Source organism: Pleurodeles waltl, chromosome 8 (assembly GCF_031143425.1).
Source record: "Pleurodeles waltl isolate 20211129_DDA chromosome 8, aPleWal1.hap1.20221129, whole genome shotgun sequence".
NCBI classification, from domain to species: domain Eukaryota; kingdom Metazoa; phylum Chordata; class Amphibia; order Caudata; family Salamandridae; genus Pleurodeles; species Pleurodeles waltl.
In genome coordinates this window covers 449,551,353-449,839,710 of record NC_090447.1, presented here as the reverse complement: position 1 = coordinate 449,839,710, position 288,358 = coordinate 449,551,353, and the positions used below count along the sequence as shown (strand labels likewise).

Here is a 288,358-nt window from a genome sequence, read left to right as displayed (position 1 = left end):
AGCTAGATCTTGGTGAGCAGATTGTGCTTTTTGTTATTTAGTGTAAATCCGTTCAGTAGTTTTGGAGTTATTAAATGTAAAAAAATATAGGGATCTAGGTATGCGGAGGCTCATGCTGAGATCTGATTGGCCGCCAGCACTTCATTCAGGAAGGGTTGGCAGCTATTCTGGGACTCGGCTTCAGCCAAGTCCCAAATAAACACCCAAAAATGACAATGGGCAGGATTCGAATACCCTAGCCCTCTAGCCTTGGTCCTGGGGTGACCCTGGGACCGTGCCAGGGCAAAAAAGTATTTCTTTTTAAATTTACAGCAAAATCCACAGATGGATCCGTGGATTTTGCTGAAAAAAAAAAAAAAAAAAGTCAGGTCTCCTGTGCTTGTTGATTTATTAGCCCTTGGGTTGGGCAGGTCTATTAGAAAAAGGAGGGGCACGCAGCCCCAAGCCAAGGACTGAAATTGGCATTATTTGAGGGGGCGTGCAGACCACCCTGGTCTTGGGGACCACCACCTCCCATGGGCTATACTATTAAAATAATAATACGGGAGTGTGGATCCCACAGAAATAAACATATTCCTCCTCATTACCCCCCCCCACCTCTGGGGAGGCATAGGATTTTGAAGCAATCACCGGTCTACCACCAATAGCAAATCTAAGAATGTCCCAAAATCCATGGGTGGATGCATGGGAACATCCAGACTCTACCCTTGTAACGCCTCCCTGGGCAGAGTAATACAAGGATGTGATTTGTGCTGTCTTGCGTTACTCCAGGTTTTTCAAGCCATGCAGAGTCATGCATGCCTTGATGTAATGTAATGTAGATTTATATAACGCAGCTAATCACCCATGAGGGTCCCAAGGTGCTGTCTATGGGCACAGGGAGATTAAGTGATTTGCCCAGAATCACAGGACGTAGTGCCGACGCAGAGGATCGAACCCCGATCTCTAGCTCCCGAGGCGATTGCTCTGACAACTGCACTACATCCTCTCCCAATGGATCTCACTTAGGTTTTGTGTTGCCCTTGCACCCCGTGAATGGTGAAAGGGCGATGCAAAAGCTTAATAAATATGGACCAAAATTTGTTAAAGTTTGACCTTGTGGGGTAGACCTCAGGGCTTGGCCACAGGCTAGGCCCTGTGTAAAAACCCTGCCATGCACAGCCAAAGGCCACACGTGGCACAGCATTTTTGTGAATATAGGGGGTTGGCCAGAAGGTCTGGCTGCAGTTCAGGCTCTGCAGCCAACCCCTGCCGTGCACAGCCAAAGGCCGGCCAGGGTTGGGTGGCGGCCAGGCCCTGCCCCCAACCCCCTGGCTGGGTGTTTATAGGGCAGTGGTTCCCAAACTTTTTTGGCCAGCAGCTCCCTTGACCAATTGACAATTGGCTGTGGCTCCCCATTATAAATACTTTTATTGACGAGAGGTCCATTCCAATTCCTGAAAATGATTGGGGTGAAGGTATGGGGAATTGTGCGTGCAATGCAGGGATATGTCTGCTCTCTCTTCTCACAATATTTTTGCACCCTCCGGCCATGCAGTGACTGCATCTGTGTGCTGTTTGTGCATGCTCAGCCTGGAGCTGGAAACATCCAGCCAAAACCAGCCAGGGCAATGTGGTGCCACGGCGCACAGTTTGGGAACCACTGCATAACGTAAGTAAGACTGCTCAGCATAAATGTTATTAATAGGAAGGACACTTTACAAGGCAATAATATCACGCTCTCAGCTCACTCAATCTGGCTTCCTTTCAGTGGACAGTCAAGTCTTTCCTTCTTTCCCTCGATTTATGCTTTCCAACTCTTCCTGACTCCCTCTATCTCCCTACATTTGCGGGGCCCAAGGCAGCATCAGGAGAGATAGCGGAAAAAAACAGAACTACTGCTGCTCAGTGGAATTACAAATCCATTAGTGAGGGGTAGCGAAACAAACTCTTTCCTTCATGGAACATTTCACATAATCCGGATTTGTGAGAAGAACTGCCAACTCAAATGCAGCATTCTGTCGCAAAAGTGTAATACGTTTACTTGAGAAGAATTATTATTTTTCTGTACTGCTGGAAACTACTGGGCACTGCAGCAAGTTAAGACACGTTTATGAATTCTTTATCAGATATTTAACCCCCTTTTCTAATCCTAGTAGGAGAAAAATTTAAATTACCTTATTTTTTTCAGCCCAACCTTAGTTTATGGAGAGGATACGATGTAATGGCCAGAAATGCCAATTTTGGAGCTGGGGAACCAGGTTTGAGTCTCACTGTTATCCCAACATCCTGTGATCCTGGGCAAATCACTTAAAAATCAAAGTGTCCTTGTGTAATATAACTGGTGCTCATGTAAAGAGCTTCAATATCATTAGGTCAAGTTCGCGCTATATAAAACTGCAACAATCATTTTGAAAAAAACTTCTCACTAGAGTCTGACAGAGTGATGTGAAGTACAAAACATTACAAAATGAAATGCTTCAAGCGAATATTTCACTTTTCCCAGAAAGACCCAACATGTTAAAGGCAGAGTGAGTCAAATGTGTTTTTCTGTCTGTCTTGTTCATGCAAAAGGCCAAGCTAGTCCTTGCGTCTCCACTGGACAGAAAGGGTGTTGGCATGAGTGCTGGGAGCGACGTCTCGGAGGTATTAGGACTCTCAATGTTCTTCAGGCACCTGATATAAGCAAAGGCTTTTAGGCTTGAAAGGAAAGCCTTACTGACAAAACCTTTCTCCGGTCAAGCTAGACTTTGGAGAGCAAAGGCATCTGGTATTCTTTCAGTCGTGAGGCTCACGCCCAGGAAGAAGCAGTTCTTCCTCAAGCAGAGGGGAGCATGGGCTAAGGCCGCGGGACAAGAAGAACTGAGTCTGAGGACTCTGCTGTTGCCTCTGTGTGTATTGCACGCATTTTGGGCCGTCAGGGTTTGCTTGTGAAATCATTCACATAGTGCAGCGTAAGAAATGGCGGAAGAAGGAAGGAACCGGAGGCGTCAGCTCAGATGATTTTTCGGCCTCAGGGGGAGCATAACAATGAAACTGGAACAATTGACGTTAAAGCAAAATATTAATTTACTTGAAAAACTTTTAAAAAAGGAAGTAAGTGTAGGAGGCTGGCCTGGCTTATAGTGGCTACATTATGGTACTTACACCTTGTGCCAGATCCAGTTATCCCTTATTAGTAGAATAGAGGTGTTTCTAGCAGCTTAGGCTGATAGACGTAGCTATAGCAGAGCAGCTTAGGCTGAACTAGGAGACATGCAAAGCTCCTACTATACTACTTATATCATATAGCTCTATATCACAAGAAAACACAATACTCAGAGTTACTAAAAATAAAGGTACTTTATTTTAGTGACAATATGCCAAAAGCATCTCAGAGGATATACTCCCTTAGGAGGTAAGTAATATACACAAATTATATGCACACAAACCAAAATTAGGTAAGTAACAGTTAGAAAAGTAGTGCAAACAATGTAGAATCACAATAGAATGCAATAGGTAGAAATAGGCATAGGAGCAACACAAACCATTTACTCCAAAAGTGGAATGCGAACCACAAATGGACCCCAGGCCTAGTGTAGGCTGCAGAGGGTCGCTGGGACAGTAAGAAAACACTAAGGGTGTCCAAGATACCCCACTCCAAGACCCTGAAAAGTAGGAGTAAAGTTACCCTACTACCCCAGAAAGACAGTAAAGTTGAGATAGGGGATTCTGCAAGAACAACAACCACCAGCAAAACACTGAAGACAGATTCCTGGACCTGAGGACCTGTAAAGGAAAGGGACTAAGTCCAAGAGTCACGCAAGTGTCCAGGGGGGGCAGAGGACCACTAAACCCCGGATGAAGGTGCAAAAGGGCTGCCTCTGGGTGGAAGAAGCTGGAGATTCTGCAACAACAGAAGGTGCCAGCAACTTCTCCTTTAGTCAGAGGATGTCCCACGATGTGCTGGAGGATTCAGAGTTGTTTCCGCACAGAAATATCGCAAACAAGCCTTGCTAGCTGCAAGAGTTGTGTTTGAGGATTTTGGGTGCTGCTGTGGACCAGGAAGCACCAGGATGTTGCCCCTTGGAGGAGGAGACAGAGGGGACACTCAGAAACTCAGAGAGTCCCCACAGAAGCAGGCAGCAGCCACAAAAGTACCAGAACAGGCACTTAGAAGATCTAAGGACAGCAGCCGACTCAGAGTCACAAGGGAGGGTTCCACGACGTCGGAGTCCAACTCAGCGAGTTGGGCAATGCAGGACGGAGTGCTGGGGACCCAGGCTAGGCTGTGCACAAAGGAATCCTTGGAAAAGTGCACAGAAGCTGGAGAAGCTGCAGATCACGCAGTACATAGGATTACTGTCTGGTGTGGGGAGGCAAGGACTTGCCTCCACCAAATTTGGTCAGAAGGGCCACTGGACTGTGGGAGACACTTGGACCCAGCTCCTGTGTTTCAGGGACCAGGCTTGTCAGGATGAGAGGGGACCCAGAGGTCCAGTGATGCAGAAGTTTGGTGCCTGCGTTGGCAGGGGAGAGATTCAGTCGACCCACAGGAGATTTCTTCTTGGCTTCCAGTGCAGGGTGAAGGCAGACAGCCCTCAGAGCATGCACCACCAGGAAACAGTCGAGAAAGGCGGCAGGATAAGGTGCTACAATGTTGCTGGTAGTCATCTTGCTACTTTGTTGCGGTTTTGCAGGTGTCCTGGAGCAGTCAGCAGTCGATCCTTGGCAGAAGTCAAAGAGGGAAGTGCAGAGGAACTCTGGTGAGCTCTTGCATTCGTTATCTGGTGAGATGCCCACAGGAGAGACCCTAAATAGCCCTCAGAGGAGGATTGGCTACTGAGAAAGGTAAGCACCTATCAGAAGGGGTCTCTAACATCACCTGCTGGCACTGGCCACTCAGAGCTGTCCATTGTGCCCCAACACCTCTGTTTCCAAGATGGCAGAGGTCTGGGACACATTGGAGGAGCTCTGGGCACCTCCCCTGGAAGGTGCTGGTCAGGGGAGTGGTCACTCCCCTTTCCTTTGTACAGTTTCACGCCAGAGCAGGGCTGGGGGATCCCTGAACCGGTGTAGACTGGCTTATGCAGAGATGGGCACCATCTGTGCCCATCAAAGCATTTCCAGAGGCTGGGGGAGGGTACTCCTCCCCAGCCCTTCACACCTATTTCCAAAGGGAGAGGGTGTAACACCCTCTTTCAGAGGAAATTATTTGTTCTGCCTCCTGGGACCAGGCTGCCCAGGCACCAGGGAGGCAGAAACCTGTCTGAGGGGATGGCAGCAGCAGCAGCTGCAATTGAGACCCCGGAAAGCAACTTTGGCAGTACCTGGGTTCTGTGCTAGAGACCCGGGGATGCATGGAATTGTCCCCCCAATACCAGAATGGTATTCGGGTGACAATTCCATGATCCTAGACATGTTACCTGGCCATGTTCGGAGTTACCATGGTGACGCTACATATAGGTATTGACCTATATGTAGTGTACACGTGTAATGTTGTCCCCGCACTCACAAAGTCCGGGGAATTTGCACTGAACAATGTCGGGGAAATTTGGCTAGTGCCAGGGTGCCCACACACTAAGTAACTTTGCACCTAACCTTCACCAAGTGAGGGTTAGACATATAGGTGACTTATAAATTACTTAAGTGCAATGTAAAACTGCTGTGAAATAACGTGGACGTTATTTCACTCAGGCTGCAGTGGCAGTCCTGTGTAAGAATTGTCTGAGCTTCCAATGGGTGGCAAAAGAAATGCTGCAACCCATAGGGATCTCCTGGAACCCCAATAAGGGAATTATAAGGGTGTTCCAGTGTGCCAATGAGAACTGGTAAAATTGGTCACTAGCCTGCAGTGACAATTTTAAAAGCAGAGAGAGCATAAACACAGGTTCTGGTTAGCAGAGCCTCAGTGATACAGTTAGGCACCACACAGGGAACACATATAGGCCACAAACCTATGAGCACTGGGGTCCTGGCTAGCAGGTTCCCAGTGACACATATCAAACATACTGACAACATAGGGTTTTCACTATGAGCATTGGGCCCTGGCTAGCAGGATCCCATTGAGACAGTAAAAACACCCTGACATTTACTCACAAACAGGCCAAAAGTGGGGGTAACAAGGCTAGAAAGAGGCTACCTTCCTACAGTAAGTCGCTGGTGGGAAGCAACCTCTCTGCAAAAGTATTTTGAGGTAGGTCGCATCCAGTGAGATCTTCATATTTTTACAATTTCAACCATGTCACAACCAAATCCATGTATGTTAGAAAAATGGGCTGAAAATTCGAAACACTGCTCAGAAAGAATGCTCAGGATCCTTATCAAATATGCATGGGAGGGACACAGTTCATTGGTTGAACAAAATTGGTAAATTACTCCAGGATATTCAGGCCACTTCTGGTCAGGAAGAAGTAACAAATAATCCAAAAGTGAGCGATGAGGGTGTCCATACATTTAAAAAAGATGTGATTTCACGTAAAGAATGTAAATCACAAGGAGATGAAAATGATTATGAATGTGGAAGGATATTTAACATTTGCAGGCAATTTTGATCCCATGCATAAACAACTGGCGAGAGAGGAAACTCTTCAAGGCATGGACAGAAAGAAGGGTTATTCAAGTACTAGTTTGAGCTCTGATTTGGATTCAGTTGATGGGTCTTTTAGGGAATTGGGTAATTTTTCTGAGGAATGTCGTCTGCTCAGAGAGACTCACAAACAATCATCTCGAGATGCACAATTGGTAAGAGGAAAAAGAAAAAAAAAGAAAAACAACGCCAAAGAAGGATCAAGCAAAGAAGATGCCATGGGAACACAGGGCGTGGTCAAAGGAGAATATAATGGATATGAAAGATTAAACGCTGGAATTGACGGTCATTAATTTGTCCAACCGGGTTTTAACTCCAGGTGAAAATGAAGTCTTAAAATTAGGACTGTCTTTTTAACCCTGCACTCCCGATAATTATGCCCAATTGCACATTGATCTCTTTAAGTTTATTGCATTTAATTTACAGCCTGAAAGGGGACCTGTGGGTTAAGAGACTTCTCAACAAAAAGAACAATTACATTTATCAATTAATGATATTGAAACTTTACATTTTTTGTATGAATTAAGCAATCATATGGACCCAAATACTAGGACAGAGACACAGACCTTTTTTGACCCCTTTAATCCAGGTTTGATCACCACTTTGCAAAAAGAGTATGGTTTAGCCTCTGATTTTCCTGCAGATACTTTGTTTAAATCAACTTCCAAGTTTTTACCACTGATCCCTAGAGACAAAAGTGACATATTTGGGGACCTGGTAGCAAAAGATCTGCTAGATATGTGTAATCAAGGAAAGAGGCAATATCATTTGAAAGCAGGGGAATGCGAAGCTGTTAAAAGCCTTCAAATGACGATAATATTGTAATTAAGCCTTCCAATAAGGGAGGGAATATTGTAATCATGACTAGGGCTGATTACAATAAGGGAGCCTTAAGTCAATTGAGTATTGAAGATTGTTATTCCAAGGTAAATATGGCGTATTTTTTGAAGGTTAAGACAAAGTTTTTTGACCTATTGAGAATGTGGTGGGAGGAACAATTGTTAACTAACTTGGGAAGAAATGCAGTTCCTTAAAAATGAATTTCCAGTTTTATCAACATTATATCTACTCCCAAAAATACATAAAAAACAAAAAAGCCCACAGGGCAGACCTATCATCTCTAAAAATAGTCTGTTTGAACATACTTCTATATATGTGGACCATTTTCTATCTCCATTGGTCAGAATTTAGCATCACGTTTAAAAGACACCAAAGACTTCTTGAAGAGAATCCACAGTATTGAGTGGGAGGAGACTTATATTATGGTTTGTGGGGGCGGTGCTTGTTGCCAATGAAGATAGCCGCGATTTGAGCGAACTCAAGCACTGCCAGGGTGCAAAGACCCCCAAAATCCAGCATTATCCTGTGTATGGCGGGGCCCAGGCAAGCCTGGATCCTCGTGACCCTGGAAGCACCGGCCCAGCCATGGACGAATTGGGCTGAGGGCTGCAGACGGTAAATCTGTGCCAACCAACCACACATAAAATGGCAGATGGAGCGAGGCAGCCCTGCAGCTGCACTGAAGAGGAGAGTCTGTCTGGACTGCAGCAAGGCGCCTGAAGCAAGAGGGCCCTCACTGCTGCCCCCTGCCTCTCCTTCCACCCCGGCGAGGTGGCAAGACAGCCCCAGAGCTCGCCGAAGTTTACCGGCAACGAAGAGGCGGCCGTGAGCGGAAGCCCAGGTACCTGGCGGAAGGGAGCACAGGCCGGGCAGCGGTGCGATGAGTGACACCCCCGTGGCCTGATCCCCATGGTCACCCCCCAAGAGAGTGAGAAGGGGGGGGACCAGTCAGAGTGCAGCCGGTACTAGCAGAGCAGGTATGCAGGACACTGGAATCCACCAGACAAAGGAAGCGAAACAGTGAAGGCCCCGGGGGCACGTGCACAGAAGCACAATCAGTGAGCCTGCGAGGGATCCGGGTGCCCATACAGCTGAGAGAAGGGTATAAATAGAAGAGAGCGCGAGCTGGTGCTGGTCAGGCGGCAGCACAGTTAGGGACACCCCTCATGGTCTCAATTCTGTGGGCACCCCCAGAGAGCGAGAAGGGGGGATATTTGTCAGGTTACAGCTGGAACATTCAGAGTGGGGGTGCAGGTTACCCGGAGCCACCGGACAAAGGAAGTTGGACAGTAAAGGTCACGGGGGCACAAACGAAGACGCATAAGCGATAAGTCTGTGAGCGACCAGAGTGTCAGCACAACCGAGAAAGGGGACCACATAGTAAAAGCGTGTGCTGGTGTAGGCCAGACGGTGATGCAGTGAGAGACACTCCTCACACCCTGAACCCTGCTGATACCCCCAGGGAGTGAGAAGGGGGAGATCCACCAGATTGAAGTCGGGTCATATGGAGCCGGGGGACAGGGCACCAGAAGCCACTGGACAAACGAAGTGACACAGTGAAGGCCCCATGGGCACGAATGAAGACGTGTATACGGTGAGCTTGCGAGGGACCCGGGCACCCATACAGCTGAGAGAGGGGAACACATAGTGGAAAGCGGAAGCTGGCGGAAGCGACACCTTGAGCGCTTAATCAGTGGGACATTTCAAGGCGTATAGTATGGAGGCGCACAGCCTTGACATGTGCCCACAAAAGTGACATAGAGAAGACGGAGATCATGGTCAAAGACCGCACTCTTAAGCAGCTACAAACAAACAGCCTGGCTAGGTACGCAGTATGAATTGATGTGACGGGGGACTCCTCTGGAGGGGGGCAGAACCCCCAGAGAGGACCTGAGTCTGGGGAAGGAGCCCTCGCTGAGCACAATCATGGCAGCCATACAGGACCTCTGGGGCTGCATTGCCCACCTTGAACAGAAGCTCAACACAGTCCAGATTGATGTCAATCTCGTCCGGGCGGATATGAGCAAGATCTCCGCAAAAGTAGCAGCCTCAGAAACTCACATAGATGGCCTACAGGTAACAACAAAATGACTAGAGGAGCAGGTCCGGTCACTCGCCAAAAGGAGTGAAATAATGGAAGCCAGGCTGGAAGATCAGGAGGGTCGATCCAGAAGGAACAATGTGAGGGTGGTGGGTGTTCTGGAGGACATCGAAGGCCTGAGTACCGATCTATTTGTGAAGGACCTAGTCCTAAACAAGCTCAAATCAAAACACCTGTCTAACTTCTTTTCACTGGAGAGGGCATACAGGGTACCTGGCCCCCCACAGAAACCAGGAGCACCGCCACGTACAATAGTCGTCAGGATCCTTAACTATAGAGACAGAGATGCCATATTACAGGTGGCTAGAACCTTCAGGGACCTGAGGCAAGACAACTCTGTCATTCGCTTCTTTCTGGATTTTACCCTCCAGGTAGAGCACCAATGGAAAAGTTTTGAGGAAGTTAAAAGAGCACTGAGGGCCAAGGAACTGAGTTTCATGATGCTATTCCCAGCTAAACTGAGAGTGGAAGCTGAGGGAAAGACTTGGTACTTTGGCACCCCTGAAGAGGCGTGGGACTGGCTGGAGGGCTGGCGGCCAAAAAACAGGCAGGGGGGTGGAAGGAGAGCTCGATCCGATGGTGCAACAGGAATGGGGAAACCCGGACCAGAAGGGAAGAATGGAAAGTGTCCAACATAAGAAGAGGATTGAGAACAACCAGATCGAGCGGACACTGGTGTGACCAAATTCCTTCATGCAGGAGGAGCCGAAAAAGAATGCTTGAGTTTGCCTATATATATTTCGACCAGGGACATGGCAATCAGCCAGCGTAAAGGGGGAAGACACTGGGCTTTTGCCCAAATAAGATCTGTTGAGCGACACCTTATAGGCAGTGTCACACTCCTGGCGAAGTATAGTTTTTTTGGGCGACAGGCGCTCTGCAGGTTGGGGAGGTGGGCAGTTCAGAGTTCACAGAGCAGAGTAGCAGGGAGGAGGGAATTGGGGAAGCGAGTGGTTTAATTTAAGGACTTAGGTACAGTTGTGTTCTTAGAGCCACATTGTGGGGGCACCTGTGGTTCACACAACGTGGTTCAAAAGGACGGATTTCCCTGGCGGGGAACAGGAGGATGCATCAAGAGGCAGGAGGTTCAGACCCTTTACAGAATCAACAATGCGAGATGGGTGGTCCGGTACACAACTTGACATATGGTCCTGAAACGTAAATGGACTGGTGAGTAGGTTAAAGCACACCTTAGTTTTACAGCACATAAAGTGCCATGCCCCAGACATGATCCTGCTTCAGGAAACACACCTTAGAGGCAACCACTATAAGGCCTGGACAGATTTGGCTACATGCTCAAAGCACATGCAGAGTACACTACAGATGCTAGGGGAGTGGGAATTCTGGTGAAAAAAACAATACCCCTTACCATCCACCAGTTGTGGCATGGCCATATGGACCGCTATATGGCTCTCTTGGGCACTTGGGAGAGCACCACGCTCAACCTGTGCTCCATATACCTTCCCCCTCAATTACAGGCAGTGACCCTTGCAGAGGTAGGGGATTTACTGCTACACCTACCCTCAGGGATCCTTATACTGGGGGGCGACCTCAATCAGACCATGAAAACGGAATTAGATAGATATGGGACTTCAAGAGGGGGAGGAGGCTCAGGGACACTTTACCAGTTTGCGGGCACTGGGTCTGATTGACCTCTGGAGGGAAGGTAACCCACACACGAGACAATAACCATACTCCTCAGCGGCCCACAGGAGTTTCTCCAGATTGGACTACATTTTCACTTTGTGCGCTCATGCTCACCAATTCCGTGACACAACTATTCATGCGAGGGGTGTCCCTGATCACTCCCCGGTCGGGGTCCAACTGATGGGACCACAGCGGGATTACATGTTGCTAGGAAGACTGGATGTTTGGGGACTGAGGGATCTGGGAGTCAGAGAGAGTCTGCGGGAGGGGGCATCCCTTTACTTCTCGGAGAATCAGGGTTCAGTGTCGTCAGCGGGGACACTATGGGAGGCCTTCAAGACAGTTCTGAGGGGACAGGCAGTCCTGTGTGTGGTGAAGAAGGAGATGTGATTAGCATACGCTACCATAGAGAAAGACATAGTCAGCCTGTAAGCGACAGTCCTGGCTTCCAATGATTCAGAAGATTGAGAGCAATTGAGACTGCGACAATCGGAACTGAGAGCTCTGGCAGAGAACCAAGCCAGGCAACATGCCATAGCGGTGCCGCGCAGGCTGTACGACCTGGGCGATAAGGCAGGCAAGCTACCAGCATGGCTTGAGCTGAGGGATAGAGAACGTGTCTGGGTACTGAGGGTAGAAAATTCAGAGCAGGTCACAAAAACGACTAAGGTAGCCATATGTGAGACCTTCGCAGATTACTATGAGAACTTGTATAACTCTAGGACAGATATGTCCACTGAAGATTGCAAGGATTTCCTCAGGGATATCCAACTACAGGAACTGAAGAAAGACAGAGATACACTGGAACCCATGATGACGGAGGAAAAAGTGACCCTGGCATTGCAAGACTTACAGACGAGAAAGGATGCGATCCCAAATGGGATCCCAGTCGAACTGTACAAGGAAACGGCCACTGTGATTGCCAGTCCATCACTGGAGATGTTAAAGGAAGCCAGGGACAAGGGCCACCTACCAGCAGACTAAAGGGCAGTGACAATTGTGGTGATCCACAAGGAGGGGAGGCCTCCGGAGGTGTGCAGTTCATCTTGGCCGCGATCCCTCCTAAACATGGAAGCTAAGGTACTAGCCAAAGTGTTACCCCATAGGTTGCAGGGAGTAATAGGAACCTTGGTGCATCCGGATCAATCCGGCATCATGCCAGACAGAAGCACGAGACTCAATCTTCGGCGCTTGTTCTGTGTGCCTCATCTGACTGTGGAGCCAGAGGTGGATCAGGCAACCCTGATGGCGCTGGATGCCAAAATGGCATTTGACTTCCTGGAGTGGAACTACATGTTTGTGGTCCTGGACAGACTGGGGTATGGGCCACAGTTTTTTTCGTGGACCAAGCGCTATATGCCACCCTCATGGCACGTGTGAAGGTCAATGGAGTGGTGTGACGACAATTCGAGTTGGGGAGGGGCACCAAACAGGATTGTCCACTGTCACCCCTGCTCTTTGCTCTAGTACTAGAGCCACTGCCAGCATGGATTCATCAGGATCCCTTGGTGAAGGAAATTTAAACTTCGGGAGGCTAGGAGGAATGTATATCCTTATCTGCAGATGATATTCTTCTTTCTGTCTTGCGACACTCACCGATGATAGGCAGGCTCATGTAAGTATTTAGAATATTTGGCGACCATTCTGGATACACGATAAATTCATCCAAATCGGTGGTGTATCCCCTGGCGTGGGGATCCCAGCCTCCCAGGGGATTGTGAGGCTCCAGTGGTGATGGAGGGTTTTCGCAATTTAGGAATATATGTAACCAGAGATCCTGGAGACTTCCTTCGGAAAAACCTGACTATCCAACTGGAGAAACTTATGGGGGATGTGACTCATTGGCACGACCTCCCTCTGACCTTGATGGGAAAGGCTGCTCTCTATAAGATGATGAGCCTGTAGTGCCTTCTCTATGTCCTGCAAAACACCCCGTACAGCATTCCAAGTGAGGTATTCAGCACAATTGCCTCAGAGGTGTGAAGATTGTTGTGGGGGCAGGGGACACTGAGGATTGCTCTAACCAAACTGCAGAGGGGACTATACGAGGGGGGATTGGCAGTACCAGACATTCAGAAATACTACTGGGCATCGCACCTTCTTGTGGTCAAGGACTGGATGTTTGGGGACCAACAGTACCCGGCATACAGGTTGGAAAGACACCTGGTGGGACGGGGGACCCAAAGCCCTGTTACATGACACTCAGTGCGAGCAGGCCCTGCCACACCACACGAGGGCAGTGACCCAGCCCTGGAAATAGGCAGCTGGAGTGGACGGGAAAGCTCACTGACTTTACCCCGCTACGGCATAGTGACGAGCTATCAGAGGTGCAAAGCTTATCGGGATTCCAGCGATGGGAGATGATTGGAATAGAACGCCTGGGCAACGTGTGGAGGGGACAGGCATTAGTTAGTTTTGAGACACTTATAGAGGAGTACGTATTGGCACCCAGTGAACACTTTCGGTACATGCAGCTCCGACACGTGTTAAGGAGACACATTAGGGAGGGGGATAGCCTGCCGTACGCTTCCCCGCTGGAAGATCAAGTCCTACTGGAGCCAATTCCTAGGCGGGGTACTTCTGCAATCTATAAAAGGCTAATTAACAACTCCCCTGACCCATTGCGCAACTTGAAGGAGAAATGAGAGACTGACCTGGGACCATCAGAGGAAGAGGAGTGTGGGGAGCTTATCGGCAGAGCCAAGAACATAGCCATCAGGGCCAGATTCAGGCTGGTAAAACTTAAACTCCTACACAGAGTATACTACCCGCGCACTCTGCTATTTAAGATTGGCAGGGCAGACAATCCGCGCTGTCTGAGGCATCGTGGAAAAGATGGCACATTTATGCATTTATTATGTGACTGTCCTCAAATAAGGGAATATTCGTCAGGAGTGGTCAGGAAGATGTCACACATCACTGCCCTTGAAATTCCGTTAGATCCTAAATGGTTAATCTTGGGAATATCAGGGGAATACACCAGGCCCAGATATACATAAAAACGGCTGAGGGTGGCAGCCTGAGTGGCTAGACATAATATTGAAAGAGCTTGGGGAAGCGCAGTTACCCCTCAAATATTAGATTGGCAACATGATCTGTACTGGTGCCAGCAGATTGAGAAGGTCGTATATAAGGGCAGAGGTTCTCCTAAAAAATGGGAAAAAGTATGGGGGGCTTGGGCTACTGTTCGGGGTTCAGGTATAGACCGAGGTCTGTGGGAGGGTAGGAAGGGTGGGCAATGAGAGGAGGAGGTCAATCCTTCGCCTAGACAGCAAGAGGGCTGGAAAAGGGCCACGAAAGACTGGATGATAAATTCTTTTATAACAATGTATGATGCTATGTAATTCATGTATGTACCCTATATGCGTTGCTTGATGCAACAGTGTGAACCCTGTTTATGGTTTGAAAAATAATAAAAAGAATTATTAAAAAAATATATTATGGTTTGTTTTGATGTTGAAAGCCTGTATACTAGCATTAGGCGTAAAGATGGATTGACAGCATGTAAATATTTTTTGTGAGCTCGAGGCATCAATTCGTTTAGCTCACACACACATGCTTTTAAACATGATTGAAATTTGTTTGACTGAAAATATCTTCCTATTTGATACAGTGCTTTACAAACAAACACGGGAACAGTGATGGGCACCTGCTTCGTCCCCAGTTAGGCCAATTTATTGGCGGGCTGGTGGGAGGAGCAGGTGCTCTGTGACTCTGAAATGGCATACTAGACCAACAAAATTATTATTTGGCTACACTTTATTGATGATTTTTTTTGCATTTAGAATGGGACGGAGGAAGATTTGGTTGAGTTTGCTGAGAAGATTAACATCAATACCTCAAATTTGAAATTCACCATGATTTATAGCAAAGAAATGGCTGATTTTTTGGATTTGAAAGTGAGTGTAGTTGAGATATCTTTACACACAACCTTTTTCAGAAAGGAGACTGCAGGGATTTCTATTCTACAGGTCTGTAGTAGTTATTCCTCTAATTTCAGATGGATTATTTTCTTATAGCGTATTCTTTCGGGCCAAACGGAATTGCAACTCTAAGGAAAGCTATAATTAAACTGGTCAACAGATGATTAGGAGATTTAGAGCTAGGGGATACCAAAAAAGACATCTTGGCACAGCTAAAAAGAGATTGGATCAAATGAGCAGAGATTGGACCCTTTTTGATGAGGGCCCCATGAAGACAGCAGTTTCAAATCAGAATTCTGTAAGATTCATCACCAGATTTTCAGAAGGGTCACATACATTAAAAATGATTTTGAGGAATAGGTGGGATATCTTGACACAAAATCCGATTCTTGAGGCTAAATTAGGCAATCATCCAGCCATTACTTTTCAGAAGAGTGCTTCCTTGGGAGATATGCTAGTTCATAGGTTTTTTCAGACCCAAGATGAATAATTGGTAAAGTCAGGTGAAAGGGTTCAAGATTTGTGGCAGTTGTAAAGCTTGTAGCTTTAGCACAAATGTACAACAGGTAACTCTGGCAGGTTCTCGTAAAGTTTGGAAAATCACCAATTAATTTCATCTAGTACTTATTATGTGGTGTATGCATTTGTGTGCCCTTATAACAAATGGTATGTTGGGTCCACAATCTTCCCAATGAAGAAACATATTTTAGAACATTGTTGCCAAACATTTTTATGAGTACTATCTGAACAACTGGAGACTCGCTAAATATTTTGGCCTATCTAGAGTACCCAAACATCCTAGGGGAGGGAACAGGTCTTTGATATTGAGGAGACTCGAATCTAGGCTGATTTTGAAAGCTGGTGGCATGACTCAGAAGGAAATGAATCTGGATGAAGAGTTGTCAGCCCACTTATGATGAGACAGTGACTGAATGGTTTAGAATTATAATCTGTGGTCTGTTAGGCCTTTCTTTCTTTTTGTTTCTTTTTCCTTTTGAGATTTTAAGGAACGTTTTGGTCTGGCAGTGATCTATTAGAGTTTAGGAATATTCAATTACAACATTTTATTCAGGTTTCCTTTTCTTTTTCTTTATCCCCCCTTTTTCTGTTTTTCTCTTTTCTTTTTGTCATAGATTAGAAAGGAGACTATGGAGATCCTGTGGAAACCATTTACGACCACAGTTTCATAGCACAGTACAAAACTATCATTGTGTATTGAACAACCGATATAAAATGTGATGTGGACTGTGATTAATGTATCCTACTATAGGTTCATTGAAGATAAGGTTAACACTATGGGGAATTCAATAAGGTTAACTAATCATGTTTGATTGATATGTTGAGGGTGATCTCTTTTTATCACTGTAATAACATGCCCAAAAAAGGTTTCCTTGATTTTAAGGTTGATCTCATTTTATGACTATAACGACATGCATTTAAAGGTTTTTCTTTTATTATTTGATTTGTTTGGTACAACACAGAATTATGTAGTGAACAATTTAACAAAGGTTGCAAAATGAAATGTGCTTACCCTTTATTGTATTAATTTAAGAAATTATTGGGGTGAAAGTAATTATTGAATGATATTTTTTAGAATCCCGGTGCAAGGGTCTTTTTTACTGTTTATTATTCTGCCTAGTCCCTTTAAATTGTGAAGTCTATTGTTGCTTTGACCATGTAATAAAGACCGGAGACAGTGAAAACGCTTTGGACCAGATTTATACTTTTTGACGCACAACTGTGCTAACGCAGTTTTGCGTAATTTTTTTTAGCGCTGGCTTGCGTCATTTTTTACTGCCACCCGTGCATCAAATTTATACTTACTACGCTGGTTAGCGCTAAGAATAGGTTAGAGTAATTTTTCCTGACACTAACCATTGCGCCTTGTCGTAAGGCAAATGACGTTAACGCAGGAAAAATGACTCTAATCCGGTTTGCAACATGGAAAAACATTGCAAAACGGATATGTGACAGTTTTCCACGCAATAGTGTCAAAAAGCTACGCAAATGGAGCAAACAGTGCTAAGGATCCTCAAAATAGATCCCAGAAGCCAGAAGAGACCCAAGGGAGACCCCAAGACAACCAGGAGCCAGCCAGGATGACACAGTCAAGACCCAGGGGAGAGACAAGAAGCAGAGGAAGTGTTGCTTCAGTGCAGAGGAACATGAAATGCTTGTGAGAGAGGTGACGGAGCACCAGCATCAACACTTCATCACCTCTAAATTGCCAATTGGGAGGAGAGAGGCAATTTGGCAACAGATTGTGGACCAGATTAACAATGTGGCAGAGGTCAGGAGAACTATCACTGAGTGCAAGAAATGCTGGCATGACCGCAAGCACAGGACAAAGGCAAAAATCTCACGGAACATGAAGGCAGCACTGCAGACCGGAGGTGGGAGTCCAGCACCGCAAGAGGACTTGGACGAGATGGAGGAGATGGTTGCAGCCGTCATCCCAGAGAAAATCGTCACTGGTATCGCAGGACAAGACAGCGCAGACTACCAGGAAACAACACATAAGCAGGGTAAGTTGCATGGGGGACCAAAATGTCAAGTGCAAGAAGGGGGAGGCACATACCTACTACACAATGCATGTCAGCTGTGAAAATCAGGCAGTGGAAAGGGCAAAGGGGCACAGCACAGGACTCCCTACACTGCCCATGCCAGGTGCATGGGCTGTGCAGGGGCATCCAGGGGCACAACACAACACCAACAACCTTTGCATGGGGGTACACCGTCATGCCAAGGCTGCTGGAAATGATGAAGCAGACCAGGAGGGTAGGGTAGAATGTAAAACTGGTCTGCTGTCACAGGACCGCTGGTATTGTCAGAATGTAAACTAGAGCACAATGCCTAGTCTCAGGCCAGTGGCTCATGCGGCATTTACCATTGACAACAGCTGCCACTACTACCTGTGCTGTGTGTGCTGGTCAATTAGGAAATGGCAGTTAGGCGCCCATGGGACAAACACACTCAAAATGAGGGTTCAGTATGACTGCGTGATCAATCCCCATCAATACCTATCCAAGTGCAACTCCTGTCAACTGATCATGTCCATAGACCTAATAACCATCAGGCTCTGTCACATACATAGGTGGTCATTCTGACCTCGGCGGTAAAAGGCGCCTACCGCCGGTCAGAAATCCTCCATAATCCCGCCGCGGTCACGGAAACCCGCCTCGGTCATTCTGACCCGCAGAAGGCAAACCTCCGAAAATCCGACCGCCACAACAGACCGCCAGACCAGCGGTCGGCGGAAAGGTGGAGGTGACCAAACCTCCACCGCCACGCCAACAGAAATACGCCCATCCCATTACGACCCACGAATCCACGCGGCGGTCATTCAAACGCGGTATTCCATTGGCGGGACACACCGCCGCGGTCAGAATACACACAAACGAACAAAACTCAGCCACATTGGACGATTTGAATCCCACACACCTGATACACATACACACACCACTCCCACACACACAATACAATATAAAACACACACCCACATCACCCACAAACCCCTACGCTAAAAAATTTGTCAAGAAGGCAAGAGCGAGACACCAGCATCGAAAAAATAACAGCCACAGCCACTCAACACCATCACCCACACACTATCCACACACAAAACAACACACACCACCACACTCAACTCACTTAAATACACATACTCCACCCCACACATCATACACACCACCCCATGGCACCCCAAAGACAACCCCGCTTCACAGACGAAGAACTCAGGGTCATGGTGGAGGAAATCGTTCGGGTAGAGCCCCAGCTGTTCGGCACACAGATACAATACACCAGCATTGCCCGGGGGACGGAGCTATGGCAGAGGATTGTCGACAGGGTGAACGCAGTGGGACAGCACCCCAGAAATCGGGAAGACATCAGGAAGCGATGGAACGACCTACGGGGGAAGGTGCGTTCCATGGTATCCAGGCACAACATCGCCGTGCAGAAGACTGGCGGAGGACCCCCACCTCAACCCCCACAATTCACATCATGGGAGGAGGAAGTCTTGAACATCCTGCATCCTGACGGCCTCGCAGGAGTCGGCGGAGGAATGGATACTGGTAAGTTGAAGCTTCAATACTGCTTCCCCCCCACCTGCATGCCAAATCAGACCCCAAACCTCACCCCAATCCTCGAACCCCACCCTCACCCCCACCCCCATCGTCACCCCCACCCTCACCCCCACCACCATCCTCACCCCCACCACCATCCTCACCCCCACCCCCAGCACACCTATTCCCCGCCAATGTCTCACCATCACAACCCACACATCCCAAAACCTAGGCCTGCATGCGTCCACTAAGCATGGACACCCATCACCAAAGCATGCCCAATGCATATACACATCCCCCCCACAAGCCACCCTCACCAAAGCCCCCACACACGAATGCCAGCCCTTGGGGACACGAGAACCCACAGATACACCCATATGCCACACATTGAAACTATAACCATACCTCTATACCCCTGCAGGACCCGACCGTCAACACACCGCGGCGGAGGGGCCAGAATTCTCCACACCCCCCACCCAAGAGGCCGTCAGCGATGACAGCAGCTCTGTCGACCTGGACACCGATGACCAGCCCGGACCATCGGGGACCTCTGGACAGTCGGTTCCCCTCACACAGGCCCAGGCCACTACAGACCCAAACCCCTCTGGGAACACCAGCACAGCTCCCACCCAGCGGGCCCATGCCTCTGTCTCCAGGGCGCGTCAATCTGCGGTGTGTCTACCACTACAGGGCACCCAGGATAACCCACCACCCCAACAACAACAGGGACCTGGGGGCAGTGGTAGTGGGCACACCGGCCAGGGGGCAGAGGCCCAGGGAAACAGGGGAACTCGGAGGGCAGCTGTGCGACAGGGGGGGGAGGAGAGGCCCAGGGAACCCACTCTCCACGAGGTCCTCACCACCATCATGGGAGCATACAACCGCTCCCAGGAGACGATGGCGACGGTACTGGCCCGGTTCCAGGAGATCCAGGTGCTGCAGGAGGAACACTATCGGGGGTACAGGGAGGACATCAGAGCCATCAACACCACCCTGGTTACCATGGTAGGGCTGCTGCAGGACCTCGTCAACAACAGGGCGGACACTGAACAACACCCAAGGGCCCCTGCCACTAGCCTGGACCAAGAACTGCCAACCACCTCCGCCGGCGCTAGTGGACAGGAGGCCCCCGCACAGCAGCAGCCCACCAGACCCCCACCTCCTGCAGGAGAAGAACCACCCCGCAAGAGGGCCCTGAGATCTCGCAAGAAGACAGAGTAGGATGTCAAGACCCCCGCCAGCAATGGATACCACCTGATGTCATCCCACTGTCCCACATAGTCACCCTGTCCATCCTTGAACTGCCCATGCTCCATCTCTCCACAGGCCTCTGGACAATGCACCTGTGTGACTGTTACTCTGGACTCTGCCATGGACATTCCTTCACCATAGCCCCCACCCACTTGAAACCACCCATCCCATTTTGAGCACTTAAATAAACACCTATTTTGCACCAAAATATCTGGAGTCTGGCTGTGATTTCAATAGATTGTAATTGACATGACAGTGCAAATATGTCCTTGTACATGGTGAAGTCAACAAACAGCTGCCACAAAGCTGTAGTCCATGGGGAAACGAAGCACAGGACTCGTAGTGGGGACCCCAGATCTGAAATAGGGAGGGAAAAGCCAAAACTCAGTCATCATATACTGGGGCAAATAGACAGGCAGCAGAGATGCTGGAGAGTAGTTAACTTTTACTAAATTATCTTTGAAATGTTACCTGTGTCCTATTGGAAGTACTGTTCAATGATTCTGTCCCTGTTGTCTGTTTCAGCCCCGTCGTCTTCCTCCTCGTCACTCTCCTCAGGTTCCACCGCTGCCACAACACCACTGTCTCGACCATCCTCCTGCAGGAAAGGCACCTGGCGGCGCAAAGCCAGGTTGTGAAGCATGCAGCAGGCCACGATGATGTGACACACCTTCTTAGGTGAGTACATTAGGGATCCACCTGTCATATGCAGGCACCTAAACCTGGCCTTTAGGAGGCCAAAGGTGCGTTCGATCACCCTCCTAGTACGCCCATGGGCCTCATTGTACCGTTCCTCTGCCCTGGTCCGGGGATTCCTTACTGGGGTCAATAGCCACGACAGGTTGGGGTACCCAGAGTCCCCCACTAGCCATACACGGTGTCTCTGTAGCTGTTCCATCACGTAAGGGATGCTGCTATTCCTGAGGATGTAGGCGTCATGCACTGACCCTGGGAATTTGGCATTTACATGCGAGATGTACTGGTCAGCCAAACACACCACCTGGATGTTCATTGAATGGTCATTTTTTCTGTTCCTGTACACCTGCTCCCTGTCTCTTGGGGGAACCAAAGCCACATGGGTCCCATCAATGGCACCAATTACGTTGGGAATATGTCCAAGGGCGTAGAAATCACCCTTCACTGTAGCCAATTCGCCCACCTCAGGGAAAATGATGTAGTTCCTCACGGATTTCATCAGGGCAGACAACACTCTGGATAACACCTTCGAAAACATGGGCTGAGACATCCCAGAAGCAATTCCCACGGTTGTCTGAAATGACCCACTTGCCAAGAAATGTAGTACTGACATGACCTGCACCAGAGGGGGAATCCCTGTGGGTTGGCGGATGGGGGACATCAGGTCGGGCTCCAGCTGGGCACACAGTTCATGGATAGTGGCACGGTTAAGACGGTAGGTCAGGATAATGTGGCGTTCTTCCATTGTCGACAGGTCCACCAGCGGTCGGTACACGGGAGGATTCATCCGTCTCCTCGCCCAACCCAGCGGACGGTGCCTAGGAAGGACAACATGGAGCACACAGTCAAGCAACCCACAGGTACGTACTCACAGCTAGCACAGTATACGATTCTCTATGCAGTGAATGGCGTGTCTGAGTGGCTATGCAAGGCCTAGGCCTGTGTGACGCAGTTGAAATTGAGCCATGTGGGCCCTGGAAATGGCGGCTGTCTGACCTGTGAATTGTGACAATGGGATGTGAGGTCAATGCGCTGGCGTGGCACACCGCGGCGGGCGGCGGGCGAAGACCGCGGCACAAAGCCGCATTGGTTAACATTGAAGCCTATGGGTTTCAGGAGCCAATGGCGAAGGGCGCCGGCGGTGGCGGGACGCACCGCCGCGGTACGCACCGCCGCGGACGTGACCGCCATTTTCTATCTACTTATCCACTTGCGACTTGAACTTTCACAGGAGAGGACCTATACTGCAAGTGTTGCTGTGACCTCGGTCTGGAAGGGACAATGGCTGCTGCGTCTGGGGAAAGGGCCCCTGCCTTCACTGGAGAGGAGTTGGAGAAACTTGTGGATGGGGTCCTCCCCCAGTATGCGTACTCTACGGTCCTCCAGACCAACAAGTGAGTTTAATTCAATATGGATTTGGGGCCACTGGCTGGCTTGGGGGCATGGCGGGGGGCCTGGCGGGGATGGGGGGCATGTTGGGCCTGGCGGGGGGCATGGCGGGGGGCCTGGCGGGGATGGGTGGCATGTTGGGCCTGGCGGGGGGCCTGGCGGGGATGGGGGGCATGTTGGGCCTGGCGGGGGGCCTGGCGGGGATGGGGGGCATGTTGGGCCTGGCGGGGGGCCTGGCGGGGGGCCTGGCGGGGATGGGGGGCATGTTGGGCCTGGCGGGGGGCATGGCGGGGGGCCTGGCGGGGATGGGGGGCATGTTGGGCCTGGCGGGGGGCCTGGCGGGGATGGGGGGCATGTTGGGCCTGGCGGGGGGCATGGCGGGGGGCCTGGCGGGGATGGGGGGCATGTTGGGCCTGGCGGGGGGCCTGGCGGGGGGCCTGGCGGGGATGGGGGGCATGTTGGGCCTGGCGGGGGGCATGGCGGGGGGCCTGGCGGGGATGGGGGGCATGTTGGGCCTGGCGGGGGGCCTGGCGGGGATGGGGGGCATGTTGGGCATGGCGGGGGCATGGCGGGGGCCTGGCGGGGATGGGGGGCGTTGGGCCACTGGAAAGGAAAATGCTGAGAAACTTGAACGTGGTATTTCTCCCTCCCTGTACGTGTCACATAGGTCCGCGCCCATGAGAAGATCGGGATTTGGCGTGCCATCGCCAAGGAAGTCCGGGCCCTGGGGGTCCACCATCGACGGGGCACCCACTGCCGCAAGAGGTGGGAGGACATCCGCCGCGGGACCAAGAAGACCGCCGAGTCTCTGCTGGGGATGGCCTCCCAACGTAGGCGGGGTGCCTGCCGTCAACTGAGCCCCCTGATGTTCCGGATCCTGGCGGTGGCCTACCCTGAATTGGATGGGCGCGTGAGGGCAGCACAGCAGACACAAGGGGGTGAGTACAAGCATTATCTACTCTGTTGTCGCGCAGTGGAGGTGTCTGGGTGGGGGAGGAGGGCTGGGGGTCCCCCTAGGCCAGGGCGATATCTGTAGGCTGGGCACCCCCGTAAGCCCCTGTGTCCCCAGCCACCACCCTCAGTAGTTTGTCAGTACAGCCATCCCTGGGCCGTGTCATCCATGGGTGCAGTTGTCAACTCTAGGCGTGTAGGGCATGTTCCACGGAATGCGTAGCGTACCCCAAGTGCGCAACTTAGTGCAGGGGGCATCTGTGTCTGTCATGTCCGCTAACTGTACCGGAGATCCATGTACTCAATATCCCTTTATTTCTCTCTCCCCCCCCCTTTTTGTTTGTCTTTCTGTGCTTGTGTGCATCAGCATCATCAGGCGGAGGAGAAGTGGCATCGGGGCAGGAGGGAGCTGCATCTCACATGGCCCAGGAGGGCCATGCCACAGAGTCAGACTGGACCAGTGAGACGGAGGGCGAGGGGAGCTCCACGACGGGGACGACTGGACCCTGCAGCGACACGGACACGTCCTCGGAAGGGGGCTCCCTTGCGGGGGTGGCACCATCCGTGCCCCCCGCCATTACAGGTACAGCCGCCACCCAGCGCACCATCTCCGCCCTCCCAGCAGCCCCTCAGTGTTCGCCCCGTGCCCGCTCTGCCAGGAAGCCGGGCATCTCCTTCGCCCCAGGCACCTCAGGCCCTGCCCCTGTTACCCCCGCTGCCCTCAGTGAGGAGGTCATTGACCTCCTCCGAACGCTCATTGTTGGGCAGACTACCCTTTTGAATGCCATCCAGGGGGTGGAGAGGGAGGTTCATCGCAGCAATGCGAACCTGGAGGGCATTCATTCGGGTCAGGCTGCCCATCAGCGATCGTTCCAGGCTCTGGCCTCAGCACTGACGGCAGCCATTGTCCCTGTCTCCTGCCTGCCTCTACTAACTCCCTCCTCCCAGTCTCCTGTTCCTCTGCCTGTCCCACCCACACCATCAGACCAGCCTGCACACACCTCAACACCCAAGAGAAGCTCATCCAAACATAAGCACCACAGATCACGCAGACATTCACACACGCAACATTCCGATGCAGACATGCCAACAGTCACTACCACCTCTGTGACCCCCACCTCCTCGTCTCCCTCCTCCCTCCCTGTGACGTCTACACTCACACCTCCATTCACCTCACCATCAGCCAGTGTTTCCATCACCAGCACACCCTCCCCTCCAGTCCGCACACGTGCAGTCACCACCCCCACTGCCATTTACACGTCCCCTGTGTCCTCTCCCACTGTGTCTGTCACCCCCTCTTCCACACCACACAAACGCAGCCACCCACCCACCCAACAGCCATCCACCTCACAACAGCCTATCCCTCCTGCACCTGCACCCAAAGACAGCAAACGTGACTCACCTACAACCACATCCTCTCCCTCCACTCCCATTCCCACTGTACCTACCACTCTCCATTGTCCCAAGAAGCTCTTCCTCGCCACTACTAACTTCTTTCCTGACCCTGAGCCCCCCCCTCCTTCTCGTCGGGGTAAGAAGAGCACCTCAGCCACCACCAGCCCTGCAGCCCCCTTGACAAGGGTGCAGGGGTATTGGAGCCCGCAAGCCCGCATGTCTGGATCTTCGCCCAGCAGCAAGGGGACAGCCAGGCCACCCCCTGGGAAGAGGAGCAGAAGGCGGAAGGGTCGCCGCAGGAGCCCGCCTTCTACATCCCCCCCGGACACCACCCAGAGACAGTCACCAGCCACAGCTCCAAAGGGAGGAAAGGGCCACAGGCCCACGACTAAGGAGGGCAAGGGCAGCAAGTCAGAGAGGTCAGGCAGCAGGCCTGCTGCCCAGGAGGAGCCCACAACCCCCATAGCCGCTGCCCCGGGAGGAACCGGCACAGCTGCCCCGGGAGAGCCCACCACCCCCATAGCCGCTGCCCAGGGAGGACCCAGCCCAGCTGGCCAGGAGGGCCCCACCACCCACAGCCCAGGTGGGCAGTGAAGGAGCACCATCCCCGCTGCCCAGGAGGGCACCACCAGGCAATTAGCAGTTGGCCATAGACCGTCCGCCGTCTCAAGAACCGCTGAACTGGGCCCCGCCGTCTCAAGAACCGCTGAACTGGGCCCTTCAGGGCAAGAACCGCTGAACTGGGCCCCGCCGTCTCAAGAACCGCTGAACTGGGCCCCGCCGTCTCAAGAACCGCTGAACTGGGCCCTTCAGGGCAAGAACCGCTGAACTGGGCCCCGCCGTCTCAAGAACCGCTGAACTGGGCCCTTCAGGGCAAGAACCGCTGAACTGGGCCCCGCCGTCTCAAGAACCGCTGAACTGGGCCCCGCCGTCTCAAGAACCGCTGAACTGGGCCCTTCAGGGCAAGAACCGCTGAACTGGGCCCCGCCGTCTCAAGAACCGCTGAACTGGGCCCTTCAGGGCAAGAACCGCTGAACTGGGCCCCGCCGTCTCAAGAACCGCTGAACTGGGCCCCGCCGTCTCAAGAACCGCTGAACTGGGCCCTTCAGGGCAAGAACCGCTGAACTGGGCCCCGCCGTCTCAAGAACCGCTGAACTGGGCCCTTCAGGGCAAGAACCGCTGAACTGGGCCCCGCCGTCTCAAGAACCGCTGAACTGGGCCCCGCCGTCTCAAGAACCGCTGAACTGGGCCCTTCAGGGCAAGAACCGCTGAACTGGGCCCCGCCGTCTCAAGAACCGCTGAACTGGGCCCTTCAGGGCAAGAACCGCTGAACTGGGCCCCGCCGTCTCAAGAACCGCTGAACTGGGCCCTTCAGGGCAAGAACCGCTGAACTGGGCCCCGCCGTCTCAAGAACCGCTGAACTGGGCCCTTCAAGGCAAGGAGCGCTGAACTGGGCCCCGCCGTCTCAAGAACCGCTGAACTGGGCCCTTCAGGGCAAGAACCGCTGGCCCTTTGGCAGACGTGGCAGGGCAGGATCTATCTCGGGCAGGGCTGCAGGATGTCCTCTGGCCAACTTGCCTCCTCCAGTGGCAGTGGGGTCTGTTATGGACTGTATGGACTGTGGCTTTGCTCTCCCCAGGATGGCCCAGTGGGCAGGCCACCCACTGTATGGACTGTATGGACTGTGGCTTTGCTCTCCCCAGGATGGCCCAGTGGGCAGGCCACCCACTGTATGGACTGTATGGACTGTGGCTTTGCTCTCCCCAGGATGGCCCAGTGGGCAGGCCACCCACTGTATGGACTGTATGGACTGTGGCTTTGCTCTCCCCAGGATGGCCCAGTGGGCAGGCCACCCACTGTATGGACTGTATGGACTGTGGCTTTGCTCTCCCCAGGATGGCCCAGTGGGCAGGCCACCCACTGTATGGACTGTTTGGACTGTGGCTTTGCTCTCCCCAGGATGGGCCAGTGGTCATGGAGTCCCCTCGTGGATCTGGCGTCGTGTACTCAAGTGGCTGAGGTGCCCCCCCTTCCCTTCCCCCTGAGGTGCCTGTCCTATTTTCTTTCTGATGCCCCTGCAGTGTTCTCTCCGTGGAGTTCTTGTCGTGGGACTGGGCCTTGCCCCTTTGCACAGGACCCCTGTGATCCACGGACAGTGGTTGGACTACATTTAGTAGCTGTATATATTTTGTACATAGTTTATTTATTTATTGGGATTACTGGTGTACATATTTCAATATATCTGCCCGTTTATGATCTCTTCTTTTGGTCTTTGCATTATTTCGGAGGGGGGTGGTTTGTGGGTTGTGACAGTGATCTGTGGGAATGCATTGATGTGTGTGTTGTAGTGGGTGTGGGTGGGTGGGTGTGTGCCGGTAATCTTTTCCCTCCCCTGTGTCGTAGGTGCCGTACTCACCGATGTCTTCCGCGCCGCCGGGCGTGCTCCTGGTATATGAGCAGGAATAGGAGTGCGGGGATGACCTGCAACTCTGGCTCCATACTGCCGGAATCTCGCGTGGAGTGCGTAGAGGTGAGCGTTTTCCCGTTCGTAGTCTGTTTCCGCCGTGTTCTTATCGGCGGTGCTCCCGCCCCGAAAAGGTGGCAGATTGGTGGGTCGTAATAGGGTGGGCGGTACTTTGTCTGCCGCCGGGCTGTTGGCGGGAACCGCCGCGCTGTTTGTTTGTACCGCTGTGGCGGTCGGAGTGTTAAGTTGGCGGGCTGTGTTGGCGGTTCCCGCCAGGGTCAGAATTGCATATTTTAGACCGCCGGCCTGTTGGCGGCTTGGCCGCCGCTTTATCACCGACCGCCAGGGTCAGAATGAGGGCCATAATGATGTACCCAGCAGTAATCTCATACCCATGCTGCCCATTCCTGGGTTTACCCCTGTGCCTGTGTCACAATAGCTGCAATGCCACCATGCAACATCTCAGGTGTCATAGTGCTAAGATAACTGCATTGAGGGAGAGGACATATGTGTGTAGGAAGGAAAACACACCTGCACTCTGGCAGGCTCATCTGTGCAATACAATGTAGAACACAAACATCAACATGAGAAACTACCAATTGTAACACCTGTATTGTCTCATGGAAATGCCATACATGGTGTGGTGCTAGGTCTCAGCACCGCGTAGGTGTATGTGAAAAATTATAGAATGGGGCAGGGCCATATTGTTATGTGTGTTGCTGTGGCATCAGCACACCAACAATCATTGCAAGGCCTCACCATGCAAATGGAAGCAGAGGGAAGGTTGATGAGGACAAGAAGGTGGCAAGCACCAATTTGGACAGAACCCACACTTAGAAGATGTAACGCAGACAATTGCCCAAACTACCCACACCACATGTGACATGCAGATGTGGCATAGGGCTGAGAGACTGCAAACATTAATGACAGGAACAATGCATGGGAACCAACATGACAATGTGCCACCAATAGGAAGTAAGTGACGTCACATTACAACTGGCACATCACAGACACACTAATGGTACAATATCTCATTGTAGAGGACGATGGCTCTCCTGGTGATCTGTCTGTCGTGGACTACCCTGATGACCTGGATGACCAGCTGACAACCATCAGCCAAACCCTCCAAGGTGTCCTGGGAAGCCTCCAGACACCACCCCCAGTCGCAAGGAGAAGCATACACGTAGCAGCCCACCCACCACCCCAATAGTGTGACCTGCCAGCTCAAACAGAGCTGAGGACTCTAATGACACAGGGACCACCTTTGAGAGGACTTTACTGGGAGCACAGCGGGAGCTGGCTAAGGAGGTGCGGGTGGGGATGCAAACTATGGCAGCCAGCCTTGAGGGGATGGGCATGTGCATAATGACGTCCGCAGAACAGTCAGCAACCATACAAGTCACACAATCCCTACTGCAAGGAGTCCAACAGTGTGTGAGGGACCTAACCACTGCTCTAAGAGAGTTGCCACAACACCTGCCCTCCCAATCTTGCGGCTGCATGCATGACAACAATCTGGACTCTATGCACTGAGAACTGTCCTCCCTCAGGGCAGACATGGCAGCCTATCACAGAGATGTAGCTGCCATACTTAATAATTAGCAGCTCCTCCTTGCTGCAGTTATGCCATATGTAGTTACACAGATGGCAGCTGCCGGGAATTTGGTGTCCACTTCTCCAACCACTGAAGTGTGTGTTGCCCCCTCAAACCCACCAGCACCACCATCAAGGGCAGAGGAGACGCCACACACATCAGAGGATGAAGATGTGGAACAGATCATCTTCACCCGTAGGAGTACCCGGTAGCACCAGCCCATGCCACATCGGCACTGATTTTCCTTTAACCTGTGCTTGACAACATGTCAGTGTTGCTACAGTTGGTGACATGCACTCTTCGCCGACACACTGTTAACCTTTCCACTATGGTCTGCAATTGTCTCTCACTACTCCACTGGCAATTCCTGTCCCTCTACACTGAACGACACTTCAACTCAGCATGTCCAATGACATGCCCCTCAACCTTGCACTTGTGTTGTGTCACAATATAATGCTTTACACTAATGGGGTGTAGGATGCTGGCCTGGCTTGTAGTGAGTACCAAGAGGTACTTACACTCTGCACCAGGTCCAGTTAACCCTTATTATTGTAGAATAGGTGTCTAGCAGCTTAGGCTGATAGAAAAAGGAAGCTTAGCAGAGCAGCTTAGGCTGAACTAGGAGACATGCAAGGCTCCCACTATACCACTGATGTCATATGCACAATATCATAAGAAAACACAATACACAGATATACTAAAAATAAAGGTACTTTATTTTTATGACAAAATGCCAAAAGTATCTCAGTGAGTACCCTCAGTATGAGGATAGCAAATATACACAAGATATATGTACACAATACCAAACTTATGCAGTAATAGCAGTAGAAAGCAATGCAAGCAATGTATAGTCACAATAGATTGCAATGAGAGCACATTGGTATAGGGGCAACACAAACCATATACTCCAAAAGTGGAATGCGAACCACGAATGGACCCCAAACCTATGTGAGTTTGTAGAGGGTCACTGGGACTGTAAGAAAACAGTGAGGGTTAGAAAAATAGCCCACCCCAAGACCCTGAAAAGTGCACCTAAGTTCCCCAGATAGCACAGAAGTCGTGATAGGGGAGTTCTGCAAGAAAGAACAACACCAGCAATGCAACCAAAGTGGATTTCCAGACGAGAGTACCTGTGGAACAAGGGGACCAAGTCCAAGAGTCGCGACAAAGTCGAGATTGGGCAGATGCCCAGGAAATGCCAGCTGAGGGTGCAAAGAAGCTGCCACCGGATGGTAGAAGCTGTGGATTCTGCAAGAACTAAGAAGACTAGGAACTTCCCCTTTGGAGGATGGATGTCCCACATCGTGAAGAAGCTTGCAGAGATGTTCCCACGCAGAAAGACCACAAACAAGCCTTGCTAGCTGCAAGGGTTTGCGGTTAGGGTTTTTGGATGCTGCTGTGGCCCAGGAGGGACCAGGATGTCACCAATTGCGTGAGAAGGCAGAGGGGGTGCCCAGCAAGACAAGGAGCCCTCACAGAAACAGGCAGCACCCTCAGAAGTGCTGGAACAGGCACTATGAAAAGGAGTGAACCGGAGCTCACCCGAAGTCACAAAAGAAGATCCCACGATGCCGGAGGACAACTCAGGAGGTTGTGCACTGCAGGTTAGAGTGTCGGGGACCCAGGCTTGGCTGTGCACGAAGGAAATCCTGGAAGAGTGCACAGGAGCTGGAGCAGCTGCAAATCACGCGGCACCCAGCAATGCAGTCTAGCGTGGTGAGGCAAGGACTTACCTCCACCAAACTTGGACTGAAGAGTCACTGGACTGTGGGAGTCACTTGGACAGAGTTGCTGAGTTCCAGGGACCACGCTCGTCGTGCTGAGAGGGGACCCAGAGGACCGGTGATGCAGTCTTTTGTTGCCTGTGGTTGCAGGGGGAGGATTCCGTCGTCCCACAGGAGTTTTCTTCGGAGCTTCTAGTGCAGAGAGGAGGCAGACTACCCCCACAGCATGCACCACCAGGAAAACAGTTGAAAAGGCGGCCGGATCAGCGATACAAGGTTGCAGTAGTCGTCTTTGCTACTTTGCTGCGGTTTTGCAGGCGTCCAAAGCAGTCAGCGGTCGATTCCTTGGCAGAAGCTGAAGAGAGAGATGCAGAGGAACTCTGATGAGCTCTTGTATTCGTTATCTAAAGAATTCCCCAAAGCAGAGACCCTAAATAGCCAGAAAAGGAGGCTTGTCTACCTAGGAATGAGGATAGGCTAGCAACACAGGTAAGAGCCTATCAGAAGGAGTCTCTGACGTCACCTGCTGGCACTGGCCACTCAGAGCAGTCCAGTGTGCCAGCAGCACCTCTGTTTCCAAGATGGCAGAGGTCTGGAGCACACTGGAGGAGCTCTGGGCACCTCCCAGGGGATGTGCAGGTCAGGGGAGTGGTCACTCCCCTTTTCTTTGTCCAGTTTCGCGCCAGAGCAGGGCTGGGGGATCCCTGAACCGGTGTAGACTGGCTTATGCAGAGATGGGCACCATCTGTGCCCATTAAAGCATTTCCAGAGGCTGGGGGAGGCTACTCCTCCCCAGCCCTGACACCTTTTTCCAAAGGGAGAGGGTGTAACACCTACATGGGGTCACAGACCTTGACTATGTAAATATTGCACTACAGCAGTCTACTTTTCTGGAGATTTGTGATGCATGTAACATGTCTATGGTCACAGAGTGTCAATACCAGAGTGCAGAAACAATCTGGGCAGGTATCTACGCACAAGAGCCCTGATTTATACTTATTTTGTGCTGCATTAGCGTAATTGTTTACGCAAAAGCGGCACAAACTTATAGAATAACATTGTATGTTGTGACTTTGCACTGTTTTTGCATAAAAAAAATTACGCAAATGAAGTGCTAAATAAGTCTAAATCAGGCCCAAGATATCTACAAGATGAAAGTCAATGCTGACCACATCCCCTACAAGCAAGTCATTGTGTATGTGACATTTGCTTTAAAACATACATGCCTCACCCACTACATACAGCAGGAACGGTTGTGTAAGAGTGTTTGGCCAATAACATCAGCTGGGAGTACAAGTCAAAATTTGTATACTTTACCTCATCTGAAATTGGCACTACTCAGTTTAGCAGTGTTGACATGAACTGCTGGCTGCAGGCAGACGTCCCACAGTGCCCAACATCACAACACAGGATCAAAACTATTACAGCTTTAAAAGCACACCTACCTGTCCAATACGTGGGAACCACAGTCACGTTGAGTGGTGGGTACAATGGATGGCAGATGCATTGAGATTTAGACTTGTTGTAGCTGCCAATGTAACAGCTCAGTTGGAAGTGGAAATTAACATGTCAAGAGAGGGAGTGGATGCAGTACGGAATACACAGGCCAACAAGCAATTGGCACTGTACACTCATGCAAAGACCCTGAGCCCCAAGCATATGACACATGCAGTAAGGGAGTACCTAAATCTTTAATAACTATGTATGAAACAGAACTTAAAACTATGTAACACATCTATACTAACCTAATCTATCCTAACTATACATTACCCACAACTGGCCATAACTACCCTATGCTAAGCTTACTTACCACTTTTAACAACACACTCTAAACATTTGCCCCCAACCCCTCTTATATGACGAGACACACGTAGGACAACATATACTAACCTAAACATATACTACCTAATACTAAACAAATATATATATATATATATATATATATATATATTTTTAAATGTTATTTAATACACAAAATACCCAACATTAACCCCCCCACCCACCCAAAAACTAACATGTAATAATATGAAACCCCCCCACCCTACTTATCCTATCTAAACTATTACCCTACTCTAACCTATCACTAACCCCCTTAAACCCACTACACAAGAGGATGAGGAATGAGGAGGGAGGGGACTGAATTAGGGGTGAGGGGAGGCAAGAGTTCACAGGTTTTCCCTCCTCAGTGTCTTTTTAATTGCCTTGAGCCTCCGGGTATTTTTGTCCACATCCTTCTGTATTGTGTCAAGCTTTTTCAACACTTTCCTCATGTCCCTCTGGAGCTCAGCAATTGCGGCTATGTCCATTGTAGCAGGTGTGGTGGTCTGTGTTGCAGACATTGAAGGTGCAGCAGGTGTGGTGGTCTGTGTTGCAGACGTTGAAGGTGCAGCCGGTGTGGTGGTTGGTGGTGCAGAGGTTGACGGTGCAGCAGGTGGGGCTGAAGTGATGGTGGCTGCTGTGGTACTGGGTGCAGTTGTGGTGATGGCTACAACCTTCGTGGCCAATGCCGGTCCCCCTTGGCTGAAAGCCCGCCATTCTCTCTCTGGCTCTCTCTCTCTGATAGCGACTTGCTATCCTTCGGTACCCAGACTTGACATCCGAGATGTGTCTGTATCTCACTGCCCGCTTCTGGAAAGCCCCGATCTCTACTAGATCCAGGTTGGCAGCTGTAAAAATGAGATAGGCAACCATCAGGGTCATCATTGTGTGATGCATGTACAGATGATAATCTAACACTCTGCCTTAATTTTCACATGCAGTCCAAATCACAGTCCAGATGATATAATGTCCCTGATGAATGTAATGGCAGCACTGCCTACCCATCATGTCCTTTACACCACAGCAAAGCACAACAGGATTTGGGCCAAATAAAGTGATCTGTGCATAGATGTAGTGCAATGTGTCACAATGCAAAGGCAGCAACTACTTAACATGGGCCAGGCCAACTAATCTTTATCATCTAAGTCAACTTCAAGGCACCCAAGACCAGTTATTTGTAGATGTAATTGGCAGGATGCTATGCAGTTTCAAATCATAAGGGGTCAGTGTTGTTTGGGACACATGCATGCTTGAATGAGATTACTGTCATCTACACTGTGACCATCACATCTTCCTACCTATATGTTGTTCGCCTACCCCTGTGCATCAGGGGAGATGGGCATGCAATACATCATCACAACTGTCCAGGACAACCACAAAGGCATGTGCACTTGTTCATGGATTTAGTGAGTGGAACACATGTGAGGAGGGCTGCCACCTATGAATAAGGTACCATAGGTCATTCACATCTACATTCATGTGTCCAGTTGTGGACAACCATCAACACCTGATCTGCCAACACAACACCCAAAACACCCGCTTTTGATGCCAGCACACGTCTGGCCTTCACCTGCATGCAGGCCTATTGCATACCACATAGTTGTTACATAAATGGAGTACAACTTATGGGGCTTGATGCTGGGGGACAGTTAACCATACAGTCCTACATGTACATTACAATATAGGGATGTGCAATTTTGTGTTGAAAACTGATGCATCACTGTCTTGTGAGAATGAGGGTATGACACAGTGACGAAATACTGACATTGGAGAACTTCCAAGTCACATGTGGGCCTACATGTGGCTACTAATCACCTTATTTACATGCTGCTGCCTATTGCGCAGCACAAGACTCCTAAGATATGACTCTCTGCCTGTGAATGTCTAAGCCTTGCATGGAACACTATGTCAACATCCAGTCAAGTAATATATCAGATCATGTACCAGCTCATCATATCTTGCAATCGGTGCAACACACAAGAGTCACGCACACAACAGCTGCAATCACTACACAGGGCAGACATTATCACACTTACTGGATATGTCTGGGTCCTGAAATAGAGCCACTTCCCTGATGGCATATGGGGCAGGTCCACCTGTAAGACATGGAAAGGAAATATATGCTCAATGGGAAATCACTGTATAAACGTGTGGACAACATATCACAGTGTGTAACATTTTATATGAGTGAGCTGGTGATCCTGCATGTAGACACTCCAACAGACATACTACTGCAAACTCACATTGACACTGACACTCCAGTGAGTGATAGACACACATCTGCACACATGCACTGGGCCTAACAATCATGTGGCGCTAAAGCTGACTACAAACATTTGTGGCTAATCCATTTCAGATGGCACTCCATGTCATGATTTGAATTTGGGTGACAATTTCAATGGCACTTCCCTGGTGCACTGCAATACTGGTGACTCAAGTATTGTGGCTTGTGCATCAAGGGACACTGAGTTACTGTGTGATGGACATGTGGCTCAATTTTCAGTCTGCAATTATCATGCATTCAGTGGTCCATAACAGATGTGGCACAGTTGTATGTAGGTATGAAATGCCCCATTAGCAGTGTGCCTAAGCGGTGTATGCCCCCTTTGCCAACATAATGGCAGGGATCATATGTGTGTAATGATGACAATGTTGCGCTAAACATGGATTGCCCACTTTGCTGTCCTGATACAGTGAAATGTGGTATGCTGACAGTGTCTTACCTGATCATCATTGACAGAATGCATGGGCACAGGTGTTGTCATTGCACTTGAAATGTGTGACTAAGGGCCACATGTACGAAGATCAGGTTTTGTGAGTCACATATTGCGAGACTTAGCACCTCGCAATTTGCGAGTAGGATGATTTGAGGTACAATACTGTCAATGACACTGTTTGCAAATCACAAATGGGGTAGCAAATGACCTACCTCATGAATTTTAATAAGGTATGTCTAATTTTGCAAACCCCTTGGGAATGTTAGCACTCACAGGGATGCTGGCCTGCTGGGCTCAGCAGACCACCATGTCTGTGACTGCTTCCAAATAGAGATTTTGCAATGTGATTGCAGAATGGAACAATTGGGTAAGTGCATTGGAATAAAAAATGTTCTTGACGTAAACACATAAAATCTCAAAACTAGGCCGTTTGCTACAATTTAAAATAGCTTGGTACATGTGGCCCTAAGTCCTAAGTGATAGTCACACATTACTCAACAAACCTCAGGACTGCATTGTTAACATGTATAGACATGTGGACTACATCTCGGTACTGGGACACTAACAGTTTGTTCTGCTTGCATTCAACATGGCCACAAACATTGCATGTAGCACGTCAAGACATCTGCTACTGTCCCTCAGGAGCATTCTACTGTACACATTTGTCAACATGATACTCATCAGCAGGGCCACCGATCACCACACCCAGGTGGTCCAGCAGATCCTGCTCTCAGGCCACCAGGTCAGCCCAGCGATGCTTCAGCTGGTGCTCATTCCTGCTCGTGTGGAATACTCGTTTGAGGTGGTAGAGCACCTTGCCCCAACGCAACCGTCTTGCCTCTGTGTGATAACCATGTATCACACACCCACCCATCTCCAGCATCAATGGCAGAAAGTGGCACACCAGCCACACAAAGCCCCCAAGCTCCTCGTCCCCCATGCGGGTCAGCCTCGCCCTTCCCGACATGTCCTTGCACAACAAAGCAAAACAGAAAAAGTGTAAAAAGAAAGAAAAATACATGTAAAAAAAGGAAACTTAGAGCCCAAACCTAAGAACCCCAACTAACCCAACTAATCTAACCCCCAAACAGACACCCGACAGTACAAATGCAATCCAAAAGACAATAAACTACACAAAAGCACTTACACAGGTACAATAAACAGACAGCATACACAAAAGACACAAGAGAGACACCACAAGGCACAAGAAACCAATCCAGACACCAGCAACAGTGAGACACAGCCACACAGTCAAGAAAAAGCACAGACTGTAAAGTGAAAGTGAAAGTACACCCTTCTGTACCATGTCTGTAAACAGGATTTCCTATTACATTACTTCCTGTCCCCTTTGCGGCCTGTTTTCCGTCATGTGTGTATTTTTTTGTTTCATACAATGTTTGTGTGAATATTTTCAACGCATAAACTACATGTGCGGCAAAATACCACGCATTACCTGTAAACTTCAATTTCAATGGATATCCGCATGCGTGTAGTGTGCAGGTGGAATTAACGTTAAGGCCCCAGGTATGGTTAGTTAGCGTTTGCATGATTGTTTGATGCATTCGCGTAATTGTTTTTACTCAAACTGTGATTGCGTGATTTTCAATTATGTAACATGCATGCACCCTGTATCAAGATGAAGATAGGATGGTATGGCCTGCAGTGTATGGTATGGTGGTTGGCAACATGTGGTAGAGCATGCAACTGTGTGTTTTGTGTGTGAATGATCTGTAACAACAATACGTGTGTTTCTGAAGGAACGGCATGCAATACATTGGACGTAATGCTCATGTATGAATGTGTTACAAATGGGTAACTACATCTGATGGCAATCAGTGATCTACAACAGTGACGATATGTGTTTGTAATATGTGTTGACTCATTTTATGTGTGTAGTTGTTTGACTTTGGGGACATTACATTTCACAAGACAAACAAAACTCAGGGATGATTGAGGATGGCTGATGAGTGCAATGTCGGATATGTTACCCCTCATATGTCATTAATTGTTGGTTACAACATCATGGTGACTTGTGTATGGACTACCCATATGTCGACCATGTGTACATGTTTGGTACATACAGTGTTTGAGACACTGTGCCTCAATTGTGTAGTGTCCTACATGTTTTAGTGTGCTTTCACTGGAGGGGACATGATACTTCCACACACACAATAGGTTCTGATGTGGTGGAAACATGGTTGCACTACATGGCCTGGAAATCCCATCCAATTAGACATATGTAATTGCAGATGAAATGCAACAGTGAGGTTGTTTGATTTGGCTTGGTGACAATGCACAACACATCTCCATACGTTGGCAACACAGAGGTGTTCAGTATTGACAATACACAATTGTACCATGTGTGACTTGGTTCTAGGCAAACCTTTGTTGTTCCCTCTGCCAGTGCTTCATGTGCAATCATGCAGCTACACTACCAACCTTGCTCTAGGGAACCTGGCTAACTGCCTTGTGGAGGTGGATGTATCTGTGCAGGAAGGGCCATCTCCCTGTACATATGTTATTTTGATGGACAATTGGCTCTTTCAGTGTGTGCAGCAGTGTGCAGTTTGCATTAGTAGCACAGTAATAAGTGTTCATAGCACAGTCCACTTCCTTATTGCTACCTGGCAACGGCACCCCAGGAGTGATGTATGATGTTGGGACTGCCTCAGTATTTCCGTGTCACCTACATGTGAGTCAGCATTATCATGCTATGTGTCTCATGGTGTTAGACCTGCAGCAACACACATTGCACACCCCTTCCACGCTGCATACTGCTTGGGAGGGTCTCGGACTGACTATGTGGCCTAATTTATTTGTAAATGGTTTATGTTCCAAATTGTACTTCCAGTGCAGGCCATGTCATTGTCACTGTGTGCTTTCACATTGGTCCCTTGTAGCTCTAGAGTAGCAGCTTGTTTGTGGCAGCCGTCATTTGTCCACAGATGTGTATCCCATTGTATCAGGGTGTACAACATAAATACCTGTGTCACACCTCAGTGTCATCCTGCCCACGTGTCAATGTGTATATTGCTAGGTTTATGGAATTACCAACAAGAAGGCCATCGCCATATTGACCATCCTGGAAGTGCTGATTGATCGTGCTGTGGCGGAATATGAAGGAATCATGTACACTCCCAGGATACTTGGCTAAGATGTTGGTTAACAATCCCTGGTGGTCAACTATGGGCTGCACATTGATGGAGTGCATGTGCTTTCTGTTCTGGAATAGATGCTCTGTTGCTGCAGGTGGTACGATCCGGACATGGGTGCAGTCAATTGCGCCAAGCACATGTGGGATGCCATGAATTTTTATAAAACCCTCTGTTTGATCTCCTGCTGCTTCCACTGGGTATTGGGGAAGCTGATGTGGCGGGGTGTGAGGAAGATGATGGCATTTAAGTCCTTGGGCAGGAAGGCGGAGAATGAGGGCTGTGATACCCCAGCGACCAGGGCACCCGTTGTTTGGAAGGAGCCACTTGCCAACATATGCAGGACAGCTAGCAGCTTGGTCACCGGTGGTATATTGTGTGGTGTCTGCAGGCTGCCTGTTAATTGTGGCTCAATTTGGTGCAAGAGCTGCTGTTTGGCTTCCCAGTTGAGTCTATACCTCCGGATGATGTCCTATTCCCTTTCCTGCCTCCTGCATTGCCTTTGGGGGCCACATTGGGGTGGCGGTGGTTGCTGCTGTTGGTCCTGTGCTCTGCGTCATCTAGCAAGTTGCATCAGTAGCACCTCAATGTTGTACTGTTGGGCTGTGATGTTGCTTGTGTGTGTTTTCCTTAAGGTGTGGTACTGAAAATTCTGGACCCGTGTTATAAACATTGTCGTATCACTACGATTTTGGTATCAGCAGACCGAGAATGGTTAGAATAGTATGCACAAGCATTGTATTCATATTCAGGTGACGAAATCACCCGAATATCAGAGTTTCCGTCCTGAAACTCTGAGGTTCTATTTAAACGACAGCCATTTTGTGATTGCCCTCACATAGGCCAATGACTAATGCTGAAAACGAGTCTGAAGGACACGTACATCTTTGCTGACTCCTCTGTGACCTGAGCAAGCTGACTCCACTGCCTGAAGCCAAACCTGTTCGGCCAGTTTCTTTCCCAGTGGCTGAATGAGATTAGTATCAAGGCACAACACATCATAAAACCTTTTCATCACAAACAAACCATGCCTAATCTTACACACACCTGTTCCTGTTTCTTTCTTTATGACTTGCTTTACAAGGAGGAGGTGCCTGTTTATATTGGGGGTCCGTCGATATCTGATGAAAGTACTGAGCCTTGCCGGGTAATTGATTGAGGGTTGGACAAACTGAAATATGGCTTGTCATCATAACCCTGCTATTTCTTTGTAGTGAAAATATGTGAATGGTCAACTGTAAAATAAGGAATGTTTGCCTAAAGCATAATATTTTGTATAAAAGAGAAGGTTAGCTTTGCAAGGGGAGCAGTCTCCTGAGAATATACACCGTGTTGTACTTCTAGGATACCTGTTACTGGCTGCAGCCAATAAACAAGATCTTTGACTTCACCAAGAAGACTCTGTGTTTCTGTAGTCTGAAACAGGAAGGACTCGAAGTCTTAGGGTGTGTTCCCTGGCACCACTGGGTTTTAAAAACCCAGTACTTCAAAGGGGGGGGTGTGTTAGCCTCATTCTAATGCCTGCCCTGACCCAGGCGTTAAATTTTGACGCAAATCGGGTTTAGCGTCATTTTTCGGGTCCGCTTCCCACCCGTGCGTCATTTTTGCCCTGTTGGATAAGTATGGCGCTAAGGTGCTTGAGTCATTTTTTGGACGGGAACTCCTACCTTGCATCTCATTTACGCAAGGCGGTTTCACGCATCCCTAAAATGACACTGACTCCATATTCATATATATAAAATTACATAATCCAGGTGATGCTGATCGCTTCCACCTAGCGAGGTAGGTGCACTTCTGTGGGAAGCTGGAAACCCAATATTATGAATCCAAAACACCGTACAAATCCTACAGACACCAAAAAGCGCACTCCAGGACCGGGGTTACGTGAAGAAAATGTATTCAGCCACGTGTTTCAATCTACACAAACTTATCACAGCCATACACAAATCCGTGCCCCATCTCCTTTAAAAACAAGTTTAAAACGTCATCAGTAAATGGAATGAAAACAAAATCAAACAATCATTATAGATAACCTGTAAAAAGACAGACCTGCTTCACATATCTCACATGTCTAAAAATGCATGAGAAAATGCCAACAAAGACCAGTATTGTCAATTAATAGTCTGAGATAGACCTATTTATATTAATGTATTATCCAGTTATTCCCAGTTATTCTATAATGGCCAAGTGGCCTAATGCTTCACAAAATGAATTATTGTAAAGTGTTTTTTTTAAAATGTTAACAACAAATCTGTCATCATAACGTATCCAATAATTATACATGATCTGAGCAAAATATCTGTTATATTGCAAGCTAAACACCTCCCCTCCCTCAGTGTGATAACACAATTTCTTCGTTTTATTCATCATTGTCTTTGTCCCATGGACCATTAATCATCCACCCTGATAGAAAAAATAAACATACAAAAGGGTGCACAATTAAAATCCAAAGAACCAGAAATATATAATTTGACTCATACAAGAACATTTTCCTTTACTCTCTGTACTTATTACTCTAGCAACAAATGTTTTCTATCCAATATGACCAAAACACTCCTCATCTGTATTCAGTCCTTCTGGTGTACGACTGTTCAACCGAATTATATAATCTGATTCCATGATCCTGAGTCTCTTCTCCCTGTCTCCTCCTCGCTTGTTGAGTACAACCCTGTCAATACCACATAAAGATAAATCATCAGCATTCTGCTTGTGCGCCAGGGACCAATGTCTTGCCACAGGATAATTTTGATCAACATTCCTGATGGCAGGCCAATAGTCCCTGCGAATAAGAGTCTGTGTGAACCCACTTCTACTTACCTTGACTTTCACGTATTACCTTATGTCCTCAATCTATCCTTTTATTGTAGAAACAGTACCAACATTATTACCAAGATTAATGGGATACCATGACTGGAAATGCATCTTTTAGTCACCATAAATGTGATTTCTCTTTACACTTGCATTGTCCATGAACAGGGAATTGCTGCATGCAAACATTTCTTCAGAGACAAACCTATATGTTTCTATGATCACTCCATGATGTTATTGGAGATGTTAAGCTTTTGTTTAAAAACCAACATATTTTTGTTTACAGATACATGGTACCGACAGCTGATCAGGTCTGTGATGGGCAGTTGCTTTGCTCTAAGGTTTGCCTGCATTTTCATGGGTTGGTGAGAGGAACAGGTAGTGTAGACGGATCAAAATGAGGATTGGCCTAAGTGGCAGATTTAAGAGCCCCTCGGGCCTCCTAGTGTCATTTTTTTACACTAGTGTGGCCCAACGAGGCCAAAATCTCTGCGCCAAATTTACAAAGTGCACACATGGTGGCATTAGGGGGGCGCTAAGGAACGCAAGAAAAGTGGCGCTCCACTGGGTGCAGCGCCACTTTTCTCAAATCAGGCCCTAAATTTGGCCAAAAGCTAGCTTTCAGTATGCAGATTGTGCTTTTGCTTATTTGATGTAAATCTATCCAGTAGTTTTTGAGGAATCTAAAGGGAAAACAAATTTGTATATCTCTGGCTGCTGCGACTTCGCCATTATTTAGCGAATAGTGAAAATTCACAAATCTTATCAAATAAGCATGCGAAAAGAAGCACTGTAATTGGCTGACCGCAACCTGACTAGAAAGTTGTGGGTGCCATTTTATTTCACAGGACATGGTCCCTGGGGTGAAAATCATAATTGAAAGTAGAATAAGGGGTCAGGGTGAAGGTACCCCGAATCCAGGGGTGTGATATAGGTGTGTTTTAGGGGCAAATTATGGGTTTAAAATAATTTTGCATCACCATATGTGATATTTGTGAAAATTTGTGAATTTCCATGAATTTCGCGAATTATTCACAAAACATACGCGGATGGGAAAATTTTTGAAAGAAAAAAACACAGACTCATTCATACACTAATTAATTCACTCATACATGTACTCAGACACTAATGCTCCCACTCAGACCCACTCATAGACTCACACACCCACTTTCAGATGCACCAGCGCTGCTCACGGCCAAAGGCCGTGCGTGGAGTGGGGTTGGGTCATTATAAGGGCTTAACTGCAAGGCCTGGCTGCAGGCCTTGCCAGAGGCCGTGCACGGCAGGTGTTGGAATAACGTATGTTTTTAAAAAAAACATAGAAATTGACTGAAAAAAACAAAGGTTACAGGGACGGTATATTTAGGTTCTGAATTTACTTGTACAAAACCATAAAAATTCTGCAGTTATAGTTAGAGTTCTTTCAAGTAACTATAACTTGCGCCCTAAGTTAACTATAACTCGTGCCTTTGCCCTGCACAGCTAATTACTTCACATATTATATCACTGATGAGATCTTGTATGGCATCTTTGATATTATCACCGCAAGATTTGCAACAAAATTATTGATAAGAAAACTGTGCACTGCAAGGGTGCAAGTTATAGTTATATATATTTTCATTGAAAAAAACAAAGGTTACAGAGGTGCTATAATTAGGAAATGGAATTATAAAAACATACAAATTCACTGAAAAAAAGCAAAGGTTACAGGGACGTTATATTTAAGTTCTGAATCTACTTTTGACACAGAGATTCTGGATAATCTGGAGGTTAAACTTTTTAAGAAGAAAGCCCGGCCGGCGATGTTTGACTCTTTCCGCCTATGGCGTAAGGAAGCCAAACAGAAGGAAATTAAATTAGCAAAGAGAAATAAGAGGGAAGAGGGTATCTCGATAATGCAAGCTGCCATGCAGTTTAAAGATGATGAAGAAGAACAGATGAATGAGCAGTTGCACAGGCAACGTAAAATGGTGACCGATAAATGTTATCAAGTTTTTCCGCTTCTTCAGCAAGATGCAGCAAAAGAACTTGAGAAAGATCCTTTAATGTCACACTTGTTGAGTTCGCCACCCCCTTATGCGCAGAATGCTACAGCACCTCCGCAACCTTTAGCTGTGCAACCTCCGGTTATTGTGCCTCAGGTTCTTCCACAGCCGCCAGCTCCTCGTCAGTTGGCTCCTACTACTATGGCGCAGCCCCTTCAAGGGCCGCCGACTTCGCTACCTGCTCCATCTGTACCTCCTACAAATTTTGTGTACTACATCGACTGCCTCTTCTGGTGTTCTTCCTGATACTGCCTCTGAGTCTGCCTCTGCGTCTGCCTTGCCTTCCTCTGTTTTTCCTCCTGTTCTTTCAACAACTTCCCCTTCTGTCCGACAGAGAATGACAGATACTGTTGCCAGCCTTATATTTCCTCTCTTTGGGTCGTCTGGTGTGACCCCAGATTCGGAGCGTAAGCAGTCGCGTAGTCAACTGCCTAATTCTCGAGAGAGAGAAATGTTTGACCGCATGGCGCGTAAATGGGTTGTTTACCCTTCAAGATACGATGTAGAGTCTGTTATGGATGTCTTCTGTCAATGGGAAGCACCGAAACAAAGATACGTTTTTGAGAAAATGTGTGCTTTCCTTTGTGAGGAATTGGAGGATAATGATTTGGAAACAAATCCGCCTGATTTGTGCCGTGTACGGTTTGAGTTTGCAAAGGGCACGATTGTGGGTTCCGATGTTGAGAAAGCAGTTGCGACGTTGTTGTCCTTTAGGAATAAGGATCCTTCTCAGTCATTGTTCGAACATGACTCCTCTGTTAAAAAAAAGGTGCGACAGTACCCAATGAGAGAAGTCCCTCCGGTATGGAAGGACGCCGTTGAGGCTGATGTTGCTAATCAAATTGATGCTGTCCCAGCTCATTTTCAGCGTGTTTGGGTACATGTTCCGTGGAAGCGAGCTGAAGTTTTAGCCCTTAAGCAAACTTTGCCTGATCCCCGTAAAAACCCTGCAGGGTATTATAAGGAATTATCACAGACTGCAGACTCATGCATTATGAATTTAGCCGACATAGACATGTTATTTGGGAATGTTGTTCCACAGCCTTTGTGGGGATTGATTCGCCATACAGGTCATGCACAAGAGTTAGGTGACTCATGGGCTAATATTAGTGCTGCAAATGATAGACAAGTTGGTGGTGCCAAGCCTGAGCCTTTGGTAGCAGAACTGCCTGCTAGGATCATTACTTACATGAAGAGTTTAATGCCTGCGATGCGTGTGAATTGGGATAAATTGTCTGCGTGTAAGCAGAAGAAAGATGAAACAGTGTCTGATTTATTCACCAGGTTTGAGGAAACGTTTATCGACCACAGTGGTCAAGATATGAGTACAGAAGGTGGTCAACGGTTGTTCGTCGACAAGTTTGTGCACAATTTGCTTGCCGAGCTGTGTAAGAAATTGAAGGATTCAGAGAGTTCTTGGGCCGTTTCCTCTTCAGCACAAATATTGGCTACTGCACAGTACTACGAAAATAGGGATAAAGATGAGAAGGATAGAGCAGACAAGGAAACTAAGGAATTAAAGACGAAGGTTCTTTTACAACCGGCGTATCCGCCACGTGGCGGTCAGAGTAACTATCAGCAACCTCAACAGTTCCAGAGAAACTTGCAAAGGTTCGAGTTTTCTCAACCACGTGTTCCTGTAGGTCCCAATCAGTGTTCATATTGTAAAGAAGAGGGTCATTTCAAGTATAGTTGTCCTATTTTGTTACAGCGTACGAATGATGCTTCTGGCGCAAGAGGTCGAGGTGTTCAACAAGCTCCTAGAGGTAGAGGACGTGGAAATTTCCCCAAGAACACGCGTTCCTTTCCGTCTCAAAACTCAATGAATAGCTTTGACCAGCAACATAACGCGTCTGGTAGGACGGCTCAGTACTATGCTGACGACTACTATACAGAAGATGAGAACCTGGAAGGTAATAATTGCTAGGACAGCCATAGACGGAGAGAGGGAGTTTTTTTAGTTCCAGTAGATCAGAATGGACCTTATGTTAAGGTGATTACATCAGGTGTGTCGGAGCCTTTTCTGTTGGATACTGGTGCTACAAAGAGTTCTATTATGCACTCAAAACTCCCTGGCGCACCTTTGTCTGGCGAGATGAATGTTTCAGTAGGTTTTTCTGGCGCCCCGGTTAGGAACCCGATTTCTAGTCCTATGTCCCTTTCTGTTGGACCTTGTGAATTGGAAGCACCCCTTATTCTGACGACAGGTTGTGGTGAAAACTTGTTAGGATTGGATTTGTTGAAAAGATTGTATGTGACATTATATTGTTCTCCTTCGGGAGTACAACTTACACTGGGTAGGAAAATGGTCTCTCCAATGTATTTGTCGAAGGATAAACTTCTGACCGAATTGTCGTTTCTTCCTGATATCATTTGGGCTACTGGTCCTAATGATGTGGGTCTTTTGGAAATACCGCCTTATGTTGTGACATTGAAAGCCAATGTTAAATTACCACGCATTCAACAATACAAGATCTCTAGTGAAGGTGAAAAGGCGTTGCTAGCGATCATTTATGATTTAATTGAAAAAGATGTAATTGAAGAGACAAGAGGCAATGTTTGTAATAGTCCTGTTCTGCCCGTTTTGAAACGTACTGACCCCTCTAAGCCACCTGTTTACAGGTTCGTGATTGATCTTAGAGAGGTAAATAAAATAGTTGTGCCACAGTTTCCAGTTGTTCCTGATATCACTGCCATATTAACTATGATTCCAGCTTCCGCCACCTGGTTCTCGGTGATTGACTTAAAGAATGCTTTCTTCAGCATCCCGATTGCCGAGGAGAGCAGGGATATTTTTGGCTTCAGTTTAGGAGGCCGAAGTTTCCGCTTCAAACGCGCTCCTCAAGGCTACTGTGAAAGTCCATCAATATATAGTCAGGCTTTAAAAACACAGCTTGATGCAATTGTTTTACCTAACGGCGCTACCCTTATTCAGTACATTGATGATTTGCTAGTCGCTACAGATACTGAAGAGATTTGTAAAGAAGCCACCTTGTTGTTGTTGCGTCATTTGTCTGATTTACATCACAAAGTGTCCCTTTCAAAACTGCAATATTGTCAAGAAGTGACCTACTTAGGTCATCTCTTATCGAAGGAGGGAAGGAAACTGACCTCAGAAAGAATTCAGGCAATTGCAAAATTGAGTGTGCCAAGGACACAGAGAGAAGTACAAAGTACATGCTTTCTTGGCCATTACATCATACTGCAGACAATGGATACCACATTTTTCTTTGCTGACCAAACCTTTGGTAGCATTGACCTATAAAGATACACCGAATCCCGTTCTGTGGTCTGAAGATTGTCAGAAAAGTTTTTCCGAATTGCGTAATGCATTGTGTTCGGCTCCTGTGTTGGGTACCCCCGACTACAGTAAGCCCTTTACACTGTATGTCCATGAGAAAGAGGGTTGTGCATTGTCAGTGCTGACACAGTCTTTTGGAGACAAGCAGCGCCCATGCGCATATTTTTCGTTGACTTTGGATCCGGTAGCTAAAGCATTGCCAAGTTGCTTGAGAGCCACAGCGTCAGCAGCTGTTTCTATTCGACAGTCTGCTGGGTTAGTGATGAATAATATGTTGATTGTGATGGTTCCACATGCAGTGGACACGTTGTTAAACAGGACTAAGACACAGCATTTAACTAGTGCTCGATTGTCAGGTTACGAGTTGACACTGTTAGCGAGTCATGTGCACATAAAGAGGTGCAATACATTGAACCCAGCCACGTTATTGCCGAATTCAGTAGAAACAGATGATGTTGAACAACATGATTGTTTTCTTAGGACAGAAGAAGAAACGAAAGGGAGAGTAGATCTTAAAGATACTCCTCTTGTAAAGTGTGATGGTACCTTATGGGTGGATGGTTCATGCTTCAAGCTTCCGAATGGTGATAGGACTGCAGCATATGCTGTCACAACTTTGCATACGATTGTTGAAGCTGCACGTATACCACATAATTCAGCTCAAGCAGCAGAGCTGATTGCACTTACGAGAGCGTGTGCGTTATCGAAAGGAATGAAAGTGACCATATATACCGACAGCCAGTATGCGTTTGGTGTGGCCCATAGTTTTGGATGATTGTGGAAAGAACGTGGGTTCCTGACTTCGCAAGGAACTAAAATTCAGCATGGTCAGTTGGTGAATGAGCTTCTTGAGTCACTGACCTTGCCATTACAAGTTGCGATTGTGAAATGCAGTGCACACAAGAAGGTTACTGATGATGTCGGTCGTGGCAATGCATTTGCTGACGAAATCGCAAAAGAAACAGCAAAAGATGTGATGAATCGAATGTATGTTGCAGGCCCCGCAAGATGGGTTGGTGACGTTGAAATGTGTGAAGATACGAGAGAGGGTGTGAAGTCTCTTCAAGCTGAAGCTTCAGAGAAAGAGTTGAATGTGTGGAAAGAAAGTACGGGTAAATTGGATGAAAATGGTTGTTGGGTTGACTTGTCAGAACATCAGCGATGGTTGTTACCCGATGCGTATGTGCTTGCAGTTGTGACAATGGCTCATGGAATGGCCCATATCAGTGTGAAAGGGATTTGTAAGTTGTTGGCTCCAGTATGGCAAAATGCTGGAATTCCTAAATGTGCAGAGAATGTGGTCAAGAATTGCATGGTGTGTCTGAAATACAATCCTGGTAGGGGAACCCCAACTCCAGCTGGTCATTTTGCGCCTCCAACGTATCCGTTCGAAGTTTTGCAGCTAGATTTCATCCACATGGAAAGGTGCAACAATCTGAAATACGTACTCGTTGTTGTTTGTGCCTTTTCCAGATGGGTAGAAGCATATCCCTTAAAAGACAACACTGCCTTATCCACAGCTAAAGCCCTTGCCAAAGAATTCTTCCCTAGGTTTGGAATGCCGAGAATGGTCTGGAGTGATAATGGGAGTGAATTTGTGGATCGAGTGATGAAAAAAGTATGTGAGGGGCTAGGTATCCAGCAAAAATTCCACGCTGCAAATCACCCCCAATCAGCTGGACTAGTAGAGTGCTATAATGGCACGCTAAAACTGAAGTTGGCAAAGATACAAGCGAGCTCTGGTCTTAAATGGCCTGACACTCTGCCTTTAGCACTCCTATCAACAAGAATGACTGTGCATTCGTGAGTGGGACTTAGTCCCTATGAAATTGTGTTCGGCCGCCCGGCCAACATATGGGGAGTGCCAAGACCAACAAAATTCAGTGAGATCGAACACCCTGTACTGCTTGATTATTTGTATGAATTGACGGCTAAATTGCGTGTTCTACACCAACAGGTTCACGATACTCTGCCTCAGGTCTCTGAAGCTCCAGGACATCTTATCGATCCTGGATCATCGGTGCTGGTCAAGAACTTCCAGCGGACAAAGAATGACCAGCCCCGTTGGACCGGCCCCCACCTCGTCCTTCTCTCAACAAGATCAGCTGTTCGAGTGGAAGGGAAAAAGAACTGGATCCATGGCGTACACTGCAAGAGGGTCCCTTTTCCTCTACCGTACAACCGGTGGGTCCAGGAGGGGATCGCTGACTCTGAGACTGAGACTGTGCCTCGTTTTTTGCCATTTAGCGATGCACGTGTAAAAGGAACAATTTCTGAACGAGAAAGTGACAATAATTTGCAAGAAGCTGTGCCACCGTCAATTCGATTGAACACTACAGAGCCTGAACTCTTGTTCCAGAACCAGACAGTACCTGGAAAAAACCTTTATAATTTGAGACCAAGAACTAAGGACAAATAATTTTTTCCCGTTCCTTTGCTATTTTTTTGAAAGTGCGTCTCTCTCATCTGAGAAACTTTCTTATTTTTGTTTTTTTTTTCTTTTCGAACCGCCATCCGGGTTCAGCTGTAGGGTCGTGGTTGCCCAAGTCTTTGGAGTGCAGCTGAAGACGTTAGGTCGACAGTTCTGGTCAGTCTAAGGGAGTTGCCCTGGACTGACAGAAGCATTCCCTAGCATAGAACACCCTACCACCGCGAGCAGCAATTAGAGAGGATGGAGTTTTTCAAGAATGAGAGACCTGCCAAACAGATGGATTTTAAAGCCAGAATGTCTATAATAATGACAAAAAAACGATTTTTGATATTATGTATTTTCATGTTGCTCAGTGTAATGACGTTTTTAATAGGATATGTTTTATTCTCTTTTCAAGTGACATTTGCACCCATTACACAGCCCATACCTCCTTCTACTGTTTCCTCGCATTCTTTTCATCCCCTGCCTGAACACGAGTCTGCCAGAAGATTAGAATTTGTCAACAATTCATTCATTCAGCTTCTACACCAACACCAATTAGTCGTAAACCCAACTAACTGTTGGGTGTGTGGTCTTATGCCTCATACTACTGATAAAGGTATCCCTTATCTGGTCCTGCCTTTCAGCCATAATGGTTCTGTGTGGGCATATAGAACGGTGTTCATATACGCGTATGAAGCCAACCCCCCTACGTTCTGTGAAAGATAATCCTAAGAATAGTGCTCTAGCTAAGGGTATAGTAGATATGATTAGGGAAGATATTTCCTATGAGACTATCCCGAGAGATGAGACACTAGCATATATTGGAGGGAACATAACAGGATATGGAGTTACTCTGAGTGGGAACCAGCGAGCAAAGAGATCCTCCCCAATTTGGATTGTACCCCATCAGGGTCACTTATGTCTGCAAGGTAATGGCAAGAATCCCAGAGCTCAGTTAGGGAAAAGTATCTGCACTGAAACATATGTTTTTGTGTCTCAGACTTCTCCTTCGTTATTAGCAGCTAAGGGTACCTATTTCATCTGCCATAATAGAGCCTATACATGGTTGCCCCCTGACTTCTCAGGCACATGTTTTGTTTCGTTCCTGTTACCTCCCACCTACACGGCCGTGGCAGATTACCATAAAACAAGGATAGTTAGAGGTGTCATAAGTAAAGAAGACACTACAGGACAAGAATTTGGAGATTTCGTAAAGGGTTTTCTGCAGTTTTGGGGTCCTATGGTTAACAGCAGGAACATAAGGCAATTGACAAGGGTGGTTGAATCCACGGTAGTTGAAACCGCCGGTGCCCTTAGTAATTTGACTGCTGAGCTCCAGTCGGATCGCCTTATGACTCTTCAGAACAGGGTCGCATTAGACGTCATACTTGCAGACCGAGGTGGGGTATGTAAAGTGATCCAATCAAGTTGTTGTGTTTTCATCCCAGATAACGCTCCGACAGTCTACCAGGCCATTTCCAAACTGCATAAGATCTCCAAATCTATTCACGTGGATAAAGGAGATTGGTCATTGATGGGGTGGTTCTGGGAGCTGATATCCGCCTGGGGATGGAAGACTCTGGTAGTCATTGGGATGATCTTAGCCATTCTTTTCCTGTCCTGTTTGTGTGTATAGTGTGCTCCTGCAATTTGTGGCCTCTGTGCTACATCGTGTGTAAGGAAACCTGTATCACAAGACGAGCTAAGTAATAGGATGATGCTACAGCAACATCTCAACGACTTTATGAATATAGACCTGGACTCAGATTAGCATGAGTATGGGTTATTGCCTATGTAAGGGCAAAAGGAGGGTCTGTGGTACTGAAAATTCTGGACCCGTGTTACAAACATCGTCGTATCACAACGATTTTGGTATCAGCAGACCGAGAATGGTTAGAATAGTATGCACAAGCATTGTATTCATATTCAGGTGACGAAATCACCCGAATATCAGAGTTTCCGTCCTGAAACTCTGAGGTTCCATTTAAACGACAGCCATTTTGTGATTGCCCTCACATAGGCCAATGACTAATGCTGAAAACGAGTCTGAAGGACACGTACATCTTTGCTGACTCCTCTGTGACCTGAGCAAGCTGACTCCACTGCCTGAAGCCAAACCTGTTCGGCCAGTTTCTTTCCCAGTGGCCGAATGAGATTAGTATCAAGGCACAACACATCATAAAACCTTTTCATCACACACAAACCATGCCTAATCTTACACACACCTGTCCCTGTTTCTTTCTTTATGACTTGCTTTACAAGGAGGAGGTGCCTGTTTATATTGGGGGTCCGTCGATATCTGATGAAAGTACTGAGCCTTGCCGGGTAATTGATTGAGGGCTGGACAAACTGAAATATGGCTTGTCATCACAACCCTGCTATTTCTTTGTAGTGAAAATATGTGAATGGTCAACTGTAAAATAAGGAATGTTTGCCTAAAGCATAATATTTTGTATAAAAGAGAAGGTTAGCTTTGCAAGGGGAGCAGTCTCCTGAGAATATACACCGTGTTGTACTTCTAGGATACCTGTTACTGGCTGCAGCCAATAAACAAGATCTTTGACTTCACCAAGAAGACTCTGTGTTTCTGTAGTCTGAAACAGGAAGGACTCGAAGTCTTAGGGTGTGTTCATTGGCACCACTGGGTTTTAAAAACCCAGTACTTCAAAGGGGGGGGTGTGTTAGCCTCATTTTAATGCCTGCCCTGACCCAGGCGTTAAATTTTGACGCAAATCGGGTTTAGCGTCATTTTTCGGGTCTGCTTCCCACCCGTGCGTCATTTTTGCCCTGTTGGATAAGTATGGCGCTAAGGTGCTTGAGTCATTTTTTGGACGGGAACTCCTACCTTGCATCTCATTTACGCAAGGCGGTTTCACGCATCCCTAAAATGACACTGACTCCATATTCATATATATAAAATTACATAATCCAGGTGATGCTGATCGCTTCCACCTAGCGAGGTAGGTGCACTTCTGTGGGAAGCTGGAAACCCAATATTATGAATCCAAAACACCGTACAAATCCTACAGACACCAAAAAGCACACTCCAGGACCGGGGTTACGTGAAGAAAATGTATTCAGCCACGTGTTTCAATCTACACAAACTTTATCACAGCCATACACAAATCCGTGCCCCATCTCCTTTAAAAACAAGTTTAAAACGTCATCAGGAAATGGAATGAAAACAAAATCAAACAATCATTATAGATAACCTGTAAAAAGACAGACCTGCTTCACATATCTCACATGTCTAAAAATGCATGAGAAAATGCCAACAAAGACCAGTATTGTCAATTAATAGTCTGAGATAGACCTATTTATATTAATTTATTATCCAGTTATTCCCAGTTATTCTATAATGGCCAAGTGGCCTAATGCTTCACAAAATGAATTATTGGAAATTGTTTTTTTTTAAATGTTAACAACAAATCTCTCATCATAACGTATCCAATAATTATACATGATCTGAGCAAAATATCTGTTATATTGCAAGCTAAACACCTCCCCCTCCCTCACTGTGAGTACACAATTTCTTCTTTTTATTCATCATTGTCTTTGTCCCATGGACCATTAATCATCCACCCTGATAGAAAAAATAAACATACAAAAGGGTGCACAATTAAAATCCAAAGAACCAGAAATATATAATTTGACTCATACAAGAACATTTTCCTTTACTCTCTGTACTTATTACTCTAGCAACAAATGTTTTCTATCCAATATGACCAAAACGCTCCTCATCTGTATTCAGTCCTTCTGGTGTACGACTGTTCAACCGAATTATATAATCTGATTCCATGATCCTGAGTCTCTTCTCCCTGCCTCCTCCTTGCTTGTTGAGTACAACCCTGTCAATACCACATAAAGATAATTCATCAGCATTCTGCTTGTGCGCCAGGGACCAATGTCTTGCCACAGGATAATTTTGATCAACATTCCTGATGGCAGGCCAATAGTCCCTGCGAATAAGAGCCTGTGTGAACCCACTTCTACTTACCTTGACTTTCACGTATTACCTTATGTCCTCAATCTATCCTTTTATTGTAGAAACAGTACCAACATTATTACCAAGATTAATGGGATACCATGACTGGAAATGCATCTTTTAGTCACCATAAATGTGATTTCTCTTTACACTTGCATTGACCATGAACAGGGAATTGCTGCATGCAAACATTTCTTCAGAGACAAACCCATATGTTTCTATGATCACTCCATGATGTTATTGGAGATGTTAAGCTTTTGATTAAAAAACAACATATTTTTGTTTACAGATACATGGTACCGACAGCTGATCAGGACTGTGATGGGCAGTTGCTTTGCTCCAAGGTTTGCCTGCATTTTCATGGGTTGGTGAGAGGAACAGGTAGTGTAGACGGATCAAAATGAGGTTTGGCCTAAGTGGCAGATTTAAGAGCCCCTCGGGCCTCCTAGTGTCATTTTTTTACACTAGTGTGGCCCAACGAGGCCAAAATCTCTGCGCCAAATTTACAAAGTGCACACATGGTGGCATTAGGGGGGCGCTAAGGAACGCAAGAAAAGTGGCGCTCCACTGGGTGCAGCGCCACTTTTCTCAAATCAGGCCCTAAATTTGGCCAAAAGCTAGCTTTCAGTATGCAGATTGTGCTTTTGCTTATTTGATGTAAATCTATCCAGTAGTTTTTGAGGAATCTAAAGGGAAAACAAATTTGTATATCTCTGGCTGCTGCGACTTCGCCATTATTTAGCGAATAGTGAAAATTCACAAATCTTATCAAATAAGCATGCGAAAAGAAGCACTGTAATTGGCTGACCGCAACCTGACTAGAAAGTTGTGGGTGCCATTTTATTTCACAGGACATGGTCCCTGGGGTGAAAATCATAATTGAAAGTAGAATAAGGGGTCAGGGTGAAGGTACCCCGAATCCAGGGGTGTGAAATAGGTGTGTTTTAGGGGCAAATTATGGGTTTAAAATAATTTTGCATCACCATATGTGATATTTGTGAAAATTTGTGAATTTCCATGAATTTCGCGAATTATTCACAAAACATACGCGGATGGGAAAATTTTTGAAAGAAAAAACCACAGACTCATTCATACACTAATTAATTCACTTATACATGTACTCAGACACTAATGCTCCCACTCAGACCCACTCATAGACTCACACACCCACTTTCAGATGCACCAGCGCTGCTCACGGCCAAAGGCCGTGCGTGGAGTGGGGTTGGGTCATTATAAGGGCTTAACTGCAAGGCCTGGCTGCAGGCCTTGCCAGAGGCCGTGCACGGCGGGTGTTGGAATAACGTATGTTTTTAAAAAAAACATAGAAATTGACTGAAAAAAACAAAGGTTACAGGGACGGTATATTTAGGTTCTGAATTTACTTGTACAAAACCATAAAAATTCTGCAGTTATAGTTAGAGTTCTTTCAAGTAACTATAACTTGCGCCCTAAGTTAACTATAACTCGTGCCTTTGCCCTGCACAGCTAATTACTTCACATATTATATCACTGATGAGATCTTGTATGGCAGCTTTGATATTATCACCGCAAGATTTGCAACAAAATTATTGATAAGAAAACTGTGCACTGCAAGGGTGCAAGTTATAGTTATATTTATATATGTATATATATATATTTTCATTGAAAAAAACAAAGGTTACAGAGGTGCTATAATTAGGAAATGGAATTATAAAAACATACAAATTCACTGAAAAAAAGCAAAGGTTACAGGGACGTTATATTTAAGTTCAGAATCTACTCGTACAAAACATTTCAATTGGCATTTCAAATGACATCACTGATGATATCATGCACATAAACACTCACACGCCCACTCATTCACACATAAACTCTTGTATGTCCACATTTTCTCACACACTTATTCACAGAAACATACAATCACTCACAAAACCCATTATTAGATCACCCATCTACCTATACATCCAGTCAATCAGCTGTACAACTCACACACTCACAACTCACCCAGTCACTGACATAACCACTCATTTATCAACAGTCACGTACACACCCAATCACTGAAGTATACAATCATTCACACCCAGTCACTCACATGTACAAGCACTGATACACCCAATCAGTCACCCATGTAGCCATTCACACACTCGCTCACTGACCAACACAAGTACTCACACATCCACTCACTCTCCCATATAAAAACTGACATACTCAATCACTTTATGATACAGCCACTCATACCCCCACTAGCTCTTCTATACAGTCACTGACTCAGCCACTCAGTTATACTTACAGACATTTATATACTCACTGACTCACCCATTCAATACCTGACTCACCACCTCACTCACCAATACAGTGACACCCATTCACTTGCCCAGACAACCACTCTCACACCCACTCACTCACTCACTGACCGGTACAGCCACCCACAGCCCACTCACTCAACGAAATGCTGCAACTCACACAGTCACTTGCTCACCCATACAGCTACTTACACATCCACTCACTCTCCCATATAACAAATGATTCAACCACTCATTTACTGAAAGACCCACTCGCACACCCACTCACACATCAATACAACCACTTACACTCACTGGATGATGTCATCAGTGATGTTATTTGATGTCACTGACCAGGTCATGAGTGATGTAATATGTGAGGTCATAAGCAGTGCATTACAGGAGTGCAAGTTATAGTTAGGTCAGGTAACTATAACTGCTGAATTTTTTAGATTTTGTATGAGTAAATTTGAAACATAACTATAACCTCCCTCTAACCTTTGTTTTTTTCAGTGAATTTGTAAGGTTTTGTTTTAATTCCGTTTCCTAACTATAATGTCCCTGTAATCTTAGTTTTTTTTCAATGAATATAAAAATATACATATTTCTCCAAGGTACCTAGATGTGGTAGTAGGTAGTAGGTACTGAAAATGTATAGACCCACACACTTTGTAAAAACATTGGCAATCCACCTCCAATATACAAGAGGAAGCACAGCGTATTGTACATCAAGGGGGGACCAAGCCACCACACATTTTATCACCAGGAGTACAGTTCCACCCCTTCAATGAGACCATCATCTCTCCACCCTAGTTGAATACTCAGGGACAGATTTACAAGAAAGTGGTGCATCGGTCCTGATGCACCACTTTTCTTGTGTCCCCTTACCGCCACCTAATGACACCATGGTTGCGTTGTATTTATAATACGTGCACCATGGTGGTCATTAGCACAATAGTGTCAACATTTTTGATGCTATTGTGGTGTTTTGCTGCACTAGTGTCAAAAATGTTGACGCTGGTGCAGCAAAGCACAGGGAGGCCCATAGGTTAATATGGGTGCGTCATTTTGATGCCTGCACTGAGCGGGCGTTAAAGTGACAGAAAAATTGGAGCTATGAAATGTTGTAATTTTCCCTGTGCCATTTTTTCAGGCCCCCTTGTGTCGTAACACCCCCCTTGCATACATTTTGCCTGGCGAAGGCATAATGTGGCGCAAGGCTTTAGAAAGCGGCGCTATGCACTCATTGCGGCATGTTGTAAATAGGGCATGGGAGAAAGGCCTCCTTAATCCTGCCTTCGTTTTTTTTTTTATGACGCTAGGGTGGTGCAAGGTAGCACAAGGGGCTTGTAAATATTCCCCTCAGTACAAGCCACATTTTTTAAATTGTTGAAAGGCCCTTGGCCATACAGAACACTCAAACACCCACCTCCCCTCCCCTCCCTGAACCGTGCAGTAACTACCTCCCTCCTACTTCATTCCATGCTCTGTGCCAGGTCTTGTGAACCAAGGCAACCAACTGCCTGATTGGGGGCACCATGTAGGGCAGCACTCAACAGTTTGCCACACATTGTGGGTGCTGGCTGGGTCCGCCGGGTCCAACTTTCATCATCTGGTTGCCTCCTACAACCAGCAATCACCCGAGGCTAGAGCATAGGGCAGCCAACCTGATTCATCTTCACTTATCCTCTCCTGCCCTCAGCACATCTATCAACACCTCCACTGCTCATGGAAAATCCATAGGCCTACTAATGTGGTGCATCTCCCTTAGTGCGCCCCTCCTCCCAGCCCACTTACTGAAGTAGGTTAGCCCTTGAGCGGTCCACCCTAGGGCTAGCTGCATCTTTCTACTGCATCGTTACACTTTTCTTGGCCTCCACCAAGGCCAAATCGATGAACCTGGTGTTATGCTATATTTAACCAGTCAGGGTAATATCCCCAGGAATAATAGTCTAGGGGAGAGGCCCTGTGAGTGCTCTGTGATCTCATCCAGTAAGTGCTGCAGCTCAGACCAATAGGAGGTCAGGTTGACACAGCTCCATTGCATGTAGAGTAAATCACAGTCTCCCACATGGCACCAAGGACATTCATGCACTGTAAGCAGGAAGTAGGTGATATGTTTTTAGGGGTTAAGATATGCCTGATGGAGAATGTAATAGTGAATGTGCTTGAAACAGGCATTGCACAACATCCAAGGAGCAGCCTCCCACATTTTGAGCCAGTGGCCACCCGTCAAGGGAGACCCCAATTTAGTCTCCCGCACATCTCATAGGTGAGTGAGAGGTAAAACCTTGTCTGCTTGTAGTGCCACATAAACCCCCGTCACCAGCCACCAGCTGGCAGTAGCATTACACAGAAATTGACAGCTACAATGACTTGGGGGTTCAGAATCTTGCTGTCCCCAAAATCTTCACACAGCTGTAGTCAGAGTCCCATGCAGTAGAATCTGTCCCGCTGGCCAGTAATAATCCTCCCAGAGGTTCTCAAAGGAGTACAGTGCTCCTGTAGGAAAGTACTATCTTGCCTGGCATGTTACCCCCATATTTCACTGTATATATGTTGTTTTAGTGTATGTGTCACTGGGACCCTGCCAGCCAGGTCCCCAGTGCTCATAAGTGTGCCCTGTATGTGTTCCCTGTGTGATGACTAACTGTCTCACTGAGGCTCTGCTAACCAGAACCTCAGTGGTTATGCTCTCTCTGCTTTCCACATTGTCACTAACAGGCTAGTGACCAATTTCACCAATTCACATTGGCATACTGGAACACCCTTATAATTCCCTAGTATATGGTACTGAGGTACCCAGGGTATTGGGGTTCCAGGAGATCCCTATGGGCTGCAGCATTTCTTTTGCCACCCATAGGGAGCTCTGACAATTCTTACACAGGCCTGCCACTGCAGCCTGAGTGAAATAACGTCCACGTTATTTCACAGCCATTTACCACTGCACTTAAGTAACTTATAAGTCACCTATATGTCTAACCTTTACCTGGTAAAGGTTGGGTGCTAAGTTACTTAGTGTGTGGGCACCCTGGCACTAGCCAAGGTGCCCCCACATCGTTCAGGGCAAATTCCCCGGACTTTGTGTGTGCGGGGACACCATTACACGCGTGCACTATACATAGGTCACTACCTATGTATAGCGTCACAATGGTAACTCCGAACAGGGCCATGTAACATGTCTAAGATCATGGAATTGTCACCCCAATGCCATTCTGGCATTGGGGAGACAATTCCATGATCCCCCGAGTCTCTAGCACAGACCCGGGTACTGCCAAACTACCTTTCCTGGGGTTTCACTGCAGCTGCTGCTGCTGCCAACCCCTCAGACAGGTTTCTGCCCTCCTGGGGTCCAGCCAGGCTTGGCCCAGGAAGGCAGAACAAAGGACTTCCTCAGAGAGAGGGTGTTACACCCTCTCCCTTTGGAAAAAGGTGTCAGGGCTGGGGAGGAGTAGCCTCCCCCAGCCTCTGGAAATGCTTTGATGGGCACAGATGGTGCCCATCTCTGCATAAGCCAGTCTACACCGGTTCAGGGATCCCCCAGCCCTGCTTTGGCGCGAAACTGACTCCCCTGACCTGCACCTCCCAGGGGAGGTGCCCAGAGCTCCTCCAGTGTGCTCCAGACCTCTGCCATCTTGGAAACAGAGGTGCTGCTGGCCCACTGGACTGCTCTGAGTGGCCAGTGCCAGCAGGTGACGTCAGAGACCACTTCTGATAGGCTCTTACCTGTGTTGCTAGCCTATCCTCCTTCCTAAGTAGCCAAACCTCCTTTTCTGGCTATTTAGGGTCTCTGCTTTGGGGAATTCTTTAGATAACGAATGCAAGAGCTCATCAGAGTTCCTCTGCATCTCTGTCTTCACCTTCTGCCAAGGAATCGACCGCTGACTGCTCAGGACGCCTGCAAAACCGCAACAAAGTAGCAAAGACGACTACTGCAACCTTGTATCGCTGATCCTGCCGCCTTCTCAACTGTTTTCCTGGTGGTGCATGCTGTGGGGGTAGTCTGCCTCCTCTCTGCACTAGAAGCTCTGAAGAAATCTCCCGTGGGTCGACGGAATCTTCCCCCTGCAACCGCAGGCAACAAAGACTGCATCACTGGTCCTCTGGGTCCCCTCTCAGCACAACGAGCGTGGTCCCTGGAACTCAGCAACTCTGTCCACGTGACTCCCACAGTCCAGTGACTCTTCAGTCCAAGTTTGGTGGAGGTAAGTCCTTGCCTCCCCACGCTAGACTACATTGCTGGGTACCACGTGATTTGCAGCTGCTCCTGCTCCTGTGCACTCCTCCAGGATTTCCTTTGTGCACAGCCAAGCCTGGGTCCCCGACACTCCAACCTGCAGTGCACAACCTCCTGAGTTGTCCTCCGGCGTTGTGGGATCTTCTTTTGTGACTTTGGGTGAGCTCCAGTTCACTCCTCTTTGTAGTGCCTGTTCCGGCACTTCTGCGGGTGCTGCCTGCTTCTGTGAGGGCTCTTTGTCTTGCTGGGTGCCTCCTCTGTCTCCTCACGCAACTGGTGACATCCTGGTCCCTCCTGGGCCACAGCAGCATCCAAAAACCTTAACCGTGACCCTTGCAGCTAGCAAGGCTTGTTTGCAGTCTTTCTGTGTGGGAACACCTCTGCAAGCTTCTTCATGACGTGGGACATCCATCCTCCAAAGGGGAAGTTCCTAGTCCTCTTCGTTCTTGCAGAATCCACAGCTTCTACCATCCAGTGGCAGCTTCTTTGCTACCTCAGCTGGCATTTCCTGGGCATCTGCCCAATCTCGACTTTGTCGCGACTCTTGGACTTGGTCCCCTTGTTCCACAGGTACTCTCGTTCAGAAATCCACCTTTGTTGCATTGCTGGTGTTGGTCTTCCTTGCAGAATTCCCCTATCACGACTTCTGTGCTCTCTGGGGAATATAGGTGCACTTTACACCTACTTTTCAGGGTCTTGGGGTGGGCTATTTTTCTAACCCTCACTGTTTTCTTACAGTCCCAGCGACACTCTACAAGCTCACATAGGTTTGGAGTCCATTCGTGGTTCGCATTCCACTTTTGGAGTATATGGTTTGTGTTGCCCCTATACCTATGTGCTCTCATTGCAATCTATTGTGACTGTACACTGCTTGCATTACTTTCTATTGCTATTACTGCATATTTTTGGTATTGTGTACATATATCTTGTGTATATTTGCTATCCTGATGCTGAGGGTACTCACTGAGATACTTTTGGCATATTGTCATAAAAATAAAGTACCTTTATTTTTAGTATATCTGTGTATTGTGTTTTTTTTATGATATTGTGCATATGACACCAGTGGTATAGTGGGAGCTTTGCATGTCTCCTAGTTCAGCCTAAGCTGCTCAGCTATAGCTACCTTCTAACAGTCCAAGCTGCTAGAAACACCTCTTCTACACTAATAAGGGATAACTGGACCTGGTGCAGAGTGTAAGTACCCCTTGGTACACACTACAAACCAGGCCAGCCTCCTACAGCTCCATCTCCATAAAGGGCACCCACCGTAAATACACCTGCAGACTACGCTCAATCGGCCTGACTCACGTAAGCAGTGCCTGAAGTGATAGCTCTGGGAAAAAGGGAGCGCACGGCTAGTGAAGCACCCATAGCCAACAGTGCCGCAATACCGTTAGGTCCTGCTGGCCTTCAGTAGGTGTCCTTTGCAACAGAGTCCAGAGTAGGGCCCGGTCAGGTGTGTCCGGAAGGCATGACACCTCCGCTCGCTCCAGCCCCCAAAGCCACCCAATACACCATTGCAACTGGGCCAGGAGGTAATAAGATTCGAAGTCAGGGGCATTCATGTCTGCAGACATACACTGCAATTTGACAAATGCCACTCGTCGGAGTCCCTTGCTCCAAATGAGGTAAATCAGGATCGTGTGCAATTTCCAAAGGACACCATTGGGTACAAGCACTGGAAGTACAGTAAAGAAATGAAGCAGGAGGGGCAATGCCGATCATTTTAGCTATCGCTATGCTGCCAACCACTGGGATAAGAAGCAACTGCCAGAATCCTGCAGTAGCCACTAGCACAAAATGCCACCAACACTGCCCCTTTCCCCTCCAATAGTTCAGAGACAGTTCGATACAGGCAGATCCCAGGGAATGCACTGCTCCCTGTGCCCAGTGCATGTTGCACTCATTCTGGGTTCACACAGGTCCACTCGGGCAAGGAATAAGTTGGCCTTGGGCCAGTTGACGAGCAGGCTGGAGGCTTCTCCCAACTCCGTTAGTAGGTGCACTGCTCTCTCAGGGTCCGTACGCAAGTCCCAGAGAAAGAGAACCATATCATCTGCATACAGGGAAATATAATGAATAACCCTATGAGGCAGAATACCAGCGTAGAGCATGCCAGTACAGATCCTGCATTCCAACAGCTCCACTGCAATAGCGAAAAGCAGTTAGGGCGGCAGGCAACCCTGCTGAGTACCCCCTCACTACCTTATATTCCTCCATGATATCCCTCCCAGTGTGGACCCACGCCATAAGAGACGCATAAAGCACGCTAATCCACTCAACGAAACGATGCCCCAACCCCAGCCAGAGCATGACGGCTCGGAGATAGTCCCAGTCCATGCTATCGAAAGCCTTTTCTATTTCAATAAACATATAGGCCCTCATTACAACATTGGCAGTAAATGCTGCTTACCGCTGTGCAGAAGACTGCCAACACACTGCCGCGCAGTGGAATGCCGCCACTGCTATTATGACCCACAGCTCGGAATCCGCCAAAATCCAGACACCCACACAAGTCCGCCACATCAAATGTCAGTGATAAACTGGCGAAAACAAAACCTCCACCGTCACGCCAACAGGAATAAGCTCACACTATCATGACCCACGAATCCACACGGCAGTCTTTCAACCACGGTATTCCATTGGCGGTACACACCGCTGCGCTCAAAATACACACACATCTCCAAAACACCACCACATTGGACAAATCGAAATACACACACCTGATACACATACACACACCACTCCTACACACCCAATACAATATAAAACACACACCCACATCACCCACAAACCCTTACTGCCCGAAAAATGAAAGAAGGCCAGAGAGAGACACCACAATCTACAAACTAGCACCCACAGGCACACAACACCATCCCTCACACAATATCCACACACCTCACACAACACACACAAACACATCCCTTCACACATCACAACACACACCACCTCACACATCACCCATACCACCCCATGGCACCGCAAAGACACCCCAGGTTCTCGGAGGAGGAGCTCAGGGTCATGGTGGAGGAAATCATCCGGGTAGAGCCACAGCTATTCGGATCACAGGTGCAGCACACCACCATAGCTAGGAAGATGGAGCTATGGCGCAGATTCATCGACAGTGTCAACGCAGTGGGACAGCATCCAAGAACTAGGGATGACATCAGAAAGAGGTGGAACAACCTACGGGGGAAGGTGGGTTCCATGGTCTTAAGACACCACATAGCGGTTCAGAGGACCGGCGGCAGACCCCCACCTCCTCCCCCACAACTAACAACATGGGAGGAGCAGGTCTTGGCTATACTGCATCCTGAGGGCCTCGCAGGAGTAGATGGACGAATAGACTCTGGTAAGTCATATCTTAACTATTACATCCCCCACCCTACCTGCATGCTATCACATACCCCCACCCTCGCCCTCACCCCCATCACTCCAACTCCTCACATATGTCCCACTATCACAAACCACACATCCCAACACCAAGCCCTGCATGCTACAACAGAGCATGGACACCCATCACCAAAGCATGTCCACTACAGATACCCACACAGACCCCTAAACAATTAGCACACAAGCTCCAACACAGGAATGGAAGCACTGGGGTACAGGGTCACCCACCCATTGCACACCATGGCACACCCAGATGCAATAATCATGCCTTTACACCCCTGCAGGACCCGTACCCAACGTCACCGGACAAGAGGTTCCAGACATGTCCACTCCACCCACAGAAGAGGCCCACAGTGATGACAGCAGCTCTGTCCAACTGGATCTAGAGGGCCAGCCCGGCCCATCTGGGACCTCGGGACAGTCGGGTTCCCTCACACTGGCACAAGCCACAACAGAGCCCCCCCCCCCTCTGGCAACACCTGCACAGCACCCACCCAGCGGGCCCATACCTCTGTTCCCAGGACACGTCAAGCAGCAGTGTGTCCACTACTACAGGGAACCCAGGCTAACCCACCACCCCAACAACACCAGGGACCTGGGGGCAGTGGCGGTGGGCACACGGTTCAGGGGACAGAAGCCCAGGAACACAGGGGAACTGGGAGGGCTGCTGTGCGACAGGGGGAGGACAGCCCAGCGAACCCACTCTCCACGAGGCCCTCTCCAACATCATGGGAGCCTACCACCATTATCAAGAGACAATGGCAATGGTACTGGCCAAGTTTCAGGAGACCCAGTGGCTGCAGGAGGAACAGTATTTGGGGTTCAGGGAGGAACTCAAATCCATCAATACCACCCTGGGCACCATTGTAGGGGTGCTGAAGGACCTCGTGAACACCAGGAGGGACACTGTGGCACAACAAGGGGCCCCTGACACTAGCCTGGATGATGAACTGCCCACCACCTCCGCCGGCGCTAGTGGACAGGAGGCACCACCACAGGACCACCACACCAGCACCCCACACCCTGCAGAAGGAGAACCACCCCGCAAGAGGTCCCTGAGATCCAGGACAAAGACAGAGAACAATGCCAAGACCCCCGCCAAGAAATGAGACCACCCTGAATGTCATCCAACATTTACCTCAATATTTGCATCAAAGTGGTGATCAGTTTTGAAAATGAAGAGCTATGGGCCAGATGTATCAAGATTCCAGTTAGCGATTCTCAAATTGCGATTTTTAAGAAATCGCTATTTAAGAAATGCAAAAAGCGATGTATCAAAATTGAAAATCGCTAATAGCGGTTTCTTAAAATTCGCAAACGCAATTTGCGAGAGGCAAATACCGAATCGCTAAAAAAATTGTGATTCTGTAATTGAAAATCACAAATAGCGAAAACAGCAAACCGGAACAGCCTGATGAGTCAGCCCATGCGGTTTCCAGGAGCCACACCCACAGGGAGAGAGACACAGCCCAGCACCAGGGAGCCAGCATTGTGAGCAAGCCAGGACCAAACAGCAACATGGCCAATGCTGGAAATGGGAAGGAGAAGGGAGACCGGAAGAGGAAGCTCATATTCAGTGAGCCAGAATTGGAGGTGCTCCTTGAGGAGGTTGTTAGGAACCATGATAGACTATTTGGCAAAACCTCACTGTAGGAGGCTGGACTGGCTTGTAGTGAGTACCTAGGGGTACTTGCACCTTGCACCAGGCCCAGTTATCCCTTATTAGTGTATGGGGTGTCTAGCAGCTTAGGCTGATAGATAATGGTAGCTTAGCAGAGCAGCTTAGGCTGAACTAGGAGACGTGTGAAGCTACTACAGTACCACTTAGTGTCATATGCACAATATCATAAGAAAACACAATACACGGTTATACTAAAAATAAAGGTACTTTATTTTTATGACAATATGCCAAAGTATCTTAGAGTGTACCCTCAGTGAGAGGATAGGAAATATACACAAGATATATATACACAATAGCAAAAATATGCAGTACAGTCTTAGAAAACAGTGCAAACAATGTATAGTTACAATAGGATGCAATGGGGAAACATAGGGATAGGGGCAACACAAACCATATACTCCAAAAGTGGAATGCGAACCACGAATGGACCCCAAACCTATGTGACCTTGTAGAGGGTCGCTGGGACTATTAGAAAATAGTGAGAGTTAGAAAAATAACCCTCCCCAAGACCCTGAAAAGTGAGTGCAAAGTGCACTAAAGTTCCCCTAAGGACAAAGAAGTCGTGTTAGAGGAATAATGCAGGAAAGACACAAACCAACAATGCAACAACTGTGGATTTCCAATCTAGGGTACCTGTGGAACAAGGGGACCAAGTCCAAAAGTCACAAGCAAGTCGGAGATGGGCAGATGCCCAGGAAATGCCAGCTGCGGGTGCAAAGAAGCTTCTACTGGACAGAAGAAGCTGAGGTTTCTGCAAGAACAAAAAGGGCTAGAGACTTTCCCTTTGGTGGATGGATCTCCCTTGCCGTGGAGAGTCGTGCAGAAGTGTTTTCCCACCGAAAGAACGCCAACAAGCCTTGCTAGCTGCAAATTGTGTGGTTAGCATTTTTGGACACTGCTGTGGCCCTGGAGGGACCAGGAAGTCGCAAATTGGACCAGCAGAGAGAGGAGACATCGAGCAAGACAAAGAGTCCTCTCAGCAGCAAGTAGCACCCGGAGAAGTGCCAGAAATAGGCACTATGAGGATGCGTGAAACGGTGCTCACCCGAAGTTGCACAAAGAAGTCCCACGTCGCCGGAGAACAACTTAGGAGGTCGTGCAATGCAGGTTAGAGTGCCGTGGACCAAGGCTGGACTGTGCACAAAGGATTTCCGCCGGAAGTGCACGGAGGCCGGAGTAGCTGCAAAAGTTGCGGTTCCCAGCAATGCAGTCTAGCGAGGTGAGGCAAGGACTTACCTCCACCAAACTTGGACTGAAGAGTCACTGGACTGTGGGGGCCACTTGGACAGAGTTGCTGGATTCGAGGGACCTCGCTCGTCGTGCTGAGAGGAGACCCAAGGGACCGGTAATGCAGCTTTTTGGTGCCTGCGGTTGCAGGGGGAAGATTCCGTCGACCCACGGGAGATTTCTTCGGAGCTTCTGGTGCAGAGAGGAGGCAGACTACCCCCACAGCATGCACAAACAGGAAAACAGTCGAGAAGGCGGCAGGATCAGCGTTACAGAGTTGCAGTAGTCGTCTTAGCTACTATGTTGCAGTTTTGCAGGCTTCCAGCGCGGTCAGCAGTCGATTCCTTGGCAGAAGGTGAAGAGAGAGATGCAGAGGAACTCGGCTGAGCTCTTGCATTCGTTATCTAAAGTTTCCCCAGAGACAGAGACCCTAAATAGCCAGAAAAGAGGGTTTGGCTACTTAGGAGGGAGGATAGGCTAGCAACACCTGAAGGAGCCTATCACAAGGAGTCTCTGACGTCACCTGGTGGCACTGGCCACTCAGAGCAGTCCAGTGTGCCAGCAGCACCTCTGTTTCCAAGATGGCAGAGGTCTGGAGCACACTGGAGGAGCTCTGGACACCTCCCAGGGGAGTTGCAGGTCAGGGGAGTGGTCACTCCCCTTTCCTTTGTCCAGTTTCGCGCCAGAGCAGGGCTAAGGGGTCCCCTGAACCGGTGTAGACTGGCTTATGCAGAATTGGGCACATCTGTGCCCAAGAAAGCATTTCCAGAGGCTGGGGGAGGCTACTCCTCCCCTGCCTTCACACCATTTTCCAAAGGGAGAGGGTGTCACACCCTCTCTCAGAGGAAGTTCTTTGTTCTGCCATCCTGGGCAAGGCCTGGCTGGACCCCAGGAGGGCAGATGCCTGTCTGAGGGGTTGGCAGCAGCTGCAGTGAAACCCCAGGAAGGGCAGTTTGGCAGTACCAGGGTCTCTGCTACAGACCACTGGGATCATGGGATTGTGCCAACTATGCCAGGATGGCATAGAGGGGGCAATTCCATGATCATAGACATGTTACATGGCCATATTCAGAGTTACCATTGTGAAGCTACATATAGGTAGTGACCTATATGTAGTGCACGCGTGTAATGGTGTCCCCGCACTCACAAAGTTCAGGGAATTGGCTCTGAACAATGTGGGGGCACCTTGGCTAGTGCCAGGGTGCCCTCACACTAAGTAACTTTGCACCTAACCTTTACCAGGTAAAGGTTAGACATATAGGTGACTTATAAGTTACTTAAGTGCAGTGTAAAATGGCTGTGAAATAACGTGGACGTTATTTCACTCAGGCTGCAGTGGCAGGCCTGTGTAAGAATTGTCAGAGCTCCCTATGGGTGGCAAAAGAAATGCTGCAGCCGATAGGGATCTCCTGGAACCCCAATACCCTGGGTACCTCAGTACCATATACTAGGGAATTATAAGGGTGTTCCAGTAAGCCAATGTAAATTGGTAAAAATGGTCACTAGCCTGTTAGTGACAATTTGGAAAGAAATGAGAGAGCATAACCACTGAGGTTCTGATTAGCAGAGACTCAGTGGGACAGTTAGTCACTACACAGGTAACACATTCAGGCACACTTATGAGCACTGGGGCCCTGGGTTACCAGGGTCCCAGTGACACATACAACTAAAACAACATATATACAGTGAAAAATGGGGGTAACATGCCAGGCAAGATGGTACTTTCCTACACAACCCCCCCCCCAAACGAAGGACAATAAGACTAGCCATGACCTGATGAGTCTTCATTGTCTAAGTGGAAATATCTGGAGAGTCCATCTGCATTGGAGTGGCTACTCCCAGGTCTATGTTCCACTGTATAGTCCATTCCCTGTAGGGATATGGACCACCTCAACAATTTAGGATTTTCACCTTTCATTTGTTTTAGCCAAAGTAGAGGTTTGTGGTCTGTCTGAACAATGAAGTGAGTGCCAAACAGGTATGGCCTCAACTTCTTCAGAGCCCAGACCACAGCAAAGGCCTCCCTCTCAATGGCAGACCAACGCTTTTCTCTAGGGGTCAACCTCCTACTAATAAAAGCAACAGGTTGATCCTGGCCCTCAGAATTAAGTTGTGATAGGACTGCCCCTACTCCTAATTCAGATGCATCAGTTTGGACATAGAATTTTTTAGAGTAACAAGGGCTTTTCAGGACAGGTGCAGAGCACATGGCCTGCTTCAGCTCCTCAAAAGCTTTCTGACAGTTTGCTGTCCATAATACCTTTTTAGGCATCTTTTTGGAAGTGAGGTCATTAAGAGGGGCTGCAATGGAGCCATAGTTCTTAATGAACCTCCTGTAATACCCAGTGAGGCCTAGGAAGGCTCTCACCTGAGTCTGTGTAGTAGGGGGAACCCAATCAATATTTGTTTGGATTTTCCCCTGTAGTGGTGCAATCTGTTCCCCACCAACAAGGTGTCCCAGATAAACCACCTTACCCTGCCCTATCTGGCACTTTGAAGCCTTGATAGTGAGGCCTGCCTTTTGCAGGGCCTCCAAAACTTTCCATAGGTGGACCAGGTGATCATCCCAGCTGGATCTAAAGACAGCTATATCGTCCAAATATGCTGCACTGAAAGCTTCCAGCCCTTGCAGGACTGTGTTCACCAACCTTTGAAAAGTGGCAGGTGCATTTTTCAAACCAAAAGGCATTACAGTAAACTGGTAATGTCCTCCAATGGTAGAAAATGCAGTCTTAGGTTTAGCATCTTCTGACAATTTGATCTGCCAATACCCTGCAGTCAAATCAAAAGTGCTTAGATACTTGGCAGATGCCAGTGTATCTATGAGCTCATCTGCCCTGGGTATAGGGTGAGCATCAGTTTTGGTTACCAAGTTGAGACCTCTATAGTCTACACAAAACCGCATTTCCTTCTTTCCATCTTTGGAATGGGGTTTTGGTACAAGTACCACAGGAGAAGCCCATGGACTTTCAGAGTGCTCAACCACTCCTAGTTCTAACATTTTCTGGACCTCTTGCTTTATGCAGTCCCTGACATGGTCAGGCTGCCTATAGATCTTACTTTTGACAGGTAAACTGTCTCCAGTATCTATAGTGTGCTCACACCAAGAAGTGGTACCTGGCACAGTAGAGAAGAGTTCAGAGAATTGATCTAGGAGATTTATGCAATGGTCTTTCTGCTCAGCAGTAAGACAATCAGCCAAAACTACACCTTCCACAAGAGCATCTTGTTCTGTGGAAGAGAAGAGATCAGGTAGAGGATCACTGTCTTCTTCCTGTCCCTCATCAGTTGCCATGAGCAGGGTGAGATCGGCCCTGTCATAGTAGGGCTTCAGGCGGTTGACATGGAGCACCCTAAGGGGACTCCTGGCAGTGCCTAAGTCAACTAAATAGGTGACTTCTCCCTTCTTTTCAACAATTGTGTAGGGTCCACTCCATTTATCTTGGAGTGCTCTTGGGGCCACAGGCTCTAAGACCCACACTTTCTGCCCTGGTTGGTACTGAACCAAAACAGCCTTCTGATCATGCCATTGCTTCTGGAGCTCTTGGCTGGCCTGAAGGTTTTTACTGGCCTTTTTCATGTACTCAGCCATTCTTGATCTGAGGCCAAGTACATAATCCACAATATCCTGCTTAGGAGCTTTTAAAGGTTGTTCCCAACCCTCCTTTAGAAGTGTGAGTGGACCCCTAACAGGGTGTCCAAAAAGAAGTTCAAAGGGGCTGAAGCCCACTTCTTTCTGGGGTACCTCCCTGTAGGCAAAAAGGAGGCATGGTAGAAGGATATCCCATCTCCTGCGGAGTTTTTCAGGGAGACCCATAATCATGCCTTTGAGAGTTTTATTAAATCTCTCCACCAGTCCATTTGTTTGTGGATGATAGGGTGTTGTGAACTTGTACGTTACACCACACTCCTTCCACATGGCCTTTAAGTATGCAGACATGAAATTGCTTCCCCTGTCTGATACTACTTCCTTTGGGAAGCCCACCCTAGAAAATATTCCCAGGAGGGCTTTTGCCACTGCAGGTGCTGTAGTGGTCCTTAAAGGAATTGCTTCAGGGTATCTTGTGGCATGGTCCACTACCACCAAGATAAACCTATTGCCTGAAGCAGTAGGAGGGTCAAGGGGGCCAACTATGTCAACCCCTACCCTTTCAAAGGGAACCCCAACCACAGGCAGTGGGATAAGGGGTGCCTTTCGGGTGCCACCTGTCTTGCCACTGGCTTGACAGGTTTCACAGGACTTACAAAATTCCTTTGTGTCCTCAGACATTCAAGGCCAATGAAACAGGGGAACAAGCCTGTCCCAAGTTTTCATTTGTCCTAGATGCCCAGCTAGGGGAATGTCATGTGCCAGGGTTAGGAGGAACTTTCTGTACTCCTGAGGAATCACTAATCTCCTGGCAGCTCCAGGTTTAGGATCCCTATGCTCAGTGTACAAGAGGTTGTCCTCCCAGTAAACTCTGTGAGAGTCACTGACATCCCCATTAGCCTGTTTGACAGCTTGCTGTCTGAGACACTCTAATGTGGGACAGGTTTGCTGTGCCACACTCAGCTCCTCCCGGGCAGGCCCCCCTTCACCCAAAAGCTCAGCAGTGTCTGCTTGAAGCTCCTCTGGTGTAGGTTCTGCACAGGGAGGGAATTCTTCTTCCTCAGAAGTAGAATCCACTGTAGAGGGAGGGATAGTAGGAAGTGGTTTGCTTCTACTAGCCCTAGCTTTAGGGAGCACTTGGTCCATTGTTCCAGGATCCAAGCTTCCCTGTCCTTTTTGCTTTTTGGCCTGAGCCCTTGTCAAAGCAAAAATATGCCCTGGGATGCCCAGCATTGCTGCATGGGCCTCCAACTCCACATCTGACCAAGCTGATGTCTCCAAATCATTCCCTAATAGACAGTCTACAGGTAAATCTGAAGCTACCACAACTTTCTTTGGACCAGTAACTCCCCCCCCCAGTTGAGATTAACAACAGCCATGGGGTAGCTAAGTGTGTTGTTGTGAGCATCGGTTACTTGGTACTGGTGACCAAGTAGGTGTTGTTCAGGGTGGACCAGTTTCTCTATGAGCATAGTCACACTGGCTCCAGTGTCCCTGTAGGCCTGAACCTCAACACTATTTATTAGGGGTAGCTGCTTGTACTTATCCATATTAAGGGGACAAGCAACTAAGGTGGCTAAATCAATAGCCCCCTCAGAGACTAACACAGCCTCTGTGGCCTCCCTAACAAGGCCAACCCCAACTAAGTTACCAATAGTGAGCCCAGCTACTCCCTTGGATTGGCTATTAGTAGGTTTGCTCCCACTACCACTGCTATTAGTAGGGACACTAGGGGTAGCAGTAGGGGTTGTAGTGGTAGGAGCATTGGTGCTTTTCTTTGGACAACTGGGATCTGTTGTCCAATGGCCTTTTATTTTACATAAATAGCACCATGGTTTCTTTTCCTTGTTCTGATTAAAAGAGGATTTGGGCCCACCACCCCCACCAGAGTGTTTTTGTGGGCCTGATGAAGACTCATTTTTAGATTTGTCCCCACCCTTGTCAGAAGACTTACCATCCTTCTTTTTGTTGCCATCTTTGTCACCCCCTGTATGAACTTTTCTGTTCACCCTTGTTCTGACCCATTTGTCTGCCTTCTTTCCCAATTCTTGGGGAGAGGTCAGATCAGAGTCCACCAAGTACTGGTGCAACAAATCAGACACACAATTATTAAGAATATGCTCTCTCAGGATCAAGTTATACAGGCTGTCATAATCAGTAACTTTACTGCCATGTAACCACCCCTCCAAGGCCTTCACTGAATGGTCAATGAAATCAACCCAGTCTTGTGAAGACTCCTTTTTGGTCTCTCTGAACTTTATCCTGTATTGTTCAGTGGTTAAGCCATAACCATCCAGGAGTGCATTCTTAAGAACTTGGAAATTATTAGCATCATTTTCTTTCACAGTAAGGAGCCTATCCCTACCTTTTCCACTAAGTGATAGCCATAGGATAGCAGCCCACTGCCTTTGAGGGACATCCTGTACAACACAGGCCCTCTCAAGTGCAGCAAACCACTTGTTAATGTCATCCCCCTCCTTATAAGGGGGAACTATCTTGTGCAGATTCCTGGAATCATGCTCTTTTGCAGGATGACTATGGGGAATACTGCTGCTGCCACCATGGGTTTCTAAACCCAACTTCTGTCTCTCATTCTCTACTTCTAAGGTCTGTCTATCCAAATCCAGCTGTTGCTTTTTAAGCTTCAGTCTGGTTTGTTCCACCCTCAACTTATTGAGTTCCCTCTCTAACATTCTGTCATCAGGGTTGGTGGGAGGGACATTCCTAGATACAGAGGTATGATGGGAATGAACAGAAGGAGACCTGTCCCTTACAGAAGCCACCCTAACAGCTTGGCTAACAGAAACATTACTACCAGTATGGTGAGAATAAATGCTTTTGCTATGATGTGAGACAACACTATTTGTATGGTGTGGCTCATCATCATTACCAACTATGCTAGACTGTCTAGTAATGGGCAGGCTAGGAAGTTTCTTTCCTGAATCTTTTCCTGGGGGAGTCCCTGAATCAGATTGGGAACTATTAGGTACTTTTTCAACAGATGGGGCACCTATAGCCTTATCTTGTTCTCTAAGCATGTTAAGTAACAGTTCCAAGGAACGATTCTTCCCTACACTCAAACCTCTCTCTATGCAGAGACTCCTTGCTCCTTTCCAGCTAAGGTGATCACATGCAAGTTTGGACAGATCAACATTTTGGCCTGTGCCAGACATTTTTAGAGAGAGTTAAAGTGATAGAAAAAGAGAAAAAAGTTTTCAGAACTTTTTAGAAAGACAGAAAAAAACTTTTTAAACTTTTAAGAACTTTTTGAAAGTTTAGAAGTACTTTTCAGCACTTAGAAAAGAGTGAAAAGAGGAAATGCAAAACTTTTTGGCTATGTGTATATACACTGACCTTGTTTTGTATATTTTTCTCTAATGAAAAGTACAATGACAAGAGTGGTAAGTAGTCTCAAAGCACTTATCCCACCGCTGCACAACCAATGTAGGAGGCTGGACTGGCTTGTAGTGAGTACCTAGGGGTACTTGCACCTTGCACCAGGCCCAGTTATCCCTTATTAGTGTATAGGGTGTCTAGCAGCTTAGGCTGATAGATAATGGTAGCTTAGCAGAGCATCTTAGGCTGAACTAGGAGACGTGTGAAGCTACTACAGTACCACTTAGTGTCATATGCACATTATCATAAGAAAACACAATACACAGTTATACTAAAAATAAAGGTACTTTATTTTTATGACAATATGCCAAAGTATTTTAGAGTGTACCCTCAGTGAGAGGATAGGAAATATACACAAGATATATATACACAATAGCAAAAATATGCAGTATAGTCTTAGAAAACAGTGCAAACAATGTATAGTTACAATAGGATGCAATGGGGAAACATAGGGATAGGGGCAACACAAACCATATACTCCAAAAGTGGAATGCGAACCACGAATGGACCCCAAACCTATGTGACCTTGTAGAGGGTCGCTGGGACTATTAGAAAATAGTGAGAGTTAGAAAAATAACCCTCCCCAAGACCCTGAAAAGTGAGTGCAAAGTGCACTAAAGTTCCCCTAAGGACAAAGAAGTCGTGTTAGAGGAATAATGCAGGAAAGACACAAACCAACAATGCAACAACTGTGGATTTCCAATCTAGCGTACCTGTGGAACAAGGGGACCAAGTCCAAAAGTCACAAGCAAGTCGGAGATGGGCAGATGCCCAGGAAATGCCAGCTGCGGGTGCAAAGAAACTTCTACTGGACAGAAGAAGCTGAGGTTTCTGCAGGAACAAAAAGGGCTAGAGACTTCCCCTTTGGTGGACGGATCCCTCTCGCCGTGGAGAGTCGTGCAGAAGTGTTTTCCCGCCGAAACAACGCCAACAAGCCTTGCTAGCTGCAAATCGTGCGGTTAGCGTTTTTGGACGCTGCTGTGGCCCTGGAGGGACCAGGAGGTCGCAAATTGGACCAGGAGAGAGAGGGGACGTCGTGCAAGACAAGGAGCCCTCTCAGCAGCAGGTAGCACCCGGAAAAGTGCCACAAACAGGCACTACAAAGATGCGTGAAACGGTGCTCACCTGAAGTCGCACAAAGAAGTCCCACGTCGCCGGAGAACAACTTAGGAGGTCGTGCAATGCAGGTTAGAGTGCCGTGGACGCAGGCTGGACTGTGCACAAAGGATTTCCGCCGGAAGTGCACGGAGGCCGGAGTAGCTGCAAAAGTCGCGGTTCCCAGCAATGCAGTCTAGCGAGATGAGGCAAGGACTTACCTCCACCAAACTTGGACTGAAGAGTCACTGGACTGTGGGGGCCACTTGGACAGAGTTGCTGGATTCGAGGGACCTCGCTCGTCGTGCTGAGAGGAGACCCAAGGGACCGGTAATGCAGCTTTTTGGTGCCTGCGGTTGCAGGGGGAAGATTCCGTCGACCCACGGGAGATTTCTTCGGAGCTTCTGGTGCAGAGAGGAGGCAGACTACCCCCACAGCATGCACAAACAGGAAAACAGTCGAGAAGGCGGCAGGATCAGCGTTACAGAGTTGCAGTAGTCGTCTTAGCTACTATGTTGCAGTTTTGCAGGCTTCCAGCGCGGTCAGCAGTCGATTCCTTGGCAGAAGGTGAAGAGAGAGATGCAGAGGAACTCGGCTGAGCTCTTGCATTCGTTATCTAAAGTTTCCCCAGAGACAGAGACCCTAAATAGCCAGAAAAGAGGGTTTGGCTACTTAGGAGGGAGGATAGGCTAGCAACACCTGAAGGAGCGTATCACAAGGAGTCTCTGACGTCACCTGTGGCACTGGCCACTCAGAGCAGTCCAGTGTGCCAGCAGCACCTCTGTTTCCAAGATGGCAGAGGTCTGGAGCACACTGGAGGAGCTCTGGACACCTCCCAGGGGAGGTGTAGGTCAGGGGAGTGGTCACTCCCCTTTCCTTTGTCCAGTTTCGCGTCAGAGCAGGGCTAAGGGGTCCCCTGAACCGGTGTAGACTGGCTTATGCAGAATTGGGCACATCTGTGCCCAAGAAAGCATTTCCAGAGGCTGGGGGAGGCTACTCCTCCCCTGCCTTCACACCATTTTCCAAAGGGAGAGGGTGTCACACCCTCTCTCAGAGGAAGTTCTTTGTTCTGCCATCCTGGGCCATGCCTGGCTGGACCCCAGGAGGGCAGATGCCTGTCTGAGGGGTTGGCAGCAGCAGCAGCTGCAGTGAAACCCCAGGAAGGGCAGTTTGGCAGTACCAGGGTCTGTGCTACAGACCACTGGGATCATGGGATTGTGCCAACTATGCCAGGATGGCATAGAGGGGGCAATTCCATGATCATAGACATGTTACATGGCCATATTCGGAGTTACCATTGTGAAGCTACATATAGGTAGTGACCTATATGTAGTGCACGCGTGTAATGGTGTCCCCGCACTCACAAAGTTCAGGGAATTGGCTCTGAACAATGTGGGGGCACCTTGGCTAGTGCCAGGGTGCCCTCACACTAAGTAACTTTGCACCTAACCTTTACCAGGTAAAGGTTAGACATATAGGTGACTTATAAGTTACTTAAGTGCAGTGTAAAATGGCTGTGAAATAACGTGGACGTTATTTCACTCAGGCTGCAGTGGCAGGCCTGTGTAAGAATTGTCAGAGCTCCCTATGGGTGGCAAAAGAAATGCTGCAGCCCATAGGGATCTCCTGGAACCCCAATACCCTGGGTACCTCAGTACCATATACTAGGGAATTATAAGGGTGTTCCAGTAAGCCAATGTAAATTGGTAAAAATGGTCACTAGCCTGTTAGTGACAATTTGGAAAGAAATGAGAGAGCATAACCACTGAGGTTCTGATTAGCAGAGCCTCAGTGAGACAGTTAGTCACTACACAGGTAACACATTCAGGCACACTTATGAGCACTGGGTGTAGGAGCCTGGACTGGCTTGTAGTGAGTACCAAGGGGTACTTGCACCTTGCACCAGGCCCAGTTATCCCTTATTAGTGTATAGGGCGTCTAGCAGCTGAGGCTGATAGATAATGGTAGCTTAGCAGAGCAGCTTAGGCTGAACTAGGAGACGTGTGAAGCTACTACAGTACCACCTAGTGTCATATGCACAATATCATAAGAAAACACAATACACAGTTATACTAAAAATAAAGGTACTTTATTTTTATGACAATATGCCAAAGTATCTTAGAGTGTACCCTCAGTGAGAGGATAGGAAATATACACAAGATATATATACACAATAGCAAAAATCTGCAGTATAGTCTTAGAAAACAGTGCAAACAATGTATAGTTACAATAGGATGCAATGGGGAAACATAGGGATAGGGGCAACAAAAACAATATACTCCAAAAGTGGAATGCGAACCACGAATGGACCCCAAACCTATGTGACCTTGTAGAGGGTCGCTGGGACTATTAGAAAATAGTGAGAGTTAGAAAAATAACCCTCCCCAAGACCCTGAAAAGTGAGTGCAAAGTGCACTAAAGTTCCCCTAGGGACAAATAAGTCGTGTTAGAGGAATAATGCAGGAAAGACACAAACCAGCAATGCAACAACTGTGGATTTCCAATCTAGGGTACCTGTGGAACAAGGGGACCAAGTCCAAAAGTCATAAGCAAGTCGGAGATGGGCAGATGCCCAGGAAATGCCAGCTGCGGGTGCAAAGAAGCTTCTACTGGACAGAAGAAGCTGAGGTTTCTGCAGGAACAAAAAGGGCTAGAGACTTCCCCTTTGGTGGAAGGATCCCTCTTGCCGTGGAGAGTCGTGCAGAAGTGTTTTCCCGCCGAAAGAATGCCAACAAGCCTTGCTAGCTGCAAATCGTGCGTTTGGCGTTTTTGGACGCTGCTGGGGCCCAGGAGGGACCAGAAGGTCGCAAATTGGACCTGAAGAGAGAGGGGACGTCGATCAAGACAAAGAGCCCTCACTGAAGCAGGTAGCACCCGGAGAAGTGCCAGAAACAGGTACTATGAGGATGCGTGAAACGGTGCTCGCCGAAGTTGCATAAAGGAGTCCCACGTCGCAGGAGACCAACTTAGAAAGTCGTGCAATGCAGGTTAGAGTGCCGTGGACCTAGGCTTGGCTGTGCACAAAGGATTTCCGCCGGAAGTGCACAGGGGCCGGAGTAGCTGCAAAGTCGCGGTTCCCAGCAATGCAGCCCAGCGAGGTGAGGCAAGGACTTACCTCCACCAAACTTGGGCTGAAGAGTCACTGGACTGTGGGGGTCACTTGGACAGAGTCGCTGGATTCGAGGGACCTCGCTCGTTGTGCTGAGAGGAGACCCAAGGGACCGGTAATGCAGCTTTTTGGTGCCTGCGGTTGCAGGGGGAAGATTCCGTCGACCCACGGGAGATTTCTTCTGAGCTTCTGGTGCAGAGAGGAGGCAGACTACCCCCACAGCATGCACAAGCAGGAAAACAGTCGAGAAGGCGGCAGGATCAGCGTTACAGAGTTGCAGTAGTCGTCTTTGCTACTATGTTGCAGGTTTGCAGGCTTCCAGCGCGGTCAGCGGTCGATTCCTTATCAGAAGGTGAAGAGAGAGATGCAGAGGAACTCGGCTGAGCTCATGCATTCGTTATCTGAAGTTTCCCCAGAGACAGAGACCCTAAATAGCCAGAAAAGAGGGTTTGGCTACCTAGAAGAGAGGATAGGCTACTAACACCTGAAGGAGCCTATCAGCAGGAGTCTCTGACGTCACCTGGTGGCACTGGACACTCAGAGCAGTCCAGTGTGCCAGCAGCACCTCTGTTTCCAAGATGGCAGAGGTCTGGAGCACACTGGAGGAGCTCTGGACACCTCCCAGGGGAGGTGCAGGTCAGGGGAGTGGTCACTCCCCTTTCCTTTGTCCAGTTTCGCGCCAGAGCAGGGGCTAAGGGGTCCCTGAACCGGTGTAGACTGGCTTATGCATAATTGGGCACATCTGTGCCCAACAAAGCATTTCCAGAGGCTGGGGGAGGCTACTCCTCCCCTGCCTTCACACCATTTTCCAAAGGGAGAGGGTGTCACACCCTCTCTCAGAGGAAGTTCTTTGTTCTGCCATCCTGGGCCAGGCCTGGCTGGACCCCAGGAGGGCAGCTGCCTGTCTGAGGGGTTGGCAGCAGCTGCAGTGAAACCCCAGGAAGGGCAGTTTGGCAGTACCAGGGTCTGTGCTACAGACCACTGGGATCATGGGATTGTGCCAACTATGCCAGGATGGCATAGAGGGGGCAATTCCATGATCATAGACATGTTACATGGCCATATTCGGAGTTACCATTGTGAAGCTACATATAGGTAGTGACCTATATGTAGTGCACGCGTGTAATGGTGTCCCCGCACTCACAAAGTTCAGGGAATTGGCTCTGAACAATGTGGGGGCACCTTGGCTAGTGCCAGGGTGCCCTCACACTAAGTAACTTTGCACCTAACCTTTACCAGGTAAAGGTTAGACATATAGGTGACTTATAAGTTACTTAAGTGCAGTGTATAATGGCTGTGAAATAACGTGGACGTTATTTCACTCAGGCTGCAGTGGCAGGCCTGTGTAAGATTTGTCAGAGCTCCCTATGGGTGGCAAAAGAAATGCTGCAGCCCATAGGGATCTCCTGGAACCCCAATACCCTGGGTACCTCAGTACCATATACTAGGGAATTATAAGGGTGTTCCAGTAAGCCAATGTAAATTGGTAAAAATGGTCACTAGCCTGTTAGTGACAATTTGGAAAGAAATGAGAGAGCATAACCACTGAGGTTCTGATTAGCAGAGCCTCAGTGAGACAGTTAGTCACTACACAGGTAACACATTCAGGCACACTTATGAGCACTGGGGCCCTGGGTTACCAGGGTCCCAGTGACACATACAACTAAAACAACATATACAGTGAAAAATGGGGGTAACATGCCAGGCAAGATGGTACTTTCCTACACAACCCCCCCCCCAAACGAAGGACAATAAGACTAGCCATGACCTGATGAGTCTTCATTGTCTAAGTGGAAATATCTGGAGAGTCCATCTGCATTGGAGTGGCTACTCCCAGGTCTATGTTCCACTGTATAGTCCATTCCCTGTAGGGATATGGACCACCTCAACAATTTAGGATTTTCACCTTTCATTTGTTTTAGCCAAAGTAGAGGTTTGTGGTCTGTCTGAACAATGAAGTGAGTGCCAAACAGGTATGGCCTCAACTTCTTCAGAGCCCAGACCACAGCAAAGGCCTCCCTCTCAATGGCAGACCAACGCTTTTCTCTAGGGGTCAACCTCCTACTAATAAAAGCAACAGGTTGATCTTGGCCCTCAGAATTAAGTTGTGATAGGACTGCCCCTACTCCTAATTCAGATGCATCAGTTTGGACATAGAATTGTTTAGAGTAACAAGGGCTTTTCAGGACAGGTGCAGAGCACATGGCCTGCTTCAGCTCCTCAAAAGCTTTCTGACAGTTTGCTGTCCATAATACCTTTTTAGGCATTTTCTTGGATGTGAGGTCATTAAGAGGGGCTGCAATGGAGCCATAGTTCTTAATGAACCTCCTGTAGTACCCAGTGAGGCCTAGGAAGGCTCTCACCTGAGTCTGAGTGGTAGGGGGAACCCAATCAATAATTGTTTGGATTTTCCCCTGAAGTGGTGCAATCTGTTCCCCACCAACAAGGTGTCCCAGATAAACCACCTTACCCTGCCCTATCTGGCACTTTGAAGCCTTGATAGTGAGGCCTGCCTTTTGCAGGGCCTCCAAAACTTTCCATAGGTGGACCAGGTGATCATCCCAGCTGGAGCTAAAGACAGCTATATCGTCCAAATATGCTGCACTGAAAGCTTCCAGCCCTTGCAGGACTGTGTTCACCAGCCTCTGAAAAGTGGCAGGTGCATTTTTCAAACCAAAAGGCATTACAGTAAACTGGTAATGTCCTCCAATGGTAGAAAATGCAGTCTTAGATGTAGCATCTTCTGATAATTTGATCTGCCAATACCCTGCAGTCAAATCAAAAGTGCTTAGATACTTGGCAGATGCCAGTGTATCTATAAGCTCATCTGCCCTGGGCATAGGGTGAGCATCAGTTTTGGTTACCAAGTTGAGACCTCTATAGTCTACACAAAACCGCATTTCTTTCTTTCCATCTTTAGAATTGGGTTTTGGTACCAGTACCACAGGAGAAGCCCATGGACTGTCAGAGTGCTCAACCACTCCTAGTTCCAACATTTTCTGAACTTCTTGCTTTATGCAGTCCCTGACATGGTCATGCTGCCTATAGATCTTACTTTTGACAGGTAAACTGTCTCCAGTATCTATAGTGTGCTCACACCAAGAAGTGGTGCCTGGCACAGCAGAGAAGAGTTCTGAAAATTGTCCTAGGAGATTTATGCAATGGTCTTTCTGCTCAGCAGTAAGACAATCTGCCAAAACTACACCTTCCACAAGAGCATCTTGTTCTGTGGAAGAGAAGAGATCAGGTAGAGGATCACTGTCTTCTTCCTGTCCCTCATCAGTTGCCATGAGCAGGGTGAGATCAGCCCTGTCATAGTAGGGTTTCAGGCGGTTGACATGGAGCACCCTAAGGGGACTCCTGGCAGTGCCTAAGTCAACTAAATAGGTGACTTCTCCCTTCTTTTCAACAATTGTGTGGGGACCACTCCATTTATCTTGGAGTGCTCTTGGGGCCACAGGCTCCAAGACCCACACTTTCTGCCCTGGTTGGTACTGAACCAAAACAGCCTTCTGATAATGCCATTGCTTCTGGAGCTCTTGGCTGGCCTGAAGGTTTTTACTGGCCTTTTTCATGTACTCAGCCATCCTTGATCTGAGGCCAAGTACATAATCCACAATATCCTGCTTAGGAGCTTTTAAAGGTTGTTCCCAACCCTCCTTTACAAGTGTGAGTGGACCCCTAACAGGGTGTCCAAAAAGAAGTTCAAAGGGGCTGAAGCCCACTACTTTCTGGGGTACCTCCTTGTAGGCAAAAAGGAGGCATGGTAGAAGGATATCCCATCTCCTGCGGAGTTTTTCAGGGAGTCCCATAATCATGCCTTTGAGAGTTTTATTAAATCTCTCCACCAGTCCATTTGTTTGTGGATGATAGGGTGTTGTGAACTTGTACGTTACACCACACTCCTTCCACATGGCCTTTAAGTATGCAGACATGAAATTGCTTCCTCTGTCTGATACTACTTCCTTTGGGAAGCCCACCCTGGAAAATATTCCCAGGAGGGCCTTTGCCACTGCAGGAGCTGTAGTGGTCCCTAAAGGAATTGCTTCAGGATATCTTGTGGCATGGTCCACTACCACCAAGATAAACCTATTGCCTGAAGCAGTAGGAGGGTCAAGGGGGCCAACTATGTCAACCCCTACCCTTTCAAAGGGAACCCCAACCACAGGCAGTGGGATAAGGGGTGCCTTTGGGGTGCCACCTGTCTTGCCACTGGCTTGACAGGTTTCACAGGACTTACAAAATTCCTTTGTGTCCTCAGACATCCTAGGCCAATGAAACAGGGGAACAAGCCTGTCCCAAGTTTTCATTTGCCCTAAGTGCCCAGCTAAGGGAATGTCATGTGCCAGTGTTAGGAGGAACTTTCTGTACTCCTGAGGAATCACTAATCTCCTGGCAGCTCCAGGTTTAGGATCCCTATGCTCAGTGTACAAGAGGTTGTCCTCCCAGTAAACTCTGTGAGAGTCACTGACATCCCCATTAGCCTGTTTGACAGCTTGCTGTCTGAGACCCTCTAATGTGGGACAGGTTTGCTGTGCCACACTCAGCTCCTCTCTGGCAGGCCCCCTTCACCCAAAAGCTCAGCAGTGTCTGCTTCCAGCTCCTCTGGTGTAGGTTCTGCACAGGGAGGGAATTCTTCTTCCTCAGAATTAGAATCCACTGTAGAGGGAGGGATAGTAGGAAGTGGTTTGCTTCTACTAGCCCTAGCTTTAGGGAGCACTTGGTCCATTGTTCCAGGATCCAAGCTTCCCTGTCCTTTTTGCTTTTTGGCCTGAGCCCTTGTCAAAGTAAAAATATGCCCTGGGATGCCCAGCATTGCTGCATGGGCCTCCAACTCCACATCTGACCAAGCTGATGTCTCCAAATCATTCCCTAATAGACAGTCTACAGGTAAATCTGAAGCTACCACAACTTTCTTTGGACCAATTACCCCCCCCCAGTTGAGATTTACAACAGCCATGGGGTGGCTTTGTGTTATGTTGTGAGCATCGGTTACTTGGTACTGGTGTCCAAGTATGTGTTGTTCAGGGTGCACCAGTTTCTCAATCACCATTGTGACACTGGCACCTGTGTCCCTGTAGGCCTGGACCTCAACACCATTTATTAGGGTTAGTTGCTTGTACTTCTCCAAGTTATGGGGGCAAGCAACCAAAGTGGCTAAATCAATAGCCCCTTCAGAGACTAAAGTAGCCTCTGTGGTCTCCCTAATCAGACCAACCCCAACTAAATTACCAAAAGTGAGCCCAGCTACTCCCTTGGATTGGCTATTAGTAGGTTTGCTCCCACCACCACTGCTATTAGTAGGGACACTAGGTGTAGCAGTAGGGGTTGTAGTGGTAGGAGCTGTGGTGCCTTTCTTTGGACAACTGGGATCTGTTGTCCAATGGCCTTTTATTTTACATAAATAGCACCATGGTTTCTTTTCCTTGTTCTGATTAAAGGAGGATTTGGACCCACCACCCCCACCAGAGTGTTTTTGTGGGCCTGATGAAGACTCATTTTAAGATTTGTCCCCACCCTTGTCAGAAGACTTACCATCCTTCTTTTTGTTGCCATCTTTGTCACCCCCTGTTTGAACTTTTCTGTTCACTCTTGTTCTGACCCATTTGTCTGCCTTCTTTCCCAATTCTTGGGGAGAGGCCAGATCAGAGTCCACCAAGTACTGGTGCAACAAATCAGACACACAATTATTAAGAATATGCTCTCTCAGGATCAAGTTATACAGGCTGTCATAATCAGTAACTTTACTGCCATGTAACCACCCCTCCAAGGCCTTCACTGCTTGGTCAATGAAATCAACCCAGTCTTGTGAAGACTCCTTTTTGGTCTCTCTGAACTTTATCCTGTACTGTTCAGTGGTTAAGCCATAACCATCCAGGAGTGCATTCTTAAGAACTTGGAAATTATTAGCATCATTTTCTTTTACAGTAAGGAGCCTATCCCTACCTTTTCCACTAAATGATAGCCATAGGATAGCAGCCCACTGCCTTTGAGGGACATCCTGTACAACACAGGCCCTCTCAAGTGCAGCAAACCACTTGTTAATGTCATCCCCCTCCTTATAAGGGGGAACTATCTTGTGCAGATTCCTGGAATCATGCTCTTTTGCAGGATGACTATGGGGAATACTGCTGCTGCCACCATGGGTATCTAAACCCAACTTCTGTCTTTCCTTCTCTAATTCAAAAGACTGTCTATCCAAATCCAGCTGTTGCTTTTTAAGCTTCAGTCTGGTTTGTTCCACCCTCAACTTATTGACTTCCCTCTCTAACATTCTGTCATCAGGGTTGGTGGGCGGGACATTTCTAGAAACAGAGCTATGATGGGAATGAACAGAAGGAGACCTGTCCCTTACAGAAGGCACCCTAACAGCTTGGTTTACAGAAACATTACTACCAGTATGGTGAGAAAAAATGCTTTTGCTATGATGTGAGACAACACTATTTATTTGGTGTGGCTCATCATCATTACCATCTATGCTAGATTGTCTAGTAATGTCAGGCTAGGAAGTTTCTTTCCTGAATCTTTTCCTGGGGGAGTCCCTGAATCAGATTGGGAACTATTAGGTACCTTTTCAACAGATGGGGCACCTATGGCCTTATCCTGTTCTCTAAGCATGTTAAGTAACAGTTCCAAGGAAGGATTCTTCCCTACACTCAAACCTCTCTCTATACAGAGACTCCTTGCTCTTTTCCAGCTAAGGTTGTCATATGCAAGTTTGGACAGATCAACACTTTGGCCTGTGCCAGACATTTTTTTTAGAGAGAGTTAAAGTGATAGAAAAAGAGAAAAAAGTTTTCAGAACTTTTTGGAAAGACAGAAAAAAACTTTTTAAACTTTTAAGAACTTTTTGAAAGTTTAGAAGTACTTTTCAGCACTTAGAAAAGAGTGAAAAGAGGAAATGCAAAACTTTTTGGCTATGTGTATATACACTGACCTTGTTTTGTATATTTTTCTCTCATGAAAAGTACAATGACAAGAGCGGTAAGTAGTCTCAAGCACTTATCCCACCACTGCACAACCAATGTAGGAGGCTGGACTGGCTTGTAGTGAGTACCAAGGGGTACTTGCACCTTGCACCAGGCCCAGTTATCCCTTATTAGTGTATAGGGTGTCTAGCAGCTTAGGCTGATAGATAATGGTAGCTTAGCAGAGCAGCTTAGGCTGAACTAGGAGACGTGTGAAGCTACTACAGTACCACCTAGTGTCATATGCACAATATCATAAGAAAACACAATACACAGTTATACTAAAAATAAAGGTACTTTATTTTTATGACAATATGCCAAAGTATCTTAGAGTGTACCCTCAGTGAGAGGATAGGAAATATACACAAGATATATATACACAATAGCAAAAATATGCAGTATAGTCTTAGAAAACAGTGCAAACAATGTATAGTTACAATAGGATGCAATGGGGAAACATAGGGATAGGGGCAACACAAACCATATACTCCAAAAGTGGAATGCGAACCACGAATGGACCCCAAACCTATGTGACCTTGTAGAGGGTCGCTGGGACTATTAGAAAATAGTGAGAGTTAGAAAAATAACCCTCCCCAAGACCCTGAAAAGTGAGTGCAAAGTGCACTAAAGTTCCCCTAGGGACAAAGAAGTCGTGTTAGAGGAATAATGCAGGAAAGACACAAACCAGCAATACAACAACTGTGGATTTCCAATCTAGAGTACCTGTGGAACAAGGGGACCAAGTCCAAAAGTCACAAGCAAGTCGGAGATGGGCAGATGCCCAGGAAATGCCAGCTGCGGGTGCAAAGAAGCTTCTACTGGACAGAAGAAGCTGAGGTTTCTGCAGGAACGAAAAGGTCTAGAGACTTTCACTTTGGTGGACGGATCCCTCTCGCCGTGGAGAGTCGTGCAGAAGTGTTTTCCCGCCGAAAGAACGCCAACAAGCCTTGCTAGCTGCAAATCGTGCGTTTGGCGTTTTTGGACGCTGCTGGGGCCCAGAAGGGACCAGGAGGTTGCAAATTGGACCTGAAGAGAGAGGAGACGTCGAGCAAGACAAAGAGCCTTCACTAAAGCAGGTAGCACCCGGAAAAGTGCCAGAAACAGGTACTACGAGGATGCGTGAAACGGTGCTCGCCGAAGTTGCACAAAGGAGTCCCACGTCGCCGGAGACCAACTTAGAAAGTCGTGCAATGCAGGTTAGAGTGCCGTGGACCCAGGTTTGGCTGTGCACAAAGGATTTCCACCGGAAGTGCACAGGGGCCGGAGTAGCTGCAAAGTCGCGGTTCCCAGCAATGCAGCCCAGCGAGGTGAGGCAAGGACTTACCTCCACCAAACTTGGGCTGAAGAGTCACTGGACTGTGGGGGTCACTTGGACAGAGTCGCTGGATTCAAGGGACCTCGCTCGTCGTGCTGAGAGGAGACCCAAGGGACCGGTAATGCAGCTTTTTGGTGCCTGCGGGTGCAGGGGGAAGATTCCGTCGACCCACGGGAGATTTCTTCGGAGCTTCTGGTGCAGAGAGGAGGCAGACTAACCCCACAGCATGCACAAGCAGGAAAACAGTCGAGAAGGCGGCAGGATCAGCGTTACAGAGTTGCAGTAGTCGTCTTTGCTACTATGTTGCAGGTTTGCAGGCTTCCAGCGCGGTCAGCGGTCGATTCCTTATCAGAAGGTGAAGAGAGAGATGCAGAGGAACTCGGCTGAGCTCATGCATTCGTTATCTGAAGTTTCCCCAGAGACAGAGACCCTAAATAGCCAGAAAAGAGGGTTTGGCTACCTAGGAGAGAGGATAGGCTACTAACACCTGAAGGAGCCTATCAGCAGGAGTCTCTGACGTCACCTAGTGGCACTGGCCACTCAGAGCAGTCCAGTGTGCCAGCAGCACCTCTGTTTCCAAGATGGCAGAGGTCTGGAGCACACTGGAGGAGCTCTGGACACCTCCCAGGGGAGGTGCAGGTCAGGGGAGTGGTCACTCCCCTTTCCTTTGTCCAGTTTCGCGCCAGAGCAGGGGCTAAGGGGTCCCTGAACCGGTGTAGACTGGCTTATGCAGAATTGGGCACATCTGTGCCCAACAAAGCATTTCCAGAGGCTCGGGGAGGCTACTCCTCCCCTGCCTTCACACCATTTTCCAAAGGGAGAGGGTGTCACACCCTCTCTCAGAGGAAGTTCTTTGTTCTGCCATCCTGGGCCAGGCCTGGCTGGACCCCAGGAGGGCAGCTGCCTGTCTGAGGGGTTGGCAGCAGCAGCAGCTGCAGTGAAACCCCAGGAAGGGCAGTTTGGCAGTACCAGGGTCTGTGCTACAGACCACTGGGATCATGGGATTGTGCCAACTATGCCAGGATGGCATAGAGGGGGCAATTCCATGATCATAGACATGTTACATGGCCATATTCGGAGTTACCATTGTGAAGCTACATATAGGTAGTGACCTATATGTAGTGCACGCGTGTAATGGTGTCCCCGCACTCACAAAGTTCAGGGAATTGGCTCTGAACAATGTGGGGGCACCTTGGCTAGTGCCAGGGTGCCCTCACACTAAGTAACTTTGCACCTAACCTTTACCAGGTAAAGGTTAGACATATAGGTGACTTATAAGTTACTTAAGTGCAGTGTAAAATGGCTGTGAAATAACGTGGACGTTATTTCACTCAGGCTGCAGTGGCAGGCCTGTGTAAGATTTGTCAGAGCTCCCTATGGGTGGCAAAAGAAATGCTGCAGCCCATAGGGATCTCCTGGAACCCCAATACCCTGGGTACCTCAGTACCATATACTAGGGAATTATAAGGGTGTTCCAGTAAGCCAATGTAAATTGGTAAAAATGGTCACTAGCCTGTTAGTGACAATTTGGAAAGAAATGAGAGAGCATAACCACTGAGGTTCTGATTAGCAGAGCCTCAGTGAGACAGTTAGTCACTACACAGGTAACACATTCAGGCACACTTATGAGCACTGGGGCCCTGGGTTACCAGGGTCCCAGTGACACATACAACTAAAACAACATATATACAGTGAAAAATGGGGGTAACATGCCAGGCAAGATGGTACTTTCCTACACTGGGGCCCTGGGTTACCAGGGTCCCAGTGACACATACAACTAAAACAACATATATACAGTGAAAAATGGGGGTAACATGCCAGGCAAGATGGTACTTTCCTACACTCACTCCAAGTACCTGAGAGTGAGAAGCGGAAACTGTGGTCTGATATCCAGACAAAAATATGCGCAGTGGGTGTTGCGCAGCGCTCTGTGGAGGAGATATACAAGCGATGTTATGACTTGTGGTCCCGTGCCAAAAAGAGGGTGGTCAGCAGGCTAAAGGAGGCAAGGAGCACCGGAGGCGGACCATCCACCCAGACACCGTCCACCCCTATGGAAGACCTGGTGGAGTCCACATTGCTTCCAGAAGCTGTCAGTGGCGTTACTGATATTGACACCTCAGGGACACACAGCACCAGCAAAGGTAAGGCCGTGCCCCTTAGGAAATAGATATTAGCTTGATGCACAGTGAAAAGTAGTCCATGTCACATCTTACATACAACACAACTATGCCTTATGGGAGTGGTAGTACACAACCCTAAGGTGAATACACAGCATAAATAGCAAGATAGTGGTCAGCCACATAGAGAAACACCACAAACGACTTATGGTGACACGATGTAATTGTACATTGAAAGCAACACTGCGGAAATCTGTGAAAAATGCTAGAACTGACATTCTGCACATTGTCCTTGCAGATGGCCCTGTCCCTGCTGCTGCGGGATCTGAAAAAGTGGGGGAAGCAGAAACACAGCCACAGTAAGACTCAAATACCAGTGAGTCCTACAGTATTGTTCCTACTAGACACAGGGCAAGGGTGCTACCACTGCCAGAGTATAACCAGGACTAGGATGAGTTGCCAGAACACAAACCCACACCACCACCAGAGGCTAGTCCCACAGGAAGACAGCAGTCCCAGCACCAGCAACAGTCAACTCCCCTCAGGAGGCACCACGATGCAGGCAGACAGTGCACAGATGAAGGAGTGGACCCATCAATCTTTGGCGGCCTTGAAGCTTCCATGCCGAAGGTGCAGCGGCTGCAATGCAAACAATTGAAGTCACTGCATAGACAGTTTGTGTCTCACAATTACAATATGGGGTTACTACACAAGCAGTTGGAGACTCTGATTGAGGGACAGCAAACAGCAGCTGAAAACACCAAGGAGCTGACACACGCCATTGGGGAACTCTGCACTGAGATACGGCAGGAGCACATCAGCCAGTGCAGGCACCATCACCAATATTTGGAAGTTTTGATAGCTTCTGTAGTTCTGTCAATTGGCTCGCAAGTTCAACAGCCTTTCATATCTTGGCGTGCCGTGGCCACAGAGGTGGAGATGGCACATTGCAGTCAGGACGTTGCACAGGGATTGGTGCAAATAACCAATGTACTGGATGCAATGCAAACAGCACGAAGTGCCACAACCAGCGAACTGGGTGTTGGGGATATTGAGGAGTCCTCTAGCCTCAGCAGTCTGACAGTCCCTGTGATTGATCTGAGGCATCGCAGTGCCAGACACAGTACTGCATATGAACCTGCTACAAGAGGTGCCAGCGAGGGCACTGAGCACTCAAGTGGAGTGCGTGGACGTAAGAAGTGATGTTGAGGGCTACAGGGGACTACCTAAACATGTAGCAATACAGTTATACTATGATGCTAATAGTGTGACACTGTTAATCGTTCATGTCTGCCTATTGTAAATAGCTATGTCCTATTGACCCATTTGTTACCTGAAGTCAAGGTAATAAAGATACCAACTACAGAAATACATTTAATTGAAGTGGAGTTGCCATTACTTACATCAAAAATGGTTCTGCGTGATGTCAGCACGTCTTTGTCTGCCCTCGGCTGCACTGGTCCTGTCTGCTGGTTGAAGGGGTGGTAAGGGATCATCATCCTCATCTAAGTCCGGCTCTGTGAGTTCCACTGGTATGCCCCTGGTGGTTGCTATGTTGTGCAAGATAGCACATTTGGCCACAATTTTGCATGTCATATCTGGGCTGTACTGTAGTGCACCTCCACTCTTATGGATGCACCTGAAGCGGCTCTTCAGCAGCCCAAAAGTGCGCTCCACCACCTTGCGGGTTGCCCTCTGTGCAGCATTGTACCTCCTCTCTGCTGGAGTTGCAGGACTAAGGTAGGGCGTAAGCATATAGGTGTGCACAGTGTAGGCACTGTCTCCTGAATGCACAGAGAGTAAAATTAGTACTTGTGATATCTGATATCACTGTTACATCAATGCATAATTCTAAACTATCCAATTGCCTAGTAGATATCCTTCACCAAACTCCCCAGCTAGTAGTCTTGTGTGTATCCCACTGTGGCAAAAGATGTAGGAGTCATGTGTGCTCCCTGGGTATCTGGCAGCGAGATCAGTAATTATGTAGGAGGCATTGCATATCACCTGTATGTTCACTGAATGATTTTTTTCGGTTGCGATACACATACTCGCTGGCCGATGGTGGACAGATTGCTACATGTGTCCCATCGATGGCACCTAGGACATGTGGGAACTGTGCTATCTGGTAGAAATTAATTTTAGTTTGTTGTAATACCTGTGGGGTGTTGGGGAATCTTATGTACAGTTGTATTCTGCTCAGCATGGCATTGAGAAATGTGTTGAAAAATCTAGAGAGGGCACTCTGTGATACCGCTCCAGCTGCTGCTATGACCCCTTGATAGCTCCCTGAGGCTAGTAGGTGCAGGGAGCATGTTACCTGCACATGGATGGGTATGCTATTGGTCCTGTTTGTTGTGCGCTGCAGCATGGGTTGTAGCTCAGCTATCAGGTCAAGTATCATGGCTGAGCTTAACCTGTACTTCTCATAAATGTCCTCCTCAGTCTGGTCAAAAAGGGTTATGCACACTCTAAAAATGCGCTCCTGTCTCCTCCTCCCTCTCCTCAAACCTGCCAAGATGCTCATTCTCCTCACCATGACGTAGAGTGCAGCCATTGTGGAAGAGCAGCGGAGGCATTCTGGGCCTCTTCATATAGGTTGCACCTGGTTACCACCTGGTTTCAATTCGTGGTAAATTGCATGTGCAAACGGGCATTCTGCGAATAATCGCAAATTGTGATTTTTTTATGCATCGCATTGCAAATTCGTTTTTGCGTGTCACAATCTGTTTATCGCAAATAGCATCCCAATTTAGCAGATCGCTATCTGCGATTCGCTAATCAGTGTTGCAAATTGCGTTTCGCAATTAGCAATTCAGTAATTCATATTGCTATTTGCGAAACACTTTGCAACACACACATTCATGTCTCATTCGCAAAAAAAAACGCTATTTTTGCGATTCCTTATTTTCACACTGCGAATGCCTTTCATACATTGCAAAAGGCATTTTTGCATTTGCAAACGGCAGATTTTTGTGATTTGCACCGTTTGCAAATGCAAAAAGCTTTGATACATCTGGCCCACTGTTATTTCACTATGGTGCAGAATATCTGCTTATGTTTTCTAGTCATTAAATCGACCTGAGATTGCCATGCGAGGGTTGAAGATAGAGTAACACCCAGATAGGTAAAAGCATCTTTCTAATGGTGTGCGTCCCCAACTCTAATCTACACTTAGCTGGCTTGTGGCTCTTGAAAACCATAAACTTATTCTTTGTGGAATTGATCTCCAATCCTCAGGCTGTGCAAAATTCTTGGACTCTAACAAGAGCTCGCTGGAGCTCACTAGGTTTGTTATAGATCAGTAAGGTGTCATCCACAAACAGTCGAATAGGTGTTCTAACGCCAGCCAATATGGGAGCATCACTAGGTATGCCTGACAGGAAGGAGACAGCATCATTTAGAAACAACAAGAATTGGATTGGAGCTAAAACACAGCCTTTACATACCCCCTTTAAGTATGGGTAAAGAATCTGTCAATTTTCTGCGGCTACCCCATCAGACCCTGGCGTAGTTGCCCTCATGTAATTGAATCAAATCTCTCAACAGATTCAATGGCATACCCGTAGCTCAGAACCTGCTATACTTTATTTCAGGGCACGAGTATGTGCTCAGTAAATGTGGAGGAAAATGCTCTAATTGAATGAGGGCAATGACCTGGAACAAAGAACAAGGATTAGCAAGCATTGGAAGAATCAGATCAGTAACAATCAGAGGAATTTATCAGCAGTACTATGCATGGCTTTGGGTAAAGTGGAGACTAGCATCTGATTCGGTAGCTCTGTCAGCGACCGAGCGTGCATCATCATCAGTGCTCGTGGGGCCCCCAGAACCACCTTCAGAGAGTACAAGTGTTGCCGCTGCCACCACAGCTCCTGTCCGGACCTCGGCCTGCTGCTGAGTGGGTGCGCTCTAGTGTGCCTATACAGGAGGTAGGCTCTGCACCCATCAAACCCCATAATTGTGGGGGGCACCTTCTGCCCCTAGAGTCATATGTCTCCAACCTTTACATTGCCTCCTCTCGTACTAAAGAAGATGGTCTTCCCATCCATGTAGATCCACAGTTTGGACAGGAATAATAATGCATATTTTATGCCCAGCTCTCACATTCGTTGTTTTGCTGCCAGGAAGGAGGTTTTTTGCCGCTGCATTGCTGCCATGAAATTATGGAATATGGATATATGCATGTTGTCCATCATGAAAGGACCATTGGTACATGCTTGTATAAGAATATTGTCACAGTCCTTATAGTGCAGAAGGGTGGCTGTCACAGGACAGGGTCACCCTCCGGACGGGAGGTCTTGCAGGCACCCTATGTGCCCTTTCCACAGCATAATGTTTAGAAAGGTGCAACAACCTCTTGCAACCAGTCCTCCAAGTAGGTGATCATGGAGGAGCCCTCTAGGTCTCTGAGTGCCATCCACTCTTATGTTGTTCCACCTAGCTCTGCTTTCCAGATCCTCAATACAGGCTTATAATCGTGCAATCCTTCCCTTTAAAGACTTTAGCTCCATGCTATGTGCCCTGGTCTCAGGGCTTAGCATTCCAAGTTCAACTTCCACCAATTTTAAGTGATCTGCTACCTTTCAATGGTTGTCACGCAAGAGGCCTAAATCCACAACTAAGGAATCAATTTTGATCTCAACAGAATCACGTGTGGAGCCTATGGCAGTCAGTACAGCAAATAACTTGTCCTCTGCTTTGGGGAGGGGAACCCAATCGAATGGGCCGTACCACTCACTATGTCATCCCTATTGTACTGGGATTACCCCATGGTAACCAATGAAAGAGGTCTGGGTAAGGCAGGCACCAGTTTTTGAAGTACACCAAGCACTTGCAGAAACACAGGAATCCTCTCTTGTCTCCACAAGGTGGGGGCGAGGCCCAGCCCTCCTCTGTCCTGTATTGAGTAGAGTGTGGTGAGATATGTCCTCAGAAAACCCCGACAGTGGGACCCCCCCCAAACAACGCTGGGAGGACATCTAACCCTCCAAGTCCTCCAAGGGTTTGGGAGGATGCACAGATTTTGCACAAGTCAGATAGGTGCAATTGTCGAGGTACTAGCAGCAAGACAGAGGTTGGCGCCAAGTTCAGGGTAATTTCTCACAGTGACTATTCTTCTTTGTCCTTCTTCTGTTCCCAGGTAGACAAATCAGTCGATCTGGTGTTGAGGGGTCCCCTAAATACTCAATTTAGAGGTGCTAAGAGGAGTGTAGGGTAGTAGCCAATGGGCTACTTAAATCTGGGGTAACTACCCCCCCATTTGACCACTTCCTGTGGGGAGTGGGTATAACCCCGGCCCAGAATTCTCTAGTTTTAGCCAAACCAAGATGGTAAAACCCTTTCTTGACTTTCCACTTCAGGTGGCCCACCTTAGAGATGTGCCTAGCCTGTAAGTATGACACTCCTTCTAACTACCTAATTTCCCACATGCTCCGGTGCCAAATGGACCTCAGGGCAAGGGGTGGCATTTCCCAGGTCTGTGGGGAAGCCAGAGTCACACATCAAAAGCGGCAGGGGCTTTAAAGCCTCTGGCTCTGATATGGTAAATCACTAGCTATCCTGCTGGAGGAGCAGTGCTCATCTTCCTTTAGAGCAGGCATTGTCTCTGGCCTCTGAGAGAATGGGCTCTCACCTGCAGGGGGTCAGAAACTTGTCTGTGATGGCAGGCTGGTCCATGCCAATCAGTCAGCACACTGAGGGACTTGTAGGTTTTCAGGGGGCACCTCTACGGTGCTCTCTGGCTGCAGGTCATAATAAATTGAATACTGGCATCAAAACAGATTTAGTAAGACTAGGTGTTGGATACCAAACACAAGTATTTTCAGTGAAGTCATCATGTAGTTGGGTAACTCTTAATGACCATGCCCAGTACATGTCCTCAACATGACTGCGTGAACACTTGCAATCTATTGCAATAGAGGCATCACAGAGGTACACCTGGTAATGCATATGAGCCCTCACATACAACATAATGCACCCTCCCTTAGGGGTTTAAAGCCTGCTGTAGGGGTGACTTACATATAGTACATGCAGGGGGTATGGGCATTGCACACAGGGTGTGTGCAATGTTGTGTTTTCAAAATGGTTTGCACCATTTCATGCATTCTGCGGTTGCAGTCTGCATGTGTTTGAGTGTGAGTCCCTTAGGGTTCTGCAGTTCTTAGAGACCTTCTTTAGTACCCATGCCCTGAGAATCAGGGGTACCATTTACCAGGGACTTACAAGGGTGCTCAAGTCCTTGCCGATTGGGTTACAACTTCATTTGTCTCGTTTGGGAAAGAGCACTGGCAATGGGGCCTGATTAGCGGGGACCCAGTGCACTACCAATCAACATCAATATCAGTGAGCAAAAAGGGGTTGGGGTCCCTGGGGCTGAGATCAGCACAGGGAGGGGAGCCATGTGCCCCCCTTAACAACATCGCTGGGCCCTAGGACGATGGGGTCCCTGGGGCTGAAATTGGCCTGGGGAGGGGGGGCACGCAGCCCTCTTCCCCCTTTTCATATTTATCCCGCCCCCAAGAAATGAGGTCCCTGGGGTAAAAATGAGCCCAGGGAGGAGGGGAATGTTCCCATTCTTCATTCTGAAAAACATCTGGGCTCTGGGAGATGGGGTCCCTGGGTCCAAGATCGGCCCAGGGAAGGGGGGGCATGTGTGTAGGAAAGTACCATCTTGCCTGGCATGTTACCCCCATTTTTCACTGTATATATGTTGTTTTAGTTGTATGTGTCACTGGGACCCTGTTTACCAGGGCCCCAGTGCTCATAAGTGTGCCTGAATGTGTTACCTGTGTAGTGACTAACTGTCTCACTGAGGCTCTGCTAATCAGAACCTCAGCGGTTATGCTCTCTCATTTCTTTCAAATTGTCACTAACAGGCTAATGACCAATTTTACCAATTTACATTGGCTTACTGGAACACCCTTATAATTCCCTAGTATATGGTACCAAGGTACCCAGGGTATTGGGGTTCCAGGAGATCCCTATGGGCTGCAGCATTTCTTTTGCCACCCATAGGGAGCTCTGACAATTTTTACACAGGTCTGCCACTGCAGCCTGAGTGAAATAACGTCCACGTTATTTCACAGCCATTTTACACTGCACTTAAGTAACTTATAAGTCACCTATATGTCTAACCTTTACCTGGTAAAGGTTAGGTGCAAAGTTACTTAGTGTGAGGGCACCCTGGCACTAGCCAAGGTGCCCCCACATTGTTCAGGGCCAATTCCCCGGACTTTGTGAGTGCGGGGACACCATTACACGCGTGCACTACATATAGGTCACTACCTATATGTAGCTTCACAATGGTAACTCCGAATATGGCCATGTAACATGTCTATGATCATGGAATTGCCCCCTCTATACCATCCTGGCATAGTTGGCACAAACTCATGATCCCAGTGGTCTGTAGCAAAGACCCTGGTACTGCCAAACTGCCCTTCCTGGGGTTTCACTGCAGCTGCTGCTGCTGCCAACCCCTCAGACAGGCATCTGCCCTCCTGGGGTCCAGCCAGGCCTGGCCCAGGATGGCAGAACAAAGGACTTCCTCTAAGAGAGGGTGTTACACCCTCTCCCTTTGGAAAATGGTGTGAAGGCAGGGGAGGAGTAGCCTCCCCCAGCCTCTGGAAATGCTTTCTTGGGCACAGATGTGCCCAATTCTGCATAAGCCAGTCTACACCGGTTCAGGGGACCCCTTAGCCCTGCTCTGGCGCGAAACTGGACAAAGGAAAGGGGAGTGACCACTCCCCTGACTTGCACCTCCCCTGGGAGGTGTCCAGAGCTCCTCCAGTGTGCTCCAGACCTCTGCCATCTTGGAAACAGAGGTGCTGCTGGCACACTGGACTGCTCTGAGTGGCCAGTGCCACCAGGTGACGTCAGAGACTCCTTCTGATAGGCTCCTTCAGGTGTTGCTAGCCTATCCTCTCTCCTAGGTAGCCAAACCCTCTTTTCTGGCTATTTAGGGTCTCTGTCTCTGGGGAAACTTTAGATAACGAATGCAAGAGCTCATCCGAGTTCCTCTGCATCTCTCTCTTCACCTTCTGCCAAGGAATCGACTGCTGACCGCGCTGGAAGCCTGCAAAACTGCAACATAGTAGCTAAGACGACTACTGCAACTCTGTAACGCTGATCCTGCCGCCTTCTCGACTGTTTTCCTGGTGGTGCATGCTGTGGGGGTAGTCTACCTCCTCTCTGCACTAGAAGCTCCGAAGAAATCTCCCGTGGGTCGACGGAATCTTCCCCCTGCAACCGCAGGCACCAAAAAGCTGCATTACCGGTCCCTTGGGTCTCCTCTCAGCACGACGAGCGAGGTCCCTCGAATCCAGCAACTCTGTCCAAGTGACCCCCACAGTCCAGTGACTCTTCAGTCCAAGTTTGGTGGAGGTAAGTCCTTGCCTCACCTCGCTAGACTGCATTGCTGGGAACCGCGACTTTTGCAGCTACTCCGGCCCCTGTGCACTTCCGGCGGAAATCCTCTGTGCACAGCCAAGCCTGGGTCCACAGCACTCTAACCTGCATTGCACGACTTTCTAAGTTGGTCTCCGGCGACGTGGGACTCCTTTGTGTAACTTCGGGTGAGCACCATTTCATGCATCCTTGTAGTGCCTGTTTCTGGCACTTTTTTGGGTGCTACCTGCTGCTAAGAGGGCTCCTTGTCTTGCTTGACGTCCCCTCTACCTTCTGGTCCAATTTGCGACCTCCTGGTCCCTCCTGGGCCACAGCAGCATCCAAAAACGGTAACCGCACGATTTGCAGCTAGCAAGGCTTGTTGGCATTCATTCGGCGGGAAAACACTTCTGCACAACTCTCCACGGCAAGAGGGATCCGTCCACCAAAGGGGAAGTCTCTAGCCCTTTTCGTTCCTGCAGAAACCTCTGCTTCTTCTGTCCAGTAGAAGCTTCTTTGCACCCACAGCTGGCATTTCCTGGGCATATGCCCATCTCTGACTTGCTTGTGACTTTTGGACTTGGTCCCCTTGTTCCACAGGTACCCTAGATTGGAAATACATCGTTGTTGCATTGTTGGTTTGTGTCTTTCCTGCATTATTCCTCTAACACGACTTCTTTGTCCTTAGGGGAACTTTAGTGCACTTTGCACTCACTTTTCAGGGTCTTGGGGAGGGTTATTTTTCTAACTCTCACTATTTTCTAATAGTCCCAGCGACCCTCTACAAGGTCACATAGGTTTGGGGTCCATTCGTGGTTCGCATTCCACTTTTGGAGTATATGGTTTGTGTTGCCCCTATCCCTATGTTTCCCCATTGCATCCTATTGTAACTATACATTGTTTGCACTGTTTTCTAAGACTATACTGCATATTTTTGCTATTGTGTATATATATCTTGTGTATATTTCCTATCCTCTCACTGAGGGTACACTCTAAGATACTTTGGCATATTGTCATAAAAATAAAGTACCTTTATTTTTAGTATAACTGTGTATTGTGTTTTCTTATGATATTGTGCATATGACACTAAGTGGTACTGTAGTAGCTTCACACGTCTCCTAGTTCAGCCTAAGCTGCTCTGCTAAGCTACCATTATCTATCAGCCTAAGCTGCTAGACACCCTATACACTAATAATGGATAACTGGGCCTGGTGCAAGGTGCAAGTATCCCTTGGTACTCACTACAAGCCAGTCCAGCCTCCTACAATGTGCCCCTCTCCCCCTTAACAGCACTGGCGGGCCCTGTGGGGGTGGGGATTCCCGAGTCTTAAATCAGCCTGGAAGGGGGTTTGCATAGCCTCCTTCCCCCTTTCCATTTTTGGCCGGGCCCCGGGGGACTGGGCCTCTGGTATCCAAAATGGGCGCAGGGAGAGGAGCTGTGTCCCTTCCCCCTTCTGAAAAACTGTCATCCCCCACGGGATAGGGTCCCCGGGACACAAATCATTGCAGGGAGGGAGGACTGTGTGCCCCCCTCTCCCTTAACAAATCCGACAGGCTCTGATGGATGGATCTCAAGGGCTGAATTCGGCCTGGGGAGGGAGGCCACATGCCCCTCTCCTGATAATATAATATTTGTACTCCAAGGATTCGGCCCACCCAGGGGGCTTTCAAAAAAATAAGCATGGGAGACCGTGCTTGTTGTATTTTTTATTTTTTTTATTTTGCCATGGATTCGCTGATTATCTGCAAATTTGCAGCAAAATCTTTTAAAAAGTGTGTTTGGCCCTAGGTGGGGCCACCAGGCCTAGGGGTCAGGGTGTTTCTACTCTGCCCCCTTGTTTATTTTTTTGCATTTTTTTGGGGACTCAGAACTGAGTCCGGAGTCCTAAGATGGCTGCCACCACTTCCTTGTTCAAGTGGTGGCAGCCAATCAGATCTCACTTTGAGATCAGTCAGCTCTGCGGACCCCCCGTATCTCTAGATATAGAAAAAAACATGTATTTAATTAATCCAAAACTACTGAACAGATTTGCACCAAACTACAAAAAACACTCTTTATGACGAAGATCTAGCTTTCTGACAAATTTGGTGTAATTCCGTTCAGCGGTTCGGGCTGTAGTAGTGTCTGAAATCCCATTGGGAAATTGCTTGGAAAAAACACGTTTTGGGACCCTCTTTTTCTCAGCCCCACTTGACAGTTCACCCCAAAGCTGTCCAGACATCATCTAAAGTGACTGGTGAATTAGTTTTGAAAATTTTGTGAAGGTTCGTCAAACGGCACCAAAGTTATTAGCAAAATAATAAGCAGTTTTCCTATGGAAACTAGGTCCTAATTATAAGTACAGGTGCCTGCCAGTAGGCATTATATATATATATATATATATATATATATATATATATATATAAATATATAACATTTAAACATTTTAAAATTGCTTACCTGCAAAGTGAAAGACTTGTGATGGACAAGTAACAAACCTTTCCATCTATAGACAGACTGCCAATATGTTATATGTATGGGATAAATTCCCCCACCATGCATTTTAACAATATTGCAAGTTCATACAAAACAGAGATGAATTAGGCTGAATGACACATTCCTTTATAAGATCATGGAAATCTGAGAAACAAATGAACAAGAAAATGGTCTGATTCTGGATGATATAGTAGCAAGGGTCTGTCTTTAGTAGAGCGGTGAAGGTGTATGAAAGGGTTATGGAGATTTCACTTGAGAAATAAGAGGGCATACTTTTTAGTTAAAATCTGAAAGTGTGATCTATTACTATGGATGTGGGTAGAGTGTCTTTAAGGGAAATGCTGCCCCGGAGGAGCAGTTATAGAATGTTAGAGAGGAAGATGTGAAATTAAGGGGGAGAGTTAATACCTGAGGGAGAAAAAACACTTCAAGGAAGAGTGTTATCTTCTGGATGGGGTTTCTGACTCGCTGCTATGAGTTTGAAGTCAGAAAAGGATGCAGTATGTTCAGAGGCCTTTCTCTGCTGTTGTGTGGAATGATGAGGAGAGGAGGTTGTGGAGGCGTATGAGGGGTAGAAGGTGGCAGGGAGGGAAGCAAAGGGGAGTTACATATGCAAGGATGAGTTTGGAGCTCAGAAGAGGCTGGGAAGAGATGGACTGAGGCATTCAAGAGTTATGGAGTGTCTTAAATTTGTAGTCGCATTGTGCAAGGTGATCAGTATAGGGAAAGGTGCTGAAGACATTGTGACGCGAAGGGTTAATTAGCTTGAACAGTGTAGATGAGCGTGATGCCTGCTGAAACTAGAACAACGTGGAAAAGTCCACGATGTTGTTTTCAAGTTTGTTTTCCAACATTCCATAGATCAACATTATTCGCAGCTGAGTGTGTAAGAAACAGGATGTGTATGAGAGAAAAACAGAGGCCATCTCAACCTTGAGAACGAGAGTACAGGAAAAAAATTGAATGAAAACAATGGCTAGGGAGCGGCAGAGCAGCCAAGGGACACGTGCTGATGACATAGCTAGAAAATGCGAGAAAAGAGATAGAATCCAAGCTTCAGGTTATTTAAGCACTGAAGTGCAGGTGAAGGGATTGAATCTCGCAGATGGGGTTGTGAAAGCTGCCATCGCCAGGCACACACAGCGCTGCCTCCCTGTTTTGCTGTTCAGAGACCGTGACGCTCCAGGGGGAGAGAGGTCCAAGCGGGCAGTAGAGGGCTTACCAGCATTTCGTGGACTAAGTTAAATTCCACCCAGGGATGAAAGGCCTTTGTTTCTCTGCTCTATTATTATGATTGATTATTATGCTTGCACTGTGTTTATATTCTGAAGTATTCAGCTCGTTTATATTTTGCTTCCTGAACATCGTAGTGTGAGCTTACTGCAGTAATTGAAATACGCATTTCGTATACAGTTAATCAAAGTTTATATCTGTCAATTAACTCTCTGCTCATATATAAATAGATGTTCTTTGTCGTGTGCCCATATATAAATAGATGCTCTTGTCCTGTGCTCATAGATAAATAGATGTTCTTTATTGCTATTTCCATTCTACTTCGTAGATGTGCCAAATGCATACATTTACCTGAAATTATAGTAAAGCTAAATTGTGTTCATAATTGGCGTGTGGTCCTTCATTGAGCGTCCTTATTGACTTATAACGAACATATCAGGTGTCAATCAGTCACCTGGATAAGACACAAGGGCATCATCAGTTGAATAAATCGTTATCATGCCATTTTTTAAGCTTGCGATTAAGAGCTTACCATGAAGAGTGCAGAGGGGAGAATCACTAGTTTCTATCCATAAAGTATTCTTCTAGATTCCTTCACTTTCAGTTATTTGGTGGGGATTTCTTCCTAGAGGGATAGGTGGAAGGTGAAGAACAGGAGGTCGGTTTTCACCACTCACAACTCCAGATGTACTGGTCTGAAAACAGTGTTCCCAGGATTCTCTCACAGCATTGTTCTTGAAGTTCTTTGCCGGTTTTTGTGAGAGTTCAGTGGACACACTATTTTATAGAAGTTAGGACCATCTTTGGAAATGTTTTGAGGAGAGGGAATTGTTGGATTGATCCGTGATAATAAGACACAGTAGGGAGAGACAGGGTGCTATTTTAGAGGTTTACAGCTGTCTTACAGGAGGGTTACAAAATTAAGATGTGCTGTGAGTATCCTTAGTTGAATCTTAGAAGAGAGGAGCTGAGCTAGAACGTTATTACAGGGCCACAAATTATTATGACTTATTTTTCTAAAAAAAATGTTGTGCTTTCAGTCTAGAACGAGTTATATTGCTGTCATGGATCTTATATCGACTTTTATTATAGCTTAATGACTTGAAGCTTTCAAAGTCAGAAAATGATTGTTGTTTCAGGCATATACCTACTGTGAGTCTTTTTTTTCTCTTTTCACATGGAGCTTCTGAAAGTACCAATAAGTGAAAACTAATACATGTATCACTTTTCTCTTACATTTATCCTAGTCTGTTTTAGTTGCTACTTAAGTACTCCAGAGAGTATTTTTCCATGTATATCCTCCACTTTTTATCTATCTAACAGCTACTTTGATGCGCAGTCTAGCTTTTTTACAATTCACTATTGCAGAGAGCATGATTGCCTCCACCACGTTTTGGTTTACAGACCTTCCTCCCTGGGCCGATAGGACGAATAACAGTGTAACAATCGGCCACCAAGCAGGGGAAGGGGAAAAGGCAACTAAAAGGTGGCTGTGCTGAAATTAAGCCCTTTAATGCAAGGAGCTGCTGATCGGCTGAGTACCACAAGCAGTATGAGACACTGCAGCAGGGCTCCACGGTCCTACTCAGTCGGGCTCCAAAGCCAGTCATCGTTAGAGAAGGTATAGTCAACTGGTGCATGTGGAGCAGAGCATGGAACTTCTGAGTGACTCAGCAGCAGAGAGGACAATGCACATGGGTCCTCTAGGAAACCTGGGGCATGTGAATCTCTACGCATCAGTGATGCCTCCTGTTTTGGTGTGCCCATTCTCGGAATGCGCGATCGAAGGTCAGGGCAGTAGACCCAGACTCTCAGAGCTCTAGGTGGTGGAAGTATGCAGAAAGGCTCACCTCCAGACGTTAACTCAGGCTGGTACTTCTAAGTGCTGCTTCTAACTAGTTGAGAAACCTTTGTGGTTTGGCACGCTGAGAGTGTCAATGTTATTTGTGACAGTAATTGCATTGCTCTTAAGGTGACCATTTCAGTTGCAACATGGTGTATTTGTTTCTTAGACTCATATCAATCCGAGCTTCCAATCTTATCTACGTGAGTTTCAAAAGGTTTTGGCAGATTGGGAAAGCCACGAGTGCAGAACAAAGGGACTGATTATCTAGGTCTTAGCAAGATCCATATTTGATGTTCGCATTTCTTATCACTACCCTTAAAAGAACCCTCACAGAAATAGCTCTGTGTATATAAGAATAACATGGTGCCACTCTACGTAAATCAGCACACTATATAAAGGTCTACTTTTAAGCAGCCACCTGCAGAGTGGAGGAAAGACGTTTAGAGTAACATCATACAGGTATGCTGGTCCTATATTGGGCTCCCAGGGAGTAGTTCTGCAAAAGGTGAAAGGGGCCAGGGTAGAGTGAGTGAGTAACCGACAAAGTAGAAGTTAGACTGTACCTATCGTGGGATAGTGAGAAGCGGAGGCCTCCAAACGTATGGAACGTATTAGTTAGTCACTGGGGCAGTCTGCCTGGTAATGGATTCTGTTCGACAGATATATATCATTTTACACCCTCCTGCTCAATCAACTGAGCTTGAGCGAATGCTTTGCGAATACAATGTATCTGTGTTGTAGCGAGGATGCCACGGTGGCTAATACAAGCAAGGGAAAGGCCCCCATTTCCTGGTTCGGTAGCAGAAAACTGCTATAAATGGGGCGCAGTGTACCCTCATGCCCCTGGGCCTCGGTGCCACAGCACCTATGCACTGTTGATAGCTACGCACCTGGAATTTACATCGCCTCTAATGTCAGCAAATCACCTTTGACATACTCTACGTAAAATCACAAAGCTCACAGGTTTTCTGTTTACATGTGTGGGTGGCTCACTGCAGGGAATGTGGAGGGGGCATAACCTAGGGTTCCACATCTCCTGTGGTGCCGGGGGCCACGGGCTCCTGGGGAGGGCAGTCACTTGTCCTCTTTGTCCTGCACCAGCTGCAATTATTTAAAATGCCTGTCAACGCACGCGCTCCTATTTATTTATGAAAGTCTGATTCTGTTTGGGGGTGGAGGTGCGGTGCATCCAAGTAGGTCGCCAGGGGCCCGTTCAGTTTTAGTTACACCCTTGGCTTGTTGTCCTGTTGATCTCATTATAAATTCGGCTCCACAAGTTTCAGAATGCAAATATAAACTGCACTGGATGAACTACTAGCACACGGACTTGGTTATTTTGTACTTTTTTGTGTTTCTTCAGTACAAGTCGACATTTTTAGTCCTGAAATTATTCACTTTTGTTTATTATTATTATTATTATTATTATTACTACTGTTATTATTACTGTTAATATTATATTTATTATCTTTTTTAGGCAGCGGAAAAACAACTGGCACTATGTGGGTTGTATTCGTCGGCCTGTGTTTAGCTGGTTCCCTTGGTAAGTGCAACTTCAGGAAAAGTTGAGTGAAGAGTTGACTTCTCCAGAATTCACTTTTTCAGTCAACTGGATTATTAAATAATATTAACGGTTTAACAGAGTGCATAAACATAAAAAGCAAAAATTTAAATGTACATTTTGTAAAGTTGAACGAATTTGAAACTGAAAGATAAAAATTAAGTTGGTATTCTTATCTTCATTTGGGGGAGCAGTACAAATAAATGCAGCATACTGGTTCAAGTATGGATGGCTGGTTGCTTCAACTGAAGGAGCCCCAGCATGCCCAGCCAAAAAGGGAGCATGCACTAGGAGCAAAAAAGACAAAGTTATAGGCTATAGTAGCATTTCACTTCATCTTTTATAAAAAAAAACTACATTTTGGATCGTTCCAATTTCCTGATAAGATGAAATTAATATTTTGATTTTCGCATATTTTTGGTTTATGATTTAAATATAATGCTTCATAATTTGTGTATTTGTTTGAGGCAAACTAGTTTCTGTATTTTTCTGTATTATTTCGATGGTTAAGTCAAAGAAAATGGCTTGACTTCTCGTAGTGATTGAGGTGGGGTCCACGGACTTTCAAAGTTGAAGAACCACTGTTCTTATTCGTGTATGTAGGAGCAGCAGAGTAATAATAATGTTATGGTGAGCTTATCAAACATTGGGATTTATTTACAACAAACTGGCGCCAGTTTTCTTGTGCCTCTGCGCTCCCCCTTATCACACCATGGTAGTGCTGTATTTAAAATACAGTGCACCATGATGCCCATTAGCCACAGCTGTGTCAGAATTTCTGATGCAGTTGTGGCGATTTGCTGGACTAGTGTATAAAATGTTGACGCTAGTCCAGTAAAGCTCAAGAAGGCCTATTTAAAACAGCCTAGGATCACTTTAACGCCTGCCCTTGAGCAGGTGTTAAAAAATGACGCTAGAATGACCAATCAAATCTTGTAGATTGCACTGTGTCATTCCTGCGGGCCTACTAGTGGGGGAACGCCTCCCTTGCATACATTATACCTGGTGCAGGTACAATGTGGCCCAAGGGTTTACAAATTGGCACAATGGTAGCATTGCACCAGTTTGTAAATAAGGCCTGCACCGCTATAGCGTAAAAAACAATGACGCTACGGCTGCACAAGGGGCTTGTAAATGAGCCTCATAGTCTAACCTACAATCATTATGTATTCATAATGACATGCAATGACATGCAATCACCAAGGATGCTAACTTATAAAAAGAAGCTTCTTGGAGCTGAAACAGCAAGCCGTTTGGAATTTAATCTGTCATTGCTGTTAAAATGAAGGCCCATATTTATATTTTTTTAGTGCTGCATTTGCGTCATTTTTTGACACAAAAGCAGAGTAAACTTGCAAAATACAATTGTATTTTGTAAGTTTGCGCCGTTTTTGCGTCAAAAAGCGGCGCAAATGAGGCTCTAAAAAAGTATAAATATGGGCCTAAGTACGCAGCCTCTGTTCCCAACCAGCAGAAGAAAACGGACTCTTAATAATCATCCCTTCAAAAGGACCGTGTTTGCGAAAAGCGTTGCAAAACTTAGTAATGCAATGCTTTCCACGGGCACGCTCCTTTTGAAAAGATGGTTAGGAGTCTGTTCTTCTGCCGGTGGTGAAGGGAGGCTGCATACTTTATTTTAACAGCAGTGACACATTAAATTCCAAATGCCATGTGTTCTTGTCGCAGAGCCAAAGCTTCTTTTTATAAGTTATATTGCTTAGTGATTGCATATTATTTGTGATGTTGGCATTTTTTCGGAATATGAAAAGCTTTTAACAGCACATGTTTTTTAGTGTTATGCGTATATAATGTTTCCTCCTTTAAATAATATATTGCATTTTCCACCTGTTCTGGTAAATTATGTGTTGGTTTGCCTAATATGTAATACAGTCAAAAATGAAGCCAGCGGTAGCGCAGTACAAATGTGGAGGCTGAGAGAGGCTGCATACTTTATTACTAACCAATTAAATTCCAGCTGCTGGGTCTGTCGCAGTTCTAAGAAGCTTGTCTTTAGAAGCAACTGTGTTTGCCAACTACATGGTAAATGAAGCTTGCACATTACTAAACAGTTGCACGATTTGTATAATTTCGGTTCTGTTATAGCTATACAGGTAAATTATAAGATTAAATTAAATTATTATAACACAACCTATTCTAAGTACACATTACAATACTTTGCTTCAATGCCATGTAAAACTAAGGAACAATATTAAACTGATTCAGTCCCAGGAAAGAAAAATATATTAACGCAAAATACCTCTATGAAAAATAAACAAAGGCAAAAACATATAATTTAGTTGAAATTTATTGGTTTTGCCAATGCTTGTTTAAAGAGTCGCTGTACACTTCTGCTGCGTCATCTATCCTCCACAAGCCACTGCTCGCATTTCCAAATCAAAGCAGCGAGAGCCAGGCAGCTTAGAAGTGATGTCAGCTGGAGACCCACATATTTGGACTTTGATGATACTGGATTAATGGTTGCAATGTTTTGCATATTGTGGGCTCTCCCAATATCTTGATGGTGCCATTGTCTGCCCTAAAATTTTCTCTGAAATCATATCCCCGATTATTGATTTAATGGTGATAATTCTTTGCATAATGCCCCATCCATAGCATAATTGTCCCCGGTAGCAAAATGCAGCCCATGGTATAATGATAGTAATTCCTAGCATTCAGTGGACACCCATGTTAAAATGGTGCTCACGTCTCGCATAATGATTGGGCTGGCATGGCAATAATTATTAGAATATCATGGGTATCCACACCTTGGTGTTGGCCACCTATGATGCAATGCTGGCTCTGAGATTCATGGCATGATTTTACTAGGTTACTACTCAGTACTAGCCCCGCCAGTATATTGCAAAATCCTTGGCAAATTGAGGACATTTATTTGCATGAAATACCAGTTACAGAAAGCAGTACAACTGTGGATGGTGTTATGAAATAATCAATGATTGACTCTTTTAACAGCAAGTTACACACACACTAAAGCTATGTAAGCATTTCCAGTAAGTTCCATTCATCCACCCATCCACTCTCATCAATTTACCAATTCATGTTCTCCTTTATCAGTCCATTCACTCACTGTCTATTTATCCATGCACTCATTCATGTAGCCAACTGTCCTTGCACTCACCCCTTATTTCAACTATTTATCCATGTTCTTACCCATCCAGGCTCTCAACCAGTAAGCCATCTTTGCATGGACTTGCTATTCCATCCATTCTTCCAGCCACTGATCCACTCTCACAGCAATCTCACTAACTAGACAGGGCAGTTGTCCTTTACAGGCTGCCATATCTGTATTTCCAGCCAATCACTGGGAGCTGGAAATTGCAACTTGCCAAATGAATTTTCATAAGGCTGGTCACTTTGTGGCACTCTGTAAAGTAAACATTTGCAAAGTGGCCTGTTAACAGATAGGTTGCTTCTCAAATGCCACCCCATTCAGAAATTGCATTCCCCATTTGCAAATCATGGTTTGGCAAGAGAGATCATATTTCAAACTCTTTGGGACAGGTTTCCTAACTTTTAGGTTGCAAAAACTGGTTGCAAATTGCAACTCTGCTTTTTGCAACCAGGAACGTATTTTGCAAAGTGACCTATGTATTCATAGGTCAGTTAGTAAAATAAGGAATCATAGTAAGTCGCAGTCCACTCTGAGTAATGAATATTCAGTAGATAGGTTGCATAATTGTGACTCACTATAATTGGTCACCAGTGGCGGCCGGCAGCTTTGGGAGGGAGTGTGGCGGGCGGGGCACACACACACAGACTCATTCTTTCGCACACAGACACACACGCACGCACGCTCATCCATTAACAACACTCATTCCATTCAAACATGCACGCACTCACCAAACATTAATTTTACAAGATCACAAACATTCATTCTTTCACACACAAGCACACACGCACTCACATCCATTAATAACATTCATAACACTCAAACATGCACGCGCGCACCAAACATTCAATGTAAAACATAACACACATACATACACACACACACACACGCACACACACACTTACCTTTAGCCTCCAGGTCCCAGGAGGGTTGGGACTGCTGCCTTCCCTCAGTGGCTGACCTGAGGTCAGCCAATGAGGGAAGGCAGCAGTCCCAGCCTCGTCACAGAGTGGAATGGGGTCAGTGAGACTGCTGACCCCACCCCACTCTGTGACGAGGTGTCACTGATTGACACTCGCCCTGGGCACTTCAGGGCTTAAACCTGAAGCGCCCAGGGAGAGTGTCAATGGTTGACGCTTTCCTCGTCACCCAGGGGAGGGCCTCGAGGCACCTTTGCTGGGCCGAGGAGGTCATGCCCATAGGAGCTGTGATCTCCTCAGCCCAGCAAAGTTCAGCTCAGGCAGTCAGGAGTCTGTGCAAATCGTGCATGGCTCACTCCTGACTGCCTGACCTGAACATGAAGAGTATCTGTCAGGCTGGCCTTTGTTCAGCCTGACAGACACTCTTCATGGGGTGGGGGGGCGTGGCCCCTCTGCCCTAAAGGACGGGCCGCCACTGTTGGTCACATTTGCAGGGCTGGTGGCCTGCAAGATTTAGCAGGCTGCCATTCCTGTGACTGCTTTTCAAAAAAGAAAACCTTTTATTGAAAGCAGTCTGATTTTCTTAAAGGAAACGAGGCTGATTTAAAAATTATTCTATTTTGACCACTGCATGCTCCCCTTGAAACTCGTACCCCCAGTTTAAAAAGGGGAATGTGTCAAATTGGGACCTCATCCTTTTTGTGATAAATTGATCATCCCATCTTGGGAGTTGGTACCTTATCAATGTTTTTGTGACTGGAAATCCACTTACAAACCATTGAAACATAAGGGACGGAATTACTATTTATGACAGATGCCCACAACACTCCCCTTCCAATTAGTGATTCACAATCCATTTCTAAACCCATTTTAGGATATGTTAAAATTTAGACGACTCCAAAAATAGCCTTAGGACACATAGGAAGAGTTTTTTATGGTCGCCAATCCACAACTGTAGGGAATGGTAGAGTTTGCGACCACTAAAAGTTATGTAGATCTGGCCCTTTGTCTTTTATCTTTTACATTGTGATGAGATGTGTATGTTTAGTGCACACACTATTTAACAGCCATTTTCACTGCACTTAAGTAACTTATAAGTCACCTATATGTCTAACCTTCATTAACTTAAGGCTAGGTGCAAAGTTACTAAGTGTGAGGGCACCCTTGCACTAGCAAAGGTGCCCCCACGCGGTCCAGGGCCAATTCCCCGGACTTCGTGAGTGCAGGAATACCATTACACATGTGCATTACATATAGGTCAATACCTATAGGTAGCTTCACAATGGTAGCTCTGAATATGGCCATGTAAGGTGTAGGAGGCTGGCCTGGCTTGTAGTGGGTACCAAGGGGTACTTACACTCTGTACCAGGTCCAGTTATCCCTTATTAGTGTAGAAGAGGTGTTTCTAGCAGCTTAGGCTGGTAGAAGGTAGCTGTAGCTGAGCAGCTTAGGCTGAACTAGGAGACATGCAAAGCTCCTACTATACCACTGGTGTCATATGCACAACATCATAAGAAAACACAATACACAGATATACTAAAAATAAAGGAGCTTTATTTTGTATAACAATATGCCAAAGTATCTCAGTGAGTACCCTCAGTATGAGGATAACAAATATACACAAGATATATGTACACAATACCAAAAATATGCAGTAATAGCAAAAGAAAGTAATCCAAGCAGTGTTTAGTTACAATAGATTGCAATAGGAGCACATAGGTATAGGGGCAACACAAACCATATACTCCAAAAGTGGAATGCGAATAACGTATGGACCCCAAACCTATGTGAGCTTGTAGAGGGTCGCTGGGACTGTAAGAAAACAGTGAGGGTTAGAAAAATAGCCCACCCCAAGACCCTGAAAAGTAGGTGTAAAGTGCACCTATATTCCCCAGAGAGCACAGAAGTCGTGATAAGGGAATTCTGCAAGGAAGAACAACACCAGCAATCCAACCAACGTGGATTTCCGGACGAGAGTAACTGTGGAACAAGGGGACCAAGTCCAAGAGTCGCGACAAAGTCGGGATTGGGCAGATGCCCAAGAAATGCCAGCTGAGGGTGCAAAGAAGCTGCCACTGGATGGTAGAAGCTGTGGATTCTGCAAGAACGAAGAGGACTAGGAACTTCCCCTTTGGAGGATGGATGTCCCACGTCGTGAAGAAGCTTGCAGATGTGTTCCCACGCAGAAAGACCGCAAACAAGTCTTGCTAGCTGCAAGGGTTGCGGTTAGGGTTTTTGGATGCTGCTGTGGCCCAGGAGGGACCAGGATGTCACCAACTGCGTGAGGAGACAGAGGGGGCGCACAGCAAGATAGGGAGCCCTCACAGAAGCAAGCAGCACCCGCAGAAGTGCCAGAACAGGCACTACGAAGAGAAGTGAACTGGAGCTCACCCGAAGGCACAAAAGAAGATCCCACTACGCCGGAGGACAACTCAGGAGGTTGTGCACTGCAGGTTAGAGTGTCGGGGACCCAGGCTTGGCTGTGCACAAAGGAAATCCTGGAAGAGTGCACAGGAGCCGGAGCAGCTGCAAATCATGCGGTACCCAGCAATGCAGTCTAGCGTGGGGAGGCAAGGACTTACCTCCACCAAACTTGGACTGAAGAGTCACTGGACTGTGGGAGTCACTTGGACAGAGTTGCTGAGTTCCAGGGACCACGCTCGTCGTGCTGAGAGGGGACCCAGAGGACCAGTAATGCAGTCTTTTGTTGCCTGCGGTTGCAGGGGGAAGATTCTGTCGACCCACGGGAGACTTCTTCAGAGCTTCTAGTGCAGAAAGGAGGCAGACTACCCCCACAGCATGCACCACCAGGAAAACAGTCGAGAAGGCGGCAGGATCAGCGATACAAGGTTGCAGTAGTCGTCTTTGCTACTTTGTTGCGGCTTTGCAGGCGTCCTGAGCAGTCAGCGGTCGATTCCTTGGCAGAAGGTGAAGAGAGAGATGCAGAGGAACTCTGATGAGCTCTTGCATTCGTTATCTACAGAATTCCCCAAAGCAGAGACCCTAAATAGCCAGAAAAGGAGGTTTGGCTACCTAGGAAGGAGGATAGGCTAGCAACACAGGTAAGAGCCTATCAGGAGGAGTCTCTGACGTCACCTGCTGGCCCTGGCTACTCAGAGCAGTCCAATGTGGCAGCAGCACCTCTTTTTCCAAAATGGCAGAGGTCTGGAGCACACTGGAGGAGCTCTGGGCACCTCCCCTAGGAGGTGCAGGTCAGAGGAGTGGTCACTCCCCTTTCCTTTGTCCAGTTTCGTGCCAGTTTATCTGTGCCCATCAAAGCATTTCCAGAGGCTGGGGAAGGCTACTCCTCCCCAGCTCTGACACCTTTTGCCAAAGGGAGAGGGTGTAACACCCTCTCTCTGAGGAAGTCCTTTGTTCTGCCTTCCTGGGCCAAGCCTGGCTGGACCCCAGCAGGGCAGAAACCTGTCTGATGGGTTGGCAGCAGCTGCATCGAAACCCCGGGAAAGGTAGTTTAGCAGTACCCAGGTTTGTGCTAGAGACTCGGGGGATCATGGAAGTGTCTCCCCAACGCCAGAATGGCATTGGGGTGACAATTCCATGATCTTAGACATGTTACATGACCATGTTCGGAATTACCATTGTGACGCTACACATAGGTAGTGACCTATGTATAGTGCACACGTGTAATGGTGTCCCCGCACTCACAAAGTCCGGGAAATTTGCCCTGAACGATGTGGGGGCACCTTGGCTAGTGCCAGGTTGCCCACACACTAAGTAACTTAGCACCCAACCTTTAACAGGTAAAGGCTAGACATATAGGTGACTTATAAGTTACTTAAGTGCAGTGGTAAATGGCTGTGAAATAACGTGGACGTTATTTCACTCAGGCTGCACTGGCAGGCCTGTGTAAGAATTGTCAGAGCTCCCTATGGGTGGCAAAAGAAATGCTGCAGCCCATAGGGATCTCCTGTAACCCCAAAACCCTGGGTACCTTAGTACCATATACTAGGGAATTATAAGGGTGTTCCAGTATGCCAATGTGAATTGGTGAAATTGGTCACTAGCCTGTTAGCGACAATTTGGAAAGCAGAGAGAGCATAACCACTGAGGTTCTGGTTAGCAGAGCCTCAGTGAGACAGTTAGTCATCACACAGGGAACACATACAGGGCACACTTATGAGCACTGGGGCCCTGGCTGGCAGGGTCCCAGTGACACATACACTAAAACAACATATATACAGTGAAATATGGGGGTAACATGCCAGGCAAGATGGTACTTTCCTACCCCCCCCCCCCCAAAACGAAGGACAATAAGACTAGCCATGACCTGATGAGTCTTCATTGTCTAAGTGGAAATATCTGGAGAGTCCATCTGCATTGTAGTGGGTACTCCCAGGTCTATGTTCCACTGTATAGTCCATTCCCTGTAGAGATATGGACCACCTCAACAATTTAGGGTTTTCACCTTTCATGTGTTTTAGCCAAAGTAGAGGTTTGTGGTCTGTCTGAACAATGAAGTGAGTGCCAAACAGGTATGGCCTCAACTTCTTCAGTGCCCAGACCACAGCAAAGGCCTCCCTCTCTATGGCAGACCAACGCTTTTCTCTAGGGGTCAACCTCCTGCTGATAAAAGCAACAGGTTGATCCTGGCCCTTAGAATTGAGTTGTGATAAGACTGCCCCTACCCCTAATTCAGATGCATCAGTTTGAACAATGAATTTCTTGGAGTAACATGGGCTTTTTAGGACAGGTGCAGTGCACGTGGCCTGTTTCAGCTCCTCAAAAGCTTTCTGACTGCTGGCTGTCCATAATACCTTTTTAGGCATTTTCTTAGATGTGAGGCCATTAAGAGAGGCTGCTATGGAGCCATAGTTGTTTATGAACCTCCTGTAATACCCAGTGAGGCCTAAGAAGGCTCTCACCTGGGTCTGAGTTGTAGGGGGAACCCAATCCATGATAGTTTGGATTTTCCCCTGAAGTGGTACAATCTGTCCTCCACCTACAAGGTGTCCCAGATAAACCACTTTCCCCTGCCCCATCTGGCACTTTGAAGCCTTGATAGTGAGGCCTGCCTTTTGCAGGGCCTCTAAAACTTTCCATAGGTGGACCAGGTGATCATCCCAGCTGGAGCTAAAGACAGCTATATCATCTAGATATGCTGCACTAAAAGACTCCAACCCTTGCAGGACTGTATTCACCAACCTCTGAAAAGTGGCAGGTACATTTTTCAAACCAAAGGGCATTACTGTGAATTGGTAGTGCCCTCCAATAGTCGAAAATGCAGTTTTTCCTTCAGCATCCTCTGATAACTTGATCTGCCAATACCCTGCAGTCAAATCAAAGGTGCTTAGATACTTGGCAGATGCCAGTGTATCTATTAGCTCATCTGCCCTGGGTATAGGGTGAGCATCAGTTTTAGTTACCTGGTTGAGACCTCTGTAATCCACACAAAACCTCATATCTCTTTTCCCATCTTTAGAGTGAGGTTTTGGTACAAGCACCACAGGAGAGGCCCATGGACTTTCAGAGTGCTCAACCACTCCCAGTTCAAGCATTTCCTGAACCTCTTGTTTTATGTAGTCCCTGACATGGTCAGGCTGCCTATAGATCTTACTTTTGACAGGCATGCTGTCTCCAGTATCTATAGTGTGCTCACACCAAGAAGTGGTGCCTGGCACAGTAGAAAAGAGTTCAGAAAGCTGACCCAGGAGATTTATGCAGTGGTCTTTCTGCTCAGCAATAAGACAATCTGCTAAAACTACACCTTCCACTAGAGCATCTTGTTCTGTGGAAGAGAAGAGATCAGGGAAAGGGTCACACTCTTCTTCCTGTCCTTCATCTGTTGCCATGAGCAGGGTGAGATCAGCCCTGTCATAGTAGGGTTTTAGGCGATTGACATGGAGCACCCTAAGGGGCCTCCTGGCAGTGCCCAAGTCAACCAAATAGGTGACTTCTTGTAGGAGGCTGGACTGGCTTGTAGTGAGTACCAAGGGGTACTTGCACCTTGCACCAGGCCCAGTTATCCCTTATTAGTGTATAGGGTGTCTAGCAGCTTAGGCTGATAGATAATGGTAGCTTAGCAGAGCAGCTTAGGCTGAACTAGGAGACGTGTGAAGCTACTACAGTACCACTTAGTGTCATATGCACAATATCATAAGAAAACACAATACACAGTTATACTAAAAATAAAGGTACTTTATTTTTATGACAATATGCCAAAGTATCTTAGAGTGTACCCTCAGTGAGAGGATAGGAAATATACACAAGTTATATATACACAATAGTAAAAATATGCAGTATAGTCTTAGAAAACAGTGCAAACAATGTATAGTTACAATAGGATGCAATGGGGAAACATAGGGATAGGGGCAACACAAACCATATACTCCAAAAGTGGAATGCGAACCACGAATGGACCCCAAACCTATATGACCTTGTAGAGGGTCGCTGGGACTATTAGAAAATAGTGAGAGTTAGAAAAATAACCCTCCCCAAGACCCTGAAAAGTGAGTGCAAAGTGCACCAAAGTTCCCCTAAGGACAAAAGAGTCGTGTTAGAGGAATAATGCAGGAAAGACACAAACCAGCAATGCAACAACTGTGGATTTCCAATCTAGGGTACCTGTGGAACAAGGGGACCAAGTCCAAAAGTCACAAGCAAGTCGGAGATGGGCAGATGCCCAGGAAATGCCAGCTGCGGGTGCGAAGAAGCTTCGACTGGACAGAAGAAGCTGAGGTTTCTGCAGGAACGAAAAGGGCTAGAGACTTCCCCTTTAGTGGACGGATCCCTCTCGCCTTGCAGAGTTGTGCAGAAGTGTTTTCCTGCCGGAAGGACGCCAACAAGCCTTGCTACACGCAAATCGTGCGTTTGGCGTTTTTGGACGCTGCTGGGGCCCAGGAGGGACCAGGAGGTCGCAAATTGGACCTGCAGAGAGAGGGGACGTCGAGCAAGACAAAGAGCCCTCACTGAAGCAGGTAGCACCCGGAGAAGTGCCAGAAACAGGCACTACGAGGATGCGTGAAACGGTGCTCGCCGAAGTTGCACAAAGGAGTCCCACGTCGCCGGAGACCAACTTAGAAAGTCGTGCAATGCAGGTTAGAGTGCCGTGGACCCAGGCTTGGATGTGCATGAAGGATTTCCGCCGGAAGTGCACAGGGGCCGGAGTAGCTGCAAAGTCGCGGTTCCCAGCAATGCAGCCCAGCGAGGTGAGGCAAGGACTTACCTCCACCAAACTTGGGCTGAAGAGTCACTGGACTGTGGGGGTCACTTGGACAGCATCGCTGGATTCGAGGGACCTCGCTCGTCGTGCTGAGAGGAGACCCAAGGGACCGGTAATGCAGCTTTTTGGTGCCTGCGGTTGCAGGGGGAAGATTCCGTCGACCCACGGGAGATTTCTTCGGAGCTTCTGGTGCAGAGAGGAGGCAGGCTACCCCCACAGCATGCACAAGCAGGAAAACAGTCGAGAAGGCGGCAGGATCAGCGTTACAGAGTTGCAGTAGTCGTCTTTGCTACTATGTTGCAGGTTTGCAGGCTTCCAGCGCGGTCAGCGGTCGATTCCTTATCAGAAGGTGAAGAGAGAGATGCAGAGGAACTCGGCTGAGCTCATGCATTCGTTATCTAAAGTTTCCCCAGAGACAGAGACCCTAAATAGCCAGAAAAGAGGGTTTGGCTACCTAGGAGAGAGGAAAGGCTACTAACACCTGAAGGAGCCTATCAGCAGGAGTCTCTGACGTCACCTGGTGGCACTGGCCACTCAGAGCAGTCCAGTGTGCCTGCAGCACCTCTGTTTCCAAGATGGCAGAGGTCTGGAGCACACTGGAGGAGCTCTGGACACCTCCCAGGGGAGGTGCAGGTCAGGGGAATGGTCACTCCCCTTTCCTTTGTCCAGTTTCGCGCCAGAGCAGGGGCTAAGGGGTCCCTGAACCGGTGTAGACTGGCTTATGCAGAATTGGGCACATCTGTGCCCAACAAAGCATTTCCAGAGGCTGGGGGAGGCTACTCCTCCCCTGCCTTCACACCATTTTCCAAAGGGAGAGGGTGTCACACCCTCTCTCAGAGGAAGTTCTTTGTTCTGCCATCCTGGGCCAGGCCTGGCTGGACCCCAGGAGGGCAGCTGCCTGTCTGAGGGGTTGGCAGCAGCAGCAGCTGCAGTGAAACCCCAGGAAGGGCAGTCTGGCAGTACCAGGGTCTGTGCTACAGACCACTGGGATCATGGAATTGTACCAACAATGCCAGGATGGCATTGAGGGGGCAATTCCATGATCATAGACATGTTACATGGCCATATTCGGAGTTACCATGGTGAAGCTACATATAGGTAGTGACCTATATGTAGTGCACGCGTGTAATGGTGTCCCCGCACTCACAAAGTTCAGTGAATTGGCTCTGAACAATGTGGGGGCACCTTGGCTAGTGCCAGGGTGCCCTCACACTAAGTAACTTTGCACCTAACCTTTACCAGGTAAAGGTTAGACATATAGGTGACTTATAAGTTACTTAAGTGCAGTGTAAATTGGCTGTGAAATAACGTGGACGTTATTTCACTCAGGCTGCAGTGGCAGGCCTGTGTAAGAATTGTCAGAGCTCCCTATGGGTGGCAAAAGAAATGCTGCAGCCCATAGGGATCTCCTGGAACCCCAATACCCTGGGTACCTCAGTACCATATACTAGGGAATTATAAAGGTGTTCCAGTAAGCCAATGTAAATTGGTAAAAATGGTCACTAGCCTGTCAGTGACAATTTGGAAAGAAATGAGAGAGCATAACCACTGAGGTTCTGATTAGCAGAGCCTCAGTGAGACAGTTAGTCACTACACAGGTAACACATTCAGGCACACTTATGAGCACTGGGGCCCTGGGTTACCAGGGTCCCAGTGACACATACAACTAAAACAACATATATACAGTGAAAAATGGGGGTAACATGCCAGGCAAGATGGTACTTTCCTACACAACCCCCCCCCAAACGAAGGACAATAAGACTAGCCATTACCTGATGAGTCTTCATTGTCTAAGTGGAAATATCTGGAGAGTCCATCTGCATTGGAGTGGCTACTCCCAGGTCTATGTTCCACTGTATAGTCCATTCCCTGTAGGGATATGGACCACCTCAACAATTTAGGATTTTCACCTTTCATTTGTTTTAGCCAAAGTAGAGGTTTGTGGTCTGTCTGAACAATGAAGTGAGTGCCAAACAGGTATGGCCTCAACTTCTTCAGAGCCCAGACCACAGCAAAGGCCTCCCTCTCAATGGCAGACCAACGCTTTTCTCTAGGGGTCAACCTTCTACTAATAAAAGCAACAGGTTGATCCTGGCCCTCAGAATTAAGTTGTGATAGGACTGCCCCTACTCCTAATTCAGATGCATCAGTTTGGACATAGAATTTTTTAGAGTAACAAGGGCTTTTCAGGACAGGTGCCGAGCACATGGCCTGCTTCAGCTCCTCAAAAGCTTTCTGACAGCTTGCTGTCCATAATACCTTTTTAGGCATTTTCTTGGATGTGAGGTCATTAAGAGGGGCTGCAATGGAGCCATAGTTCTTAATGAACCTCCTGTAATACCCAGTGAGGCCTAGGAAGGCTCTCACCTGAGTCTGAGTGGTAGGGGGAACCCAATCAATAATAGTTTGGATTTTCACCTGAAGTGGTGCAATCTGTTCCCCACCAACAAGGTGTCCCAGATAAACCACCTTACCCTGCCCTATCTGGCACTTTGAAGCCTTGATAGTGAGGCCTGCCTTTTGCAGAGCCTCTAAAACTTTCCATAGGTGGACCAGGTGATCATCCCAGCTGGAGCTAAAGACAGCTATATCGTCCAAATATGCTGCACTGAAAGCTTCCAGCCCTTGCAGGACTGTGTTCACCAACCTCTGAAAAGTGGCAGGTGCATTTTTCAAACCAAAAGGCATTACAGTAAACTGGTAATGTCCTCCAATGGTAGAAAATGCAGTCTTAGGTTTAGCATCTTCTGACAATTTGATCTGCCAATACCCTGCAGTCAAATCAAAAGTGCTTAGATACTTGGCAGATGCCAGTGTATCTATGAGCTCATCTGCCCTGGGTATAGGGTGAGCATCAGTTTTGGTTACCAAGTTGAGACCTCTATAGTCTACACAAAACCTCATTTCCTTCTTTCCATCTTTAGAATTTGGTTTTGGTACCAGTACCACAGGAGAAGCCCATGGACTGTCAGAGTGCTCAACCACTCCTAGTTCCAACATTTTCTGAACTTCTTGCTTTATGCAGTCCCTGACATGGTCAGGCTGCCTATAGATCTTACTTTTGACAGGTAAACTGTCTCCAGTATCTATAGTGTGCTCACACCAAGAAGTGGTGCCTGGCACAATAGAGAAGAGTTCTGAAAATTGTCCTAGGAGATTTATGCAATTATCTTTCTGCTCAGCAGTAAGACAATCAGCCAAAACTACACCTTCCACAAGAGCATCTTGTTCTGTGGAAGAGAAGAGATCAGGTAGAGGATCACTATCTTCTTCCTGTCCCTCATCAGTTGCCATGAGCAGGGTGAGATCAGCCCTGTCATAGTAGGGTTTCAGGCGGTTGACATGGAGCACCCTAAGGGGACTCCTGGCAGTGCCTAAGTCAACCAAGTAGGTGACTTCACCCTTCTTTTCAACAATTGTGTGGGGTCCACTCCATTTATCTTGGAGTGCTCTTGGGGCCACAGGCTCCAAGACCCACACTTTCTGCCCTGGTTGGTACTGAACCAAAACAGCCTTCTGATCATGCCATTGCTTCTGGAGCTCTTGGCTGGCCTGAAGGTTTTTACTGGCCTTTTTCGTGTACTCAGCCATCCTTGATCTGAGGCCAAGTACATAATCCACAATATCCTGCTTAGGAGCTTTTAAAGGTTGTTCCCAACCCTCCTTTACAAGTGTGAGTGGACCCCTAACAGGGTGTCCAAAAAGAAGTTCAAAGGGGCTGAAGCCCACTCCTTTCTGGGGTACCTCCCTGTAGGCAAAAAGGAGGCATGGTAGAAGGATATCCCATCTCCTGCGGAGTTTTTCAGGGAGTCCCATAATCATGCCTTTGAGAGTTTTATTAAATCTCTCCACCAGTCCATTTGTTTGTGGATGATAGGGTGTTGTGAACTTGTAAGTTACACCACACTCCTTCCACATGGCCTTTAAGTATGCAGACATGAAATTGCTTCCTCTGTCTGATACTACTTCCTTTGGGAAGCCCACCCTTGAAAATATTCCCAGGAGGGCCTTTGCCACTGCAGGAGCTGTAGTGGTCCTTAAAGGAATAGCTTCAGGATATCTTGTGGCATGGTCCACTACCACCAAGATAAACCTATTGCCTGAAGCAGTAGGAGGGTCAAGGGGGCCAACTATGTCAACCCCTACCCTTTCAAAGGGAACCCCAACCACAGGCAGTGGGATAAGGGGTGCCTTTGGAGTGCCACCTGTCTTGCCACTGGCTTGACAGGTTTCACAGGACTTACAAAATTCCTTTGTGTCCTCAGACATCCTAGGCCAATGAAACAATGGAACCAATCTGTCCCAAGTTTTCATTTGACCCAGGTGCCCAGCTAGGGGAATGTCATGGGCCAGTGTTAGGAGGAACTTTCTGTACTCCTGAGGAATCACTAATCTCCTGGCAGCTCCAGGTTTAGGATCCCTATGCTCAGTGTACAAGAGGTTGTCCTCCCAGTAAACTCTGTGAGAGTCACTGACATCCCCATTAGCCTGTTTGACAGCTTGCTGTCTGAGACCCTCTAATGTGGGACAGGTTTGCTGTGCCACACTCAGCTCCTCTCTGGCAGGCCCCCTTTCACCCAAAAGCTCAGCAGTGTCTGCTTCCAGCTCCTCTGGTGTAGGTTCTGCACAGGGAGGGAATTCTTCTTCCTCAGAAGTAGAATCCACTGTAGAGGGAGGGATAGTAGGAAGTGGTTTGCTTCTACTAGCCCTAGCTTTAGGGAGCACTTGGTCCATTGTTCCAGGATCCAAGCTTCCCTGTCCTTTTTGCTTTTTGGCCTGAGCCCTTGTCAAAGCAAAAATATGCCCTGGGATGCCCAGCATTGCTGCATGGGCCTCCAACTCCACATCTGACCAAGCTGATGTCTCCAAATCATTCCCTAATAGACAGTCTACAGGTAAATCTGAAGCTACCACAACTTTCTTTGGACCAGTTACCCCCCCCCCAGTTGAGATTTACAACAGCCATGGGGTGGCTTTGTGTTATGTTGTGAGCATCGGTTACTTGGTACTGGTGTCCAAGTATGTGTTGTTCAGGGTGCACCAGTTTCTCAATCACCATTGTGACACTGGCACCTGTGTCCCTGTAGGCCTGGACCTCAACACCATTTATTAGGGTTAGTTGCTTGTACTTCTCCAAGTTATGGGGGCAAGCAACCAAAGTGGCTAAATCAATAGCCCCTTCAGAGACTAAAGTAGCCTCTGTGGTCTCCCTAATTAGACCAACCCCAACTAAATTACCAAAAGTGAGCCCAGCTACTCCCTTGGATTGGCTATTAGTAGGTTTGCTCCCACCACCACTGCTATTAGTAGGGACACTAGGTGTAGCAGTAGGGGTTGTAGTGGTAGGAGCTGTGGTGCCTTTCTTTGGACAACTGGGATCTGTTGTCCAATGGCCTTTTATTTTACATAAATAGCACCATGGTTTCTTTTCCTTGTTCTGATTAAAGGAGGATTTGGACCCACCACCCCCACCAGAGTGTTTTTGTGGGCCTGATGAAGACTCATTTTTAGATTTGTCCCCACCCTTGTCAGAAGACTTACCATCCTTCTTTTTGTTGCCATCTTTGTCACCCCCTGTATGAACTTTTCTGTTCACTCTTGTTCTGACCCATTTGTCTGCCTTCTTTCCCAATTCTTGGGGAGAGGTCAGATCAGAGTCCACCAAGTACTGGTGCAACAAATCAGACACACAATTATTAAGAATATGCTCTCTCAGGATTAAGTTATACAGGCTGTCATAATCAGTAACTTTACTGCCATGTAACCACCCCTCCAAGGCCTTCACTGCCTGGTCAATGAAATCAACCCAGTCTTGTGAAGACTCCTTTTTGGTCTCTCTGAACTTTATCCTGTACTGTTCAGTGGTTAAGCCATAACCATCCAGGAGTGCATTCTTAAGAACTTGGAAATTATTAGCATCATTTTCTTTTACAGTAAGGAGCCTATCCCTACCTTTTCCACTAAATGATAGCCATAGGATAGCAGCCCACTGCTTTTGAGGGACATCCTGTACAGCACAGGCCCTCTCAAGTGCAGCAAACCACTTGTTAATGTCATCCCCCTCCTTATAAGGGGGAACTATCTTGTGCAGATTCCTGGAATCATGCTCTTTTGCAGGATGACTATGGGGAATACTGCTGCTGCCACCATGGGTATCTAAACCCAACTTCTGTCTTTCCTTCTCTAATTCTAAAGACTGTCTATCCAAATCCAGCTGTTGCTTCTTGAGCTTCAGTCTGGTTTGTTCCACTCTCAATCTATTGAGCTCCCTTTCTAACAATCTGTCATCAGGGTGGGTGGGAGGGACATTTCTAGATACAGAGGTATGATGGGAATGAACAGAAGGAGACCTGTCCCTTACAGAGGGCACCCTAACAGCTTGGCTACCAGTATAATGTGAGAGCACACCATCAGTATGGTGTGATTCAACCTCTGTACCAACTATGCTAGACTGTCTAGTAATGGGCAGGCTGAGAAGTTTCTTTCCTGAACCTTTTCCTGGGGGAGTCCCTGGATCAGATTGAGAACCATTAGCTACTTTTTCACCAGATTGGGCACTTATGGCCTTATCCTGTACTCTAAGCATATTAATTAACAGTTCTAAGGAAGGATTCTTCCCTACACTCAAACCTCTCTCTATGCAGAGACTCCTTGCTCCTTTCCAGCTAAGGTGATCATATGCAAGTTTGGACAGTTCAACATTTGTTCCTGTGCCAGACATTTTTTAGAGAGAGTTAAAGTGATAGAAAAAGAGAAAAAAGTTTTCAGAACTTTTTGGAAAGACAGAAAAAACTTTTTAAACTTTTAAGAACTTTTTGAAAGTTTTAGAAGTACTTTTCAGCACTTAGAAAAGAGTGCAAAGAGGAAATGCAAAACTTTTTGGCTATGTGTATATACACTGACCTTGTTTTGTATATTTTTCTCTTATGAAAAGTACAATGACAAGAGTGGTAAGTAGTCTCAAGCACTTATCCCACCACTGCACAACCAATGTAGGAGGCTGGACTGGCTTGTAGTGAGTACCAAGGGGTACTTGCACCTTGCACCAGGCCCAGTTATCCCTTATTAGTGTATAGGGTGTCTAGCAGCTTAGGCTGATAGATAATGGTAGCTTAGCAGAGCAGCTTAGGCTGAACTAGGAGACGTGTGAAGCTACTACAGTACCACTTAGTGTCATATGCACAATATCATAAGAAAACACAATACACAGTTATACTAAAAATAAAGGTACTTTATTTTTATGACAATATGCCAAAGTATCTTAGAGTGTACCCTCAGTGAGAGGATAGGAAATATACACAAGTTATATATACACAATAGTAAAAATATGCAGTATAGTCTTAGAAAACAGTGCAAACAATGTATAGTTACAATAGGATGCAATGGGGAAACATAGGGATAGGGGCAACACAAACCATATACTCCAAAAGTGGAATGCGAACCACGAATGGACCCCAAACCTATGTGACCTTGTAGAGGGTCGCTGGGACTATTAGAAAATAGTGAGAGTTAGAAAAATAACCCTCCCCAAGACCCTGAAAAGTGAGTGCAAAGTGCACCAAAGTTCCCCTAAGGACAAAAGAGTCGTGTTAGAGGAATAATGCAGGAAAGACACAAACCAGCAATGCAACAACTGTGGATTTCCAATCTAGGGTACCCTTTGGTGGACGGATTCCTCTCGCCTTGGAGAGTCGTGCAGAAGTGTTTTCCCGCCGGAAGGACGCCAACAAGCCTTGCTACACGCAAATCGTGCGTTTGGCGTTTTTGGACGCTGCTGGGGCCCAGGAGGGACCAGGAGGTCGCAAATTGGACCTGCAGAGAGAGGGGACATCGAGCAAGACAAAGAGCCCTCACTGAAGCAGGTAGCACCCGGAGAAGTGCCAGAAACAGGCACTACGAGGATGCGTGAAGTGGTGCTCGCCGAAGTTGCACAAAGGAGTCCCACGTCGCCGGAGACCAACTTAGAAAGTCGTGCAATGCAGGTTAGAGTGCCGTGGACCCAGGCTTGGCTGTGCACGAAGGATTTCCGCCGGAAGTGCACAGGGGCCGGAGTAGCTGCAAAGTCGCGGTTCCCAGCAATGCAGCCCAGCGAGGTGAGGCAAGGACTTACCTCCACCAAACTTGGGCTGAAGAGTCACTGGACTGTGGGGGTCACTTGGACAGCGTCGCTGGATTCGAGGGACCTCGCTCGTCGTGCTGAGAGGAGACCCAAGGGACCGGTAATGCAGCTTTTTGGTGCCTGCGGTTGCAGGGGGAAGATTCCGTCGACCCACGGGAGATTTCTTCAGAGCTTCTGGTGCAGAGAGGAGGCAGGCTACCCCCACAGCATGCACAAGCAGGAAAACAGTCGAGAAGGCGGCAGGATCAGCGTTACAGAGTTGCAGTAGTCGTCTTTGCTACTATGTTGCAGGTTTGCAGGCTTCCAGCGCGGTCAGCGGTCGATTCCTTATCAGAAGGTGAAGAGAGAGATGCAGAGGAACTCGGCTGAGCTCATGCATTCGTTATCTAAAGTTTCCCCAGAGACAGAGACCCTAAATAGCCAGAAAAGAGGGTTTGGCTACCTAGGAGAGAGGAAAGGCTACTAACACCTGAAGGAGCCTATCAGCAGGAGTCTCTGACGTCACCTGGTGGCACTGGCCACTCAGAGCAGTCCAGTGTGCCTGCAGCACCTCTGTTTCCAAGATGGCAGAGGTCTGGAGCACACTGGAGGAGCTCTGGACACCTCCCAGGGGAGGTGCAGGTCAGGGGAGTGGTCACTCCCCTTTCCTTTGTCCAGTTTCGCACCAGAGCAGGGGCTAAGGGGTCCCTGAACCGGTGTAGACTGGCTTATGCAGAATTGGGCACATCTGTGCCCAACAAAGCATTTCCAGAGGCTGGGGGAGGCTACTCCTCCCCTGCCTTCACACCATTTTCCAAAGGGAGAGGGTGTCACACCCTCTCTCAGAGGAAGTTCTTTGTTCTGCCATCCTGGGCCAGGCCTGGCTGGACCCCAGGAGGGCAGCTGCCTGTCTGAGGGGTTGGCAGCAGCAGCAGCTGCAGTGAAACCCCAGGAAGGGCAGTCTGGCAGTACCAGGGTCTGTGCTACAGACCACTGGGATCATGGAATTGTACCAACAATGCCAGGATGGCATAGAGGGGGCAATACCATGATCATAGACATGTTACATGGCCATATTCGGAGTTACCATGGTGAAGCTACATATAGGTAGTGACCTATATGTAGTGCACGCGTGTAATGGTGTCCCCGCACTCACAAAGTTCAGTGAATTGGCTCTGAACAATGTGGGGGCACCTTGGCTAGTGCCATGGTGCCCTCACACTAAGTAACTTTGCACCTAACCTTTACCAGGTAAAGGTTAGACATATAGGTGACTTATAAGTTACTTAAGTGCAGTGTAAAATGGCTGTGAAATAACGTGGACGTTATTTCACTCAGGCTGCAGTGGCAGGCCTGTGTAAGAATTGTCAGAGCTCCCTATGGGTGGCAAAAGAAATGCTGCAGCCCATAGGGATCTCCTGGAACCCCAATACCCTGGGTACCTCAGTACCATATACTAGGGAATTATAAAGGTGTTCCAGTAAGCCAATGTAAATTGGTAAAAATGGTCACTAGCCTGTCAGTGACAATTTGGAAAGAAATGAGAGAGCATAACCACTGAGGTTCTGATTAGCAGAGCCTCAGTGAGACAGTAATCACTACACAGGTAACACATTCAGGCACACTTATGAGCACTGGGGCCCTGGGTTACCAGGGTCCCAGTGACACATACAACTAAAACAACATATATACAGGGAAAAATGGGGGTAACATGCCAGGCAAGATGGTACTTTCCTACACTTCTCCCTTCTTTTCAACAATAATGTGGGGTCCACTCCATTTGTCTTGGAGTGCTCTTGGGGCCTCAGGCTCCAAGACCCACACTTTCTGCCCTGGTTGGTACTGAATCAGAACAGCCTTCTGGTCATGCCATTGCTTTTGGAGCTCTTGGCTAGCCTGAAGGTTTTTGCTGGCCTTTTTCATATACTCAGCCATTCTGGATCTTAGGCCAAGTACATAGTCCACTATGTCTTGCTTAGGAGCTTTTAAAGGTTGTTCCCAACCCTCCTTTACAAGTGTTAGGGGACCTCTTACAGGGTGCCCAAATAGGAGTTCAAAGGGGCTGAAGCCCACTCCTTTCTGTGGTACCTCCCTGTAAGCAAAAAGAGGCAAGGTAACAGGACATCCCATCTCCTCCTGAGTTTTTCAGGGAGTCCCATTATCATTCCTTTGAGAGTTTTGTTAAACCTCTCAACCAGTCCATTTGTTTGTGGATGATAAAGTGTGGTGAATTTATATGTTACACCACATTCCTTCCACATGGCCTTCAAGTATGCAGACATAAAGTTGCCACCCCTGTTTGATACCACCTCTTTTGGGAAACCCACCCTGGAAAAGAATTACAGGAGGGCTTTTGCCACTGCAGGAGCTGTAGTGGTCCTTAGAGGAATTGCTTCAGGATACTTTGTAGCATGGTCCACTACCACCAAGATAAACCTATTGCCTGAAGCAATAGGAGGGTCAAGGGGGCCAACTATGTCAACCTCTACCCTTTCAAAGGGAACCCAAACCACAGGCAGTGGAATAAGGGGAGCCTTTGGGGTGCCACCAGTCTTGCCACTGGCTTGACAGGTGACACAGGACTTACAAAAATCTTTTGTGTCCTCTGACATCCTAGGCCAATGAAACAGGGGGACAAGACTTTCCCATGTTTTAATTTGCCCTAGATGTCCAGCCAAGGGAATGTCGTGGGCTAGAGTTAGAAGGAACTCTCTGTATTGCAGGGGAATGACCAATCTCATGGCTGCTCCAGGTTTTGGGTCCCTTGCCTCTGTATACAAGAGGTTGTCCTCCCAGTAAACTCTGTGTGAGTCACTGACATCCCCATTTTGCTGTTTGACAGCTTGCTGTCTTAGACCCTCTAATGTGGGACAGGTTTTCTGTGCCACACTCAGCTCACTCCCTGGCAGGCCCCCATCCACCCAAAAGCTCAGCAGTGTCTGCTTCCAGCTCTTCTGATGAAGGTTCTGCACAGGGGGGAAATTATTTTTCCTTAGAAGTTGACTCATCTGTAGAGGGAGGGATAGTAGGTAGGGATTTATCTTTACTAACCCTAGCTTTAGGGAGCACTTGGTCCATTGTTCCAGGATCCAAGTCGCCCTGTCCTTTTTGCTTTTTGGCCTGAGCCCTGGTTAAAGCAAAAATATGCCCAGGAATGCCCAGCATTGCTGCATGAGCCTCCAACTCCACTTCTGCCCAAGCTGATGTCTCTAAATTGTTCAATAGTAGACAGTCTACAGGTAAATCTGAGGCAACCACAACTTTCTTTGGACCAGTAACCCCCCCCCCCCCCCAGTTGAGATTTACAACAGCCATGGGATGGCTAAGAGTGTTGTTATGAGCATCAGTCACTTGGTACTGGTGACCAAGTAGGTGTTGTTCAGGGTGTACCAGTTTCTCTATTATCATGGTGACACTGGCACCTGTGTCCCTGTAGGCCTGAACCTCAACACCATTTATTAGGGGAAGTTGCTTGTACTTATCCATATTAAGGGGACAAGCAACCAAGGTGGCCAAATCAATGGCACCTTCAGAGACTAACACAGCCTCTGTGGTCTCCCTAACAAGACCAACCCCAACTAAATTACCAAAAGTGAGCCCAGCTACTCCCTTGGTTTGGCTATTAGTCGGTTTGCTCCCACCACCACTGCTATTACTAGGGGCACTAGATGTAGCAGTAGGGGTTGTGGTAGTGGGATGCTTGGTGCTTTTCTTTGGACAACTGGCATCAGTTGTCCAATGGCCTTTTACTTTACATAAATAGCACCATGGTTTCTTTACTTGATTAGAAGAGGATTTGGACACACCACCCCCACCAGAGTGTTTTTGTGGGCCTGATGAAGACTCATTTTTAGATTTGTCCCCACCCTTGTCTGAAGACTTACCATCCGTCTTCTTGCCATCCTTGTCACCCCCTGTATGAACTTTTCTGTTCACTCTTGCTCTGACCCATTTGTCTGCCTTCTTTCCCAATTCTTGGGGAGTGGTCAGATCTGAGTCCACTAGATATTGGTGTAACAAATCAGACACACAGTTATTCAGAATATGCTCTCTCAGGATCAGATTATACAGGCTTTCATAGTCAGAAACTTTACTGCCATGTAACCACCCCTCCAAGGCCTTCACTGAGTAGTCAACAAAGTCTACCCAGTCTTGTGAGGACTTTTTTCTGGTTTCTCTGAACTTAATCCTGTATTGTTCAGTGGTTAAGCCAAATCCATCCAAGAATGCATTATTCAAAACAGTAAACTTATTGGCATCACTTTCCTTCACAGTAAGTAGCCAATCCCTACCCTTTCCACTGACAGATAGCCATTGGATAGCAGCCCACTGCCTTTGAGGGACCCCCTGTACAACACAGGTCCTCTCAAGTGCAGCAAACCACTTGTTAATGTCACCCCCCTCCTTGTAAGGGGGAACTAACTTATGCAGATTCCTAGAATCATGCTCTTTCACAGGATTACTATCTGTAATACTGCTGCTGCCACCATGGGGTCCTAACCCCAACCTCTGCCTTTCTTTTTCTAAGTCTAAAGATTCCCTGCCAGCTGTTGCTGTTTAAGCTTCAGCCTGGACTCTTCCACTCTCAATCTATTGAGCTCCCTTTCTAACATTCTGTCATCGGGGTGGGTGGGTTGGGCATGCTTTGACACAGGAGAATGGTGTGAATGAACAGAGGGAGAATTGTCCCTAACAGTTGGCACTCTAACAACTTGACCTGCAGGAATGACATCCCTACTGTGATGAGAGCTCACATTAGTACCAGTTATGCTAGGTGGTCTGCTAAGGGGCAAGTTGGAAAGGATCCCATCTAACATTCTTACTGGGGCTACCCCAGAATCAGAGTGTGAACCATCTGCTAACTTCTCAACTGATGTGCCAGCTAAGGCCTTATCATTTTCAATGAGCATGTTAATCAACAATTCTCTAGAGGGATTCTTCCCTACCCCTAAACCTCTATCAATGCAGAGACTCCTTACACCTTTCCAGCTAAGGTTATCATAAGCAGTGCTGGCCAGATCAAGAGCAGGACCTGTACCAGACATGATAGAAAAAGGTTTAGGGACAGATAAAAGAAAGAAAATGTTTCAGGACTTTTTAAGGAAACAGAAAAAAAAAACGTTTTCAACTTTTTAGAAACTTTTTAGAGGTACTTTTCAGCACTTAGCAAATAGAGTAAGAGAAGAAAAGCAAAACTTTTTGGTTAGGTGTACATACACTGAACTTGTTTTGTGGTATTTTTCTCTTATGAAAAGTACAAAATGACAAAGTGGTAAGTAGTTGCAAGTACTTATCCCACTGCTGCACAACCAACGTAGGAGGCTGGCCTGGCTTGTAGTGGGTACCAAGGGGTACTTACACTCTGTACCAGGTCCAGTTATCCCTTATTAGTGTAGAAGAGGTGTTTCTAGCAGCTTAGGCTGGTAGAATGTAGCTGTAGCTGAGCAGCTTAGGCTGAACTAGGAGACATGCAAAGCTCCTACTATAACACTGGTGTCATATGCACAATATCATAAGAAAACACAATACACAGATATACTAAAAATAAAGGTGCTTTATTTTTATGACAATTTGCCAAAGTATCTCAGTGAGTACCCTCAGTATGAGGATAGCAAATATACACAAGATATATGTACACAATACCAAAAGTATGCAGTAATAGCCAAAGGAAGTAATGCAAGCAGTGTATAGTTACAATAGATTGCAATAGGAGCACATAGGTATAGGGGCAACACAAACCATACACTCCAAAAGTGGAATGCGAATAACGTATGGACCCCAAACCTATGTGAGCTTGTAGAGGGTCGCTGGGACTGTAAGAAAACAGTGAGGGTTAGAAAAATAGCCCACCCCAAGACCCTGAAAAGTAGGTGTAAAGTGCACCTATGTTCCCCAGAGTGCACAGAAGTCGTGATAGGGGAATTCTGCAAGGAAGAACAACACCAGCAATGCAACCAAAGTGGATTTCCGGTCGAGTGTACCTGTGGAACAAGGGGACCAAGTCCAAGAGTCGCGACAAAGTCGGGATAGGGCAGATGCCCAGCAAATGCCAGCTGAGGGTGCAAAGAAGCTGCCACCGGATGGTAGAAGCTGTGGGTTCTGCAAGAACGAAGAGGACTAGGAACTTCCCCTTTGGAGGATGGATGTCCCACGTCGTGAAGAAGCTTGCAGATGTGTTCCCATGCAGAAAGACCGCAAACAAGCCTTGCTAGCTGCAAGGGTTGCAGTTAGGGTTTTTGGATGCTGCTGTGGCCCAGGAGGGACCAGGATGTCGCCAATTGCGTGAGGAGACAGAGGGGGCACCCAGCAAGATAGGGAGCCCTCACTGAAGCAGGCAGCACCTGCAGAAGTGCTGGAACAGGCACTACAAAGAGGAGTGAACCGGAGCTCACCCGAAGGCACACAAGAAGATCCCACGACGCCCAAGGACAACTCAGAAGGTTGTGCACTGCAGGTTAGAGTGTCGGGGACCCAGGCTTGGCTGTGCACAAAGGAAATCCTGGAAGAGTGCAAAGGAGCCGGAGCAGCTGCAAATCACGCGGTACCCAGCAATGCAGTCTAGCGTGGGGAGGCAAGGACTTACCTCCACCAAACCTGGACTGAAGAGTCACTGGACTGTGGGAGTCAATTGGACAGAGTTGCTGAGTTCCAGGGACCATGCTCGTCATGCTGAGAGGGGACCCAGAGGACCGGTGATGCAGTCTTTTGTTGCCTGCGGTTGCAGGGGGAAGATTCCGTCGACCCACTGGAGATTTCTTCGTAGCTTCTAGTGCAGAGAGGAGGAAGACTACCCCAACAGCATGCACCACCAGGAAAACAGTCGAGAAGGTGGCAGGATCAGCGATACAAGGTTGCAGTAGTCATCTTTGCTACTTTGTTGCGGCTTTGCAGGCGTCCTGAGCAGTCAGCGGTCGATTCCTTGGCAGAAGGTGAAGAGAGAGATGCAGAGGAACTCTGATGAGCTCTTGCATTCGTTATCTACAGAATTCCCCAAAGCAGAGACCCTAAATACCCAGAAAAGGAGGTTTGGCTAGCTAGGAAGGAGGATAGGCTAGCAACACAGGTAAGAGCCTATCAGGAGGAGTCTCTGACATCACCTGCTGGCCCTGGCCACTCAGAGCAGTTCAGTGTGGCAGCAGCACCTCTGTTTCCAAGATGGCAGAGGTCTGGAGCACACTGGAGGAGCTCTGGGCACCTCCCCTGGGAGGTGCAGGTCAATGGAGTGGTCACTCCCCTTTCCTTTGTCCAGTTTCGTGCCAGAGCAGGGCTGGGGGATCCCTGAACCGGTGTAGACTGGCTTATGCAGAGATGGGCACCATCTGTGCCCATCAAAGCATTTCCAGAGGCAGGGGGAGGCTACTCCTCCCCAGCCCTGACACCTTTTTCCAAAGGGAGAGGGTGTAACACCCTCTCTCTGAGGAAGTTCTTTGTTCTGCCTTCCTGGGCCAAGCCTGGCTGGACCCCAGGAGGGCGGAAACCTATCTGAGGGGTTGGCAGCAGCAGCAGCTGCACTGAAACCTCAGGAAAGGTAGTTTGGCAGTATCCGGGTCTGTGCTAGAGACTCGGGGGATCATGGAATTGTCTCCACAGGGGTGACAATTCCATGATCTTAGACTTGTTACATGGCCATGTTCGGAGTTACCATTGTGACGCTATACATAGGTAGTGACCTATGTATAGTGCACGCATGTAATGGTGTCCCCGCACTCACAAAGTCCGGGGAATTTGCCCTGAACAATGTGGGGGAACCTTGGCTAGTGCCAGGGTGCCCACACACTAAGTAACTTAGCACCCAACCTTTACCAGGTAAAGGTTAGACATATAGCTGACTTATAAGTTACTTAAGTGCAGTGGTAAATGGCTGTGAAATAACGTGGACGTTATTTCACTCAGGCTGCAGTGGCAGGCCTGTGTAAGAATTGTCAGAGCTCCATATGGGTGGCAAAAGAAATGCTGCATCCCATAGGGATCTCCTGGAACCCCAATACCCCAGTACCTTAGTACCATATACTAGGGAATTATAAGGGTCTTCCAGTATGCCAATGTGAATTGGTGAAATTGGTCACTAGCCTGTTAGTGACAATTTGGAAAGCAGAGAGAGCATAACCACTGAGGTTCTGGTTAGCAGAGCCTCAATGAGACAGTTAGTCATCACACAGGGAACACATACAGGGCACACTTATGAGCACTGGGGCCCTGGCTGGCAGGGTCCCAGTGACACATACACTAAAACAACATATATACAGTGAAATATGGGGGTAAGATGCCAGGCAAAATGGTACTTTCCTACATAAGGTGTCTAAGATCATGGCATTGCCCCCCCCCCATTCCAAATCTGGTATGGGGGGCCAATCCCATGCACCCTGGGGGCTCCACCATGGGCCCCCAGTACTGCCAAACCAACTCTCTGAGGCTTGCACTTCAGCTAAAGCGGCTGCCACATCAAAGACAGGGTTTTGCCCTCCTGGGGTCTGAGGAGCTCAGTCCCAGGAAGGCAAAACAAAGCATTTCCTTTGGGAGGAGGGTGTTACACCCTCTCCCTTTGGAAATAGGTGTTACAGGCTTGGGAGGGGTAGCCTCCCAGAGCCACTGGAAATGCTTTGAAGGGCATAGATGGTGCCCTCCTTGCATAAACCAGTCTACACCGGTTCATAGACCCCCAGGCCCTGCTCTGACATGAAATTGGACAAAGGAAAGGGGAGTGACCACTCCCCTGTTCATCACCACCCCAGGGGTGGAGCCCAGAGCTCCTCCATTGTGTCCCTGGCATTAGCCATCTTGTTTTCCAAGGTGTGGGGACACTCTGGAGATCTCTGAGTGGCCAGTGCCAGCAGGTGACGTCAGAGACCCCTACTGATAGGTGCATACCTGATTAGGTAGCCAATCCCCCTCTCAGGGCTATTTAGGGTCTCTCCTGTAGGTTCCTCTTCAGATTTGGCTTGCAAGTTTCCTCCAGGAATCCTCTGCAACTCCTGCTTCATCCTCCCACCGTCGTATCAACCGCAGACTGCTCCAGGAGCCGCTGTAACTGCAACAAAGTATCCAAGAAGGCTACTGTGACTCTGCAACCTCAGCTTCAGCCAGCAACAGTTTCCAAGGTGTGCGTGCGCTGAGGACTCCCTGTCTTCACCCTACACCAGAAGGACCGAAGAAATCTCCTGTGGAGTGACGGAGTCACCTCACTGCTCCAACAGGCACCTTCTAAGACGATGACTGGTTCTCTGGTACTACTCTCCTGACAACGAGCGTGCTCCTTGGAACACAGGTGGTGGACCCCTTCGACACAGACTGTCCTAAGGTCCAGCTGTCCAAATTTGCCAGAGGTAAGAGCTTGCCTTCCCCATTGCGACAGCACCCCTGTGCACTGCGTCATCTCTAGCTTCTGAGACCTCTGTGCATTATGTGCAAGAATCATTCATGCACAGCGTGGCCCAGGTCCCCAGCACTTCATCCTGTGACGCTCAACTCGCTGAGTTGATCTCCGGCAGCGTGGGACCTTCTTTTGTAGTGCTGCAGCAAACGCAATTTGCATCTTCTTTGTCCCCGTGTCCTGGGACTGCTGTGGGTGCTGCCTGGTCATCTGTGGGTTCCCTCCAGTGTTGGGAGCCCCCTCTGCCTCCTCAGTCCAAGTTGAGGCCCCCAGGTCCCTCCTGGGTCCTGGCAGTGCCATTTTGACACAAAACCGCAACCTCGCTTAAACCAAGACTTATTGGATGAATCTAGTGCAGCAACTCACCTGCATCCAACATCTCGACGTGGGACATACTTTGCATCATGCAGGAAGCCAAAGCCATCTTCTTTGGTGCTCTTCTGCAGACTTCTTCGAACCAGAGAATCCTCTTTTGCACCATTTTCTAGGTTTGCAGGGGCTCCTGTCCTTCCTGGAATCTTCTGCGACTTCTGGACTTGGTCTCCTCTCTTCACAGGTCTTCAGGTCCAGGAATCCACCATTTGTTGCTGCAGTCTTGCTTGGTTCGTGCAATAACTCTAAACACGACTTGTAGTGTGTCCTAAGGAAAGGTGCAGTACTTTACTTTTACTTCCCTGGGCTCTGGGGTGGGGTATTTTACTCACCTTTGGTGTTTTTTTACAATCCCAGTGATCCTCTACACACTACACTTGCCTAGGGGGAATTTGTGATTCGCATTCCACTTTCTTAGTATATGGTTTGTGTTGCCCCTAGGCCTATTTCTTCCTATTGCATTCCAAAGATATTTTCTATTGTTTGCACTATTCTTTGACTGTTTACTTACCTGATTTTGGTCTCTAGTGTATGTATTGTGTATAATACTTACCTCCAGAAGGAATATTACCTCTAAGATATTTTTGGCCTTGTGTCACTAAAATAAAGTGCCTTTATTTTGGGTAACACTCAGTATTGTCTTTTATTGTGTATAAGTACTGTGTACCTATAGTGGTATTGCAGGAGCTTTGCATGTCTTCTAGTTCAGCCTAAGCTGCTCTGCTACAGCTACCTCTAGTCAGCCTAAGCTACTAGAAGACTGACTACATTTCACTAACAAGGGATGACTCGACCTGGTATAAGGTGTAAGTATCTAGGGTACCCACTATAAACCAAGCCAGCCTCCTACAACTCTACACATGGATAACACCCCACCCATGTACACTTGAATGTTGAGAGGTAGACAGTCAAGCAATCAGATATTGAATAGCACTTGGAATTGCATCAAAAACTCATTGTATAGCGAGCGGTATAGCTCTTTATCGACTTGTAATAAAGGTGAGATGTTTAATATAATAATGCAAACAAAAGAAGGGGGTCCTTCTTTGCTAAGAAACAGGCCCAAACTATATTACTTACAGTTAATGGACAACAAGGTTTGCCAGGCGGACTGTTGAAGTAGTATCCAAGTGCTTCTGTCAATCAAAAAGCTAATATCCTTGGAACAGTAAGGGCTAGAGATACGATTCAGGTTCTAGAATATGGGTGACTGACCAAAGCTGATGGAAACAAGTCCAAGGTTAAGAAGAAAAACAATGTACTAGGGTTGGAACAGATAAGGGCACTCCTACGATCAGAGATGGTACTAATTTGCTTAGAAGTTATGGAGGTTGACCACACAGGTGTTTCTTGGGTCAGTTGTGGCAAAATGGGCACAAGGTCTTCATGATTCGTAGCAACTCTCTCCCTCAAGATGGCCTCCATGCAGGCTTCATTCAATTGGATCAACATTTATATCTTCCTGGCCTACCGTAGGAAACAGTTCCTGGCTGGATCATGTTGAAGGCAAAGTTGGCTTTGGACTTCTGGGCAGAATCTCCTTCAGACGTCCAGACAGAGGAAACTACTGGCTAGATTCGAAAAGTAATTATTTTGATTTGGGAATATTGTTGAGAGGTCAAGGCCTATCAAAGCCCAAACCTCTTAAAAATTTAAATACTCCTCTACTCAGGGTAGGTGCATCTCCCAGACATCCAATTAATTCTCAGGCCTTACTGAAAGGTGGATGGAAGGTGATTTTAACAATTTAAGGGAATCTTGATTGCAGAAGGCTGTCCACATTCAAGGGCTGATGGTTGCTATAAGATGCCAAGCAGAAAACAAGAACCAGGAGAAGGAATTTCACTGCAATGGAAGGACAGAATGGCTGGAAAGAAAGCAGACATGCTATTCATTCAACCTTCTAGGTTGCTGCAGTGTTTAAAAGGAATGTCCAAAACATTGTTCATGCAGGTCATCATAGTCACAAGAGAAGGATGAAGACAGTCCACCATGGAATATATACAATAGGTATGTGTTTCATAGGGCATAGATAGATTTTAGGTCTGGCCTACAGACAGGTTTAGCTGTGTATCCCAAAGCTAATGTAGCTACAAAGAGAAAAGGGGAAAACGCAGTGCCTCTTGAGCCATTGCCTGCTGTCAGTTACTGTTCAGCAGTTAGTGGTTGACAGAGCCAACGTTCATAAGGAGTGTTGCACAATTTATGGCCATTTCATTGGTAGAGCCATGAAATCAGTCTGTCTAATGAGTGCTTACATTTCAATGCAAGCACAGTGAAGAATCCGTGCATTGAGATGGAGGATACATTGATACTCTTTCTGCAAATGGCCTCTGATATTACAAGGCTTTTGGTGTCACCTACTCCCAGATTTTCTCTCGCCTCTGCTCCCACCACCAGTGTCATGGAGGTTTAAACTGGGATCCTGAGTTTGCAGCCAGTCAGTTTGGTCTCCACCGGTAAAGGCACACCACACCTCCAACGAGGAGCAGCATCAAATCTGTCTGCTGGTTCACCATTATTGAGCCTCAGCCAGCCACTCCAGGCCTCACTTGTTGTGTGCAGAGAAAGCTCGAGTTGCACCTTGTGTCATTTTTGTTGAGTCTGCTTAGCACATCACACTGGATCCCGGATTGGGACAGAAAAAAGGTATAGGCACCAAAATAAAAGTGGCCCCATTAGTGAATCAAATAGTAAAAAAGTGGTCCATGTTTGAGAATTTGGGCAGTGTGAACTTAAAACGTGCTGTATACGAGCATTGCAAGGTATGGCTGACTGCATTGACTTGAGCTTGCTGCATGTAATGTTTTTACTATCAGGGAAATCAATAGTCAAAACTGGACCAGGAGACAACAGAACAGGCCCAAAAGCACTCCAAACACCTGTCCACACAATGAACTGTCAAAACAGCTCTTCATCCACTGCTTGACTGCCCTATAGGCCAGTCCGACCCTAACACCACCTCCAGTTCAGGGTGCTGATGTCTCCGGTTCACCATGCCCCAACTAAGCCCAGGCATCTCAAACTCGTCATTGAATGCTTTCAGCTGGGATTCGAGCCATGCTTCAATTTGTTTCTCATGTCCAGTCTGTGAGGCTTTGTTGCCAAGGCTGGTATTCGGCTTAACGAAATGCAGTAATCCAGCACTTGCCCTTTGACTTCTAAAGGTGAAGGTTCATCGTTTCCCCATGCCTTGGAAAATCACATTTTGCCACTGTGGGCCTCGGGTGGAGCAAGCCCATTCTGTATCTGTTTGTGTCTTCACTTGTTGAGTTCGAGAACGAGTTTAGGGTCAATGTAAATGTGTTTATTAGTCATTTCTGAAAGTGTGCATATTATTTCCCGGCTGTACCCCTGAATATTGAGCAACACAGACGGTGTGCAGAAAGTCTCCTTTTGCACCATGGCATGTGAGACAGTCTGACTTATCAAATTGCCGTAGCTGTAATTGTTGAGGCCGTATATATATACCTGACGTAAATACTTAAGCTGGATCAGCCTGAATTGTGCTGCAATGGCTGGCTTTAGATGTCACTTTGGATCTTGCCATTTGTCTTTGGGTATTTCCCCAACATCTGCCTCCCATTCCACTTTTAACTTTTCGAAGGTGTCTGTTATATTTATTATTGGTGATTTATATATTTTTATATACTTTTTTCCTACCCAATTCCTCCATCAGTAGTTTTGCTTTTAAGGTGCTGTGATCTGACATGTCTGTGATATGCTTTACGTACGGAGACAGGGCGTGCCACAGTTCTAAAGAATGGATGCTTATCCAGGTAATCTGTTTCCTGTAAATAACTGAAGGAGTCCATATGGTTTTCTCACATAACATCTCCTAGTCCGGATATACCAATGCTATCCCAATCACGAATTCCCTACAGCCTGCTCACCTATGGCGTGGGGACACCTATTCTTAGATGGGTTTCTCTGTGACTTTTTTGTGTCATCGTACATTTTGCTCTGTTTCTTGCCACAACTATATCACAGCTCTAGTTGAGGGAAGAGGCCCAGGGCGACCTTACCCCCATACAAATACTACAGCGCACTTAAGTTCTCATAGTCTGTCTTTCGACTACAAATACCGATTCTGTATGCGGGTCGATAAACTATTTGTTTACCACTCTTACGTGGGACACATTGTAGTACTTTTGGATGTCTGAAACAGCCCTTTCGGCAAGAATGCAATTTCAAAGAATACCAAACCTCATATGCAGGTGTGTAACCAGTATTTTATTCCTTTTATCAAAGGCCCACCTCATGTAAAAACATCATCCCTATAATCATAACTTCTGATTACAAAGTCCAAAACAAACATTATTTCTAGATTCACAATTTAAAAGTTTCATTTCAAATGTACAGTTTCCCAGTCCTTATTTATGGGAAACTCATGTGTTTGAGCAGGTCAAAAGTTATAATTCTTGATGGTACCATATGAGTGCCGGAACTTGACATTAAAAATAGATGGTTGCAGCCAGCAAACACATTTTGCGGGGTCCACCGCTTCTTCAGGTCTGAAATACATTGTTTACCGATCTCAATAATAGTATACTTGGCCTTCAACAATATGAAATCATCACTGATTTTGACCATGGTCCAGAGTTGTTCATCACTATACAGCCTGTAAAAACAAGCACAATCTTTTGATGAGATCGGTGGTCACCATAGTTTCTCTTATCCAGGCTCAGTATCATATGTGCATACACAAACCAATGAAACCCTGGATCTCATTATAAAGTCCTGTCTGGATATGGCCATACTGGGATTTTTGTAGCACCAATCAGGAGGTGTTGAACATACGCTCCCCATGCCGTCGCCACCTTCCACCTCACATATACACCCAGGTACTTATGCCTTCCACCGAGACCTGCAAGCCTCCAGCCAAAGCCATGTTCTCTGTCTCTACTCAAGTGTTGCATCCCATATCAATACTTGGGCTAGGCCAGTGCAGTGGTGTTCAATGCTTCTAAGAATATGTCACTGTTGTGTGACAATATGGGCAGCTTCAAACTCTTGGAGGTTGGCCTAAAACCAGGAGTTCTCCTGCTGCTGACTCCTGGTGTGGCCAGTTATGTAGATAAAGAGTTGGCCCCGCATGTATAATTTGAACACCTCCCAGAGCATTATATGAGAGCCGATAGAGCCTCCGATGAGTACCCAGTAGTCTTTCATCTACCTGTTAATGTAATCCTTAAGGTTTTTTTTTCTGTCATCTACCAAGTGCCAGTTTTGTCATGTTTGATTGAAAAAATAAGGAGTCTGCCACAGAAATCAGAAATGTGAAAACTACCCTTACACTCACAGAATAAAACTGCATGCCATTGTAGCCGGTTACTTTAGTCCTCAAATTAAGGAAGGATATTGGGTTGCTTCTGCAGAGTACTACATCTATGCATTCCAGCTTCAGTCCCTCTAAATAGAGCTGTACAACACAAAGCTAAGACCTTTAACTTAAAATTTACATTAGCTTGTTTTCTGCCTGGGCAATCTTTCTCTCCTTTTATAGTTCTCACGTGTCTCACCTATACTGCTGGTAGTTGTTTGCATTCAGGTGCACCCTCACGGCAGAAGCCAGGAACATTGCTGATTTATAACATCCATTGTGCAATTTGCAACTTTCCCCATGTTTGGGCTAGCAGCCAATTCTAAAATCTCTATGGTGATGGTGTGGGCACTCTTATTAAAGAGGGTCATGAAATCCTAAATAGTTGTCATGGCAGTTTGAAACAATATTGTATTGTTTAAACGTTGCAGGGAGTGGAGCCAGGACGCATTTTATCTTACTGTTGTGTTTACACACATTTGTATAATTTCTTCCATGAATGCCTTAAGTATTTTACCAGTAGGGTTGCCAACTCACTCAGGAAATAAACAGCCATTTGTTTAAGCTTGAATATTCAGGAAGGGCAAGGAGCAGGTAGCTGAGTAAGGCTTTGTATAAAATCATAAGTACTTTATAACATTGCAATTATCCCAATGTTTGCCTTAAGAATCGTTTAGTAATAAAGAAACAGCAAGCTCTCAAATAATTTTAACAGGCGTTTGCTGTATTAGATTTGTATTTCAAAAGTAAAAAAACGTATTTCACTGGCTGTCAAGGTTCTCTAACACACACTGTTAGAAATGGGGTCCCTGGTTGGCAGTCAGTTTGCACTCTGCTCAAGCAGGGACCCTCACTCTAGTCAGGGTAAGGGACAGACACACTTAGGATAACCCCTCCTCACCACTTTGGTAGCTTGGCACAAGCAGTCAGGCTTATTTTAGAGGCAATGTGTAAAGTATTGGTACAAACACACACAGTAACACAGTGAAAACACCACAAAACCACTCAATGCCAGCTTAGAAAAATAGCCAATATTTACCGGAGTTAAACAAAAGCAAAATATCAAAAATCCAACATACACAAGCAAAGAAACAAATTTTCAAAGAATAAACTTAAATATAGTGCTTAGAAGCACAATAGCTCCAACTTGGGCTATCACAACATGGTTGATGGAGTCGTTCCCAACAATCTGACGCCACTCTCGAGGAGGGCGGCTTCGGTCACGGAGTCACACGGACCCTCAGGTAAAGTACCTTTGGAAATGAAGAAACAAGCCGGTGCAAGGAGTCATGAAGGTGAGGTGTCGCTGGGTGCCCTGTCGGTTACATAACTGCAGAGCAGGGGTGGTGATGCACCTTCGGTTCCTGAAGATCCGGCGGGGTTAATGAATTTGGTGGGTCAAGATGTATTGGATGACCTCTCGAGGCTGCGGTCACACCAAGGGGCTACAGGTGCGCAACGGAGTTGGGTGTCACAGACATCGGTGACACGGCATTTTGGGGCTCATGGAGTCATGGGGGTCAGAAGGGCTGCAGCAGCATCAGGCCTGTGGTATAAGTTGCGGTCGTCACACTACAGCAGGGATCACAGCTTTGGTTGCAGGCGGCATCGCGGAGTCCGGCAGCGGCATCAGTCCTGGAAGAGGCACTACCTGGCGAGTCAGGTTCTACAGAAGGGGAACCAGAGGCTGGTAGGTGAAGTCTTTGATGCCCCTGAGACTTCCTAACAGGAGGCCGGCTCAATCCAACCCCTTGGAGAAATTTCACAAGGAGGACGCACAGCAAAATCCAGTCTTTGTCCTCTTTAAGGCAGAAGCAGCAACTGCAGGCCAACCCAGCAAAGCACACACAGAAAAGGGGCAGTACTCCTCCTCCAGCACTTCAGCTCTTCTCCTTGGCAGAGGTTCCTCTTGATACAGAAGTGTTCTAAAAGTCTGGGGGTTTGTGTCCACTACTTATACTAATTTCTGCCTTAAATTAGGAAACTTCAAAGAAAAGTCTCTGTTGTTCACAAGATCCTGCCTTGCCCAGGCCTGGTCCCAGACACACATCAGGGGGGTTTGAGACTGCATTGTGTGAGGACAGGCACAGCCCTTTCAGGTTCAAGTGTCAGCTCCTCCCTCCCCACTCTAGCTCAGTAGGACACATCAAGATATGCAGGACACACTTCAGCTCCCCTTGTGTCACTGTCTAGAGGGAATTCACAAACAGCCCAACTGTCAGCCTGACCCAGACTTGGGTTTCACAGGCAGGCAGAGGCACAGAACGGTTAAGCAAGAAAATGCAAACCTTCGAAAAGTGGCATTTTCAAACTGACAATCTAAAAAACAATTTGACCCAAGGCTGTATTTTTAAATTATGAGTTCAGAGACTCCAAACTCCAGATCTCCATATTCTCCCAATGGGAAACTGAACTTAAAAGATATTTAAAGGCAATACCCATGTTAACCTATAGAAGAGATAGGCCTTGCAATAGTGAAAACCGACTTTGCCAGTATTTTACCATCAGGACATGTAAAACACACCAGTACGTTTTCTACCTCTTAAATATACTGCACCCTGCCCATGGGACTACCTTAGGGGTGGCTAGTACTAGTAAAAGGGAAGGTTTGTGCCTGGCAAGTGGGTACACTTGCCAAGTTGAATTGGCAGTGCAAAACTGCCCACACATACACTGCAGTAGCAGATCTGAGACATGTTTACAGGGCTACTCGTGTGGGTGGAACAACCAGTGCTGCAGGCCCACTAGTAGCACTTGATTTATAGACCCTGGGCAACTCTAATGCACTTTACTAGGGACTTACTAGTAAATCAGATATGCCAGTCATGGATAAACCAAACACCAATACAATTTAGACAGAAAGCATATGCAATGTAGCACTGGTTAGTAGTGGTAAAGTACCCAGAGTCTTAAAGCCAACAGAAACCGGTGAGAAAATAGGAGGAAGGAGACAAAAAGTTTGGGGGTGACTCTGCAAAAAGGACTAGGTTCAACACATACAATAGGCACAACACTATAGCAGCAGTGTGGACAGCAAAGGAAATGGGAAATTGAGAAAATGGAGGCAGAAGGGATTGTGCAACAACAGTAATTTTATTGTGGGAGTAGCTTATCTATCCCCAAGCTAATGGCCAATGTAATGGTTCTCATCAAATTAAGTGTGCAAGAATAGATGGCTATGCCTGCACTGCAGAAATTGCAACAGGTGACCTGTAGTTTGCACACAGATCTCTGCAGCAAGCACTTAAACCACTGACCTATGTTACTGGATTATCTCTACAAAGTCTGAACTAGATAATAGCACAGTGGACTGTCACTGAAGTAGGTGTTGCATGCTATTGTGCAGGGGCGGTTCATGTGCTTGAATTTCAGGGCTCGACCCTCCTAATTTTGTGAGGCATGTGAATGTTAATTTCTAAAAGTATTTTGTAAGGCATGTGGATGTTAATTTGTGAAAGTAAAAGCAATTACCATCTACACGCCTAATAAAACAACTGTTCCTCAGTGCCGCCTTTGTATCGCCCTCGCACACTCAAGGGTCAGGGAGCCAGGCCATGTTTGTGGACATGTGCCAGGCAAAGTTTTCTTTTAGCTATGTAGGGCTGACCTAGTGACAGCCCAGGTCTGCTGTAATTGGGGGTGTTCTGGACCACCCAATAATGATGCGCAGCAGCATCATATATTAGAAGAAGCATGGGCATGCAGGGCATCAGCCCTGTAAACTCCCTGGCTGCTTGTCAGTCATTGATGAGGCTCCATCACCACCTCACCCTTTCCCAAGTCGTCACAGAGTAGGGTGGGGAGACAAGCAAGCATCACTGAACCCACCTCAACCTCTGACTACCTGGGAAGGGGTGGGGTAACAGTAGACTGCTTGTGATTCCATTGTGTGGGATCCATAAATCTTTTTTTATATTGTGAGAGTGAGGACTGGGGCAGGGCAATACTACACTGGGACACGCATGGTAAGCCCCCACCTTTATTTACCCCTCGTGCCCCGTAACATACATTCATCTTTGTCCACGTTTGGGTCACTGAACTTTTCAGAAAGTCCTATTCTGCATGACGAATCCGTTCTGAGTCATACTGACTGACCGGACAACAGGGGACGATGATGTTTCTCATACATCCCCAATCCTGTGGTCCTCAGCCCTCCCTGCTCCTGCCTCCCCTAACACATCAAACAATGTACAGATAGTTGGAATTTCCCCAAGTGCAGATCTGTATGCCTGGGACAGCTAGGTGGCCGCTCCGCACTTAGGGCCATATTTATACTTTTTCAGCGCCACATTTGCGTCGTTTTTTGACGCAAAATCGGAACTTACAAAATACAACTGTATTTTGTACGTTTTTGCTGCTTTTGAATAAAAATCACCTTTACAGCAACACAGAGTGAGACGTTGACTTAAGGGAAGTCAACCCCTACACGAATCAATCAAGAGCCCAATATTTGACGTGTAACACAGTACAACACATAAGTGCTTGGTGAGGTCAGGTCGCCCTTTTCAGATGTATAAAGTGATTTACGAACCAGGGCAAGCTGTGAATATGAAAGCAGCTCTCTTATGGTGTGTTACATACAATAAGTGTATTTCCGTATAAAATGTATTACGGTTGTTCCCCATGTGTGCAGCAGTGGAGGCTTTGTGGCTGAGTGACTATTTTATTTCTGAATCCTGTCTGGAGGGATGGAGGCTGATAGCACGTTAGCAGCAGGTAGGGCCCTTCTTGAAGGATGCCTCTGAATGGATGGCAGTTTTGTTTCTTGTGTGATCCAATTTCTTTAAATTGTAGAAAGGCTGATAGAGGATCCGGTTTGCATGTAATGGGTGCCGAAAGTTACACCACGTTTGATACCTCAAAGTTTGCGAGTTTGAAAAAGCCCAGTGATTTACCCTGAAAATGCTTTGATTCAGTACCATCTTCGGCAGGGCAGGAGCAGGTGCAGAACGTTTCTCAGTTCAGGTTTATTAAACACTCACTTTAAATAAAAACTTCTCAATGGAGAGATGCATTCTGATACATTAAAGTGAAATTCCTCTTTTAGAATATGATAGGGCGCCTTCAATATTCAAAAAAGTGTATTTCATTAACACGCAGAATGTTTGACCTTAGTACATCATATTGTATCTCTCCATTGAGAAATAATTATTAAACATGAGCTTTTTAAAACCTGAACTGAGAAACATTCCTGCTTAAATTCTAATAATGCTAATAATGAACTAAGAGGAAAATCAGTGGTCATGTGACCCGAATGCGGCGGGCTAGACGGCTATTATAGATAAACTATTTTACACAAATTTGAAAAAAATCTTGGAGTGAGAACCACTCTCCCAAGAAACGTCTAGCTCGTTCACACGGCAAAATTCGTTCGTCGATCTTACGCCCCACCACTTTTGAATTTCACCAGCCGCCACTGCTTTTGTGGCACCATTCCCTTTCTCTTTAAACCTGCTTCTGGCTTTTTAGATCTGGCGCAGATCTTCTTCGCCCCCGCTCTCTCTCGCCCCCTTTCTCCATCTCCAAGAGCTAAGTTAATTAATTACAACAGAACTCATAACGGCCATTCACAGACATGCTCACAATAGTCATCCAAGCAAAAAGCAATTGCTCACACCATTCTCGCACCATCAGTATCATCCAATACTACTTACTTCCACCACTAACTTACATCTCCCCATATTTATCTCCCACCATAAAAAGGCAGGTGGCTATTGGGTGTGCTGGTGTAACGGATTCAATGACAGAGTGAAGTTTGTGACAACATGAAGTTAAAGAGTATGATGTGACAAAAAGGTGAGGTGTGTTGGTCTGGGCCAATACTGTTAAATAAAGTGGCGATCAACTAGTGACTTCTGTAGGTTGCAGCATTGCTGAGGAGCGAGGCTGTGTGAAAATCTGAGGTGTGAAGTACCCAGGTAGTGCATTAAATGTAGTCTTTCTGGAGTGTTGTGTGGCAGTCATACTATTAGTCTCTGATAGGTTTATGTAGTGATTCTGAATTAGTGGCCATTGATGGCCAATGGTGATGATGGCCTTTGATCATCAGATTTTTTGTTGTGATAGAAGGTGATAAGAATTGAAGTACAGAGAATGAATGGCAAATGTGTGATGTGAAATTAATTTGTAATAAGGCACACTGAGGGTATACTATAGGAGTGATATCCAACTGATTTACTGAGTAGTGTAGAGTTCATGTGTGTGATGTGGGCCTGATGTGCAACAAGAGAATAAAAACAGAGTCCTACACAAAATGTGTTTATAAAGGGCAGTAAGGGGTTGTTGCACTATGATACGCTTCAGTGAGATGTGCCTTATTTATTCTCTATCTGTTACAGGCCGAGCCCCAGGGGTGCTTGCCTAGAATAAAGCTCATTCTCTTTGCAGTAAAAGGCTGGGAATACAGGATATGTTCACAAAGTGACTTCCTAAAAATTAAGGGTCTGAAAGAACCTCTTCATACTTGGGTATGTGGGTCTTTACAATATCCCGGAACACCGTCCTGCACAATAACACTCCTCCTCAGAGGCATTTTCCTCTTTCTAAGTGTGCTGCAGAATGCAATATACTTAGAAAGAGGAAACAACAAGGAGGAATAAAGATATTTGGTGGAGAGGCGTACAATTCTAACACATTTACAGGTCTACCAATGTTAATAACTCTGGAAGTACGCCAGAAACCATGGGTGGATGCATGGAAACACCCACCTCCACCAATGGCATGGCTCGCTGCTGCAGGGTAATGCAAAGCAGTGATTTGTACGGCTTGTGTTATTCTACATTTATCAAGCCACTCAGGGCCATGCAAGGTGGCCTTGCGTGGCTTGCTAAATCTCATATAGGTTGTGCAAGGGTGATGCAAAACCTTGATAAATATGGCGCTAGGGGCCTCGGAGTAAAACATTTGTTGCACTGAAAATGTTTTCACGTTTAAATGTTTGATAAATATGCCTGCTAATTTTTTTTAAAAACAAATATGCTTGCCAAGGTTTGGCCTATTGCTTTGCCATTGCTTTTTTTACTTATCTTCTAAACTGTGTCTCAGGCACTTGCACTAATGTATTTTTATAAGTATAATCCCTACCTACGATTACTGCTTTTGGCCTTGAGGCATCCTGGTATAACACATTGCTAATATGGCATGCAAGGAAGTCTGCATTTGCCTTCAGCTCGTGGCATGGTCACGTACAGTGGTGCACACACAGCACAGAGCACCCTAAGCAGAGGAGGTTTGTACTGTTGCACACACAGTAACATCAATGCTCAAGGAAACCTGAAGGAAAGCACCACTTAAAGGAGTTCAAACAGCCAAACAGCCAAACAACCATACATTAAGGACTTATAAGGGGGCACCAGTATGCCAATTATGAGTGGAATACTGTGTTAGCAGTATCCAACAACCAAATGTAAAGGGGAGAGAGCATACGCACTGGGGTCCTGGTTAGCAGGATCCCAGTGACACAGTCAAACACACTGACAAACAGGCCAAAAATGGGGGTAACCATGCTAGAAGGAGGCTACTTTCTCACACCCTGTCTCTCTGGTTTGTAAAACAATGCCCTTCATAGGTGGAGGTGCTAACACCCACTCCCCCAGGAATGTGCACTGCCCTGCAGGTGAGCTTCAAAGGGCTTACCGCCCTTGAATCTCGACCCCCAGGCCTGCTACTAGGAGCAGATTGCCCCCCCCTTTGCAAACCCGCACTTTTGGCAGTAGCAAAGGCGGGAAAACACACAAAGGGTAGGGGGAGTGGCCCCACCTGGCATGCACCACAAGATTGCCAATAGGGCTATCAGGCTGAGGCAGGCAGGCTGGTCTGACAGGTCAGTGTAAGGGCTGGCTTTTTTTGGGCTGTTTGTGGACCAATTGTTGGTCTCCTGGGCTGAGCTGTACTGTTGATTTCCCTGATGTTAAAATAAAAGTTGTCTGCATCACCTTAAATCTATGCACATTTACATACCTTGCAATACACTTATACACAGTGTCTTTACCAGTTCAAAACTAATTTACAAACATGACAACTTTGTTTTAGCTAATTCATTTCATTAAGCTTTATTTTGGACACCAGGGCCATAAAAGTACAGACATCACAAAAAGAGAAAACATACAAATCTGTAAAAAGATACAAAAAGACAATACATATAACCAGTAACATTGCGTTTAAGCATTCAATGATAAAAACTTTAAATAAAAATGCCCCAGAATCCAAATCAACTGCCCAAGCATTTTAGATCTTATGGTATGAGGAGATGCTGTTCCTCCTAATTAGCTATGTCACATTAAGAAATTTCACGACAGAGATGGCTAACATTGGTCGCAAATCTGTCCTAAGAATTTGTTTGCTTTACGTATGTCCCTCCTTGAGGCAGTTTAGTTTCCACCTTCGACATCACTTTTGCTGATAAGTTTGACTGTGAGCGAACTTCTTTCTCCTTTTGTGTGCTGCTTCTCACTGATGCCGTGGTACTTTAAATCGGCTCGATTATGTGAAACTGTATTACTTTTCATTTTCAATTTATGTGCCAAGAAAAGTCGGGTTAGGAGTTTACAACGCTAATAGCTCTAATTTGAGCAAATGCGAGACCCATTGCATTGTAAATGCTTGTTACATGTTGGTACTGCTATCACACCCCTCCAGGTGTCAGGGATTGAAGACCCTGCAGCAATTGCATTGGCTATGGCAAGAATGTATCAAGGCCATAGCTCAGTGGTTCCCAAACTTTTCGATCCAGCTCCTTTGACCTATTAGCTGTGTTGGCCACGACTACCCGTTATGTTACTTTTTTGGCGGGTGGGGGAATGTAATCCCGGCCGCAGGAGTACTTCCATTTTTAGCCTGGAAAATAATTGGGATTAAACTGATGAAGGTATTATATTCATAGATGTAACAAAATAAAAAATATAACAGTTGTTTAATAAAACACTTTAGTTGGTTAAGTGAGAAACAATACAAGGGAAACTCTTGAAAACTGGGATCTGCGTATGGAATCATGGGACTCCAAATTGCTAAAGAAATTCCACTTGTGGATTCATCTTTAGGTTAGCACTTGCTTCATAAATCAGGAGATTCTTCTTTACCATCTACCACTCAATTAGGCCCTAGACTGCTGGACTGCGAGGGAACTATGCTAGTGTGTGTGATACACTATTCATCCTTCTCTGGAGACACCCTCTCTCCTTCCTTAAGTCTTCACTTTGCCATTTACTTTTCTATCTGTTCTTTGGCTCCCTGGTCTAGAATTTTACTTCTCATTCTACTCTCTTTCACTTTACTAATCCATTGCTCTCTGCCTCTTCTCCATTCACTCTTTCTCCACCCTTTCATTTTGCCCTGCCTTCATCAATCTGCTTCTCTAGCTTTCCTTTCCCTTATTCTGTGCTCTTTCCTCTCTTCTTTTCCATATGTTGTCTTCCTCTTCCCATCTCATCATGACAGTGTGTGTGGCAGTATGATGATGAAGTATTAGTTTACTTGCAGTGCACTTCACTGTTGTCTGTTGGCCCAAGCCAATCCAGGTTGGAAATGTTAAAATCCCAAATGAAAAGCCATTAATGAGCCAGAGCTGCATTGATATTTACAATGCATCTTCCTTCCTATGAGCGAAGACACATTTTTTTCATTTCTGCTTCTTTATTGTTTGAATCAGAAGCGTTACACAAACTCCTTCAGTGAATGAAATTGCCATCCTGTCATGCCTGAATCGAACTCACTATCGGTTTCACAAGAGTTCAATTTACTTTACTCTGGAAAGAGAAGTCCAATTGTTTTTTTTAGAATCAACTGGACACAGTTCACTATCTCACAGTCCACAATAAAGTAAAACCCTTCTGTTGAGGTTAATATTGAGATCACTGGAGTGTACAGTGACTTTAAAAACTTCATAAAGGTAGATTCTGTGACACAAATGGGCATAGTATGGTACTAGGAGATCAACTGTGGGAATGCTTACAAATTAAAGAGTTTATATTGTCGCATGGATGTCATGAAATTTCAGGACCTACCATTATAAACTTAATATTGCATTTATGTACTAAAGATGCTGGATAAAAACATTTTAACTTGATCTACGTGCTCTACTAATACCAATCCAACCACATCAGTAAACAGTAGCTTCTGTGCAAAATTCCCCAAAGGAGACTGTTTGCTTAAAAAACATTGCGTCATTACAGCAGACAATCATGAATCAGACCCTCACACATTCGCCAACTACCATGTTCTTCAAAGGTCTCTGGTCACAAAAGGCAGAGCCTTTCTTACGTTTCGTAGTTTTTTTAAAGCTCCCAATACAGAAGATCTTCCCACACCGATTCTTCCTCCCATGAAAATGCTTAGCATGCTTCAGCACTTCCTGCACCTACCAGCCTGGTCTGGGCCTCTTCTCCGTATCCAACCTGCACAAACTAAGGAACACCATGCTTGGGTCAGCAGTGACTACCTGTCAACAATTTCTTTAACCACCTGATGGTGCTAAGGGGCAAAATTAAAAAAGAAGAGCTGCTACAACTGTGTTTTTTTATTGTGTAGTTTTATTTTGTCCGATCTGGACCAAGCGCAATCTATAGCTCAGTAGTTCCCAAACTGTGTGCGGCGCCCCTAGCTAGTTTTGACAGCGCACCAGGGAACCACAGCACACAGATTGGGATCCACTGCCATAGTTCCTTATCCAGCAAGAAAAGATCCGCTGGTACACCAACAGAACCAGAGTCTCTACCACGCTTAGTCGCCTCAAGTGATAACACAATATCAGTTAATGCAAACATTTGACAATCAAGAGGCCCCAGCGGGCCAGAGACTGGCTACTATTGATTAGAATTAAAATGAGCCTTTAGCCAGAGCTGCGTCATTTATTACTCCCCACCTCTGGTCATCCTGACTTTGCTTTACTTTTAAAATAGCAGGCTTATACACCTTCCTAAGGATAGTGATTGTGGACATGTTCTTGGATTTATTCACTTTAATCAATGAAGAATTTAAGGTTTGACAGTCCTTATTAAACCAAGAATGTTTCCCACTCAGTCAATACTTTCTGCCTTAACAGGGACAGAAACAAAACCTGCCACTCTCTCAAAGAGATCAACATATGTTTTGATCAATTGCTCATAATTGCAATTATCAGTATAATCCTCCTAAACATGCATAAGCACAAACTGACAGTTGTCATTCATGGAGCCTAATATATCTGGACATGCGGCACCTTCTGCCACTTCGGATGGCGTTTATCATTAGTCAAAAATACATCCTTAACGGACATAGCAGCACATGAATCAATAAAGATCTTACTACACAATGGTTGCAATAGCACCGACAATGGATTATGATCACTCTCTATGCGTTCGACTACCTGCATATCCATGGCAGCCGGCCAAAGTCTTAAGTCAATAAGACAGTAGTCTATTCTACTAGTATGGTAAACCCTATTATACGCATGACAGCCCCTAAATCAGATTTTGTCCTCCCATTGAGGGCCTGCAGCCCAAACACCATAGTTAAGGCTTTTAATTGGATAGCCATTTGTGGCAACCTACCAATTGGCGGAACATCCAAAGAAGGAACCGACCACACAGAGTCCTCATGATGAGTGGAATCGAGATCGTCAAGATCTAAAGGCTCAAAAGTGATGTTGAAATCTCCCGCCACAAGATGAAAATGTCGAGGACACTGCCTAGAGAAACTCTCCAGAAAGGAGAGATTAAAATATGTCATACCTCCTCTAACCCTTTGTGCATAAATAATCACTACAATTAGTCCCAAATCAGGCCCAAAGTCCAACTGAATGGCCAAAATGTCGAAAGAGTCAATAGCTAACTTTTGAATACGACAGTTCAACGTTGTCTACACCCATATAACTAAGCCGCTTGAAGGCCTACCCCTCTGACTAGGAAGCACTGTGATACAAATTTCAGGAAACCTGTTCTATAAACTGCAGGCAAAGCCCACGTCTCTTGGAAAAGACAGATATTGTGTCCATCCAGAAATTGCATGCAGGGAGGTAAAACAATCTTAAACTTGAACCCTGTTACATTCCACTAGCCAAGAGATGACACAGCATGCACAAAGCCCTTCGTTGTCATAGATAAAGACCTACTACAAACAACTTCTGGCTTTACCTTGCCCTTTGCCAGGACACAGTTGGAGTGGCCACATCACAAAGAAAAAGAACATCTGTAAGGGTGTAATTGGAACTCGGTACCACAAGATGTTCTGGTGAACATCCATTATGTAACCAAACACTATCCTGTCTATTTACTGACAGCAGGGGAACAGCAAAAGTAGATAGATGAAAAACAGAAGAACCTGGTGCACCCTTATGTAGGAGGCTGGACTGGCTTGTAGTGAGTACCAAGGGGTACTTGCACCTTGCACCAGGACCAGTTATCCCTTATTAGTGTATAGGGTGTCTAGCAGCATAGGCTGATAGATAATGGTAGCTTAGCAGAGCAGCTTAGGCTGAACTAGGAGACGAGTGAAGCTCCTACAGTACCACAAGTGTCACTTGCACAATATCATAAGAAAACACAATACACAGTTATACTAAAAATAAAGGTACTTTATTTTTATGACAATATGCCAAAGTATCTCAGAGTGTACCCTCAGTGAGAGGATAGGAAATATACACAAGATATATGTACACAATACCACAAATATGCAGTATAGTCTTAGAAAACAGTGCAAACAATGTATAGTTACAATAGGATGCAATGGGGACACATAGGGATAGGGGCAACACAAACCATATACTCCAAAAGTGGAATGCGAACCACAAATGGACCCCAAACCTATGTGACCTTGTAGAGGGTCGCTGGGACTATTAGAAAATAGTGAGGGTTAGAAAAATAGCCCACCCCAAGACCCTGAAAAGTGAGTGCAAAGTGCACTAAAGTTCCCCCAAGGACATAGAAGTCGTGATAGAGGAATACTGCAGGAAAGACACAAACCAGCAATGCAACAACGATGGATTTCCAGTCGAGGGTACCTGTGGAACAAGGGGACCAAGTCCAAAAGTCACAAGCAAGTCGGAGATGGGCAGATGCCCAGGAAATGCCAGCTGTGGGTGCAAAGAAGCTTCTACTGGACAGAAGAAGCTGAGGTTTCTGCAGGAACGAAAAAGGCTAGAGACTTCCCCTTTGGTGGATGGATCCCTCTTGCCGTGGAAAGTCGTGCAAAAGTGTTTTCCCGCCAAAAGACCGCCAACAAGTCTTGCTAGCTGCAAATCATGCGGTAAGCGTTTTTGGGTGCTGCTATGGACCAGGATGTCGCAAATTGCGTCAGGAGAGAGAGGGGACGTCGAGCAAGACAAGGAGCCCTCTCAGCAGCAGGTAGCACCCTGAGAAGTGCCAGAAACATGCACTACGAGGATGTGTGAAACAGTGCTCACCCGAAGTTGCACAAAGGAGTCCCACGTCGCCGGAGACCAACTTAGAAAGTCGTGCAATGCTGGTTAGAGTGCCGTGGACCCAGGCTTGGCTGTGCACAAAGGATTTCCGCCGGAAGTGCACAGGGGCCGGAGTAGCTGCAAAAGTCACGGTTCCCAGCAATGTAGTCTGGCGTGGGGAGGCAAGGACTTACCTCCACCAAACTTGGACTGAAGAGTTACTGGACTGTGGGGGTCGCTTGGACACAGTTGCTGGATTCGAGGGACCTCACTCGTCGTGCTGAGAGGAGACCCAAGGGACCGGTAATGCAGCTTTTTGGTGCCTGCGGTTGCAGGGGGAAGATTCAGTCGACCCACGGGAGATTTCTTCGGAGCTTCTAGTGCAGAGAGGAGGCAGACTACCCCCACAGCATGCACCACCAGGAAAACAGTCGAGAAGGCGGCAGGATCAGCGTTACAGAGTTGCAGTAGTCATCTTTGCTACTATGTTGCAGTTTTGCAGGCTTCCAGCGCGGTCAGCAGTCGATTCCTTGGCAGAAGGTGAAGAGAGAGATGCAGAGGAATTCTGATGAGCTCTTGCATTCGTTATCTACAGTTTCCCCAGAGACAGAGACCCTAAATAGCCAGAAAAGAGGGTTTGGCTACCTAGGAGAGAGGATAGGCTAGCAACACCTGAAGGAGCCTATCAGAAGGAGTCTCTGACATTACCTGGTGGCACTGGCCACTCAGAGCAGTCCAGTGTGCCAGCAGCACCTCTGTTTCCAAGATGGCAGAGGTCTGGAGCACATTGGAGGAGCTCTGGACACCTCCCAGGGGAGGTGCAGGTCAGAGGAGTGGTCACTCCCCTTTCCTTTGTCCAGTTTCGCGCCAGAGCAGGGCTAAGGGGTCCCTGAACCGGTGTAGACTGGCTTATGCAGAAATGGGCACCAAAAGTGCCCATGAAAGCATTTCCAGAGGCTGCGGGAGGCTACTCCTCCCCTGCCTTCACACCATTTTCCAAAGGGAGAGGGTGTAACACCCTCTCTCAGAGGAAGTCCTTTGTTCTGCCATCCTGGGACAAGCCTGGCTTGACCCCAGGAGGGCAGAAACCTGTCTGAGGGGTTGGCAGCAGCAGCAGCTGCAGTGAAACCCCAGGAAAGGCAGTTTGGCAGTACCAGGGTCTGTGCTACAGACCACTGGGATCATGGGATTGTGCCCACTATGCCAGGATGGCATAGAGGGGGCAATTCCATGATCATAGACATGTTACATGGCCATATTCGGAGTTACCATTGTGAAGCTACATATAGGTAGTGACCTATATGTAGTGCACGCGTGTAATGGTGTCCCCGCACTCACAAAGTCCGGGGAATTGGCCCTGAACAATGTGAGGGCACCTTGGCTAGTGCCAGGGTGCCCTCACTCTAAGTAACTCTGCACCTAACCTTTACCAGGTAAAGGTTAGACATATTGGTGACTTATAAGTTACTTAAGTGCAGTGTAAAATGGCTGTGAAATAATGTGGACGTTATTTCACTCAGGCTGCAGTGGCAGGCCTGTGTAAGAATTGTCAGAGCTCCCTATGGGTGGCAAAAGAAATGCTGCAGCCCATAGGGATCTCCTCGAACCCCAATACCCTGGGTACCTCAGTACCATATACTAGGGAATTATAAGGGTGTTCCAGTAAGCCAATGTAAATTGGTAAAATTGGTCACTAGCCTGTTAGAGAAATGAGAGAGCATAACCACTGAGGTTCTGGTTAGCAGAGCCTCAGTGAGACAGTTAGGCACCACACAGGGAACACATACATATAGGCCACAAACTTATGAGCACTGGGGTCCTGACTAGCAGGGTCCCAGTGACACATAACAAACATACTGAAAACATAGGGTTTTCACTATGAGCACTGGACCCTGGCTAGCAGGATCCCAGTGAGACAGTGAAAACACCCTGACATACACTCACAAACAGGCTAAAAGTGGGGGTAACAAGGCTAGAAAGAGGCTACTTTCTCACACCTTATCTGTCCCCCCAAGACCATCATTGTCACTTAACCGTGAAACAGGAGTACCAGTTCTATATTTAGACCAGTACTCAATCTATAAGATGGTTCTGGACACTTAAACAGAATTCACATGTTTCTGGGGGGGCATGATCCAATATTGAGGGCCATTAGCTTATCCACCATGTCCTTCTCCCTTAAATTCAGTTATATCATGTTATTTTGCCCATTATTACTCGGAAATTTTACGTATTTAGCCACATTCTATTACCAGACCTGGAAGGCCCACTACGAACTAATACTAGTTGGACTCCTGCTGACCTTCTGGAATTAAAATCCAAACCATTCGGCCCATGTCTATTTAACTCCATTTTTTGCACAACATTCAATTGAGCAGGAGGAAGAGGGAGATCAAAAACAACTGGATATCTATTAGGAGCAAAGGATGCCTTATTTGGAGATAGCTGCAATGATTTAAATAGTGTCTGGGCATAGCTATTAGAACATTTGACTGCCACCTGTGCCGACCTTTCTATCTTTTTCTCCTTCTCACCCATCAACTATTTAACTTAGAGGTCAGAGAGGTTATCATACATTTTAAATCTCTCACCTCAGTCTCCAGCTCTAATATGAGGGAGACATACTGGGAGTGATCAAGATGCGAATCCACGTTTGTTATAATTGGCTCAGGGGACAAAGCCTGTGTAGTAAAATGACCCTGGTCCTCCAACGTGTCAAATAAGGGAGCATAACGATTACTACAAACTAAACTGCTATCCCCTTGTCCGTGCGTTATGTTAACAGACACAAACGGCTCTTGAACAGGAGCAGAATCCACTCTAACATCCCCCACTGCTTCCAGCTCCCGTTTATGCCGTTTGTTGTCGTTGGATGCTGGACTCTTGAGTCCTCTGGGGTCTCAATGGGCACACCAACAAAGTCCCCCCAAAGGTGTTACTGCAGGCAGTCCCTGCTAATTCACTAATGGAGGTCACTTTTATTTTGGTGCCCGGCTTATTTTCTGTCTCAGGCTAACACCGACGGCATACTGGCGGCATTACAACTCTGAATTTGTAAGAGCAACAGTGCCCGTGCCCAAAGCTGTGCTCGGGACCCCGCAGCCAGTGCTATTAAATGTTGGTGCTCTGAATACCAAGGTCAGGCCTCTTTAGTCAACTACCAGACACCCTATACCTCTTTATCTCACTGGCAGGTTACTGCTTTCTCCCTTTTTTCTCCTTTTCCATCTTTCGCTTCCTCCTTCTTTCCCGTGTGTGTGTTTTTTTCCTTTTTTGCTCCTGGATAAAATCTAATGTGGAAAAATAAGTGTTAGTCCCCATAAAATTCGTGCTATTGGGCTCCACTGGCTCAAACTAAGCCCTGGTAGCATACGGGTGCAATCTGCATTATACCACTATAGTCACACGATCTTCTTACTGAGTTATTGCATGTTCTCTTTTCTCACACATTGAACTCATCACTACAGGGCACAAATGTGTATTATATGACTTGGTATACAAATGTGGCAGTCACTCTTTTCAAACAATGTCTAAAAGGGACTAGCTCAAAGGCAACAGTGGCTTTAAGAGTCAAACCCAAACCCACTCTTTTTTATGCCATTTAGATGCACTAGAACTAAAAAAAAGTCTGCTGCTTCCTCATTCCTTAAGCATTGTTTTAAAAACTTGCACTTTTTTGCAAAGGCCGGCGCAACATCTACATTACAAATCGCAGCAAGGTAAACAGCTTCATTACTTTAATTGTCATGGGTATGTTTCTCCCTCAAGTGGCCAATGGTGGTTTGTTTGTGCGCGTTCAGTTTTGACGCAAAATGTGTATATTTTGGAGTTGCATAGATCGTGATCACTGCAAATACCAAGATTTCAGGGGAACAAAAGTGACAGAAAACAAGGATCCATAAACTTAGGAACCTCCCTTTAAATAGATGTAGTGTTTGTGCAGAAGGGATCATTCAAAATAACAAAAAGAAATATCAAGAAGGAAGTGTGGTTAGATGTGGAAGCCAAATGCCAAGAGGAAGTTTAAAAAATGTGTTCAAGGATTCTTGCTGGTTAGACTCAAACTTCCTAAAAAAATCTCCATGCAAATGATAACATGATCACAATGGGATGTGGGTGAATGAAAGCTGGTGTGTGATTTGCAGAAGCTTCAAAGGTCCACAGATTAATTGTTAAATAACAAATTTAAATAAATACCCCACTATAAGAAATTGGATTATTATTTGGGATGGGTGACTGCCCACCTCAAGAATTCTTGACAGCTCTAGTCAGAGTGAAACCTCAAAGTCATTAAATTATCTTGAGCTCAACTCCTACTAGCTGTGGCACAGATCGGGCAGGCTTATTTTAGGGCAAAATGTAAATTATTTATGCAGAACCAAAACAGTAATAACCTCAAAATGCAAAATAATGAACATCATAAATTGAATTACAAAAGTAGGGTAAAACGAATTAAAAAAAACAAAATTCAACAAAAATGATAGAAACCCAATAAGGAGGACTGAAGATGTGAATTCTTAAAGTTTTAAGTAGAAATAGCTCCAAAACAAGCTAGGTGCCAATGATGGTCTATGGTCATAGTAGACGGGGCACAGATGCAATTCCAGTCTGACCACAGTGAAGTGCCAGTTAGACACACCAACCAGGTTTGTCTCAGTCAAAGTTTTTACCAAAGTGTAAATTATTTATGCACAACCAAAACAGTAATAACATCAAAATGCTAAATAATGAATATCCCAAAGTGAATTAGAAAAATAGGGTAAAACTGATTAAACACAATTATGCCAAAATGACAAAAACCCAATAAGGAGAACTACAGATATGAATTCTTAAAAATTTACGTAGGCATTGTGCTAAAACGAGCTAGGTGCCAATGATAATCTATGGAGATAGTAGGCAGAGTGTAGATGCAATTCCAGGCTGACCGCAGTGGAGTGACAGATAGACAATCAGGTTTGTCTCAGTCACAGTGTTTACCTTCTTAGTTAGTCTTCTGAGTACCAATCAGCCAAAGGAGTACTGTTTTAAAGCCCCTAGGACCTCAGGCAAGGCACTTAGACACTCACAGGGTGTAGGATAGAGGCCAATTGTGGGGTTCAGTCCAGGTCCAGTTGCCACTGGTCAGCTGGGATCTTCTAATTCAAGGCTTTTTGTGGGTTGTTGTCGCCATGTAGCCAGAAAGGAGGTCAGGCAACCGACCATTAGAGTCCACTTCTTTGTCCTGGGAACAATGTGAAGCAAGTCCAGTCCTTCAGAGCTTCTCCCCAGTCACCAACAGCAGGTCTAGTCCACTCTGATCTGCTGCAGGCGCAGAAAGTGTTCTAAAGAGGGCACCTGGGAATTCCACATTTATGCCAGGCATGAGCTAGCGGGTAGGAATGGCTCCTGGGCCCTATGTAACCATAGGGGAGAACTTCCCAGAGCTAACTCTACCCACTTTCTCAGTAGTTCCTGTTTGCTTTACTGTAAACATGCCCAAAATACAATGTTTCAGGGCATATTCAAGATGGTGAAAGTCTTCAGTCACACTAAATATGGGCTCTTAAGTCTGTGGGCAAGTGAGGGGGGTGTCATAGTGAAATTACTAGTGTTCTTCTATGCCTAACAATAAAATCCAGTTTGAAGCAAACACTGTACCCACAAGACCCAAAGAGAAAGAAGTTTGGTAGGTCAAAAGCAGGGTCATTCGGCAAGCAGAAAGGGAACCACAAGAATTTATCTTGCCATTTTGTTTACCCCTCTTAAGTGTGTCCCAAATGTTACATGTTGCTCACCAAAAAATGTCAACCAAGATTTGACATTGTGATGCCACAGGTTGCCCACAGCCCCTATTCAATGGAGTTATCTTTGCCCACTCAGATCAGCCAACTGTTTGCTCTCGGGAGACATTTCATACCTTGTTCACAACTATTCTAAGCTGAGCAAAGGTTGTAAGTTCTGAAGAATTAATACAATTTAGCCTCCAAGGTAACTCTCTAAAAGTTGCCTTTTCTTAATATTTATTAGAAATCCGACCTCACCATTGAATTGGAGCTCATACCTTTCCCTAGTTAGCAGTATTACTATTTTAATCCACGCTCTGATTTTCCTACATGGGAAAGCAAGGACTGCCACATTGAAAATAGCTTTTTGGGCCTTGTCGCTGCAGAGACATGGCAATATTAATTTTCTAGATGTCACACTTTTATATGCCATCCACCCTACCTTGTGGGCTACAATGCTTACTAATATCTAAAAGGGAGAATCTTACCTGTTAAAATTTTTTATTTTAACAGGTTGCATTGCAGGGTTTACACTCCAGCAGTCAAGCTACAGTTGTGGGCCTGTAGCCATGTTTACTTTTGTCACATTAGTTAATGGCACAATAGATGCTGCAGTCCACAAATGGCATTTAATTTCCAGGCCCTGTGTGCACTTTATGGACCATAAAATAGGGACTCATGGGCAATTTAAATGTGTCAAGTAGGAATAAGCCTGGTCAACTAATTTTAAAGGGGGACACAGGCACTTTACTGCTGGTTAGCAGTGGTAAAGTACACAGAGTTTTAAGGCCAGCAAAGACATAGAGTCCAGCAAAAGGCAAAAAATCTGGGGTGACCATTCAGAAAATGTGGATTTCCTGCACCCACTATACACAGTCACCAAATATCCAAATGGAAGGCAATGCACTTTGGCAAATCAACACTAAACGTATTGGTACAAATACCGAATTCCAAAACCCTTGAAACCTTTTCGAGGCTATTGAAAACAGCATGTTCAGCACAGAATGAAATGACCAAAGTTTAATCAAGAACTCTTTTCTAGGTGTGTGGGAACTTGTGAAATTGGCAGTCTGACAACTTCATAATATTTATTTTAAACTTTGCAAGCTTTGCATAGTAATAAATCCACAAAGTTTAAAAAGGGGACAGTTTTAACAGCCCAACAAAGCAGTGGGAAACAACTCTGCTTGCACTAAGTGCTACTCAGGACAGGGGATTGGCTGACACCACTCAGCGACAATCCGTTGCTCCATGCCCCCTGTTTCAAATCCTGATTCCCCATCTCCTCCAAAATAGCCCATCTGCCATCTCATACCCAGCTCCCACAGCTCTCTTCTGAAGTGGTTCACCATCTTACACCCAAGCTGTCCCTTCCAACAGGACATACGTCCCTGATCTGTCCTGGGTCATCCTGCTGTGACCTGTGTCCTGCAATGGGCTTATGCCTATCCCCTCCCATAAACTGTCAAAGACATGGGGCCCCAGATTCCCCACTACTGACTCCTTCTCCTCTTTGCACTTCTGAAGTGGCAGTCTCCAAATTTCCCTGGTCCCAGAAGTTCCACCCATGTGACAGCTGGCACAAGGAAACACGTGGGCTAAGCAAGTTTAACTTTATCTTAGACAAAATCGGCCAAAGCCTGCTTTCAAAAAGGTAAAGATTCCAATTTCGCCAAACTTCAGAGGTGAAGGGAATCCCTTTACTTAAACCTACTGATGACAAAATACCTATTTTAGGACCCATCTTCGAATTCCCACACACAAAAGTGACAAGAAAAGATAACTTCATGATGATTTCAATGCTAAATCCTTTAAGGCTTTAGTTTCAAACAGCAACTGCCGAGGACGGGAGAAACTCGTATTTCATTGGTGCAAAATGTATAAAAACAATAGAATATATTCTGCTCTTCCCTAGGAATGATCTTTGATCCACTAAGCACCAAAAACGTGAAGGGCTCTAAGGCGTCAGCCCATAATCTTTGTATCTTTTCATAGAGTGGGATGGGGGCAGGTCAAAAAACACATGTAGCAAAAAGGTTGCAAAGCTCTAGCGTCCCATGTATATTGGGCAAACGTACATCATGTATCTCAATTACAAATGAATTAACGTACATGATCTGCAGTAATTACATGATGTCATTTCTGTGCAGTTAAAGAAGATATAATTACCACTAACAACTTCCATGTCTCTTTACCAACCAGTAAATCCCGTCTTTAAATACGATTACTTTGTCCAAACGTATATCCCACTGTCATGAGCACGTCCATCTCCCAAATGTCATCCGCGCAGTCGCATTAGGCGTCTGGTGACATGAGCATTGGCAATGGTCTCACGTTTACTGGCTTTCCTTCGTTAAACCCATTGTATATCCGCACAGGCGAAACATGTGCCACCTATAATTTGCCATTTTAATATACCCGTTGCCGCTCTTTCACCATTTGCGGCAATGAAGAACTAGTGATGCTTAACCATGAGTCCTCAAAATCATTACGAGTGATCTAGGACCCGCACTAGAGATTGTATTGCTCATTTAAAAGGGATGTAAATAAATATCACTTCCCGATGAGTCCTACAGCGCTCCCTTCAAGAACTGTTTAGCTATTCTGTCGCGGGCGTCTAGAGACCCCCGAAGTATTAATCTCCACACTCAAAGCATCCAATTATGCAAATACTTCAGATGTTTTAGTGTGCTTTTCATGCACTTATATGCACAGTGCCTCTACAAATATACAGCAGTGGAGGACAAAATCATGTAAGGAGGGGTTAAATTATATGTTCAGAAAAAATGAATTATGAAGCACAATCTATGGCACTGTTAACTCACCTTTTTGTCATTTGAACACACCTTGACACAAGAAAATCTTGCGCGCCAACAAATAACGAACTTGCCTTTGCACACTTCATGAAAAAAGGTGCGCGTCTTGAATTCTCCATATCCCAGTAAAGCTTCAGTTTGACCTCTCAGTTTCGGTTTTATCATGTGACTATGGACCTTTGGAAGCATCTCTTAAGACTAAGAAGCAGCCTTTCAGAACAGCATTTTACACTACATGTGTTTAATGTCAAGGGGTGTCTCACTAGGATGGACTGTAAGATTCAAGATATCAGGCCTTAAAAAGAGAAACAAAATGTTGAAGATGTTTCTGTATTCGGAGTGCCTTATAGCTCCACTATTACTTGCATGACCACCTACACCCCTCACCACCAACGAAACCCTTCACCACCTCACCATACCCAGTTTTTCACCCCAAATCCCTTTACCACCTTCATTCAATATCACTGTGTAGACCTCACGCACTGAATACACTTTGCAGCACTTCCATCATACATGACCATCTAAAACCTATGCCACCAATCACAATCTACACCACCCTCACACATTAGACTTCCTTTAACTTTCCTTGCAGCCTTCCTTACCATCTGCACCCTAGTGCATGTTGCTCAACACTTTGCTTGATATATACTTTACATTTGGCATGATTTCCATACTGTCTGTCAGTTTGATTCTCTCAAACACATGTTGCTTCCTCCACTTCACTACCGGATCAAGAGCAGGCAGTAGTGTTAGCCTACAGAATCAGCCCCGGAACATGTTGTCCAGCCCCTTCTTTTTTCTGAGATTACCACCTACACACTACACTGACAGCACTACCTAAATACATATACACACATCTACAATGTTTATTTTTATCACACATTCTGTCATTTAGACCTTTGCATGCAAAACTTTGAGAACACTCATAAACAGTACTAGTGTAAAATAAGGGTAGATACACTGGCAAACCAAGGGCTTCAGTAATGTAATTTAAGGAATGTGTGAAAGTAGGAAATATGCTATTTTAAAAGTAGTGGGCTATCTCATACACAACAGCAATTGGCCGCGGACCACGTCAAATATCTATTATAAGGGTCATCCTTTTGTGTTGCTAAAGTTGCCCTAAGTGGGAAGGGTATGCCCAGACGTGGGTCCCGTGCTCACTGCACCACTGGATTCAAGCTAGCCTAGCTGATGAAGGGTGATACCCTGAAACTGGTCCTAGGATGCTTGTTCTCAGTCCAGGGAGGACCGGGCTTGGCAGTTCAGGCTGAACTGTTCCCATAAGGAACTGTAGTGCTTCCCTCTTATCTAGTTTCTAAGCACTAACATAACACAACAGAAATGCACTTCTGAGGTCAAAGAAGACTTTTATTGTTGTTAATTCTTCCCCAACCACAATATTTATGAATGACGAATTAGTAGCTTTCAAGTCCGCGTTAATCAAACAAAATATATCAGTTTGCAATATACACAGCAGGTTATATTTATAAGATATTGAATGCAAAGCAAAACAAATACTTCACCGTGTGGGAACTATCTACAGCTTCATCTTTCTAAGGTCTGCAAGCTGATGACCCCTGTCAGCCGCGAGAAAGAGAGATTCATCTACCCACACGGGATTGCTGGCAGCCTGCGCCAAGCTCCAGCACGAGGTCCGGCAGATTCGAATCTGACTCTCTGCAGCCTGTTACATTCGTTACAAAGGTGTGCCCCCTCCTCTCAGACCTGGGAAACTGAGCAAGCCTTTTGGAGACTGGCCAGGTCTCCAAGACTACTCCTGTTCCCAAGCTCAAGCGAAGAAAACAACACCCATGTACTCTCTCTTATCATGTCTAGTCTACTGTGAGAAAAACATCTTGGTTCTCTTGTGCAAAAACACAGCTTGGAAAAATACAGCTTGGATTCTCAACTGCAATGTCTAACTCCACGTTAAAGGCAATAGGCAGCTAACCTAGATATCAAATGCAATGTCATGTCAAAGCCAATAGGCATCTAAGCTGAATACAAAATGCAATATCTTATATCATGTCAAAGCCCATAGGCAGCTGAGCTGAATACAAAATGCAATGTATAATATCATGTCAAAGCCAATAGGCAGCTGAGCTGAATATAAAATGCAATGTATAATATCATGTCAAAGCCAATAGGCAGCGGAGCTGAATACAAAATGTAATGTATAATATCATGTCAAAGCCAATAGGCAGCCAAGCTGAATACAAAATGCAATATACAATATCATGTCAAAGCCAATAGGCAGTTAAGCTGAATATAAATATCATGTCAAAGCCAATAGGCAGCCAAGCTGAATACAAAATGCAATATACAATATCATGTCAAAGCCAATAGGCAGCATATCTAATAGCATGTCAAAGTCAATAGGCAGCTAAATTGAATACATCATGTCAAAGCCAATAGGAATGCAATGTCAAAGGAATGCAATGTCAAAGCCAATAGGCGGCTAGACTGGATACAGCATGTCAAAGCCAATAGGCAGAATACAGAATGTAATGACTAATGCAATGTCAAAGCCCATAGGCGGCTAAACTGAATACAGAAAGCAATGGCTAATGCCATGTCAAAGCCAATAGGCAGAATACAGAATGTAATGACTAATGCAATGTCAAAGCCCATAGGCGGCTAAACTGAACAAAACATACCATGTGCTACTGGTGAACATTGAGCAACTAATATGCGCAGTGGTGAAACACAAAGTCATTGGTCAAAACAAACTCCATCAAATGGCAGTACAGGAACAGGGTCAAGACTGATTTGCATATGGCTGGGTCCAAACTGGGGTGGCGTGGTGAGCAAAAAAATGATGGATTAAACCCAGATCTTTGTAACTGAGGGCGAATGTTTGCATTGTTCAGCATCCCGTCCATCATCTGTTCTTTTTGCATTTGCCGCCCCAAGTGGGAAGGTTATATCCAGATGTGGGTCCCGTGCTCACTGCACCACTAGATTCAAGCTAGCCTAGCTGATGAAGGGTGATACTCTAAAACTGGTCCTAGGATGCTTGTTTGTAGTCCAGGGAGGACTTGGCTTGGCAGTTCAGGCCCAACTGTTCCGATGAGGAACAGGGTCAAGACTGATTTGCATATGGTTAGGCCCAAACTGGGGTGGCGTGGTGAGCAAAAAAACAATGGATTAAATGCAGATCTTTGTGACTGGGGGTGAATGTTCGCATTGTTCAGCATTCCGTCCATCATCTGTTCTTTTTGTACTTTGTAGAAGAGACATTTCTAAATTAATAATGTAAAATCCAACTTCACCAGTAAGAAGGATTTCTCACTACCATTCTTACCATACCAAACATGACAATGCCAATCATCTCAGATCAGAAATTATCACTTAAAGGTCGATAAGGGAATTCCCAATTTAGGCCTAGGAGAGGAACAGGCTTCACAGCAGTGAAAAACAACGTTGGGTGTTTTTCACTACCAGGGCATGTAAATGTCCTGCCTTTTACTTACGTAGCACCCTGCCCTGTGAGCTACTTAGGGCCTACCTTAGGTATGACATATGTAAGAAAAGGAAAGTTTAAGACTTGACAAATTGTTTTGAAGGTTAAGTCAAAGTGGCAGTGAAACTGCACATATAGGCCTTGCAACAGCAGGCCTGAGACTTGTTTAAGGGGCTGCTTATGCGAGTGGCACGTTTAATTTACAGGCCCTGGGCACATGTAGTGCACTTTAATAGGGACTTGCAAGTAAATTAGTTATGCCAATGGTGTATGAGCCAGTATTGCCATGTTTAGGGGAGAGAGCACAAGCACTTTAGCACTGATCAGCATATGGTAAAGTGAGCAGAGTCCTAACACCAGCAAAAATGAGATCAGAAAAATGTAGGGAGGCAGGCAAAAAGTTGGTGGAACACCACCCTAAGGCTGTCAGGTCTAACATGTATGTACTTTCTGTGCTCTCACTATGTGTATGGAAGCCTGCATTTGTGGAGCTCCGCTGTACCTGGTCAGTGCCTGAGTGTAGCTTGTATTGCTTCTGCCAGTATTGTTTTTACTGTCTGTGCTTGCTCTGTGTGTATGGAAGCTTACAGTTGCGCTTGTGCTGCTCCAATGTACCTGGTCAGTGCCTGAGTGAAGCTTGCATTGCTTCTTCCATTACTTTATGTACTTTCTGTCCTCGCTCTGTGTGTATGGAAGCTTGTTCTTGTGCTGCTGCGCTGTACCAGATCTGTGTCTAAGGGAAGCTTGCATTACTGCGGCAATCCCCAAGCTGTTCTGCCTGTGCTGCTGCCATTACTGTATGTACTTTAATTATTCTCTCTGTGAATATGTGTAGGAGGCTGGACTGGCTTGTAGTGAGTACCAAGGGGTACTTGCACCTTGCACCAGGCCCAGTTATCCCTTATTAGTGTATAGGGTGTCTAGCAGCTTAGGCTGATAGATAATGGTAGCTTAGCAAAGCAGCTCAGGCTGAACTAGGAGACGTGTGAAGCTACTACAGTACCACTTAGTGTCATATGCACAATATCATAAGAAAACACAATACACAGTTATACTAAAAATAAAGGTACTTTATTTTTATGACAATATGCCAAAGTATCTTAGAGTGTACCCTCAGTGAGAGGATAGGAAATATACACAAGATATATATACACAATAGCAAAAATATGCAGTATAGTCTTAGAAAACAGTGCAAACAATGTATAGTTACAATAGGATGCAATGGGGAAACATAGGGATAGGGGCAACACAAACCATATACTCCAGAAGTGGAATGCGAACCACGAATGGACCCCAAACCTATGTGACCTTGTAGAGGGTCGCTGGGACTATTAGAAAATAGTGAGAGTTAGCAAAATAACCCACCCCAAGACCCTGAAAAGTGAGTGCAAAGTGCACCAAAGTTCCCCTAAGGACAAAATAGTCGTGTTAGAGGGAGAATGCAAGGAAAACACAAATCAGCAATGCAACAACGATGGATTCCTGTCTGAAGGTACCTGTGGAACAAGGGGACCAAGTCCAAAAGTCACAAGCAGCTCGGAGATGGGCAGATGCCCAAGAAATGCCAGCGGTTGGTGCAAAGAAGCTCTTACTAGGCTGAAGAACTGTGAATACTGCAGGAACGACAAGGGCTAGAGACTTCCCCTTTGGAGGATGGATCCCCCACGCCTTGGAGAGTCGTGCAGAAGTGTTTTCCCGCCGGATGGACGCCAACAAGCCTTGCTACACGCAAATCGTGCGTTTGGCGTTTTTGGACGCTGCTGGGGCCCAGGAGGGACCAGGAGGTCGCAAATTGGACCTGCAGAGAGAGGGGACGTCGAGCAAGACAAGGAGCCCTCACTGAAGCAGGTAGCACCCGGAGAAGTGCCAGAAACAGGCACTACGAGGATGTGTGAAACGGTGCTCGCCGAAGTTGCACAAAGGAGTCCCACGTCGCCGGAGACCAACTTAGAAAGTCGTGCAATGCAGGTTAGAGTGCCGTGGACCCAGGCTTGGCTGTGCACGAAGGATTTCCGCCGGAAGTGCACAGGGGCCGGAGAAGCTTGCAAAGTCGCGGTTCCCAGCAATGCAGCCCAGCGAGGTGAGGCAAGGACTTACCTCCACCAAACTTGGGCTGAAGAGTCACTGGACTGTGGGGGTCACTTGGACGGTGTCGCTGGATTCGAGGGACCTCGCTCGTCGTGCTGAGAGGAGACCCAAGGGACCGGAGATGCAGCTTTTTGGTGCCTGCGGTTGCAGGGGGAAGATTCCGTCGACCCACGGGAGATTTCTTCGGAGCTTCTGGTGCAGAGAGGAGGCAGGCTACCCCCACAGCATGCACAAGCAGGAAAACAGTCGAGAAGGCGGCAGGATCAGCGTTACAGAGTTGCAGTAGTCGTCTTTGCTACTATGTTGCAGGTTTGCAGGCTTCCAGCGCGGTCAGCGGTCGATTCCTTATCAGAAGGTGAAGAGGGAGATGCAGAGGAACTCGGCTGAGCTCATGCATTCGTTATCTAAAGTTTCCCCAGAGACAGAGACCCTAAATAGCCAGAAAAGAGGGTTTGGCTACCTAGGAGAGAGGAAAGGCTACTAACACCTGAAGGAGCCTATCACAAGGAGTCTCTGACGTCACCTGGTGGCACTGGCCACTCAGAGCAGTCCAGTGTGCCAGCAGCACCTCTGTTTCCAAGATGGCAGAGGTCTGGAGCACACTGGAGGAGCTCTGGACACCTCCCAGGGGAGGTGCAGGTCAGGGGAGTGGTCACTCCCCTTTCCTTTGTCCAGTTTCGCGCCAGAGCAGGGGCTAAGGGGTCCCTGAACCGGTGTAGACTGGCTTATGCAGAATTGGGCACCTCTGTGCCCAACAAAGCATTTCCAGAGGCTGGGGGAGGCTACTCCTCCCCTGCCTTCACACCATTTTCCAAAGGGAGAGGGTGTCACACCCTCTCTCAGAGGAAGTTCTTTGTTCTGCCATCCTGGGCCAGGCCTGGCTGGACCCCAGGAGGGCAGATGCCTGTCTGAGGGGTTGGCAGCAGCAGCAGCTGCAGAGAAACCCCAGGAAGGGCAGTCTGGCAGTACCAGGGTCTGTGCTACAGACCACTGGGATTATGGAATTGTACCAACAATGCCAGGATGGCATAGAGGGGGCAATTCCATGATCATAGACATGTTACATGGCCATATTCGGAGTTACCATGGTGAAGCTACATATAGGTAGTGACCTATATGTAGTGCACGCGTGTAATGGTGTCCCCGTACTCACAAAGTTCAGTGAATTGGCTCTGAACAATGTGGGGGCACCTTGGCTAGTGCCAGGGTGCCCTCACACTAAGTAACTTTGCACCTAACCTTTACCAGGTAAAGGTTAGACATATAGGTGACTTATAAGTTACTTAAGTGCAGTGTAAAATGGCTGTGAAATAACGTGGACGTTATTTCACTCAGGCTGCAGTGGCAGGCCTGTGTAAGAATTGTCAGGGCTCCCTATGGGTGGCAAAAGAAATGCTGCAGCCCATAGGGATCTCCTGGAACCCCAATACCCTGGGTACCTCAGTACCATATACTAGGGGATTATAAGGGTGTTCCAGTAAGCCAATGTAAATTGGTAAAAATGGTCACTAGCCTGTCAGTGACAATTTGGAAAGAAATGAGAGAGCATAACCACTGAGGTTCTGATTAGCAGAGCCTCAGTGAGACAGTTAGTCACTACACAGGTAACACATACAGGCACACTTATGAGCACTGGGGCCCTGGGTTACCAGGGTCCCAGTGACACATACAACTAAAACAACATATATACAGTGAAAAATGGGGGTAACATGCCAGGCAAGATGGTACTTTCCTACACAACCCCCCCCCAAACGAAGGACAATAAGACTAGCCATTACCTGATGAGTCTTCATTGTCTAAGTGGAAATATCTGGAGAGTCCATCTGCATTGGAGTGGCTACTCCCAGGTCTATGTTCCACTGTATAGTCCATTCCCTGTAGGGATATGGACCACCTCAACAATTTTGGATTTTCACCTTTCATTTGTTTTAGCCAAAGTAGAGGTTTGTGGTCTGTCTGAACAATGAAGTGAGTGCCAAACAGGTATGGCCTCAACTTCTTCAGAGCCCAGACCACAGCAAAGGCCTCCCTCTCAATGGCAGACCAACGCTTTTCTCTAGGGGTCAACCTTCTACTAATAAAAGCAACAGGTTGATCCTGGCCCTCAGAATTAAGTTGTGATAGGACTGCCCCTACTCCTAATTCAGATGCATCAGTTTGGACATAGAATTTTTTAGAGTAACAAGGGCTTTTCAGGACAGGTGCAGAGCACATGGCCTGCTTCAGCTCCTCAAAAGCTTTCTGACAGTTTGCTGTCCATAATACCTTTTTAGGCATTTTCTTGGATGTGAGGTCATTAAGAGGGGCTGCAATGGAGCCATAGTTCTTAATGAACCTCCTGTAATACCCAGTGAGGCCTAGGAAGGCTCTCACTTGAGTCTGAGTGGTAGGGGGAATCCAATCAATAATAGTTTGGATTTTCCCCTGAAGTGGTGCAATCTGTTCCCCACCAACAAGGTGTCCCAGATAAACCACCTTACCCTGCCCTATCTGGCACTTTGAAGCCTTGATAGTGAGGCCTGCCTTTTGCAGGGCCTCCAAAACTTTCCAAAGGTGGACCAGGTGATCATCCCAGCTGGAGCTAAAGACAGCTATATCATCCAAATATGCTGCACTGAAAGCTTCCAGCCCTTGCAGGACTGTGTTCACCAACCTCTGAAAAGTGGCAGGTGCATTTTTCAAACCAAAAGGCATTACAGTAAACTGGTAATGTCCTCCAATGGTAGAAAATGCAGTCTTAGGTTTAGCATCTTCTGACATTTTGATCTGCCAATACCCTGCAGTCAAATCAAAAGTGCTTAGATACTTGGCAGATGCCAGTGTATCTATTAGCTCATCTGCCCTGGGTATAGGGTGAGCATCTGTTTTGGTTACCAAGTTGAGACCTCTATAGTCTACACAAAACCTCATTTCCTTCTTTCCATCTTTAGAATTGGGTTTTGGTACCAGTACCACAGGAGAAGCCCATGGACTGTCAGAGTGCTCAACCACTCCTAGTTCCAACATCTTCTGAACTTCTTGCTTTATGCAGTCCCTGACATGGTCAGGCTGCCTATAGATCTTACTTTTGACAGGTAAACTGTCTCCAGTATCTATAGTGTGCTCACACCAAGAAGTGGTGCCTGGCACAATGGAGAAGAGTTCTGAAAATTGTCCTAGGAGATTTATGCAATTATCTTTCTGCTCAGCAGTAAGACAATCAGCCAAAACTACCCCTTCCACAAGAGCATCTTGTTCTGTGGAAGAGAAGAGATCAGGTAGAGGATCACTGTCTTCTTCCTGTCCCTCATCTGTTGCCATGAGCAGGGTGAGATCAGCCCTGTCATAGTAGGGTTTCAGGCGGTTGACATGGAGCACCCTAAGGGGACTCCTGGCAGTGCCTAAGTCAACCAAGTAGGTGACTTCACCCTTCTTTTCAACAATTGTGTGTGGACCACTCCATTTATCTTGGAGTGCTCTTGGGGCCACAGGCTCCAAGACCCACACTTTCTGCCCTGGTTGGTACTGAACCAAAACAGCCTTCTGATCATGCCATTGCTTCTGGAGCTCTTGGCTGGCCTGAAGGTTTTTACTGGCCTTTTTCGTGTACTCAGCCATCCTTGATCTGAGGCCAAGTACATAGTCCACAATATCCTGCTTAGGAGCTTTTAAAGGTTGTTCCCAACCCTCCTTTACAAGTGTGAGTGGACCCCTAACAGGGTGTCCAAAAAGAAGTTCAAAGGGGCTGAAGCCCACTCCTTTCTGGGGTACCTCCCTGTAGGCAAAAAGGAGGCATGGTAGAAGGATATCCCATCTCCTGCGGAGTTTTTCAGGGAGTCCCATAATCATGCCTTTGAGAGTTTTATTAAATCTCTCCACCAGTCCATTTGTTTGTGGATGATAGGGTGTTGTGAACTTGTAAGTTACACCACACTCCTTCCACATGGCCTTTAAGTATGCAGACATGAAATTGCTTCCTCTGTCTGATACTACTTCCTTTGGGAAGCCCACCCTGGAAAATATTCCCAGGAGGGCCTTTGCCACTGCAGGAGCTGTAGTGGTCCTTAAAGGAATTGCTTCAGGATACCTTGTGGCATGGTCCACTACCACTAAGATAAACCTATTGCCTGAAGCAGTAGGAGGGTCAAGGGGGCCAACTATGTCAACCCCTACCCTTTCAAAGGGAACCCCAACCACAGGCAGTGGGATAAGGGGTGCCTTTGGAGTGCCACCTGTCTTGCCACTGGCTTGACAGGTTTCACAGGACTTACAAAATTCTTTTGTGTCCTCAGACATCCTAGGCCAATGAAACAGTGGTACCAATCTGTCCCAAGTTTTCATTTGACCCAGGTGCCCAGCTAAGGGAATGTCATGTGCCAGTGTTAGGAGGAACTTTCTGTACTCCTGAGGAATCACTAATCTCCTGGCAGCTCCAGGTTTAGGATCCCTATGCTCAGTGTACAAGAGGTTGTCCTCCCAGTAAACTCTGTGTGAGTCACTGACATCCCCATTAGCCTGTTTGACAGCTTGCTGTCTGAGACCCTCTAATGTGGGACAGGTTTGCTGTGCCACACTCAGCTCCTCTCTGGCAGGCCCCCCTTCACCCAAAAGCTCAGCAGTGTCTGCTTCCAGCTCCTCTGGTGTAGGTTCTGCACAGGGAGGGAATTCTTCTTCCTCAGAATTAGAATCCACTGTAGAGGGAGGGATAGTAGGAAGTGGTTTGCTTCTACTAGCCCTAGCTTTAGGGAGCACTTGGTCCATTGTTCCAGGATCCAAGCTTCCCTGTCCTTTTTGCTTTTTGGCCTGAGCCCTTGTCAAAGCAAAAATATGCCCTGGGATGCCCAGCATTGCTGCATGGGCCTCCAACTCCACATCTGACCAAGCTGATGTCTCCAAATCGTTCCCTAATAGACAGTCTACAGGTAAATCTGAAGCTACCACAACTTTCTTTGGACCAGATACCCCCCCCCAGTTGAGATTTACAACAGCCATGGGGTGGCTTTGTGTTATGTTGTGAGCATCGGTTACTTGGTACTGGTGTCCAAGTATGTGTTGTTCAGGGTGCACCAGTTTCTCAATCACCATTGTGACACTGGCACCTGTGTCCCTGTAGGCCTGGACCTCAACACCATTTATTAGGGTTAGTTGCTTGTACTTCTCCAAGTTATGGGGGCAAGCAACCAAAGTGGCTAAGTCAATAGCCCCTTCAGAGACTAAAGTAGCCTCTGTGGTCTCCCTAATCAGACCAACCCCAACTAAATTACCAAAAGTGAGCCCAGCTACTCCCTTGGATTGGCTATTAGTAGGTTTGCTCCCACCACCACTGCTATTAGTAGGGACACTAGGTGTAGCAGTAGGGGTTGTAGTGGTAGGAGCTGTGGTGCCTTTCTTTGGACAACTGGGATCTGTTGTCCAATGGCCTTTTATCTTACATAAATAGCACCATGGTTTCTTTTCCTTGTTCTGATTAGAGGAGGGTTTGGGCCCACCACCCCCACCAGAGTGTTTTTGTGGGCCTGATGAAGACTCATTTTTAGATTTGTCCCCACCCTTGTCAGAAGACTTACCATCCTTCTTTTTGTTGCCATCTTTGTCACCCCCTGTATGAACTTTTCTGTTCACTCTTGTTCTGACCCATTTGTCTGCCTTCTTTCCCAATTCTTGGGGAGAGGTCAGATCAGAGTCCACCAAGTGCTGGTGCAACAAATCAGACACACAATTATTAAGAATATGCTCTCTCAGGATTAAGTTATACAGGCTGTCATAATCAGTAACTTTACTGCCATGTAACCACCCCTCCAAGGCCTTCACTGCCTGGTCAATGAAATCAACCCAGTCTTGTGAAGACTCCTTTTTGGTATCTCTGAACTTGATCCTGTACTGTTCAGTGGTTAAGCCATAACCATCCAGGAGTGCATTCTTAAGAACTTGGAAATTGTTAGCATCATTTTCTTTTACAGTAAGGAGCCTATCCCTACCTTTTCCAGTAAATGATAGCCATAGGATAGCAGCCCACTGCCTTTGAGGGACATCCTGTACAGCACAGGCCCTCTCAAGTGCAGCAAACCACTTGTTAATGTCATCCCCCTCCTTGTAAGGGGGAACTATCTTATGCAGATTCCTGGAATCATGCTCTTTTGCAGGATGACTATGGGGAATACTGCTGCTGCCACCATGGGTATCTAAACCCATTTTCTGTCTTTCCCTCTCTATTTCTAAAGACTGTCTATCCAAATCCAGCTGTTGCTTCTTGAGCTTCAGTCTGGTTTGCTCCACTCTCAATCTATTGAGCTCCCTTTCCAACAATCTGTCATCAGGGTGGGTGGGAGGGACATTTCTAGATACAGAGGTATGATGGGAATGAACAGAAGGAGACCTGTCCCTTACAGAGGGCACCCTAACAGCTTGGCTACCAGTATAATGTGAGAGCACATCATCAGTATGATGTGATTCAACCTCTGTACCAACTATGCTAGACTGTCTAGTAATGGGCAGGCTGAGAAGTTTCTTTCCTGAACCTTTTCCTGGGGGAGTCCCTGGATCAGATTGAGAACCATTAGCTACTTTTTCTACAGATTGGGCACTTATGGCCTTATCCTGTACTCTAAGCATATTAATTAACAGTTCTAAAGAAGGATTCTTCCCTACACTCAAACCTCTCTCTATGCAGAGACTCCTTGCTCCTTTCCAGCTAAGGTGATCATATGCAAGTTTGGACAGTTCAACTTTTTGGCCTGTGCCAGACATTTTTTAGAGAGAGTTAAAGTGATAGACAAAGAGAAAAAAGTTTTCAGAACTTTTTGGAAAGACAGAAAAAAACTTTTTAAACTTTTAAGAACTTTTTGAAAGTTTAGAAGTACTTTTCAGCACTTAGAAAAGAGTGAAAAGAGGAAATGCAAAACTTTTTGGCTATGTGTATATACACTGACCTTGTTTTGTATATTTTTCTCTTATGAAAAGTACAATGACAAGAGTGGTAAGTAGTCTCAAAGCACTTATCCCACCACTGCACAACCAATGTAGGAGGCTGGACTGGCTTGTAGTGAGTACCAAGGGGTACTTGCACCTTGCACCAGGCCCAGTTATCCCTTATTAGTGTATAGGGTGTCTAGCAGCTTAGGCTGATAGATAATGGTAGCTTAGCAAAGCAGCTCAGGCTGAACTAGGAGACGTGTGAAGCTACTACAGTACCACTTAGTGTCATATGCACAATATCATAAGAAAACACAATACACAGTTATACTAAAAATAAAGGTACTTTATTTTTATGACAATATGCCAAAGTATCTTAGAGTGTACCCTCAGTGAGAGGATAGGAAATATACACAAGATATATATACACAATAGGAAAAATATGCAGTATAGTCTTAGAAAACAGTGCAAACAATGTATAGTTACAATAGGATGCAATGGGGAAACATAGGGATAGGGGCAACACAAACCATATACTCCAGAAGTGGAATGCGAACCACGAATGGACCCCAAACCTATGTGACCTTGTAGAGGGTCGCTGGGACTATTAGAAAATAGTGAGAGTTAGCAAAATAACCCACCCCAAGACCCTGAAAAGTGAGTGCAAAGTGCACCAAAGTTCCCCTAAGGACAAAATAGTCGTGTTAGAGGGAGAATGCAAGGAAAACACAAATCAGCAATGCAACAACGATGGATTCCTGTCTGAAGGTACCTGTGGAACAAGGGGACCAAGTCCAAAAGTCACAAGCAGCTCGGAGATGGGCAGATGCCCAAGAAATGCCAGCGGTTGGTGCAAAGAAGCTCTTACTAGGCTGAAGAACTGTGAATACTGCAGGAACGACAAGGGCTAGAGACTTCCCCTTTGGAGGATGGATCCCCCACGCCTTGGAGAGTCGTGCAGAAGTGTTTTCCCGCCGGATGGACGCCAACAAGCCTTGCTACACGCAAATCGTGCGTTTGGCGTTTTTGGACGCTGCTGGGGCCCAGGAGGGACCAGGAGGTCGCAAATTGGACCTGCAGAGAGAGGGGACGTCGAGCAAGACAAGGAGCCCTCACTGAAGCAGGTAGCACCCGGAAAAGTGCCAGAAACAGGCACTACGAGGATGCGTGAAACGGTGCTCGCCGAAGTTGCACAAAGGAGTCCCACGTCGCCGGAGACCAACTTAGAAAGTCGTGCAATGCAGGTTAGAGTGCCGTGGACCCAGGCTTGGCTGTGCACGAAGGATTTCCGCCGGAAGTGCACAGGGGCCGGAGAAGCTTGCAAAGTCGCGGTTCCCAGCAATGCAGCCCAGCGAGGTGAGGCAAGGACTTACCTCCACCAAACTTGGGCTGAAGAGTCACTGGACTGTGGGGGTCACTTGGACGGTGTCGCTGGATTCGAGGGACCTCGCTCGTCGTGCTGAGAGGAGACCCAAGGGACCGGAGATGCAGCTTTTTGGTGCCTGCGGTTGCAGGGGGAAGATTCCGTCGACCCACGGGAGATTTCTTCGGAGCTTCTGGTGCAGAGAGGAGGCAGGCTACCCCCACAGCATGCACAAGCAGGAAAACAGTCGAGAAGGCGGCAGGATCAGCGTTACAGAGTTGCAGTAGTCGTCTTTGCTACTATGTTGCAGGTTTGCAGGCTTCCAGCGCGGTCAGCGGTCGATTCCTTATCAGAAGGTGAAGAGGGAGATGCAGAGGAACTCGGCTGAGCTCATGCATTCGTTATCTAAAGTTTCCCCAGAGACAGAGACCCTAAATAGCCAGAAAAGAGGGTTTGGCTACCTAGGAGAGAGGAAAGGCTACTAACACCTGAAGGAGCCTATCACAAGGAGTCTCTGACGTCACCTGGTGGCACTGGCCACTCAGAGCAGTCCAGTGTGCCAGCAGCACCTCTGTTTCCAAGATGGCAGAGGTCTGGAGCACACTGGAGGAGCTCTGGACACCTCCCAGGGGAGGTGCAGGTCAGGGGAGTGGTCACTCCCCTTTCCTTTGTCCAGTTTCGCGCCAGAGCAGGGGCTAAGGGGTCCCTGAACCGGTGTAGACTGGCTTATGCAGAATTGGGCACCTCTGTGCCCAACAAAGCATTTCCAGAGGCTGGGGGAGGCTACTCCTCCCCTGCCTTCACACCATTTTCCAAAGGGAGAGGGTGTCACACCCTCTCTCAGAGGAAGTTCTTTGTTCTGCCATCCTGGGCCAGGCCTGGCTGGACCCCAGGAGGGCAGATGCCTGTCTGAGGGGTTGGCAGCAGCAGCAGCTGCAGAGAAACCCCAGGAAGGGCAGTCTGGCAGTACCAGGGTCTGTGCTACAGACCACTGGGATTATGGAATTGTACCAACAATACCAGGATGGCATAGAGGGGGCAATTCCATGATCATAGACATGTTACATGGCCATATTCGGAGTTACCATGGTGAAGCTACATATAGGTAGTGACCTATATGTAGTGCACGCGTGTAATGGTGTCCCCGTACTCACAAAGTTCAGTGAATTGGCTCTGAACAATGTGGGGGCACCTTGGCTAGTGCCAGGGTGCCCTCACACTAAGTAACTTTGCACCTAACCTTTACCAGGTAAAGGTTAGACATATAGGTGACTTATAAGTTACTTAAGTGCAGTGTAAAATGGCTGTGAAATAACGTGGACGTTATTTCACTCAGGCTGCAGTGGCAGGCCTGTGTAAGAATTGTCAGGGCTCCCTATGGGTGGCAAAAGAAATGCTGCAGCCCATAGGGATCTCCTGGAACCCCAATACCCTGGGTACCTCAGTACCATATACTAGGGGATTATAAGGGTGTTCCAGTAAGCCAATGTAAATTGGTAAAAATGGTCACTAGCCTGTCAGTGACAATTTGGAAAGAAATGAGAGAGCATAACCACTGAGGTTCTGATTAGCAGAGCCTCAGTGAGACAGTTAGTCACTACACAGGTAACACATACAGGCACACTTATGAGCACTGGGGCCCTGGGTTACCAGGGTCCCAGTGACACATACAACTAAAACAACATATATACAGTGAAAAATGGGGGTAACATGCCAGGCAAGATGGTACTTTCCTACACAATGGAAGATTTTGCTCGTGCTGCTGCGCTGTACCTTTTCAGGGTCCAGGGGAAATCTTGCATTACTGCTGCCAGTACTGTATGTACTTTATGTGCTTGCTCTGTCTATAGAAGCTTGCACTTGTGCTGCTGTGCTGTACCTGTTCAATGCCTTTGGGAACTTGCATTGTTGTTGCAATCGACTAGTTTTTCTGGGTGCACTGCTGCCAGTACTGTAGGTACTTTTGTGCTTGATATGTGTGTCTAAAAGTTTGAGTTTGTGCTTCTGCACTGTACATTTTCAGTGCCTGAAGGAAGCTTGTATTGCACATGCAATCCGCTAGCTGTTCTGTGTGTGCTGCTACTAGTTTGTACTTTATGTGCTCGCTTTGTGTGTATGGAAGCTTGTGCTTGTGCTACTGCGCTGTACCTTTTCAATGCCTGAGGGAAGCTTGCATTGCTGTTGCAATCCCTTAGCTGTTCCGTGTGTGCTGCTGCCAGTACTGTATGCACTTTATGGTGTTGCTCTCTGTGTATGGAAGCTTGCGCTTGGGCTGCAGCTTAGTTACAGTTCAATGCCTGAGGGGAGATTGCATTGCTGCTTTAATCCCCTAGCAATTCTACTTATGCTACTGCCTGCAATGTATGTAGTTTATTTGGTCACTGTGTGTGTTTGGAAGCTTGTGCTTGTGCTGATGTGCTGATGTGCTGTACATGGTTAGTGCCTGAGGGAAGCTTGCATTACTGCTGCAAATCCCTTGCTACTCAGCAACTGCTGCTGTCTGTACTGTATATCTTTTATGTGCTCGCTCTGTATGTATTGAAGCTTGTCTTGTGCTGCAGCTCACTTACTTTTCAATGGCTGAGGGAAGCGTCCATTGCTGCTGCAATCCCCTAGCTGTTCTGCATGTGCTGCAGACCATATTGCCATTCTTCTGAGTGAGTTACAGATGCATTAGTAAATCTCTTCCCTACGTGAAAATCAAATCCCCTGGCTTTGTCAGTAGCTCTCTTCATTAGACTTAACCTGACCTGAACATCAACTTTATTTTTGTAGCTTAAATGCCATTCTTTTTTTAAAAAGTACACAGGATGTTGTTGTTCCAGTGCAAACGTGAAAGAGACGTTATAATAAATTAAATAAAAAAATGAAAAATAAAGTTAATTGAGGCCCTCACCACAGTGGACACATACATCCTAATTTGGGTGCAAGCTCCCGTATTCCCCCTTATAAAGATTTGAGGGCCCACATTTACGAAACTTACACACAATGCAGCACTCAGAAGTGCTGCACTGCGCTACGTTGCATGAGAGGGAGAGAGAAAAACAGTGCCATATCTGCAGAAATATTGTGCTCTCCTTCCCTCTGCCTGGCGCTGGAGCAGAATCAGGCTGCCAAGAACCGCACAGGCACCTTTGCACCATAATGCAAGGGTGTGTGCATGAGTCTAGCATAGATATTGTACTGTAAGGATACTCTTCCAATGCAAAATATTATGCATAGACTAACGTTAAAACTTTCCCACATTTGATGTGTGCTGTACAGTACAGCACACATGCAAAGTAGGAAGCATTCAGAGAAATAAAAGCATTTCTACTTTTTAACTTCTGCTTCAAAGTGTCTACTAATGTTAGGGTTTTGCTTCATAAAGCATGAGTGGTTGAATGGGAACGCCTATGTACCACCCATTTAATGCACTCTTGAGGCTAAGTAACACAAAGCAGTGCTTTGCATTACTTTTAGGCATCTATCCAACACAAGACACATTTTGAGCTGGAAAGTAAACAAAAAAAACATTTTGTGCTGGTTTGTGTCACTTTTGTGTTGCAAACACAGCACAAAATATTTGTAAATTTGAGTCGAACTTGCGTGTTGCACAACCCAAAGGCCTTTGCCTGCATTGTTTGCACTAGGTAAAAGTTGATGCAAAGCATATTTGCAGATAGCTCACATTCTGCATTTGCTTAACCCGTAAAATGCATAATTTGCTTATTAGCTTAATTCAGAGATCCAAAGCTTGATTGATGTAGAAAGTGTGCACTCAATTAATACCATACTCCAAGAGATCGATATTTACCAGGTGTGCAATTTTCATCACGGATAGTGCTCCATTTGTAATGATGGCCAAAGAATACAGAAGTCACTATGACTGCGTTATCCTTTTTCTATTGGCCTTATCACTGCTATGCTGTCTGACTCAGGTTCTCATGATTTCGGTACTAGGCAATGGTTGAACTTCTGCGCCAATAACAAGAAACATTCTCTTCTCTCCAAAACCTAAGGCTTCACAGACGTGTTTGAAGTAAGAAGAGTGTGCAATACTAAAGGTGTAGGTTTGAACTGTGACCTCTCTTCTCCTCCTCTGACTCTTCAAAGCATGGGAGATGCCCATCTGAATTCAATGGCTACACTTTGGCATCGTCTCCCCTAATAAAATAGGCATTAGCACAGCTAATACATCACAACAACACGTTGTCAGTGCTTTTCTTAGCCATGTTGTGCAGCATCACTGAAAGCAGAAAAAAAAGCAAAAGCACTATGATGTGGTCAGCCCTAGCAGGATCAAGGCACTTTTTAAACTTTCAGTCATGCAGCACTGGTGCCACGTTGCTGCCCAACATGACTGAAAACAACATTGACAATACTAATAGCTCCTGAGTAGGCGAGACCCATTGGCTTTGCCAACGTTTTTTTCTGGCGGAGAGGGACTGGAAGGGGCAAGCAACAACACGAGAAGGGGAAGGGGGGGTGCAAATAGCAATGCAGGAGGCAGATGTGGCAAGCAACAGCCGACAGGGCAAACAACAAGGTAAGTAACAAAATGTGGGGCAAGCAAGGAACAACTGGGCAAGCAATAAAAAATGCGGCAAGCAACAAAAAACAGAGCAAACAACAATGGAGAGCAGGGGTAACAGCATGCAAACGCATGAACTGCTGCAATTAAAAGAAAAAAAAGAAGTACCCGGAGTCCAACAAGCAGTGAAAGGACACACACTGGGCAAGGAAACGGTACTTACGTAACGCACCAGGGGAGTCACAAATGCAGGAAGAAGTGAAGCCTGCATGCCCTGACTGAAGAGAAACAAGGAAACTACAAGGACGATGAAGCCAATGGATGAGCTCTAAACCCCTTGTATGTAAACAAAATGCCTCGCAAGCAACAGAGCATGAGCCGTTTCAGGCGAGATCTGAAAAGGAAAAGATCGTGCAACAGAAGCACAGCACGATCATCACACTACCATCAGCAAAGTGATGGGCACTTGTTCAGATTTTCACATGCAAATTAAATTGATCAACTTCCGCTGGAGCTCAATGAATACGAGCATTAAGTGAGCCTGGCCTGATTATTCAAATGTTTGCAAACACTACAATGTTCAACTACACTTACCAAGAAGAGCTTCCTAAGTGGTAATCTCATTTGCATATTCAATAAGCCCAATATGGGTCTCGTTGAGCATTGTTTTAGAAAAGTGTTCCACATTCTAAGGCTGTGTGACGATGGTCATCTTGCTGTGAATAAATAATTAATGCGCACTCATTTAACACTGTTGTAGCCACTTCCAGGTCACACTTATCGTCAACTGGTCTCCCCATTTCAAAATGGGACCGTGACAAATGGCAACTCTCTGTAGGAATGTCTTATTCATTCTTCACATTTGAGTCTAAAACCAATACATTTTCAAGTAAAGAAGAAAGAAAATAATTTGTACAGTATTGTCTCTGACCACAGCTGACTACATGCGGCAGAGAAACAATTTCATTTTGGGACCATTCTTTAACTTACACTATGCAAGCGCTAGCAAAACTGAAATTCTTAATGTTGACGCTGTAAATGTGCGCTATATTATTGTGTACAAACAGCAGAGTCCGGAGTACAATCAGTGACGTAACATTAGCCTCCGCAGCCTCTGTGGTGTGGGTGGGCGAGCTCCAGGGAGCCCCTTCAGCCAGTACACTGTGCACGAGCGGCAGGCCCCTGACCTGGAAACTCTTGAATGGGTCCAGGAGCCCCCCCATGTACTTTGCAGAGGGAACCCCTCAAGTTTCGTTACACAATTGAGTACAATGGGGTGCTAAACTTCCATTTTTTTGCAACCTAACTAAAACTAAGATGAGCAAGAAATAGCAATAATGAGAGCGAAATCCTATTACCGAATAACAGAATCAGGACAGCTGCAATTTCACTCTTGCGAATGCCATTGGAAATGCCGTATGATGAGTCATAAATGTGATTTGTAAGGTGGAATTTCTGTGAATTTCTTATTACGCTGGTCACTGGCATTAATTGTTGGGACTGTAAGAAGTTGTTGAACACTCACACATTCCCAGATATTTGGATATTCTCCAACAATTACAAGTAGTTTCCCACACTGAAAAAACCTACACATTTCATTTAGTCAAGGGTGGGAGTAAATGTGTTTTTGAAAACGAACGGGAAGCGAACAACCTGAAAACTGATAGAGATAGAAGGCTTGGGTTTGGCTTAGTAGGACTTTGGGTCATACCTACTGCATTTCGGATGAAGAAATATCTATGCATGTGAGTACTCCTGGGCATCTGCTACAATCTCTGGCTAACAGATGTCCTACTGAGTTCTTTGCAAATTTCTGAGAAGTGAGAAATTTGCTCCAAGACACAGGTAACTCTCATGGTCTCATCACCACTACATTAGTAATTCCAATGTGGTAATTTGACACCATGGATATAATTAATTCCAAAATGCACTACCCTCAATTTTAATGAGTAATGCCCTACCTATGAGGAATAACACTAGAAATCACTGTTTTCGCACCAAATTTGGCATGTTTTTCTCAGTTTCCGGGCCTATTCCCAGGGGCTAATTCAATGGGGTCTAATTTATCAAATCCTACCCCAGAAACACAGTACTTTTGGTGTAATGTCACATGAAATTGCTGCATTACATGAAATACCCATTTAGGCAGAATATCCCATTTCTCCCCAAATCAGTAAAAAGAGACTAAGAAGAACGAAGACCTTAGTCAGCAAATTTAAAACTGATTTTTTCCATTAAATCAACTTTCGTGAAGCAGTTCCTGCCCTTATTATAGCCATAGACTGCCCTGCCAAGTGTATCTTCCAGAAAAGTATAACGTACTACTCACTTAAGCTATAATTTACATTTTATGCAAGACTGAATATACTATTTTTGTCCTTCAGTGGCCGACAGAGAGTAAGGGCCAGATTTATGCTGGCCTTGCACTGTTCCAACACCACATTAGCATCATATTTTTTACGCTAATGTGGCGTTGGAAGGGGAAAAACGATGTGCGATATTTACAAAGTGGCACAATGCTTGCAATGCGCCACTTTGTAACCTTTGCCCCACATTAAGCCTGCACCAAGCATAGTGTATGTAAGGGGGGCGTTCCGGCGCTTGGGTGGCTGTAAAAATGGCACAAAGGAATCTATGAGCTTCCTTTGCACCATTTTTATTGGAATTTTTTAACACCTTCTAAGTTCAGGCGTTAAAAAGAGGCTCGCATTGATTACAATAAGCCTCTGGGTGCTTAGCAGGATTTGCGTCATCATTTTTTACACTAATCCTGCAAAGCGCCAGAAGAGCTTAAAAAATTATGACACTAGTCACCCTAACTACCGCCATGGTGTGTCGTATTTTAAATACTGAGCTACCATGGTGGCGTTAGGGGGCACTAAGGGGTGCTAGAAAAGTGGCGCTGCACCCATTGCAGCGCCACTTTTCATAAATCTGCCCCTAAATGTCTCATCAGCCAATGAAGACTTCACAATGGTCAGGGTATTTACAATTTCCACGCACCTGCGTTCCACAAAATTGTGCTTTTAAGACATAAAAGTTGAAAATGAAGTCCTGATCGTAACCGCCCTGTCCAGGTATAGGCTGAACAAAAGAGAATAAATCTGGCCAAGCTAATGATGCTGTATAGAACGAAACTACAGTCTTGGGACTTGTAGAGTGTGGGTGAGAGCTGCAGAGGAACACACTGTGCATTATTTGGTCACCCATGTTGGTAAGCTGCTAAGGCAATGTTTTCAGTCACTCACCCCAACTGGTGCTAGGTTCCCAGAGGATTTGATATTGATAGTAGTAAACAGGAACAGTATAATTTAAATGTGTCACAAGGACCTTGATATGAGAGTTCATGAGCATTTTGTTAACAGTATAAGTAAGGCAACATATGTTCTGTTTTCTCCGCAAGGTGTCACAACAGGATCGGGATGCTATGGCAATATCATGGAGGTTCCGACAACTGGGGCTAGCTGCGCAACCGCAAGCCAAGACAGGCTATCATATTGTGGTACGTACCATTTCATTGCGAAAGAGCATGAACCAACAAACACGTACTCTACCTCACTTTATGTTAAAATTATTTTAACGTGTGCATCTGCAAGAAGCATACAGTCCAGGGTCACTGGAATTATGCAATAGATATGTCAAATTATGCAACACAGGTGACTAAATTATGTGGCAAGAAAAGGCAAACTATGAGGCATAATGCAGCACATTTTGTGATAGTATATGCACTGCCTAGGCATACATTGCATCCTCACCATGCACTGGTTATTGTCTGTCATATTACAGCTGTAACAAAATGGGTTCTGCTTATTTAATCCGCCTGAATTTGTCACTTATGGATCACCTGGACTTGGACTTTTTACCGTGGGTGAGCCACACAACTGGTGTCTCACTCATCATAATCAGATGGTAAACGGACTGCAAGTGTTTACCGCCAATGTCTGCTATTAAGATAAGGCCACTGCAACTCAGAAAGGGTAAGTGGTACCTGACTGGCTACACGTGAACGCACGTGTGAGGGCTGTGCATGTGAGACTATCATTGTGCGCAACCTGGTAATTGCGCACAGGTAGCCAGGTGCAGAGGGAACTCTGCAGGGTTATACATTGATCTGGAGTAGGCCTTATAATATTAGTGGGCACTAATGGGTAAAGTAAATATGGTTTATTGTTTTATCTGCAATGACATGTAGAGGAACATCTGCCTTAGAGTGAAGTTTTGCTTCCCTTTGGCCAAAAAAGTCCAGCAAAGTATCAAACTGGGGTGAAAAGTGTGCATCCATTTTTAATATGCAAGTCCCAAGCAGATACATGTACACCTCATGGATCATCCAGAATGTTCATATTTCTCTGGCTCAGCTCAGGACCGGAGCCCAGTCCTTTTGTCACCTTGCTGGGCCAAGTTAATTACCCTGCTTCCCAGCAGAAGGAACAAGGGCCTTTCCACTTACAGGGATAAATTACTTTTACTGCACTTGAGGAGGAAGGGGTGGGGAAGAAAATCTGCATCCACGAATTAGCTGTCACACTGTACCAGGGTTGGGACAGCCCAGGCTCATTGAATAAGGGTTAAGGCCTAGGCCTCTTGAGCCAACACAGTGGTGGGATTTTCTTTGAAGTTTTGGTGGGAAAGTTATGGGCATCAATTGACCAAAATGCCAAGGGTAGCATAAATGACATTCCACTTCACACCATTTGACCTTTACTTTGACTCACACACACATGATTACTCATACATACTCTTTCATGTAAACACTCTCTCACCCGCAAGCATGCATACAACATACATTTAAACACATTTTTACTTACCATAGCTGCTGCCAGATAGGGTCATATTCCAGCTAATTGTACAAATAGTGAATAATAGCATTCACTATTTGGGTAGTAAGTAAAATTGACAGAAAACCAAGAAAGAGGGTCCCCAACCGACATCCATTAGGACAAGCTGCCCCTGTGTTCCAGACACTCATTTTTCCACCTCTGAGGCCAGGGATCGCAAAGGCAGTGCCAGGGGACGGTAGGAGCAAGCCAGGGGTCGCAGCTCTGACTCCTGGTGACCCCTAAATGACATCTATGGGGAAAGTCCTGGCAGTTATGCCAGCTAGGATCGAGATGAGCTTCCAGAGTAGATGTGAGCAATGACTTCTTGATGGCTTCTAGAAATATCTACCCCCATTAAAACACTTGCACAAGGGAGAGAGAGTTGTTGGATTTGGACACTGGCAGCATCATGAACTACTTGAAAGACAAGCCCTTGATGCCCTACTAGACTAAGGACTCCACCTACATTTGTCCTCAGGACCAGTGGCTCTCTAAGAACAAGAAAGCTGGTTTCCTTACACCCTCTAAGGACTGGGGAAGAACTAGATGTCTGCACTCAAACAGAAGGAGAGGCACACCACAGGACAAAGAAAAGGAGAGAGGCTGTAAAAATGTCCAGAGTGGGCTAGAGCCTGTAGGGCGAAGAAGAGCTACATTAATGCTTTTTTGGGGCCCCCTCCCCACAGCTCGGGGAATCCAACCCTTGGCCGGGTTAATGAAAAGGGGTGCTCAGGACCTCATTATGCAAGAGAAGGAAGGAGCACCATCACCACCCCCAAGAAGGAAGAAAGAGGCCCGGGACCCTATTTCCGGGCCCTTAAGTGGTGGTCTCACTAACGCTCTTCATGCCAGTGTCTGGGTGGAGCCAAGCGGCCCCCGTCAGTGTAACAAACTAACCACATGGAGCTGGAAGGGGAGAAGTCCCGAGCAAGCAGAAAATGACTAGCAGCTTAGCCGGTTGTGGGTTCCCCATGCTGCCTCAACGTAAGCACCAATTGGAGTGCACTGGTGGGACAGCAGGGGCACTATCAACTTTAAAAAGAGAGTGTTTGTGGGGCCGCAGAAGTGTAGCAGCTCCCTCTCAAGGCATTTTCTAAAGTGATTCTAAGTTTGCTAAGTCACAGAAATTATAACCCACCCTGGGCTTTTCAGCCAAAGTATAAATATTCCCAGAGTTGGAAGTGTAGCAACCACCTTTTTTGGTACTGCCCTACGTCACAGAAGTTGTGGGCTTTAGTAGAGGCATGGATACCTTCCCTAAAGGCAAATTTGACTTTATCTAAAGAGATTGTGGTTTTCGGTTTGGTCAGGTCCAGCTTCCCATCCCGGAAAATTTGGATTGCTGTGAATTGCTTGAAAGATGCCCCATGGAAAGCCAGGAATCTCTTGCTTTTCAAAGGTGTTGATTTATCCCCTCAAGTGTTCTATGCACTAGCACATTCTCTAGTCCAAGATTATATGTGCAATGACATATTACAGAACAGCAGGGTGAAGGCTTACTTGAAATGGTATTGGGGTGATCACGGGTGATAGTTGTTTCCTGATTTTGAAGTTGTCAAAGACTTGAAATAATATGTTTATTTGGTTTACTCATTTCTTGGTTTATTATTTAAATATTATTCCATATGTTTTAATATTCTTGCTGAAGATTTCTTTCAATTCAGGATAGAAAGCACATCTCGTGTAGAAGTTGTGGGGTTTTCACCCGGTCAAATGTCATGCCACATGAAATATGGATTGGCTAACATGAATTCAGCCTTTTTAACTGAATAAAGGTTTTTGGAACTGAAAAAAGGAAGTGTAGCAAACGTTGGTTGGTTTCATAGCAACATGTTTGGTGCCTAAGGACCTGATTTAGAACTCGGCGGACGGATTACTCCGTCACAGCGGTGATGGATATCCTGTCCTCCAAAATCTAAATCCTATTATGTCCAAAGACATTTACATTTCAGCAGATGGGAAATCCGTCACTGTTGTGATGGAGTAGCCCATCCGCCGAGTTCTAAATCAGGCCCTAAGTTGGTTAAAGAAAGACAAAGACACATGTTTTATGGTTTTACAATGTTACATATAAATGTGTTGTTATAGCTGATAGTAATCAATTTTCTTTAATGATTGCAGTGCTTTACTAATCGTAATAGATGCCGATGGGTGCAGGGCTTAATTTTAATGATTGCATACAGATTATGGTTGCTGAAGTCGGTGATAGAGTGGTGCATTATAACGTGATTCTGGTCTTTAAGTGTGGTAACACTGACAAGGTCAATAGGCCTGCTCGATTTAAAGTGACACCCCCTATATGGTTATGTGCTATATTGTATGGGGGTAACTTGATTTTTGACCATTTAGGGGTCAAATATAATATCATAGAAGGTATTTCCACCATCCTTTTGTATATTTGTAAATTACTGCGTCGTATTGTGCAGTGAGTGTAATAAATGCAGTTTTCCTTGTTTAAAGAAAAAGCATTGACAGGGCAACCATTTAATGAGTGTTATTATTTTGTTATTACTAGCCCACACTTGCCCCTCTGAGTAGGCCTTAGACTGCTCTGCTTCACTAACCAGAAAGAGTCAAGTGCTACAATGGGGCACTTGGTTCCCAGTGAGGGGGTAATTGTGGACCTATTACTTGCAAAGGCTTCACATCCTTCACAACTAATAGCCCTTTTTCCTTACAACAACACACATGGCATGTTCTATGATATAATTGATAATATCACTGCAACATTTCACATTACATCATTGATCACAACACGGTGCATGGCAGGGGCACAAATTATAGTTACTTTAGGGCACGAGTTATACTTACTTGAGATAACTATAACATGAATTTCAGCTGTTTTGTTTAAAATGGTCTGTTTTAAATTAAATTTTCACCTTACTATAACATCCTGTTAACTTCTGTCTTTTTTCAGTGAAAAAAACATGTATATATAAATATATATTTATATATTTATATATATATATGTGTATATATATATATATATATATATATATAAATTCAGCATTTATAGCTAGTTATTTAGAGTAACTATAACTCACGCCCCCGCCATGCACAGTTTTAGTTCAATAATTTGACTTGTAATGTTTCATTGATACTTTGATTGACATTATAAAAATTGTCATGCATGCTGTTATGTCTGGGGTAATTAGCAGTGCATGGTGAGGGAAGGAGCTAGTTACCTTAGGGCATGAGCTATAGTTTCTTGAAATAACTCTAAGAACTGAATTTCTATGGTTTTGTGTGAGTTTTTTTCAGTGAGTTTCTATGTTTTTTTTAACGTAAAGTAAAATCAATTACTATACGTTAATCTAATCACCTCCACACACGGCACAGGACCTGCTGCCAACCACCTATAACCACCCAACACCACATCACACATGGCTTTTGGCAATGCATGGTGGGGATGGGCTGCAGGGCCTGACTTGCAGCCAACCCCCATAACCACCCAACCCCACAACACGCAGGCTTTCGGCAATGAATGGTGGGTGTTGGTCACAGGGCCTGTCTCTCTGGATGTAGGAATAGGTGTGAGAGGGTGTTTCTGAGTGTGAGAGTGAGAGTGAGAGGGCCAATGTGGGTGTAAGGGAGGGTGTGAGAGTGTCTGGGTCTGACAGTAGGTATGAGAGTGGGTTTCTGGGTTTGGGAGTTGGTGTGAGAGTGTCTCTGTGAGTGGGTGTGTATCTATGTGGGGCTGTGAGTGGGTGTGTGAGAGTTTGAGTGGGTGTGTGAGTGAGTGTTTGAGTATCTGAGTGGGTCTGTGAGTAGGTGTGTAAGTGTCTAAGTAGGTCTGTAAGTGGGTGCGTGTGTGTCTGAGTAGGTCTGTGAGTGGATACATGAGTCTCTGAGTGCATCTGTCAATAAGTGCATGAGTTTCTGAATGGATCTGTGAGTGAGTGCATGAGTCTGTGAGTGGGTCTGTGAGTGGATGCGTGAGCCTGAGTGGGTCTGTGAGTGGGTGCATGAATGTCTAAGTGGAACCGTGAGTGGGTGCATGAGTGTTTATGTGGGTCTTTAAGTGGGTGCATGACGGTGTGAGTGAATCTGTGAGTGGGTGCATGAGTCTCTGAGCGGGTCTGTTACTCGGTGCCTGAAGGCCTGAGTGAATCTGAGTCAGTGGATGAGTGTCTGCATGAGTGTCTGCATGAGTGTCTGAATGAGTCTGTGAGTGGGTGTGTCAGTGTCTGTCTAGGTGTGTCAGTAGCTGTGTGACTGACTCAGCCACAAAAGAAGCTCACCTGCCCTTTTTTTAATCGAACAAGAGTCTACAGTTTTGTACAAAAAACCTACCCAAGTGGAGTTCTTTCTACCTCCTTGCCTAAATGTCTAGTAGGTATTCTACACTACAGTTGCATAATGCAGCACACGGAAATGTCACCAGTGACCTAGTGTGCATTTTGGCATATGATTGTGCCTGGTGCTTCTTTATCTCTAAATATGGATTAACATGGATTCTCCTATAAAGAGGCCAACAAGACTACAAAGACGTAAATCTCCACCAAACCAGGGTCCTTCTTCTTATCTATATGATGTAAATGCTTCTTTGTTTTGTGGAGATGTCCTAATATTTCTCGGCATCAGGAACGCGCCACCAAAATCAACAGCAGGTGCATTGGGGGACCATTTGGTAAGCTGTCCATCATCATGCCAAAATGCAGGAAGACCATTGCTTAGCACTTGGGTGGACGGTGAGAGGCCAAGCAGGCAGAGCTTCCAGGTAATTTGCACATTTGCATACTTGTAGCAATTTAAAGGGAGAACCATGGACTCTGCTCTCAGCATGAGTGTAAAAGAAACAAATGGAGGGGGGCATGCAGTCCCCTTCCCCAGGGCAATTTTGGCCCGAGAAACCCCATTTCCCAGGGCCCTGCCATAAACAAATGGAGGAGAGGGGCCCTGTGTTCCCCCACCCCCAGGACAATTTTGGCCCGAGGACCTATCCCCTGGGGCCTGGCCATGTCTCCTTGGTGCCCCCTCACGGCACCCAGTGTGCAATGGGACCGAGGAGGAAGCCTCAAGACCCCCTCGGGCCCAGCCACTCCCCTCCTCCTGCGGGGGCTGGAATTGCTATTGCACACAGGTAGCTACTAATCATGAAGTTCCCTGTGTGCAAGAGCAATCGTTTTATCTCTTTCCCTGTCTGCATCTCTGCGGCAGGGAAAGAGATTAAACCTCCCCTTCCAGCAGCCAGATGCATTTTGACAGCTCTCATCAGCTGGAACCGGAGTGTTTGCTCTGAATTTTCGAGAGCTGTCAAAGCTCCTGCCAAGTCAGAGCAAACAGCTATGTCAGGAGGGTGGGCATCACAGGACAAAAATCTGGGTGGTTGTCCCCAGGGCTATTTATGACTCCACAAGGGGGGGGTGCAGGCCCCCATAATGTTTGACTTAGCCCCGGGAAGGTGGTGGTCCCCGGGGCTGGAAGACTACAAAGGACCCCCTTCTTCATCTTATTTCAGTCCCAAGGAGGTGGCGGTCCCTGGGGCTGCGGGGTGGCCCTCATTAATTTGAATAAATTGCCCCGGGGAGGAGGTGGCCTCTAAAGCTGAAGGGGGGCATATGGGCCCCACTGCATTAATTTCATATTTAGCCCCGGGGAGGTCGTATGGGCCCCCCAATAAAAAATTACTGTTTTGCTCTAGTGAGGTGGTGATCCCCAGGGATTTAAAAAGGCCATGGAGGGTGGCCCTAGCCACCCTCCTTTTTTTACCCTAAAATGCCGCCAGGACCTGGTCCACCCAGTTACAAAAAGGAAAAGCACAGGAGACAGTGCTTTTTAAAATAAAACTTGGAAAAATATGCAGATCCATTGCAGATTTTTCTGAGATTTATTCAAAAAAATGCTACTGCACATTTTTCCAAGATTATTTTTAAAAAGCACCATCTTCTGTGCTTTTCCTTTTTGCCTTTTCTAAGATTTATTTAAACAAATGCTTTGTATCCCTGGTGGGGTACGTGGGAAACCCCTAGACCAAGGATAGGGGCTCAGGGTGAACCTGTACTGGTAATTGGCTTCAGCAGAGTCCAAAAATGGCTGCCAAACACTTCCTTGCTGAAGTGTTGGCAGCCAATCAGATATCAGCACGGGACAGTTTGATCCACAAAGTATCCATGTCTCTAGGTATCTATATTTTTTTAACTCGAATATCTCCAGAACTACTGAATGGATTCACACCAAATCAATCATAAAAAGCGCACTCTGTGGAACAGGATCTAGCTTTCTGCCAAATTTGGTGTAATTCCGTTCAGCAGTTTGGGCTGTAGGCATGTCTAAATACCAAATGGAAAAATTAATGGGGAAAATGTGTTTCAGGACCCCCCTTTATCTCAGCCCCCGCTTGATGCATCACCCTGAAACTTTCAAGACAGCAGCTGGACCAACTGTTGCATTCGTCTTGAAATTTTTGTGAAGATTCGTCAAGTGGCTTCAAAGTTATGGCAAAACAAATCATGCTCTTCCTATGGAAACTAGGTCCTAAGTATAACTACCTACTGGCAACCGCCAGTAAGTTATATATATACACACACACACACACACACACACATATGCATATGTATGTGATATATGTTTGTGTATATATTTACAATACATATATATGTGCATGTGTATATATATGTGCGTGAGTATATATATATATATGTGTATGTTTGTATATATATATATATATATATATATATTTTTATATATATCAGACTATCGAACCCAAAAACAAAGAGCTACAAAAATATCCTAGCCAAAATATCACAATATTGTGAACTTAAATTTATATATATATTTAAGTACATATTTACGTATACCTATATATACTATTTATTGAAAAAACAAAAGTTAAAGTTATGTTATATTTAGGTGAAAATGACAGTGACATTGTAATGTTTTAAACTAAAAAAGACACAGAAATACACCACTTGTAGTTAGCAGATCTAAGTATAACTTGCACCCCCACCATGCACAGCTTATGACCTTACATATTACATCACTCATGACATGTTGTATGACATCATTTATGACATCACTGATGACATCTCTAATGACATTATTGATGACATCACTGGTGATATCATCCTCTCTACTTTTGTACTCATTACTCTATAAAGGAGTATGTCATTAGAGGTTTAAACATAAGTACTAAATAGTTCAGAATAATACAAAGCATCATTAATGCCATGACCCATACAACCCCCTTAGGCGAAGAAAGCTTCTGTTATGAACAACATTTACCCTATGCAACACACTTCATTTGTAGCTGGGCTCATGTTGACAATCAACCACACATAGATGGGCAACCCCTACTGGATATGGTGTACAATTTGCATACAACTGTTCAGAAAAAACGATCTTCCTCCAGACACTTAGCCCTGATACATAACCTAAATCCCACTACAGACAGCCTTTAGCCTGTAACAAACCCTTCACATTGAGGGACCCTCTCATGAGACATGAAGCGGGCTTGAGTAGAAAAGTGGTTACTGTAAAAAATGTATACACCATTCAGAGACTGTACCTGTACCACACTGTTTGCAGACAGCCAAACTACTGAGACTACTCATTGTGTCACCAAAAGCCTCAAGGTGCTAAAGGTCATACTACCCACAGCCTTCATATTCTGCTGAAACATATATAGTTACTGACCACCTTTGGAAGCTAATCAGGCACATGTACATGGCTAAGTTCCCGGTGCATACAGTCAAATATCCTATGTAGAAACTGTTGTGTCAAGACTATTCCCTGAAGATATTCAAGGCTGCTTACAATATTTGGTATCTACTATATAGAACCTTTGCCTTTTTGGAAACATTTTTATCTAAACCAAAAAATATATGTCCAACAAACTGGACATAAGTCATCAACTGTCACCTGCACACAGCGGTAGCCCTGTACACAGACATTCATAACATGCTCAAAACCTCTACACTCTTATGACCCACCAGGAGCACAATAATTTCTAAGCACTCACACTTATTATCAGGAAAGAGGCTGTAGAAAATTAGGTAGATTGGATGATGTCATCAGTGACATCAGATATGATGTCCAAAAACATCATGCATGATGTACTGTGTGAGGTTATACTACGTCTATGGTAGGGGTGCAAGTTATAGTTAGCACTGCTAAATTATAAACAATTTATATTCAAAGGTATTTAATATTTAATATTTTATGTTGCCTAATTCTGGACACCCAACCTCAATTTGTTTCACTAAGTGAGAGAGGAGGGGGACCAGAAGGTGCCGAAACGTTTAGACGAGCTGTGTGTGATTGTTCAAATATGAGGTAAAAGCCATGTTGAGGGGCAGGGCTTAGTAAAGCCATGGGGCATCAATTGAGTAGGTGGGGGTTGTGCCATTGTGGCTTGAACAGCCTCTACTCCTCCTCCATCACTAAAATACAAACATAAAGCCTTTTGAAGAGAGGACATTTGTCCTGGGGAAGATGCAAAACCAAGGGATCTCCAAAAGGTGCAGACCCTTTGTAAATGAGCTGGAAACCTACTCTACTTGAAGTTTTAGGCTTGATCTCTTTTTACCATATGATATCAGCCTTTCACCGGCTGAGCAGATCAGAAAAGTTGACGTGGGAGCAGATAAGTGTCACTATCTCTACCTAAATGCATAACATTTTTGTAAGAAAGTGGACTAATAATTGGGGTAAACGGTTGTCCAGCTCAATGAATGATAACACTAACTTGTCTGGCTGAACCTCGAAAGTCACCAAATTAATCTTAACTTAATCCCTAGGTTGCTATGGCACAGAGCACACAGGAAAGCCTGAACTTGTATTTGAGGAAGTTGCATTGAAATTGGACACCTATGTTGCAAGACCCTGATGACCCTCTGGCGGTCATGGAAGTTCTTAAGAGTCCCAACTTTTCAATTTTTCTGGAGCAGCTTCTTTGGGTCACTTCTAAGGTTCCCAGGACCTCAGTAACAGCAACTCTCGGCATGAAAAACTCCAGCAGATGACAGGGTGCAATCCAGGTCCATTTGGTAGTGGTCACTTCAGAAAAAATGCCTCTTGCATCTTATTGTTTCCCTGTAACCACACAGGACATCAGCAACTGACCCTTAGGGTCCACTTCTTTGTCAGGATACAAGAGGGATCAGTTCCACATCCTTCAGAGCTCTTCTCAGGTTACAGCAAGCAGAGTCCAGTCCTCCCCTGATCATTTGCAGGTCCAGTAAGTGTTCAGTGGAAGGTTCCTTGAGGGGCGACTTTCATGGTTTGCAATATTGAGTGTATGGGGGGCCCCTCCATAACCAGTAGGGTAAAAGATACAAGGGGTAACCCTACCCACTTTTTAATAGTTCTTGTTTGCTTGACCACAGTCAACCCCACAGGTCCCCTTACAAGTAAAAATTAAAAATGGTGGAACCCTTCCTCCCTTGTACAGGGCCCTTGAGCCCACCCAGAGCAGCCCCCCCGTGCCCACTCCAAGCTGGTTGTGGGGTTAGCTTCACTGCTATTGAATTTGGATCCAGCCTGAAAAGTGTCGGCGTGGGGAAAAAAGCTTTTCCTTCCTTGAGGCTCCCTTTACACTAAACTATGAATGAGCAGGCTTAACCTTTGTCCCCTTCAAGTCAATGAAGTTCCTGGGCCCACCAAACTGTCGTTTATGAGCTAATAGGGATCGCATGCCCCACACTCAGTCTGTCTAGTCACCAGGCCTAAGCCATTTTTCTGCTCTGGGAACAGTTTCACATCTCATCAAGGGCAAACACTGGCTGGGCAGCTGCTGGTAGGCTAATATAAATTAGTCTCCAGGAGCTCTAGGAAAGGAAAAGGTAAATTTGGAATAGTTATTTTTCCAAAAATATTTATTAAAAATGTAACTTCAGCAATGAATTGTTTTTTAATAAGCATGACAAACAGACTTTGAAAGACTATTCTTGCTGTTTCATGTTAAAAGTTACAGATGGAAATTTATAATCATACTTTTAGATTCTCTAGGATCCAGCTATAGCCTGGTCAGTGAAAATAACTTTTTTGGGGTTAGTCCCTTGAGGAACATGCCAACTTTAATTCTGTATATGTTCCACTTTTAAATATCAGGTAAACTACCTTGTGGGCTACAGAGTGTACTCACAGGAGACTTAGGGGGTCATTCTGACCCTGGCGGCCGGTGGCCGCCAGGGCCACCGACCACGGGAGCACCGCCAACAGGCTGGCGGTGCTCCCACGAGCATTCTGACCGCGGCGGTTCAGCCGCGGTCAGAAGCGGAAAGTCGGCGGTCTCCCGCCGACTTTCCGCTGCTCGGGGGAATCCTCCATGGCTGCGGAGCGCGCTCCACAGCCATGGGGATTCTGACACCCCCTACCGCCATCCTGTTCCTGGCGGGTCTCCCGCCAGGAACAGGATGGCGGTAGGGGGTGCCGCGGGGCCCCTGGGGGCCCCTGCGGTGCCCATGCCCATGGCATGGGCACTGCAGGGGCCCCCGTAAGAGGGCCCCGCAAAGTATTTCAGTGTCTGCCATGCAGACACTGAAATACGCGACGAGTGCAAACTGCACCCGTCGCACCCCTGCAACTACGCCGGCTCAATTCTGAGCCGGTGTCCTCGTTGCAGGGGCATTTCCTCTGGGCCGGCGGGCGCTCGGTCTTGTGACCGCGGTGCGGTCATTTGGCGGCGGAACCTTGGCGGACGGCCTCCGCCGTCCGCCAAGGTTAAAATCAGGCCCTTAATGTTATTTAAAAGCAGGGTTTTCCACCAGTTAAAAAGGATTATTTTGACAGGTATGACACCAGGTTTTAGGCTGCTGTAGTCGCTCTACACATGGTAAGCCTGAAGTCATGCTTTACAGGCCAAACCTCTGGAAAGCACAATAGGTGCTCCCGTCCACAGGTTTCATTTAACTTTCAGGTCCTGAGCATATTTCTATACCATATACTACGGACATATAGGCAAATTAAATATGTCAATCAGCGATAAGCCAATTTAACCGTGTTTAAAGGGGGAGCACTAGCACTTTACTCCTGTTTAGCAGCAGGTGAACAGTGCAGAGAGCTAAATAACCAAAAAAATAACATCCAGGAAAAGGCGAAATGTCTAGGGTGGCCATGCAGAAAAAGCAGATTTGCTAAATTTTCAAGCCCCTCGCGCTGCATTGTGAATTATCTCTGTAATGTTTTATGTAAGCTATGTTTTTTAGTGAAGTATCTAATTGTCTGAAACACCCTCTTTCTATACAGTTATTTTTTTATTTTTTTATTACTAAAGTAAGCCTTCCTGCCTTTACAGATATACCATATTAATGCAATGAATTTCAATGATTTTACTGCCACTCGACCAAATTGAGTGCAATCCAGTCAATTAAACGCTGATAACATGCTCAGCTATTTCACTACATTTCACACAACTCACTACAAAGAACTGCTCTAGAGGTAATTGGGGGATGCCCGGGGCACCTTATTTTTTACACAAGTCATAATTTCAATATCCATGAAAATGTACAACCTGCGCCAATCTGGAGGTGCGAGGAGAGTATTCAAACTGCACTTGAGAATATATTCTCTATCACAAACTCTTCCTATTCCCCAGTGTTAGTAGATATTCATTTCATAAATGGTCTTCGCCAAATATTAAAACATGAAATTGAACATCAAATTTTGAGTAAATATCTGTTAAAAAGGAATGAGCTTGCTAGAAATCTGGCATCATCAGGTGAAAACCCCCAGTGCCCTTCCATTACTTAATTTCTAAAGCCAAAATCCTACAGCCATCTGTTTTTTGTTACGCTGTTAGCAAATTACGCGGAAGCCTCTATAAAAGGGTATAGGCCATTCCTGTTATGATGCCTGTGGCTCTGGATCTTTGACCGGTAAGAATGTCAATGATCAAATAGCTATGCCAACAAGAAATAATCTTTACTACTTTACCATCTTCACTGCAGGGGTTCGTGCATCCCACCAGATGGCAGCAACTGACCTCCGAAACATGGACAAATACAAAACAAAGATTTTGGCAGTTGGCCGCAATTTGTGCGTGGATCCGGCAGTGATTGCTGGAATTATTTCTCGTGAATCCCGTGCCGGTGCTGTCCTGATTAATGGATGGGGTGATGGTGGAAATGCCTTTGGTTTGATGCAGGTAAAAACCATAACCAATACAGCAGTGGCATGGCGTTCCATGCATTATCCTCATCGAGCATTGCACCTCAAAATTTGTGTCTGTACTAGTCATATGGAAACATAGCATAAATGTTGCTTTGTATTTTAGATTGACAAGCGCTGGCACACGATTAGAGGTGCTTGGAACAGCGAAGAAAATATTTCCCAGGGTACAGAGATTCTAATCAGCATGATCAAGTCAATTAAGAACAAGTTTTCGAGTTGGACTCAGAATCAGGACTTGAAAGGTCTGTATCAGCACTACAGGAGTTATTTGCTAATGCTAGAATTCAGTCAGGACGTGTATGTGTGTGAGATTGGATTAGGTTGAGGTGGATGGAGCAGGAGTGGGTGGTGTGGTTGCGTCAGTATGTGTGTCACTTGCATATGGGTCAGATGTTTTGTATATGTTGTGTATTGTGTTGCTGTGTGCAACATTCAGGTGAGTGTTGTTGTGTGGCGGTTGTTGTTGTGATGTGTGAAGTTGTAGCTTTGTGCAAGTGTGTTTGTGTCGATGAGTGTGTAGTTGTGTTGATTGTTGTGGCATGTGTGCGTGTAGTATCAATAGTGCGTGTATGTTGTGTACGATGTATGTCAGTGTATGTTTTCGGCAAGTGTGTATTGTGTGGTGGTGGAATGGCAATGGATAACAGTGTGTATGTGGTGTATTGTGTTATGTGTTGTGCAGGTAGACCCATACGGCCCAGGTACAGTGTGTGTGTGTGTGAGACTTATCTCTATTCCATAGCCACTGCCATTGTACGATGTCCATTGGGTCCAGGGACAGGATCCCTCCATCAGCAATCTGCCGCCAATATACTGCCTGCAGCACTGTAACATCTAAATACGGAGGGTGCAACTCCGTTGAATTGACACTGTTCTTGGGTCCGCCGCCACAACGGATTGACAGTAATATTGCCCAGATCTAAATCAGGCCCTTAGCTACTTTTATGGAAGTAGAAAATCTCTAGCGGAATGAGGCAGGAGGCTGTATCCAAAGAGAGTTCCAGGAGACCAGATTTCTCTTTGGCAAAGGACCGCTGACCAGGATTTGATGCTGTGGAGAAGAATGTAACAAGCTACTGCAAAGCCAGGTCAACTGGCGATGCACCTCAGGCAGATCAACACGCAGGTTGGTCCTGGTCTTCCATTAGTTCTCAGAGCAGTTTTTAGCCAAACATTTCCCAAGGCTTGGATTTTGGCTAACAGGGTACCGTTAGCATCACCGCCAGTTGGGGAGTTAAGACTCACTCAGGCTGGGTCGAGGTGCAGATTCAAGATGGTAGGAGCCTGTTAGTCCCTGTAGCTCTGAACAGGAGGACAGCAACCCAGCCTTTGGAGTCATTCCGGTAGTCCTGGATTCAGGTGATAAAGCAGGGCTCAGGCAGCATGGCAGGCCTCTGAGGGTTCAAGGCAGGCTCCAGGCAGTAAAGCAGTTCCTTCCAGGTACAGAAAATCAGTTTTGTGGAGTACACAGAAGACCAAAGCAGCGGACACTCCTCTGAGAGTGAACTGAAGTGTGGGTCTAAGGGCCCTCTTTTTATACCTCATGCCTTCTTTGATTTGGGAGAAATTTCTAGAGGTTTCTCTTTGAAGTGTTTAGAATTTCATGACTCCCCTAACTTGGCTCCAAGCTGACTGCAGAGACAATGTGACAGTGACGAGCGCTTTGTGTAAAGGAACAGCACAGCCTATTCAGTTGCAAGTGAGGCCATGCCCCGCTCTGCCCCATCCTGCAGTAAAGTAATTGACCCATCGAGGCACACCTAATTCCTCTATTGTCTGACTGTCTAGATGGAATTCACAAAGTCCAACTGCCAGCTGTACCCAATCATGTGAAGCAGAGGAGGCAACAGGCACCAATTGGCTAAGGGCAGGAAAATGCCAACTTTTCAAAAGTGGCATTCTTGAAATTGTAAATTAAAAATCTGGCAGCCATTAAAGAGCATATTTAATTACAATTTCATAGATACCGAACATGAAATGCTTATCTATCCCCAATCAAAAGTAAGCACTTAGTAAATATAATAAGGCAACTCAATGTTATCCCATGGTGTAGGAGGCTGGACTGGCTTGTAGTGAGTACCAAGGGGTACTTGCACCTTGCACCAGGCCCAGTTATCCCTTATTAGTGTATAGGGTGTCTAGCAGCTTAGGCTGATAGATAATGGTAGCTTAGCAGAGCAGCTTAGGCTGAACTAGGAGACGTGTGAAGCTACTACAGTACCACTTAGTGTCATATGCACAATATCATAAGAAAACACAATACACAGTTATACTAAAAATAAAGGTACTTTATTTTTATGACAATATGCCAAAGTATCTTAGAGTGTACCCTCAGTGAGAGGATAGGAAATATACACAAGATATATATACACAATAGCAAAAATATGCAGTATAGTCTTAGAAAACAGTGCAAACAATGTATAGTTACAATAGGATGCAATGGGGAAACATAGGGATAGGGGCAACACAAACCATATACTCCAAAAGTGGAATGCGAACTAGGAATGGACCCCAAACCTAGGTGACCTTGTAGAGGGTCGCTGGGACTATTAGAAAATAGTGAGAGTTAGAAAAATAACCCTCCCCAAGACCCTGAAAAGTGAGTGCAAAGTGCACTAAAGTTCCCCTAAGGACAAAGAAGTCGTGTTAGAGGAATAATGCAGGAAAGACACAAACCAACAATGCAACAACTGTGGATTTCCAATCTAGGGTACCTGTGGAACAAGGGGACCAAGTCCAAAAGTCACAAGCAAGTCAGAGATGGGCAGATGCCCAGGAAATGCCAGCTGCGGGTGCAAAGAAGCTTCTACTGGACAGAAGAAGCTGAGATTTCTGCAGGAACGAAAAGGGCTAGAGACTTCCCCTTTGGTGGACGGATCCCACTTGCCATGAAGAGTTGTGCAGAAGTGCTTTCCCACCGAAAGGACGCCAACAAGCCTTGCTAGCTGCAAATCGTGCGGTTAACGTTTTTGGACGCTGCTGAGGCCCAGGAGGGACCAGGAGGTCGCAAATTGGACCAGCAGAGAGAGGGGACGTCGAGCAGGACAAGGAGCCCTCTCTGAAGCAGGTAGCACCCGGAGAAGTGCCAGAAACAGGCACTACGAGGATGCGTGAAACTGTGCTCGCCGAAGTTGCACAAAGGAGTCCCACGTCGCCGGAGACCAACTTAGAAAGTCGTGCAATGCAGGTTAGAGTGCCGTGGACCCAGGCTTGGCTGTGCACACAGGATTTCTGCCGGAAGTGCACAGGGGCCGGAGTAGCTGCAAAAGTTGCGGTTCCCAGCAATGCAGCCCAGCGAGGTGAGGCAAGGACTTACCTCCACCAAACTTGGACTGAAGAGTCACTGGACTGTGGGGGTCACTAGGACAGAGTTGCTGGATTCGAGGGACCTCGCTCGTCGTGCTGAGAGGAGACCCAAGGGACCGGTAATGCAGCTTTTTGGTGCCTGCGGTTGCAGGGGGAAGATTCCGTCGACCCACGGGAGATTTCTTCGGAGCTTCTGGTGCAGAGAGGAGGCAGACTACCCCCACAGCATGCACAAGCAGGAAAACAGTCGAGAAGGCGGCAGGATCAGCGTTACAGAGTTGCAGTAGTCGTCTTTGCTACTATGTTGCAGGTTTGCAGGCTTCCAGCGCGGTCAGCAGTCGATTCCTTGGCAGAAGGTGAAGAGAGAGATGCAGAGGAACTCGGATGAGCTCTTGCATTCGTTATCTAAAGTTTCCCCAGAGACAGAGACCCTAAATAGCCAGAAAAGAGGGTTTGGCTACCTAGGAGAGAGGATAGGCTACTAACACCTGAAGGAGCCTATCAGCAGGAGTCTCTGACGTCACCTGGTGGCACTGGCCACTCAGAGCAGTCCAGTGTGCCAGCAGCACCTCTGTTTCCAAGATGGCAGAGGTCTGGAGCACACTGGAGGAGCTTTGGACACCTCCCAGGGGAGGTGCAGGTCAGGGGAGTGGTCACTCCCCTTTCCTTTGTCCAGTTTCGCGCCAGAGCAGGGCTAAGGGGTCCCCTGAACCGGTGTAGACTGGCTTATGCAGAATTGGGCACATCTGTGCCCAACAAAGCATTTCCAGAGGCTGAGGGAGGCTACTCCTCCCCTGCCTTCACACCATTTTCCAAAGGGAGAGGGTGTCACACCCTCTCTCAGAGGAAGTTCTTTGTTCTGCCATCCTGGGCCAGGCCTGGCTGGACCCCAGGAGGGCAGATGCCTGTCTGAGGGGTTGGCAGCAGCAGCAGCTGCAGTGAAACCCCAGGAAGGGCAGTTTGGCAGTACCAGGGTCTGTGCTACAGACCACTGGGATCATGGGATTGTGCCAACTATGCCTGGATGGTATAGAGGGGGCAATTCCATGATCATAGACATGTTACATGGCCATATTCGGAGTTACCATTGTGAAGCTACATATAGGTAGTGACCTATATGTAGTGCACACGTGTAATGGTGTCCCCGCACTCACAAAGTTCAGGGAATTGGCTCTGAACAATGTGGGGGCACCTTGGCTAGTGCCAGGGTGCCCTCACACTAAGTAACTTTGCACCTACCCTTTACCAGGTAAAGGTTAGACATATAGGTGACTTATAAGTTACTTAAGTGCAGTGTAAAATGGCTGTGAAATAACGTGGACGTTATTTCACTCAGGCTGCAGTGGCAGGCCTGTGTAAGAATTGTCAGAGCTCCCTATGGGTGGCAAAAGAAATGCTGCAGCCCATAGGGATCTCCTGGAACCCCAATACCCTGGGTACCTCAGTACCATATACTAGGGAATTATAAGGGTGTTCCAGTAAGCCAATGTAAATTGGTAAAATTGGTCACTAGCCTGTTAGTGACAATTTAGAAAGAAATGAGAGAGCATAACCACTGAGGTTTTGATTAGCAGAGCCTCAGTGAGACAGTTAGGCACTACACAGGGAACACATACATATAGGCCACAAACTTATGAGCACTGGGGTCCTGACTAGCAGGATCCCAGTGACACATAACAAACATACTGAAAACATAGGGTTTTCACTATGAGCACTGGGCCCTGGCTAGCAGGATCCCAGTGAGACAGTGAAAACACCCTGACATACACTCACAAACAGGCCAAAAGTGGGGGTAACAAGGCTAGAAAGAGGCTACTTTCTCACACAACCCCCCCCCCCAAACGAAGGACAATAAGGCTAACCTTGGCCAGTTGAGACTTTATTGTCTAAGTGGTGATAAGTAGAGAGTAGCTCTGCAATAGACTGGTTACTCCCTTTATCATCCACTATATCGTTACTTCCCTGTGGGGATGTAAACCACCCTGTTTGAAGTTTTTTAGCTAAGCAACAATGTGAAGATGTATTTTCAGAGTTTCTATCAGTAAGTTTAAGTTTAGAGCAGTGGGAATTGTCCACTGAACCTATTTGTAATGATGGAAATGCCAGACAGGGATGCTGTCTCAGTAAAGCCATAGCTGGGCAAAAACTTTGTCCATATGGCTGGAAGAGAGAACAGGGATGCTGTTTCTCTTGAGTTGGAGCAGGGCAGGGATGCTGTCCTATGAGCTCCACACTAGGGCAGGGATGCTGTCCTAAGTGTTGTGAGGCAGTGCAGGGTTTCTGCACTAAAGTTTCTCTGGGAGGGTTGGAGGGATGCTCCATGTTAACTAAAATGGTGCTCTTTTTGTCACCAATGTTAGTTATCCCACAGAGAGGTACTTCTACCTCAGGGAGTCCAGCTTTGCCAGCTGATGATTCCCTTGGAACAGGTGCCACCCCAGGAGAGGTTTCTCCCACCACAGGAATGGTATCCTGAATGGTAGGGTGGTTAGGGGACACTGTGATACCCTTTTTACCTGTTGATGGAGAAGGATCCTGAGTTTTCAGGCCTTCTCTCCTTTGCTTTTTCATTTCAGTAGAAATGAGAGGGAACAATTCCTCAGGGATGCCCAGCATGGCTGCATGGGCATAAAACTCTACATCAGCCCAACCTGAGGCCTCTAGGTCATTACCTAAGAGACAGTCTACAGGTAAGCTAGGTGATACCACCACCTGCTTAGGGCCAGTAACTCCACCCCAACTAAACTGAATTATAGCTAAGGGAAGAAACTTAGTGGAGTTATGGACATCAATAATCTTATACTGTTGTCCAATGATGTGTTGATCAGGGTGCACTAGGTTTTCAGTCACCAAAGTGATACTGGCACCTGTGTCCCTGTAGGCCAAGGCCTCAACACCATTTATTGAAACTGTCTGCCTGTACTTATCCATTGTAAGGGGACAAGCAGCCAGTGTGGCAAGGCCAATGCCACTAGGTGTGACAGAAACTGTCTTGGGACTGACTACCCCAGTTTCTATGATGGACCCATAAGTGAACCCAACTACACCCTTTGCTTGACTGTTGCCAGCAGTCCCTCCACTAGTACCACTACTGCTAGGGGCACTAGAGCTTGATGTATTAGTGGTGGTAGGCTCAGGGGGTTTACCTGGACAGGACTTATCCCCTGGCCTATGGCCTCTATTTTTACACACAAAGCACCAAGGCTTTTTAATGTGTGTGGGTTGAGAAGAAGAGGAAGAATTAGTTTTATCCCCACCCTCTGAAGAGTGTTTAAGATTTGAAGTGGGATCTTTGGTTTTACCCTTATCCCCATGCTTATCTTGAGATTTTTCACCATCTTTCTTCTTATTGCCATCTTTGTCACCCCCTGTATGAACTTTTCTGCTCACCCATGTTCTGACCCATTTGTCTGCCTTCTTTCCCAATTCTTGGGGAGAGGTCAGATCAGAGTCTACCAGGTACTGGTGCAACAAATCAGACACACAATTATTAAGTATATGCTCTCTCAGGATTGTGTTATACAGGCTTTCATAATCAGTAACTTTACTGCCATGTAACCACCCCTCCAAGGCCTTCACTGAATGGTCAATTAAATCAACCCAGTCTTGTGAAGACTCCTTTTTGGTCTCTCTGAACTTTATCCTGTATTGTTCAGTGGTTAAGCCATAACCATCCAGGAGTACATTCTTAAGAACTTGGAAATTATTAGCATCATTTTCTTTCACAGTAAGGAGCCTATCCCTACCTTTTCCACTAAATGATAGCCATAGGATAGCAGCCCACTGCCTTTGAGGGACATCCTGTACAACACAGGCCCTCTCATGTGCAGCAAACCACTTGTTAATGTCATCCCCCTCCTTGTAAGGGGGAACTATCTTGTGCAGATTCCTGGAATCATGCTCTTTTACAGGATGACTATGGGGAATACTGCTGCTGCCACCATGGGTTTCTAAACCCAGTTTCTGTCTCTCCTTCTCTACTTCTAAAGTCTGTCTATCCAAATCCAGCTGTTGCTTCTTGAGCTTCAGTCTGGTTTGTTCCACTCTCAATCTATTGAGCTCCCTTTCTAACAATCTGTCATCAGGGTGTGTGGGAGGGACATGCCTTGAAACAGAAGTATGGTGAGAATGGACAGAAGGAGACCTGTCCCTTACAGAAGCCACCCTAACAGCTTGGCTAACAGAAACATCACTACCAGTATGGTGAGAATAAATGCTTTTGCTATGATGTGAGACAACTCTATTTATATGGTGTGGCTCATCATCATTACCAACTATGCTAGACTGTCTAGTAATGGGCAGGCTAGGAAGTTTCTTTCCTGAATCTTTTCCTGGGGGAGTCCCTGGATCAGATTGAGAACCATTAGCTACTTTTTCAACAGATGGGGCACTTATGGCCTTATCCTGTACTCTAAGCATGTTAATTAACAGTTCTAAGGAAGGATTCTTCCCTACACTCAAACCTCTCTCTATGCAGAGATTCCTTGCTCCTTTCCAGCTAAGGTGATCATATGCAAGTTTGGACAGATCAACATTTTGGCCTGTGCCAGACATTTTTAGAGAGAGTTAAAGTGATAGTAAAAGATAAAAAGTTTGTCAGAGCTTTTAGAAAGACAGAGAAAAAAACTTTTTAAACTTTTTAGAACTTTTTAGAAAGTTAGAAGTACTTTTCAGCACTTAGAAAAGAGTGAAAAGAGGAAATGCAAAACTTTTTGGCTATGTGTATATACACTGACCTTGTTTTGTATATTTTTCTCTTATGAAAAGTACAATGACAAGAGTGGTAAGTAGTCTCAAAGCACTTATCCCACCGCTGCACAACCAGTGTAGGAGGCTGGACTGGCTTGTAGTGAGTACCAAGGGGTACTTGCACCTTGCACCAGGCCCAGTTATCCCTTATTAGTGTATAGGGTGTCTAGCAGCTTAGGCTGATAGATAATGGTAGCTTAGCAGAGCAGCTTAGGCTGAACTAGGAGACGTGTGAAGCTACTACAGTACCACTTAGTGTCATATGCACAATATCATAAGAAAACACAATACACAGTTATACTAAAAATAAAGGTACTTTATTTTTATGACAATATGCCAAAGTATCTTAGAGTGTACCCTCAGTGAGAGGATAGGAAATATACACAAGATATATATACACAATAGCAAAAATATGCAGTATAGTCTTAGAAAACAGTGCAAACAATGTATAGTTACAATAGGATGCAATGGGGAAACATAGGGATAGGGGCAACACAAACCATATACTCCAAAAGTGGAATGCGAACCACGAATGGACCCCAAACCTAGGTGACCTTGTAGAGGGTCGCTGGGACTATTAGAAAATAGTGAGAGTTAGAAAAATAACCCTCCCCAAGACCCTGAAAAGTGAGTGCAAAGTGCACTAAAGTTCCCCTAAGGACAAAGAAGTCGTGTTAGAGGAATAATGCAGGAAAGACACAAACCAACAATGCAACAACTGTGGATTTCCAATCTAGGGTACCTGTGGAACAAGGGGACCAAGTCCAAAAGTCACAAGCAAGTCGGAGATGGGCAAATGCCCAGGAAATGCCAGCTGCAGGTGCAAAGAAGCTTCTACTGGACAGAAGAAGCTGAGGTTTCTGCAGGAACGAAAAGGGCTAGAGACTTCCTCTTTGGTGGACGGATCCCACTCGCCGTGGAGAGTCGTGCATAAGTGTTTTCCCACCGAAAGAACGCCAACAAGCCTTGCTAGCTGCAAATCGTGCGGTTAGCATTTTTGGACGCTGCTGAGGCCCAGGAGGGACCAGGAGGTAGCAAATTAGACCAGCAGAGAGAGGGGACGTCGAGCAGGACAAGGAGCCCTCTTTGAAGCAGGTAGCACCCGGAAAAGTGCCAGAAACAGGCACTACAAGGATGCGTGAAACGGTGCTCGCCGAAGTTGCACAAAGGAGTCCCTCGTCGCCGGAGACCAACTTAGAAAGTCGTGCAATGCAGGTTAGAGTGCTGTGGACCCAGGCTTGGCTGTGCACACAGGATTTCCGCCGGAAGTGCACAGGGGCCGGAGTAGCTGCAAAAGTTGCGGTTCCCAGCAATGCAGCCCAGCGAGGTGAGGCAAGGACTTACCTCCACCAAACTTGGACTGAAGAGTCACTGGACTGTGGAGGTCACTTGGACAGAGTCGCTGGATTCGAGGGACCTCGCTCGTCGTGCTGAGAGGAGACCCAAGGGACCGGTAATGCAGCTTTTTGGTGCCTGCGGTTGCAGGGGGAAGATTCCGTCGACCCACGGGAGATTTCTTCGGAGCTTCTGGTGCAGAGAGGAGGCAGACTACCCCCACAGCATTCACAAGCAGGAAAACAGTCGAGAAGGCGGCAGGATCAGCGTTACAGAGTTGCAGTAGTCGTCTTTGCTACTATGTTGCAGGTTTGCAGGCTTCCAGCGCGGTCAGCAGTCGATTCCTTGGCAGAAGGTGAAGAGAGAGATGCAGAGGAACTCGGATGAGCTCTTGCATTCGTTATCTAAAGTTTCCCCAGAGACAGAGACCCTAAATAGCCAGAAAAGAGGGTTTGGCTACCTAGGAGAGAGGATAGGCTACTAACACCTGAAAGAGCCTATCAGCAGGAGTCTCTGACGTCACCTGGTGGCACTGGCCACTCAGAGCAGTCCAGTGTGCCAGCAGCACCTCTGTTTCCAAGATGGCAGAGGTCTGGAGCACACTGGAGGAGCTCTGGACACCTCCCAGGGGAGGTGCAGGTCAGGGGAGTGGTCACTCCCCTTTCCTTTGTCCAGTTTCGCGCCAGAGCAGGGCTAAGGGGTCCCCTGAACCGGTGTAGACTGGCTTATGCAGAATTGGGCACATCTGTGCCCAACAAAGCATTTCCAGAGGCTGAGGGAGGCTACTCCTCCCCTGCCTTCACACCATTTTCCAAAGGGAGAGGGTGTCACACCCTCTCTCAGAGGAAGTTCTTTGTTCTGCCATCCTGGGCCAGGCCTGGCTGGACCCCAGGAGGGCAGATGCCTGTCTGAGGGGTTGGCAGCAGCAGCAGCTGCAGTGAAACCCCAGGAAGGGCAGTTTGGCAGTACCAGGGTCTGTGCTACAGACCACTGGGATCATGGGATTGTGCCAACTATGCCTGGATGGTATAGAGGGGGCAATTCCATGATCATAGACATGTTACATGGCCATATTCGGAGTTACCATTGTGAAGCTACATATAGGTAGTGACCTATATGTAGTGCACACGTGTAATGGTGTCCCCGCACTCACAAAGTTCAGGGAATTGGCTCTGAACAATGTGGGGGCACCTTGGCTAGTGCCAGGGTGCCCTCACACTAAGTAACTTTGCACCTACCCTTTACCAGGTAAAGGTTAGACATATAGGTGACTTATAAGTTACTTAAGTGCAGTGTAAAATGGCTGAGAAATAACGTGGACGTTATTTCACTCAGGCTGCAGTGGCAGGCCTGTGTAAGAATTGTCAGAGCTCCCTATGGGTGGCAAAAGAAATGCTGCAGCCCATAGGGATCTCCTGGAACCCCAATACCCTGGGTACCTCAGTACCATATACTAGGGAATTATAAGGGTGTTCCAGTAAGCCAATGTAAATTGGTAAAATTGGTCACTAGCCTGTTAGTGACAATTTAGAAAGAAATGAGAGAGCATAACCACTGAGGTTTTGATTAGCAGAGCCTCAGTGAGACAGTTAGGCACTACACAGGGAACACATACATATAGGCCACAAACTTATGAGCACTGGGGTCCTGACTAGCAGGATCCCAGTGACACATAACAAACATACTGAAAACATAGGGTTTTCACTATGAGCACTGGGCCCTGGCTAGCAGGATCCCAGTGAGACAGTGAAAACACCCTGACATACACTCACAAACAGGCCAAAAGTGGGGGTAACAAGGCTAGAAAGAGGCTACTTTCTCACACAACCCCCCCCCCAAACGAAGGACAATAAGGCTAACCTTGGCCAGTTGAGACTTTATTGTCTAAGTGGTGATAAGTAGAGAGTAGCTCTGCAATAGACTGGTTACTCCCTTTATCATCCACTATATGGTTACTTCCCTGTGGGGATGTAAACCACCCTGTTTGAAGTTTTTTAGCTAAGCAACAATGTGAAGATGTATTTTCAGAGTTTCTATCAGTAAGTTTAAGTTTAGAGCAGTGGGAATTGTCCACTGAACCTATTTGTAATGATGGAAATGCCAGACAGGGATGCTGTCTCAGTAAAGCCATAGCTGGGCAAAAACTTTGTCCATATGGCTGGAAGAGAGAACAGGGATGCTGTTTCTCTTGAGTTGGAGCAGGGCAGGGATGCTGTCCTATGAGCTCCACACTAGGGCAGGGATGCTGTCCTAAGTGTTGTGAGGCAGTGCAGGGTTTCTGCACTAAAGTTTCTCTGGGAGGGTTGGAGGGATGCTCCATGTTAACTAAAATGGTGCTCTTTTTGTCACCAATGTTAGTTATCCCACAGAGAGGTACTTCTACCTCAGGGAGTCCAGCTTTCCCAGCTGATGATTCCCTTGGAACAGGTGCCACCCCAGGAGAGGTTTCTCCCACCACATGAATGGTATCCTGAATGGTAGGGTGGTTAGGGGATACTGTGATACCCTTTTTACCTGTTGATGGAGAAGGATCCTGAGTTTTCAGGCCTTCTCTCCTTTGCTTTTTCATTTCAGTAGAAATGAGAGGGAACAATTCCTCAGGGATGCCCAGCATGGCTGCATGGGCATAAAACTCTACATCAGCCCAACCTGAGGCCTCTAGGTCATTACCTAAGAGACAGTCTAAAGGTAAGCTAGGTGATACCACCACCTGCTTAGGGCCAGTAACTCCACCCCAACTAAACTGAATTATAGCTAAGGGAAGAAACTTAGTGGAGTTATGGACATCAATAATCTTATACTGTTGTCCAATGATGTGTTGATCAGGGTGCACTAGGTTTTCAGTCACCAAAGTGATACTGGCACCTGTGTCCCTGTAGGCCAAGGCCTCAACACCATTTATTGAAACTGTCTGCCTGTACTCCCATTGTAAGGGGACAAGCAGCCAGTGTGGCAAGGCCAATGCCACTAGGTGTGACAGAAACTGTCTTGGGACTGACTACCCCAGTTTCTATGATGGACCCATAAGTGAACCCAACTACACCCTTTGCTTGACTGTTGCCAGCAGTCCCTCCACTAGTACCACTACTGCTAGGGGCACTAGAGCTTGATGTATTAGTGGTGGTAGGCTCAGGGGGTTTACCTGGACAGGACTTATCCCCTGGCCTATGGCCTCTATTTTTACACACAAAGCACCAAGGCTTTTTAATGTGTGTGGGTTGAGAAGAAGAGGAAGAATTAGTTTTATCCCCACCCTCTGAAGAGTGTTTAAGATTTGAAGTGGGATCTTTGGTTTTACCCTTATCCCCATGCTTATCTTGAGATTTTTCACCATCTTTCTTCTTATTGCCATCTTTGTCACCCCCTGTATGAACTTTTCTGTTCACCCTTGTTCTGACCCATTTGTCTGCCTTCTTTCCCAATTCTTGGGGAGAGGTCAGATCAGAGTCTACCAGGTACTGGTGCAACAAATCAGACACACAATTATTAAGTATATGCTCTCTCAGGATTGTGTTATACAGGCTTTCATAATCAGTAACTTTACTGCCATGTAACCACCCCTCCAAGGCCTTCACTGAATGGTCAATTAAATCAACCCAGTCTTGTGAAGACTCCTTTTTGGTCTCTCTGAACTTTATCCTGTATTGTTCAGTGGTTAAGCCATAACCATCTGTAGGAGGCTGGACTGGCTTGTAGTGAGTACCAAGGGGTACTTGCACCTTGCACCAGGCCCAGTTATCCCTTATTAGTGTATAGGGTGTCTAGCAGCTTAGGCTGATAGATAATGGTAGCTTAGCAGAGCAGCTTAGGCTGAACTAGGAGACGTGTGAAGCTACTACAGTACCACTTACTGTCATATGCACAATATCATAAGAAAACACAATACACAGTTATACTAAAAATAAAGGTACTTTATTTTTATGACAATATGCCAAAGTATCTTAGAGTGTACCCTCAGTGAGAGGATAGGAAATATACACAAGATATATATACACAATATCAAAAATATGCAGTATAGTCTTAGAAAACAGTGCAAAGAATGTATAGTTACAATAGGATGCAATGGGGAAACATAGGGATAGGGGCAACACAAACCATATACTCCAGAAGTGGAATGCGAACCACGAATGGACCCCAAACCTATGTGACCTTGTAGAGGGTCGCTGGGACTATTAGAAAATAGGGAGAGTTAGAAAAATAACCCTCCCCAAGACCCTGAAAAGTGAATGCAAAGTGCACTAAAGTTCCCCTAAGGACAAAATAGTCGTGTTAGAGGGAAAATGCAAGGAAAACACAAATCAGCAATGCAACCACGATGGATTCCTGACTGAGGGTACCTGTGGAACAAGGGGACCAAGTCCAAAAGTCACAAGCAGCTCGGAGATGGGCAGATGCCCAAGAAATGCCAGCGGTTGGTGCAAAGAAGCTCTTACTAGGCTGAAGAACTGTGAATACTGCAGGAACGACAAGGGCTAGAGACTTCCCCTTTGGAGGATGGATCCCCCACGCCTTGGAGAGTCGTTCAGAAGTGTTTTCCCGCCGGATGGACGCCAACAAGCCTTGCTACACGCAAATCGTGCGTTTGGCGTTTTTGGACGCTGCTGGGGCCCAGGAGGGACCAGAAGGTCGCAAATTGGACCAGCAGAGAGAGGGGACGTCGAGCAAGACAAAGAGCCCTCACTGAAGCAGGTAGCACCCGGAGAAGTGCCAGAAACAGGCACTACGAGGATGCGTGAAACGGTGCTCGCCGAAGTTGCACAAAGGAGTCCCACGTCGCCGGAGACCAACTTAGAAAGTCGTGCAATGCAGGTTAGAGTGCCGTGGACCCAGGCTTGGCTGTGCACGAAGGATTTCCGCCGGAAGTGCACAGGGGCCGGAGTAGCTTGCAAAGTCGCGGTTCCCAGCAATGCAGCCCAGCGAGGTGAGGCAAGGACTTACCTCCACCAAACTTGGGCTGAAGAGTCACTGGACTGTGGGGGTCACTTGGACAGCGTCGCTGGATTCGAGGGGCCTCGCTCGTCGTGCTGAGAGGAGACCCAAGGGACCGGTACTGCAGCTTTTTGGTGCCTGCGGTTGCAGGGGGAAGATTCCGTCGACCCACGGGAGATTTCTTCGGAGCTTCTGGTGCAGAGAGGAGGCAGACTACCCCCACAGCATGCACAAGCAGGAAAACAGTCGAGAAGGCGGCAGGATCAGCGTTACAGAGTTGCAGTAGTCGTCTTTGCTACTATGTTGCTGGTTTGCAGGCTTCCAGCGCGGTCAGCGGTCGATTCCTTATCAGAAGGTGAAGAGGGAGATGCAGAGGAACTCGGCTGAGCTCATGCATTCGTTATCTAAAGTTTCCCCAGAGACAGAGACCCTAAATAGCCAGAAAAGAGGGTTTGGCTACCTAGGAGAGAGGAAAGGCTACTAACACCTGAAGGAGCCTATCAGCAGGAGTCTCTGACGTCACCTGGTGGCACTGGCCACTCAGAGCAGTCCAGTGTGCCAGCAGCACCTCTGTTTCCAAGATGGCAGAGGTCTGGAGCACACTGGAGGAGCTCTGGACACCTCCCAGGGGAGGTGCAGGTCAGGGGAGTGGTCACTCCCCTTTCCTTTGTCCAGTTTCGCGCCAGAGCAGGGGCTAAGGGGTCCCTGAACCGGTGTAGACTGGCTTATGCAGAATTGGGCACATCTGTGCCCAACAAAGCATTTCCAGAGGCTGGGGGAGGCTACTCCTCCCCTGCCTTCACACCATTTTCCAAAGGGAGAGGGTGTCACACCCTCTCTCAGAGGAAGTTCTTTGTTCTGCCATCCTGGGCCAGGCCTGGCTGGACCCCAGGAGGGCAGCTGCCTGTCTGAGGGGTTGGCAGCAGCAGCAGCTGCAGAGAAACCCCAGGAAGGGCAGTCTGGCAGTACCAGGGTCTGTGCTACAGACCACTGGGATCATGGAATTGTACCAACAATGCCAGGATGGCATAGAGGGGGCAATTCCATGATCATAGACATGTTACATGGCCATATTCGGAGTTACCATGGTGAAGCTACATATAGGTAGTGACCTATATGTAGTGCACGCGTGTAATGGTGTCCCCGCACTCACAAAGTTCAGTGAATTGGCTCTGAACAATGTGGGGGCACCTTGGCTAGTGCCAGGGTGCCCTCACACTAAGTAACTTTGCACCTAACCTTTACCAGGTAAAGGTTAGACATATAGGTGACTTATAAGTTACTTAAGTGCAGTGTAAAATGGCTGTGAAATAACGTGGACGTTATTTCACTCAGGCTGCAGTGGCAGGCCTGTGTAAGAATTGTCAGAGCTCCCTATGGGTGGCAAAAGAAATGCTGCAGCCCATAGGGATCTCCTGGAACCCCAATACCCTGGGTACCTCAGTACCATATACTAGGGAATTATAAGGGTGTTCCAGTAAGCCAATGTAAATTGGTAAAATTGGTCACTAGCCTGTTAGTGACAATTTGAAAGTAATGAGAGAGCATAACCACTGAGGTTCTGGTTAGCAGAGCCTCAGTGAGACAGTTAGGCACCACACAGGGAACATATACATGCACACCTATGAGCACTGGGGCCCTGTGTGACAGGGTCCCAGTGACACATACATATAGGCCACAAACCTATGAGCACTGGGGTCCTGACCAGCAGGATCCCAGTGACACATAACAACCATACTGAAAACATAGTGTTTTCACTATGAGCACTGAGGCCTGGCTATCAGGATCCCAGTGAGACAGTGAAAACAGTGACAAACACCCTGACATACACTCACAAACAGGCCAAAAGTGGGGGTAACAAGGCTAGAAAGAGGCTACCTTCTCACACAACCCCCCCCCAAACGAAGGACAATAAGGCTAACCTTGGCCAGTTGAGACTTTATTGTCTAAGTGGTGATAAGTAGAGAGTAGCTCTGCAATAGACTGGTTACTCCCTTTATCATCCACTATATGGTTACTTCCCTGTGGGGATGTAAACCACCCTGTTTGAAGTTTTTTAGCTAAGCAACAATGTGAAGATGTATTTTCAGAGTTTCTATCAGTAAGTTTAAGTTTAGAGCAGTGGGAATTGTCCACTGAACCTATTTGTAGTGATGGAAATGCCAGACAGGGATGCTGTCTCAGAAAAGCCATAGCTGGGCAAAAACTTTGTCCATCTGGCTGGAAGAGAGAACAGGGATGCTGTTTCTCTTGAGTTGGAGCAGGGCAGGGATGCTGTCCTATCAGCTCCACACTAGGGCAGGGATGCTGTCCTAAGTGTTGTGAGGCAGTGCAGAGTTTCTGCACTAAAGTTTCTCTGGGAGGGTTGGAGGGATGCTCCATGTTAACTAAAATGGTGCTCTTTTTCTCACCAATGTTAGTTATCCCACAGAGAGGTACTTCTACCTCAGGGAGTCCAGCTTTGCCAGCTGATGATTCCCTTGGAACAGGTGCCACCCCAGGAGAGGTTTCTCCCACCACAGGAATGGTATCCTGAATGGTAGGGTGGTTAGGGGATACTGTGATACCCTTTTTACCTGTTGATGGAGAGGGTTCCTGAGTTTTCAGGCCTTCTCTCCTTTGCTTTTTCATTTCAATTGAAATAAGAGGGAACAATTCCTCAGGGATGCCCAGCATGGTTGCATGGGCATAAAACTCTACATCAGCCCAACCTGAGGCCTCTAGGTCATTACCTAAGAGACAGTCTACAGGTAAGCTAGGTGATACCACCACCTGCTTAGGGCCAGTAACTCCACCCCAACTAAACTGAATTATAGCTAAGGGAAGAAACTTAGTGGAGTTATGGACATCAATAATCTTATACTGTTGTCCAATGATGTGTTGATCAAGGTGCACTATGTTGTCAGTCACCAAAGTGAAACTGGCACCTGTGTCCCTGTAGGCCAAGGCCTCAACACCATTTATTGAAACTGTCTGCCTGTACTTATCCATTGTAAGGGGACAAGCAGCCAGTGTGGCAAGGCCAATGCCACTAGGTGTGACAGGAACTGTCTTGGGACTGATTACATCAGTTTTCACTATGGACCCATAAGTGAACCCAACTACACCCTTTGCTTGACTGTTGCCAGCAGTCCCACCACTAGTACCACTACTGCTAGGGGCACTAGAGCTTGATGTATTAGTGGTGGTAGGCTCAGGGGGTTTACCTGGACAGGACTTATCCCCTGGCCTATGGCCTCTGTTTTTACACACAAAGCACCAAGGCTTTTTAATGTGTGCAGGTTGGGAAGAAGAGGAAGAATTTGTTTTATCCCCACCCTCTGAAGAGTGTTTAAGATTTGAAGTGGGATCTTTGGTTTTACCCTTATCCCCATGCTTATCTTGAGATTTTTCACCATCTTTCTTCTTATTGCCATCTTTGTCACCCCCTGTATGAACTTTTCTGTTCACCCTTGTTCTGACCCATTTGTCTGCCTTCTTTCCCAATTCTTGGGGAGAGGTCAGATCAGAGTCTACCAGGTACTGGTGCAATAAATCAGACACACAATTATTAAGTATATGCTCTCTCAGGATTGTGTTAAACAGGCTTTCATAATCAGTAACTTTACTGCCATGTAACCACCCCTCCAAGGCCTTCACTGCCTGGTCAATGAAATCAACCCAGTCTTGTGAAGACTCCTTTTTGGTCTCTCTGAACTTTATCCTGTACTGTCCAGTGGTTAAGCCATAACCATCCAGGAGTGCATTCTTAAGAACTGTAAAATTATTGGCATCATTTTCTTTCACAGTAAGGAGTCTATCCCTACCCTTTCCACTAAATGATAGCCATAGGATAGCAGCCCACTGCCTTTGAGGGACATCCTGTACAACACAGGCCCTCTCAAGTGCAGCAAACCACTTGTTAATGTCATCCCCCTCCTTGTAAGGGGGAACTATCTTGTGCAGATTCCTGGAATCATGCTCTTTTGCAGGATGACTATGGGGAATACTGCTGCTGCCACCATGGGTATCTAAACCCAACTTCTGTCTTTCCTTCTCTAATTCTAAAGACTGTCTATCCAAATCCAGCTGTTGCTTCTTGAGCTTCAGTCTGGTTTGTTCCACTCTCAATCTATTGAGCTCCCTTTCTAACAATCTGTCATCAGGGTGGGTGGGAGGGACATTTCTAGATACAGAGGTATGATGGGAATGAACAGAAGGAGACCTGTCCCTTACAAGGGGCACCCTAACAGCTTGGCTACCAGCATAATGTGAGAGCACATCATCAGTATGATGTGATTCAACCTCTGTACCAACTATGCTAGACTGTCTAGTAATGGGCAGGCTGAGAAGTTTCTTTCCTGAACCTTTTCCTGGGGGAGTCCCTGGATCAGATTGAGAACCATTAGCTACTTTTTCTACGGATTGGGCACTTATGGCCTTATCCTGTACTCTAAGCATATTAATTAACAGTTCTAAGGAAGGATTCTTCCCTACACTCAAACCTCTCTCTATGCAGAGACTCCTTGCTCCTTTCCAGCTAAGGTGATCATATGCAAGTTTGGACAGTTCAACATTTTTTCCTGTGCCAGACATTTTTTAGAGAGAGTTAAAGTGATAGCAAAAGAGAAAAAAGTTTTCAGAACTTTTTGGAAAGACAGAAAAAAACTTTTTAAACTTTTAAGAACTTTTTGAAAGTTTAGAAGTACTTTTCAGCACTTAGAAAAGAGTGAAAAGAGGAAATGCAAAACTTTTTGGCTATGTGTATATACACTGACCTTGTTTTGTATATTTTTCTCTCATGAAAAGTACAATGACAAGAGTGGTAAGTAGTCTCAAAGCACTTATCCCACCACTGCACAACCAATGTAGGAGGCTGGACTGGCTTGTAGTGAGTACCAAGGGGTACTTGCACCTTGCACCAGGCCCAGTTATCCCTTATTAGTGTATAGGGTGTCTAGCAGCTTAGGCTGATAGATAATGGTAGCTTAGCAGAGCAGCTTAGGCTGAACTAGGAGACGTGTGAAGCTACTACAGTACCACTTAGTGTCATATGCACAATATCATAAGAAAACACAATACACAGTTATACTAAAAATAAAGGTACTTTATTTTTATGACAATATGCCAAAGTATCTTAGAGTGTACCCTCAGTGAGAGGATAGGAAATATACACAAGATATATATACACAATAGCAAAAATATGCAGTATAGTCTTAGAAAACAGTGCAAAGAATGTATAGTTACAATAGGATGCAATGGGGAAACATAGGGATAGGGGCAACACAAACCATATACTCCAGAAGTGGAATGCGAACCACGAATGGACCCCAAACCTATGTGACCTTGTAGAGGGTCGCTGGGACTATTAGAAAATAGTGAGAGTTAGAAAAATAACCCTCCCCAAGACCCTGAAAAGTGAGTGCAAAGTGCACTAAAGTTCCCCTAAGGACAAAATAGTCGTGTTAGAGGGAAAATGCAAGGAAAACAAAAATCAGCAATGCAACCACGATGGATTCCTGACTGAGGGTACCTGTGGAACAAGGGGACCAAGTCCAAAAGTCACAAGCAGCTCGGAGATGGGCAGATGCCCAAGAAATGCCAGCGGTTGGTGCAAAGAAGCTCTTACTAGGCTGAAGAACTGTGAATACTGCAGGAACGACAAGGGCTAGAGACTTCCCCTTTGGAGGATGGATCCCCCACGCCTCGGAGAGTCGTTCAGAAGTGTTTTCCCGCCGGATGGACGCCAACAAGCCTTGCTACACGCAAATCGTGCGTTTGGCGTTTTTGGACGCTGCTGGGGCCCAGGAGGGACCAGAAGGTCGCAAATTGGACCTGCAGAGAGAGGGGACGTCGAGCAAGACAAAGAGCTCTCACTGAAGCAGGTAGCACCCGGAGAAGTGCCAGAAACAGGCACTACGAGGATGCGCAAAACGGTGCTCGCCGAAGTTGCACAAAGGAGTCCCACGTCGCCGGAGACCAACTTAGAAAGTCGTGCAATGCAGGTTAGAGTGCCGTGGACCAAGGCTTGGCTGTGCACGAAGGATTTCCGCCGGAAGTGCACAGGGGCCGGAATAGCTTGCAAAGTCGCGGTTCCCAGCAATGCAGCCCAGCGAGGTGAGGCAAGGACTTACCTCCACCAAACTTGGGCTGAAGAGTCACTGGACTGTGGGGGTCACTTGGACAGCGTCGCTGGATTCGAGGGACCTCGCTCGTCGTGCTGAGAGGAGACCCAAGGGACCGGTACTGCAGCTTTTTGGTGCCTGCGGTTGCAGGGGGAAGATTCCGTCGACCCACGGGAGATTTCTTCGGAGCTTCTGGTGCAGAGAGGAGGCAGACTACCCCCACAGCATGCACAAGCAGGAAAACAGTCGAGAAGGCGGCAGGATCAGCGTTACAGAGTTGCAGTAGTCGTCTTTGCTACTATGTTGCAGGTTTGCAGGCTTCCAGCGCGGTCAGCGGTCGATTCCTTATCAGAAGGTGAAGAGGGAGATGCAGAGGAACTCGGCTGAGCTCATGCATTCGTTATCTAAAGTTTCCCAAGAGACAGAGACCCTAAATAGCCAGAAAAGAGGGTTTGGCTACCTAGGAGAGAGGAAAGGCTACTAACACCTGAAGGAGCCTATCAGCAGGAGTCTCTGACGTCACCTGGTGGCACTGGCCACTCAGAGCAGTCCAGTGTGCCAGCAGCACCTCTGTTTCCAAGATGGCAGAGGTCTGGAGCACACTGGAGGAGCTCTGGACACCTCCCAGGGGAGGTGCAGGTCAGGGGAGTGGTCACTCCCCTTTCCTTTGTCCAGTTTCGCGCCAGAGCAGGGGCTAAGGGGTCCCTGAACCGGTGTAGACTGGCTTATGCAGAATTGGGCACATCTGTGCCCAACAAAGCATTTCCAGAGGCTGGGGGAGGCTACTCCTCCCCTGCCTTCACACCATTTTCCAAAGGGAGAGGGTGTCACACCCTCTCTCAGAGGAAGTTCTTTGTTCTGCCATCCTGGGCCAGGCCTGGCTGGACCCCAGGAGGGCAGCTGCCTGTCTGAGGGGTTGGCAGCAGCAGCAGCTGCAGAGAAACCCCAGGAAGGGCAGTCTGGCAGTACCAGGGTCTGTGCTACAGACCACTGGGATCATGGAATTGTACCAACAATCCCAGGATGGCATAGAGGGGGCAATTCCATGATCATAGACATGTTACATGGCCATATTCGGAGTTACCATGGTGAAGCTACATATAGGTAGTGACCTATATGTAGTGCACGCGTGTAATGGTGTCCCCGCACTCACAAAGTTCAGTGAATTGGCTCTGAACAATGTGGGGGCACCTTGGCTAGTGCCAGGGTGCCCTCACACTAAGTAACTTTGCACCTAACCTTTACCAGGTAAAGGTTAGACATATAGGTGACTTATAAGTTACTTAAGTGCAGTGTAAAATGGCTGTGAAATAACGTGGACGTTATTTCACTCAGGCTGCAGTGGCAGGCCTGTGTAAGAATTGTCAGAGCTCCCTATGGGTGGCAAAAGAAATGCTGCAGCCCATAGGGATCTCCTGGAACCCCAATACCCTGGGTACCTCAGTACCATATACTAGGGAATTATAAGGGTGTTCCAGTAAGCCAATGTAAATTGGTAAAATTGGTCACTAGCCTGTTAGTGACAATTTGAAAGTAATGAGAGAGCATAACCACTGAGGTTCTGGTTAGCAGAGCCTCAGTGAGACAGTTAGGCACCACACAGGGAACATATACATGCACACCTATGAGCACTGGGGCCCTGTGTGACAGGGTCCCAGTGACACATACATATAGGCCACAAACCTATGAGCACTGGGGTCCTGACCAGCAGGATCCCAGTGACACATAACAACCATACTGAAAACATAGTGTTTTCACTATGAGCACTGAGGCCTGGCTATCAGGATCCCAGTGAGACAGTGAAAACAGTGACAAACACCCTGACATACACTCACAAACAGGCCAAAAGTGGGGGTAACAAGGCTAGAAAGAGGCTACCTTCTCACACCATCCAGGAGTACATTCTTAAGAACTTGGAAATTATTATCATCATTTTCTTTCACAGTAAGGAGCCTATCCCTACCTTTTCCACTAAATGATAGCCATAGGATAGCAGCCCACTGCCTTTGAGGGACATCCTGTACAACACAGGCCCTCTCAAGTGCAGCAAACCACTTGTTAATGTCATCCCCCTCCTTGTAAGGGGGAACTATCTTGTGCAGATATCTGGAATCATGCTCTTTTACAGGATGACTATGGGGAATACTGCTGCTGCCACCATGGGTTTCTAAACCCAGTTTCTGTCTCTCCTTCTCTACTTCTAAAGTCTGTCTATCCAAATCCAGCTGTTGCTTCTTGAGCTTCAGTCTGGTTTGTTCCACTCTCAATCTATTGAGCTCCCTTTCTAACAATCTGTCATCAGGGTGGGTGGGAGGGACATGCCTTGAAACAGAAGTATGGTGAGAATGGACAGAAGGAGACCTGTCCCTTACAGAAGCCACCCTAACAGCTTGGCTAACAGAAACATCACTACCAGTATGGTGAGAATAAATGATTTTGCTATGATGTGAGACAACACTATTTATATGGTGTGGCTCATCATCATTACCAACTATGCTAGACTGTCTAGTAATGGGCAGGCTAGGAAGTTTCTTTCCTGAATCTTTTCCTGGGGGAGTCCCTGGATCAGATTGAGAACCATTAGCTACTTTTTCAACAGATGGGGCACTTATGGCCTTATCCTGTACTCTAAGCATGTTAATTAACAGTTCTAAGGAAGGATTCTTCCCTACACTCAAACCTCTCTCTATGCAGAGATTCCTTGCTCCTTTCCAGCTAAGGTGATCATATGCAAGTTTGGACAGATCAACATTTTGGCCTGTGCCAGACATTTTTAGAGAGAGTTAAAGTGATAGTAAAAGATAAAAAGTTTGTCAGAGCTTTTAGAAAGACAGAGAAAAAAACTTTTTAAACTTTTTAGAACTTTTTAGAAAGTTAGAAGTACTTTTCAGCACTTAGAAAAGAGTGAAAAGAGGAAATGCAAAACTTTTTGGCTATGTGTATATACACTGACCTTGTTTTGTATATTTTTCTCTTATGAAAAGTACAATGACAAGAGTGGTAAGTAGTCTCAAAGCACTTATCCCACCGCTGCACAACCAATGTAGGAGGCTGGACTGGCTTGTAGTGAGTACCAAGGGGTACTTGCACCTTGCACCAGGCCCAGTTATCCCTTATTAGTGTATAGGGTGTCTAGCAGCTTAGGCTGATAGATAATGGTAGCTTAGCAGAGAAGCTTAGGCTGAACTAGGAGACGTGTGAAGCTACTACAGTACCACTTAGTGTCATATGCACAATATCATAAGAAAACACAATACACAGTTATACTAAAAATAAAGGTACTTTATTTTTATGACAATATGCCAAAGTATCTTAGAGTGTACCCTCAGTGAGAGGATAGGAAATATACACAAGATATATATACACAATAGCAAAAATATGCAGTATAGTCTTAGAAAACAGTGCAAACAATGTATAGTTACATTAGGATGCAATGGGGAAACATAGGGATAGGGGCAACACAAACCATATACTCCAAAAGTGGAATGCGAACCACGAATGGACCCCAAACCTAGGTGACCTTGTAGAGGGTCGCTGGGACTATTAGAAAATAGTGAGAGTTAGAAAAATAACCCTCCCCAAGACCCTGAAAAGTGAGTGCAAAGTGCACTAAAGTTCCCAAAAGGACAAAGAAGTCGTGTTAGAGGAATAATGCAGGAAAGACACAAACCAACAATGCAACAACTGTGGATTTCCAATCTAGGGTACCTGTGGAAAAAGGGGACCAAGTCCAAAAGTCACAAGCAAGTCGGAGATGGGCAAATGCCCAGGAAATGCCAGCTGCGGGTGCAAAGAAGCTTCTACTGGACAGAAGAAGCTGAGGTTTCTGCAGGAACGAAAAGGGCTAGAGACTTCCCCTTTGGTGGACGGATCCCTCTCGCCGTGGAGAGTCGTGCAGAAGTGTTTTCCCACCGAAAGAACGCCAACAAGCCTTGATAGCTGCAAATCGTGTGGTTAGCATTTTTGGACGCTGCTGAGGCCCAGTAGGGACCAGGAGGTCGCAAATATGACCAGCAGAGAGAGGGGACGTCGAGCAGGACAAGGAGCCCTCTCTGAAGCAGGTAGCACCCGAAAAAGTGCCAGAAACAGGCACTACGAGGATGCGTGAAATGGTGCTCGCCGAAGTTGCACAAAGGAGTCCCACGTCGCCGGAGACCAACTTAGAAAGTCGTGGAATGCAGGTTAGAGTGCCGTGGACCCAGGCTTGGCTGTGCACACAGGATTTCCGCCGGAAGTGCACAGGGGCCGGAATAGCTGCAAAAGTCGCGGTTCCCAGCAATGCAGCCCAGCGAGGTGAGGCAAGGACTTACCTCCACCAAACTTGGACTGAAGAGTCACTGGACTGTGGAGGTCAATTGCACAGAGTCGCTGGATTCGAGGGACCTCGCTCGTTGTGCTGAGAGGAGACCCAAGGGACCGGTAATGCAGCTTTTTGGTGCCTGCGGTTGCAGGGGGAAGATTCCGTCGACCCACGGGAGATTTCTTCGGAGCTTCTGGTGCAGAGAGGAGGCAGACTACCCCCACAGCATGCACAAGCAGGAAAACAGTCGAGAAGGCGGCAGGATCAGCGTTACAGAGTTGCAGTAGTCGTCTTTGCTACTATGTTGCAGGTTTGCAGGCTTCCAGCGCGGTCAGCAGTCGATTCCTTGGCAGAAGGTGAAGAGAGAGATGCAGAGGAACTCGGATGAGCTCTTGCATTCGTTATCTAAAGTTTCCCCAGAGACAGAGACCCTAAATAGCCAGAAAAGAGGGTTTGGCTACCTAGGAGAGAGGATAGGCTACTAACACCTGAAGGAGCCTATCAGCAGGAGTCTCTGATGTCACCTGGTGGCACTGGCCACTCAGAGCAGTCCAGTGTGCCAGCAGCACCTCTGTTTCCAAGATGGCAGAGGTCTGGAGCACACTGGAGGAGCTCTGGACACCTCCCAGGGGAGGTGCAGGTCAGGGGAGTGGTCACTCCCCTTTCCTTTGTCCAGTTTCGCGCCAGAGCAGGGCTAAGGGGTCCCCTGAACCGGTGTAGACTGGCTTATGCAGAATTGGGCACATCTGTGCCCAACAAAGCATTTCCAGAGGCTGGGGGAGGCTACTCCTCCCCTGCCTTCACACCATTTTCCAAAGGGAGAGGGTGTCACACACTCTCTCAGAGGAAGTTCTTTGTTCTGCCATCCTGGGCCAGGCCTGGCTGGACCCCAGGAGGGCAGATGCCTGTCTGAGGGGTTGGCAGCAGCAGCAGCTGCAGTGAAACCCCAGGAAGGGCAGTTTGGCAGTACCAGGGTCTGTGCTACAGACCACTGGGATCATGGGATTGTGCCAACTATGCCAGGATGGTATAGAGGGGGCAATTCCATGATCATAGACATGTTACATGGCCATATTCGGAGTTACCATTGTGAAGCTACATATAGGTAGTGACCTATATGTAGTGCACGCGTGTAATGGTGTCCCCGCACTCACAAAGTTCAGGGAATTGGCTCTGAACAATGTGGGGGCACCTTGGCTAGTGCCAGGGTGCCCTCACACTAAGTAACTTTGCACCTACCCTTTACCAGGTAAAGGTTAGACATATAGGTGACTTATAAGTTACTTAAGTGCAGTGTAAAATGGCTGTGAAATAACGTGGACGTTATTTCACTCAGGCTGCAGTGGCAGGCCTGTGTAAGAATTGTCAGAGCTCTCTATGGGTGGCAAAAGAAATGCTGCAGCCCATAGGGATCTCCTGGAACCCCAATACCCTGGGTACCTCAGTACCATATACTAGGGAATTATAAGGGTGTTCCAGTAAGCCAATGTAAATTGGTAAAATTGGTCACTAGCCTGTTAGTGACAATTTAGAAAGAAATGAGAGAGCATAACCACTGAGGTTTTGATTAGCAGAGCCTCAGTGAGACAGTTAGGCACTACACAGGGAACACATACATATAGGCCACAAACTTATGAGCACTGGGGTCCTGACTAGCAGGATCCCAGTGACACATAACAAACATACTGAAAACATAGGGTTTTCACTATGAGCACTGGGCCCTGGCTAGCAGGATCCCAGTGAGACAGTGAAAACACCCTGACATACACTCACAAACAGGCCAAAAGTGGGGGTAACAAGGCTAGAAAGAGGCTACTTTCTCACACATGGGACTGGTAGGTTTCACAGTAGTGAAAAAAGAATTTAAGGATTTTTCACTACCAGGACAAGTAAAACTTAAAAGTACATGTTCAACCTTTTAATTACAATGTACCCTGCCCTATGGGTTCCTTAGGTCCTACCCTGGGGGTGACATATGCAAAGAAAGGGGACTTTTAGACTTAGCAAAGGGGTTATATTACAAAGTCCAATTGGCAGTTTAAAACTACATTCAGGGTGCAAAGGTGGGCATGAGATATGTTTTACGAGACTACTTAAACTGGATGGCACAAAGAGTGATACAGTTCCACTAGTAGTATTTAATTTACAGGCCACAGGTATATGGTATATCACTCTACAAGGGACTCATAACTAAATTAATTGTGCCAATCAGGTGTAAGCCAATTTTACCATGTTTAGGGAAGTGAGCACAAGCACTTTAGCACTGGCTAGCTGTGGTAAGGTGCACAGAGATCTAAGGCCAACAAAACAAATTTCAGCAACAAATGAAGAGAAACAGACAAAATGTTCAGGGGAAGACCACCCTAAGGCTGACAGGTCTAACAATTTTCATAAAGCAAATCGAGCAGACACAGCTTTCCATTAAGTTAAGTTCCCTAATATGCTTAGCTAGACGTCGGGCAACATGGGGAGAAGTCAAGCAGAAGGTGCCAGCAAGTAAAACTTCTACTAGTCAGAATCAAGTAAAGATTCAGCCAAGTTAATTAGAATGGATTTGCAGTGGAGTCTACATCTTTTGGGGAGGAGCAAAGGAGCATCTCTTCTGAGGAGAGTGGAAAGACCCTCTACTTCTAACTAACTCACTAATGAGCAATTAAAAGTGCAGATCTTCAGTGGAAACTAACTCCCCAAGATTCCCATGAAGAGAGCCAAACAGTATCAAATAGTCCATACCAACTCAGTTTTGGCCCTCGTCCCAGCCATCACACAATGGAAATTTCTTTTGCATCATCTTTAAGAACTATCTTGTAGAGGATGATACAGTGTCTACTAAGTGCAGGTGCAGCTTTTTTATATTTAGCTCACCATGGAACACATGCCAATAAATATTCACATATACACTAAAACAATAACAGTACAGTTGTAATTAGCTCATAATATGGCTCCTGAAATGAGAGAAAGAAAAAACAATGTACAGCAGCCAAAACAGCATTTGATTTAAGAGTGATTCAAATTGAGGCCGACATTAACTATGGCCAACTTTGATGTGAAAATCACACTCTCTTTCTCTCTCCCTCGCTCTCCCTCTCTCTCTCTCTCTCTTTATATATATATTTATTTATATATATATATATATATATATATATATATATATATATATATATGTATATGCATATTGTTGGACTTTTGCTTTTGCAGGGTCATCCCCAGACTTTTTTGCCTCCTGCCTCCTATATTTTTCTGACATGTTGCTGTTGGCTTTTCAACTCTGAGCACTTTACCACTGCTAACCAGTGCTAAAGTGCATATGCTCTCCTGTTTAAATTGTATGTAAGTGGTTTATCCATGATTGGCATATTTGATTTACTAGTAAGTCCCTAGTAAGGTGCACTAGAGGTGCCAGGGCCTGTAAATCAAATGCTACTAGTGGGCCTGCAGCACTGGTTGTGCCACCCACATAAGTAGCTCTGTAATCATGTCTCAGACCTGCCACTGCAGTGTCTGTATGTGTATTTTTACACTGTAAATTCGACTTGGCAAGTGTACCCACTTGCCAGGCCTAAACCTTCCCTTTCCTTACATGTAAGGCACCCCTAAGGTATGCCCTAGGTAGCCCCAAGGGCAGGGTGCAGTGTATGGATAAGGTAGGACATATAGTAATGTGGTTTATATGTCCTGACAGTGAAATACTGCCAATTTCGTTTTCACTGTTGCAAGGTCTGTCTCTCTCTCATAGGATAATATGGGGGCTACCTTTAAATATGATTAAAGTGTAGATTCCCCTAGAGAAGAGATGGACAGGTGGAGTTTGGGATCCCTGAACTCACAATTTAAAAATGCATCTTTTAGTAAAGTTGATTTTGAGATTGTGAGTTTGGAAATGCCACTTTTAGAAAGTGAGCATTTTCTTGCTTAAACCATTCTGTGACTCTGCCTTGTTTGTGGATTCCCTGTCTGGGTCAGTTGACAGTTGGGTTGTTTTTCACCTCACACCAGACAGTGACACAAAGGGAGCTGGGGTGTGATCTGCATTCCTGATTAGCCATCTCTGCTAGGAGGGAGGGGTGGAGTGGTCACTCTCATCTGAAAGGACTGTGCCTGCCTCTGACAATGCTGTCTCCAGCCCCCTGGTGTGTGTCTGAGGCCTTGCCTGGGCAAGGCAGGATTTCACAAGAAGGTGTGAGTCCCCTGTGAAGGAAGGTGACTTCAAAGACTAAAATGGGTATAAGAAGGGCATCCAAACTTACAAACTTTAGAAACACTTCTGGAATCAAGGGGAACCTCTGCCTGGAGAAGAGCTGATCGCTGAGGAACAAGTGCTGCCCTGCCTGTGACTGTGCTTTGTGGAGCTTTCCTGCAGTGCTGCTTCTGCCAGAGTAAGAGGGCAAAGACTGGACTTTGTGTGCCTTCCATCTTGAAGAAGAAATCTCCAAGGGCTTGATGTAGAGCTTGCCTCCTGTTGTTGAAGTCTCAGGGATAGCAAAGACTTCTTCCTGCCAGCACCTGGAGTCTCTGGAGAGACCCCTACTCTGCTCTGTGGTGCCCTTCCAGTTCCTGGGACCCTGAAAGGAGAGGCTGGCAGCCTAAGGACAAAAATACACGCACCGAGCACCGTGCGGAGAAAAGATCGACGCGAATCCGATCGCGGCTGAGAAAACGACGCGACGCCGGCTCCGCAGCTGAGAAACGACGCCGCTGGAAACGCGACCGGAGAATCGACGCCCGGAGCAGGAGAAACGACGCGCAGCATCGCTGACGAAGGCTGAGAGATCGCAACCAGCGCCGCGGGACTTCGGACCGTCGCGTGGCTGGCTTTTTCGACGCGCCGAGCCGAGCCGAGCTGTTTTCGACGCATATACCCGTGCCGGGTTATTTTCGACGCACACCGCCCGTGCGGGGTTATTTTTGCCGCAAACCAGGTACATTTTCACGCTAGCAGCGCTAGTGTGGTGTTACAACTACCTAAAGACTCTTTTTATTTTAAACCTTTAAAAAAATCATAACTTGACTTGTGTATGTTGGATTTTTGTCGTTTTGGTCTTGTTTTGTCTAGATAAATATTTCCTATTTTTCTAAACTGGTGTTGTGTCATTTTGTAGTGTTTTCATTAAGTTACTGTGTGTGTTGGTACAAATACTTTACGCCCAGCACTCTGAGGTTAAGCCTACTGCTCTGCCAAGCTACCAAGGGGGTAAGCAGGGGTTAGCTGAGGGTGATTCTCTTTTATCCTAACTAGAGTGAGGGTCCTTGCTTGAACAGGGGGTAACCTGACTGTCAACCAAAGACCCCATTTCTAACATTGGTGACCAGCGGTCGGGATTTGGACTTGTATTTGTACTTGACATACAGTAATTAAGTGTACACTACTGTTTTGATCTCAGACCACTACGTGACCACATACTACTTGTCTTGTGATTCTGCTTTTTGTTCTCTGATGTCCTCCTGGAAGTATTGATAATATTTTTGGACTTTGTTTTTTGGTTGTGAAGCCTTTGCAGAAATGGAAGTCAATTTCTGGCACCTATCTATGTATAAAAAGTGGCAGCTTAAAGCATTCTGCATGGAAAGGGGACTGGCTGTGAACAAGGAATCCAGAAGGGAGGATCTTGAGTCAGCCCTGTTTCAGGATGAATTGAAACGTTGTCAGGCAACACCACCAAATGAGTCTGAGGAGGATAACTACTCTGAGGAGGAGGATTACTCCAAAGAGGAGGGCAGTGGCCCTGAGGAGGGAACAGATAGAGATGATAGGCTCCTAGCTCGAATCCGGAGTCTGGAAGAGTTTAAGAGGGCCGAGGAGAAGAGAGCCTTAGCCCTGGCAGAAAGGAGGAGGGACTTAGAGATTAAAAAAATGATTTATGCTTACGAGCTTAAATTGAAAGAGCTGGAAGTCATGAGGGCTGAGTCCAGCTGGAATGGTGGCAGCAACAATTGTATATCCAGTGATGCTGCAGAAGTACACATGCCCAGAGAGGTGGTGCCCTACTTGAAGGAGGGAGTTAACACACGCCAGGAGGTTCAGGGGTATGAGGTAGCTCCAGTGATGCACAGGGTCCCTGAGGTGGATTGGGGAACTGGCATGGGGAGTCATATTCCTACTGGTGGGAGGGACACTCTACTGACTCTAGGTGAGAGTGACAGGGAGAGGGGTTCCCCCCAGGTAGAAGTCCTGGTTATGGAGTGTGAAAACATCCCAGAAGAGTGTGGGTTGAGTGTCCGGGACAGTCAGGTACTGTCTCACCAGTCTCAGGAGGGTGATGTGGGGTGCTTTGTCAAAGCAGAGTCACTGGATGGTTGGGTGAAGGGTACTTTGGTTAATTCATGTGAGGGGCTGAGTGATGTAATTGCTGGAGAGCATATGTCTAGTCCTTATTTTCCAGAGCTATGCCAACACCAGGTGGAGTGTGAGTTCTCTGACCCCAGGGAGCTTACAATGGAGGCAGACTTCTGGGTGAGTACCAGAGAGTCTGAAGAGGCATTTGGGGGTGCTCCTGAGAGGAGTGGTCTAGGTAGTTCCCAACCAGGTGAGGTAGGGAAGGATTGTAGTGTCCCAGGTAGGTCCCAGTGTAGTGGGATGGGTGAGGGACCCCATGTCCAGTCTCAGAGGAGAGGGAATGGGGATGGGTTGAGGCCCAAGGTGCCCGAGATCCGGTCCCAGGTCCTGGAGGGTTCCCTGCGGGAACACCAGGAGGGGAGCCTAGCCTGTACCATAGGGCCATCTGTTGAGGGAGACCCCACAGTGTCAGGAGAACTTGGGGGGGCGGCTGTAGCCAGCGTCCCACCAGTTCTGGTGTCTGGCAGTACCACTCCTAGTGAGGGGGTGCAGAAGTCCAGACAGAGGGTTGAGAGGGGGTTGCGGACCCCAGTGGAGAACCTGGAGGGTCAGGGGTCAGCTCTGAGAGCAGAGCCCCCCATGAATGACCTTGTTGAGACCATTTCTGGGTTGGGGGGAATCCAGACTCTGTCAGATGGGCAGAGGTCAGGAGACCTGCGCCAGCCAGACTCTTGTGTGGCCCTTCGGGACAGTGTGTCCCTTGAGGGGGGTAAGTGTGCCCCCCTGGAAGTCCTGGTGTGCCAGGCAATGGTTCAACCGCAGGGTGGTGACTCTGGGTTGAATGATCAGGTTCAGGGGGTAAACTCTGACCTGATGGGGGGTAAGTGTGCTCCCAAGGAAGTCCTGGTGTGCCAGGCAGTGGTTCAACCGCAGGGTGGTGACCCTGGGTTGGATGACCAGGTTCAGAGGGTAAACTCTGACCTGGTAGGGGGTAGGTATGCCCCCCAAGGAGTCCTGGTTTGCCAGGCAGTGATCCAGTCTGTGGGTACAGGCCCTGGATTGGGAGGCCAGGTTAAGGGTGTCCCCCCTGACCTGGAGGAAGGGGCTACTGCTAACAGTGCCCCCACCATGTTGTCTTCTGGGGGGGCCGCGCCTAGTTGGGTGGTTCAGGACCCCAGAAGAGAGGGCAGGGGGAGGGAAGCCTCACCCCTGGCCCTGGTCCAACCTGAAGGTACAGACCCCAGGTTGGAGGATCAGTTACAGGTTAACATCCCTGCACTGATGGAAGAATTGTGCAGGACTGCTTCTACAAGCACCCTGACAGTTTTTGACTCTGGGGGTGCCGCTTCTGCAGGGAGGGTACAGAGCCCCAGAGGGGAGGACCAGGGTCAGGTTAACATCCCTGACCTGGTGGAAGAGAGAGTGGTCAAAGGGTGCCAGGCACCTGGGGCTACCACCCCCCACTCTCCACAGTCACAGTGGTTAGAGAGGCCTGAGGTCGGGCTCTCATCCCTGACAGTTGTCTGGGGCCACTGTGGCTTGCTGTCCTGGTGGACAGAGTTGCCCCTGGGGGGGGGAGGACGAGAGTCACACCCCGGGGGTGGAGTGGGCAACACCACTGTGTTGGCCCTGGTGGTACTATCTGCCCATTGCAATACATCTGTGAGCAAAGTAAAGTTAGGTGTTGCACAGATGGTGTCTGTAGATGTGGAGAAGGGTTCCCCATGGGTTAGCTTAGTGGGCCCTGAGAGTATGGACAGAGGGATCCAACTGGAGTCAGGAAGGCGTAGAACTGGAACATGCCCCTGCTGTTGTGGGCCTGGGTCCCTGTTCTATCGCCCCAATCAGGGAAGTACATCAAGGTATTGATTGTTCTCCCCTGGCTTTAGGCTGGTAGGGGGTCGTGTTGGACTTTTGCTTTTGCAGGGTCATCCCCAGACTTTTTTGCCTCCTGCCTCCTATATTTTTCTGACATGTTGCTGTTGGCTTTTCAACTCTGAGCACTTTACCACTGCTAACCAGTGCTAAAGTGCATATGCTCTCCTGTTTAAATTGTATGTAAGTGGTTTATCCATGATTGGCATATTTGATTTACTAGTAAGTCCCTAGTAAGGTGCACTAGAGGTGCCAGGGCCTGTAAATCAAATGCTACTAGTGGGCCTGCAGCACTGGTTGTGTGTGAGAAGGTAGCCTCTTTCTAGCCTTGTTACCCCCACTTTTGGCCTGTTTGTGAGTGTATGTCAGGGTGTTTGTCACTGTTTTCACTGTCTCACTGAGATCCTGATAGCCAGGCCTCAGTGCTCATAGTGAAAACACTATGTTTTCAGTATGTTTGTTATGTGTCACTGGGATCCTGCTGGTCAGGACCCCAGTGCTCATAGGTTTGTGGCCTATATGTATGTGTCACTGGGACCCTGTCACACAGGGCCCCAGTGCTCATAGGTGTGCATGTATATGTTCCCTGTGTGGTGCCTAACAGTCTCACTGAGGCTCTGCTAACCAGAACCTCAGTGGTTATGCTCTCTCATTACTTTCAAATTGTCACTAACAGGCTAGTGACCAATTTTACCAATTTACATTGGCTTACTGGAACACCCTTATAATTCCCTAGTATATGGTACTGAGGTACCCAGGGTATTGGGGTTCCAGGAGATCCCTATGGGCTGCAGCATTTCTTTTGCCACCCATAGGGAGCTCTGACAATTCTTACACAGGCCTGCCACTGCAGCCTGAGTGAAATAACGTCCACGTTATTTCACAGCCATTTTACACTGCACTTAAGTAACTTATAAGTCACCTATATGTCTAACCTTTACCTGGTAAAGGTTAGGTGCAAAGTTACTTAGTGTGAGGGCACCCTGGCACTAGCCAAGGTGCCCCCACATTGTTCAGAGCCAATTCCCTGAACTTTGTGAGTGCGGGGACACCATTACACGCGTGCACTACATATAGGTCACTACCTATATGTAGCTTCACCATGGTAACTCCGAATATGGCCATGTAACATGTCTATGATCATGGAATTGCCCCCTCTATGCCATCCTGGCATAGTTGGCACAATCCCATGATCCCAGTGGTCTGTAGCACAGACCCTGGTACTGCCAAACTGCCCTTCCTGGGGTTTCACTGCAGCTGCTGCTGCTGCCAACCCCTCAGACAGGCAGCTGCCCTCCTGGGGTCCAGCCAGGCCTGGCCCAGGATGGCAGAACAAAGAACTTCCTCTGAGAGAGGGTGTGACACCCTCTCCCTTTGGAAAATGGTGTGAAGGCAGGGGAGGAGTAGCCTCCCCCAGCCTCTGGAAATGCTTTGTTGGGCACAGAGGTGCCCAATTCTGCATAAGCCAGTCTACACCGGTTCAGGGACCCCTTAGCCCCTGCTCTGGTGCGAAACTGGACAAAGGAAAGGGGAGTGACCACTCCCCTGACCTGCACCTCCCCTGGGAGGTGTCCAGAGCTCCTCCAGTGTGCTCCAGACCTCTGCCATCTTGGAAACAGAGGTGCTGCTGGCACACTGGACTGCTCTGAGTGGCCAGTGCCACAAGGTGACGTCAGAGACTCCTTGTGATAGGCTCCTTCAGGTGTTAGTAGCCTTTCCTCTCTCCTAGGTAGCCAAACCCTCTTTTCTGGCTATTTAGGGTCTCTGTCTCTGGGGAAACTTTAGATAACGAATGCATGAGCTCAGCCGAGTTCCTCTGCATCTCCCTCTTCACCTTCTGATAAGGAATCGACCGCTGACCGCGCTGGAAGCCTGCAAACCTGCAACATAGTAGCAAAGACGACTACTGCAACTCTGTAACGCTGATCCTGCCGCCTTCTCGACTGTTTTCCTGCTTGTGCATGCTGTGGGGGTAGTCTGCCTCCTCTCTGCACCAGAAGCTCCGAAGAAATCTCCCGTGGGTCGACGGAATCTTCCCCCTGCAACCGCAGGCACCAAAAAGCTGCATTACCGGTCCCCTGGGTCTCCTCTCAGCACGACGAGCGAGGTCCCTCGAATCCAGCGACACCGTCCAAGTGACCCCCACAGTCCAGTGACTCTTCAGCCCGAGTTTGGTGGAGGTAAGTTCTTGCCTGACCTCGCTGGGCTGCATTGCTGGGAACCGCGACTTTGCAAGCTTCTCCGGCCCCTGTGCACTTCCGGCGGAAATCCTGTGTGCACAGCCAAGCCTGGGTCCACGGCACTCTAACCTGCATTGCACGACTTTCTAAGTTGGTCTCCGGCGACGTGGGTCTCCTTTGTGCAACTTCGGCGAGCACCGTTTCACGCATCCTCGTAGTGCCTGTTTCTGGCACTTCTCCGGGTGCTACCTGCTTCAGTGAGGGCTCTTTGTCTTGCTCGACGTCCCCTCTCTCTGCAGGTCCAATTTGCGACCTCCTGGTCCCTCCTGGGCCCCAGCAGCGTCCAAAAACGCCAAACGCACGATTTGCGTGTAGCAAGGCTTGTTGGCGTCCATCCGGCGGGAAAACACTTCTGCACGACTCTCCAAGGCGTGGGGGATCCATCCTCCAAAGGGGAAGTCTCTAGCCCTTGTCGTTCCTGCAGTATTCACAGTTCTTCAGCCTAGTAAGAGCTTCTTTGCACCAACCGCTGGCATTTCTTGGGCATCTGCCCATCTCCGAGCTGCTTGTGACTTTTGGACTTGGTCCCCTTGTTCCACAGGTACCCTCAGTCAGGAATCCATCGTTGTTGCATTGCTGATTTGTGTTTTCCTTGCATTTTCCCTCTAACACGACTATTTTGTCCTTAGGGGAACTTTAGTGCACTTTGCACTCACTTTTCAGGGTCTTGGGGAGGGTTATTTTGCTAACTCTCACTATTTTCTAATAGTCCCAGCGACCCTCTACAAGGTCACATAGGTTTGGGGTCCATTCGTGGTTCGCATTCCACTTCTGGAGTATATGGTTTGTGTTGCCCCTATCCCTATGTTTCCCCATTGCATCCTATTGTAACTATACATTGTTTGCACTGTTTTCTAAGACTATACTGCATATTTTTGCTATTGTGTATATATATCTTGTGTATATTTCCTATCCTCTCACTGAGGGTACACTCTAAGATACTTTGGCATATTGTCATAAAAATAAAGTACCTTTATTTTTAGTATAACTGTGTATTGTGTTTTCTTATGATATTGTGCATATGACACTAAGTGGTACTGTAGTAGCTTCACACGTCTCCTAGTTCAGCCTAAGCTGCTCTGCTAAGCTACCATTATCTATCAGCCTAAGCTGCTAGACACCCTATACACTAATAAGGGATAACTGGGCCTGGTGCAAGGTGCAAGTACCCCTTGGTACTCACTACAAGCCAGTCCAGCCTCCTACATTGGTTGTGCAGCGGTGGGATAAGTGCTTTGAGACTACTTACCACTCTTGTCATTGTACTTTTCATAAGAGAAAAATATACAAAACAAGGTCATAGCCAAAAAGTTTTGCATTTCCTCTTTTCACTCTTTTCTAAGTGCTGAAAAGTACTCCTAAACTTTCAAAAAGTTCTTAAAAGTTTAAAAAGTTTTTTTCTGTCTTTCCAAAAAGTTCTGAAAACTTTTTTCTCTTTTTCTATCACTTTAACTCTCTCTAAAAATGTCTGGCACAGGAAAAAATGTTGAACTGTCCAAACTTGCATATGATCACCTTAGCTGGAAAGGAGCAAGGAGTCTCTGCATAGAGAGAGGTTTGAGTGTAGGGAAGAATCCTTCCTTAGAACTGTTAATTAATATGCTTAGAGTACAGGATAAGGCCATAAGTGCCCAATCTGTAGAAAAAGTAGCTAATGGTTCTCAATCTGATCCAGGGACTCCCCCAGGAAAAGGTTCAGGAAAGAAACTTCTCAGCCTGCCCATTACTAGACAGTCTAGCATAGTTGGTACAGAGGTTGAATCACACCATACTAATGGTGTGCTCTCACATTATACTGGTAGCCAAGCTGTTAGGGTGCCCTCTGTAAGGGACAGGTCTCCTTCTGTTCATTCCCATCATACCTCTGTATCTAGAAATGTCCCTCCCACCCACCCTGATGACAGATTGTTAGAAAGGGAGCTCAATAGATTGAGAGTGGAACAAACCAGACTGAAGCTCAAGAAGCAACAGCTGGATTTGGATAGACAGTCTTTAGAAGTAGAGAGGGAAAGACAGAAGTTGGGTTTAGAAACCCATGGTGGCAGCAGCAGTATTCCCCATAGTCATCCTGCAAAAGAGCATGATTCCAGGAATCTGCACAAGATAGTTCCCCCTTATAAGGAGGGGGATGACATTAACAAGTGGTTTGCTGCACTTGAGAGGGCCTGTGCTGTACAGGATGTCCCTCAAAAGCAGTGGGCTGCTATCCTATGGCTATCATTTAGTGGAAAAGGTAGGGATAGGCTCCTTACTGTGAAAGAAAATTATGCTAATAATTTCCAAGTTCTTAAGAATGCACTCCTGGATGGTTATGGCTTAACCACTGAACAGTACAGGATAAAGTTCAGAGAGACCAAAAAGGAGTCTTCACAAGACTGGGTTGATTTCATTGACCAGGCAGTGAAGGCCTTGGAGGGGTGGTTACATGGCAGTAAAGTTACTGATTATGAAAGCCTGTATAACACAATCCTGAGAGAGCATATACTTAATAATTGTGTGTCTGATTTGTTGCACCAGTACCTGGTAGACTCTGATCTGACCTCTCCCCAAGAATTGGGAAAGAAGGCAGACAAATGGGTCAGAACAAGGGTGAACAGAAAAGTTCATACAGGGGGTGACAAAGATGGCAATAAGAAGAAAGATGGTGAAAAATCTCAAGATAAGCATGGGGATAAGGGTAAAACCAAAGATCCCACTTCAAATCTTAAACACTCTTCAGAGGGTGGGGATAAAACAAATTCTTCCTCTTCTTCCCAACCTGCACACATTAAAAAGCCTTGGTGCTTTGTGTGTAAAAATAGAGGCCATAGGCCAGGGGATAAGTCCTGTCCAGGTAAACCCCCTGAGCCTACCACCACTAATACATCAAGCTCTAGTGCCCCTAGCAGTAGTGGTACTAGTGGTGGGACTGCTGGCAACAGTCAAGCAAAGGGTGTAGTTGAGTTCACTTATGGGTCCATAGTGGAAACTGATGTCATCAGTCCCAAGACAGTTTCTGTCACACCTAGTGGCATTGGCCTTGCCACACTGGCTGCTTGTCCCCTTACAATGGATAAGTACAGGCAGACAGTTTCAATAAATGGTGTTGAGGCCTTGGCCTACAGGGACACAGGTGCCAGTTTCACTTTGGTGACTGAAAACCTAGTGCCTCCTGGACAACACATCATTGGACAACAGTATAAGATTATTGATGTCCATAACTCCACTAAGTTTCTTCCCTTAGCTATAATTCAGTTTAGTTGGGGTGGAGTTACTGGCCCTAAGCAGGTGGTGGTATCACCTAGCTTACCTGTAGACTGTCTCTTAGGTAATGACCTAGAGGCCTCAGGTTGGGCTGATGTAGAGTTTTATGCCCATGCAGCCATGCTGGGCATCCCTGAGGAATTGTTCCCTCTCATTTCTACTGAAATGAAAAAGCAAAGGAGAGAAGGCCTGAAAACTCAGGAACCCTCTCCATCAACAGGTAAAAAGGGTATCACAGTATCCCCTAACCACCCTACCATTCAGGATACCATTCCTGTGGTGGGAGAAACCTCTCCTGGGGTGGCACCTGTTCCAAGGGAATCATCAGTTGGCAAAACTGTACTCCCTGAGGTGGAAGTACCTCTCTGTGGGATAACTAACATTGGTGAGAAAAAGAGCACCATTTTAGTTAACATGGAGCATCCCTCCAACCCTCCCAGAGAAACTTTAGTGCAGAAACTCTGCACTGCCTCACAACACTTAGGACAGCATCCCTGCCCTAGTGTGGAGCTGATAGGACAGCATCCCTGCCCTGCTCCAACCCAAGAGAAACAGCATCCCTGTTCTCTCTTCCAGCCATATGGACAAAGTTTTTGCCCAGCTATGGCTTTTCTGAGACAGCATCCCTGTCTGGCATTTCCATCACTACAAATAGGTTCAGTGGACAATTCCCACTGCTCTAAACTAAAACTTACTGATAGAAACTCTGAAAATACATCTTCACATTGTTGCTTAGCTAAAAAACTTCAAACAGGGTGGTTTACATCCCCACAGGGAAGTAACCATATAGTGGATGATAAAGGGAGTAACCAGTCTATTGCAGAGCTACTCTCTACTTATCACCACTTAGACAATAAAGTCTCAACTGGCCAAGGTTAGCCTTATTGTCCTTCGTTTGGGGGGGGGTTGTGTGAGAAGGTAGCCTCTTTCTAGCCTTGTTACCCCCACTTTTGGCCTGTTTGTGAGTGTATGTCAGGGTGTTTGTCACTGTTTTCACTGTCTCACTGAGATCCTGATAGCCAGGCCTCAGTGCTCATAGTGAAAACACTATGTTTTCAGTATGTTTGTTATGTGTCACTGGGATCCTGCTGGTCAGGACCCCAGTGCTCATAGGTTTGTGGCCTATATGTATGTGTCACTGGGACCCTGTCACACAGGGCCCCAGTGCTCATAGGTGTGCATGTATATGTTCCCTGTGTGGTGCCTAACAGTCTCACTGAGGCTCTGCTAACCAGAACCTCAGTGGTTATGCTCTCTCATTACTTTCAAATTGTCACTAACAGGCTAGTGACCAATTTTACCAATTTACATTGGCTTACTGGAACACCCTTATAATTCCCTAGTATATGGTACTGAGGTACCCAGGGTATTGGGGTTCCAGGAGATCCCTATGGGCTGCAGCATTTCTTTTGCCACCCATAGGGAGCTCTGACAATTCTTACACAGGCCTGCCACTGCAGCCTGAGTGAAATAACGTCCACGTTATTTCACAGCCATTTTACACTGCACTTAAGTAACTTATAAGTCACCTATATGTCTAACCTTTACCTGGTAAAGGTTAGGTGCAAAGTTACTTAGTGTGAGGGCACCCTGGCACTAGCCAAGGTGCCCCCACATTGTTCAGAGCCAATTCCCTGAACTTTGTGAGTGCGGGGACACCATTACACGCGTGCACTACATATAGGTCACTACCTATATGTAGCTTCACCATGGTAACTCCGAATATGGCCATGTAACATGTCTATGATCATGGAATTGCCCCCTCTATGCCATCCTGGCATAGTTGGCACAATCCCATGATCCCAGTGGTCTGTAGCACAGACCCTGGTACTGCCAAACTGCCCTTCCTGGGGTTTCACTGCAGCTGCTGCTGCTGCCAACCCCTCAGACAGGCAGCTGCCCTCCTGGGGTCCAGCCAGGCCTGGCCCAGGATGGCAGAACAAAGAACTTCCTCTGAGAGAGGGTGTGACACCCTCTCCCTTTGGAAAATGGTGTGAAGGCAGGGGAGGAGTAGCCTCCCCCAGCCTCTGGAAATGCTTTGTTGGGCACAGAGGTGCCCAATTCTGCATAAGCCAGTCTACACCGGTTCAGGGACCCCTTAGCCCCTGCTCTGGTGCGAAACTGGACAAAGGAAAGGGGAGTGACCACTCCCCTGACCTGCACCTCCCCTGGGAGGTGTCCAGAGCTCCTCCAGTGTGCTCCAGACCTCTGCCATCTTGGAAACAGAGGTGCTGCTGGCACACTGGACTGCTCTGAGTGGCCAGTGCCACAAGGTGACGTCAGAGACTCCTTGTGATAGGCTCCTTCAGGTGTTAGTAGCCTTTCCTCTCTCCTAGGTAGCCAAACCCTCTTTTCTGGCTATTTAGGGTCTCTGTCTCTGGGGAAACTTTAGATAACGAATGCATGAGCTCAGCCGAGTTCCTCTGCATCTCCCTCTTCACCTTCTGATAAGGAATCGACCGCTGACCGCGCTGGAAGCCTGCAAACCTGCAACATAGTAGCAAAGACGACTACTGCAACTCTGTAACGCTGATCCTGCCGCCTTCTCGACTGTTTTCCTGCTTGTGCATGCTGTGGGGGTAGTCTGCCTCCTCTCTGCACCAGAAGCTCCGAAGAAATCTCCCGTGGGTCGACGGAATCTTCCCCCTGCAACCGCAGGCACCAAAAAGCTGCATTACCGGTCCCCTGGGTCTCCTCTCAGCACGACGAGCGAGGTCCCTCGAATCCAGCGACACCGTCCAAGTGACCCCCACAGTCCAGTGACTCTTCAGCCCGAGTTTGGTGGAGGTAAGTCCTTGCCTCACCTCGCTGGGCTGCATTGCTGGGAACCGCGACTTTGCAAGCTTCTCCGGCCCCTGTGCACTTCCGGCGGAAATCCTGTGTGCACAGCCAAGCCTGGGTCCACGGCACTCTAACCTGCATTGCACGACTTTCTAAGTTGGTCTCCGGCGACGTGGGTCTCCTTTGTGCAACTTCGGCGAGCACCGTTTCACGCATCCTCGTAGTGCCTGTTTCTGGCACTTCTCCGGGTGCTACCTGCTTCAGTGAGGGCTCTTTGTCTTGCTCGACGTCCCCTCTCTCTGCAGGTCCAATTTGCGACCTCCTGGTCCCTCCTGGGCCCCAGCAGCGTCCAAAAACGCCAAACGCACGATTTGCGTGTAGCAAGGCTTGTTGGCGTCCATCCGGCGGGAAAACACTTCTGCACGACTCTCCAAGGCGTGGGGGATCCATCCTCCAAAGGGGAAGTCTCTAGCCCTTGTCGTTCCTGCAGTATTCACAGTTCTTCAGCCTAGTAAGAGCTTCTTTGCACCAACCGCTGGCATTTCTTGGGCATCTGCCCATCTCCGAGCTGCTTGTGACTTTTGGACTTGGTCCCCTTGTTCCACAGGTACCCTCAGTCAGGAATCCATCGTTGTTGCATTGCTGATTTGTGTTTTCCTTGCATTTTCCCTCTAACACGACTATTTTGTCCTTAGGGGAACTTTAGTGCACTTTGCACTCACTTTTCAGGGTCTTGGGGAGGGTTATTTTGCTAACTCTCACTATTTTCTAATAGTCCCAGCGACCCTCTACAAGGTCACATAGGTTTGGGGTCCATTCGTGGTTCGCATTCCACTTCTGGAGTATATGGTTTGTGTTGCCCCTATCCCTATGTTTCCCCATTGCATCCTATTGTAACTATACATTGTTTGCACTGTTTTTTAAGACTATACTGCATATTTTTGCTATTGTGTATATATATCTTGTGTATATTTCCTATCCTCTCACTGAGGGTACACTCTAAGATACTTTGGCATATTGTCATAAAAATAAAGTACCTTTATTTTTAGTATAACTGTGTATTGTGTTTTCTTATGATATTGTGCATATGACACTAAGTGGTACTGTAGTAGCTTCACACGTCTCCTAGTTCAGCCTAAGCTGCTCTGCTAAGCTACCATTATCTATCAGCCTAAGCTGCTAGACACCCTATACACTAATAAGGGATAACTGGGCCTGGTGCAAGGTGCAAGTACCCCTTGGTACTCACTACAAGCCAGTCCAGCCTCCTACATTGGTTGTGCAGCGGTGGGATAAGTGCTTTGAGACTACTTACCACTCTTGTCATTGTACTTTTCATAAGAGAAAAATATACAAAACAAGGTCATAGCCAAAAAGTTTTGCATTTCCTCTTTTCACTCTTTTCTAAGTGCTGAAAAGTACTCCTAAACTTTCAAAAAGTTCTTAAAAGTTTAAAAAGTTTTTTTCTGTCTTTCCAAAAAGTTCTGAAAACTTTTTTCTCTTTTTCTATCACTTTAACTCTCTCTAAAAATGTCTGGCACAGGAAAAAATGTTGAACTGTCCAAACTTGCATATGATCACCTTAGCTGGAAAGGAGCAAGGAGTCTCTGCATAGAGAGAGGTTTGAGTGTAGGGAAGAATCCTTCCTTAGAACTGTTAATTAATATGCTTAGAGTACAGGATAAGGCCATAAGTGCCCAATCTGTAGAAAAAGTAGCTAATGGTTCTCAATCTGATCCAGGGACTCCCCCAGGAAAAGGTTCAGGAAAGAAACTTCTCAGCCTGCCCATTACTAGACAGTCTAGCATAGTTGGTACAGAGGTTGAATCACACCATACTAATGGTGTGCTCTCACATTATACTGGTAGCCAAGCTGTTAGGGTGCCCTCTGTAAGGGACAGGTCTCCTTCTGTTCATTCCCATCATACCTCTGTATCTAGAAATGTCCCTCCCACCCACCCTGATGACAGATTGTTAGAAAGGGAGCTCAATAGATTGAGAGTGGAACAAACCAGACTGAAGCTCAAGAAGCAACAGCTGGATTTGGATAGACAGTCTTTAGAAGTAGAGAGGGAAAGACAGAAGTTGGGTTTAGAAACCCATGGTGGCAGCAGCAGTATTCCCCATAGTCATCCTGCAAAAGAGCATGATTCCAGGAATCTGCACAAGATAGTTCCCCCTTATAAGGAGGGGGATGACATTAACAAGTGGTTTGCTGCACTTGAGAGGGCCTGTGCTGTACAGGATGTCCCTCAAAAGCAGTGGGCTGCTATCCTATGGCTATCATTTAGTGGAAAAGGTAGGGATAGGCTCCTTACTGTGAAAGAAAATTATGCTAATAATTTCCAAGTTCTTAAGAATGCACTCCTGGATGGTTATGGCTTAACCACTGAACAGTACAGGATAAAGTTCAGAGAGACCAAAAAGGAGTCTTCACAAGACTGGGTTGATTTCATTGACCAGGCAGTGAAGGCCTTGGAGGGGTGGTTACATGGCAGTAAAGTTACTGATTATGAAAGCCTGTATAACACAATCCTGAGAGAGCATATACTTAATAATTGTGTGTCTGATTTGTTGCACCAGTACCTGGTAGACTCTGATCTGACCTCTCCCCAAGAATTGGGAAAGAAGGCAGACAAATGGGTCAGAACAAGGGTGAACAGAAAAGTTCATACAGGGGGTGACAAAGATGGCAATAAGAAGAAAGATGGTGAAAAATCTCAAGATAAGCATGGGGATAAGGGTAAAACCAAAGATCCCACTTCAAATCTTAAACACTCTTCAGAGGGTGGGGATAAAACAAATTCTTCCTCTTCTTCCCAACCTGCACACATTAAAAAGCCTTGGTGCTTTGTGTGTAAAAATAGAGGCCATAGGCCAGGGGATAAGTCCTGTCCAGGTAAACCCCCTGAGCCTACCACCACTAATACATCAAGCTCTAGTGCCCCTAGCAGTAGTGGTACTAGTGGTGGGACTGCTGGCAACAGTCAAGCAAAGGGTGTAGTTGAGTTCACTTATGGGTCCATAGTGGAAACTGATGTCATCAGTCCCAAGACAGTTTCTGTCACACCTAGTGGCATTGGCCTTGCCACATTGGCTGCTTGTCCCCTTACAATGGATAAGTACAGGCAGACAGTTTCAATAAATGGTGTTGAGGCCTTGGCCTACAGGGACACAGGTGCCAGTTTCACTTTGGTGACTGAAAACCTAGTGCCTCCTGGACAACACATCATTGGACAACAGTATAAGATTATTGATGTCCATAACTCCACTAAGTTTCTTCCCTTAGCTATAATTCAGTTTAGTTGGGGTGGAGTTACTGGCCCTAAGCAGGTGGTGGTATCACCTAGCTTACCTGTAGACTGTCTCTTAGGTAATGACCTAGAGGCCTCAGGTTGGGCTGATGTAGAGTTTTATGCCCATGCAGCCATGCTGGGCATCCCTGAGGAATTGTTCCCTCTCATTTCTACTGAAATGAAAAAGCAAAGGAGAGAAGGCCTGAAAACTCAGGAACCCTCTCCATCAACAGGTAAAAAGGGTATCACAGTATCCCCTAACCACCCTACCATTCAGGATACCATTCCTGTGGTGGGAGAAACCTCTCCTGGGGTGGCACCTGTTCCAAGGGAATCATCAGTTGGCAAAACTGTACTCCCTGAGGTGGAAGTACCTCTCTGTGGGATAACTAACATTGGTGAGAAAAAGAGCACCATTTTAGTTAACATGGAGCATCCCTCCAACCCTCCCAGAGAAACTTTAGTGCAGAAACTCTGCACTGCCTCACAACACTTAGGACAGCATCCCTGCCCTAGTGTGGAGCTGATAGGACAGCATCCCTGCCCTGCTCCAACCCAAGAGAAACAGCATCCCTGTTCTCTCTTCCAGCCATATGGACAAAGTTTTTGCCCAGCTATGGCTTTTCTGAGACAGCATCCCTGTCTGGCATTTCCATCACTACAAATAGGTTCAGTGGACAATTCCCACTGCTCTAAACTAAAACTTACTGATAGAAACTCTGAAAATACATCTTCACATTGTTGCTTAGCTAAAAAACTTCAAACAGGGTGGTTTACATCCCCACAGGGAAGTAACCATATAGTGGATGATAAAGGGAGTAACCAGTCTATTGCAGAGCTACTCTCTACTTATCACCACTTAGACAATAAAGTCTCAACTGGCCAAGGTTAGCCTTATTGTCCTTCGTTTGGGGGGGGGTTGTGTGAGAAGGTAGCCTCTTTCTAGCCTTGTTACCCCCACTTTTGGCCTGTTTGTGAGTGTATGTCAGGGTGTTTGTCACTGTTTTCACTGTCTCACTGAGATCCTGATAGCCAGGCCTCAGTGCTCATAGTGAAAACACTATGTTTTCAGTATGTTTGTTATGTGTCACTGGGATCCTGCTGGTCAGGACCCCAGTGCTCATAGGTTTGTGGCCTATATGTATGTGTCACTGGGACCCTGTCACACAGGGCCCCAGTGCTCATAGGTGTGCATGTATATGTTCCCTGTGTGGTGCCTAACAGTCTCACTGAGGCTCTGCTAACCAGAACCTCAGTGGTTATGCTCTCTCATTACTTTCAAATTGTCACTAACAGGCTAGTGACCAATTTTACCAATTTACATTGGCTTACTGGAACACCCTTATAATTCCCTAGTATATGGTACTGAGGTACCCAGGGTATTGGGGTTTCAGGAGATCCCTATGGGCTGCAGCATTTCTTTTGCCACCCATAGGGAGCTCTGACAATTCTTACACAGGCCTGCCACTGCAGCCTGAGTGAAATAACGTCCACGTTATTTCACAGCCATTTTACACTGCACTTAAGTAACTTATAAGTCACCTATATGTCTAACCTTTACCTGGTAAAGGTTAGGTGCAAAGTTACTTAGTGTGAGGGCACCCTGGCACTAGCCAAGGTGCCCCCACATTGTTCAGAGCCAATTCCCTGAACTTTGTGAGTGCGGGGACACCATTACACGCGTGCACTACATATAGGTCACTACCTATATGTAGCTTCACCATGGTAACTCCGAATATGGCCATGTAACATGTCTATGATCATGGAATTGCCCCCTCTATGCCATCCTGGCATAGTTGGCACAATCCCATGATCCCAGTGGTCTGTAGCACAGACCCTGGTACTACCAAACTGCCCTTCCTGGGGTTTCACTGCAGCTGCTGCTGCTGCCAACCCCTCAGACAGGCAGCTGCCCTCCTGGGGTCCAGCCAGGCCTGGCCCAGGATGGCAGAACAAAGAACTTCCTCTGAGAGAGGGTGTGACACCCTCTCCCTTTGGAAAATGGTGTGAAGGCAGGGGAGGAGTAGCCTCCCCCAGCCTCTGGAAATGCTTTGTTGGGCACAGAGGTGCCCAATTCTGCATAAGCCAGTCTACACCGGTTCAGGGACCCCTTAGCCCCTGCTCTGGTGCGAAACTGGACAAAGGAAAGGGGAGTGACCACTCCCCTGACCTGCACCTCCCCTGGGAGGTGTCCAGAGCTCCTCCAGTGTGCTCCAGACCTCTGCCATCTTGGAAACAGAGGTGCTGCTGGCACACTGGACTGCTCTGAGTGGCCAGTGCCACAAGGTGACGTCAGAGACTCCTTGTGATAGGCTCCTTCAGGTGTTAGTAGCCTTTCCTCTCTCCTAGGTAGCCAAACCCTCTTTTCTGGCTATTTAGGGTCTCTGTCTCTGGGGAAACTTTAGATAACGAATGCATGAGCTCAGCCGAGTTCCTCTGCATCTCCCTCTTCACCTTCTGATAAGGAATCGACCGCTGACCGCGCTGGAAGCCTGCAAACCTGCAACATAGTAGCAAAGACGACTACTGCAACTCTGTAACGCTGATCCTGCCGCCTTCTCGACTGTTTTCCTGCTTGTGCATGCTGTGGGGGTAGTCTGCCTCCTCTCTGCACCAGAAGCTCCGAAGAAATCTCCTGTGGGTCGACGGAATCTTCCCCCTGCAACCGCAGGCACCAAAAAGCTGCATTACCGGTCCCCTGGGTCTCCTCTCAGCACGACGAGCGAGGTCCCTCGAATCCAGCGACACCGTCCAAGTGACCCCCACAGTCCAGTGACTCTTCAGCCCGAGTTTGGTGGAGGTAAGTCCTTGCCTCACCTCGCTGGGCTGCATTGCTGGGAACCGCGACTTTGCAAGCTTCTCCGGCCCCTGTGCACTTCCGGCGGAAATCCTGTGTGCACAGCCAAGCCTGGGTCCACGGCACTCTAACCTGCATTGCACGACTTTCTAAGTTGGTCTCCGGCGACGTGGGTCTCCTTTGTGCAACTTCGGCGAGCACCGTTTCACGCATCCTCGTAGTGCCTGTTTCTGGCACTTCTCCGGGTGCTACCTGCTTCAGTGAGGGCTCTTTGTCTTGCTCGACGTCCCCTCTCTCTGCAGGTCCAATTTGCGACCTCCTGGTCCCTCCTGGGCCCCAGCAGCGTCCAAAAATGCCAAACGCACGATTTGCGTGTAGCAAGGCTTGTTGGCGTCCATCCGGCGGGAAAACACTTCTGCACGACTCTCCAAGGCGTGGGGGATCCATCCTCCAAAGGGGAAGTCTCTAGCCCTTGTCGTTCCTGCAGTATTCACAGTTCTTCAGCCTAGTAAGAGCTTCTTTGCACCAACCGCTGGCATTTCTTGGGCATCTGCCCATCTCCGAGCTGCTTGTGACTTTTGGACTTGGTCCCCTTGTTCCACAGGTACCCTCAGTCAGGAATCCATCGTTGTTGCATTGCTGATTTGTGTTTTCCTTGCATTTTCCCTCTAACACGACTATTTTGTCCTTAGGGGAACTTTAGTGCACTTTGCACTCACTTTTCAGGGTCTTGGGGAGGGTTATTTTGCTAACTCTCACTATTTTCTAATAGTCCCAGCGACCCTCTACAAGGTCACATAGGTTTGGGGTCCATTCGTGGTTCGCATTCCACTTCTGGAGTATATGGTTTGTGTTGCCCCTATCCCTATGTTTCCCCATTGCATCCTATTGTAACTATACATTGTTTGCACTGTTTTCTAAGACTATACTGCATATTTTTGCTATTGTGTATATATATCTTGTGTATATTTCCTATCCTCTCACTGAGGGTACACTCTAAGATACTTTGGCATATTGTCATAAAAATAAAGTACCTTTATTTTTAGTATAACTGTGTATTGTGTTTTCTTATGATATTGTGCATATGACACTAAGTGGTACTGTAGTAGCTTCACACGTCTCCTAGTTCAGCCTAAGCTGCTCTGCTAAGCTACCATTATCTATCAGCCTAAGCTGCTAGACACCCTATACACTAATAAGGGATAACTGGGCCTGGTGCAAGGTGCAAGTACCCCTTGGTACTCACTACAAGCCAGTCCAGCCTCCTACATTGTGCCACCCACATAAGTAGCTCTGTAATCATGTCTCAGACCTGCCACTGCAGTGTCTGTATGTGTATTTTTACACTGTAAATTCGACTTGGCAAGTGTACCCACTTGCCAGGCCTAAACCTTCCCTTTCCTTACATGTAAGGCACCCCTAAGGTATGCCCTAGGTAGCCCCAAGGGCAGGGTGCAGTGTATGGATAAGGTAGGACATATAGTAATGTGGTTTATATGTCCTGACAGTGAAATACTGCCAATTTCGTTTTCACTGTTGCAAGGTCTGTCTCTCTCTCATAGGATAATATGGGGGCTACCTTTAAATATGATTAAAGTGTAGATTCCCCTAGAGAAGAGATGGACAGGTGGAGTTTGGGATCCCTGAACTCACAATTTAAAAATGCATCTTTTAGTAAAGTTGATTTTGAGATTGTGAGTTTGGAAATGCCACTTTTAGAAAGTGAGCATTTTCTTGCTTAAACCATTCTGTGACTCTGCCTTGTTTGTGGATTCCCTGTCTGGGTCAGTTGACAGTTGGGTTGTTTTTCACCTCACACCAGACAGTGACACAAAGGGAGCTGGGGTGTGATCTGCATTCCTGATTAGCCATCTCTGCTAGGAGGGAGGGGTGGAGTGGTCACTCTCATCTGAAAGGACTGTGCCTGCCTCTGACAATGCTGTCTCCAGCCCCCTGGTGTGTGTCTGAGGCCTTGCCTGGGCAAGGCAGGATTTCACAAGAAGGTGTGAGTCCCCTGTGAAGGAAGGTGACTTCAAAGACTAAAATGGGTATAAGAAGGGCATCCAAACTTACAAACTTTAGAAACACTTCTGGAATCAAGGGGAACCTCTGCCTGGAGAAGAGCTGATCGCTGAGGAACAAGTGCTGCCCTGCCTGTGACTGTGCTTTGTGGAGCTTTCCTGCAGTGCTGCTTCTGCCAGAGTAAGAGGGCAAAGACTGGACTTTGTGTGCCTTCCATCTTGAAGAAGAAATCTCCAAGGGCTTGATGTAGAGCTTGCCTCCTGTTGTTGAAGTCTCAGGGATAGCAAAGACTTCTTCCTGCCAGCACCTGGAGTCTCTGGAGAGACCCCTACTCTGCTCTGTGGTGCCCTTCCAGTTCCTGGGACCCTGAAAGGAGAGGCTGGCAGCCTAAGGACAAAAATACACGCACCGAGCACCGTGCGGAGAAAAGATCGACGCGAATCCGATCGCGGCTGAGAAAACGACGCGACGCCGGCTCCGCAGCTGAGAAACGACGCCGCTGGAAACGCGACCGGAGAATCGACGCCCGGAGCAGGAGAAACGACGCGCAGCATCGCTGACGAAGGCTGAGAGATCGCAACCAGCGCCGCGGGACTTCGGACCGTCGCGTGGCTGGCTTTTTCGACGCGCCTCGCCGAGCCGAGCTGTTTTCGACGCATATACCCGTGCCGGGTTATTTTCGACGCACACCGCCCGTGCGGGGTTATTTTTGCCGCAAACCAGGTACATTTTCACGCTAGCAGCGCTAGTGTGGTGTTACAACTACCTAAAGACTCTTTTTATTTTAAACCTTTAAAAAAATCATAACTTGACTTGTGTATGTTGGATTTTTGTCGTTTTGGTCTTGTTTTGTCTAGATAAATATTTCCTATTTTTCTAAACTGGTGTTGTGTCATTTTGTAGTGTTTTCATTAAGTTACTGTGTGTGTTGGTACAAATACTTTACGCCCAGCACTCTGAGGTTAAGCCTACTGCTCTGCCAAGCTACCAAGGGGGTAAGCAGGGGTTAGCTGAGGGTGATTCTCTTTTATCCTAACTAGAGTGAGGGTCCTTGCTTGAACAGGGGGTAACCTGACTGTCAACCAAAGACCCCATTTCTAACACATATATATATATACATGGTTAAATGTCTGAGGTGCAGATAAATGTAAAGTAGTGGAAAGTATAAAATAGTGATGAGGTGCAGATAAATGTAAAGTTGTGGAAAGTATAAAATAGTGACAAGGCATCACCAGTAACGTTGACAACAGGTTTATCAGGGCCTTGGATATTGTAGGTATTATGGGTACAAGATGAGATGGAAGATTGTTACTGCAGTATCTATGTGGCATTTTGCTCCTCATTTTCTCAATCCGACAAATTCAGCATGTTTTCCTCTGCAGGAGACTTGTTCTGCAACCTCTCTGACAGTGTTCTTTATTGTTTTGTCTGTTGGCCATGAATGTAGTGCTAGACTTTGCTGGTGATAAAAGCACACAAAAAGTCAAACTTCTGTTCACATTGGTTACTACTATTCCCATGACCAGACTATGATGCCACTAGTGGGTGATGCCAGGTAATTAAAAGTTGTAGAGTATATACCTTTGCAGCTCTACACCAGTGAAGAGAATGCATAATGGCTCTCCCTGTGTAAATCAGTGTAGGTCCCCCTGACTGAGACCTCTGATTGCAGTTAGTGTCATGACTAGTGCCTGAATATATGAAATGTGGGGTACCTATAGTTTTGGTCCATCCATGTATGTATGAATGTCGTGAGATTGTGGAGTGCTCCTTTGTGTATAGTGGTAGGGTTGCTATCTCGCATTTTCCTTCCTTTTCCTGCAGTATTCCTTTTATTTCTCCCTTAAGAAAACATTGTAATGCCAAGGGAATGTAAACCCATTTGAAATCACAAATACTTTAATGAAGGAGGAAGAGTCTTTTATGTTCACGTGCCTTGGCCAAGACAGCACCGGGTCAACCTGTGGCCTAAGAGGAAGCATTCCTGAATAACGCTTTGGCCAAAGCTATGCAAAGAAGATGGGCTGCCCTTCCCCCACATCCTGTGCCCTTAATTTCTACCAAGAAGCTAAAACTCAGCAAAAACACCTGAATGTGCTGATTGCTATGCAGCTACGGGACATCTAAAGGAAAAGCTCTTTCAATGGATTGACGCCCTCGAACAATTAGGAACCAATTGTGAATCTGAATGGCCAGTTTGCTGGATCCCAATTACTACTATATTGGATACATAAGCTGACCTATTTGCAAAACAAGTTATCAATTACTTGCAAATGCTCTGTACAAATGCACGCAAAGGAAATGTGGGACCAGAGGCATAACTTTTGTCTGGCTTCCCTGGAGACCAGAGACGAATATAAGCAACGCAGTGCGTAGTTATAAGGGGTTTGTTTGATCAAAACTACCACGCCCGGAGATATGACTCGCAATCATCTTTGGGCAGCACGACTCCAGTGTGAAGGCTCATGTTTCTCAGTGCTTGTTACATTTTTGATCCTCCCTGCAAATGATGTGGGCCTTAATATGAAGGCCTGGGTGCCTCCACAGATGTCCTTGCTGCTGTAATTACCCAAAACAACAAAGATAACCACAGAATGAGGGCCAGTGGACCTCCAGTATCACGGCTTTATCTGTGGCAATTTATTAAGCCTCTGGACCAACCCACTACTCAAGTCACTTTTCTTTTCTTATGGCCGTTGCATTGAGCCGTGCAGTGTTTTTTCATCCCACCAGGATCTATCAGTATCCTAATTGTTGAGGCCACCCTGAGATACCTGACTAAAAACAGAAGCTGCACCACAAAAAAATCGATCACATCTGCCAGCCTGGTGAGAAATAAACTACACAGCAAATTAACTTGCTGACAAAATATTGTGAACTAACATCTGCTGTTGTCTGAATGCTTGTGTGTGCCCTCTATGTGTGCCTTAAGACCTCCTCACAGCACCAACATACTGAACCGCCACAACTGTTCTCGTTGCATTAGCTTCTGTAGCTGGTATCGAGAGTCGTGAATGACGAAACTCTCGAACCTCAATACTCCCAGTCATCTCAGCACTGCAACTACCTTAAATGAGTCCAGTCTCCTTATACATCGGAACACCTAGGATTTAATAAAACTGAACCTCTGACAGCCTCTGCACAAACATCTATTAGCATTAAGAGGTTCGGAGTCTGTCTTTTCTTTTTACTATAATTCCGACAGACAGAATTAAGAGAGATGAGTGTACAAAAGACGCCTTTCCTTGCCATAACTTTACTGAATGATGCATTTAGAATTTGTTCATAGTGTTAACAAATTTGAGAACCATAAAGTACTTCTCTTGATGGATCGGGAGCGGTGCTAAACTCCTAAGGATGTTAGGGCTCTAGAACTGAACATGGTCTAAAAATCAATACATTCAAAATTATATGAACCACATTATGCTCAACAAAAAGGACAAAGAATATTTGAGTATCAAACCATGAAGTGAATAAAAGTTAATGGTTTGCAAAAGGCAAAAATCAGGTTAGCAGCACTTTATAATCAGAATGCAGATGATTTTATTAATAAGCAAGAAAATTAGATCACATTTTACAAAGCCGATGACAACCCAGCATTGGATTGGCTCGTAAGGCAGGACAAAGGAAAAGTCAGTCCTCTCTCTTGAAGAGCACACAAAAAACGTATACTCAGCTCTGCTCTCATCTGTCCTAAAATATACAACCTTTACCTTTTTATACACCTACAAGCAGTTCTCAAGAAGACTATCCAATCAGGTTGAAGCAAAATGAAACAATTACATTCTCAATATGTTCTCAGGTTTTCTCACATTAAAAGCTTCTTTCTGAGCCAATCAAACTTACACTAACTAGATAAGATCAGTGGACTAGTGTGCACATTGCAGCTGTTTCTTGAGTGTGTTTTTTTTTAAATTAAAACAACATTACAGAATAATCACAAAGAAAAGAAAACATTTCTTCACATGGGAAAGAAGGAAAAAAGAATGTTGCATTCGAAAATTAGAACTTCAGTTTGCCTACAAATAAAGTGTTCACATGTGACAAAGCAAAGATGGCAACCAATGTTTTTTTTTTTTTATAACGAATTTTTATTGATTTTGCAATAAAATAAAGTAATACAAAACAAACAATACAATTATATACTAAAAATAAAGTAACAAGGCGCCAATGGGCACCAAACAGTGGTCAGCTCCAAAGCCCCAGACAGCACCTTGAGTAGATAGACGGTACATGTCAATACCAACGTGCCACGTATGTGTCTCATTTCCCTCCAAAGGAGTTGGTGGAGTGTGTAAGGGTTCTTCTTTCCACTGTGTCGGTCCGCATCCCAGGGGGTTAAAATGTCATTCCGTCCCACTTCCCCAGATCTTGTTATACTTACTCGGACACCCTCTAACCTCATATACGAGCTTTTCACATTGGGCACACCAGTCCATTCCCCTCCTCCATTTGGTCAGGGCCGGAGCCATAGTGGCTTTCCAGTCCGCCACGATGTCTCTTTTGGCCACTAGGCATACCACCCCCAGCCAGGTACGTTCTGCTCTACGTAGTCCCGATTCTCCCATAACCCCTAATAGGGATGTCAATGGTGTCAGCGCCACGTCTACTTGCAGAATCAACGAGACCTCACGCGAGATCATCTTCCAATATGTACTGATAACCGAGCATGACCACACCATATGGAAAAAATCAGCTTTAGGGCTCATACAACGGGGACAATCAGCCGTAGGCCGGAGTCCTGCTCTGTGCAATCTGGAGGGTGCAAGGTAAGCAGTATGAAGATAATATGTCTGTACTAGTCGGAGACGTATCGTCATAGTCAGGGAGTGGGGAGCTGCCAAAGCTTCAGTCCAGTCCTCCTCTTCAAGAGGGCCCACCCATCCCTCCCATTTCTGACGAAGTTCCTCCAGGGAGCAGGCCGTAGTAGAGATTAGTGTGCGATACACCTGGGAGACACCTCCCCTGCCCAGATTCCCCATCAGAGCCCTCCTCTCCATAGGACTGCTTACGGGTATGCTATTCCCTGGCTGGACCTGCGTCAGAAGGGCATGTCGTACTTGGAGATACTTGTGGAACTGTGTCTTATTTAGTGCAAAGATTTCTTGGAGATCCTCAAAGGAACGCATGCTCGTGCCCGCCCATACATCACCCAGAATAGAGATGCCTATAATATCCCATTTCTGGAATCCCTCAAGACCCACAACTTCGCCCAAGCAGGTCCCCTGCCACAGTGGGGTCTGCTGAGTAAGGCGTCCCCACCATCCCGAGATCTTTTGAGCCGTCCGCCATCCCTGCAGCACCACCCCTGTCACCCCAGGGGTCTCACGAGTGATCTTACCACCATATAGGGCGTCAAAGATCTTGGGGTAGGTCAATGTCTGGAGTTCCAGACGGTACGCCGGATCTGTCCAACCCCCCCCCAACCAGTCGTTGATCACTAGTAGTTGCGTCGCCAGGTGGTAGTAATGGACATTAGACATTCCCAAGCCCCCTTCATTAACATCTCTCTGACAGGTTTTAAGCGCTAGCCGGGGACGGGTACCACTCCATAGAAATTGGCGTGCTAGCGAGTCCATGTCTCTAAACCATTTCATGGGGATAGGGTTAGGATAGTTTTGAAGGAGGTAGAGAAGTCTGGGAAGGGCCATCATCTTATAGAGTGCGATTCTTCCCAGCAAATTAAGAGGAAGGTCCTTCCAACGTTGAAGATCGTCTTTGATTCTTCTGGTTAAAGGTGTGACATTGAGCTCCCATGCTAATTCAGGGAGCATTGCGACATGCACCCCCAGGTATTTAAAGCTATTTCTTCGCACTGGAATACTTTGTTGCCAGTCCATACAATCTCTAGATTGATGGAGCGGAACCAACAGGGATTTTTGGGGGTTTAGGGCGAGACCCGATGCCTCCGAGAAGACATCCAGAATTTGCATGATACGGGGACCGCTCCTGGCCGGATTGGCTATGTATAATAGGACATCGTCCGCATAAAGTGCCACACGGTCTTCTGGACACACTGGCCAAGACCAGCCTTCCATCAGAGGATCCTCTCGAAATAACTTCGCCAGGGGTTCTATTATTAATGCAAAGAGTAAGGGGGATAGTGGACATCCTTGTCTGGTACCACGCCCGATCGGGAACACCCCTGAGACCACTCCGTTTACTTGGACCTGAGCCGTCGGATTAGAGTAGAGCAGTCCCACAAGACCTCGGAACTTGGGTCCAAGGCCGTTTTTAATAAGTACTTGTTCAAGATAGGACCAATCCACTGTATCAAAGGCCTTCTCGAAATCAAGTAGGAGCAGCGCTAGAGGGGTGTGTGACAGGATTTTACGGTGTGCTAAGGCTAAATGTAGACGCCTAATACAGTGCCTGGTGCTCCGCGTAGGCATGAAGCCGCATTGGTCAGGGTGCACCAAGACGGGCATTGCCTCTTTTAATCTATTGGCAAGGATCAAGGCTAGCACCTTGATCTCAGTGTTGAGGAGGGAGATAGGCCGATAAGCCGAGCAATTTGGCGATGGGGGCTGGGTCTTCGGGATTACTACTATTGTAGCCAGGTCAATCCCTGAGGGGAAGTGACCTTTCTGCTCGGCTTCTCTATACATCTCAAGTAAGTGTGGGGCCAGAATGTCACTACATTTCTTGTACAGTTCCGCAGGAAACCCATCCGGACCTGGTGTCTTGCTTGAAGCCAGACTGGCAATCGCACTCGTTACTTCCGCTAGATCAAGTGCTTCGTCCAGCCTGTCCCTAGTCGCCTGAGACACTCTGGCGAGTGTTATGTCGTTCAGGAGGGGGGAAGCTTTTTCAACCGTAGGCCAGGGGTGTTCTGCGTATAGTCATGCATAATAGGAAGCAAAACTCTGTGCAATCTCGATGGGTGTCTTGTGAAGGGTACCTGTGTTATCTCTAATTTCGGGAATGATTCTGTTAGCTAAGGGTCAAGTGGCCAACCAGTGTAAGAGCTTCCCATTTTTGTCCCCCCAGCCATAAATTCGGGCGGACGATGCCCTCCACATATGCTTCGCTGACACAAGTGTTAGGTGTTTAATTTCCTCTCGGACCCTGGTGAGCTGCCTCAATGTGGAAATTTCGGATAAGACTGCTTGCTGGCGTTCCAGTTTTAACGCTACCGCTTCTAACTCGGACACACGTGACTCACGAATGCGCTCACGTGCTCGCAAGAGGCACTTAGCCTGCCCTCTCAAGGTAGCCTTGTAGGCAGCCCATAGCGTGCCTGACGACTGGACTGTTCCCACATTCAGTTCAAAGTACTGCGTGAGACGATCTCTAATCTCGAGGACACAATCTTCATCTTGCAAGAGCCAAGCATTTAGGCGCCATACCGGGCGCCTGGTGAGGTCTACTCCGCCCAGTCGGACTCGCACCGGTGCGTGATCCGACACCCCACGGGACAGTATCTCTGCTCCCGTGACACCGGAGAAGTCCATGGCCGGCATAAATATTAGATCAATTCTAGAGTGTGTCTGATGGGCAGCAGACGTGTGCGTATATTGACGTTCCATAGGGTGCCAAGTTCTCCACACTTCACATAGGCCTAGGCTGTCTGCCCAACTCTTAAGGCCTGTGGCTCGGGTCGACCTGCCCGCTGTGACATCTCCTGACACATCTAATCTAGGGTCTAGAACCGCATTAAAGTCTCCTCCTACTATTGTGATTCCTTGGGGGAGTCCCGCCACCACATGTCGAAGTGAACGTAAGAAGGTGTCAAATCCCGCTGGGGGGGCATATACGCATACAAGATTCAATGTCACGCCACGAAGTAGTCCTGAGACTACTATGAATCTGCCTTGTGGATCGGATCTCGTAGATGTTACCACCATGGGCAGTGAGCGCTGAAGCAGGATACCTACCCCTCTTGATCCCCTAGAGAAGCCTGCGTGATAGACCCTATCAAATCCCCCTCGGGCCAACATAGGGCATTTAGTTCCCATGAGGTGTGTTTCCTGCAATAGGGCTACCAATGGGGAATATCTACGGAGAGTGTTAATTACTGCAGATCTCTTGATCTTATCTAGCAGCCCGTTCACATTCCAAGAAATGATTTGTGTCAATGTGGACCAGACGTGGGTTGCGTAGGAGTCTTACAGCTTTGGATGCCAGTCAGTGGGCTAAGGAATGACCAATTAAAACTTAATAACGCAATACTCAAAATACATCTATCTAACCCTAACTTAACCTTCCTCCCCCAAAACCGCCCCCCACCCCATACTCCCACCCAGGAAGCATCTGTCGCCCTAACCGTCAACCAAAACAAGACAGCCATAAGGACTGCCATAGGAGTGGAGTGATGGACCCCTCCATTAAGACGGATCATTTACAATTATTCACTAGAAGTCAAGCCATATTTTACAGTACTTGAGGGGAGCCTGTATCCCCGCTGTAGCCCATCACGGGTTTCTTCAAGGTGGACCAGACTCTCCACATTTCCCCATGCGCTCCATTCGGGGCTCCATGGAACACGTCAGCCAAGCGCTGGGGATTGACTCAGACGGCCCTCCTCCTCGGCCTGCGCCTGAATCTGTCCCGTCGGAGACTCAACGGGCAACCCTCCCATTTGTGGGCCAGCCTCTCCCACCGCCTCTCCGTTCACAGAAGTGTCCAAGTGTCCTCGTCTTCCTCTTCGAGACCTAGTACGTTTACGACCCCGCAGGGCCCACCAGCGGGGGGGGATCCACCCGGAAGGGCTCCCCTCTTTGCGCCGCCGGGCCCCTCCGAGCCCCGACGCCCTCCTCAGTCAGCCAGTCCCATGCCTCTTCCGGGGAATCGAAGAAGTACGCCTCGTCTGCCATAATAACTTTGAGTCTCGCAGGAAAAAGGAGCATGTACGAAAGCTGCATCGCCCTAAGTTTTTGTTTCACTTGCTCATATGAGCGGCGGCGGACCTGGACCTCCCGGGTATAGTCTCGAAATACTAAGATTTTGTAGTTGTCCCACTGAAGATTTTCAGAGCGCCTCGCCTCTTTGAGGATATTGTCACAATCTCTAAAGTTGAGGATTCGGGCAATCATCGGCCGTTTTGGACCGCCCGGAGGGGGGCGAGGACCAAGGGCCCTGTGCGCACGTTCCACTGCAAACCAAGGTGAAAGAGATTGGTCTGGCATCCAGCTTTTGATCCATTGCTCTAAAAATTCTGTGGCTTTATCCTCTTCCGCGCCTTCCGGGAATCCTACAAAACGTAGGTTGTTTCGTCTCGATCGATTTCCCGCATCTTCTGCCCGGCTATGTAATTCTGCTGTTCGAGTTTGTAACTGGGCCACCTTGGTTCTAAGGTCAGCTAGTTCGCCTTCGTTGCAAGAGACTCTGCCCTCCACGTTAGTGATCCGATTTGCCGCATTTCTGAGGTCCTGCCTGATAAGGCCCATCTCCTCACGCACCTCTCCGATTTTAGTCTCTACAGCTGATTGCGAAGACTGGATTGCCAGGAGGATGGCATTCACTCCGTCTGGTGTTGGGTCCCCCGCGGCTGTCTCTCCGCCCCCTCTCGGACCTGTTGGCGTTGCAAATTGATCAATCTTTGGTTGAGAGGGTGGAGGGTGTTTACTTGCTCTGTTTTTCCCCATGTTATCTCGGAGGGAGGGGATGGAGAACCCAGATCGAATTATGCAGCTCTTCCGTCCAAATTCAGTACCCTAAGCGCATCTACAGGGAAGACACAGCGGTCGGGCCCCAACAGGGTGTGCCAGCGAAATATGTCAAGGACCTTTGAATTTGTTGGCTTCCACTCAGTCATGTGTAGCTGGATTGCCCCGTGGCCGGTTTCTTCTCCTATCAGACAGTTTTGGAAAGACGGGAAGTCGTGGGGCTCGATGACCATCCGCGAGCCCCAGCGCGTCGCAATTAAATTCCCATCTCCGAGGTTATTGGCGTGCTTTATCAAAATTGCGGCTGTGGAATAGGGGCAAGCCTTTGGGGAGTCTCTTTAAAATTAGGGATTGTGAATCGCAGGGCACAGCCTTAATGTTCAGGCCCGCTGCGCCCTACTGAGTTCCCATTACGCTGCTTACTTATGGGGAGGGGGGCCCCGATCTCTCTTCTCCCCTCCTCCTCTCCTCTCTGGCGTGAGGGGCAACTGCGCTCCTGCGCGGGCGGACCAGGGGGGGCCGCGGGCGTCCACTTCACCCCGGTCGCCCGGGATCAACGGCCGTGCCGCACAGTCACGTCCCCTTAGCCGCACAGCTCACCTCCTCCACGTCATCCTCGCTACTCTCACCTCGCATAGGCAGGGTATCACAAGCCGGCCCATGGGCTCCGGACTGCAGAATCCGGTCCAGACGCCCTCCGTAGGACACTCCGCGCGGTCTTCTTAGCGGGCAAGCCCCTGTCCAGGGGCCCGACCACGTCCACTCGAGTCAGGCAGGGGAGCCCCTCTCCCGGGGCTCACTCTCTCCGGGCCTCTCGTCGGGCCCACGGGTCCAGCACCTCATAGTCCGGCCCTCCGAGGACCAACGGAGAACGCCGGCTTCGTCGCTCTCCCGTCCCCCAGGGGCACCAGGTTTCAGCTCGCCCCAGGCACTCCAGCCCCGCACACGGCACCCGCGCCGGAGGAGGCCCCGTCAGCGGGCGGGCTCCAACGCCGAGGCGCATCCCGGTGCCGTCAGCCCGGCCGCCATCTTAGGAGACCCACCGACCCGGTCGCATCCAGCCTTCACAGCTCTCACGGCTCGGACTGCTAGCGCCGGAGGCCTCCCCGAGGTCCAGAAGCTCACAGGGGCGGCCCGGGCAGCATGGTAGACCTCTCGATGGCGGCTTCTGAGGGCGGATGACGGAGGGGTCCAGAGCACTCTCAGAGTGCGACCGCCATCTTGACGCCCGAAGCCACGCCCCCTGGCAACCAATGTTAATTCATTTTGATATTCAAGCCTACATTAGCTATAATTAAACATGAATAAACATACCTTCTCTCTACAAATAGCCATGCATATTATTAAGGAGGTCGCCTGGAGTCGCACTTACAACCCTCTTCTAGCCGCATCCGAGCCTGAAACAGTTTTTGCGACCCCTGGCTCCAGGGGTTGCTAAAGCAGTGCAAGAACACGGGGACAGCTTGTTCTTTTGGTTGTTGGCACTCAGCTTTTGCTTACCGCTATTTTTTAGTTACACTAATATTGAATAATAAGTTATTATTCACTGTTAGTGTAATAAAAGATGGAGAACCAGAAGCTGGAATGACTCTTTTGCAGGCACATAAGGTAAGAAGAGCAATGTTTTTAAATGTATGCTGTGTGCATCTTTGGGTATGGGGGTTTGTGTGAGACAATATATATGGGTGATGGTGCGTATCTGTATGTGTAAGCCTGTGTGTGTAAGTGAAAGTGAGTGGGTGAGACTCAGTAACAGGTAGCAAGTGATAATGAGTGAGAATGAGCCTCAGTAAAGGAATATGAGGGATTCATAGTGAGTTAGAGTAAGAGTGACTGTAAGTGAATTTGAGTGGGCAAATGGCAATGAATTATTAAGAATGAGTATTAGGGAGGGAGTCATAAAGAGTGCAAGTGTAATTGTGAGTGAGAGAATTAAGTGATCGTATCTGTGAGTTCAAGTGATTGTAAGTAGGTGGCAAAGTGTGAGTGAGTGACACTAAAAGTAAATGTGAGTGAGTTTGTTTGAATGAATTACAGAAAATGAGTGAGTCAGATTGATAATAAGTAAGAGTGCATGAGAATAAAAAGTGGGAGTTTGAGTGAACGTGAGTGAATGAGAAAATACAATTGGGTCAGAGTAAGAATGACTGAGTGCTAATGAGCAAGAAAGAGTGAGTGCAAGGGAGTGAGAATGAATGAGTGCAAGTTAACGCAAATAAATGAGAATGAAATAGAATTAATATGTGAGTGAATGTAAATGAGCATTAGTAAACATATAGTATTATGCTATTGAAATATACCTTTCTTCATAGCATACTGAAAGTTGTTTTTAGCTTAGAGAGGCAGCCATGGCAAAATACTGGCATTGGTATTCTGCAGGTGATTCTTATCATGCCAGGCACCTGTCACAAGATACTTGTACTGCAATACTGAAGGTAATTGTTGGCATAATGGGCACCCATGGTATAATGCTAGTACTGGCATAGTAGAGGTATTCTTTGGCATATGGGGTGCCAGTGGCAAAGTTCTGGCACTAGCATAGCATATGTGATATGTGGCATAAGTGCATCCATGGGACAGAAGGGGCGTCCATGACAAAACTCTGCCCCTGGCACAATGTAGATCATTTTTGTCATATAGTGGTAATTAAAGCACATTTTGAAAAGATGGGGTCAACTCCTTAGAAGCTTTAGGTTCCATTGGCTCTGCAAACCATGAAAGGACTTAAATATTTATTGAGAGCCCTATCAGAAGCTGGGACATTTTAGCAAAGTTATGTGAAAATTGTGCTTTAAATGCACCATATGTCCCCATCTTTTTATAATGTTTTTAAAATGTTTTTGTGAAAGAACCCCCTTGAGCCCACGAGGTCTGGCTCACTCGCTTCACTTGTTTGTTACAAATTAGGACAAGTATTACGCACCACCACTTTTAAAGATTATGTTGACATCCTAATGCATGTGGTATCTAACATAGACATTTGTCTGTGTTGTTTTAATCATGCAGTTATTATGGAATTTGAGCTATGGCAATTACCGTGGTAGCATCAGTGTTAAGGTCATGTGATGTCACTTTTTGGGAACAGTCAGAGGATCGCAGGTCATATGATGTCATTAAGTTCAAAGGGTGTGTGATGTCTCTTCCACTAGTCCTGGCATTTTGGTGAATCAACGTCAATGCAAATAACATTTAATGCAGCTATGCATTCATGTCCTAGTAACGCAAAACATCTGATATGAAAAAAACTTCACCAATAGCTGTAGTTAAAGACATTTCTGTTCTTTTTCTAAAAGATATTGCCCAAATGAGACTTTCGATTTACTTCACGTTGTTTTAACTGTATTTTGATTACTTCATCTACAAAACACTCGAGAACACGTCTTTAAAAAGATAGGTGTAGGCACCTTTGAATGATCTTACTTTTGCTCAGTGAAGTGTGAAGCCTGAAGATGTGTATTACCACTCACTGTGTGACATTCGTGTGTAGTGGCATGTGATGTCCATGTGCCTGGTGATTTTATTTGACACTCAATAAGCAAATAGGTTGCTGGCTTGTAGAAGAAGCTGGGAATACAAGGCTTCTCAATCACACCCTCTTCTAAAAAGCCAAACCAGCAGGAATGTGTTCTGAATTCAATTATTGATTCAAGAATGATCAGGGACCCCATCAATCTGGTGAAACAACTCAGGTTAGGTTGTCCATGGGTGACTAGGGTATACTTCTGTTATACAGACATAGCATCAAGTCACCCGCTATCCAAACCTTGCCTGCACTTGCATAACATGAACAGTTCTGAATTTACTTGAAGTTTTTTTCAAATGTGCTCAGAGCTTAAGGTATTGAAGTCCTCTGTGCTGAGCTATCAATTGTATCTAGAAGAAATAATGTGTTCAATATTGGTCTTTGAAGAACTCTCTCACAATAAGCCCCAAACCTGCAGCCTTCCTTTTTTTGCCCATTTTTCTCCCTTTAAGGACCCGCATTAAGATAGTCTGTCAATCATAAATTACTGTATATCAATTACGTCTCATCAGGTTTACTCTTATATGCACAGGATGACATACAGAACAGCAAACTGTGGGAAGTCAATATCACAAATGACAGAGTCGTTCTTTAGTCTGAGTCCTGTAAAATATTAGGTCTAATGCCTCAACCTGGAGGTTGTGATTTTCTCCTGTCCCTTTTGAGGTAGGTATGGAACAAGGTCCACATCTTGTCAAATTTGGGCAATGTATCTCTCAAGGTGGCCGTGAGGCACTCCATTACATCTTTCATCTATACCACTGTTTTATGGTTGATAAAGAAGAGTTCCGCCATTTCTGGGCTAGCACTAGGTTAGCTGCTAGTAAGAATGGGGCTATTCATTTTCGAGATAGGTGTTGAAGTTCTTCCAGCTCCATATCGCCTCAAACAGTTATTTGTGGCAATCGAGGTTGCTCAGTGTTTGTGATTACCCTAATGAGTTCCAAAATTTGGTCCCAAAATGGTTAGAGTTTTTGGGTGATCCCATAGCTATAAGTGCCCCGTGAATCACAACCCCTCCAGCATTTGTCAGGAACATTACACATCGCTTTTAGCCGAATTGCGGTAATGTACCATCGTAATGGTAATTTGAAAGTATTTGCCCTGTGTTGGGGACATGGGGAGAATTTCGCCTCTCTACCCCAGATTTGTAATCAGTCAGCGTCGGTCAATGTGAGGGCAAGGCCCAGTGACCATTGTCGCATGTACACTAATTGTATCAGGGTTAGGTCTGCTAGGGAGCTGTAAAAATGAGAGAGCGCTTTGTTAGTGTCCCTATCTGTCATCATATCCTTCACTCCTGTCGTCTCCCTTCCACCGAATTATCTCACTCTAGGATGTTAATCCCATTGTAGGAGCTGTGTGATATGGTAGAGGTCTTTGGGTTTCAACTTAAAATCGTTGACACATTGGTCTCTAATCTTCGGAGTGCTATTAGAATACAGGTGGCCAAACAGAGCATGTCACTTCACTGCAGGAAACTCTGGTAGCACGCTGCTTCCCACAGGGTTTTAACAGGCAAGCCTGATGCATGAAAGGCCCTTTTGTTAAAAACGGTCACTGAAACTAGTACTATCTTTGGCCATCAGAGAGAGGGATGTGGACCCGAGATAATGTGGAATTTCAATGTGAATGTCCAGTCAGTCCAGTGTTCCACTAAGGCCTGAGCGACATCATATTCAATCGACACACAGCTCAATTTGAGGCATTAAAGACGGTTTTAGTTTTGAGTGGAAACCCATGTGTGATCATATAGATGCATGTCTGCCTTAAACACAGTCTCACAAACACTAGAGAGCCGGCCGTTGGCACATTGAGGATACTGCAATGAGTAAGGAGAAATGGCATAGAGAGGACCAAGCACGCTATTCGATTACCCCCATTCTTTCTGGATGTCATACCCTCTTTCCTACTACTCCCAAAACTGTCCAGGAAATGTCTCCATGCTTTCCCAATAATCGAGCAGTGGCTATGTTGGGACTCTATTCTAGAGTGTTCACCGCTCATCTGCATTGGCACATTTATTTAAGTTCCAAAGAACCATGTCGCCCAGGGGCAAGGTGTCCTGGCTGTTATGCATCCTGAAAATCAAAGGCAGATTATTGAGGATGGCAAATATCAAGGACAAATGATCAAATCCGAAATATGGAAAGGTAACTATTATTTTTTAAAACTAACCGCATATATATGTACCTTGACGATATATTTATCTTCAAGTTACGTAGATGTCGAGCTAAAACTAGTAAATCTATACTTCCTCTATATGTACTTGCCTTTCGATCTTTTGGTCTTATATATTTTGTCCACAATATTCATGGTCTTGATATTTAGTAGGATAATTGTCCTGGCTTTAGAGAAAATGTGAACAGAATCAAAAGGGAAAGAAGGGAACTTAGCTTTCGGTAACGATAGAAGGAGGAAAACAAGAACATGGTCAGCTTTTCTAAAGCATAGGTAATAACCCGTGTCTCTAATCACAGGGGTCTCTAAGGGCAGAAGGAAGGTTGGCCAATGCCCGTACAGTAAGAAGGAAAGATTCTTGACTGACAGAACTCGTTCTGCAAGAACAAGGGATTGTAAAGTGATTGACACTACAGAACCTATGGGTTTGCAGGAACTGGCAACAAACGAGAGTAGGGACATTGTGGTAGTAAATTCAGTTATCCATACAAAGGGACATAAAGGTATGTTGTTTTGCCACTGTTAGACAATGTGGCCATGCCAGATGAGAAGAAATATATGAATTCATGTTCATGTAAAGCTTTAAGTAGTTCAGCAGAATTTTGCACACGTCTCTGACTTAGATAACAGGGCAAGCGAAGGAGTAGAGTCACAGTTGTCCAGGGTAGATAAATTAATAGATTGGACTATTTTTTTCTGAAAGAGGAGTTGGCTGAGGTAGAATCTTCGTGAGTACCTTCAGAAGGTAGATGCATATTTTATTGGTTTTCTTCAAGCTGAAATAATTATGAAAAATAACTCCTAGGTTACTCATGGTTTGGCGGGTACTACCAGGACTTAGATCGTTCAGTCACCAATCACTAATCTAGGAGGAAGATCACTCCTAAAAATAAGTATTAAGTCACAGTGAGTGTTCAATCAGGCAACAATGGACATGAGGCAGTCTGCATGCAAGAAACATTCTCAGTCAAATGAATAGTCAGCTGGGCATAAGCAAACAGTTTCAGGGTAATTGGGTAGATGAAACTCGTGAGGCGAACCAAAATTATATTACAATGGTTGGGTTAAGGAGCCAGCCCATGTTGGGCACTCTCAAACAGAAAGGATTGCTTTTGAGGTGAAAAAAGAGGAATGGAGACCATCTAGGTGCAATCACCCAAAAAAACAACCTCATACATTCCACAGCACCAGCACGTTCTGTTTCCTCAGTCTCCAGTGATGATTGAGGAGAATGAAGAGACTGTCTTAATGCAGTGGAAAGTTCTCAAAGGATCAGGACGGAAGAACTGCTATTGTCCAGGATCAATCTGAGATTATGAAGAAAAGATACCAGAATATCCTTAACCTCTTGTTAAGTAAGAACTGTCTAGGCAGCAACTAATATGACACGCTCTTCAATAAACGCACAAAGTTGCAAATGTACCATGTTTTTGCTGAGTTTAGATATGAATGGCAAAAGGGATATTGGGAGGAAGATAACCAGTAGTGTGGGATCAGCCTTGGATTTTTTAAGAGTTATGACAATGGCATACCCTCTCGCACTATGGAAGTCACCATGGACAAGCAGTAAATGCTTCCTGCCCCCTTCTTCTGATGAAAACAATGAAATCAGGAGCAGGTACCGGACATTTAACCATAAACTGTGGGTGGTCAAATCTGTCACAGCAATATTTATACTTTTTTAGCGCCGCATTTGCGTCATTTTTTGACGCAAAAGCGGCGCAAACTTACAAAATGCAGTTATATTTTGAAAGTTTGCGCCGTTTTTGCGTCAGAAAACGACGCAAATGCGGCGCTAAAAAAAGTATAAATATGTGAGAAAGTTCGCTCTCCACCAGAGTGACCTATATAAGAAATAGAGCAGCCTTCACTCTATGACAGGTGTATGTTTTAATTAATTTTAAAAATGATTTTGTGTTTGTTAAACACACTTCCGTAAAATTAATTAAGTTCACTTCTGTGTGTTTTATTTATTTTTAATTGTAGGTGGAATTGCTGCTTATAATGCTGGCTCTGGAAACATCTTGAGCTACTCACAAGTGGACAGTCGCACAACCGGCCATGACTATTCCAATGATGTTGTGGCTCGAGCTCAATATTATAAAGAACATGGATATTAAATAATTATGTGGATCATATTCGTTTCCAAATCTATACAATATGATTTTGTTTTACATGAAAATGTTTTTCTTTTTTTTCAGAATTCAAATTACTAGTTATACTTATGATAAACAATGCACAAGAGTGTGTAATCTTTAATTATTAATGCGCTCCACTAATAAACATCCTGTCTGCATTATTGGTGTCGTGGACAATGGGAGTTCAATGCTATCTCTGTTTTATCAGTGTCGAAAAGTTATTTTAAAATAATGGCAACTGAAAAAGTGAACACCTTGGCTCAAACATTGAATTAGCACTCTGAAATCTAACCGCAATGTTTCTTTATAACTAATATTTTTGAACCATCGGTATTTGCAGTGATGCAGATGATCTGCTGAAATACACAATATTTTAATCGTGCCCTGGAACTGGTTACCCACAAAGGAATAATAAAAATACTATTAGAAGACAAAAAGCATATTTAGAAGGACGTTTCCGCACTGATATGCCCGTGTGCCCCTGGGGTGAGCAACCATTGGCACGGTTTCTTTGAAAATTTGGAAGATGGCACTTGTTTAGCTCTTTTGACTTCCCACAATAACTTCTTCCGTTTAATAATCATATTTCTTTTTTAATTGAAACATGTACGGTTCACAATACTCCCAATCGTTGTACTGGGGCAAATAGAGGTCACTTAAATACATTTAATCCATCGTAATTCAGGTTTGCTTAATAAAGCAATAGAAATACATCGAATACTTTCACATTAATCATACAACCACTATCATACTCTGCATGCATATTATTCATAAAACCTTCACATACAATGTCCCCTAGTTAATTCACTCACGGATCGTCGAATAGGTTCCACAGGGGTGTATCTAGTGTTTGCAGGTAATGGGGCGAATTATATGAAATGTGATGGTGCTGCTGAGCACGTGGGTGGCGTGGGCACCTTGAGGCCATACTCAGGCATAATCATGGGTTGGATCAAATGCAGTTGTGGCTGGTGTCCTGGCAAAGTGGCATGGGCACAAAACAAAAACAGAACAAAAAATCTTACCTGCCACTCACCGCATCACCGCAGCGCTGCTCTTCAGGCTCCACTGCAAGCATAGGTTCCCAGACTGCCCTGCCTACCAATCCTAACACTGCTCTCATGCTGCGGGCATAGAATAGGCCAGAGCACCCTCAATTTGCGCTCCCAGGCAGACTGGAAAGCTGTGCCTGCTGTCTCCAACCTAGCAATGAAGCTTGGGTTGGAGACTGCTCAGTGCGCATGTCGGTTTGGCCGGCCTGAGTGCACAACACTCCCCCTCATGCCTGTCATCCCCTATGGCCCCACCCGCTAGAAAAATAAAACAATAATAAACATAATGTATTATTTTTAAAGTTTTGCAGCTGCTGCTGGTGAGGGGGGGGGGGCGCTCTGCCACCATAGCTGAGGAGCCACCGCTGATCAAATGTGGTGACAAATGGCATATGTGTAAGCACTATAAGTTGGTGTAAACATTTTAGAATTGAATAGCTAATTTCTAATGTACATTTTTAACCACATTATGGTAACAGGCTAAAGTAATATTTAATCTAGGGTCCTTAATTTACCACAAGCATTTTATGAGAACATACTGCATATAGGAGCAAACTACACAAATGTTTTGCTTCTCCTGGAGAAAGACGGCACCTTCAAGAACACCACTCTTGATACAAGGTATACAGGCTTAACTCCTCTATTATATGGTAGACACCAATGGTAAACAAGTATGCAGTGTTCTAAAATGCTCCATGACAGGTTGAGTGCACAGTGCAGGGGTGGGAGTCAGTATCTTGCTACAATGCACAGTTATTTCTCTGCTTTTCATAATAGGGGATTCAACAGCACTCAATCTCAAGTGACAGTGGGCCTGATTCTAACTTTGGAGGACGGTGTTAAACCGTCCCAAAAGTGGCGGATATACCACCTACTGTATTACGAGTCCATTATATCCTATGGAACTTGTAATACGGTAGGTGGTATATCCGCCACTTTTGGGACGGTTTAACACCGTCCTCCAAAGTTAGAATCAGGCCCAGTGTGTAGTAATCTGCCTTCATAACAGAGTATGTTGCCTTAGGACTTCTGTGGCAGATAAAACAGGGTTCAGTCGTCTGCTTTACAGTTCATATACCGTATTATGAGTTCCTTGAGGTGGTTCAAAAATTCTTAGTCAATCAGTAGATTTGTAGAGTGCTTCTTGTCACCTGTGAGGATATCTAGGCGCTTACAGGGTCCAGTTGATTAAGCAAATATCTAGGTCTTCGGGGACTTCCAGAATTATGGAAGAGATAGGGATTTCCAGATATGAATGGGTAGCTTATTCCATGTCTTCTGCTACATCCGATGGGGGAGATGAGGGTTAGAGAAAGGGAAGCAGAGCAGAGGTGTCTGGTGGGTTCATAGAAGATCAGACAGTGGTTCAAGTAGGTGGGTCCACAGTTGTGTAGGGCCTTGTATGCATGGGTCAGGAGCTTGAACTGGCATCTTTTCTGTACAGTGAACTAGTGGAGGTCCCTGAGGTAGGGGGTGATGGGGTTTTGTCTAGGGAGATCTAGGACAAGTCTGGCTATGGTGTTCTGTATGGTCTGTAGTCTTCAGAGGAGGTGAACTGGGATCCCCGCATAGAGAGTGTTGCCATAGCCCAGTCGGCTGGAGATGAGGGCCTGGGTGATGGTGGGTCTTGAGCTTTGAGGTAGCCATTTGAAAATGTTATGATGCAGCAGATGAAGAAGCAGGAGAGACCTGAGCTGTCATGGTTAGCTTGTTGTCCAGAATGATGCCTAGGTTCTTAGCATAGTTAGTGGGGATATGGGTAGGTCAAAGTTCTGAGGTTTCCCTGAGGTTAGCTCCTTTTCTGGCTATTTAGGGTCTCTGCTTTGGGGAATTCTTCAGATACCGAATGCAAGAGCTCATCAGAGTTCCTCTGCATCTCTCTCTTCACCTTCTGCCAAAGGATCGACCGCTGACTGCTCAGGACGCCTGCAAAACTGCAACAAAGTAGCACAGACGACTACTGCAACCTTGTATCGCTTCATCCTGCCGGCTTTCTCGCCTGTTTCCTAGTGGTGCATGCTCTGGGGGTAGCCTGCCTCCTTCTTGCACCAGGAGCTCTGAAGAAATCTCCTGTGGGTCGACGAAATCTTCCCCCTGCAACCGCAGGCAACAAAAGACTGCATCACCGGTCCTCTGGGTCTCCTCTCAGCACGACGAGCGTGGTCCCTGGAACTCAGCAACTCTGTCCAAGTGACTCCCACAGTCCAGTGACTCTTCAGTCCAAGTTTGGTGGAGGTAAGTCCTTGCCTCCCCACGCTAGACTACATTGCGGGGTACCGCGTGATTTGCAGCTGCTACGGCACTCTTCCAGGATTTCCTTCATGCTCAGCCAAGCCTGGGTCCCCAACACTCTAACCTGCAGTGCACAACCTTCTGAATTGTCCTTCGGTGTCGTGGGACTCCCTTTTCTGACTTGGGGTGGACTCCGGTTCACTCCTCTTCTAAGTGCCTGTTCTTGTACTTCTGCGGGTGCTGCCTGCTTGTGTGAGGGCTCCCTGACTTGCTGTGTGCCCCCTCTGTCTCCTCATCCAAGTGGCGACATCCTGCTCCCTCCTGGGCCACAGCAGCATCCAAAAACCCTAACAGCGACCCTTGTAGCTAGCGAGGCTTGTTTGTGGTCTTTCTGCATGGGAACACCTCTGCAACTGAGTATTTAATGACAAACTGTCAACTGTTTCTAACTATTCTCACATTAGTTAGTAGCTGCCCAAGTGTAATCTACCCCTCCTTTTATGTATTCTTACATTTGATCAATTGTGGTTCCATTACTATCATTTTTGTAACAGTGGTATACAGTTTTGTTGTGTGCCTATACACTACGCTTTGTTTGACAACTCCTAAGATCTATGTCTGTTGTTCTAATATTTGCTTTATTGTAAACAGGCGACACGCCGATGAAATGTACATGTACAATCAATCCCAAGTCTGTATACAAAAAATGACCTTTGTTTTGTTTATTATTGTTCTTGTTCACATATATTTTTTGTTCAATACTTCTGCTGTGTATGTACCTCACAGTCCATTCCATTTTTCAAAAAAGTACTTTTCTCAACAATTGTGCACGTAATAACTCTGCTAATGGGGCCCTCCTGAAGTCACGTATTATGAACTCATCCAAATATATCACTTGGTGAATCTGCTAGTTCCAACACAAACAACGGGGTGTGATGTGCATGCCGGACACTTTCACGAGTACACACAACATGGTGCCCGTGGAACACCACACTTTGCGGCTAGCAGCTCAACCCTTGCTTCTATTCAATCAAAACCATAGTCCTTTCTCTTTTTCTACAATGCGCGTATTTACACGCCTGCATTCCTTAGCCTCAGTTGGCTCATCGTACTCGGCAGCGTTATCATATACTTTACCCGGCACGCGTACTGAGGTGTCTCTGATTCCCGGATCCTGGGGAATCACTGGTAAGAAGAAACGCCGTCTGCCATCTTAGAGCCGTTGCCTTACAAACGCGATTATGTTCAGCGGGAGGCGCCATTAGGGGGAGCGCTCTCTATCTACTTACTTTTCCTTTCTCGTGTGTTTTTAGCTGATAATGTGCTTCGACACATGGGATAATTATTGTGACTAATTGTGCAGTACTGGGCATTCCTAACGCCTGACCACATGCGTAATGGTAGCGTCGCTATCTGTCCTCGGCGTGTAAACACCTTCCGTCCCTTAATATTTTAACCTGGTATTTAGCTATTCCCTCTTGGTGTGTGCCACACACGACCTAATCTATGGCACAACCACATCCCATTTATGTAAGCTATCTCACATGGGCGATTTTATCTATTCCATAGTAGTTTTTCTCTCTTCGTGACATTTCTGTTCGTCTGTCTCTGCTCTATTTCACAGACTGGGTCTACTCAGACCACAGACGGAGTGTGTATCCTGGACTACGGATACATCCCACAGGGCAGTCCCTTTGCCCTGGAGATCACTAATGGTCCCTGTTATAACGAGGGACCCTCCCTTACCTGGAGATTCAAAACATAGTTTTCCTGGTAGGTTTCTGCTATCGTCCTTTTTACTACAGCATCAGCGCAGTACCAATAGATCCATCTTTCTCAATTTAAGTGCGCTTTTTTCTTTCTGGATTCCCTTCACAGATATGGCTGCGTTTAATTACTGCACACAGAAACACTGTGCTACCCAAATACATTGATTCTTTAAGGTATTTTAAGATCTGCACGGGCATTTTCTTGTTTCACAACTGTACAGTATAAACACACGTGTAGGCACACTTTATATTTTTGCTTGATGTACACAAGCACCCATTTCATCATAATCTATTCTCTTGTGGTGGCTGGATACTCTCCCACATACTACTATTGATGAGTTCTTCTCTCTCACTTTCCTCCTGTACACTGGTGCACGTCCTACATAAGGATTTTATTTTGGTTTACACCTCGGAACCTAATGGGTATCTCTAGTTCTGGCAAACGTTGCACGTTAAAAGATGCGCAAATGGACACTTTGAATATATATCTACCGGCGGGTAGTGTAGAAATGTCTTTGTAAAGAGTTCCAATCTGTCTTTGTTTACAGCCTTGAAGAAGTCCGTGAGGACGAAACACGTGTTGGCTGTCACCGATCTCACGTATATTCGATTGTTCACATGGACTTGTACTTTCTTTATATTTCTGTTCATACTTTGCAACGCTAAGGATTAAAGTATCTGTTACTTACCATGGAGTGCCCTGGTTGCTCTTTCTAGATTTTACCTCTGCAAGCTTCTTCATGACGTGGGACATCCATCCTCCAAAGGGGAAGTTCCTAGTCCTCTTCGTTCTTGCAGAACACCAAGCTTCCTCTACCCAGTGTCAGCTTCCTTGCACCCTCAGCTGGCATTTCCTGGGCATCTGCCCTCTCTCGACATTGTCGCGACTCTTGGACTTGGTCCCCTTGTTCCACAGGTACTCAGGTCCGGAAATCCACTGCTGTTGCATTGCTGGTGTTGGTCTTCCTTGCAGAATCCCCCTATCACGACTTCTGTGCTCTCTGTGGGTTGTAGGTGCACGTTACACCTATCTTTCAGGGTCTTGGGGTGGGCTATTTTTCTAACCCTCACTGTTTTCTTACAGTCCCAGCGACCCTCTACAAGCTCACATACGTTTGGGGTCCATTCGTGGTTCACATTCCACTTTTGGAGTATATGGTTTGTGTTGCCCTTATACCTATGTGCTCCTATTGCAATCTACTGTAACTTTACATTACTTGCATTACTTCCTTTTGCTATTACTGCATATTTTTGGTATTGTGTACATATATCTTGTGTATATTTGGCATCCTCATACTGAGGGTACTCACTGAGATACTTTTGGCATATTGTCATAAAAAATAAATCACCTTTATTTTTAGTATAGCTGTGTATTGTGTTTTCTTCTGATATTGTGCATATTACACCAGTGGTATAGTAGGAGCTTTGCATGTCTCCTAGTTCAGCCTAAGCTGCTCTGCTATAGCTACCTTCTATCAACCTAAGCTGCTAGAAACACCTCTTCTATAATAATAAGGGATAACTGGAACTGGTACAGAGTGTAAGTACCCCTTGGTACCCACTACAAGCCAGGCCAGCCTTCTACATTGGTTGTGCAGCGGTGGGATAAGTACTTGCAACTGCTTACCACTTTGTCATTGTGTACTTTTCATAAGAGAATAATATACAAAACAAGTTCAGTGCATGTACACCTAACCAAAAGGTTTTGCTTTTCTTCTCATACACTATCTGCTGAGTGCTGAAAAGTACTCCTAAACTTTCAAAAAGTTTCTAAAAAGTTGAAAAAGTTTTATTTCTGTTTCCTGAAAAAGTCCTAAAACATTTTCTCTCTTTTATCTGTCCCTAAACCTTTTTCTATCATGTCTGGTGTAGGAACCCCTCTTAATTTGGTCAATGCTACTTATGACCACCTTAACTTTAAGAGCCTAAGGAGTCTCTGCATTGAGGTTTAGTGGTAGGAAAGAACCCTTCTAGAGAGTTACTGTCTAATATGCTTATTGAGAATGATAAGGCCTAGGGTGGCCCCTCATCTGAAAAGTTGATAGATAGCTCACACTCTGACTCAGGGGAGCCCCCAGTAGGAGTGTTGCAGGGTTCCCTTCTTAATCAAAGTGGATTTCCGGACCTGGGTACCTGTGGAACAAGGGGACCAAGTCCAAGAGTCGCGACAATGTCGAGAGTGGGCAGATACCCAGGAAATGCCAGCTGAAGGTGCAAAGAAGCTGCCACCGGATGGTAGAAGCTGTGGATTCTGCAAGAACGAAGACGGCAAGAAACTTCCCCTTTGGAGGATGGATGTCCTACGTCGTGAAGAAGCTTGCAGAGGTATTCCCACGCAGAAAGACCGCAAACAAGCCTTGCTAGCGGCAAAGGTCGCGGTTAGGGTTTTTGGATGCTGTTGTGGCCCAGGAGGGACCAGGATGTCGCCACTTGGATTGAGGAGACAGAGGGGGCGCCCAGCAAGTCAGGGAGCCCTCACAGAAGCAGGCAGCACCCGCAGAAGTATCAGAACAGGCACTTGGAAGAGGAGTGAACTCGAGTCCACCCGAAGACACAAAAGGGAGTCCCACGACGCCGGAGGACAACTCAGAAGGTTGTGCACTGCAGATTAGAGTGTCGGGGTCCCAGGCTTGGCTGTGCATGAAGGAAATCCTGGAAGAGTGCACAGGAGCCGGAGCAGCTGCAAATCACGCGGTACCCAGCAATGCAGTCTAGCGTGGGGAGGCAAGGATTTATCTCCACCAGACTTGGACTGAAGAGTCACTGGACTGTGGGAGTCACTTGGACAGAGTTGCTGAGTTCCAGGGACCACGCTCGTCGTGCTGAGAGGGGACCCAGAGGACCGGTGTTGCAGTCTTTTGTTGCCTGCGGTTGCAGGGGGAGGATTCCGGCGTCCCACGGGATATTTCTTCAGAGCTCCTGGTGCAAGAAGGAGGCAGGCTACCCCCAGAGCACGCACCACCAGGAAACAGGCGAGAAAGCGGCAGGATCAGCGATACAAGGTTGCAGTAGTCGTCTTTGCTACTTTGTTGCGGTTTTGCAGGCGTCCTGAGCAGTCAGCGGTCGATCCTTTGGCAGAAGGTGAAGAGAGAGATGCAGAGGAACTCTGATGAGCTCTTGCATTAGGTATCTAAAGAATTCCCCAAAGCAGAGACCCTAAATAGCCAGAAAAGGAGGTTTGGCTACCTAGGAAGGAGGATAGGCTAGCAACACAGGTAAGAGCCCATCAGAAGGAGTCTCTGACGTCACCTGCTGGCACTGGCCACTGAGAGCAGTCCAGTGTGCCAGCAGCACCTCTGTTTCCAAGATGGCAGAGGTCTGGAGCACACTGGAGGAGCTCTGGGCACCTCCCAGGGGAGGTGCAGGTCAGGGGAGTGGTCACTCCCCTTTCCTTTGTCCAGTTTCACGCCAGAGCAGGGCTGGGGGATCCCTGAACCGGTGTAGACTGGCTTATGCAGAGATGGGCACCATCTGTGCCCATCAAAGCAGTTCCAGAGGCTGGGGGAGGCTACTCCTCCCCAGCCCTGCCACCTTTTTCCAAAGGGAGAGGGTGTAACACCCTCTCTCTGAGTAAGTCCTTTGTTCTGCCTTCCTGGGCCAACCATGGCTGGGCCCCAGGAGGGCAGAAACCTGTCTGAGGGGTTGGCAGCAGCAGCAGCTGCAGTGAAACCCCGGGAAAGGTAGTTTGGCAGTACCCGGGTCTGTGCTAGAGACTCGGGGGATCATGGAATTGTCTCCCCAATGCCAGAATGGCATTGGGGTGACAATTCCATGATCTTAGACATGTTACATGGCCATGTTCAGAGTTACCATTGTGACGCTATACATAGGTAGTGACCTATGTATAGTGCACGCGTGAAATGGTGTCCCTGCACTCACAAAGTCTGGAGAATTTGCCCTGAACGATGTGGGGGCACCTTGGCTAGTGCCAGGGTGCCCACACACTAACTAACTTAGCACCCAACCTTCACCAGGTGAAGGTTAGACATATAGGTGACTTATAAGTTACTTAAGTGCAGTGGTAAATGGCTGTGAAATAACGTGGACGTTATTTCATTCAGGCTGCAGTGGCAGGCCTGTGTAAGAATTGTCAGAGCTCCCTATGGGTGGCAAAAAAAATGCTGCAGCCCATAGGAATCTCCTGGAACCCGAATACCCTGGGTACCTTAGTACCATATACTATGGAATTATAAGGGTGTTCCAGTATGCCAATGTGAATTGGTGAAATTGGTCACTACCCTGTTAGTGACAATTTGGAAAGCAGAGAGAGCATAACCACTGAGGTTCTGGTTAGCAGAGCCTCAGTGAGACAGTTAGTCATCACACAGCGAACACATAGAGGGCACACTTATGAGCACTGGGGCCCTGGCTGGCAGGTTCCCAGTGACACATACACTAAAACAACATATATACAGTGAAATATGGGGGTAACATGCCAGGCAAGATGGTACTTTCCTATACAAGCATATGAAGTCTCAATTTGGGATATCATGGAAAACCACTGACTGGCCAGAGCTGACACTGCTGTGCCGTGTCTCTACTATGAGGATCGGAGACACCAGCTGCCACAATGCATCTCTCCCTCACGAGTGTCACCATCTCCTCCCTGACTCCAAGGTGAGAGCTGCCTGCTGAAACTGATCGAGGCCCTGCAGATGTGCTGTGGTGGCACTGGACCGGAGCAGCAGCAGCTGCGGTGCTCCGACGTGGTAGGTGTGTGGCGCGGTGCACTGTGCTGGACGGGGGCACAACCCAGGCCGCTTCCATGGTGACCGAGGGGTAGGTGCACAGCTCCCTCTGGTGAACGCATGTGAGGCAGCAACACACACTACAGGCCCTATCTCCAGCCTGCTCTTGACCCGGCGAGGGGGATGTGACTGAGGGTGTGTAAAAGTGAGCAGAAGTGCTACATTGAAGAAGCTCTGACATTTCTCCTCGAGTTGCTTGCCTCCTGTAGGAGGCTGGCCTGGTTTGTAGTGGGTACCTTGGGAACTTACACCTTACACCAGGTCCAGTTATCCCTTATTAGTGAAATGTAGTAGTGTTCTAGCAGCTTAGGCTGACAGAGGTAGCTATAGCAGAGCAGCTTAGGCTGAACTAGGAGACATGCAAAGCTCCTGCAATACCACTTATAGTTACACAAGTACAGACAATACTCAGTGTTACCAAAAATAAAGGTATTTATTTGGGTGACACAGTACCAAAAATACATTAGAGACAATACTCCTTCTGGAGGTAAGTATTATACACAATATATACACTAGACACCAAAATTAGAAAGTAAAAAGTCATAGAACAATGCAAACAATAGGAAATGCTATAGAATGCAATGGGAGAAAATCGGTCTAGGGCAACACAAAACATATACTAAGAAAGTGGAATGCGAATCTCGAATTCCCCCCTAGACAAGTGTAGTGTGTGCAGAATCGCTGGGAGAATAAGAATACAGTAAATATAAGTAAATTACCCCACCCAGAGCCCAGAAAAGCAGCAGTAAAGTATTGCGAGTTTCCTTAGGACACACTACACCTTGTGATTGGCATCTTGCAGCAGCCAACCAAGTCTGCAAAGGACAACTGCTGGATTCCTGGACCTGAAAACCTACAAAGGAAGGGGACCAAGTCCACAAGTCGAAAGAAGTTCCAGAACGGACAGGAGCCCCATCCAACCCAGAAGAGGGTGCAAAAGAAGAGTCCCTGGTTAGTCGAAGACTGCAGGAATGCACCCTAGGAAGATGCCAGTGGGTTCCTGCATGATGCAAAAGATGTCCCACAGTGTGAAGCTGTTGCAGACGAGATTTCGTGTTGGAAGTCGCCAACAATCCTTGGCTATGACAAAAGTGCGTTTTGCATCAAAATGGCGCTGGATGAACCTAGGAGGGACCTGGGGGCCTCAACTGTGTGTGAGGAGGAAGAGGGGGCTATCTGCACTTTAGATAGCCCTCAGGATGCCAGCCAGCACAACCAAGAGTCGCAGGATCTTGGGACAAAGGAGGTGCAAAACACCTGTTGGTGCAGCATAACAAAAGAAGATCCCACGCCACCGGAGAACAGCTCAGTAAGTTGTGCATCGCAGGATGGAGTGATGGAGTGCTGGGTACCTGAGGACCTTGGCCAGGCTGTTCATGAATCAATTTTGCAAATGGTGCACAGAGGCCTCAGGAGGTGACGAAGACATAGTACGCAGGGGTACTGTCGCTCTCAGGGAAGGCACGGTCTTCCCTCCTCCAAATTGCGTCAGCAGGAACTCAGGACAGTCTATGTCGATGATGCCCGCCCTCTGTGTCCTTAGGAGCACGCTCGTCAATGTAAGAGGAGTCCCAGGGTACCGGTCATCGTCTTAGAAGGTACCTGCTTGGAGCAGGGGGTGATTCCGTCACTCCACAGGAGATTTCTTCGGTCCTTCTGGTGCAGGATGAAGACAGGGAGTCCCCAGAGCATGCACACCGTGGAAACTGTTGCAGTTGCTGACTTGGAGCTGAGGTTGCTGAAGAAAAGTCTTGTAGACACTTTGTTGCAGTTACAGAGTTTTTTGGAGCAGGCTGCGGTTGATTGGAGGTAAGAAGAGTTTGAAGTTGTTGCAGAATCTGCAGAATCTGAAGAGAACCCACAGGAGAGACCCTAAATAGCCCTGAGTGGGGGATTGGCTACTTTATCAGCTAAAGGCCTATCAGGAGGGGTCTCTGATGTCACCTGCTGGCACTGGCCACTCAGAGGCCTCCAGAGTGCCCCCACACCTGGGGTGGCGATAGACAGGGGAGTGGTCACTCCCCTTTCCTTTGTCCATTTGCCCGCCAGAGCCGGGGAGAAGGGGTCCCTGAATCGGTGTAGACTGGTTAATGCAAGGAGGACACCATCTGTGCCCTTCAAAGCATTTCCAGAGGCTGGGGAGACTACCCCCCCAGCCTGAAACACCTATTTCCAAAGGGAGAGGATGTAACACCCTGCTCTCAGAAGGAATGCTTTGTTCTGCCTTCCTGGGACTGGGCTGCCCAGACCCCAGGAGGGCAGAACCCTGTCTGTGAGGTGACAGCAGCTGTAGCTGCAGTACAAGCCTCAGAGAGCTGGTTTGGCAGTACTGGGGGTCCATGGTGGAGCCCCGGGGATGCATGGAATTGGCTCCTCAATACCAGATTTGGAATTGGGGTACAATTACATGATCTTAGACATGTTACATGGCCATATTCGGAGTTAGCATTGTGAAGCTACATATAGGTATTGACCTATATGTAGTGCAAGCATGTAATGGTGTCCCCGCACTCACAAAGTCCGGCGAAATGGCCCTGAACTATGTGGGGGCACCTTTGCTAGAGCAAGGGTGCCCTCACACTTAGTAACTTTGCACCTAACCTTCAGCAAGTGAAGGCTAGATATATAGGTGACTTATAAGCTACTTAATTGCAGAGTAAATGGCTGTGAAATAACGTGTGCATTATTTCACGCAGGCTGCAATGGTAGGCCTGTGCAAGGGTTTGTCTGAGCTCCCTATGGGTGGCAAAAGAAATGCTGCAGCCCATGTGGATCTCCTGGAACCCCAATGCCCTGGGTACCTATGTACCATATAGTAAGGACTTATAAGGGGGTCCAGTATGCCAATTGAAATTGGTAAATGAAGTCACAGGCCTACAGTGACAAATTTAAAAGCAGAGAGAGCATAAGCACTGAGGTTCTGTTTAGCAGAGCCTCAGTGACACAGTTAGGCACTATACGGGCATACACATTAGGCCATAAATTATGAGCACTGGGGTCCTGACCAGCAGGATCTCAGTGAGACAGGCAAAAACATACTGACATACAGGTAAAAATGGGGGTAACATGCCAAGGAAGATGTGCTTTCCGACACCTCCGAGGAGACAGACTTGCTCCCTTTAAAAAGGAGGCCCCTCTCCACCAATAAAACACTGCACTTACGACCTGGCTCTCTGTAGTTACCTGTGCAGTAGGGCTCCTCCATAATTGCACACCCATATGCGCTGCGTGGGGCCTTGTCGGTCTTCCTCCTGGTGACTAGCTACCTGTCTGGCCTGCTACTTCCCGCTATCGAGCACGATTACACACTTCACAATTTCTATGTGAGGAACTGCAAATGATCCATTAAATACAATGCTCTTGATACCCAGAGACAATGCCATTGCACTGTTGGTCCTCACGCAGTTCGCTGCTACTGCTTGTGAACACTGGACACAGCACTTTACTCTGCAAGGGGTCCGCACTTGCAGGTCTGAACTGGCTGCCCTCGGAATCCTCTGATATATTTAGTGTTCTGCTGCAACTGAGCTTGTCCAACCTACCTGTCCTGGCTGGAGCTCACATACAATGATTGGAAAACCCAAATCCCTCAAGTCGCTGGCTACAGGGGCAGGTGACTCTTCAATTTCCTCCACTCCTCCTGACTCAACTCTGGATAGCCTCCGGCACCTAGAGGTGACCCTTCGGGCCCACTTAGCACAATTCGAAAAGGTTCTTCAAGCAGACCTCCCTCGAGACCCCCATAAACACAATATCCTTAGAAGTGAGCCTATTGCGAGCAGACTCCTGCAAACTAGCGGACCAAGTGGAGGGGGTTGAATCCACCCTTGCCACGGTGCATCCAGAACATTGGAAACACGTAAAAACCAAGTTTGCTACCCTGCAACGTAGGGCGGAGGATGCGGGAGGTGCTCTCGATGGAACAACATTTACCTCTTGGGGTTCCCTGAGGTTGCTCCTGAATCCGCCAACTGGCTGACGCCTAAATCGAAAAACCATAGGAAGAGAACCCTCAAGGCGAAGCCATCTAGAGACCAAGTGGCTGCCAAACACACACTGGCGGTTGCAGAAGCTTCCCTTTACAGCTCAAACCTCTACTCATCTCTATGCTCTGGTCAGGTATCGTGCTCTGGCTCTGAATCTGAAGGCTCGATCTCTTCCAGTAGTAGGATCCACCCGGGACCGAAGATCACTCCACATTCAGTAGATGATCTATGAGGAGAACTTCTTTCCTGACAAAGCGTGTATGAGTAACTGGAGGGTTGGGATTCAGTGTGCCTTGCTCAACCTAAAAGGTAGGACGCATGGAGGTGAGGGTTTAGGATGTTCTGCCTGGCTATCTTATATGGGCTTATGCTTTGACTGCCCCTGAACCTCACTTGGCCAGTACCCATTGAACTATTTCATATGGACTGTGAGAAGGTAGCCTCTTTCTAGCCTTGTTACCCCCACTTTTGGCCTGTTTGTGAGTGTATGTCAGGGTGTTTGTCACTGTTTTCACTGTCTCACTGGGATCCTGATAGCCAGGCCTCAGTGCTCATAGTGAAAACACCATGTTTTCAGTATGGTTGTTATGTGTCACTGGGATCCTGCTAGTCAGGACCCCAGTGCTCATAGGTTTGTGGCCTATATGTATGTGTCACTGGGACCCTGTCACACAGGGCCCCAGTGCTCATAGGTGTGCATGTATATGTTCCCTGTGTGGTGCCTAACTGTCTCACTGAGGCTCTGCTAACCAGAACCTCAGTGGTTATGCTCTCTCATTACTTTTAAATTGTCACTAACAGGCTAGTGACCATTTTTACCAATTTACATTGGCTTACTGGAACACCCTTATAATTCCCTAGTATATGGTACTGAGGTACCCAGGGTATTGGGGTTCCAGGAGACCCTTATGGGCTGCAGCATTTCTTTTGCCACCCATAGGGAGCTCTGACAATTCTTACACAGGCCTGCCACTGCAGCCTGAGTGAAATAACGTCCACGTTATTTCACAGCCATTTTACACTGCACTTAAGTAACTTATAAGTCACCTATATGTCTAACCTTTACCTGGTAAAGGTTAGGTGCAAAGTTACTTAGTGTGAGGGCACCCTGGCACTAGCCAAGGTGCCCCCACATTGTTCAGAGCCAATTCCCTGAACTTTGTGAGTGCGGGGACACCATTACACGCGTGCACTACATATAGGTCACTACCTATATGTAGCTTCACCATGGTAACTCCGAATATGGCCATGTAACATGTCTATGATCATGGAATTGCCCCCTCTATACCATCCTGGCATAGTTGGCACAATCCCATGATCCCAGTGGTCTGTAGCACAGACCCTGGTACTGCCAAACTGCCCTTCCTGGGGTTTCACTGCAGCTGCTGCTGCTGCCAACCCCTCAGACAGGCAGCTGCCCTCCTGGGGTCCAGCCAGGCCTGGCCCAGGATGGCAGAACAAAGAACTTCCTCTGAGAGAGGGTGTGACACCCTCTCCCTTTGGAAAATGGTGTGAAGGCAGGGGAGGAGTAGCCTCCCCCAGCCTCTGGAAATGCTTTGTTGGGCACAGATGTGCCCAATTCTGCATAAGCCAGTCTACACCGGTTCAGGGACCCCTTAGCCCCTGCTCTGGCGCGAAACTGGGCAAAGGAAAGGGGAGTGACCACTCCCCTGACCTGCACCTCCCCTGGGAGGTGTCCAGAGCTCCTCCAGTGTGCTCCAGACCTCTGCCATCTTGGAAACAGAGGTGCTGCTGGCACACTGGACTGCTCTGAGTGGCCAGTGCCACCAGGTGACGTCAGAGACTCCTGCTGATAGGCTCCTTCAGGTGTTAGTAGCCTTTCCTCTCTCCTAGGTAGCCAAACCCTCTTTTCTGGCTATTTAGGGTCTCTGTCTCTGGGGAAACTTTAGATAACGAATGCATGAGCTCAGCCGAGTTCCTCTGCATCTCCCTCTTCACCTTCTGATAAGGAATCGACCGCTGACCGCGCTGGAAGCCTGCAAACCTGCAACATAGTAGCAAAGACGACTACTGCAACTCTGTAACGCTGATCCTGCCGCCTTCTCGACTGTTTTCCTGCTTGTGCATGCTGTGGGGGTAGCCTGCCTCCTCTCTGCACCAGAAGCTCCGAAGAAATCTCCCGTGGGTCGACGGAATCTTCCCCCTGCAACCGCAGGCACCAAAAAGCTGCATCTCCGGTCCCTTGGGTCTCCTCTCAGCACGACGAGCGAGGTCCCTCGAATCCAGCGACACCGTCCAAGTGACCCCCACAGTCCAGTGACTCTTCAGCCCAAGTTTGGTGGAGGTAAGTCCTTGCCTCACCTCGCTGGGCTGCATTGCTGGGAACCGCGACTTTGCAAGCTTCTCCGGCCCCTGTGCACTTCCGGCGGAAATCCTTCGTGCACAGCCAAGCCTGGGTCCACGGCACTCTAACCTGCATTGCACGACTTTCTAAGTTGGTCTCCGGCGACGTGGGACTCCTTTGTGCAACTTCGGCGAGCACCGTTTCACGCATCCTCGTAGTGCCTGTTTCTGGCACTTCTCCGGGTGCTACCTGCTTCAGTGAGGGCTCCTTGTCTTGCTCGACGTCCCCTCTCTCTGCAGGTCCAATTTGCGACCTCCTGGTCCCTCCTGGGCCCCAGCAGCGTCCAAAAACGCCAAACGCACGATTTGCGTGTAGCAAGGCTTGTTGGCGTCCATCCGGCGGGAAAACACTTCTGCACGACTCTCCAAGGCGTGGGGGATCCATCCTCCAAAGGGGAAGTCTCTAGCCCTTGTCGTTCCTGCAGTATTCACAGTTCTTCAGCCTAGTAAGAGCTTCTTTGCACCAACCGCTGGCATTTCTTGGGCATCTGCCCATCTCCGAGCTGCTTGTGACTTTTGGACTTGGTCCCCTTGTTCCACAGGTACCTTCAGACAGGAATCCATCGTTGTTGCATTGCTGATTTGTGTTTTCCTTGCATTCTCCCTCTAACACGACTATTTTGTCCTTAGGGGAACTTTGGTGCACTTTGCACTCACTTTTCAGGGTCTTGGGGAGGGTTATTTTTCTAACTCTCACTATTTTCTAATAGTCCCAGCGACCCTCTACAAGGTCACATAGGTTTGGGGTCCATTCGTGGTTCACATTCCACTTTTGGAGTATATGGTTTGTGTTGCCCCTATCCCTATGTTTCCCCATTGCATCCTATTGTAATTATACATTGTTTGCACTGTTTTCTAAGACTATACTGCATATTTTTGCTATTGTGTATATATATCTTGTGTATATTTCCTATCCTCTTACTGAGGGTACACTCTAAGATACTTTGGCATATTGTCATAAAAATAAAGTACCTTTATTTTTAGTATAACTGTGTATTGTGTTTTCTTATGATATTGTGCATATGACACTAAGTGGTACTGTAGTAGCTTCACACGTCTCCTAGTTCAGCCTGAGCTGCTTTGCTAAGCTACCATTATCTATCAGCCTAAGCTGCTAGACACCCTATACCCTAATAAGGGATAACTGGGCCTGGTGCAAGGTGCAAGTACCCCTTGGTACTCACTACAAGCCAGTCCAGCCTCCTACATTGGTTGTGCAGTGGTGGGATAAGTGCTTGAGACTACTTACCACTCTTGTCATTGTACTTTTCATAAGAGAAAAATATACAAAACAAGGTCAGTGTATATACACATAGCCAAAAAGTTTTGCATTTCCTCTTTTCACTCTTTTCTAAGTGCTGAAAAGTACTCCTAAACTTTCAAAAAGTTCTTAAAAGTTTAAAAAGTTTTTTCTGTCTTTCCAAAAAGTTCTGAAAACTTTTTTCCCTTTTTCTATCACTTTAACTCTCTCAAAAAAATGTCTGGCACAGGAAAAAATGTTGAACTGTCCAAACTTGCATATGATCACCTTAGCTGGAAAGGAGCAAGGAGTCTCTGCATAGAGAGAGGTTTGAGTGTAGGGAAGAATCCTTCCTTAGAACTGTTAATTAATATGCTTAGAGTACAGGATAAGGCCATAAGTGCCCAATCTGTAGAAAAAGTAGCTAATGGTTCTCAATCTGATCCAGGGACTCCCCCAGGAAAAGGTTCAGGAAAGAAACTTCTCAGCCTGCCCATTACTAGACAGTCTAGCATAGTTGGTACAGAGGTTGAATCACACCATACTGATGGTGTGCTCTCACATTATGCTGGTAGCCAAGCTGTTAGGGTGCCCTCTGTAAGGGACAGGTCTCCTTCTGTTCATTCCCATCATACCTCTGTATCTAGAAATGTCCCTCCCACCCACCCTGATGACAGATTGTTAGAAAGGGAGCTCAATAGATTGAGAGTGGAACAAACCAGACTGAAGCTCAAGAAGCAACAGCTGGATTTGGATAGACAGTCTTTAGAAATAGAGAGGGAAAGACAGAAGTTGGGTTTAGATACCCATGGTGGCAGCAGCAGTATTCCCCATAGTCATCCTGCAAAAGAGCATGATTCCAGGAATCTGCACAAGATAGTTCCCCCTTATAAGGAGGGGGATGACATTAACAAGTGGTTTGCTGCACTTGAGAGGGCCTGTGTTGTACAGGATGTCCCTCAAAGGCAGTGGGCTGCTATCCTATGGCTATCATTTAGTGGAAAAGGTAGGGATAGGCTCCTTACTGTGAAAGAAAATGATGCCAATAATTTTACAGTTCTTAAGAATGCACTCCTGGATGGTTATGGCTTAACCACTGAACAGTACAGGATAAAGTTCAGAGAGACCAAAAAGGAGTCTTCACAAGACTGGGTTGATTTCATTGACCATTCAGTGAAGGCCTTGGAGGGGTGGTTACATGGCAGTAAAGTTACTGATTATGAAAGCCTGTATAACACAATCCTGAGAGAGCATATACTTAATAATTGTGTGTCTGATTTGTTGCACCAGTACCTGGTAGACTCTGATCTGACCTCTCCCCAAGAATTGGGAAAGAAGGCAGACAAATGGGTCAGAACAAGGGTGAACAGAAAAGTTCATACAGGGGGTGACAAAGATGGCAATAAGAAGAAAGATGGTGAAAAATCTCAAGATAAGCATGGGGATAAGGGTAAAACCAAAGATCCCACTTCAAATCTTAAACACTCTTCAGAGGGTGGGGATAAAACAAATTCTTCCTCTTCTTCCCAACCTGCACACATTAAAAAGCCTTGGTGCTTTGTGTGTAAAAACAGAGGCCATAGGCCAGGGGATAAGTCCTGTCCAGGTAAACCCCCTGAGCCTACCACCACTAATACATCAAGCTCTAGTGCCCCTAGCAGTAGTGGTACTAGTGGTGGGACTGCTGGCAACAGTCAAGCAAAGGGTGTAGTTGGGTTCACTTATGGGTCCATAGTGGAAACTGATGTCATCAGTCCCAAGACAGTTTCTGTCACACCTAGTGGCATTGGCCTTGCCACACTGGCTGCTTGTCCCCTTACAATGGATAAGTACAGGCAGACAGTTTCAATAAATGGTGTTGAGGCCTTGGCCTACAGGGACACAGGTGCCAGTTTCACTTTGGTGACTGAAAACCTAGTGCCTCCTGAACAACACATCATTGGACAACAGTATAAGATTATTGATGTCCATAACTCCACTAAGTTTCTTCCCTTAGCTATAATTCAGTTTAGTTGGGGTGGAGTTACTGGCCCTAAGCAGGTGGTGGTATCACCTAGCTTACCTGTAGACTGTCTCTTAGGTAATGACCTAGAGGCCTCAGGTTGGGCTGATGTAGAGTTTTATGCCCATGCAGCCATGCTGGGCATCCCTGAGGAATTGTTCCCTCTCATTTCAAGTGAAATGAAAAAGCAAAGGAGAGAAGGCCTGAAAACTCAGGATCCCTCTCCATCAACAGGTAAAAAGGGTATCACAGTATCCCCTAACCACCCTACCATTCAGGATACTATTCCTGTGGTGGGAGAAACCTCTCCTGGGGTGGCACCTGTTCCAAGGGAATCATCAGCTGGCAAAGCTGGACTCCCTGAGGTGGAAGTACCTCTCTGTGGGATAACTAACATTGGTGAGAAAAAGAGCACCATTTTAGTTAACATGGAGCATCCCTCCAACCCTCCCAGAGAAACTTTAGTGCAGAAACTCTGCACTGCCTCACAACACTTAGGACAGCATCCCTGCCCTAGTGTGGAGCTGATAGGACAGCATCCCTGCCCTGCTCCAACCCAAGAGAAACAGCATCCCTGTTCTCTCTTCCAGCCATATGGACAAAGTTTTTGCCCAGCTATGGCTTTTCTGAGACAGCATCCCTGTCTGGCATTTCCATCACTACAAATAGGTTCAGTGGACAATTCCCACTGCTCTAAACTAAAACTTACTGATAGAAACTCTGAAAATACATCTTCACATTGTTGCTTAGCTAAAAAACTTCAAACAGGGTGGTTTACATCCCCACAGGGAAGTAACCATATAGTGGATGATAAAGGGAGTAACCAGTCTATTGCAGAGCTACTCTCTACTTATCACCACTTAGACAATAAAGTCTCAACTGGCCAAGGTTAGCCTTATTGTCCTTCGTTTGGGGGGGGGTTGTGTGAGAAGGTAGCCTCTTTCTAGCCTTGTTACCCCCACTTTTGGCCTGTTTGTGAGTGTATGTCAGGGTGTTTGTCACTGTTTTCACTGTCTCACTGGGATCCTGATAGCCAGGCCTCAGTGCTCATAGTGAAAACACCATGTTTTCAGTATGGTTGTTATGTGTCACTGGGATCCTGCTAGTCAGGACCCCAGTGCTCATAGGTTTGTGGCCTATATGTATGTGTCACTGGGACCCTGTCACACAGGGCCCCAGTGCTCATAGGTGTGCATGTATATGTTCCCTGTGTGGTGCCTAACTGTCTCACTGAGGCTCTGCTAACCAGAACCTCAGTGGTTATGCTCTCTCATTACTTTTAAATTGTCACTAACAGGCTAGTGACCATTTTTACCAATTTACATTGGCTTACTGGAACACCCTTATAATTCCCTAGTATATGGTACTGAGGTACCCAGGGTATTGGGGTTCCAGGAGACCCTTATGGGCTGCAGCATTTCTTTTGCCACCCATAGGGAGCTCTGACAATTCTTACACAGGCCTGCCACTGCAGCCTGAGTGAAATAACGTCCACGTTATTTCACAGCCATTTTACACTGCACTTAAGTAACTTATAAGTCACCTATATGTCTAACCTTTACCTGGTAAAGGTTAGGTGCAAAGTTACTTAGTGTGAGGGCACCCTGGCACTAGCCAAGGTGCCCCCACATTGTTCAGAGCCAATTCCCTGAACTTTGTGAGTGCGGGGACACCATTACACGCGTGCACTACATATAGGTCACTACCTATATGTAGCTTCACCATGGTAACTCCGAATATGGCCATGTAACATGTCTATGATCATGGAATTGCCCCCTCTATACCATCCTGGCATAGTTGGCACAATCCCATGATCCCAGTGGTCTGTAGCACAGACCCTGGTACTGCCAAACTGCCCTTCCTGGGGTTTCACTGCAGCTGCTGCTGCTGCCAACCCCTCAGACAGGCAGCTGCCCTCCTGGGGTCCAGCCAGGCCTGGCCCAGGATGGCAGAACAAAGAACTTCCTCTGAGAGAGGGTGTGACACCCTCTCCCTTTGGAAAATGGTGTGAAGGCAGGGGAGGAGTAGCCTCCCCCAGCCTCTGGAAATGCTTTGTTGGGCACAGATGTGCCCAATTCTGCATAAGCCAGTCTACACCGGTTCAGGGACCCCTTAGCCCCTGCTCTGGCGCGAAACTGGACAAAGGAAAGGGGAGTGACCACTCCCCTGACCTGCACCTCCCCTGGGAGGTGTCCAGAGCTCCTCCAGTGTGCTCCAGACCTCTGCCATCTTGGAAACAGAGGTGCTGCTGGCACACTGGACTGCTCTGAGTGGCCAGTGCCACCAGGTGACGTCAGAGACTCCTGCTGATAGGCTCCTTCAGGTGTTAGTAGCCTTTCCTCTCTCCTAGGTAGCCAAACCCTCTTTTCTGGCTATTTAGGGTCTCTGTCTCTGGGGAAACTTTAGATAACGAATGCATGAGCTCAGCCGAGTTCCTCTGCATCTCCCTCTTCACCTTCTGATAAGGAATCGACCGCTGACCGCGCTGGAAGCCTGCAAACCTGCAACATAGTAGCAAAGACGACTACTGCAACTCTGTAACGCTGATCCTGCCGCCTTCTCGACTGTTTTCCTGCTTGTGCATGCTGTGGGGGTAGCCTGCCTCCTCTCTGCACCAGAAGCTCCGAAGAAATCTCCCGTGGGTCGACGGAATCTTCCCCCTGCAACCGCAGGCACCAAAAAGCTGCATCTCCGGTCCCTTGGGTCTCCTCTCAGCACGACGAGCGAGGTCCCTCGAATCCAGCGACACCGTCCAAGTGACCCCCACAGTCCAGTGACTCTTCAGCCCAAGTTTGGTGGAGGTAAGTCCTTGCCTCACCTCGCTGGGCTGCATTGCTGGGAACCGCGACTTTGCAAGCTTCTCCGGCCCCTGTGCACTTCCGGCGGAAATCCTTCGTGCACAGCCAAGCCTGGGTCCACGGCACTCTAACCTGCATTGCACGACTTTCTAAGTTGGTCTCCGGCGACGTGGGACTCCTTTGTGCAACTTCGGCGAGCACCGTTTCACGCATCCTCGTAGTGCCTGTTTCTGGCACTTCTCCGGGTGCTACCTGCTTCAGTGAGGGCTCCTTGTCTTGCTCGACGTCCCCTCTCTCTGCAGGTCCAATTTGCGACCTCCTGGTCCCTCCTGGGCCCCAGCAGCGTCCAAAAACGCCAAACGCACGATTTGCGTGTAGCAAGGCTTGTTGGCGTCCATCCGGCGGGAAAACACTTCTGCACGACTCTCCAAGGCGTGGGGGATCCATCCTCCAAAGGGGAAGTCTCTAGCCCTTGTCGTTCCTGCAGTATTCACAGTTCTTCAGCCTAGTAAGAGCTTCTTTGCACCAACCGCTGGCATTTCTTGGGCATCTGCCCATCTCCGAGCTGCTTGTGACTTTTGGACTTGGTCCCCTTGTTCCACAGGTACCTTCAGACAGGAATCCATCGTTGTTGCATTGCTGATTTGTGTTTTCCTTGCATTCTCCCTCTAACACGACTATTTTGTCCTTAGGGGAACTTTGGTGCACTTTGCACTCACTTTTCAGGGTCTTGGGGAGGGTTATTTTTCTAACTCTCACTATTTTCTAATAGTCCCAGCGACCCTCTACAAGGTCACATAGGTTTGGGGTCCATTCGTGGTTCACATTCCACTTTTGGAGTATATGGTTTGTGTTGCCCCTATCCCTATGTTTCCCCATTGCATCCTATTGTAATTATACATTGTTTGCACTGTTTTCTAAGACTATACTGCATATTTTTGCTATTGTGTATATATATCTTGTGTATATTTCCTATCCTCTTACTGAGGGTACACTCTAAGATACTTTGGCATATTGTCATAAAAATAAAGTACCTTTATTTTTAGTATAACTGTGTATTGTGTTTTCTTATGATATTGTGCATATGACACTAAGTGGTACTGTAGTAGCTTCACACGTCTCCTAGTTCAGCCTGAGCTGCTTTGCTAAGCTACCATTATCTATCAGCCTAAGCTGCTAGACACCCTATACACTAATAAGGGATAACTGGGCCTGGTGCAAGGTGCAAGTACCCCTTGGTACTCACTACAAGCCAGTCCAGCCTCCTACATGGACTTGATTACATTGAAGGCAACTATTACAAACCAGTTAATATTAATATTGCTACAAGGGGGTGGCATGGGACTACTGAGCTCTCAGACCTGGGGCATAGGGGTTGTTCTTTATGTCTGGAGGATACACCGTGTGTAGGAAAATGGCTCCTTGTTGCAGTTACCCCCCACCACTTTTTTCCTGTTATTGATGTTGACTTGACTGAGAAGTGTGCTGGGATCCTGCTAGTTAGGCCCCAGCACCAGTGTTCGTTCACTTAAAATGTACCCTTGTTTCCACAATTGGCACACCCCTGGCACACAGATTAGTCCCTTGTAAAAGGTACCAGTGGTGCCAAGGGCCCTGTGACCAGGGAAGGTCCCTAGAGGCTGCAGCATGTGTTGTGCCACCCTAAGGGACCCCTCACCTAACACATGCACACTGCCATTGCAGATTGTGTGTCTTGGTGGGGAGAAAAAGGCAAAGTCGACATGGCATTCCCCTCAGGGTGTCATGTCCACTAAACACTGCCTGTGGCATAGGTAAGTCATCCCTCTAGAAGGCCTTACAGCCCTGAGGCAGGGTGCACTATACCACAGGTGAGGGCATAGCTGCATGAGTACTATGCCCCTACAGTGTCTAAGTCCATTCTTAGACATTGTCAGTGCAGTGTGGCCATATTAAGTATATGCTCTGAGAGTTTGTCAAAAATGAACTCCACAGTTCCATAATGGCTACACTGAATACTGGGAAGTTTGATATCAAACTTCTCAGCATAATAAACCCACACTGATGCAGTGTTGGATTTCTTTTAAAAAATGCACACTGAGGGCATCTTAGAGATGCCCCCTGTATTTTATCCAAACCTTCAGTGCAGGAATGACTGGTCTGTGCCATCCTTCCACTGAGACGAGTTTCTGACCCCGTGGGGTGAGAGCCTTTGTGCTCTCCGGGGCCAGAAACAAAGCCTGAACTGGGTGGAGGTGCTTCACACCTCCCCCTTCAGGAACTGTAATGCCTAGCAGTGAGCCTCAAAGGCTCAGGCTTTGTGTTACAATGCCCCAGGGCACTCGAGCTAGTGGAGATGCCCGCCCCTGGACACAACCCCCACTTTTGGCGGTAAGTCCAAGGAGATAATGAGAAAAACAAGGAGGAGTCACCTCCTCAGCCAGGTCCACCCCTAAGGTGACCAGAGCTGAAGTGACCCCCTCCTTGGAAAATCCTCCATCTTGATTTGGAGGATTCCCCCCACTAGGATTAGGAATGTGCCCCTCTCCCCACGGGGAGAAGGCAAGGCACAAAGTGGGTGTAGCCACCTAACCCAGTCAGTGGCTGGCCCGAGAAGCCCTGCTGTGCCCTGTCTGCATCGCCAGAGTGACCCCTGGGTCCTTCCATTGACTTCAATACAAAACCCGATGCCTTTTTCACACACTGCACCTGGTCGCCCCTGTTCTGCTGAGGGTGTATTTTGTGTGCCTGTTTGGGACCCTCCCTCCCAGTGCTCTATAAAACCCCCCTGGTCTGCTCCCCGAGGACGCAGATACTTACCTGCTAGCAGACTGTTCTCCGTAGGTGCCTATGTTATTTGGGCCCTACTTTGACCTCTGCACCTGACCACCCCTGTGTTGCTGGTGCTGGGTGTTTGGGGTTGACTTGAACCCCCAACAGTGGGCTGTCTAAGCCCAGGAGGCTGAACTTGTAGTGCTTTACTTACCTGAGAAACTAACCAAAACTTACCTCCCCCAGGAACTGTTGATTTTGCAGTGTCCACTTTTAAAATAGCTTATTGCCATTTTTGCCAAAACTGTGTACATTACTGTTTTAATTCAAAGTTCCATACTTACCTGTGTGAAGTACCTTACAATCTATGTACTTACCTAAATTCTGAATCTTGTGGTTCTAAAATATTTGTAGAAAATAATATTTTTCTATACAAAAACCTATTGGCCTGGTGTTAAGTCTTTGAGTGTGTGTTCTCATTTATTGCCTGTGTGTGTACAACAAATGCTTAACTCTACCCTCTGATAAGTCTACTGCTCGACCACACTACCACAAAATAAAGCATTAGGATTATCTAATTTTGCCACTATCAACCTCTAAGGGGCACCCTTGGACTCTGTGCACATTATCTCTCACTTTGAGATAGTATATAAAGAGCCAACTTCCTACACGGGCCAAATAGATGAAATGTTTGGTAGGGACATAACACATGAAATGTACCAGAAATTGGAAGGTCTTCTCCCCCCTAAAGGGAGAAGCATGAATGTTGCATCTTGTGGGAACAAGCAGAGTTGGATAAAAGTGTATTTATACATGGTGCAACGAGCAAGAACATCCAGTGTATTTGAGTCAGTCATGAATTGAATTCTGTTTTGTGCAGTATAGGCAGAAGAGCCACAAGGAACATGTAGAAGTTAGAAAATGGGTTTCAAAATACAGTACTGGGGGCTAGCAGCTCTTTGTGAAGCAACTTGAAGTAATTCGCCAACAAAGGAGTCATTCATAAGAAACAGTGGGGCAGATTTAAGAAAAGTGATGCTGCACCCAGTGCAGCATCACTTTTCTTGCACCCCTTAGCATCCCCCCCACAGCCACTATGTGTGCACCTTATTTAAAATATGGTGCACCATGGAGCAGGGTAGGGGGCAATAGCATCAGAATTGTTGATGCTATTATTGTACTGATCAGGGTTAGCACTAAAATGTTGGTGCTACCCCTGACCAGTACATAGGGGCCCACTGTAACCAATGGTTTGCCCCCTTTTAACGCCTGCTCCCAGCAGGCGCTAACAATAATGCCAAAAATGGCGCAAAGAAATCTTTTAGATTTCTTTGCACCATTGTTTCAGCCCCCCCCTAAGAGGGGAACACCCCCCTTGAATACCTTATGCCTGGTGCAGGCATAATGTGGCACAAGGGGTTACAAAGTGGCGCAGTGCATACATTGCCCAACTTTGTAAATCAAGCGCTGCCATTGGCCTCGTTAGGCCACATTAGCGTGAAAAAAATGACGCTAAATGTGGAGCAAAGAGGCGCTAGGCTCTCTTAAATCTGGGCCAGTGTGCATAGGCCAAATATTTAGGTGTCTATAATATAGGACAAATTGAATCGAATCATGAGAACTAAATGCAATCACGTGTTTAATTGTATTAAAGGAAATACAGAAGTCAATTTAATTGGATAAACAGAATCAATCATAGTAACAAAATTAATTACAACAATAAATGAAAAATAGGTGTAAAAAATAAGGGGGTTATTCTAACTTTGGAGGAGTGTTAATCCGTCCCAAAAGTGACGGTAAAGTGACGGATATACCACCAGCCGTATTACGAGTTCCATAGGAAATAATGGACTCGTAATACGGCTGGTGGTATATCCGTCACTTTACCGTCACTTTTGGGACGGATTAACACCTCCTCCAAAGTTAGAATAACCCCCTAAATCGGTTATATTCACCTTATATATTTATATTTATATTACAGAATACAATACATTAGTAGGAGTACAAAGCAATCAGACGCACATATGGCCAGTGTGTAGTTTGCCCATGAACATATAATAACCACATTTGAGACAAATGTATGTCAACTCCACTCTAAAAAAAAAAAATCTGAACATATCCTGTAGAATTCGTTCTAATGGTAAATACATTATAGAAGAGTAGTCTTTAGTAATATACTTACCATTAGAACGAATTCCACAGCTCATGGATAAGTATTCTTCTGTAATTCATGTACCATAAGCACAAATTCTACAGCTCATAGATATGTTCTTTTGACTGTTTTTCTCGAGAGTAGAGTTTCAAAATATGGAGCCTGTATGCAGAAGGCTGATTCTTACTCTGTTTCGCTTTGAACTAAAGAGATTACCATAAAAATGCACTTCTGAATGTTAATACATTCACTGTAGTTGT

The 288,358-nt window shown here is 46.9% G+C and overlaps 1 protein-coding gene across 1 annotated transcript; it reads left to right on the top strand.

Annotated features, from left to right (window-relative positions):
• Window positions 1–101,564: 101,564 nt before the first annotated feature.
• LOC138249112 (lysozyme g-like) lies at window positions 101,565–261,010 on the top strand. Its single transcript, XM_069203138.1, has 6 exons — window positions 101,565–101,612; window positions 102,628–102,693; window positions 180,776–180,874; window positions 194,081–194,277; window positions 194,407–194,545; window positions 260,853–261,010. The coding sequence occupies exons 2-6, from the start codon at window positions 102,651–102,653 to the stop codon at window positions 260,984–260,986; spliced, it is 612 nt and encodes a 203-aa protein (XP_069059239.1). The 5' UTR covers window positions 101,565–101,612; window positions 102,628–102,650; the 3' UTR covers window positions 260,987–261,010.
• Window positions 261,011–288,358: the final 27,348 nt, after the last annotated feature.

Coding starts and splice junctions, on each gene's coding strand:
- LOC138249112 (XM_069203138.1), top strand. CDS start 102,651: ATGTGGGTTGTATTCGTCGGCCTGTGTTTAGCTGGTTCCCTTG. Junction 102,694..180,775: donor GTGTTTAGCTGGTTCCCTTG/GTAAGTGCAACT, acceptor TTTCTCCGCAAG/GTGTCACAACAGGATCGGGA. Junction 180,875..194,080: donor AGACAGGCTATCATATTGTG/GTACGTACCATT, acceptor TCTTCACTGCAG/GGGTTCGTGCATCCCACCAG.